This window comes from Tursiops truncatus, chromosome 3 (assembly GCF_011762595.2).
Source record: "Tursiops truncatus isolate mTurTru1 chromosome 3, mTurTru1.mat.Y, whole genome shotgun sequence".
Lineage (NCBI taxonomy): Eukaryota > Metazoa > Chordata > Mammalia > Artiodactyla > Delphinidae > Tursiops > Tursiops truncatus.
The window spans coordinates 35,549,321-35,837,678 of NC_047036.1; the positions used below are offsets into that span (position 1 = coordinate 35,549,321).

At 42.9% G+C, this 288,358-nt stretch overlaps 5 protein-coding genes, 1 long non-coding RNA gene, 1 other non-coding gene and 3 pseudogenes across 17 annotated transcripts in view; 5 read left to right on the plus strand and 5 right to left on the minus strand.

Annotated features, from left to right (window-relative positions):
• Positions 1 to 18,110: 18,110 nt before the first annotated feature.
• Positions 18,111 to 18,668, plus strand: ANXA2R (annexin A2 receptor). Its single transcript, XM_033852711.1, has one exon. The coding sequence runs from the start codon at positions 18,111 to 18,113 to the stop codon at positions 18,666 to 18,668; it is 558 nt and encodes a 185-aa protein (XP_033708602.1).
• Positions 18,669 to 38,658: 19,990 nt separating this feature from the next.
• LOC141278272 (alpha/beta hydrolase domain-containing protein 17C-like) lies at positions 38,659 to 45,245 on the plus strand (annotated as a pseudogene).
• A 28,342-nt stretch (positions 45,246 to 73,587) lies between these two features.
• Positions 73,588 to 74,468, minus strand: LOC101327863 (arrestin domain-containing protein 4 pseudogene; annotated as a pseudogene).
• An 8,796-nt stretch (positions 74,469 to 83,264) lies between these two features.
• On the minus strand, positions 83,265 to 111,743 carry LOC141278273 (uncharacterized). Its single transcript, XR_012330665.1, has 3 exons — positions 111,624 to 111,743; positions 90,405 to 90,611; positions 83,265 to 83,461 (listed from the first exon to the last, which is right to left on the minus strand). It is a non-coding gene; the product is annotated as an uncharacterized lncRNA (long non-coding RNA).
• ZNF131 (zinc finger protein 131) lies at positions 111,273 to 144,299 on the plus strand. 8 transcript variants are annotated; one of them, XM_033852839.2, is made up of 8 exons: positions 111,274 to 111,501; positions 112,400 to 112,538; positions 113,523 to 113,624; positions 121,058 to 121,202; positions 132,276 to 132,636; positions 132,739 to 132,961; positions 141,659 to 141,789; positions 142,434 to 144,299. In XM_033852839.2, the coding sequence occupies exons 2-8, from the start codon at positions 112,409 to 112,411 to the stop codon at positions 143,118 to 143,120; spliced, it is 1,779 nt and encodes a 592-aa protein (XP_033708730.1). In that variant the 5' UTR covers positions 111,274 to 111,501; positions 112,400 to 112,408; the 3' UTR covers positions 143,121 to 144,299. The 8 variants fall into 8 exon arrangements, with proteins under 8 accessions (XP_033708726.1, XP_033708729.1, XP_033708730.1 ...); XM_033852835.2 differs by having other exon boundaries at positions 111,273 to 111,501; positions 132,276 to 132,961; XM_033852838.2 differs by having other exon boundaries at positions 111,273 to 111,455; positions 132,276 to 132,961.
• Positions 138,679 to 140,059, minus strand: LOC117311574 (actin-related protein 2/3 complex subunit 1A pseudogene; annotated as a pseudogene).
• Positions 144,300 to 152,099: 7,800 nt separating the features above from the next.
• Positions 152,100 to 225,025, plus strand: NIM1K (NIM1 serine/threonine protein kinase). The gene is made up of 5 exons (XM_019930079.3): positions 152,100 to 152,719; positions 176,534 to 176,655; positions 200,429 to 201,403; positions 218,487 to 218,755; positions 221,066 to 225,025. Exons 3-5 carry the CDS (start codon positions 201,112 to 201,114, stop codon positions 221,813 to 221,815), a joined length of 1,311 nt encoding a protein of 436 aa, XP_019785638.2. The 5' UTR covers positions 152,100 to 152,719; positions 176,534 to 176,655; positions 200,429 to 201,111; the 3' UTR covers positions 221,816 to 225,025.
• Positions 180,290 to 180,362, plus strand: TRNAW-CCA (transfer RNA tryptophan (anticodon CCA)). Its single transcript has one exon. It is a non-coding gene; the product is annotated as a tRNA-Trp (tRNA).
• Positions 225,026 to 228,396: 3,371 nt separating the features above from the next.
• On the minus strand, positions 228,397 to 246,943 carry HMGCS1 (3-hydroxy-3-methylglutaryl-CoA synthase 1). 4 transcript variants are annotated; one of them, XM_004327025.4, is made up of 11 exons: positions 246,813 to 246,943; positions 241,097 to 241,157; positions 236,864 to 237,321; positions 236,412 to 236,537; positions 235,725 to 235,889; positions 234,405 to 234,570; positions 233,427 to 233,597; positions 232,495 to 232,601; positions 231,519 to 231,644; positions 231,133 to 231,296; positions 228,397 to 230,161 (listed from the first exon to the last, which is right to left on the minus strand). In XM_004327025.4, exons 3-11 carry the CDS (start codon positions 237,309 to 237,311, stop codon positions 230,072 to 230,074), a joined length of 1,563 nt encoding a protein of 520 aa, XP_004327073.1. In that variant the 5' UTR covers positions 237,312 to 237,321; positions 241,097 to 241,157; positions 246,813 to 246,943; the 3' UTR covers positions 228,397 to 230,071. The 4 variants fall into 4 exon arrangements, with proteins under 4 accessions (XP_004327073.1, XP_019785637.1, XP_019785636.1 ...); XM_019930078.3 differs by having other exon boundaries at positions 246,759 to 246,898; XM_019930077.3 differs by lacking the exon at positions 241,097 to 241,157 and having other exon boundaries at positions 246,813 to 246,932.
• Positions 246,944 to 281,793: 34,850 nt separating this feature from the next.
• CCL28 (C-C motif chemokine ligand 28) overlaps positions 281,794 to 288,358 on the minus strand; it is a 21,079-nt gene continuing 14,514 nt past the window's right edge. Inside the window, exons 3-4 of the mRNA XM_004327026.3 lie at positions 285,764 to 285,890; positions 281,794 to 282,350 (exon numbers count right to left, since the gene is read on the minus strand). Coding sequence (XP_004327074.2) covers positions 282,158 to 282,350; positions 285,764 to 285,890 — 320 coding nt within the window. The 3' untranslated portion in view covers positions 281,794 to 282,157. The remainder of the gene's footprint in view (positions 282,351 to 285,763; positions 285,891 to 288,358) is intronic.

Genomic DNA, 288,358 nt, shown 5'->3' on the forward strand with positions numbered 1-288,358 from the left:
CCGGGGCCTCTTACAAGGAGCTGGTTCCCAAACTCTCAGCACCCAGTCTTGTAGAGTGCTTCTCAGCTGTAACGTGAACACGAATCACCTGCCAGGGACTTTAAAACGAGCTGCGGATTCAGTACAGCTCCCAGGGGAGGCCCACGCTCCTTCTGCGGACCGCACTTTGAGAAGCAAGGCCGACTACAAATCCCAGCTTACATCCGGCCCAATAGAAGGACAAGGCGGGAAGCGGGGGCGGGGGGTCGGGGGGAGGGAAAGCCTCTTCTGTTTTCCATTAACCAATCAGGCCCTCCTGCTGGCTGTTGCAGCAGCACTGACTTACCTGTGCAAAGGAGAGAAGGAAAGCTCCGCCTCGGGAGGTATGAATGGACGTGTTTTGAGTGTGGCAGTTGGGCATGGGGAGGTGGATAATATCTAGGTATTAACAAAGTTCTGCACTGTGTCTGCTATGAATCGGTCACAAACACTCATCTCCCAGACTGTGGTCCAGAGACAGCAGTCAGACTGCAGTTTCAAATTTCTGAATGATTCTGAGGTTTTGATGATGCTGGAAAACAAAGAGTTTTATTTTAGGCAGTGAAAACCGTTTTTAGATCTCATGCCTTTACATTTTAGGTTCAATGATCTCTAGAGTGATTAATAATAGATTTTATGAATTACCACTATCTCCTACCCCAGCCATGTTTTAAGTATTTTCTCTATTTTCTAAAACATTTTTTCACAAACCTCAAAATAACTATAAACAATGGGAGATGAGAAGAGTCTTTATCTTTTCACATCTATTGGTAGGAAACCAGAAGAGTAGAATCCATTTATTCAAATGCTGTCAATTATGAATCAAAATTAAGTAGCTTTAATCCTGAGAGGGAATGCCTTTTCTCCTGTTCCACCCTCTACCTTTATTTCCCCCCCCCCTCTCGTTTTCTCACTCTAAATCAATAAGAAATGTGGGAAGGAAGAGGAGGAAATTTCAGTTTTCCATCACAAATTATGTCCTTTACCAATAAGATGTAGTGAGAGCTCCCTTATGGAATCCTGAAAGATGGGGGAAGGATTGTAGCCAAAGGAGAAGAAGCCAGGCTCTCTCTCTCCTTATATATATCATGTAGATAGAAGCTAAACACCTCTGACTATAATTTGTAGATTTTGGTTTGGGAAAAGTTTGAATACTTTAAAAATTGCTTATAATTATGTAAAATAATTCTTAAAATTGAAACCAAAGTGGATAAAAAAGATCCTAAATGTGTAACAAGTTGGCATCACAACCACACAAAGCAGAACTGTTTCAAGTGACTTTAAAAGGCAGTGATGTTACAATTTCTCTCTAGTGGGATAGACCTAAGATTTGAAACACTGCCCCCAAATTATAATGATTTGGGTTATCACATTATTGGTGTTGGAATTGTTAGAATAATTGAAAAGGCTGTGTGTGCATTGTGTTTGTGTGGTCAGAAGTGATTGGGTGATAGGAGGGGAGAGAACAGGGAGGAAATTTGTTTCATCTGGAGGAAGTGTCTCTCTCTGGTTCAAACTTCTTTCTGTGCTCCCATTCTTTTTTTTTAATTTATTTTTTAAGATGTACAACACAATGACTTAACATACTGTATATGTTTGTGAAATGATTACCATAATCAAGTTAACACATCCTTCACCTCACAAAGTCGTGTGTGTGTGTGTGTGTGTGTGTGTGTGTGTTGAAAATAGTTAAGATCTACTCTCTTTATGTTCCCCATTCTTCCGCTAGGTTTAAGCTTTTTTCCTTTAATAGCTACTAGTCACTTGCTCATTTTTAATGTGAATGTCTTTTGTTTCTTATCATTACCTAATAATGTTGCACAGTTGGGTCACTAGTCTTATTTTAAGCAAACTTAAATTTGAAATGCAAGCTAATAGTTGCAAATACATGTCAGGGCTTAACATGAAAGGCAAACAGATGAGCGCTAAGGATTTGCACTTTCCCATCTAACTGAGTTTTTTGTTCTCCTCCTTAACATCTAAACGAATAAATCAACGAAATTACTTGCTTTAGGGCTGGGGGGTAAATTATCATTGAAAAACATTCCCTCACAGTCTATAAAACCTGTACGGACAAATCTTGTTCGTTATTATTGACCAAATGCGGGTGATTTAAATTCGGAAAACTTTAAAAATACGTAGAAAATGAAGGGCCCCGAAAGGAAACGGCCCCGGCCCTTAAGCCCTCGGATCGCTGTGTATCCCAGGCTCACGACCTCGCTCAGCTCTGCACCCGCCTTCCAGCCTGCTCCGAGCGTTCCCCTGAGGAGAAATCCCGCAGCGCCTGATGCGGTTCAGGCTGCAGCCCTGAGGCTGCAGAATTCTGCACCTGCTTCAGGCAGGAGAGGGGAAACGGGCCTTAGTTGTCTTTGTATGTGTAGCTCTCTTCATAAAACCTGGCAAAAGGCAGGCTCTCAATTAAGGCTTGTTAAATTAATGATTATGCTAAGTTTATAACACTGGAGAGTAAACTTTGGTCATGGAAGGTGCTAAGTGGAAGGTGGCTATACTTGTTACAATTTTACTGTGGGTCCATATAAGAATGTAAAAATCTATCTAGGGATATTTTTTAAAGCCATTTGTTCCTCATTGGGATTATCCTTCTATCATAATAGTATTGATCAAATAATAATGATTATACCTTTACTAAGGTTATTAATTATATTGTGTCAGAAGCTATCACCTTACCTATATAATTTTATGAAATCATCAAAGCTATTTTTTATGTATTTTTTAAAACTGTTTGGCCAAACCGCGCAGCATGTGGGATCTTAGTTCCCGAAACCCACGCCCTCTGCGTGGGAAGCGTGGAGTCTTAACCACTGCACTACCAGGGAAGCCCTAAATAACTTATTTAATTCTTAATGGAAGGGCTTATAAGAAAGGAAAACTAAATTTTTAAGATGAAATATTGAGAAGAATTTGGGGGTTTTGTTTTACATTTCCCTTTTTCTCATCTAAAAATCATGAACAGGGGCTTCCCTGGTGGCAGAGTGGTTAAGAATCCACCTGCCAATGCAGGGGACACGGGTTCGAGCCCTGGTCCAGGAAGATCCTACATGCAGCAGAGCAACTAAGCGCATGCGCCACAACTACTAAGCCTGCGCTCTAGAGCCTGCAAGCCACAACTACTGAGCCTGCGCACCACAACTACTGCAGAGTGCGTGCCTAGAGCAGTGCTCCACAACAAGAGAAGCCACCACAATGAGAAGCTTGCGCACTGCTACCAGGGGTAGCCCCCCGCTCACGGCAACTAGAGAAAAGCACACGAACAGCAACGAAGACCCAGCACAGCCAAAAATAAAATTAATTAATTAAAATAAAATAAAAAAAAACTAACCACTCCATATTTTGGGGCCACTCGCCTTCATAAATAAATAAATAAATAAATAAATAAATAAAAATGAACAATGTCAAACCAATATTCTCAAAATATCCTGAAAACGGGGAAAAAAACTTGAATACTTGAATATTTTCTGAGGAAAATCTAGATTCATTCTATCAAGGTCGTTAAAAGGTAAAGAGACTGCAACAAGCTTTAAAAAGTGTAAAGTTGAATGTTTTGTCATTGTTGTTTCTTTTTCTGGTGTTTAGCAACAAAAAAAAAAGAATGCACTTAATAGTTTAAGCAGAAAAGGATTTATTAGGAGATAACGATAACTTAAAATCTAGAAGAAAGGTGAACAGAGATTTTAGACTGAAAATCGGAGAATAACTCTCAGAAGCACACTGCAGGCTGATGCACAAAGAGAAATTCTGCCAAAAATCAGAAAATACTGCATCTGTGGCCACCAACCCACAGCTGCTCTCTCAGGAACTATGCAGCCCCTGGCAAAAGTTAGAATTTGAATTTGGGGTCATTCCAAGTGTTTGTGTGGAATGTGCGCATCAAGTAATCCTCATGCACTATTGTTAGAGGGTAAATGCTTCATTCAATCTAAAGAACAACCTGGCAAAAGTCAGTAAAATTAGGTCTATGCATTTTCCATGGCACAATTCTGCTCATGGGTACATATCCTAGAGAAATTTTCTCACAGGTCCTATAAGGGACTATTACACATGGTGATGGTGACTAAGTGGCTATCTGAGCACCCACTGGGGACGGCAGATAGGTAAAGTGGCAGAGACACATCAGAGGCTAACGTGCCAGACTTGGAAGCAGCAGATCAAATGTCCATGTAAAGATCTTGGGAAATTGCAACTGAGTGGGAAATATTAAGTAAAATCACATGTATAACCTAATACTTTTTACATGGATTGAAAATATAAGCACACAAAAGAATAAACAACATATTACAAGACTGACACAAGAAGAGACTTTTTAAATAAAATATTCATGGCAAGAATTTCAGTAGAAGAAGGGAAAGCATATAAGGGGAATAAATAAGAATAGAATACACACAATTACATAAAAGAGGATAGGGATCAGCAAAAAACATTCTTGAAAATGTGACATCCCAACCCAGTGGCCCCTTAGATTTGAAATTCATAACAATTTTTTTTTCTTTTTTTTTTGCGGTACGCAGGCCTCCCACCGCTGTGGCCTCTCCCGTTGCGGAGCGCAGGCTCGGGACGCGCAGGCTCAGCGGCCATGGCTCACGGGCCTAGCCGCTCCGTGGCATGTGGGATCTTCCCGGACCGGGGCACGAACCCGTGTCCCCTGCATCGGCAGGCGGACTCTCAACCACTGCGCCACCAGGGAAGCCCCTGAAATTCATAACAATTTTGAATATTCCTTTGATTGAGGTAATCTAGTGTAGAGAAAAATAGAAAAATTACAATTCTAAGTAGTCATGAGACTTTCCTTTTCCCAACCTAACATAATGATTCCTTTTTTAATTCCCCTGCCTGATACATATGCTTGAAGACCTAGGTTCTCAGTCCAGTGACAGCACGAACTAGCAGCTTTGTGACCTTGAATTATGATCTAACCTCATGGAATCTATTCTCTACAATCAGGCAATGCCTTTCTGATATGGGAAGAAAATTAGTGAGAGGAATTTGTCTAGGCTTGTCTGAAACGTGGAGCGGCTTTCTATAGTCTATGGAAATTGTCAATAACTGGACACTTCTCACCTCACTGCTCTACCTCTGCCTGCCAAAACCCACAGAATTTCAGTAGTGACTTCCAGAAGTGAGCCGATCCCTTCTGCTTTATTTTCCTCACTAAGAAAATGGAGGATAATTATGGAACCCACCATATCAATGTTTAATGGCCACACTCCCTTAGGCATACACCTAACACAATGTAAACTCAAAAATGTTAACTAGAATTTTATTCTAACTGCTCCCTTCTAGAAATTTTGGGGAGTAAGATTTTCACCAGCATTAGTTCTGTGGCTCTTCAAAGTTTACACTTTCTCCCCTGTGAGTTATTTCCTAAACCCTTTGCCTCTCCCCTCTTCACCTTCTAAGATACCACACCACCCTTTCCATCATTTCCTGTTGAGAGATTTTCTGGGCCACCTTCACTGGAGCTGAGGCTGTAACTTACTCAGGCCTTTCCAAGGAACATTGAAAAAGTATTGTCTGTGTCCATTTGTTGGACCACAGGCTGATATTATTATTTCAATCAATTCTGAGTCCTTCAGTTGGGGTTAGCCTGTGAAACATAAATTATACCACCTGAGAAATTGGGGTATGTTGCAGACACTGCTGTGCCTTTACTTAAATACTTCAATTTTTTTTGTTTGATCTTTACTTCTAAGAAGTGCACATAAAAAAGAGAAATTGTTGAAGATAAAAGATTGCCAGAAATTCTATCTTTACTTTTAACTCTACCATTTGTTTCTTTTTTCCAAGCTAATAACTGATCACTGGGAGAGAGGAGATGAAAAGTGAATACATAGTCCCTCAATGTACTTAGAGAGGACAGTATTCTACAATCCTCCCGGCCAATAACACAGAGATTGCAGTACAATTTCTTAGCAATAGTTCTAAAGTCCAATATAATCTACAATATAATCTTATAATCTACTCTTTGTAGATCACAGTTTGGCCCCCAAACTATGTGATATCAAAACAGATCTGATCTTAGGTGAATGTATATTATGCTCTTTCTTTACTCCAGTTAGCATGAATACTCATTCTTTCCACACCATGAGTATCAATGACATGCTACAGAATGCTACCCCAAACCGGGATGGTCACAGTTATATTATCTCAAGATATGCACCTTCTAATCTGTCTAAAATCCTCTACATTCTGAATCCTAAAGTACATCTACCCTAGTATTTCGTAAAAGATATTGAGGACTTGTATTTTTCCTAGTTACATGTTAATATGAAATCATGATATACACATTATTATGTAACTAACTCTCTCCTCTTAATATCCTGGCCAATTTTTTAAATGACTATGTAATGAAATTCTCTTTTTCAACAACTACACATACCCTTTTTGGTGGGTGTAAAAATATTCTATTTCAAATTTCCTATATTAGACATTTCCTTGTTTTTACTTTTTGGCTCAAATAATCTCCATTCTATGGAGGTTTTTTTTGGTGGAATACATTGCTAGAAGTGAAATTTTTATGTTGTATAACGTTCTGTGCATAATAAACTTAACTTATATAATTTAATGTTCTTCAAAATATAGCAGCCATAATTTTCTACTTGAATTATATGTCTACTGCCCTACTCTCGATAGCAGTGCTTATAACCAACTTAAAATACCTATGGTAGGCAAACTATGTATATCCCAGTTTTTTCCACTTCTTTGATTTTGGGGAATGTGAGCATAGTTTTTCAATTTCTTCATAGGTGCTTTTGCAGCGTTAATGGTATTATCTATCACCCTTGAGAATTATGTTGCAACTACATTTTCTTCCTTTGGACTAAACTTTAAAGTGACTTCATAGCCAGCCTCTAAGATGACCAACAATGATCCCTGCCTCCTAGTATTCACAGCCTTGGGCAGTCCCCTCCCACATTGTTCCAGGGTTGGTCTGTGTGATCCATAGAATATGGTAGAAATGATAATGTCTCTCCTGAGATTGGGTTACAAAAGATGCTACTGGTTCCATTTTGATCACTCTACCATGCTATCTCCTCCCTCTTAGATCATCCCCTTTGGAGGCAGCCAGCTGCCACATCATGAATAGCTCTGTGGGGAGGCCCTTGTGTTAAGCAATTGAGACCTCTTGTCAAGAAGGAGCTTAGAAGGTGATCCTCCAGCCCAAGGCAAAGCTTCAGACTGCACCTTCATGAGGAACTCTGAGCAAGACCACCCAGCTAAGCTATTCCAGACTCCTGATTCTCAGAAACCGTGAGATAATAAATATTTTTGGTAAGCTGCTAAATTTTGGAGTCGTTTGTTACAGAGCAAGAGATAACTAATTGAATTAGTGGATTTTAAATGTAATTATGTGTCTCCATATATAATTTATATTGAGTGTATGAATGCATTTTAATGTATTTAATGGTACGCTGACACATGTCTCTTTCTGTTTAATTTTTCACTAATGATTATAATTTTAAGATTAATCAATATAGCTATATATATAAAACTTGTTTATTTCATCTAAGTGCTGCAGAATATTTTATAGAATGAATACACAGCCTTTTACATACACATCATGGATGCCTCCAACTCCCCTTTATCACAAACAAAAATGAGATAAACACCATTATGTGTGTACTTTAGGGACCTGTATGAGATGTTTTCTGGGATATAGATGCTGGAGGGGGTTTAGAGGGACAATGAACAAAAGCCTACATAACTTCCACAAATACTGCCATATTGCTTTTCAGAATTAATAGTAACACCAGGCCTCTTGAGAGGTCAGTTCACAGCAAATCCTCACCAGCTCTTTGCATAATCTACATTTCTAATTTTTTCCCTTTCGATGCTTTCACAGTTTTAATTAATATTTACCTTACATATAATGATTTTCAGACTCCATTTAAGTTTTAGACATTCTGTGTTGATCAAATATGGATTGACTGTTGCTACCTTCTTTCACATTTTTCCTCTGCGTTGCCTGCTTTATCATTTTGATTTGCAGAGCTGACATTGCTTGTACATAGATATTCAGTACTTCTGAATTTTAGACTTTGATATTACGGTCTCCCAGTCTGTAATCTAATGAATAGAAATTTTTCTTGTTTCCGTGTACTATCCTTCCTAAGAACCATTTTTGGTAGCGTACTATGTGAATATTTTCAGGACATATAACAATCACATATTAGAGTGCCCAGATACCTCTTCATTCCTGCCCTGCTATTATTGTCGTATACTTTGCACCTTGTTGGTTGTTGATACTGAGCATCTGCAGACGAACGCCATTGCTGGATCTCAACTGCAGTGACTTCTTCTGGGTGTACCCACACCACAAACTAGCTGTGCTTCCCCTCTGCCTTGGATTTCAGCTTTGACTAGGTTCAAACAATTCTGAGTTGGCCTCATCCTCCATCCACCAAGGCAGAGCTCTTCTATTCTGAGTATCTTTGTCTGAATCTTCACCTCAGCTGCGAGTGTCCTAAACTGCCCTCATAAAACTTTCAACTAGTTGAGCTTTCAGTCATCTGCCATCTTTACTGTCTGTTCTGTTGTTTGATTCTTCTGTTTTGTTACTTAGCATTTATTATTTCTACTATGGTCTTTTTCCTCCTGAAGTTAACAATAAAAATCTGGCTTTCAGAAACAGAAATATAGATCAATGGAACAAGATAGAAATCCCAGAGATAAACCCACGCACCTATGGTCAATCAATCTATGACAAAGGAGGCAAAAATATACAATGGAGAAAAGACAGTCTCTTCAATAAATTGTGCTGGGAAAACTGGACAGCGACATGTAAAAGAATGAAATTAGAACATTCTCTAACACCATACACAAAAATAAACTCAAAATGGACTAAAGACCTAAGTGTAAGACCAGATACTATAAAACTCTTAAAGGAAGACATAGGCAGAACACTCTTTGACATAAATCGCAGCAATATCTTTTTGGATCCACCTCTTAGAGTAATGAAAATAAAAACAAAAGTAAATAAATGGGACCTAATTAAACTTAAAACCTTTTGCACAGCAAAGGGAACCATAAACAAAACGAAAAGACAACCCACAGAATGGGAGAATATATTTGCAAATGAAGTGGCAGACAAGGGATTAATCTCCAAAACATACAAACAGCTCATGCAGTTCAATATCAAAAACAAAACAAACAAGGAACCCAGTCAAAAACTGGACAGATCTAAATAGACATTTCTCCAAAGAAGACATACAGATGGCCAAAAAACACATGAAAAGATGCTCAATATCGCTAATTATTAGAGAAATGCAAATCCGAACTGCATTGAGGTATCACCTCACATTGGTCAGAATGGCCATCATCAAAAAGTCTACAAACAATAAATGCTGGAGAGGGTGTGGAGAAAAGGGAACCTTCCTACACTGTTGGTGGGAATGTAAATTGGTACAGCCACTATGGAGAACAGTATGGAGGTTCCTTAAAAAACTAAAAATAGAACTACCATATGACCCAGCAATCCCACTCCTGGGCATAGGTACAGAGAAAACCATACTTTGAAAATATACATGCACCCCTATGTTCACTGCAACACTGTTTACACTAGCCAAGACACGGAAGCAAACTAAATGTCCATCAACAGACGAATGGATAAAGAAGAGGTATGTGTGTATATATATATATATATATATATATATATACACAATGGAATACTACTCAACCATAAAGACGAATGAAATAATGCTATTTGAAACAACATGGATGGACCTAGAGATTATCATACTAAGTGAAGTCAGAGAAAGACAAATATCATATGATATCACTTGTATGTGAAATCTAAAAAAATGATACCAATGAACTTCTTTACAAAACAGAAACAGACTCACAGACTTCAAAAACAAACTTATGGTTACTAAAGGGGAAAGCCCGGAGGGGAGGGATAAATTAGGAGTTTGGGATTACCGTATGCACACTACTATACATAAAATTGATATTCAACAAGGACCTACTGTATAGGACAGGGAACAAAAAAATCTGGCTTTGAAGGGAGGCATCACATTTAGAATGTTTCTCTCTGGTCATCAGATCAGCTATGGCAATGCTCATGGACTTGGCTGTATTCTTTTTCTTTTAATTAATTAATTTATTTATTTTTGGCTGCATTGGGTATTCGTTGCTGAGCGGGGGCTACTCTTCCATGTGGTGCTTGGACTTCTCATTGCGGTGGCTTCTCTTATTGCAGAGCACAGGCTCTAGGTGCGCAGTCTTCAGTAGTTGTGGCACACGGGATCAGTAGTTGTGGCTCGCGGGCTCTAGAGTGCAGGCTCAGTAGTCGTGTCACAGGGCGTAGTTGCTCCACAGCATGTAGGATCTTCCAGGACCAGGGCTCAAACCTGTGTCCCCTGCATCGGCAGGTGGATTCTTAACCACTTCACCACCAGGGAAGTCCCTTTGCTGTATTCGTGAATGGTCTCTTGACTGCCATTTTGCTCTCTTATTAAGATGTAAGGACTGAAAAGGGTAGCCAGATTTTCATCATTTTTTTTAAATTTATTTATTTTATTTATTTATTTTTGGCTGCATTGGTTCCTCATTGCTGCGCGGGCTTTCCCTGGTTGCGGCGAGCAGGGGCTACTCTTCATTGCAGTGCGTGGGCTTCTCATTGCAGTGGCTTCTCTTGTTGCGGAGCACGGGCTCTAGGCATGCGGGCTTCAGTAGCTGTGGCACATGGGCTCAGTAGTTGTGCCTCATGGACTCTAGAGCGCAGGCTCAGTAGTTGTGGCACAAGGGCTTGGTTGCTCCATGGCATGTGGGATCTTCCCGGACCAGGGCTCGAACCCGTGTCGCCCGCATTGGCAGGCGGATTCTTACCCACTGCGCCACCAGGGAAGCCTCCAGATTTTCATCTTTTTGTGTGTGGCTCCAATCACAGCACCCGGTACAGGGAAGAACACCAAAATGTGCTTCCTAAGTCTTAGGAATGACTATAATTTATCACAGTAAAATAAATTCCTAGTCAAGGAAATCTACAATGTATCCACTTATACTTCTCTCAACAGGTTGAAAAGGATGCATTACAGTGCAATACACCATAGATATGATATGCCTAGGAAAAAATCCATTTACAAGGAAAAAACTCCCCTCAAAAGGCAGTGTTTAACATTTATTCTCATTAAGATTGGAATTGTATCCATGATGATATCGTTAATATAATGCTAATAATTGGGCAAATAAATTTCTGCCAGGTAATCCTATTTACTTTTATGATTGGATACATTCATGAAAGCTGCTTTGTAATGCCTTCCATTTCAGAGACAACAAAAGGAGGCCTAGAGAGAGGGGATAATCTGCTGAGAGTCACTCATTCAGAGAGGGGTGGAACTGCCCCTCCACCCAAGCAGTCCATTTCTGGGGCTTCTTGTCATGACACTGGTCTGAACACAGTCTTAATTCCTTTGAATTGAGCAATTTACCTGGAGAAGACAACATTAGGAGAGTGAAAGTTCAAGTTTAGAATTGGGTCACCACCCTTGCCCTTCTTTCATTTGGAAAATCCGCCTTTGGCATTCTGCCCCCTTCTCCGCCACACGCCTCCCTCTCCCGGAAAGCATTCTTCTGCTTGGAGATCTGGGTTTCGGTTTCTGTTCCAAGAAAGCAACTTGGAGCTTTCTACACCCCAGTGTCCGCCCAAACATTTTCCCCCTCCAGTGTGCTAATACTTTTCCTTTTCAACCGGAATCTGTATCTTGAAGAGATTTGACCATGAATAACTTTATCCAAGATGATTGGGTTTTGTATTAATATTATCAGGTCTTCTGATCTTGTAGGATTAATGTTACCACCCAAACTCCCCCTATCTGGCCAGGAGGCCAAAAGAGCATAAAAACTCGCGGGCTGGGGGCTTCCGAATCCCAGACACTCGGTATCGCCCGGTGTGAGACCCACGCGATGGTGCAGCCTTTTCCCGGCTGTGGGCGCCGGGGCCCCAGACGCCGCCAGCCCCGAGCTCAGCCGACTCTGAGCCCTGGACGCTCCCTTTCTACCACGCCCCGTGCGAGCTCTCTTGGGACGGCCCAGACTTCGACTGGGAAATGCTTTCCAGTCCCTGCGGCGGGCTTCTGCGCTGGGACCGTTAGCGAAACAGACACTTTGCTGGAGGCCAAAGCCCTCGCAACGGGACGCAGAGCCACCTGCCCCGGACCAGACGCCCGCGACCCACCCAGACCCAGAGGCGCCCCAGGAGAGGCGGCCGCCGCCTCCGCAGCCTCCCTCGGCGGGTGGCACCGCTTCCCGGACGGACGAGCGGAGCCCGAGAACGCTGACGGCGGGGACCCTATGGAGCGTCGCCCGGCTCCTGCCGCCGGGACCCGCCGCACGTCCCAAGGCTGGTGGCAGCGGATCCGACGCGCAGTGGCCCGGAAGACCCAGGGCTGCCAGGAGCCCCGAGATTTGCGCTGAGTCCCTCATCTCCGCGGACAAATTATGTTACAGCATCGTCTCTGCCTTTGCTCCACAAGGATGGAAGCTCTTTGTCTTCAGAGCCCTTTCCTTTAATTTTCCTTTCGCTAGTCAGTAAAGATGACGAAAAACGATGTCACAGTCTGTTATTTGTCCCGTGAGTCCCTGGTTTGTCTATTTGGGAAGACAAGGCTCACGGGCAGCGGTGGCCGCTGCCGGTTCCCGGGCGGGATACTGGGTCACCGGCTTTGCTGGGCGCCGGCGGATGCTGGGGTCGCCTGTGCACACGGAGCCGGGGATGGTGGAGCGTGGCCTCTCGTGTGACTCCCGGATACAGGCTGGGCCTCCAAGAACAGCAGAGGGGCCGCCCGCAGCCCCGAGGACTTCACTCGCCCGGGAAGCGTCCCTCCTCCGTGGCCCTGGCCCTTTTTGGCCCCGAGTCCATCTCAGGGCTCTCCAGGCATCTGCAGGCGGCTCTGGCGTCGCCTCCACCGCATTCCCCCCACACCCTCCCCGAACTTGCCCAGAAGTTCAGGCTTCCTCAGGCGCTAACCAAATCCCAGCAAGTGTCCCTTACCCCTCCGACCCTCTGCAACCCCCTTGCCCAGTGCCTGCCAGCGACTGGCCGAGCTGACCTGCTGTGAGATTGCTGGCGTGGAAGCCAAGGGGATAACGACCGTGGACTAGTGGCCGGGGAGACCAGCCACCCTGCCCTGATAGGATGGACTGAGCGCTCTCGGATTCGGGAGGGGCGTGATCGCTGCACTCCCCACTCCAACCCAGTGACTTTGCTTAGGTGTGCCTCCCAAGCAGAGAGTGAATGGAAACCACCAGGAATGGGCCTCTCTCCACAGGGACCTTCCTCTCCTCCCATCCCTCTCCTTTAACTCAATCAGCAAAACCACTCGGAATTTCCAAACCCCTCCCAGCAAGATGCAGTTTTCTCCTTAATCTGCGAGGCTCCGAGGCAATTTGCAAGGCAAATGAGTGTCTATCTCCACTTATCTGGGCTTGGGTTTCCGACCTCCCGTACTAGACAGACCCTATAAAAGGCACACTCAGCATGGGGCTGAATCATTCGCCCCTTTGCTTGGACCCGCTACGCGTCTGGCCTGGGAGGAGGCTGAAGCCATGGAACCACACGCGTACTACACCTGGGAAGAGCTGTCCTGGAGGAGGGCGCATCCAGAGCCCCACATGCCACCGGGCCTCAACCGAGAACAGGCCTGGGCCTGGGCTCTGGATAACTTCCCTGCGCTGAGCCGCCCCTCCTGCCAAAGCCCCCAGTTCTGCGAGGACGCGCACTACTGTGCATGTGGGCTGCCGCGGCGCGCTTGCCCCGGACACGCACACGGTCCCCAGGCGGAGAGCGGCCACAAACGCTGGCGAGACCCACAAGCCCAGGAGCCAACGGCTAACCCGGGGTGGAGCGACAGTCCCGTCAAGAAGAGGCCGAAGCCACACACCGCAGGGCACAATCGGGCCTGAACAGCCAGGAGATGCCCGCAGCAGCGGAGGCCGACAGACACGCGGCCACATGGCCTCCAGGAGCCCAGGACGATCCCCATCCCCTACCCCGAAGCTGCGGAAGCCCTGTGGAGGCTTGAAACCCTGTGGAGCTCCGCAAGGAAAGGAGTCGCAGCCTTCTGTCCGGCCCACGGCGCCCCTTCAACCCATGCCCTGGCCTGGACTTCTCCCCTGGGCCCCGCCTTGCTCTGGGATGAGCCTGGAGGACTCTGTGGGGCAGACCAGTCCTTAGTTGTCCCTCCTTTCCTGGATTACTGACAGCTCTCTCAATTAGAAATCTCTCTTCAGGGAATCCATACTATCTTAAGGAGCTTTCTCGTACTCAGAGTCTTGTACTCATGCTTCTTATGTATTCCAATTGTGCACAATGATTAAAGCCTGTTTCCTTATTTTCTGCCTGTGGAATTGATTTGGGTGTGTGGAGTCAGGACTGGAAGTGGTACAGGTGGGCCTGTGCCTGAAAGGAGAGCCGGGACCCAGGTCAGGGCTCATTAACATCAACGAAATGCAAAGTGAAACCATGACATAACTCTGACTACCTTAGTGACCTATATTAAACGTTTTCATTTGATCCAATGTTGGTAAAGTAGTAACTCCACAACACAGCCTTTGGGAATGAATCTGAAAGGGTCTTTGGAAAGGCAATACTGTATGCAGATACACATCAAGCATCTCACTGTGTATTCTTTGGCCCAGAATTCCACTTCTTACAAGCAAGGAATTATACTTTAAAAAACAAATGTGCTTTTCGGTAAGGGATTGGAAAAAAATAAATTATGATATATCTGCAGGAAACCCTCTCCCATTTTAACAACTACTCCCCACTTCCCCATCCATGTCTGCAGCAGTAGGCAAGTTAAGGCTTAACCTTTCTGCTAACTGGCTATTGGTTGATGGTCTAGGTCTTGGCATCTTACCCAAGCCAAGTCAGAAGTCCCTACCAAGGAATGTGCAACTGGGACTTAGAATTTGATCTGAACACGTACTCCAGGTGCCAATTTCCCTCCCAATTTCTTGTTATCTTTCTCAAGTCTACGTGTAAAGGGATTTTCTCATGTCTCTTCCTGGATCATTCACACAGCCATTACATCACAGTCCTCACTGCGGTCCACTCCACTATTCCCAGCTCCTGTATAAGAAAACTTTGCATCACTACTTCTCTCCCCCTGGATGCCAGGACATGGTCACCCTAATAGCAAACTGCTTGCTGTCTGTGCACTGGTACCAAAAAAGGGTTACTCTGTTTCAGGATGTACTTCCTCTACTGCCCATTCTTTAATCCCACCAAGTATCATCACACAAGGTTGAACAGCTGTATCGATTTTTACAGAAGGTTGGAGGTAACTGAAAGAAATTACACATCAAGAAAGAGAAAATTAAACTAAATATTGATTTCCTTTTTAAAGTTATCGTTACTGAAAGTACCCTATGACTCACTATAGAAAATGAACCTCTTTAGAATTCCACTTACAGGGCACAATTACGGTTCAAAATAGAATCAGAATATTTACTGACCTCGCACACCAAAAAGTGCCAACCAGGTTTCCCAGGCTCTCCAGATCACACTGCTCCCTTACATCACGTGGGCCCACAGCTATCACCTACTTGTGTTACTAGGGCTGAAAGACATTAACTGGTTCCTCCTTCAGGAGCCTACATTTTGTTCCACTTCTTTCTCAAAAGCATAAAGATAATCAATATACAGGCAGTCAATAGGCAAGGCATCCTCACCCCCAAACTGGAATCCTAACCCCCAAGAAAAGGAACCCACTTTTTGAACCATATACTTAGGATCCCTGGGAATATTTGCCTCACACTAAGACTGTCCCTGACTCTCTCACCAGAAGGCAATCCCTGCCTACAAATGTCCCTGTTAACTCTTCTCACAGATCCATCTATATTCTTTCATGACACCCTTTTCCCTAACAATAGACCAAAACTTATTTTTGGTATAGGTGGGAAAAGAAATGGACTTATATTATTCTAATGTCCATCTATACATTATTTCACATCCACTTCAATGATTATTTGTGGAATCTATAAAATACTCTTTCTGCCTTCCCTTCTTGAAATCACGTCGTTCCTGTCTTGAGAAAATAGCTACCTGGTAGATATCTTGCTATTTCACGTGCCCAGTATTGAAGGGTTAGTTTGCTTCACGCTGGCTTACAGGGTCAGTGGAACTTTCCCATTCTTGATGCTCAGAAAAGTCATCTATGAATGAAACTTTAAAAAACAGGTAGGACATAGTACTTGACATACCATTTTCTGCAAAAATTGAAAGGGAAAAAATAAGAGAATGGGAACTCTTATAGATTAAAAGAGATATTAAGACATCCCAACTACATGTAACAATGGGTAGACACTGTCTGAAATCAGGTAATCCCCACTTCATTGGTGACTGATATAGACCATCCACAGTCTGACCACATTGCTGGTTCTCACTGTAGTGGCTTCTTGCTATGCATCTATGACACAGGCTAGCTGTCCCTAACCTCTCTGGGGGAAATTACACGGGGGTTCAAACAACTCTCTGGGAAGGTTCTACACCACCAGAGCTAAATAGCTCCATGTCTTCAAAGGAATAGTGTGGTTGTCCCTTCCTTAAACCTGGCCAGCAGAGCTTTCTGTCTTTATTAGATTCTCCCAAGTCAGCGGCAAAAATTCCATGTTGCTCCAATAAACCCCTTCAATTTACCACTGCCTGACTAGAGCTTCCAACCCTCTACTTCTTCTGTTGTCCATACTTTCATCCACTTTATTTCCTTACTTCTCATTTTTATTTCACTTTGATTGTCTTCCTGCTTTTCTCTGTTTCCTTTCCTCATATTTATCCTACCATTGTCTTTTTTCCTCAACTCATGCAAAAAGACTGGCTTTGGTGGGAGTCATCTCAAACATTAGCGTTTTCTTTCCAGGCAGAGAATCAGCTGCCATAGGGAACAAGATTTGGCTGTGTCTTCATGGTCTCTTGACTGCGACTTTGCTCTCCCCTTAAAATTCAGCTCTGCCAAAGCAGGAGCCAGTTCTACAGCTCTGTATGTGCAGAAACCATCACAGCACCTTGCTCATGGCAGGTTGTCAAAACATGCTTGTTAAAAACTTTGAATTAAACTAACTTTGTTACGTTGAAGATAAATGACTGATAGAGGAAATCTGTGCTTGGATGCACTGACATGTTTGCCAACAGAAAGTCTGAAACATCTGAGGAAGGATGTAAAGGGATGAAATTTCACTATAGATCTGACACAGAAGGAAAAAGCAATCCACTCAGATTAAACACACACAAAAGGGCAACATTTTCAGTTTGCTGTTCATTGATGTTATGTTTAATATTCATGATCATATCACTAAGAATGAAACTAATAATAATTGAAAATGAATAACATGTTTTCTGCCAGAGATATCTAATTACTTGACTTTGTTATTCAATTTAATCATTAAAGATACTTTGTAAAATGTTAAAGTTTAGCTATCATCCAGGCAAAAATATGAGGACAAGAGAGGTTAGGTAACTAGCTGAGTCATATAGAAATAATAGAACTTGTACCCAAACAGTCTGCATCTAGGTCCCTGGACCTGACCCCTCCCCTCCTACATGTTGGCTGAAATTCTGAAACTATTTTAACTTATAAATTGACAAACAGAAGACCAGGATGGGAGTCTGACTTCTGTCACTGACCAGCAGTGTGATTTCATGCAAAGATGACCAACTTTTCATTCTGATCATCTGGGTAAAATCTGATGGTACTTTTCAAGCAGAGGGGCCCTGAGAATCAATGAACTTACAGTTACCTAAAAGTGTCAGCCACACAAGATACTTTTCATAAAGGAGTAACCTTCTAAAATAGCTTGTCTTGACAGAGCCCTGTACCTGTTGTTCCTTTAAAAACAAACAACACAAAAACTTTAATTCTCTGAATCTACAAAATCAACTTAAATAACTTTATCAAAGATGATTGGATTTTCCCTTAATCTCCTCAGGTCTTGCCTTCGGAACCAATTTGAAACCTGAGAAAAACGACACCACCCATCCTAATATCCTCTGGTTGGACAGCTAAAAAGTTGGACGGGAAGGTATAAATTCGCAGGGAAGGGATCCCTGAAAACTTCTCCTCCTCTCAGGGGCTGAAGCGATGGAGCCGAACTTCCCCCGCTGCATGCGCGAGGCCTGGGATTCCGCAGAGGAGTCCCAGGAACCAGAGATGCTGCAAATCTTGAGCTTAGCGGACCCTGAGGAATGGCAGCTCCCTTTCTATCCTACGCTGGGCCAGCTCTCTGGGGACGACGAGGACTTCAATGGGGAACAACTTTCTACCGCCTGCGGGCGTCTGCACCCACACTGCCCGAAACACCGACCCCGAGCGCAGAGCACCTGCAGGCTGAGCGCTGGGCCGCCCGCCCCGGACAAGACGCCCACGACCCGCCAGGAGCCACAATCGTCCTCAGGAGGTGGGGCCGCCGCCCACCCGCAAAGCTTCCCTGGGCGGGTCTTGCGGCATCGGGAACCCAACATCTGGAACCCGCGACCTCTGACCGCGGGGACCCTTCCGGAGCATCGCCCTCCTCCTGGCCTGGAGAGACACCACCGGACGTCCCAAGGCTGGTGGCCGCGGACCTACACGCAGTGGCCGGGAAGACCCTGGGCTGCCTCTCCCGCCGCCTTTGGACCCAGGAGCCCTCATCTCCGCTGAGACCCTTCATTGGATGATCCCTTGCGACGGATGTTATTACAATAACACCTCTCCGTTCAGCAATCATGGACGAATTCGTCTTCAGAGACATTTGTGAAGTTTTCTTTCGCTTACTTAATAAATTATACCAAATTCCAACGCCTTTCTCTCTCTTACTTTGGCTTTTGGGGAAGGACCCGACGTAGGGGCGGGGTGGCCGGTGCCACGTCTCACCAGGGACCCTCAGTCCCCTGATTTGCTGGTGGGGGGGAGGCCGGTGGGGTCTCTTGGGCACACCGGGTGGCCAGGGGTCCAGCATAGGCGTTGCCAAACTGGGTCACACGTGCTGGGCTCCGAGACATCCAGCAAAGAGCGGCCAGCAGCCCTGAGAACTCCACTTCGCCCGACGAATGCTCCTGCGCCCTCGCCCTGGCCCTGGCCCTTCCAGTCCATCTGTGGGGCCGTCCAGTCACCTTCACGTTGCTCCACGGCCCCCAGCGCCTGTCGCCGCTCCAAACGCATCTAGAAGCATTGGCCTCGGGTAGCGCAGAGCCTCCGTCTCCCTCAGGCACTCTCCTGGGCGTGTCCCTTCTTCCTGCTCGCCCCAAAGCCGACTTCCAGCCCCCACCTCAGAGTTGACCTACAGCCAGAGCGCTGGGGCCCCGGACAAGAGAAAACTAGGGATTGTCTTTTGCGGCGGGGCGTTTCTGCGGCCAGATTCTCGAGCGGTTAGGCTCGCGTCACTTCCCAACTCCAACTTGGCGACTTCCCAAGGCGCCTGACTTCTCATTACCATTCGGAGTTGAACTAGAGTGTCCACCCAATCCGGGGTTTGAAACGGGGCCTGAGAGAGCAATGGCAGGCGAAGTATAAGTGCTTAATAAATGCTAATACAATTATACTGAGAATTTCTCAACTGCTGTGATTTCTCTGGGGGCAAAATCCTTCACTGGGATTAATCTCACAGGAGTCTGAATGTGGGGACTCCCTGCCTCGGGAGCAGTTTCCTGGAAACCCTTCACCTCATCGCTCTGGTTTCTGGCATCCCACCCAACCTCACCCTTTCTCTCCTTTCCCTGCCAGGATTCCACGGGCCACCTGTGCAGCCTGGATGCTGTGGCTCAACCAGTATGTAACGCTGGCCGGTCCCCGGGGAATGCAAAAATTATCCTTTTCACCCATCTGTTAGACCACAGGGTGATAGTTTACTTTTTTAGACTCAAACGGAATTTTTCTAGTGAAGCCTGAACATGGGAAACATACAGCTCATAACAAGAGGATGCGATGACATGGGTGTGTGTTGTAGACACTGCTATGTCTTTATTAATGTACTTTAATTTCCTACTTTGTCCTTTAATTCTTTTTTTTTTTGTCCTTTAATTCTTAAAGAGTGTATGTGAGAAATGAAATCAGTGAGAATGGAAATAAAGAAATAAATTATTTTAAAATTTCATCTTCACTTTTTCAGTAGTCATTTCAAATCTTCAACTCTTAGACAAATAAATGAAATAGGCCTTGAATTCATGTAAAGACAGAGTTCTCTATAAATTCACTTGTCAGGAGTCACTAGCAGTATTTGGAGTACAGTTCTACAGTTCCTTTAGCGATTCTAAAATCCAAAATTTTACGGAATCTACCCTTTTGTGTGTAAATTTCTGTGCAAAACTCATTTGACAGCAAACTATGGCATAGATTGATGTGAGGCCATAGTGTTCTCTCTCCAAAGTAACACAAGTATTCATAGGAATGACTGATTACTGGGACTGTCCTAGACTATGCGGACAGGTACACTCTACCAGGCAAGCTCTTATTATCACTTTATAACTTCTTGCATTTTAAATTATAGCATACATCTAGACCCTAGTATTTTATTAAATATATTAGAATATCTTTAATATTAAATAGTGTATTTGCAATATGTAAAATTATAAATTTAGGTTGTTTTTGGTTATGAAAATGACAAGCAATGCTGAATGCTATAGAAGTGCCCTTTGCTGGTGGAAAGCTGGAGTTATTGCAGTATATGATCATCTATTTCATTGTTAGAGAAAATTCTTTTCCGGCATAGATGGCTGCTGCCTTTACCTGTAAATATTTCTAGTAATGGGGTTTATGTGTTCCTTTTTTTTTTCATTTTATTTTTCTTTTCTTTTTTTCCTTTTCCTTTTCGTTTATTTTTAACTGTCTTGAACCTGAATGGCACCAGCCACCCCTGCCTGGGCTCCTTGTCCTTCCACAACAGCCAAAGCAGGAACCCATGGGATAAAGAAGGATGTTGGAATTTTTGTAGAATTTATTAAGCAAGCAAAAGGAATTTTCACAAATGTCTATGATAGCAATATTTCTTGCATGATTGCTAATTCATGTAATTCAATATTGGGAATGTGAAACTGCAAGGTATCTACCAGGTAGCTATTTTTTCAAGTCTAGAAATGGAATGATTTCAAGAGGGGAAGGTAGGCAGGGAAAACAAAAGCAAAAATAAACTAGTGGGACTACATCAAACTAAAAACTTCTGCACTGCCATAGAAACTATCATCAAAATGAGAAGGCAACTGGGATTTTCCTGGTGGTCCAGTGGTTAAGAATCTGCCTTTGGGCTTCCCTGGTGGTGTAGTGGTTGAGAGTCCGCCTGCCGATGCAGGGGACACGGGTTCGTGCCCCAGTCTGGGAAGATCCCACATGCCGCGGAGCGGCTGGGCCCATGAGCCATGGCCGCTGAGCCTGCGCATCCGGAGCCTGTGCTACGCAACGGGAGAGGTCACAACAGTGAGAGGCCCGGAAAAAAAAAAGAATCTGCCTTCCAATGCAGGGGACTCGAGTTTGATCCCTGGTCGGGGAACTAAGATCCCACACGCTGCAGCGCAACTAAGCCCCCTGCCCTGCAACTACTGAGCCCGCGTGCTCTGGAGCCCGCCTGCTACAACTAGAGAGAAGGCCGCACACCACAATGAAGAGCCCATGTGCCACAATTAAGACCCGATGCAGCCAAATAAATAAATAATTTTTAAAAAACATGAGAAGGCAACCTACTGAATGAGAGAAGATATTTGCAAATCACATATCCATCAAGGGGTTAATATTCAAAATATATAAAGAACGATACAACTTGACAGCAACAAAACCCCCAAACAACCTGATTTTTCAAATATGCAGAGGACCCAATAGACACATGAAAGATGATCAACATCGCTAACTATTAGGGAAATGCAAAGCAAAACCACAATGAGATATCACTTCATACCTATCAGAATGGCTATTCTCAAAAAGACAAGAAATAACAGGTGTTGGTGAAGATGTGAAGAAAATTGTACCCTCATACAGTGTTGGTGGGAATGTAAATTGGTGCAGCCACTTTGGAAAACAGTATGGAGATTCCTCAAGAAGTTAAGAATAGAACTACCACACAGTTCAGCTATTCCACTTCTGGGTATTCATCTGAAGAATACAAGAACACTAATTTGAAAGGATAGATGCACCTCAACGTTCTCAGCAGTGTTATTTACAACAGTTGAGATATGGAAATGAACTCATAGACACTGAGAACAGATTGGTGGTTACCAGAGGGGATGGGAGCTGTGGGTGGTTGAAATGGATGAAGAGGGTCAAGTGTATGGTGATGGATAGTAACTAAACTTTTGGGGATGATCACTTTGTAATGAACATAGATGTTGAATGATAATGTTGTACACCTGAAACTTATATACCAATTTTACCTCCATAAAAAAAGAAGGAAAGGCAGAAAGGATATTTTGCAGATTTCCCAAATGATCATTGAAATTGATGTGAAATAAATGTAGATGGATTTTTGAATAAAATAAGCTCCATTTCTTTATCCATTCTTCCCACCTAGAGAGACATATCCAAATTTATATAGCTAATGAGTGCCCACATAATCTATTCCATTTGTTTTTTTCAGTAAAGAAAGATAAAAATGATGTACATTTCCTGTAAGATATGGAGAAAATAATGTGACTTCAAAAGAGTCCCCATCTAGTGACAAATCCAGAAAAATAAGCCTCCACACTGCACTGCAGTACCTAATCTAGAGAACTGATGAGGAAAAAAATAAATTTCTCTATGGCAGGACAAACTAAGTCAGAATTGAAACCCACATAACATGTCCCCATTTGGGATGGGGTTTTCCCAGTTTGCAATGTGCCTCTGCATAATACATTAACCAGACCTCCTCAAGGCAGGAGGATGCAATCAACCTTTGAGAAAAATGGTCCCTTCTTCTGACACCAGCACTGTAATTTTTTTGTTTTTGTTTTTTGTTTTTGTGGTACTCAAAACACACATTGACCTAACAACTCACTGTATACATGCACAACTGACCAAAACATCCCTGATGAACTTTATGTATAATGTTAACCTCTCAATATGAGACATAATTATTTGTCTCAAAAATGTATAAAACTGCACATCTAGTTCCTGGCAGGTGGAACAGTCCTCAGAACTTTTGACAGTCTGTCTCCTGGGTTGTAATCCTCAGTCTGACTCAAATAAAATTCTCTTTTTTCTTCTTAGCTTGATTATTAATTGAATTTTCATCAACAGAAGCAAGAGGTAAATAAATTTACATTAGAAACCAGAATGGGAACACTCTTGAGACCAGAAACGTAAAGCACCTCCATAAGTGGACTCTAGGTGTCTAGACGATGCATGCTGAGAGCGGGAACAGGTAACTGACAGGTGATTATTGGGTAACATCAGCAGCGATCCCCACAAGCTGACCGCAGCATTGCTTTGCCAAGTAGTAGAGATACGTCTGCGTATCTCTTTCTGACTTACTTCACTCGGTATGACAGCCTCTAGGTCCATCCACATCACTGCAAATAACTCAGTTTCATTTCTTTTTATGGCAGAGTAATATTCCATTGTATATATGTGCCACATCTTCTTTATCCATTCATCTGTCGATGGACACTTAGGTTGCTTCCATGTCCTGGCTATTGTAAACAGAGCTTAAATGGCGCTTTTTCTAATGCTACTAAGAATGCCAACACATTTGCCCCAAGTCTAGTAGGAAGCTCAAAGGCATGATGTTACACGATGGCTTTAAAGTGAAACTGAGGACTTTTCTTAACCCTAGCAAAGGTTGGTAGCTACGGTGGGGGTGTCCAGACTGCAGGGTTTGATTAAAAGGGATTACCTTGTACCATTTTTGTAGGATGACATTTGTTTTATGGATTTCAGAGGCATTTACAAGAAATGCGCTAAATTAAGTCTCGCTTATGTTCCTGAAATAGGATAGATTTAGTTTTGCTTAGGGGGCTTAAATACTTTCGCTTGGGGGATTTTCAAGCATGGTCTATTTTATTTTAATTTATCATATTTTATTTAAAATTTTTTAAATTTTAATATTTTATATGCAACTTTAGGAATTTTAATTTTTACTATTTTATTTCATTTAAATTTATTTTTTATTTTATAGTGTTATTTTATTTTTTAAATATTTAAAATCTTTACATTTTTTCTGGGTTTATTTGAAGAAAACAGAAACACTGAATAGAAAAGATATATGCACTCCTATGTTCACTGCAGCATTATTCACAACAGCCAAGATATGGAAGCAACCTGAATGCCTATCAATAGTTGAATGGATAAAGAAGATTTGGTATAACTATGCAATGGAATATTACTCAGAAACAAAAAATGAAATCTTGCCCTTTGGGGCAACATGAATGGACCTAGAGGATATTGTGCTAAGTGAAATAAGTGAGACAGAGAAAGACAAATATTGTATGATTTCACTTATATGTGGAATCTAAAAAAACAAAGGAACAAACATAACAAAACAGACTATCTGTACGTCTTCTTTGGAGAAGTGTCTATTTAGATCTTCTGCCCATTTTTTGATTGGGTTATTTGTTTTTTTCTTATTGAACTGCATGAGCTATTTGTATGTTTTGGAGATTAATCCCCTGTCGGTTGCTTCATTTGCAAATATTTTCTCCCATTCTGTGAGTTGTCTTTTCATTTTGTTTATGGTTTCCTTTGCTGTGCAAAAGCTTTTAAGTTTAATTAGATCCCATTAGTTTATTATTGCCTTTATTTTCATTACTCTAGGACAAGGGTCTCCAACCCCTGGGCCACGGATAACCGGTCTGTGGCCTATTAGGAACTAGGCCGCACAGCAGGAGGTGAGCAGCAGGCGAGCAAGCGAAGCTTCATCTGTATTTATAGCCGCTCCCCATCACTCACGTTACTGCCTGAGCTCCTCCTCCTGACAGATCAGCGGAGGCATTAGATTCTCATAGAAGTGGAAACCCTACTGTGAACTGCACATGCAAGGGATCTAGGCTGTGCACCCCTTATGAGAATCTAGTGCCTGATGATCTGAGGTGGAGCTTGAGGCAGTGATGCTAGTGCTGGGGAGCAAATCATCATTAGCAGAGAGATAATAAATAAATCAATTGCTTGCAGACTCATCAAAACCCTATCAGTGAGTGGCAAGTGACAATTAAGGTGCATCTGGCAGCAGGCTTTATAGTGGCAAGTGAGTTGATGTACTTCAGTTGTACAGCTGCATCTGGTGGCAGGCTTTAAGTCAGAATCTGACACTTATTTTAGTCTGCGCACGGCCCACCCATTATTTTATTTGCCACTTCCATCCATGCCTCTTTCCCACACTGCACACTTTTCGCAGTCACAGTTTTGGTAAGCCCACAAGCTAGCCCTAGCCAAGATGAGTAAAAAACAAACATCGCTGGAGAGCTTCTCTGAAAGGGGGGAAAGACCCAATGATGAGACAACAGAAGACTCTAAGACTGCCAACAGAAAGAAAGCTTTAACAGGAGGGCTGCTGATGTGTGTTGTGGACACTGATATGCCTTTATTCTAAAATACTTTCATTTTCTACTTTGGCCTTTGTTTCTTTTGGAAGAAAACCATATTTAAGGATTGTGCACTTGCACAAGCTCAAGGATACCTTGAGAATCTCCTTTATATTGATTCTGTTTTGCTGGAAACCATGACTATTGCAGCCGGTAACCACTGAAGGACCAGATGAAGAAACCATCTACAGAACTAGCCAAAGCCTTAAATCATGTAAGACATAATGATGAACCATGCTGGGTGCATTTGACTTAACTTCTGTAAGAATCAATGTGCTGGAATCTTCTTAAACTTTAAGGATAAGGACTTAGGTAAATTTCTTTCTGCTGAATCTATTCGTTGTTTGATATATAACTGGGATTCTAGTAAACATTTTAGAGTGTCTTTAATATTTAGATAGTGTGTTAGAGCATACATAATCACCATCATAGGCTCTTTCAATTATGAAGCTGAATAGTAATGCTGGATACTGTAGAAGTGCACTTTGCTCAGTGTAATCCTGGAGTCATTGCAATATTTGATCATCCATTTGACTGTTACAGGAGATTCTTTTCTGGAATAGATCAAGGTTGCCATCACCTACAATTCAACCTCTAGCAGTGAGCCCTTTGTGCTAGACTTTTATATGCTTGAGCTTGTGCAAGTGCACAAGTCTGTTAACCAAAAATTCCAAGAACACAGGGGATATATGTATACGTACAGCTGATTCACTTTGTTATAAAGCAGAAACTAACACAACATTGTAAAGCAATTATACTCCAATAAAGATGTTAAAAAAAACTTGTATTTGGGGTTTGTTAGGACTGCAGTAGGGGATGCATAGATTCAAGAAAGCACTTGAATTGTGTTCTGATGAACTACAAAATGGGGGAAGCTTAAAAATAGAGCAAGGTTACATGAATTATTTTTCGATAATTAGGATTGGCCTTGGCAAGAAGTAAGAATGCTTGCTAAGCAGGGTTTGGTTGGTGTTGGAAATCATTACATAGTTGTGAAGGGGAGGAACTTTGAAACTACAAGGTTGGGCTAGCAGCTGCTAGCAGGTATTGTTTTGAAAAGGACTGGTGGTGTCCTTGAATTTGATACAGTTCAGAAAGTTCAGGTTCTCAGTGATGCAGAAAGGTGCCTGAAACCATATCCACAATGCCCACTTGGCTCCATTTTGGAGGCCTGAACCATAGTTACTTCATTTTTATTTTCTAAACGATCATAAATATGTCATCAAGTCCATAATTATAGTATTCTTCCAAAAGAATTAAATTACATGGCTCTATCCAGAGGAACAAAGGTATCCTCACTTATTCCAATCATCTTCTATGACATAAAGTATTAGGATTTAAATATTTACTCCATAGATGTCACGTATTAATATTGCATTTTTCATTTGAAACTCAAGCTCACATAGCTAGCAAGTACGAAGGGCTTTGAATAAAACCCAGATACATAAGCAAAGACATAGTGGTGGATGAGAATGTAAGAATATTTGAGAGGAGGGTTCATAAAACAGTAATTGCATAATGTAACTAGTGGATTTTGTCCCAACATTTATATCAATTAGAAGTTGAATGTAGTTAAAAATTTTGTTCATTTTATTTATAACTAAATTGGCCATTCTTCTCACTTTCACCTACAGTTTTTTGGGAACAGGGTAAAATGAAGTCTATTTAAACATAATCCAAAAAAATAGCTATAAAATATCTGTTGAAAGCATAATGCAATAAAATAACACGAACTTCTTTAAAAATAGAGTAAAATGATGTTCAAACTCACCAAAATTTAAAAACAAAATATTAAACAAACATATAAATTCAAAACATACTTTATTACACCAATGATCATGACATTGTAGGGCAATATACATTTTCTGTAATGCAGTGAAAGTACATTTGGTACAGTAATTTAAAGGGGAATATAAAGATATGAATTAAATTCACAACGAACATATTCTTGACACATAATGTTAACTTTTGGTCACTGTAGTACACAAACAAACAAAATTCCCACAAGTTGAGGATGATCAAATCCAAAACATGGATGTTGGGAAATCTGTAACAATAAGATATTAGAAATTTTAAAAATTGAATCCAAAATGGAATATATGCACTTGAAAAATGCAATGTTATTATGTAGATACAAGATATTAAGTAAAAAAGAGCTAGTTACATAATGGTATGTATATCATGATTCCATTTCTGTTTTTCATTTCTATATAACTAGAAAAATTACAGGTCCACAAAATCATCTCAGAAATTATTTTGGTTGGAATTCAGAATGTGTAAATCATGAAGTGATGATATGTGCTTGCCCTGCAAGACAGTAACCCTGCCTGTGGGGTCAGGACATTACCCAGTAATCACCCATTCCTATTAATATTCATGTTAACTGGATATAGAGTACACTTTAACCTCTTAGATTAAACTCAAAGGGGTATGTCTGCAGAAAGTTTTGGATTTTAGAATTGCTCAAAATAACTGTAGAATTGTACTGCAAATACTACCAGTAGTAATGGCAAACAAGTTAATACAGATAAATCACTCTCACCATGATTCAAGGGATAGTTCATTTATTCTCCCCAAATTAAGTATTTTGAAATACTAACTGGAAATGTTGAGGATTAAATGAAAATTTTATTAAATTCAAGAATGTCATTTATTTCCTGTGCTTTCTGATTTCCTTCCTCATGTATACAAAGGACAGGTAGAAACCCAAAGTATTCTAATAAAGGCCTATCAGTGTCTACAACACACATCAGCAGCCCTCCTGTTAAAGCTGTATGTTCCACAAGCTAGCCCTTACTGGAAAAATTCTTTTAGAGTCTGAAAAAGCAAACTATCACCCCGTGGTCCAACAGATTATAAAAATAATATGCTTGCAATTCCCAGTTAACAGGCCAGGGTTTCTGTAACAGCTGAGCAGCTGAGTCACAGCACCCGCGTCTACAGCGGCGGCACATGGAATCCTGGCAGGGAAACGAGGGGGAGGGTGCGGTTGGGTTGCGGTGCCGGAAACTAGAAAAGCGAGGTGAGAAGATTATAGGGAATAGCTCCCAGGGAAGATAGTACAAATTTTCAGACACCGCCGAGTTCAATCCTCTTGAACTTTGCTGCCCCTGAGAAATCGCAGTAGGAGAACGATTATAAGTAGAACTGTAGTTAACCTTAACCGAGCGTTTATACCGTGCTGGACATGGTTCTAACTCAGTGCTGTGGCGAGACACATTGTCCCAGAACTTATAGTTTAGATTGTGATGCCTGGAATCAATGGTGGAATGCTTTGGTTTGAAACTGTTTGTACTGAAACTGCTTTTATTGCTAACCCCGTGACTTAGCCTCTGGCAAAATTGAGCTTTGCTTGCCAAGCATATTGTGAACAGCAAAGTTCTGAGTTCCAGGTGGCCGACCCGAGAGGTTAAGATTAGCACGAACATCCTGTTTACCCTGCGGTATAAAACAGCACCTGTGTGAAGGCTCGGGGTCTCACCCTTCTTTTGGGAGAGGCCCCGATCGATCGGTTTGTGTTTCTGTGCTTAATAAACGCCTATTACTAATATACTTTTGATCTACACTGGCTCTTGGTGTTCTTCCTTGGTGCTGGTTCCTCTCCGGGGGAGTTCGCAGGTGTGTGCGGGACCGCAACATTTGGGGGCTCGTCCGGGATCGGACAGTGGAGGTTAAAGATCTGAAACAGGGTCCCTCCCTGTCTTTGGAAGCTCCGAAGCGGAGGTTACAGATCTGAAACAGGGTCCCTCCCTTCGACGACCACGCCTGCATCTCCAACGGGTGAGTTATCAGACTTGGGTTGCCGGCAACATTTCTAAGACTCATAGGGACTTGCCGGACGCAGCTATAAGTCCGGAGTCAGGGGAGATCACGGGACGCCGTGATCCCCCGCTGGGGTTTCAACGTCGGGTTCGTTATTCTAACTTCCCGACCTTGAACTGGGACCTTCTTTCGTCAGGTCACTGGTCTTTCTATTTGCTTTCCGCTACTACTGTGTTCGCTTTTATCTTTGTTTGGATTTTGTGGTTCTCTGTTCTAACTTTTCATCCAACAGTAAGCATGGGTCAAGGTAAGAGTAAGACCCCAGCACCCTTGGGACTCGTCCTAAGTCACTTCGGAGACTTTCGGCAGGTCGCCAAGGGCTATGGAAGTCAAGTAAGTCCGGGAAAATTACGTACTTTCTGTGAACTCGAATGGCCTACATTTGGTGTGGGATGGCCATCCGAAGGTACGTTTTTCCCTTCCTACTATTGTAGCCACTGAGACAATTGTGTTTAAGGTTCATGATGAGCAGATTCCATATATCGAGAGTTGGCGAGTTTTGGTGGAGGAGCCACCAACATAGCTAAAACCCTGGCTCCCCCCCCCCAAAACTGCACCAAAAACAAAAATAAGATTTGTTCTGCAAAACTTACTAGAGATAAAAAGGATGATTCAAACGATCCAAAAGGACTTTCAGCCCCACTCATGGAGGCCGAAGAAGAGGAAACCTTTCCTCCTGAAGTTTCCGCACCTCCCCCTCCTTATGTTTCCCCAAATGCAGATTCTAGTTCCACGGAGTCCACTCCGCGGAACCAAACAAAGAGACATCATACTCGCTCTAGGAGACAAATCAAGGAATCAGCCCAAACCATCCTCCCCTTGCATCAGCGGCCTTCCCGACAGGGGGAAGCTCGACCCTTTCTTACATACAGGCCATTTTCTACTACTGATCTTTATCATTGGAAATTGCAAAATCCTCCCTTTTCAGAGAAACCACAGGCCTTGATTTCTCTCCTGGAGACAGTTTTTGTTACAACCCACTTGGGATGATTGTCAACAGCTGTTACAGGTTTTATTTACTACCGAGGAGAGGGAAAAGATTCGGAGGGAAGCCCGAAAACAGGTTTTGGGACCAGATGGGCGACCAACTGAGAATCTAAACCTCATTGAGACTGTCCTCCCGACAACCAGGCCAGACTGGCACCCCAATACAGAGCGGGGGTGGGGGACAGGCCCTTGCCCGTTTTCGCCAGGCTCTGTTGACAGGACTTCGGGCGGCGGCACGGAGGCCAACTAACATGTCTAAGGTCACTGAAGTTACTCAGGGACAAATGGAGTCCCCATCAGCCTTTTTAGAGAGGCTCATGGAAACCTACCGATTATGGACTCCTATCAATCCCGAGGCCCCTGAGAATAGACGGGCTGTTAACTTGGCCTTCGTGGCCCAATCCGCCCCAGATATTAGGAAGAAATTACAAAAACTAGATGGATTTGAAGGGAAAAATTTGTCAGAATTGGTGGAAATAGCTTTAAAATTTTATAACAATCGAGATAACACCGAAATAAGACAATTGAGGCAGGTATCTAAGGTAATGGCGGCAGTCCTAAATGATAGGCCTAACGATAGGAAATGGTCAGGCTTCCAACCCAAAAGAGAGAAAAGGACCCCCGGCCCTCGTGTGCCTTTAAAGAAAGATCAATGTGCTTATTGCAAGAAAGAAGGCCACTGGAAAAATAAATGCCCAGACTTGGTGACCAAGAAAGAACAGTCACCAGCTGCCCCTAAGATTTTGGAAATAGATTCAGACTGAAGGGGTCAGGGCTCTAACCACCCCCCAACCCCGAGCCCTTGATAAACCTTAAAGTGGGGGGAAAATCCAAGACCTTCCTCATAGACACAGGAGCCACCTTTTCGGTTTTACAAACTGACTCTGGACCAAAATTGCCCGGTACCACCCTTGTACAGGGGGCTACTGGAACCCAGCAATGCTCCTGGACTACTAACCGCAAGGTGGACTTAGGCAGACAAACAGTCACCCACTCCTTCCTGGTCATGCCTGACTGCCCATATGAAGGCCTCTTGGGACGAGACTTATTGCAGCTGTTAAAAGCCAGTATCAAGTTTGACAAAGGCGGCTTCAAATTTGCTTTCGGACCAGACAGGATACCCACAATTTTAATTACGGTCCCTTTGCAAGAAGAAGGACTGCTATTGGGGCCGGACTGCCCCCTTATTGCTGAATTAAAACAGGAATTCCCCACAGTATGGGCTGAAAACCATCCCTTTGGGGGAACGGCACATAGAGTGCCTGTGGTCATCGAACTGAAGGCGGGAGCCTGCCCCATTCAGTTACGGCAGTATCCTATGAATGACCGAGCCAGGAGGGGAATTACCCCTCACATCGAACGGCTCTTGAAGGAAGGAATCCTAGACCCCTGCCATTCCCCCATGGAATACCCCCCTTCTCCCTGTGAAGAAACCTGATAGTAATGACTATAGACCTGTTCAAGATTTGCGGGCAGTAAATGACAGGGTGGCTGACATACACCCTACGGTTCCAAATCCATATACGCTTTTAAGCCTACTTCTTCCACAACGCAAAGTGTACTCTGTGCTTGATTTGAAAGATGCCTTTTTTTCCATTCCTGTAAGCTAACCGCTATTTGCATTTGAATGGACAAATGAAAAGGGACAACCAACCCAATTGACTTGGACTCGACTACCCCAAGGATTTAAAAACTCCCCTACCCTTTTTAGTACGGCTTTACGATGTGACTTACAGCCTTTCCACAACCAATTTCCTGAGGTGACTCTTTTGCAATACGTGGATGATTTACTCTTAGCAGGGGAGACATTTAAGAAATGTTTAAAGGGGACAAAAGGACTAATAAAATTGCTACAGGAACTTGGTTATAAAATCTCTACGCGAAAAGCTCAGATTTGCCGAAATCGGGTGACTTATTTGGGGTATATTTTGAAGGACGGACAGAGACGGCTGGGGAAATCACGGACACAGGCCATATTGGCACTCCCTGAGCCTAAGACCAGGAGAGAACTCAGGGAATTCCTGGGCATAGCCGGATGCTGCCGTCTATGGATATTACGCTTTGCCGAATTGGCCAAGCCCTTATATGAAGCATTAAAAGGAACCACTATAGAGATTGGACAGAAAAGCGGGCCGCTGCCTGTAGGAACATCAAAGAGGCTTTGACCTCACCCCCAGCCCTAGCACTCCTAAATCCAAATAAACCATTTGAACTTTTCATCGACGAGCGGTCGGGAGTAGCTAGAGGGGTGCTAACCCAAAGACTAGGTCCCTGGCGCAGACCCATAGCATATCTCTCTAAACAGCTGGATCCGGTGGCCTCCGGCTGGCCACCCTGTGTAAGGCAGATAGCCGCCACTGCCTTGCTGGTGCGAGATACTAATAAACTGACTATGGGACAGAACTTAAACGTCTTTACTCCTCACGCAGTTGAAACTTTGCTGCGTATCCCACTTGAGCGCTGGCTCTCTGATGCTCAAATAGTACAATATCAGGCATTACTCCTGGACCAACCCAGGATAACTCTGGAAATTACATCAACATTGAATCCAGCAACTCTCTTGCCGACCACGGTTCAATCATCAGAAGAAAAAGATTTCCAGCCCCACGAATGCTTATCAGCCCTCCAGACCTACACTACCCTGCGATCTGATTTGACTGACATTCCACTCCAAAATCCTCAATTGACTCTTTTCACTGCCGGTAGCAGCTTAATAGATGCAGGGACGCGCAAAGCTGGAGCAGCTGTCACCACAATTTCAGAAATTCTTTGGCAACAGTCCCTTCCCGTCGGAACTTCAGCCCAACGGGCGGAACTGATTGCACTTACAAAAGTCTTACAACTGGCAAAAGACAAAACCGCTAACATATACACAGACAGCCGATATGCTTTTGCCACAACCCATGTACATGGACAGATATACCAGGAGAGGGGCCTCTTGACTGCAGAAGGTAAGACCATTAAAAATAAACAAGAAATACTGAATCTTTTGGCAGCAATATGGGAACCAAAAAGACTTGCTATAGTACATTGTCCCGGACATCAAAGAGATGAAACCCCAATAGCCAAAGGAAATAGACTCGCTGACCAGGCAGCCCGACAGGCAGCCATGGGAACTCCTACTAAGGTCTTAACTCAAAAGCCCAAGCTTACCAATTTACTTCCAGATCCATCGCTGCCTCGGTTTCCTAAATATTCCCCCAAAGATTTGGACTGGATTACAAAAAAAGCGGGGGGGATTAACGGAGGCAGAAGGGAAGAATTGGATCCAAGATGAATACCAGCGAGTATTCATACCGGAAACTTTGGGGAAAACATTGATTCATCGTCTACATGAAGGGACCCACCGGGGTTCCACCAAATTATATGAATTAATAAAACAACATTTTCGAATAGCAGGACTAAAGGAGAAGATACAACAGATTACAAGATGCGTGACTTGTGCTCAAGTGAACCAAGGAGCCAACATCTCACACCAGGATTTGAAGAGGTACCGGGGAAATGAGGTTGCCCGATTTTGGGAGATGGACTTTACAGAAATTAAGCCGGGAAAATATGGATATAAATATTTACTTACTGCCATAGACACTTTTTCTGGATGGGTGGAAGCCTGGCAGGTAAGACAAGAGACATCCTCAATAGTAGTAAGGAAATTGTTGCAGGAAATTTTACCAAGGTTTGGACTGCCGCTTCAGGTAGGGACAGATAATGGACAAGCGTTTACAGTGCAGGTCACACAGGGAGTTAGTAAGGCCCTGGGGATAAGATGGAAATTACACTGCGCTTATAGGCCCCAGAGCTCAGGACAGATAGAAAGAATGAATAGGACTTTGAAGGAGACATGGACAAAATTAATTACAGAGACTGGCCAAAATTGGGTAGATGTCCTCCCACTGGCCCTCTTGAGGGTCCGATGCACCCCTTATATGAAGGGATTCTCCCCTTTTGAAATTATGTTTGGTGTTCCTCCTCCTCTTCTGCCTAGGATTAGGGAAGAGCTCCATCTGCTGGCAGAGAGGGAAAATTTAATCACTTCTAGCTTTGCAACGGTTTCAAGACTTTATTAAACCTTTGTTAAAAGACGCTTTTACATCACCCCCTGCTGTACCCCATGCCTTACAGCCTGGAGGCTTGGTCTGGGTGAAAAAAACATAACCCCCAGACACTGGAGACCAAGTGGACAGGATCTCACCTCATTGTGCTGACCACCCCGACCGCAGTCAAGGTTGACGGCGTGCGGACTTGGATCCATTACAGCAGGATAAAGAAGGACCACACAGCGGGAGAGCCAGAAGGAGAACCTCCAACATGGAAAGCCCAGGCTCATCCGCAGGATCCATTGAAGCTGCGCATTATTCGCAAGTCTTGTTAATATGGGGACTATTGAAAATTTTGGGGGGAGGACCAAATGGAGGAGGAATCATATTGTTAGCAGAAGGGTACCCTTATGTCTGGGAATTGAGAGATGGAATTACGGGCCTCACTATAACTAAAAATGAAACCTCTTCAACTCGGCCCTGTTTGAGGTTCGATCTTTGTGATATTGCCGGGAACAGTCTTAGAGGTTATGGCCACAAAGGCTATGGAAGATTTGGGAGACAACCCCATGGCTGTGACAGTGCTGAGGTAACCAAAGCCCTTAGAAATACCCAATGGTATGCTTGCCCCAGGGAGGGAAGCCCAGAATGTGCCCTGGAGGAAGAATACTATTGTGGAGCATGGGGCTGTGAAACTTTGGCCCCCTGAGTAACTAATAAGGACCCGTTGATCACCTTATGGCGGGTTCAAAGTACCACCTGCAAAGACCCAAAGGAATGTAACCCTTTGGAGTTGTGTATTAAGGAAGCAAGCTCTGAGGGATGGACAACGGGGCAAACTTGGGGAATAAGATTATATATATATGGTCCAGACCCTGGGGCTTTATTCACACTCTAACGAGTACAAAAGCCCCGAACACTAAATCCCATAGGACCAAACAGAAATCAATACCGACCTCAGGCACCCGTTTTCAATCCAGTCACAGCCCTGAGTTCCCCCAACGAGGAGGCTAAACTGCCTCCTCCTACCCAAAGTACCCTTCTGCAGGAATCACCTCAGGACACCCTCCTTAAACAAGTAGAAGAAGTACATGTCCTCATAAACAGAACTTATCCTTTACTGGCTGAGGACTGCTGGCTTTGTTAAAAACCACAGCCCCCCTATTATGTGGGGCTAGCAATTCGGGCTTCAATGGGACAAAATGAAACTCACATCCGCAACACAATGGATGCAAGAGGGTGCTCTTGGGAAGACCCCCATGTAACTTTGGGAGATGTAAAGGGAAATGGAACATGTGTAATTCGTGAAGGGTTTAACGTGACCCTAACACCCTACCATGATATTTGTAATCATACTATAAGCATTCCCAGTGCGCCGGGTTTTGAATATATATTGCGCTCCCCCCGGGGAACTTGGTTTGCTTGTATGAAAGACATCACCCCTTGTGTAAGCTCTACTAAATTTAGCAGCATCTGTATTTTAGTTCATATTTTACCCCAGATTTATCTATTCCGAGGGACTGAAGGAAGAGCCCACCTGCTAGGGACCCGAAGATCTCATCGTGCGGTACCTATTCTGATTCCCCTGTTGATAGGACTAGGTTTTGCCGGATCCGCGGCTATAGGAACCGCGGGACTCATCACTAGCCACCAAAATTTGAGGAATTTAGAGGTTTTGATAGATGCTGACTTACGACATCTTACTGCATCTATTACAACCCTACAGGATCAGGTGGACTCCTTAGCCGAGATGGTATTACAAAATAGAAGGGGACTAGATTTACTGTTTTTAAAAGAGCGTGGGTTATGTGCAGCTCTAGGAGAAACATGCTGCTTCTATGCTAATAAGTCGGGAGTAGTGCGAGACTCCCTTGCTCTTGTGCGGAAGAATATCGAAGAAAGAGAAAAGAATCGACAGGCCTCTGAGTCTTGGTACCAAAGAATGTATACCTGGTCTCCCTGGATGACTGCTCTTCTCTCAGCTTTAGCAGGACCAGTAATCCTTTTATTCCTGGGACTCTTAGTTGGGCCCTGTATACTTAATGCTTTAGTTAAGTTTGTTAAGCAAAAAATTAGTGAAATAAAAATCTTAGCTTTAAGAAGGACATATGCTCATTTAGATACCGATGAAACAGAATCCAGGATTTGATTGATTTACAAGAAAAGGGGGGAATGTGGCGAGACACATTGTCCCAGAACTTATAGTTTAGATTGTCATGCCTGGAATCAATGGTGGAATGCTTTGGTTTGAAACTGTTTGTACTGAAATTGCTTTTATTGCTAACCGCGTGACTTAGCCTCTGGGAAAACTGAGCTTTGCTTGCCAAGCATATTGTGAACAGCAAAGTTCTGAGTTCCAGGTGGCCGACCCGAGAGGTTAAGATTAGCACGAACATCCTGTTTACCCTGGGGTATAAAACAGCACCTGTGTGAAGGCTCGGGGTCTCACCCTTCTTTTGGAAGAGGCCCCGATCGATCGGTTTGTGTTTCTGTGCTTAATAAACGCCTATTACTAATATACTTTTGATCTACACTGGCTCTTGGTGTTCTTCCTTGGTGCTGGTTCCTCTCCGGGGGAGTTCGCAGGTGTGTGCGGGACCGCAACAGTGCCCCATGTCAGCCCCGCACGCGGCGTATACTCTAGTTGAATTCCCCTTTTCTTCAGCGAGGTAAGGCGCCTGGCGCCTTGGAAAGTCCCCAAGAAACTCTGAGAAACTAGCGGTCAGCGGCCGAGAAACTTCGGGGTTGGAGGAAGGAACGGTGCTGCAGCCTACTGGACACCCACTGGGTGCAAATTCGCGTTGTGTCAGGAAAACGGCGGCCCGTTTCGCTCCTAGCGAAAACGCCAACGGAGCGCCAGACGGGCGCGAATCACGGTGCCGCGACGCTGAACCGGCTGGCCACGAACGGAGCGGTGCTAGGACCGAGAAGGCGACGGCACATAGGACCCAGGCCCACGCGAGGGAGAAGAGTTCCCTTTGGTGCCTTGAGGGTGGCGGCCAAAGTGAAAGCGCCCGCTCGGCGCTGCTGGCGAAAGTGCGGCTGAGAAAACGCGGACTGGGCGGCAGGAGCCGGGCCCCGCGCAGCACCCGCGGCGAGCGGAACTGGGCGCTAGCGCGGCCGAAACCCAGCGGCGCTCCTCCGCTCCCGGGCGCAGGCGGCCCAGGGAGCTGCCGCTGAGCGCAGACAGACTCAGGAACTCGGTAGAAAACTACATGTAAATTAAAATACTACAAATGCATAAGAAATCCTAAAATGAAGATACATGTGAAAACAAAACAACAGAGCAAAACACACCGGAAAAGAATCTTTACAAGCCAATCGTTCAGAGAAACTAGCCCTACGAGAAACAAACAGCAAAACACCGTTGAAAGGGGCAGTCCTAGGATTAGATGATCGCTGTCACTCTCGCTAAATCGGTGTTTGCCACGCTCCAAAGCGCATTCCCGGGCACACTCCGACTAGCATGAGTGAACTGTGCAGCATAGCTAATGCGGAACTCTCTATTTGAAAATGGCTCAAAGCAATTGCGTTGCTGCCAGCCACCCGCTGCGAGGGATGGGGAAGGCCGCGGGGCTGCGACCCTGAGAAAGCTCCGGCTGCACTCTAGTGGAAACTACTTCTAAGAAAACGCCGGCCTAGTGCACTTGCCGGGACCGCGACCGACCAAACACTGACACAGAGCGCCTAAGGGTGCCGGGGCCCAGCAAGGGAGGCACAGCACAGATAGCGGCGTTGTGGCCAAAGTCAAATGTCCGTTTTGGCGCTTTCGAGGGTGCTGCCACCTAGAAACTGCGGACACTGAGAACTGAGCCGTGCTCACACCGAGAAAGATGGGAGTTGCAGGTGATAAGATGAGGTGAATGAAGTGGGGTGAAATGAAATAAAATAGAAACCAGGTTTGAAACCCCCCCCCAGCAAACAAAACCGAATAAGCCATGTAAACAAAACTAAATCGAGTTTATTTCAAAACATAAGGGTAATTTAACTCAAGCTATTTCTTGTAAATACCTTTGAAAATCATTTAAAAACAAAAAACCCTTGTCTTCCTGTAACGGAATAAGATAATCACTTTAACCAATCCCCTGACCTCTGGAAACCTCCATTGTATTTAATAGCCAATCATTGTAAAGGTCAAACAACTTCCTCTTGTTTATTTTATAAGCCTCCCGGAGATGTCAAGCCTTAGAGCTTCATACGAGTTTTCAGTTTGAAATCTTCATTTTTGCGAACAGTTTGTTTCTTCCTCAATATCCAGTAAAACTCTGAGTGTTCTTTTAATTATTGTCGCTAAAAGTAGGATGGAAAGACGACCCATTAAGAATCCGGAGGCTGGTGAGTAACTGATGCTGGAACCCATTGTGCTCACTGATTTGTGACTGATCTGGGAACCCAGCTCTACTCCCTTTGTGTTGTGCTCTCCAATTCTGTTGAGGGACCTTTGTGGAAGCTTCTTGGTAAGTCACCCTGCTCTGTTCAAAAGGGGGAAAACTCGTGATTCCATGTTTTTTGAACCGCTGTTGAAAAACGGGCAGAGTTAAGTTGCCTTAGGGAATCTAAAGGCAAAGATGGGTTCTACTTGGTCCAAAATGGGAAATACAATCTTGTGCCTTTTGGGAAAATGGGTGAACTATCGGATGATTAAATTTAAACATAAAACTCTGTCTCCCTTCCTGCACCCCTTTCGTCGTCCTTCTTCCCTCCCTAATGTGCAGCTGTATCACACATCAACCAGACCTCCTCAAAGACAGTAATGCCTGCTCCACAGCAAAGTTTTTTTTTTCTTTTCCTGACGCTAGCAATGCAACTTCTTAAAGATTATCATTCTTTCACAACTCTATAGGGGGTCATAGTGACATACTGCTTGCTTTGTATGTGTTTACCTGGACAATGTATTTTTGGTGAACTTTATGTAAAATGTCAGCATGTCATTTGGTTGTAGGATTCTTTGTCTCAAAAATGTATATGACTGTGCCTTCTACTAACAGGAGGAACAGTTCTCAGAGCTTCTCAGCGTCTGTCTCCTGCGTTATAATCCCCAGTTTGACTTGCATAAAATTCTCTTTTGCTTCTTATCTTCATTGTTAATTGAATTTCTGTAAACATTTGCTTGGCATAGTTGGCAGGATATCAGAGACACCACCAGTAGAAACCTGGAGTCTACCCCGAACTGGTGCTTGGTACCAGCCCCGGCCCTTTGAGCCCCACAGGCTTCTAGGTATTCCTCAGGTGCTTTGGTGAGTTCTCCTGATGTCTGGACATCACTGCTTTAAATGACATCCTAAATTTTACTCAAGCTATTTTTCTTGGGACTTGGAGTCCCAGGGATGTACTGACATTTCCTAGGCAAGGGCCTAGGGGGAATTTTAGAGTGAACTGGCTTGGCTGGCTTTTTAAGTTTTTGGCTTAAGTTGGAAATATTGTGTATATGTGGTGTATATGTGTATATGTTGTATATATGTTTGCTAGTGAAATGAGAGACTTAGCCTGCAGCTCAAAAGAAAAGGGGCCCTTGCTCCTGCGGCCACAAGGCATTCTCAGGCAACTGGGAACCCAGCAGATGTCTGAGGGTCAGTCCTCATGACTAGCAGTGGTCCCACAGGGGATCCCACTACAACCATTAAGTAACTTCTGCTCATGGGGATGCACAATAATTATGGCTGATCACCCAGTGCTCCAAGCACTCACGGCAGTTTTAGACTGTCAGAGGGAGAAACCGAGACACACAGAAGAGTGGAAGCGACCCCAGGTAACTCCTTGGGGAGCTAGGCTCAGAAGCAGCACACATGGCATTCATCACACTGCCCTGAGAAATTTGTTCAGATCATATCTAAATTAGACTACCAAATTAGTAATGGGAAAACATGCTTCAAAGGCTCTACAGCTCCCTGATGGACAGCCAGGCACTGGAACTCCAGCTGGCTTCATGTACAATTGGAACGAAGCCAACACTTGTAAGCATTATCTTAACTCTTAAATGGCCAGGATAGAGCTCTTCTGACATTCCAAAACTGTTTTTTCCATAAGCAGAGAAAGCCAGCTTGATAAAACATGTTTCCAAAATTCTGACTCAGAGAATAGAAGTATTTCTAGGGGAAACCTTGGATTTATAATACTTATCATGCCCTTGAAATTTAAACACAGTGCTCATCGCCTGAGACTACAGCTCTGGCTAAATTAGAACTTAAAACTGAGAGAATAAAAGGGAAAAGAAACCTTTTTAAACTCAAGCAGCAAAACTATGAGATCTCTGTGTCTTTCTGGATATTCATATGTCTGTGTGTATGTTATATATATAATATGTGTCTACCTTCGGATGGTGTTATCGAAATTAATTAAAGAGCTGACTTAAAAATAAGCACTTACAAATCAAATATTTCTAAATATAACATAAACTAGCCCAAAATTTTTAAAGAATCACATGATCTAGGATTTTTAATGAATAAAAATAAGATTAAGTTGATGGTTTAATTGCTATAGACATGTACTTAGAGTCATCAACATTAAGTATAGTACTTTTAATGTACTATACAATATACTATACTAAACCTAGGTTTACTGAAAATCAGTAAGCTCATGTTATCTCTGTTATAAAATTGGTCAACAATAAAATTAACTTGGTATGATATTTTCATGAGTAATGAAATAGAGATAAATAAGATAAAAGTTTTTGGGTGAGCTCTTTAGAAATAATTATGTTTTATATCTGCCTAAAAACAGTTTCTCCAGGTATTTGGTAACTTGAAGCTTTAGAGTTCTGCTAAATTAAGTTAAATGATGGAAATTCATTGAATGTCTAGATCTTTTTTTTTCTGGCCTCGCTTCCCTGCTTGTGGGATCTTGGTTTCCCCACCAGGGATCCAACCTGGGTCCATGGCAGTGAAAGCCGGAGTCTTAACCACTGGACCGCCAGGGAATTCCCTCTAGATCATTTTTTAATAAGATAAAATACTGAACATTAATTGCTAAAGGAATTTATGTTTACCTACTTTTGACCTCTTATTACCGAGACACAGAATACGTTCCAGACTATTAATAAATATCTTTTCTGCTTTATTGTAAGATTGTGTTATGAAGTGGTGTGTTTGTAGAAATTAATTTAAATCTAAAAACAGGAACCCTGGATAACCCGAAAGTGGAGGCGGCGGGCGTGAGGGGGGTTGGGGGCGGCGCGCTGGAGCCGGCGTGTCAGCAGCAGCCGTGGCCCGCGGCTTTCTGTGCTGCGCGCGGGCCCCGGCCGCCTGCGCCTCGTCCGGCCACCCGGGCCGCAGCTGACCCGCCGCAGCTCGAAGCGCCACGCCGGCCAGGCCAGCCCCGCCTCGCCCTTCCTGCGCCTCTCCTTCCGCTCCTCCTCCTCCTCCTGCCAAAGGGCCGACGGACTGCAGCCGCCTTGCTTGGCCGCTCGAGGCCGCCCCGATGCCCGAACCAGGCGTCAGGATGAACGGCTTCTCGCCGGGAGAGCTGTGCTGGCTCTTCTGCTGCCCGCCCTGCCCGAGCCGCATCGCCGCCAAGCTGGCCTTCCTGCGGCCCGAGCCCACCTACACGGTGCTGGCGCCCGAGCAGCGCGGCCCCCAGCCGGCGCAGCAGCCTAGCCCGCGCAGCAGCGGCCCGAGGAGGGCACGGGGCCCGGCGCTTGCAGCCTGCACCTGAGCTAGCGCGCCGACTGGCAGTACTCGCGGCGCAAGCTGGACGCCGTCGAGGTCTTCTCACGCACGGCCCGGGATAACCGGTTCGGCTGCATGTTCGTGCGCTGCGCGCCCTCCAGCGGCTACACGCAGCTCTTCTCCCACGGCAGTGCCGTGGACCTGGGCCAGACGTGTAGCTCCTTGTGATACATCGGCCTCCGCTCGCGCATCAACTGCAACATCTTCTCCTACGACTACTCCGGCTACGGCGCGTCAGCTCGGGCAAGCCCTCTGAAAAGAACCTCTACGTTGCTATCGACGCCACGTGGCAGGCGCTGCGCACCTGGTATGGCGTAAGTGCTGAGAACATCATCCTGTATGGTCAGAGCTTTGGGACCGTCCCCACTGTACACCTGGCCTCCGGGTATGAGTGTGCAGCCGTAATTCTCCGTTCGCCTCTGATGCCTGGATTGCGTGTGGCTTTTCCCAATACCAGGAAAACATAGTGCTTTGATGCTTTCCCCAGCATTGACAAGATATCTAAAGTCACCTCTCCCGTGTTGGTCATTCACGGTACAAAGGACGAGGTCATCGATTTCTCCCATGGCCTGGCCATGTATGAACGCTGTTCCCGGGCCGTGGAGCCCCTCTGGGTCAAAGACATAATGACATAGAGCTTTATGCACAATACCTGGAAAGACTAAAACAGTTCATATCTCACGAACTTCCTAATTCCTCAGAATGACTTGATTTTATCTCATCTACAAGAGTCCTCTGTTTTGCACATCCTTTAACTGGATAGCTGTCATGGCGTGGTAATCACGAGGAAGTGCCCAGCTTTCCAGGCATCCTAATCAGTCAAAGAGCTGAGGACATCTTGGTCTTTTGTATCTAGAGGTTCTGCCAACTCACACATGTTAAACTGATTGTGATTTCCAGCTTCATTGCTTTGCAGAATGGGAATGAGAGCTGAGTGGGGGGACCGTTTTCTCATGCTGTAAAAAGGATGCTCACATCCCTTTCTCTACCTAACCCATCACAGTAGGATTCATTTCTGCAGGACTCAACCTCTCTCCATCCTCATTCTCAGTATTTGACCTGCAGCTCTCTTTCAGCCCCTGCATTCAGGGGCCCAATCCACTTGTGAAACTGTGATAGTGTAACTGGAAACCATTGTGATGAAAATTCCTTCGTTAATTTTTGTTAACATGCCGATCTTTCCCCCAATCAATTAAAGGGTAATTTACTGGAACTGTTGTGAACAGCTTCATCAACTGGAACATATAAACATAATATTTATAATTATTATAAATTATATTCTTAAGAATATTCTGGAATATTCTTTTTTTTGGAATATTCTTAAACAAAAGGAAACTGGTTGGGTTTTTTTTAATATATTTATTTATTTATTCTTGGCTGCATTGGGTCTTTGTTGCTGCACACAGGCTTTCTCTAGTTGTGGCGAGCGGGGGTACTCTTCTTCTTTTTTTTGCGGTACACGGGCCTCTCACTGTTGTGGCCTCTCCCATTGCGGAGCACAGGCTCCGGACGCCCAGGCTCAGAGGCCATGGCTCACGGGCCCGCTCCGCGGCATGTGGGATCCTCCCGGACCGGGGCACGAACCTATGTCTCCTGCAGCGGCAGGTGGACTCCCAACCACTGTGCCACCAGGGAAGCCCCTCGGGGGTACTCTTTGTTGCGGTGCGTGGGCTTCTCATTGTGGTGGCTTCTCTTGTTGTGGAGCACAGGCTCTAGCCGTGCAGGCTTCAGTAGTTGCGGCACACAGGCTCAGTAGTTGTGGCTTGTGGGCTGTAAAGCGCAAGCTCAGTAGTTGGAGCACACGGGCTTAGTTAGAACGCAAGCTCAATAGTGGCACACAGGCTTAGTTGCTCCGCAGCATGTGGGATCTTCCCAGACCAGGGCTCGAACCCGTGTCCCCTGCATTGGCAGGAAGATTCTTAACCACTGTGCTTCCAGGGAAGCCCTGGGTTTTTTTTTTAAGAGTAAACTTACTACTAGTCCACAGAGTTTTAATATTTCGTTCATCTGGTTGGTCTAACAAAGAACCTAGCCGACTGTCCTTCTGTAAAGTCCTCCTTGTAGGCTTTTTTAAAGTACTGTACATATTTGCAATTACATTGTGCATAGATTCTTAATGGGTAGCTTTCTTTTGTCAGTCTACAACAACAAACTGCAAATTCCTTGTTTGTAATGTAAATGATTGCCTACATTTTGTTAATATGTTTTCATTTTTTAATTTTTATTTTGTTATTTTTTGGCTGCATTGGGTCTTCGTTGCTGCGTGTGGGCTTTCTCTAGTTGCAGACAGCGGGGGCTATTCTTTGTTGCGGTGCATGGGCTTCTCATAGTGATGGCTTCTCTTGTTGCAGAGCATGGGCTCTAAGTGCACAGGCTTCAGTAGTTGTGGCATGTAGGCTCAGTAGTTGTGGCTCACAGGCTCTAGAGCACAGGCGCAGTAGTTGTGGCACACGGGCTTAGCTGCTTCATGGCATGTGGGGTCTTTCTGGACCAGGGCTCGAACCTGCATCTGCTGCACTGGCAGGCAGATTCTTAACCACTGCGCCACCAGGGAAGTCCCTGTTAGTATGTTTTTATTCCTATGTTTTCTATTAAAAATTTAATAACACTTCCAAGACAAAAAATTACAAGTTTATGCTTTGAAAAATTTATGTAATTAAAATTTCACTAAACTAATCTTTCTAGTATAGGAGTTATTTGGGTTTTCACACTGGAGTTGCTCCAGTAAGCATCAGAAGTGTAAGATGCTTAAAATTGCTACACTACTTGATTGGTTGGAGGTTTGGGTTTGAGGGTTCTTTGGTTTTATTTAAAAAATTTGTCTCCAAATTTAAAAGCATTAAATGTACTGTAAGCCTCCGATCGTTGTACAGGTGAATTGCGGTTGGTTGCCAGTTTGTGTACTGTTGCTTGGATGCAGCACAGCCGTTGGTGATGGAATGAAGGATGCATGGATCAGAAAAAAAAAATTTAATAAAAGAAATTTTAAAAAAGGAACCCTGTAAAAAGTTTTATACATGGTCAGGAAAGACTAAGAATAGACTGAATTTAATCAAGTGAATGAATTTTGATAGTAAAGTTGTACAAAACTAGAAATTGTTTTCTTACTCTGTTAAGAGAAAAAAGTTTTCTTGAAATATCAATCTCTTTTGATAAATAGCTTGTAAAGTGTCTTTACTAACTCTTAAGCAATCTCTTGTAACTTTCTGTATTTGCCTTTGAAATTTTTTATTGTCCCTTTGGTTAAATGACTATTGTTTCACAGCGACTATGATCCTACTTAGCCAAACGTTTGAAACCTTTTGGTTTTTTTGTTTGTTTGTTTTTTACCTTTTGGTTTTTTAAGGAACCTCCGTACTGTTCTCCATAGTGGCTGTACCAATTCACATTCCCACCAGCAGTGCAAGAGTGTTCCCTTTTCTCCACACCCTCTCCAGCATTTATTGTTTCTAGATTTTTTGATGATGGCCATTCTGACTGGTGTGAGATGGTATCTCATTGTAGTTTTGATTTGCATTTCTCTAATGATTAATGATGTTGCGCATTCTTTCATGTGTTTGTTGGCAGTCTGTATATCTTCTTTGGAGAAATGTCTATTTAGGTCTTCTGCCCATTTTTGGATTCGGTTGTTTGTATTTTTGATACTGAGCCCCATGAGCTGCTTGTATATTTTGGAGATTAATCCTTTGTCAGTTGCTTCATTTGCAAATATTTTCTCCCATTCTGAGGGTTGTCTTTTGGTCTTGTTTATGGTTTCCTTTGCTGTGCAAAAGCTTTGAAGTTTCATTAGGTCCCATTTGTTTATTTTTGTTTTTATTTCCATTTCTCTAGGAGGTGGGTCAAAAAGGATCTTGCTGTGAAAACTACAAATAGAACTACCATATGACCCAGCAATCCCACTACTGGGCGTATACCCTGAGAAAACCATAATTCAAAAAGAGTCATGTACCACAATGTTCATTGCAGCTCTATTTACAATAGCCAGGAGATGGAAACAACCTAAGTGTCCATCATCGGATGAATGGATAAAGAAGATGTGGCACATATATACAATGGAATATTACTTAGCCATAAAAAGAAACGAAATTGAGCTAATTGTAATGAGGTGGATGGACCTAGAGTCTGTCATACAGAGTGAAGTAAGTCAGAAAGAGAAAGACAAATACCATATGCTAAACCATATATATGGAATTTAAGAAAAAAAATGTCACAAAGAACCTAGGGGTAAGACAGGAATAGACACAGACCTACTAGAGAATGGACTTGAGGATATGAGGAGGGGGAAGGGTAAGCTGTGACAAAGTGAGAGAGTGGCATGGACATATATACACTACCAAACGTAAGGTAGATAGCTAGTGGGAAGCAGCCGCATAGCACAGGGAGATCAGCTCCGTGCTCTGTGACCACCCAGAGGGGTGGGATAGGGAGGGTGGGAGGGAGGGAGACACAAGAGGGAAGATATATAGGAACATATGTATATGTATAACTGATTCACTTTGCTATACAGCAGAAACTAACACACCATTGTAAAGCAATTATACTCCAATAAAGATGTTAAAAAAAAAAACAAAAACCTTTTGGTGTCTTTGACAAATTTCCTCAAATCAAATTCTAAATGTTCTTTTGACCTCTAGTTAACTTCGGAATGTTTCAGAGGGTCCCTGAACACCTCAAAGAGAGATATTAAACTAATTAGCCTTTTTTGGTATGTTAAATTACATGGGAAATATTGTCAAATAAGTAATGATAAACCTTCTTAGAAGGTTCTAATGTTCTAGAAATTATATGAACTCCCTAAAATTTGAAATGTTGTGGTATGTTCTCAGTCATATTTCTAGTTATTATTTTAAAGTGTTGTATGTCACAGAAATAGCCAAATTTCCTTAACAACTGCATTGTAATCAGGTCTTTAACCATGTTTTTTAAGTGTTTTGTCATTTATAGAGTTGTCTTACTTTGATGCTTTTACAAAAATGTTTGTAGATGACTTGCTTTTATGCTCTGAAACTAAATTTGATTCCGTAGCAAAAGGACTTCCACCTTGTATGGGGGCTATTTCACTCTTACATAAGACTATTGAAGAAATAGCAATGGGGGTGTTCTTTATTTATGCTCCACACTCAGTTGAGTCCTTCTAAACTCTCACCACACTCAGCACTTCTGTAAACCGACTAGTTTCTTATGAAGTATTGTTGCTTTCTGTAATAACCTTAAGCCTGCAACTTTGCTTCCAGAACTACAGGAAGAAGACAATCACGACTGCATTTATTAACAGATTATCTTCTTGTTCCCGGGAATGACAAGAAGCTCCTATTGATAAGGCTAATCTAATTTGATTTACAGATGGGTTCTACTTAAAGGATAAGCAGGGGCATTATAGAGTTGGATATGCAATAACATTCACAGTGAACATAAGTGAAAGCTCTTATTTACCAGAAAAAGTCAGCACAACAAGCTGAATTAATTGCCCTAACCTTAGCTTTTCAACTTGCTAAAGACCAGCTAGCAAATATTTATACTGACAGTTGCAATGCCTTCTGGAGTGGCACACAACTTTGGAATGCTATGGGAACCATGAGGTTTTTAACCTCTTCAGGACAACCTAAAAAATGAAAAACAGATTGCAATTATTAACTGCTATACAACTGCCAAAAAACCAGTTAGCAATTATTGACACCAGGACATTCCAAACCGACACTATGGAAGCTAAAGGAAATCAGCTTGCTGATGCTGCAGCCAAACACGCAGCTTTAAATACTCACGCCATAAAGCCTTGAAATTTTCTGTCCACTGCTCTCTGTTAACCGTGCTAATCCAGTAAAAGATGTCATCTATAAGCTCAAGAAATTGCTACTAAAGAAGACAAACAGATACGGTAACAAAAACGGGGAATTTTGACCCCACCACACAAATATGGTTTGGACCTGATTTTTTTTTTTAAAAAAGCTGTAAGCGTCTGTTGGAGCACGATTGTCTATCAGCCTTTGCCAGGCATTCTACTAGCATAACTCCTAAAAAGGAAAGAAAGAACTGGGGTAATAAGACTGAGGGACATGATGGATCCAGAGCAAATAAGCAAAGACCCTGTTATTGGGGGAACAAATATTTGATCACCTAATGCTATCTAAAGATTAATGATCAAAAGGGGAAAGTGAAAAAGGAAATTATATTTTAAGACAGGTAAAGAAAAGTTAAGCATAAAATTCTCTCTTCTCTCTTCACTTGAGCCTCCTCCCTCCCTAATGCATCTGCATCACATATTAACCAGACCTCCTCAAAGATGGGAATGCCTGCTGCTCCACAGCAAAATTTGTTCCTTTCTTCCGATGGCAATGTGACTTCTTAAAGATTAGCATTCTTTCCAACTCTGTAGGTGGTCATTGAGACTTACTGCTCAATTCGTTTGTGTTTACCTAGACTGTGTATCTTTGGTAGACTTTATGTAAAACGTCAGTATGTCATTTTGATGAAGGATCCTTGGTTTCAAAAATGTAAATGACTGTGTCTTTGCTAACAGCAGGACCAGTTATCAGAGCTTCAGACAGCCTGTCTCCCACGTTATGATCCTCAGTTTGACTCAAATAAAATTGCCTTTTTTCTTCTTAACTTAATTGTTAACTGAATTTTCATCAACAATTGTAATTATTGTGGCCACTTCGGGGAACTTTTACATGAGACCACTTTCAGGGTTCCCAGAAAAACAGAGAGAATCCCAAAAACTCTGGAGGCAATAGAATTCATTCTTTCATTTGTATGCAGAAGCTACTAAAAGACAAAATGATTCCATAAATAGCTTCACTAAAAGAATCTTTATAATGGAAAAAAAAACATTAGTAGAAAGCTTTAGCCATCTAAACGGGTAACATTAACTTAATGCATCTCCCAGCATCACTGTTTTGAATCAGCTAGTCTTTTGAGTTTTGTATTATTGCACCTGACACATAGTTAAAAATTTAAAATAAAATCTACAATATCTACAAATCTACAATCTGTGTATGTCTATTTGTGTAAATCTGTTACTGTGTATCTAAAGGTTTATGTATATGTAAGTATGTATGTTATGTATGTGTAATATGTTTAAAGATCTCTAATTGGCAAAAGAAAAATAAGTAATTATATAAATTATGTCATGAACTCTCAGAATTATAGAAACTAACCCAAAAGGTTTTTCAAGCTCATATGTCCTGGAATAATCTTTGGTAAATATAGGCTACTTTAAGTTTTTAGGTTTCAGTAAAATGCCCATGTCTTCAGAATTGTAAAGATTACTATAAAGCAAACATAAAACTTTATCTACATGAGCTTACTGGTCAAATAAGCTCATGCTATCTCTAACAAAATTTGTCAGCAAGAAAAATAACCTAAGATGACAGTTAAATGTCTAATATCAAATCCAAACATATACATAATTCACAGCAATGTAAGTAGCTATAAGTAACATAAATGTTTATACAAAGTTAAATGATGGATGTTCCTTGAATATCTAAATCATTTCCAAATAAGCTAATATACTGAAAATTAATTACTTAAAGGTGTACATAAAACAATACAAAATTTTTAAACTTCAGTACCTTTAATGAAGAACGGTAAATGAATGTACAATCCACCATGCTTCAAAATAACTAGAGCCAACCAAACCGTTTAGGCCGCCTAAGCAAAATTAAATCTACGTTATCTCATAAACATAAGCAACACTTAAATTTGTTATTTCTTGAAAATGCCTCTGATAGGAATTAAAGAATGTCATTCTTTGGAAATGGAACAAGGTAATCACTTATAATCAAACCGCGCAGTCTGGACACCCCCAAAGTAATTACCAAAATTTCAAAGGTTAAAAAAAGGTCCTTATTTTCACCGTAATCACACCTAGGCAAACGCGTTCTGTGAGAGAAAACCCTCGGGCTCAGAACAACCGCGGAAAGTGCCAACGGGAACAGGGGCTCCGTGCCACCCCCAAGGGATACGACTATGAGATAGGCGTGGGAAGGCGGGGCTGCGGCGATGCTAGGACCCAGTTAGCTCCTGGCCGAATTTAGGGGTTCTGCAGCGGAGAGCTTCGCCACGCCCCGCACTCCGATGGAACTAGAGAGTGAGAAACCAGCGGTTTCGGTGCAGCTTACCGCTTTTGCCAAGGAAAACACCCGGGGCTGCTCAAGTAGCTGTGCTGCCGGCGAGAAAGAGTCAACCCGCCTGCGGCCCAGAAACACGACCGGGTTTGGCGCGCTCCTTAGGAAACAGTTCCGGATGGACGGGGAAACCGCCCTCCCGGTGCACCAATCAGAGGCTCGACCCGGAAAACAGTCCCCGGACGCGTAAAAGTACCGGGAAGGAGCGAGCGCCCGCAGGAGGCGACTACCGCTGTTGCCAGCCGGCGAGCAATCTCCGGCTCCGCAACACGGGCGGTACTGCCACGGGCAAACGACCAGCTGGGAGAAATAGCGGATATATCAGTATTTTTTTTCCCCTACGCTCAATGTCCAACAAGCAAGTTGAAAGTGCTAAGCGACCGGAACTGCAACGAGAAACTCAAGGGGAAAGAGAAGCAAACATTGATAACGAACTCGGAAGTTAGGTCTTACTGCATTTTTATTCCATGCAAGAGGGCAGGTTTTGTAACCCAGAATCTTTTCACGGGGCAAGTGCCCAAAACTCCGGCTGCAATCTCAGGGTTCCTAGCCGCCGAAGATGGACCTGCAGCAGCCGCAGCTCAAGGTGCGCAGGGTGCGACCAAACCGCTCCAAGCAGCCCGAGAGGGGACGCTCGTGGCTCCACCAAGCGGGGACCGGAGGAGGGCGGCTCTCAGAAGGGGGCCCGCTGTCAGGAGTCTCGATGTCCTGCTGTCTGTCGCCGCCGGGTCTGGCAGGCCTGACCAAGGGAAGCTGCTGGAGCACGGGGCCGTCGAGTTCCTCGGCCGGGTCCCTCTCTCCTGCGGGGGTCAGCTGGGCTGGGCTTGGTTCCAAGGTGCTCGGGGCTCTGGGGCCGAGTCTTGTCTTGGCGCTCCCGTCTGAGCCTAATTCAGCTCCAGCACAGGAGAGTGCTGCATACAAAGTAGCTGCATGTGATGGAGAAATGCCAGAATTTCCCATTTGGACTCAGAACCGAGAGACAGTGCTCACGGAGGCAGGGGTCCTGGAATTCTGTTCTTCTCTATTCGTAACTGGGTATGGGAACCCCAGTGCTTTCCCCTCCCACTCAGACCATGCCTTCCAAACCCTGGTGCTACGGCCACCAGCCTGTCCAGAGCTGAGGACCCCATACTATAATGATAACCTCTGGGATGTATTTTCAAAATAATGCATCCATTCTATTTCTAAGGACTGCATACGTTTAGACTGTGCGGATGCATCATGATTTATTTTTCTCAGTCCTTTACTGAAAAACACGTTTGTTTTTAAATATTTCTTGCTTATACAAGAAACGAAATATCCAGTCAAAAGAGTATTGATATTGAAATGTTTAATGCATGTTGCCATATTACGATTCTAAAGATCCTATCAAATTCATTCCTACCAGTAGTGTTTGGGAGTTACTAGTTCACCAACGTTGGTTATAATGAAAAGTTTCACATATTAGCATATATTAGTCTAAATTATATCTCATTGTTTTAATTTGCATTTTTTAAAAATTTAATGAGCCCAGTCACATCTCTCTTATTTGTTTGAAAGAGATTTTTCTATTTATGGAACTTAACCTTTTGTAAAAAATTTAAATTATTCCCCCACTTCTTCTTGATCTTTTAACTTTTATTAGGGTTTTTATTTTTTTAAGGGGAGAGAGAGCAAAGATTAACATTTGTGTTCATCTTTTTCTTTTTACGCTCTGAATTTACATTCAGTTTTGTTTGGACAACTGGGAACAGAAGCCCAGGGCAAGGACAACAAGTGGTAAAATGCTAAAGAATAGGAAAACCATATCATTAACTTTGAACTCCTGAGGTAGGAGCTGTGCAAAGTACTTCACATCCTCAGTGGGAAATTATGGCTCAGAGAGTTGCCTCATCTATCTTTACAAAGTTGCAAGAAAGTAAGATGTGAGGAAATAGAATAAAACATCCTTAAATGACTACAGTGTCGCCTGCCAAACACACAGTTGCCAAATTCCCCCTCCATTCACATTTTTTTTTCCTTGACCCATAATGTTTTCAGAGTAAAAGTATTACAAAAGGGACTTCCCTGGTGGCGCAGTGGTTACAAATATGCCTGCCAATGCAGGGGACACGGGTTCGATCCCTGGTCTGGGAAGATCCCACATGCCACGGAGCAACTAAGCCCATGTGCCACAACTACTGAGCCCGTGTGCCACAACTACTGAAGCCCATGGGCCTAGAGCCCGTGCTCCACAACAAGAGAAGCCACCACAATGAGAAGCCCGAGCACCGCAACAAAGAGTAGCCCCTGCGTGCCGCAACTAGAGAAAGCCCGCGCACAGCAATGAAGACCCAAAGCAGCCAAAAATAAATAAAATAAAATAAATAAATTTTTAAAAATGTTACAGAATACTTAGAGGTTTTCCTTTTTTTCCCCCATTAGAAACATGATATTGAGCAACAGAGTAATCCTAATCTTTGTTAAAGACACATTTTCCCAAATGGTGCATACATTTACATTTATTACTTGTTTACAATAATGCATTAAACTGACAAATCTACCACTCAAAAAAAATTATGAATTGACACAGTCTAATTTTCAACAGTTACCACATCAGAGACACATGATATTCGGTTCCTATTGTTCAATTTCTTTCATCACAGCCTGTGGATGAAAAATGTTGCCTACCCTAAGAGCAAACAAAGGATGCTGGGGCCGTCAAGCCAACAGGCACTACAGCCACCCCAGACGGTGAGTCCTGAGGGAACTCAAGATGGGAAAGAACAGGATACTGGCCTTAGATAGCTAAGGTGCACATCAAAGAAATGTTTCCAATGAGCCCCGACTCTTGCATCTTCCATACATAGAAAAGCGCTAAATTCACTAACTTGAGAAATCGGTTTTCTAAAAATTAACAGTAATCTTGCGATGTTCCGACTACCTGGTTTTCGTTGCAAAACTCATATATCCTGGCTCTTTCCTTACTTCTCTGGAGCGGTCCCTCAGAGCTATTTGAGAGCCTGCCTCTCCAGCTTGAAGTCCTCAGAAAGTCCACTGAATAAAACATAATTCTCAACTTTTATGTTGTGCATTTTTTTCAGTCTACAAGCTCCATTTACATGCTATTTTTTTCTTGCCTTCTCCCTGTTCTACACTATTTACTCTCAACCCTTCTCTTTCATATTCTCAAACCTTCCTATACTCTGATCTTAAATTTAAAATTTTTTTCCTGGAATTTTCTTTTCTTTGTGCTAGCTTGTTCTTGTTCCTAGGATTCCAAAGTTTAGCAGCCTTCTGGTTTCTCTTTGTCCGTTGTTTCTATCTATTCCACAAGCCTATTCTGTTGAGCCCTCCCATCCCGTGTGAGTAAAACCAGAGGCATTGTCCAATGAATGGTCTCAGCGGAAGTCTCAGGGCTCCTAGGAGCGCAGACGGCGGAGGCACAGGCTCCGCTTCCAGCAGCACTGGGCCGGGTGATGGTGTCTCCTTGCGGGCAGGAGCTGAGCTATGAGGCTTGGAAGGGTCCACACCAGGAGAGATCTCAGGCTCCAGTGCTCAGCCCCCGGAGCCGGGCGACCCCGCCTGGAAAGGTTCTGAGATCCGTCATCAACGGGTCTCCGCGGCGTCCGCCTCTCCTGGGGTCGCCTCTTATGGATTCTTACGGGTCGCAGGGGTCGGCCCCAGGCCGTCTCTGCGCCCCGCCACTGGATGCGCTGCGATCTGGGTCTGTTTCGCCGACAGTTGCAATGCACAAGCCCAGAGACTGGAAAGCAAGTCTCACTGGAGGTCCCAAGAGAGCTGGCTCACCGTGGGATAGGATCAGAAGCCGAAACCCCAATCCTCCTGGTTCCCACATCCCAGACCATCCTTTAGGCGTCCCCTCCACGGCCATTCCCCTGGGCAGAGGGACCTTGCGCTTCAGTCTCTACTCCAGCACTGCTAGCATGGTGCTCTGTGTCAGCTGGTCTGAGAGCTACGTGCTGGAATAGAACTTCCCGGTGGTGAGCAGCGGGCCTGGGGTTGCGCAAAAGAGTTGCCAGCGCCAAAGACGCCCCCAGCCTAAAGATCGACAGATTCTGGACCCCGCCCGAGCCACCTCTCTTGGGATCACCTGGATTTAAACTGCAAACTGCTTTCCAGTCTCTGCGAGCCTCTGCGTTAGGGTTCAGAAACCAGACCATCTCCAGGCGGGGCGCAGAGCCGCCAGCCCAGGACGGGATGCCCGCGACCCACCAGGAGCCAGAGGAGCCCCCGGGAGAGGTGGCCGCCGATGACGAGGAGCTCCGCAGCCACAGCCAGGCAGCCTCCCTCAGCAGGTGACGCTGCTTCCTAGGATGAACGAGTGGAGCCCTAGCACCCTGACGGCGGGGACCCCTCGGAGCATCGCCTGGCCCCTGCCCCGGGAGCCACCACCGCACGTCCCAGTGCTGGTAGCAGCGGATCCGACGAGCTGAGACCTGTAAGAATACGGGCTGCCTCCATCTTCAGCACTTAGGAGCGTGAGATTTCCGCTGAAACCCTTCATTGGGTGGTCCTCGGCTATGGAAGTTGCAGCAACATCCCTCCGTTTGCTCACACGATGAGCGACATTGTGTCTTCAAACCATGTGTACCCATTTTTTCTGCTCTTTTAATAAAATTGTCCATAAATGCGAAATTCTTCTTTCTCAGGTCTATTCCTACTTTGACTGTTGGCGATGGAAGAGGTGCAGGGGTGGAGATGGCTGGTGCTCTCACTTTCCTGGGCGTGAGGAGGGTGGTGGAATCCCCTGTGCACACGGAGGTGGCCAGGTGGCTGCTTGTCAAATTTGCAGACGTGCACTGGTCGTCTAGGAGATCCAGCAGACAGGATCTCTGAACACGTCACTGGGTCTGGATTCTACCCCAACTAAGTCTTCCTGTACCTCCTAGGGTCCTAGCCCTCCTCAGGGGCCTTTCTGAGATCTTCCAGGTGCTCTGGCATCTCTACCTCATTCCTCTGGCTTCTTAATGATTTGCATCCAATTAGTAGTCTGCAAATGAAAAGGGGCAGGGGACAGATCTCTGATCCTGACTTTTGCGAGCGTCATGCTAGCATGGACTTCCAGAAGCTCTTTCCTCCTCTTGGTGTGTGGGCAGGTGCCCTTCCTAGCCCTAGGCTTGGTGTGTGTATGAGATGGGTGTCCAGAGTGGCCAGTGGCAAAGGAGTTCCAATTGTTGGTCTCAAAGTCAGCCTTCAAATCTGGGACCAAGACGAATGTGGCTCTGGATTCTGGTTCAGCTAGAAGCCTTCCTATTGGATAATTTCCCTTCTGGGTCTAGCTAAGGAGCTGCTCTTCCATCTTCAGTTTCAATTCCTCTCCATTCCCTGCGCCCCTCATCTACCACCACTCCTGGCCCCTCCCCATATTCAGACTCCTGATGCCCCAATCCCTGGGCTAGTTTAGTGACCAGCAAAGATCAGAAGAGCTCCTGGCTTTGTCCTGGGATCCTACATTAATTAAAGTAACACATAGAAAAGAAACAAAACGTCATTATTTAAATATTTTATTTATTTCTTGATGGAAATACACGTACAAAGGGAAAACTGTAAAAGTTCAAGATAAAATATTGTGAGGAATTTTTCTTCTTTTTCCTTTTTTCTCATTGAAAAATCATGATCATAACAAAACAAACATCCTCAAAAATACCCTGAACGCAGAAAGTAAACTTCAAAAATATATATTTCATTCAGGGCACCTAGATTTTTTTTTTTTTTTTTTTTTTTGCAGTACGCGGGCCTCTCACTGCTGTGGCCTCTCCCGCTGTGGAGCACAGGCTCCGGACGCGCTGGCTCAGCGGCCATGGCTCACGGGCCCAGCCGCTCCGCGGCATGTGGGATCCTTCCGGACCGGGGCACGAACCAGTGTCCCCTGCATCGGCAGGCGGACTCTCAACAACTGCGCCACCAGGGAAGCCCCACTGAAACATTTTGACTTGCATTAGTGCTTTATGACCCCGCATTTATGTTAAGAATTCACACACAAATGAAAATGGAAAAACTGCCAATATTTTATTTCTGTCCCCTATCTTTCCACTTGCAATCATATACTTAGGTACCTGTTGACCCCGTGGGGGAAAAAATATCTAACGTTCAGAACTACCAATAACAGGAAGAAGAGAATTTTTTTTTTAAGAATGAAATGTTTCCCATCTCAGTGGATTCTTAAACATGTTCTCCACATACGCGGCGCGCTAGCTAGATGTCTTTTTGGCATGACTGTTACACGTTTGGCATGGATAGCACACAGGTTGGTGTCTTCAAAAAGGCCAACCAGGACTTCCCTGGTGGCCCAGTGGTTGAAAATCTGCCTGCCAATGCAGGGGACACGGGTTCGAGCCCTGGTCTGGAAAGATCCCACATGCCGCGGAGCAGCTGGGCCCGTGAGCCACAACTACTGAGCAACTAAGCCCGTGAGCCACAACTACTGAGCCTGCGCATCTGGAGCCTGTGCTCCGCCACAAGAGAGGCCGTGACAGTGAGAGGCCCGCGCACCGCGATGAAGAGTGGCCTCCGCTCGACGCAACTAGAGAAAGCCCTCGCACAGAAACGAAGACCGAACACAGCCAAATAAATAAATAAATAAAATTTATTGTTTTAAAAAAAGACCAACCAGATAGGCCTCATTTGTCTCCGCAAAGCACCAATAGCTGCAGTCCGGAAGCGCAGATCTGGTTTGAAGTCCTGAGCAATTTCTTGCACCAGATGCTGGAAGGGATGTTTGCGAATCAGAAGTTCAGTGGACTTCTGATAACATCTAATTTCAGGGCATGCCCCGTAGCAGGCCTGTAACGATGAGGTTTCTACACCCCTCCAATAGAGAGCGCACTCTTGCCAGCGGCTTTGGTAGCCAGTTGCTTCCTTGGTGTTTTTCCACCGGTCGATTTGTGGCAGTCTGCTTTGTAAGAGCCATGGTATAGAGACCTTCTTACTTACCCCCCTTCACCTTCAGCTGGAGCTTGGGGAGCTAGAGAAGGCGCTAGAGTTGGAGAGCGAACGGCATCGCAAAGGTGGCTGCGAACATAATTGAAAAGATGATGGGTACTTCTTATCTGCAAGGATGATTTTATTGTAATGAGAGCATAATGAGCAACAGGTTACATGGAGGTGCAGGACATTCCCACCTTTCCTCACCTTTCTTTGCTTCCAGGACACATATCACGCCAAACTTGTGGTTTCCTGTCAGTCTGGAGGTTCCTGCTTTTCTTTGTCTGCCCATGGACCCCTGCTGTTTACAAGCTGCGTAATTTCCTGCCACCCGGCACCTGCCCCCATTCCTCTGCTCCTCTATCTACCTGCCTGCTGTAACACAGTCGTCCCAAAGAATGATCTGGTAGTACTCTCTTAAATTGGGCTTATACATTTTCTGTGCCACAATTGTGTTTATGGGTACCTATCCTAGAGAAACTGTCTCACTGATCCATAAGAGATGATTCCATACGGTAATGGTAACTCAGTAGCAATCTGAAGGTCCCCTGGGGTACAGTGGAGGGGTAAAGTGTGGCAGAAGCTCATCAGAGGGGAATAGGCATGAGTTGGAAGCAGCAGATGAAATTTGCATATAAAGATATTGTAAATTAGCAAACGGATGGAAAGTAATGAATAAAATCAGAATAGAACACATTTCCTTTACATGAATTGAATACGTAGGCACGCAAAACAGTATTATATATAGTACAACACTGAAAAATACCAAATACCCATTAAAAATACAATAGCTATTAATAGGAAAAATTACACCTAAGGGGAGCAGAGAAATGAGAATCACTAATGATAGAATGTCCATAATTACATAAAACAGGATAGGGGCCCTACCAACAAACACGATTAAAAACATGGTGTTCACTCAATTCAATGTGCCCTGTAGCTTTGAAAATCAGGGCAAACTTGAGGTGTCCCTTTGATTCGGCTGAGCTAGTGTAGACCAAAATAGAAGTATTAGAATTCTAAGTAGGCATGGGACTCTCCTTTTCCCGCCCCTACCTAATCACTCCGTTCCTCATCTCCCCACCTGATGAGGGAGTAGGAGAACCTGGAATCTCAGTCCAGCTGCAGCATGACCTACCTTTGTGTTCTGGCAAAGATGGAACCTGGCTGTTTCACCTCTTAACACTGGTCCATCCACTCTGTTGTGCTAAAAGAAGAGAAACTGAGGTGTGATATGCATAGCTGTTCCTTCCAAGTAGTGAGGCTTCTTCCAGTGAATGGAGGCTGCCAGGGACCCTCGTCCCCTCCCATCCCCCTCCTTTAACTCCATCACCAAAACCACTCGGAATTTCCAAACCCCTCCCAGCAAGATGCAGTTTTCTCCTTAATCTCGCGAGGCTCCGAGGCAATTTGCAAGGCAAATGAGAGTCTATCTCCACTTATCTGGGCTTGGGTTTCCGATCTCCCGTACTAGACAGACCCTATAAAAGGCACACTCAGCATGGGGCTGAATCATTCGCCCCTTTGCTTAGACCCGCTACGCGTCTGGCCTGGGAGGAGGCTGAAGCCATGGAGCCGCACGCGTACTACACCTGGGAAGAGCTGTCCTGGAGGAGGGCGCATCCAGAGCCCCACATGCCAGCGGGCCTCAACCGAGAACAGGCCTGGGCCTGGGCTCTGGATAACTTCCCTGCGCTGAGCCGCCCCTCCTGCCAAAGCCCCCAGTTCTGCGAGGACGCGCACTACTGTGCATGTGGGCTGCCGCGGCGCGCTTGCCCCGGACATGCAGACGGTCGCCAGGCGGAGAGCGGCCACAAACGCTGGCGAGACCCACAAGCCCAGGAGCCAACGGCTAACCCGGGGTGGATAGACAGTCCCGTCAAGAAGAGGCCGAAGCCACACACCACAGGGCACAATCGGGCCTGAACAGCCAGGAGATGCCCGCAGCAGCGGAGGCCGACAGACACGCGGCCACATGGCCTCCAGGAGCCCAGGACGATCCCCATCCCCTACCCCGAAGCTGCGGAAACCCTGTGGAGGCTTGAAACCCTGTGGAACTCGGCAAGGAAAGGAGTCGCAGCCTTCTGTCCGGCCCACGGCGCCCCTTCAACCCAATGCCCTGGCCTGGAGCCTGAGTCACCCCAGTGGAGGCCTCCTTCTGCCTGGCTGGACTTCTCCCCTGGGCCCCGCCTTGCTCTGGGATGAGCCTGGAGGACTCTGTGGGGCAGACCAGTCCTTAGTTGTCCCTCCTTTCCTGGATTACTGACAGCTCTCTCAATTAGAAATCTCTCTTCAGGGGATCCATACTGTCTTAAGGAGCTTTCTTGCAGTTGTACTCAGAATTGTCATGTTTCTTATGTTGATTCCAATTATGAGCAATGATTAAAACTTGCTTCCCTATTCTCTGCCTGTGGATTGATTTGGGTGGGTAGAGTCAGGCCTGGAAGCGGTATAGGGGCTTCTGTGGCTGAAAGGGGAGCTGGGACCAGGGCCAGGGCTCCTTAAGATCAAAGAAATGTAAAGTGAAACCGTGACATATAACTTTGACTACCACAGTGGTCTGTATTAATCTTTTCCATTTGTTCTAATATTGCTAAACTAGTAACTCCCCAAAGCAGCTTTTGAGAAATGAATTTGAAAGGGTATTTGGAAAGCCAACGTGACAATATGCATTAAGCATTTCAATATGAATACCCTTGGGGACTTCCCTGGTGGTCCAGTGGTTAAGACTCCGAGCTCCCAATGCAGGGGGCCCCCAGGTTCGATCCCTGGCCAGGGAACTAAGATCCCACATACCACAACTAAGCCTGCTTGCTGCAACTAGAGAAACCTGCACACACCAATCAAGAACATGCGCACCAAACGAAGACCCAGTGTAGCCTAAATAAATAAATAATTCTCAAAAAATAGAATACTCTTGACCCAGAATTCCAGTTCTACAAGCCTGAAATTGTGGTTAAAAAATGGATGTGTTTTCCAATACAGGATAAAAAAATATATAAACAATAGGCATATTTGCACAATCCCAAACTAAGCAGCCCTAGAAATAAAATGGGAGGCATGATTTTGAAAAGATATCCCAGAGAACAAATGTACAGTAGGGGAACTAGAACACTGGGCAGGAGGTGACTGTAGCAATGGGACTTGAATTCAAGGGGATGGTTCTAACCAAGTTAGAGGGGAAAGCGCTGAGATAGCCAACCAGGTAGGCTTAGAGAGGGCAGAATTCCCGGTCCGTGCCCTGTGGGCACCCCATGACTACCTGTACCGGGGTTTTGTAGCTTTTCCGGATCCAGGCAGCCACCTGATCTGCCATATTTGGCTTCTCTGGGGCTGAAGTTGGACCAGGCAGGAACCCAAGTGTCTACTCCCAGGCAGGCCTTTTTGGGAGCTTCCAAACTACTCATGGCACAGAGAAAGTCTCTGAGTCCTCATTATGTCTCTCCCACAAAGTAGGTCCTATCCTACCAGAAGTGGAGCATTCCCCTGAACCTCTGCTCAGTCCCTGGAGGTTGTCCAGACCCAGGCTACTACCCAGAGCAGGGAAGGCAGTAGCCAGGTTCCTGCCTCTTGCTTGTAGACAACCGAACCCTCACAGCAAGACAGATGAAGTTCCAAACCTTCACTCTCTTACACCGTGAAACAGCATGACTGGGCCAAGAGAGAGAAGCAGGAAGCAGATGTCCTCTAGCCTAGGAGATCTAAGACATCAGAATTAAGATGCTGAAACACAGACGTTGGTGTTAACCTTCAGTGCACATTGCTTCAGGATACCAGACCCCCGAGAAGAAGCAAATTAATATACTCTTCTGAATGACATCCAATAAAACCGAGCTGAATGTGGCTTTGGTCAGATCTGATTGGTTGGGTCATCCCAGCATTTGATGCTCACAGCATGTTTACCAGCATTTCTGAGAAGCAGCAAAGAAACACAAACAAATAAATCCTCCCAAGAGTTATTTTTCTCCTTTTCAGTGATATCTGATCTTCCTCTGTTCAGCCTGTGGCTGGAGAATATTTTTTTCTATATTCATTCCTTTTTCATTCCCAAAGCCTTACTAAGCACCAATATTATACTACATGTATACATGATCCTGGAGCTAAAGCCATCAACCAGCAGACATGGGACCTGCCATAAAGTGTCTGACTTTCTTTTTTTTTTAATTTAATTTTTTATTTATTTCTGGCTGCATTGGGTCTTCGTTGCTGCGCGTGGGCTTTCTCTAGTCGCGGTGAGCAGGGGCTACTCTTCATTGCGGTGCGTGGGCTTCTCATTGCGGTGGCTTCTCTTGTTGCGGAGCACAGGCTCTAGGCACGCAGGCTCAGTAGTTGTGGCACACAGGCTTGGTTGCTCCGCGGCATGTGGGATCTTCCCGGACCAGGGCTCGAACCCGTGTCCCCTGCAATGGCAGGCGGATTCTTAACCACTGCGCCACCAGGGAAGTCCTAAAGTGTCTGAGTTTCATGGGAGGGACAGACAGTAAACATGCCAATAAATAAGCAAACAGAACTCTTTTAGTATAAGTGCTATAAAGAATGTTTTCTAAGTTAATTGAAAGAAAGTATACTTACCTTGAAGAGTCAAAATAGCATTATTAGAGATGTGAGCATGTCCTTTCAACTTAGATCTCAGTAGTGTGATGGAAAATCTAGAGGAAGGAAAATCTCATCATCGAGAGAGAACATACAATTCACAGGCTCAGCCTAGAAAAAGATTAATAAGGTCATTGATGGAGGGAAGGCAGATACTGGCTTTCTGTGGCCCTAGTGAGATATATCTGTACCACAGCAATCTCAGAGTCTTCTGTCTCTGCTAGCATCCAATCATACTTAATAGGTAATTATGATGAAAGATTTAAATTTTGTGTTAGATTTGATTGAATAGTTTAATTGCTGACTTTGACTGCTCAAATATATGATATTGACCTAATCAGTTATCAGATTGACCATAGATGTAGCCAAGGAATTGATAGGGGAGACCTAACTGATGGTATTTGAAGGTGTGTTCACAATTTCTTCTTCACTCTGTCAGATTATATGACCCCGTATTTAGTTTATTTAGTTTCTGTGTTATGACACTGTATTTTCCAGGGTAGATACAAAATAAATAAAGTGGAAGAGAAAAATATTGTGATTATTCAAGAAGCTTTTCCAAGACACTAGAAAACAGTAAAATTTGATTTAAATAGTATAACAGTGTAATCTGGAGTGTGTAAATTGAAGATCCCCTAATACATCATCTCCCCTCTTAGTGAGCAACTTCTGTCTAGGGAAGTTGAAAGGAACTAGTGCCATGATTTGCACAGTTTGGAGGGAGAGAGATGTCAGCTGGAGGGCTGCTCAGTAGGTGTTTGTCTAGGGAATCGGGCTCCCCATTGGGAAACCTCACTCCTCTGTGTGTTACAGCCATCCAGGCACCTTCCTTCCTCTACGATGCAAACATCCATTCACTGTTCACACCTGAACAGACATATCTCTGCTACTTAGCACAGCAAAGCTGCAGTCAGCTTCCTGGGACCACTTCTGAAGTTCCCCCAATAATCACTTGCCATTCGAAGCTGCTCCTGCTCTCAGGATCCACCATCTAGACACCTAGAGTCCACTTACAGAGACGCTTGAAATTTCTGGTTTCAGGAGTTTCCATTCTAGTTTCTAAATAAGGCTCTCTATTTACTAGAATAAATAGTATTTATCTGTTCTTTGTCTAGATTGGATATTGCAGTGCAGGGTGCAGGCTCATTTCTCTGGATTTGTTGCTGGACAGGGACTCTTTTGAAGCCACATTATTTCCCCCAAATCTTCCAGGAAATGTATATTATTTTTATCTTTCCTTCCTGAAGAAAAGTAAATTGAATAGATTGTGTAGGCATTCATTAGGTATATGACTTCGGATATATCCTGTAGGTAGGAATAGTGGATAAAGAAAGGAAGCTTATTTTATTCTAAAATCCATCTACATTTATTTCACATCAATATCAGTGATCACTTATGAAATCTATAAAATATTCTTTTTGCCTTTCCTTCTTTTTTATTGAGGTAAAATTGGTATAGAAGTTTCAGGTGTACAGCATTATGATTCAACACATGTGTTCATTACAAAGTGATCATCCTCAAAATCTAGTTACCGTCCATTACCATACACTTGACCCCCATCACCCATTCCAACCAGCCCCCAACCCCCATCCCTATGGTAAATACCAATCTGTTCTCTTGTTTTGTTTGTTCAGTTTTTTTGTTTTAGTTTTTTTTGGGGGGGGGTTGGTTTGGGGTTTCTTTAGATTCCACATATAAGTGAAATCATATAGTTTTTGTCTTTTATCTTTTGATTTATTTCAATTAAGGTAATACCCTCAAGGTCCACATGTTGTTGCAGATGGCAGGATTTCATTCTTTTTATGACTGAGTAGTATTCCATTGTGTATATATACCACATCTTCTTTTAAATTGAAGTACAGTTGATTTACAATATTATGTTAGTTTCAGGTATACAACATAGTGATTCAGTATATTTGCAGATTATATTCCCTTATAGGTTATTATAAGATAATGGCTGTAATCCTTGTTGTGCTATACAGTATATCCTCATTGCTTATCTATTTTATACATAGTAGTTTGTATATGTTAATCCCATACCCCTAATTTGTCCCTCACTCTTCCCTCTCCCCTCTGGTAACCACAAGTTTGTTTTCTATATCTGTGAGTCTGTTTCTGTTTTGCATACACATTCATTTGTATTATTTTTAGATGCCACATATAAGTGATATCATGCACTATTTGTCTTTCTCTGTCTGGCTTATTTCACTAAGCATAATATTCTCTAGGTCCATCCATGTTGCTGCAAATGGCAAAATTTCATTCTTTTTATGGTTGAGCAATATTCCACTGTATATACTTACCACATCTTAATTCAGTCATCCTTTTTTAGGCACTTGGGTTGCTTCCATGTCTTGGATATTATAAATAGGTGCATGTGTCTTTTTGAACTCATGCTTTCATTTTTTCTGGACGTATACCCAGGAGTGGAAAGCTGGATCCTATGGTATTTCTATTTTTAGATTTTGAGGAATCTCCATACTGTTTTCCATAGTAGTTGCACCAACTTAGATTCCCACCAACAGTATATGAGTGTTCCCTTTTCTCCACATTCTCTCCAACACTTGTCATTTACTGTCTTTTGCAGAATAGCCATTCTGACAGGTGGGAGATGATATCTCATTGTGGTTTTGATGTGCATGTCCCTGATAATTAGTGATGCTGAGCATCTTTCATGGGTCTGTTGGCCATCTGTGTGTCTTCTTTGGAAAAATGTCTGTTGAGGTCCTCTGCCCATTTTTCAAGGAGGTTGTTTGCTTTTTTGGGAGTTTAAATCATATAAATTGAGTTGTATAACTTGAGTTAAAACCTTAAGAGGATGTAAGAGTTCTCTGTATATTTTGGGTATTAACCCCTTGTCAAATATGTGATTAGATATATCTTCCCTCATTCAGTAGGTTGCCTTCTCAATTTGATGATAGTTTCTTTTGCTGTGCAGAAACTTTTTAGTTTGACGTAGTCCCATTAGTTTATTCGTGCTTTTGTGTCCCCTGCCTGCCTTCCCTTCTTGAAATTATCCATTTCTAGACTTGAGGAAATAGCTACATATAGGTACCTTGCTCTCCACATGCCCCATATTGAATTGCATGAATTAGCAATCATGTAAGAAATTTTGACATTGTGTACATTTGTGAAAATTCCTTTCCCTTACTTAAAAATTACACAAAAACATTTCTTTAAGAAAAAACAATCTTTTTTGATAATAAAACCTAACAGCTTAAAAAAAATTCTCTTTATACTGTGAGTCATTGTTTTAGCTGTTGGGAAGTACAAAGGGCAGGGGTAGAGGTGGCTAATACAAGTCAATTTAAAAAAATTTTTTAAGTAAAAAGAAAAGAAAAAATGGAGCATGCAAACCCCATTACTAGAAATAGTTACAGGCAATGGCAGAAGCAATCTATTCCAGAACAGAATTTTCTTTGACAATGTTACGGATGATCAAATACTGCAATGACTCCAGCTTCCTACCAGCAAAGGGCACTTCTACAGTATTCAGCATTACTAGTCAACTTTACAACCAAAAACAACCTATATTGTATTTTTAGATATTGCTAATACATTATTTAATATTAAAGATACTCTAATATATTTATTAAAATACTGGGGTCTAGATGTGTGTTATAATTTAAAATGTAAGGAATTATAAAGTGACAATAAGAGCTTGCGTGATAGAGTGTACCTGTCTGCATGGTCTAGGACAGTCCCAGTAATCAATCATTCCTATGAATACTCATGCTACTTTGGATAGAGTACACTACGGCCTCACATCAGTCTATGCCATATTTTGCTGTCAAATGAGTTTTGTACCAAAATTTACACACCAAATTGTAGGTTGCATAAAATTTTGGGTTTTAGAATCGCTAAAGGAACTGTAGAACTGTACTCCAAATACTGCTAGTGATTCCTGACAAGTGGGCTTATAGACAATTGTGTCTTTCCATGAATTCAAGGGCTATTTCATTTATTTGCTTAAGAGATTAAGTATTTGAAATGACTACTGAAGAAGGGAGGATGAAACTTAAAAGTGATTTCTTTATTTCCGGTTCTCACTGATTTCATTTCTCATATACACTCTTTAAGAAATAAAAGACAAAGTAAGAAATTAAAGTACATTAATAAAGACATAGCAGTGTCTACAACACACACCCATGTCATCGCATCCTCTTGTTATGAGCTGTATGTTTCCCATGCTCAGGCCTCAATGGAAAAGTTCTGTTTGAGTCTAAAAAAGTAAAGTATCACCCTGTGGTCTAACAGATGGGTGAAAAGGATAATTTTTGCATTCCCTGGGGACTGGCCAGGGTTACATACTGGTTGAGCCACAGCATCCAGGCTGCACAGGTGGCCCATGGAATCCTGGCAGGGAAAGGAGAGAAAGGGTGAGGTTGGGTGGGATGCCAGAAACCAGAGCGATGAGGTGAAGGGTTTCCAGGAAACTGCTCCCGAGGCAGGGAGTCCCCACATTCAGACTCCTGTGAGATTAATCCCAGTGAAGGATTTTGCCCCCAGAGAAATCACAGCAGTTGAGAAATTCTCAGTATAATTGTATTAGCATTTATTAAGCACTTATACTTCGCCTGCCATTGCTCTCTCAGGCCCCGTTTCAAACCCCGGATTGGGTGGACACTCTAGTTCAACTCCGAATGGTAATGAGAAGTCAGGCGCCTTGGGAAGTCGCCAGGTTGGAGTTGGGAAGTGACGCGAGCCTAACCGCTCGAGAATCTGGCCGCAGAAACGCCCCGCCGCAAAAGACAATCCCTAGTTTTCTCCTGTCCGGGGGCCCCAGCGCTCTGGCTGCAGGTCAGCTCTGAAGTGGGGGCTGGAAGTCGGCTTTGGGGCGAGCAGGAAGAAGGGACACGCCCAGGAGAGTGCCTGAGGGAGACGGAGGCTCTGCGCTACCCGAGGCCGATGCTTCTAGATGCGTTTGGAGCGGCGACAGGCGCTGGGGGCCGTGGAGCAACGTGAAGGTGACTGGACGGCCCCACAGGTGGACTGGAAGGGCCAGGGCGAGGGCGCAGGAGCGTTCGTCGGGCGAAGTGGAGTTCTCAGGGCTGCTGGCCGCTCTTTGCTGGATGTCTCGGAGCCCAGCACGTGTGACCCAGTTTGGCAACGCCTATGCTGGACCCCTGGCCACCCGGTGTGCCCAAGAGACCCCACCGGCCTCCCCCCGCCCAGCAAATCAGGGGACTGAGGGTCCCTGGTGAGACGTGGCACCGGCCACCCCGCCCCTGCGTCGGGTCCTTCCCCAAAAGCCAAAGTAAGAGAGAGAAAGGCGTTGGAATTTGGTATAATTTATTAAGTAAGCGAAAGAAAACTTCACAAATGTCTCTGAAGACGAATTCTTCCATGATTGCTGAACGGAGAGGTGTTACTGTAATAACATCTGTCGCAAGGGATCATCCAATGAAGGGTCTCAGCGGAGATGAGGGCTCCTGGGTCCAAAGGCGGCGGGAGTGGCAGCCCAGGGTCTTCCCGGCCACTGCGTGTAGGTCCGCGGCCACCAGCCTTGGGACGTCCGGTGGTGTCTCTCCAGGCCAGGAGGAGGGCGATGCTCCGGAAGGGTCCCCGCGGTCAGAGGTCGCGGGTTCAGATGTTGGGTTCCCGATGCCGCAAGACCCGCCCAGGGAAGCTTTGCGGGTGGGCGGCGGCCCCACCTCCGGAGGGCCATTGTGGCTCCTGGCGGGTCGTGGGCGTCTTGTCCGGGGCGGGCGGCCCAACGCCCAGCCTGCAGGTGCTCTGCTCTCGGGGTCGGTGTTTCGGGCAGTGTGGGTGCAGACGCCCGCAGGCGGTAGAAAGTTGTTCCCCATTGAAGTCCTCGTCGTCTTCAGAGAGCTGGCCCAGCGTAGGATAGAAAGGGAGCTGCCATTCCTCAGGGTCCGCTAAGCTCAAGATTTGCAGCATCTCTGGTTCCTGGGACTCCTCTGCGGAATCCCAGGCCTCGCGCATGCAGCGGGGGAAGTTCGGCTCCATCGCTTCAGCCCCTGAGAGGAGGAGAAGTTTTCAGGGATCCCTTCCCTGCGAATTTATACCTTCCCGTCCAACTTTTTAGCTGTCCAACCAGAGGATATTAGGATGGGTGGTGTCGTTTTTCTCAGGTTTCAAATTGCTTCAGAAGGCGGGCCCTGAGGAGATTAGGGGAAAATCCAATCATCTTGGATGGAGTTATTCGAAGTTGAATCGATTTTGTTGATTTGATAGAATTAAATTTTTGTTGTTGTTTGGGTTTTTTTTTTTTTCCAAAGAATTACAGGTACAGCGACTCTGCCAAGACGAGCTCTTTGGAAGGTTACTCTTTTATGAAAAGTATCCTATGTGCCTGACACTTTTAGTTAACTGTATGTCCATTGATTCTCAGAGCCCTTCTGCTTGGAAAGTACCATCAGATTTTACCCAGATGATCAGAATGAGAAGTTGGTCATCTTTGCATGAAGTCACACTGCTGGTCAGACTGACACTCTGATCTTCAATTCTAAGTTAAAATTGCTTCAGACTTCCAGCCAACATGTAGGAGGGGAGGGCTCAAAGTCTAGAGATCTAGATGCAGACTCTTTGGGTACAAGTTCTGTCTATTATTTCTATATGACTCAACTAGTTACCTAACCTCTCTTATCCTCATGTTTTTGCCTGGATGGTAGCTAAAATTTAACATTTTACAAGGTAACTTTTATGATTAAATTCAATAACAAAGGTCATGTAATTAGATATTCCCAGGCAGAAAATAAGTTGTTGAATTACAATTATTATTATTTTCATTGTCATTCTTAGTGACATGATCATGGATATTAAACATAACATCAATGAATAACAAACTCAAAATGTTGTCTTTTTGTGTGTGTTTAATCTGAATGGATTGTTTTTTCCTTCTTGTGTCAGATGTATAGTGAAATCGTATTCCCTTACATCCTTCCTGAGCTGTTTCAGACGTTGTTTGCAAACATGTCAGTGCCTCTAAGCCTAGACTTCCTTGATCAGTCATTCATCTTCAATGTAACAAAGTCAGTTAAATTCAGAGTTTTTAACAAGCATGTTTTGACAACCTGCCATGGGCAAGCTGCTGTGATGGTGCTGCACAGAGTTGTAGAACTGGCTCCTGCTTTGGCAGAGCTGAATTTTAAGGGGAGAGCAAAGTCACAGTTAAGAGACCATGAGGACACAGCTAAAACTTGTTCCTTATGGAAGTTGATTCTCTGACAGGAAGGAAAACTCTAACGTTTAAGATGACTCCCAGCAAAGCCAGTGTTTTGCATGAGCTGAGGTAAAAAGAAATGGTATCAACAAAAATGAGAAATAAGGGGACTTCCATGGTGATACAGTGGTTAAGAATCCACCTGCCAATGCAGGGGACATGTGTTCAAGCCCTGGTCTGGGAAGATCCCATATGCCGTGGAGCAACTAAGCCGGTGCACCACAACTACAGAGCCCACGCTCTAGAGCCCACGAGCCACAGCTACTGAGCCTACATGCCACAACTACTGAAGCCCGTGCGCCTAGAGCCCATGCTCAGCAACAAGAGAAGCCATTACAGTGAGAAGCCCACGCATCACAACGAAGAGTAGCCCCTGCTTGCCGCAACTAGAGAAAGCCCGTACACAGCAACGAAGACCAAATGCAGCCAAAATTAATTAATTAATTAATTAATTTTTTAAAGAAGTAACTGTAAAAAAAAAAGAGAAATAAGGAAACAGAGAAAAGAGGGAAGAGAATCAAAACCAAAAATGAGAAATAAGGAACTAAAGAAGATGAAAGTATAGACAATGCAAGAGGCAGAGGGTTGGAAGTTCTGGGCAAGGCAGCCAATAGTGGTAAGTTGAAGGGGTTCATTAGACCAGCATGCAGTGACTGTAACTGACTTGGGGGAATCTAATAAAGATATTCAAGACACAAAGCTCTGCTTGGCCGGGTTTAAGGCAAGGACAACAACACTGTTTCCTTTGAAGGCTCAACATGGTGCTAATAGGCCCTGGTGGTGTAGAACCTTCTCAGAAAGTTGTTTGAACACCAGTGGCATTTGGTTTTCCCCACAGAGGTTAGGAGCAGCTAGCCTGTGTTATACACGCAGCAGAAAGAAGCCACTACAGTGAGAACCAGCAATGTGGTCAGACTGCAGATGACCAATACCAGTCACCAACAAAGGGGGGAACAACTGATTTCAGATGAAGTCTACCCATTACATGTAGTTGGGAGGTTTTAATACTTCTTTTAATCTGTAGGATTTCCCCAACTCTTCTATTTTTTTCTTTTTATTTTTTGAAGAAAAGCGTATGTCAAGTACAATGTCTCACCTATTTTTTTAAAGTTTCATGCATACACAACCTTTCTGAGCATCAAAAATAGGTAAGTTCCACTGACCGTATAGACCAGCACGGAGCAAACTCATCCTTCAATACTGGGCATGTGAAATAGCAAGATATCTACCAGGTAGCTATTTTCTCAAGACAGGAATGAGGTGATTTCAAGAAGGGAAGGCAGAAAGAGTATTTTATAGATTCCACAAATAATCATTGAAATGGATGTGAAATAAAGTAGATGGATTTTAGAATAAAATAAGTCCATTTCTTTTTCCACCTATACCAAAAATAAGTTTTCGTCTATTGTTAGGGAAAAGGGTGTCATGAAAGAATATAGATAGATCTGTGCGAAGAGTTAACAAGGACATGTATAGGCAGGGATTGCCTTCTGGTGAGAGAGTCAGGGACAGTCTTAGTGTGGGGAAAATATTCTCAGGGATCCTAACTATGTGGTTCAAAAAATGGGTTCCTTTTCCTGCAGGTTGTGATTCCAGTTTTGGGGTGAGGAGGTCTTGCCTATGGATTGTCTTCTTATTTTTTTTTAATAAATTTATTTTATTTTATTTATTTTTAGCTGTGTTGGGTCTTCATTGCTGCGCGCGGGCTTTCTCTAGTTGTGGTGAGTGGGGGCTGCTCTTTGTTGTGGTGTGCGGGCTTCTCATTGCGGTGGCTTCTCTGGTTGCGGAGCATGGGCTCTAGCCGTGTGGGTGTCAATAGTTGCAGCACGCTGGCTCAGTAGTTGTGGCTCTGGGCTCTAGAGCGCAGGCTCAGTAGTTGTGGCGCACGGGCTTAGGTGCTCTGCGGCATGTGGGATCTTCCCGGACTAGGGCTCGAACCCATGTCCCCTGCATTGTCAGGAGGATTCTTAACCACTGCACCACCAGGGAAGCCCTCGATTGTCTTCTTATTGCTAATCTTTTTGCTTTTGAGAAAGAAGTGAAACAAAACGCAGGCTCCTAAGAGGAAAACCACAGTGCTATCTCTCAGCCCTAGCAGCACAATTAGGTGACAGCCACGGGTCCACATTTTTTAAGGGAGAACTGTGGTCTGGAGAGTCTGGGAAAACTGGTTGGTACTGTTTAGTGCACAGGGTCAGTAAACATTCTGATTCTCCTTGGAACCATTATCGTGCCCTGTAAGGAAACGAATTCTAAAGAGGTTCATTTTCTATAGTAGGTCATAAGGTATTCTCAGTAATGATAACTTTAAAAAAATTCAATATTTAGTTTAAATTTTTCCCTTCTGCTGTGTAATTTCCTTCAGTTATCCCAATCCTTCGATAAAAACTGGTACAGCCGTTCAACCTTGTGTGATGATACTTGGTGGGATTAAAGAATGGGCACTAGAAGAAATGCATCCTGAAACAGAGCAACCTTTTTCTGGAACCAGCGCCCAGACAACAGTGTGCTATTGGTGACCATGTCCTGGCATCCAGGGGGAGACCAGCAGTGATGCAAAGTTTTCTTATAGAGGAGCTGGGAATATCCGGGTGGACTGCAGTGGGGACTGTGTGGCTGTATGTCAACCCAGGAAGAGACATGAGAAAATCCCTTTACACATAGACTTGAGACAGGTAACAAGAAATTGGGAGGCAACTTGATGCTTGACGTACATATTATGATCAAATTCCGAGTCTCAGTTGCAAATTCCCAAGGTAGGCACCTGTGGAAGGAACTGCAGCAGAGCGTTTACACAGGCAAGGCTCTGGAAACCCTGCCCTCTCTCAGCCTAATGGGTGGCTGTGCCTTAGTGCTTTCCCTTCCAACTTGCTTAGAACCACCCTTAGTTGCTACAGTCACAACCTGTCCAGGGCTCAGCCTGGTACATTCAGCCTCTGGGTATCTTTTCAAAGTCATGCCTTCCATTCTACCTCTAAGAGCAGCATAGTTTGGAACTGTGCAAATATGTCTATCATTTATTTTTAATCTTATATTGGAAAATCGCCTGTTAACCACAATTTCTGGCTTGCAGAACTGGAATTCTGGGTCAAGAGTATTCATATATATATATATGAGATTTATTTATTTATTTAGGCTGCACTGGGTCTTCATTTTGGTGTGCAAGCTCTTGATTGGTGTGTGCAGGTTTCTCTAGTTGCAGCGAGTGGGCTTAGTTATGGCATGCGGGATGTAGTTCCCTGACCAGATATCAAACCTGGGGGCCCCCTGCGTTGGGAGCTCGGAGTCTTAACCACTGGACCACCAGGGAAGTCCCCAAGGGTATTCATATTGAAATGCTTAATGCATATTGTCACGTTGGCTTTCCAAATACCCTTTCAAATTCATTTCTCAAAAGCTGCTTTGGGGAGTTACTAGTTTAGCAATATTAGAACAAATGGAAAAGATTAATACAGACCACTGTGGTAGTCAAAGTTATATGTCACGGTTTCACTTTACATTTCTTTGATCTTAAGGAGCCATGGCCCTGGTCCCAGCTCCCCTTTCAGCCACAGAAGCCCCTATACCGCTTCCAGGCCTGACTCTACCCACCCAAATCAATCCACAGGCAGAGAATAGGGAAGCAAGTTTTAATCATTGCTCATAATTGGAATCAACATAAGAAACATGACAATTCTGAGTACAACTGCAAGAAAGCTCCTTAAGACAGTATGGATCCCCTGAAGAGAGATTTCTAATTGAGAGAGCTGTCAGTAATCCAGGAAAGGAGGGACAACTAAGGACTGGTCTGCCCCACAGAGTCCTCCAGGCTCATCCCAGAGCAAGGCGGGGCCCAGGGGAGAAGTCCAGGCCAGGGCATGGGTTGAAGGGGCACCGTGGGCCGGACAGAAGAATGCGACTCGTTTCCTTGCCAAGTTCCACAGGGTTTCAAGCCTCCACAGGGTTTCCGCAGCTTCGGGGTAGGGGATGGGGATCGTCCTGGGCTCCTGGAGGCCATGTGGCCGCGTGTCTGTCGGCCTCCGCTGCTGCGGGCATCTCCTGGCTGTTCAGGCCCGATTGTGCCCTGCGGTGTGTGGCTTCGGCTTCTTCTTGACGGGACTGTCGCTCCACCCCGGGTCAGCCGTTGGCTCCTGCGCTTGTGGGTCTCGCCAGCGTTTGTGGCCGCTCTCCGCCTGGCGACCGTGTGCGTGTCCGGGGCAAGCGCGCCGCGGCAGCCCACATGCACAGTAGTGCGCGTCCTCGCAGAACTGGGGGCTTTGGCAGGAGGGGCGGCTCAGCGCAGGGAAGTTATCCAGAGCCCAGGCCCAGGCCTGTTCTCGGTTGAGGCCCGGTGGCATGTGGGGCTCTGGATGCGCCCTCCTCCAGGACAGCTCTTCCCAGGTGTAGTACGCGTGCGGCTCCATGGCTTCAGCCTCCTCCCAGGCCAGACGCGTAGCGGGTCTAAGCAAAGGGGCGAATGATTCAGCCCCATGCTGAGTGTGCCTTTTATAGGGTCTGTCTAGTACGGGAGATCGGAAACCCAAGCCCAGATAAGTGGAGATAGACTCTCATTTGCCTTGCAAATTGCCTCGGAGCCTCGCGAGATTAAGGAGAAAACTGCATCTTGCTGGGAGGGGTTTGGTGATGGTGTTTAGGGAGGGGGATGGGAGGAGAGGCAGGTCCCTGGGGAGACAGGTCCAGTCCTTGTCTTTTCCATTCACTGGGGAAAAAAACTCTCTACTCGTCAGGCAAGGCTGACAAATGTCTAGTAATTTAGCATATTAGAGAGGATTACCTGGTTTCAGAGTTGAGACTCTGAGATGATAGATTCTTGCCAGGACACAAAGCTAAAGGGCAGCTCAAGCATCAATTTTTTAGCAGCAGGAATGTGAATATACACAGCTAAGGAGTAATCCACTCGGATGATGCAGCACGGCGTCCCGTGCTGAAGATCTTGAGGGTCTTCCCGTTCCAGGTGCCGGTGCTCCCGGAGGCGATGTGGTTCCCGCGCACGTTGGCCACATACGTCTGCGACTGGAAAATGGCAGCTTTGGGAACAATCAGACGAGTGGAACAATTCCCTATTTCTGCATAGATTTAGCTTCTCCATTACAGTATCCCTTTCTTTCAGTTTTGGCACTCAGCGAGACTGGACCAGAAGCGAAAAATCAACAGCCAACCATCTTCTGTTGAGTTTTCAATACAGGGGTTAGTAATGCTGGTGGGTTGACATCGATGTGACCGACGACCTGGAGTTCCCGCTTAACCTTCTGATCAGGTCGTTCCCAAACCGTTCTCACACAGTACTGAACACTTCCATATATCCAGGTGAATGAGGTTACCAAAAGTTCCGATGGACGTTGAAAGCTGAATGGGAATTCATTCCAGGCTGTAGTAAGACGATGCCGTCGCCGGCCGGGGGCTCGCGCAGGCTCAGGCGCACTGTCAGGTTCTCCATCCCCGAGGCGGCGGCGGGGTCCGCGGCGCCGGCGCTCCGGCCCCAGGCGGCGGTGGCGCGGCCCTGGGCCTCCAGGCGCTGCGCGCGCAGGGTCACCGGCTCGGCAACCTCCAGCAGCACGTGCCCAACCACAGCCTCGCCGCTCGAGTCGCAGCCCTTGCGCCTGTCCTCGCACAGCGGCCCTCGGAGCCCACCCCCGCCGCGGACCCCGCCTCGCCGTCCATCCTACCGGGCGACGCCGCCGCGCCGAGGAGGTCGGCACCGGCGCGGGGCCGGGGTCGTGAGCAGAGCGGCGCCGCTATCACAGGCGCCACGCGCACGCCGAGGGCCACTGCGGCCGCTGTGCGGGGCCCGGTGGAGGCCCCACAAGTTATTTTTTTATCCCCCAATAAATTATTTTATGCTTAAACTGTTTGAGTTATTCCATTTCTGTTCCTAAAAACCACAAAAAGAAATACAACAGGGACATCACAGTCAACATTATACTTATTACAATCTTTTTCTTTTAGAAATCTTAGAAGAATGAATCTAGATGTCCTTAATAACATATGTAAATGTTCACATTTTTCTTTTGCTCTTCAGGATGTTTTGAGAATGGTTGTTTTATATTCATCATGGTTTTTAGATGAGACCATAAGGTTAAAAGATGAAAATTCTCCCTCAATATTTTATCTTGAAGTTTTACATCTTCCCTTTCTTACACGTCCTTCCATCACGAATTAAATAAACCATTCTAAGAAAGACATTTGAATGTCTTTTGTATGTGTTAACCTTTTTAACACAGGGCTCCTGGGACAGGAGCAAGGAGCTTCTCTAATCCCTGCTGGGCATTGAAGTAGCCCAGAGACTGGGGCATCTGGAGTCTCGTGGTGAGGGGCTGAGCCTAGTGGTAGAGTGAGTGTGCAGGGTTGAAAGAACCCTGAAACTAAAGAGCAAAGAGCAGCTCCTTAGCTAGACCAAGAGGGAAAATTATCTGCGAGAAAGACTTCATGCTTAATCTGGCTCCTTCCTCACCCTAATCACACTCCCAAGACTTAAAGGCTGACTTTGCTTGAGACCAAGTAATAGAGTTCCTTTGCCATTAGCCTTCTGGAAACACCTCACCCTGCCCACTGCCCGCCATAGGGAGGGAAAGTTTTTCTCTAAGTCCATGCTAGTCTCACCTAAGGGTCACTAAGGATGAGAGTTTCTCCTTACCATTCTCCAGCCCAGTTATTTGAAACAAACCATTAAACAGCAGGGCATATGCGATAGAGCTCACAGAGGAAAAGAAGATGTCACTTAGGATAGCAAATGTCATGGAGTGTCACTTTCAAGAGGAGATTTTAAACGCTATGACTGTGTCCTGCTGGCACTCCCTGTCTGGCTCTTCTCTCCTGCTTGCTTTACTGAAGCAGGATAACTTGTGGCTCCCTGCCCCCTGTAGAGGCCCACTTGACAAGGAACTATGGGCAGCTCCTAAGCTGTGTCAGCAAGGAATTTCATCCCAAACAGGTAAAATTCAGTTGTACAGTTTTGTTGAAAGCAAAACACCAATCATCTTGCATAAATTTCTTTTCTTTAAAGTTTATTTAACGAGGTTCACATTCCTACAAATGAAAAAATACAGAAATTAAAACAATAGCATGTATCTTTCATCTTGTTATACAAATTCAGAAGACATTGTACATTGATTTTATCAATGATCTTCACATTGCAGGGTAATACGCATTTCATAAACTGCCAATGGGACTGTACTTAGTGAGGGACTCAGCGCAAATCTCGGGGCTCCTGGCAGCCCTGGGTCTTCCGGGCCACTGAGCGTCGGATCCGCTGCCACCAGCCTTGGGACGTGCGGCGGGTCCCGGCGGCAGGAGCCGGGCGACGCTCCATAGGGTCCCCGCCGTCAGCGTTCTCGGGCTCCGCTCGTCCGTCCGGGAAGCGGTGCCACCCGCCGAGGGAGGCTGCGGAGGCGGCGGCCGCCTCTTCTGGGGCGTCTCTGGGTCCGGGTGCGTCGCGCGCGTCTGGTCCGGGGCAGGTGGCTCTGCGTCCCGTCGCGAGGGCTTCGGCCTCCAGCAAACTGTCCGTTTCGCGAACGGTCCCAGCGCAGAAGCCCGCCGCAGGGACTGGAAAGCATCTCCCAGTCGAAGTCTGGGCCGTCCCAGGAGAGCTCGCACGGGGCGGGGTAGAAAGGAAGCGTCCAGGGCTCAGAGTCGGCTGAGCTCGGGGCTGGCGGCGTCTGGGGCCCCGGCGCTCACAGCCGGGAAAGGGCTGCGCCATCGCGTGGGTCTCACACCGGGCGATACCGAGTGTCTGGGATTCGGAAGCCCCCAGCCCGCGAGTTTTTATGCTCTTCTGGCCTCCTGGCCAGATAGGGGGAGTTTGGGTGGTGACATTAATCCTACAAGATAATTGCATCAGAAGACCTGATAATATTAATACAAAAACCAATCATCTTGGATAAAATGATTCATGGTCAAATCTGTTCATGATAGATGGGATAAGGGTTGAAAAGGAAAAGTACTAGTACACCCGAAGGGGAAAAAACTGTTTGGGGGGACAATGGGGTGTAGAAGGCCCCAAATCATACTGCTAGTGTTGGAACAGACTTGGAAACCCAGATCTCCAAGCAAAGGAATGCTTGCAGGGGTGGGGGAATGCCAAAGGAAGGTTTGTGATGTAAAGGAGGGCCAAGGGTGGTGACCTAATTCTCAAATTGGACTTTCTGACTTTCCCAGTTTTGTCCTCTCCTAGTGAATTGCTGAATTCAAAGAACTTCAAATTGTGTTTGGACCAGAGTCACGACAAGAAGCTCCAGAAACTGAACTGCTTGGGTGCAGGGGCAGTTCCACCCGTCTCTGGATGAGTGACCCTCAGCAGATTATCTCCTCCCTCTAGGCCTCCTTTTGTCACCTCTGAAATGGAAAGCAAATAAACAAGGCAGCTTTCATGAATGCATTCAATAATAAAAATGAATATTTAGGATTACCTGGCAGAAATTAACGTGCTCAAGTATTATTATCAATATCATCATGGATAGAATGATAATTTAATGAGAACAAATGTTAAACACTGCCTTTTGAGGGGAGGTTTTTTCCCTCTAAATGGATTTTTTTCCTTAACATAACATATCCATGGTGTATTGCATTGTAATATATCCTTCATCTGTGTCAACCTGTTGACAAAAGCATCAGTGGCTACATTATTGATGTCCTTGACTAGACATTTATTTTACTGTGATAAAGTACAGTCATTCCCAACACTTAGGAAGTACATTTTGATGTCCTTCCGTGTTACAGGTGCCGTGATTGGAGCCACACACAAAAAGATGAAAATCTGGCTACAGCTTTCAGTCCTTACATCTTAGTGAGAGAGCGAAGCGGCAGTCAAGAGACCATTCAGAATACAGCCAAGTCCACGAGCATTGCCGTAGTTGATTTGCTGACCAGAAAGAAACGTTCTAAATGTGATGCCTCCCTTCAAAGCCAGATTTTTATTGTTTGCTTAACTGCAGGGAGGAGGGAAGAGCATGGTAAAATAATAAATGATAAATAACAAAACAGAAAAATCAAACAACAGGACAGTAAAGATGGCAGGTGATTGAAAGCTCAACTAGTTGCAAGGTTTACGGGGGCAATTTAGGACACTCACAGCTGAGGTGAAGATTCCCACAAAGATACCCAGAATAGAAGAGCTCAGCCTGAGAGGATGGAGGTCGAGGCCAGCTCAGAATTGTTTGAACCCAGTCACAGCTGAAATTCAAGGAGGAGGGGGGGCACCGCAAGCAAGTGATGTGGGTGCACAGGAAGAAGTCGCTTCGGTGAGATCCAGAGTGGGGTCCGTCTGCAGATGCTTGGCATCAGTCACCAACAAGCTGCACAATATATGACTATAATAGCAGGGCAGGAACAAAGAGGTATTTTGGCCCCCATAGTTGAGTGTGCAACATCTCCCTTTGGTTTATCTAAAGCTCTGACGTTCAGACAGAATCCTGATGCGTAAGAACACCAGCACATTCATATTAGAATTAGTCTACCCCTTTGCCTGGCAGAAACTGATCTGCATAGCGGTCTGACAGCTTTCCTTCATTCTTTATTCCTTTCATAGGTATTACTCTTCAATAAACATTTGCATGCCTTACTCCGTCCCTGCATCCTCTAGAACCTGACCAGAGAGAGTGTTTAAATAAATTCTACTCATTATTTTATTTGATATTCAAGTGTTGTTATCTTTGGTCAACGACAGCCCTGTAATCTCACTCTTTTTCTTTGCTGGCATATGATCTCATAGTCTTTTACAGTTTCCTTGTTTTCTGGTGCAATGAATTGTCCCAGGTGCAGCTTTTACTTTCCTTGCCCCAGACCTGCAATCAGTCTTTTCTCCAAGGAAACTAGGTTCCTTTCATTGGTAACTGGTATGTGAAAACCACAATTTTTAAATTGATGTGCTCAATACTATTTTGTTGACAATTGCACCTAGTACTTTCAAGTAGATAAATCTAGAAAGCACAATTTTTTAGGAAAAAAATCAGGAATTTATTCTTACCTTCAAGTTTAAAGTTAGAGATTGCTTTGAGCATAGAAGAACTCCAGGGTAAGAAAATATAGAAATTATTAAAGAAGCTTCCAGGTAAGAATCATGCTTCAGTATAAGCTTCCTTTTATGAATTATGTAGAAAAATTAAACAATGGGACAACAGTTGCTAAAAGTATGTCATTGTTGTATGCCCTGGAAATAATGACACAGCACACTCTCCAAAATGGGATGACAAACATAGTATATAGAAAGAAGTATTTCTATACCATGAAGGACACATGGGTAAAACTGATTGATGACAACTAGGAAAAGAAATTTTCAAAGTCTAAAATTCACAAGTTATTACATCTATATACATATAACCTCGGTAAGTTAAATGATAAGGCAGGAAACCCAAAGGAAAATGTTCAGAAGATATGAATAGGCAATTCACAAAAGAATAGTATAATACAAGGACTTTCCTGGTGGTCCAGTAGGTAAGACTCCACTCCCAGTGCTGGGGGCCCAGGTTCGATCCCTGGTCAGGGAACTAGATCCCACATGCACGCCTGCAACTAAGAGTCCGCATGCTGCAACTAAGAAGTCCACATGCTGCAATGAAGATCCTGCGTGCCGCAACTGAGACCTGGCGCAGCCAAAATAAATAAATAAATATTTTAAAAAAATAATAATATAATACAAATTGGCTAAAGAGTGTGTGAAGAGAGGCTCAAAATCATTATAGATAAATAAATGTTAGCTTTTTCTGCTGCACAGCACTTGTGGCCTCTTTCAATTTTGAAGACAGCATAGGACACTCTTGACAATAGTACTCCAACCCATTTAGTCAGTGACTCAGAAGGCTCTGAATGCTGAATGGGGCCCAGAGGAAGAGAGGGATCATGTCCAAAGGAGGACAAGGCAGCAGAAATAGCCAACTTGCCACTTAGGCCTTATGACTCAATATATCCAATACTGGGCACCAAGTGACTATGCATAGGTTTATTAGATCCACTAAGCCATAAAGTTGAGCTTCCACCACTTTAAATTCTCCCTGGCAGTTTATAGCTTATATTAGTTCCCTGTACCTGCTGTAACAAATTACTACTAACTGGGTCACTTAAAACAACAGAAATTTATTCTGTCTTAGTTCTGGAGGCTAAAAGTCTGAAATCAAGGTGTCAGCAGTAATTACCCCCTCTGAAAGCTCTAGGGGAGAAATCTTTCTTTGTCTCCTGCAGCTTCTGGTGGCTGTCAGCATCCCTTGACTTGTGGCTGCACTACTCCAATTTCTGCCACCATGGTCCATTGCTTCACCTCTGTGTCAAAACCTCTCACTGCCTCACTCCTAAAAAGGCACTAGTCATTGGGCTTGAGACCCACCTGGAGAGTCCAGGACAATCTCCTCATCTCAAGCTCCTTACTTTAATTATATTTGCAAAGACTTTTCCCAAATAAGGTTAATTTCATAGGTTCTGGGGATTAAGACAAGGACGTAGCTTTTGGGAGGCGACCATTCAACCCCCTACAAACACTATGTCATATCTTTATGTATACAATTTCTTCTGTGTATTTTCTTTAAAAGGAACATCAAATAAACACATCTGTCTATTCCTATAATATTCAGAATCCAGGCAGGTGACAGAAACCACACCAGTTATTTGAGCAGAAATTAAAATATAGAATTGGAAACTAGGTAGAAAGCTATCAATTATGTAACTGAAAGAGTAAAAAGAGAAATCTAAGATATCACAGAGATAGCAACTGCAAGGGCAGCTGGGGAAACAGAAGCAAGAGACTGGATTATTAAACTTTGAAGTGTAAAGAACAGGTGTTGCTGAGCTGAACCCAGACTGGAGAGGCAGGGGCAGCACTGAGCTGCCGCTATTTCTCTGAGCTCACAGGGGCTGTGCGGCTCGGGCCCAGATCTTTGAGGAGAGGGTGAGCTGATGTGGTGTTTCCAGGGGGACAACATGAAGCTATATGTTAGGAAAAACAGCAGATTGGGTTCAGCTGTTGCTTTGAAAAGGCTCACTACACCTCTAGAGAGAAAAATGCTGCTTTGTGGGAACCAACAGGAAATCCTCAGGAAGCAGCCAGGAAGAAGCAAGTGCTTTCTCTCTCCTCCAGCCTAGCCGTCTCCCTCCAGCTTCTTACGAACAGGGAACCTACTCTGGAGCTAGGTGACAAAGCGGAAATGTGACTTGCTGAGCCCCAGCTCAGCATTACAATACAAGAGCACAGAAAAATGGGTTCGGGGTCCAGAGAAAAATACTTTAATAACTCACATATTTCCATACATCAATTTCATTAATTCCCTGAAGGCTACTCCATATTATCCTACAAATTGATCTTGGCAGGAAAAGGTAGATGAGGAATTGTGCAAAAAGTAGAGACGGCTTCATTTTCCAATCCATAAATTTTTAAAATATATATATTTTAATTAATTTATTTTTGGCTGCGTTGGGTCTTCATTGCTGCGCGCGGGCTTTCTGTAGTTGCAGGGAGCGGGGGCCACTCTTCGTTGCGGTGTGCGGGCTTCTCATTGCGGTGGCTTGTTGCGGAGCACGGGCTCTAGAGCGCAGGCTCAGTAGTTGTGGCACACGGGCTTAGTTGCTCCGTGGCATGTGGGATCTTCCCGGACCAGGGCTCGAACCCGTGTTCCCTGCATTGGCAGGTGGATTCTTAACCACTGCACCACCAGATAAGCCCAAATCCATAAATTTTTAAAAACACCATTTTTTTTTTTAAATCTAGAAAATTCAAACTAATCTATATGGACAGAAGCAGGTCAGTGGTAGCCTGGGGGAGGGGGCAGGGGACAGTGTGGAGGGAGTACAAAATGGCACAAGACAACTTGATTGTGGTGATAATTTCACAAATTGTACACCTTAAATTATATACTGTAAATTATACACTTTATATGTATGCATTATGGTGTCAATTACACCTCAATAAAGCTTTAAAAAAACTCATCCAACGGACTTCCCTGGTGGTGCAGTGGTTGAGAGTCCGCCTGCCAATGCGGGGGACACGGGTTCATGCCCCGGTCCGGGAAGATCCCACATGCCGCGGAGCGGCTGGGCCCGTGAGCCATGGCCGCTGAGCCTGCGCGTCTAGAGCCTGTGCTCCGCAACGGGAGAGGCCACAACAGTGAGAGGCCCACGTACCGCAAAAAAAAAAACCAAAAAACCTCATCCAGTTTTCTACCTTGTCAGGACTTCAAAAGCAGGGGGCAACACTACTGGGCATACACCCTGAGAAAACCATAATTCAAAAAGAGTCATGTACCACAATGTTCATTGCAGCTCTATTTACAATAGCCAGAACATGGAACCAACCTAACTGTCCAACAACAGATGAATGGATAAAGAAGATGTGGCACATATATACAATGAAATATTACTCACCCATAAAAAGAAACGAAATTGAGTTATTTGTATTGAGGTGGATGGACCTAGAGAGTGTCATACAGAGTGAAGTAAGTCAGAAAGAGAAAAACAAATACTGTATGCTAACACATATATATGGAATCTAAAAAAAAAAAAAGGTTCTGAGGAACCTAGGGGCAAGATGGGAATAAAGATGCAGACCTACTAGAGCATGGACTTGAGCATATGGGGAGGCGGAAGGGTAAGCTGGGACAAAGTGAGAGAGTGGCATGGACATATATACACTACCAAATGTAAAATAGATAGCTTAGTGGGAAGCAGCTGCATAGCACAAGGAGATCAGCTCGGGGCTTTGTGACCACCTAGAGGGGTGGGATAGGGAAGGGGGGAGGGAGGGAGACGCAGGAGGGAAGAGATATGGGGATATATGTATATGTATAACTGATTCACTTTGTTATAAAGCAGAAACTAATACACCATTGTAAAGCAATTATACTCCAATAAAGACATTAAAAAAAAAAAAAAAGCAGGGGGCAAGGGGCAGGGAGGGCAGTGGGTCTCCTAAAAATGGAAGGAGGCAGAAAGGGGAATAGGAGATAGTACAAGGGGAAGAAAATCAAAAAGTAGTGTTTGGCTCCCAGAAAATTTTAGAGACCTCAGATCATGGAATTTTCCCCCGAAGTCTTAAGTCAACCCTTCCCCCTTCCCACTCCCTCCACAACTCACACATACACCAACACCCTCCCTCCTGCAGAGGGGCCTTTGCAGGCACTTCACATAAAAATGACCACTCTGGAGCACCAACCCCTCAGCCTCAGTTCTTGGAAAGAGGAACTCTGACATCCTGCTCAACAGGAACACAAAGAATCTAGAAAGTCCAGGGAATCACCTTTCTACATTTGGAAGGAAATCACCAGGTCCAGGCCACACTGGAGAGAAGGAGACTATAAGAGGGACACAAAGACCAGGAGGTGGGGACAATGTGGGGGGGCATTGCAAAGGCTCCCTGCACACTGGGAGAGAAGAGCACCCATTCCAGGGGAACAATAGGCTTTAGGTCCAGGGGTTTGGGAGGGTGTGGGAGTGCCAGAAAACATTGGACATTGGTTACATGCAGAGGGACTGTAAGACTTTTTAAAATTTTATTTTAACATATGGAGAGTCAGGGCATGTCTCACAGACGGTGGTGTTTATATTCTATGAGATACTGAGGCTTCCATATTGTGCAGAGTTGTTTTAAGTCTCAATGTTGTGTTCCGTTGGTCCGTCGGTCTATCCCTTATAAGGCATTTGTTTCACTGACTCTTCTGTGACAGTGGACTCGAGTGCATCTGTGAGAGGCAGAGACAAATGATGAGGATAATAAGGGAGAACTGGGGCTCATTTTAAACACATCTGCATTTATGCCACACCCCTCAAAGGCCACAACGGTCTTGGTTTTAGGCTTGGAAAAGATGACGATGGTGCAGAGGCTCCGAGTTATCAGAGCAAGGGAATCTAGGGAGAAAAATAAGTTGGAAGAAAGAAGAAAAGTGAGAGGGAAGGAAACTTTGGGTCAAAAATCCTGTAGAATTGAGAGGGAAACCAAACTGCGATGCAGACGTAAAGTTTTGTCTGCTAGAGTCGCCCCCTCCGAAACCAACGGTCACCAAAATTCATTTGCAAAAGCTAAGCAAAACAAAACAAAAAAAACTGAAACAAAAAAGCCCAGACAGTTTAGATCTGGGTCCCTGCCAGAAGATCCACTCTGTCCACTTTCTATGTCGTGTTCGTTTTGCACCCCTGCAAGCAGGGCAATAGCGCTGACTGGGTAAGGGCTCCTGTCCTGCACCTCAGTTGAGGGACTCCATCTCAGCCCACCCTCCCAGTGCTGGGCCTGACGATTCCTGCTGACTGACTCAATTATTTGGGGAGGTTTGAGGGGAGGAGATGAACTGTGGGTGGTTTCAATAGTCCAGCCAGTTTCAACCTTTGTTAACCTCCAGGCTGGAAGTTTGGGGCCCCCTCAGGCTGGAAGAAAAGCAGTGGGGCCTTTGCCACCCACTCACCATAGGGGGCAGCAGCACGCCTGGCTCTACCGTGACGCTGTGGTTTAGGGGCAAACCTGGAACCTGCAGTGGCCTAAATCTGCACACTTGGTCTGAGACGATGGATCAACGTTACCGTTTTAAATTCAGCCACCAGGGAGCGTTAAAACGGTAACCACCAACGTTACCGTTTTAAATTCTCCTTCAAAAAACATTTTGGTTCCCCCCCCCGTTTTTTTGATATGTAATTGACATATCATATTGTGTATGTTTAAGGTGTACAGTGTGTTGATTTAATACACATATATTGTGAAAGAATGACTACTGTAGCATTAGTTAACACCTTCATCACCTCACATAATTATCATTTCTTTTTCTGATGAACGTATTTATCTACTCTCTTCGCAACTTTAAAGTATACAATGCAGTATTGTTGACCATAGTTTCCATGCTGTACATTAGATCCCCCAGAACTTATTCATCTTCTAACTGGAGTTTGTGCCCTTTGAGATCTCTCCATTTCCCCTGCATCCCAGCCCTGGCAACTATCATTCTACTCTCTGTTTCTACAAGTTCAGCTTTTTTAGACCCCACCTGTAAGTGAGACTATGGTATTTGCCTTTCTCTGTCTGACTTATTTCAGTTAGCATAATGCCCTCAAGGTCCATCCATGTTGTTGCAAATGGCAGGATTTCTTTCTTTATCATGGCTGAGTAGTATTCCATTTAGTATATATACCACATCTTCTTTAGCCATTCGTCTGTCGACTGACACTTAGGTTGTTTCCATGTCTTGGCTATTGTGAATAATACTGCAGTGAACATAGGAATGCAGATAACTCATCAAGATCTTGATTTCATTTTCTTTGGATATATACCCAGAAATGGGATGGATGGATCATATGATCATTCCATTTTTAATTTTTTGAGGAACCTCCATACTATTTTCCATAATGCCTGCACCGATTTACATTCCCATCAACAGTGTACATCCACATTCTCACCAACACTTGTTACTTCTTGTCTTTTTGGTGATAGCCATTCTAACAAGCATGAAGTTTTATCCCATTTTGGTTTTGGTTTACATTTCCCTCAACGATTAGTGATGTTGGTATCTTTTTTTGTACCTGTTGGCCATTTGTATGTCTTCTTTAGAAAAGAATGTCTATTCAGTTCCTCTGACCATTTGTTAGTTTTTCTGGTTGTTTTTTTTTTTGCTATTGTGTTATGAATTCTTCTTTCTTTTTTTTTTTTTTTTTTTTTTTTTTTTTGCGGTACGCAGGCCTCTCACTGCTGTAGCCTCTCCCTTTGCGGAGCACAGGCTCCGGACGCGCAGGCTCAGCGGCCATGGCTCACAGGCCCAGCTGCTCCGAGGCATGTGGGATCTTCCCAGACCGGGGCACGAACCCGTGTCCCCTGCATCGGCAGGCGGACTCTCAACCACTGCGCCACCAGGGAAGCCCTGTGTTATGAATTCTTTATGTATTTGGATATTAGCCATTTATAAGCTGTATGATTTACAAATATCTTCTCACATTCTATAGGTTACCTTTCCATTTTGTTGTTTCCTTTGTTATACAGAAGCGTTTTATTTAATATAACCCCACATATTAATTTTTGCTTTTGTTGCTTGGGCTTTTGTGTCGTATCCAAAAAATCTTTGGCAAGACCAACATTAAGGAGATTTCCCCTATGTTTCCTCTAGAAATTTTAAGGTTTTAGGTTTTATGTTTAAGTCTTTAATCCATGTCAAGTTAATTTTTGAGAGTGGTGTAAGATAAGGATCCAATTTCACTTTTCTTAGAGTGGTTATCTAGTTTTCCCAACACCATTTATTGAAGAGTATTTTTGGCTCCCTTGTCACATATTTGTTGACTGTACATGCCTGAGTTTATTTCTGCACTCTCAATTCTGCCTGAGTTTATTTCTGCACTCTCAATTCTGTTCGACTGGTCTACTTTTATGCCAGTACCATGCTGTTCTGATTGCTATATCTTTTGTAGTATAGTTTGAAATCCGGAGGTGTGATACCTCCAGCTTTGTTCTTCTTTCTCAGGATTGCTTTGATATTTGGGTCTTTTATGATTCCATACAAATTTTAGGATTATTTTTCTATTTCTGTGAAAAATGTCAATGAATTTTGTTAGGGGTTGCACTGAATCTATAGAAGGCTTTAGATAGTGTGGACATTTTAACTCTATTAATTCTTCTGATGCCTGAACATGGGCTATTTTACATTTATTTGTGTCTTTTTCAATTTATTTCATCAGTATCTTATAATTTTCAGTGTACAGATCTTTCACAGCCTTAGTTAAATTTATTCCTAAATATTTTATTGTTTTTGATGTTACAGTTAATGCGTTTGTTTCCTTTATTTCTTTTTTTTCCTTCTTTCTTTTTCTTTTTCAGATAACCTGTTGTTAATATATAGAAACACAATTGATTTCTGTATGTTGATTTTTAATCCTGTGACTTTGCTGAATTTGTAGGTTAGTTCTATCAATTTTTTGGTGGAGTCTTTGGGATTATATAAAATCATACCATCTGCAAAGACAATATTACTTCTAGCGTTCCTGGTGGATGTTTTTTGCTGTTGTTGTTTTGGTTTGTTTTGCCTGATTGTTGTGGCTATAGGACTTCCAGCACTATGTTTATAGGAGTGGTGAAAGTTGGCACCTTGTCTTGTTCCTAATCTTACAGGAAAAGCTTTCTACCTTTCACCATTAAGTATGGTATTAGCATGGCTTGTCATATATGACCTTTATTATGTTGAAGTATGCTCCTTCTATACCAAACTTGTTGAAAGTTTTTATCACAAAAATATTTTGTATTTTGTCAAATTTTTATGAATCTATTAAATTATCTAATAATTTTTATCATTTCTTCTTTTAATGTGGTGTGTCATTTTTTTATTTGTGTATGTTGAACCATCCTTGTATCCCAGGGTTAAAACCTATGTGATCATAGTGTAGGATCCTTTTAATGTGCTGTTGAATTCAGTTTGCTAGAATTTTGTTGAGAATTTTTGCATTTGCATTCATCAGAAATATTGGCCTATAGTTTTCTTTTCTTACAGTGTCTGTATCTGGCTTGGGTATCAGGGTAAAACTGACCTCATGAAATGAGTTCGAGAGTGTTTCCTTCTCTTCAATTTTTTTGGAAGAGTTATGAAGGATTTGTGTTAATTATTCTTTAAGTATTTGGTAGAACTCACCAGTAAAACCATCTGGTCCTATGCTTTTCTTTTGGGGCAGGTTTTTGATTACTGATTTAATCTTCTTACTAATTATTGATCTGTTCAGATTTTCTATTTTTTCATGATTCATTCTTGGTAGGTTGTATGTTTCTAGGAATTTTCTATTTCTTCTAGGATATCCAGTTTTTTGGTGTTCATAGTAATTTCTTATGATCATTTGTATTTCTGTGGTATCAGTTGTAATGTCTCCTCTTCCATTTCTGATGTTTCTTATTTTATTCTTCTGTCACTTTTTTCTTAGTCTGATTAAAAATCTGTCAATTTTGTTTATCTCTTCAAAAAAACAGCTCCTATTTCCCTTGATCTTTTCTATTGTTTTTTGTGGTCTCTCTTTCATTCTTTCTGCTCTGTTCTTTATTTCCTTTCTTTGCTAACTTTGGGCTTAGTTTCTTCTTTTTTTTCTAGTTCCTTAAGCTTTAAAGTTAGATTGCTCATTTGAGATTTTTTTTCCTTAATATAGGCATTTATCACTATAAACTTTCCTCTTAGAACTACTTTTGCTGTATCCCATATATTTTGGTATATTGTGTTTCCATTTTGGTTTGTTTCAAGATATTTTTTATTTCTCCTTTTATTTCTTCTTTGACACTTTTTTTTTTCGCGTTACGCGGGCCTCTCACCGCTGTGGACTCTCCTGTTGCAGAGTACAGGCTCCAGATGCTCAGGCCCAGCGGCCATGGCTCACGGGTCCAGCGGCTCCGCGGCATGTGGGATCCTCCCGGACCGGGGCACGAACCTGCTTCCCCTGCATCGGCAGGCAGACTCCCAACCACTGCGTCACCAGGGAAGCCAACACATTTTTTGTTCAGGAGTGTGTTGCTTAGTTTCCACATATTTTTAATTGGTCATTTGTCATCCTGTTACTGATATCTAGTTTTATACCACTGTGGTCAAGAGATACTTGGTATGATGTCAGTCTTCTTCAATTTGTTAACACTTGTGCTGTGACCTATGATGTGGTCTGTCCTGGAGAATGTCCCAGATAGAAGGATGTGTTGGATGGAGTGTTCTGTATATGTCTGTTAGCTTCATTCAGTATAAAGTATAGTTCAAGTCTACTGTTTCTTTGCTGATTTTCTCTCTGGAGGATCTCTCCATTGTTGAAAGTGAAGTATTGAAGACTTCTACTATTACTGAACTGTTGTCCATTTCTCCTTTCAGATCTGTTAGTATTTGAATAACATGTTTAGGTGGGTATATGCTGATTATTATATCTTTTTCATTAATTGACTTCTTTATGATTACATAACGGCCCTCTTTGTCTCTCGTTATCATTTATGGCTTAACGTCTATTTTGTTTGATACAAGTATAGCTAGCCTTGCTCTCTTTTGGTTTCCATTTGTTTCAAATATCTTTTTCCATCCTTCACTTTGAGCTTATGTGTGTTATTTTATCTGAAGTGAGTCTCTTGTAGGCAGCATATAGTTGGTTCTTGTTTTTTTAATCTATCCAGCCACTCTATGCCTTTTTTTTTTTTTTTTTTTTTTTTTTTGCGGTACGCGGGCCTCTCACTGTTGTGGCCTCTCCCGTTGTGGAGCACAGCCTCCGGACGCGTAAGCTCAGCGGCCATGGCTCACGGGCCCAGCTGCTCCGAGGCATGTGGGATCCTCCCGGACCAGGGCACGAACCCGTGTCCCCTGCATTGGCAGGCGGACTCTCAACCACTGCACCACCAGGGACACCCCCACTCTATGCGTTTTGATTGGAGAATTTAATCTGTTTCCAAATAGAGAATTATTAATAGGTAAGAACTTGCTAATGCAATCTTATTAATTGTTTTATGGCTGTTTTATAGTTCCCTTGTTCCTTTCTTCCTCTCTTGCTGCCTTGCTTTGTGAATTGGTGATTTTCTGTAGTGGTATGCATTGATTCACTTCTCTTTATCTTTTGAGCATCTACTGTAGGTTTTTGCTTTGTGATTAACAGACGGCTTACATAAAACATTTTATAGATAGAACAGTATTTTATGCTGATAATCACATAACTGATTGCATACAAAAACTACCCTTTTACTACATCTTTTTGATGTCACAATTTACCTCTTTTTATACTATGTATTCATACAAATTATTGTAGCTATAGTTATTTTTAACACTCTTATCCTTTAACATTTATACTAGAGTTAAGTGGTTAACACACCACCATATTACAGTGTTAGAGTATTTGACTATATACTTACCTTTCCCAGTGTGTTGTATGCTTTCATGTTTTCATGTTACTCCTTGACTTTCCATGTTCCTTGAAGTTTTGCATCATTGTCTTCTCATCTGAAATAGCACTTACCTCCTTCAGGCTTTACTAACTGCCTTTGGGAGAGAAATGTCTTCTGTCAGTCCTTCTAGGGATTCTCAGACTGGCTATAGGTACACCTCCTCCACTCTTCTTGCTCTGTCTTGTGGCAGAATTCTTAGCTTGTATGCCTTCTCTGGATTCTGCAATGAACCTGGCCTAGGGATGACTGCCTCTCTTTTGTTTTCCCAAAGGTGGCGCTCAGTCTCAAGTTTGGGCACACGCTGGCTTGCAGAGTTGGGCAGGTTTTATGCACATGCTTACTAGCCATCTACCAAAGCTCACTCCTGCTACCACAGTGGGAGAGGGCCTCTTTGTCAGCATCTTGCAGAGCTGGGGAAGCAGTGTATCTTATTTTAATATAAGGAAGATCATAGACCAAGAAAACCTCTCTTGGCCTTACTGTGCTGCTTTGGGGGAGGGGTGATGCAAGTAAAGTCAAGCTGTTTTCTTACACCCTTTGATGCATCTAATGTGTGTGTGTGTGTGTGTGTGTGTGTGTGTGTGTGTATTTTTCCCTCCAGTGATGTGCTAGAACTTCTCTGGAAACCTGGACTTCCACAAAAGGGTCTTGTCATCCACTGGTGATTTTCTAAAACGGTGCTTTCCAGGGGCTCCTGGGCCACAACCAAGGGAAGCTGGAGATAGATCACGGACCACCGTAGTGTCCATAGGCAGGATCAAGGTCTAAATGCATATTACCTGGTGCACAGGTGGGCAAGACTTCTCCTGGGTCCCTTGGCATATGGTACGTGATCCCACAGCTCCCACAAAGGCACCTCTGTCCATGAACAGATGGCAAATTAATGTTGTTGACGGGGAAGACAAAAACAAGGGACATCGTATTCCACCACGATGCTGATGCCACTTTTCTGAAAACTCCTTTTGTACCACTCTTCCTAAAAATATCTGCTGGGAGAAGTGAAAGGAAAGAATAGAAGGCAAACCTTTGTAAAGTTGAGCAGAAGAAAAATCAAGAGCTAGGGATGACTTGTGCACGTATGGCCACTGCTGACCCTTTTAGCCAAAGGTGCTCTAAAGGAAGGGATGAAGATTATATTAAAATAAGACACAATCCAGGAAGAGCAGGAAATGGAATTCTAATACATTTATTCCTTTTCATTTTATTTTTTACATTATAAAGATTAATTTTAAATTATTTATTAAGCATCTACTATATGTAAGACACTGTTCTGGGCACTTCAGATACATAAGGAAACAAAAAAAATGTATCTGTCTTCATGGAGCTTACATTTAAGAATAGCACATGCTTGGTGTAAAACATTTAGAAAATACTGAACTTTGTAAGGAAGAAAAGAAAAACAGACTATTACTCCACCAACAAAAGATAGTGAGTTTTTAGAGAATGTACTTGAGGACACGGGGAGGGGGAAGGGTAAGCTGGGACAAAGTGAGAGAGTGGCATGGACATATACACACTACCAAATGTAAAATAGATAGCTAGTGGGAAGCAGCTGCATAGCACAGGGAGATCAGCTCGCTGCTTTGTGACCACCTAGAGGGGTGGGATAGGGAGGGTGGGAGGCAGGGAGATGCAAGAGGGAAGAGATATGGGGATATATGTATATGTAGAGATGATTCACTTTGTTGTAAAGCAGAAACTAACACACCATTGTAAAGCAATTATACTCCAATAAAGATGTTAAAAAAAAATTCCAGATAGTTAGGAGACTAGAAAATGGAATTATCTAGCACAATTATCCTCCACAGAAGATGAGTTGATAAGTTTCTGGAAAAACACATTGTTTAGTGATATGCACATAATCAGCAAAATAATTAAAATTAAAAAAATTTTAAATTTAAATGTTTCAGTCTGGGAATGGGATAAGAGTGTGGAAAAATTAAAACTGAAAGGACATTTTTAAAAATTCATTTATTTTTATTTAAAAAAAAGTGAGTTTTAACTTTTTTTTTTTTGCAATACACAGGCCTCTCACTGTTGCGGCCTCTCCCGTTGCGGAGCACAGGCTCCGCGGCCATGGCTCACGGGGCATTGGCAGGTGGACTCTCAACCACTGCGCCACCAGGGAAGCCCCTATTTTTTGTTTTTTTAATGAACCTCCATACTGTTCTCCATAGGGGCTCTGCCAATTTACATTCCCACCAACAGTGTAGGAGGGTTCCTTTTTCTCCACACCCTCTCCAGCATTTATTTGTAGATTTTTTGATGATGGCCATTCTGACCAGTGTGAGGTGAGTGATGTTGAGCATCTTTTCATGTGTTTGTTGGCAAACTGTATGTCTTCTTTGGAGAAATGTTTATTTAGATCTTCTGCCCATGTGTTTTTTTAGAAATTTATTTATTTAATTTATTTACTTTTGGCTGCATTGGGTCTTCGTTGCTGCACACAGGCTTTCTCTAGTTGTGGTGAGTGGGGGCTACTCTTTGTTGCGGTGTGCGTGCTTCTCATTGTGGTGGCTTCTCTTGCTGTGGACCACAGGCTCTAGGCACGTGGGCTTCAGTAGTTGTGGCACGAGGGCTCAGTAGTTGTGGCTTGTGGGCTCTAGAGGGCAAGCTCAGTAGTTGTAGCATACAGGCTTAGTTGTTCCTCGGCATGTGGGATCTCCCCAGACCAGGGATCGAATCCATGTCCCCTGCAGTGGCAGGCGGATTCTTAACAACTGTGCCATCAGGGAGGTCCCAAGGTCTTCTGCCCATTTTTTTTTTTTTTTTTTTTTTTTTTTTGCGGTACGCGGGCCTTTCACTGTTGTGGCCTCTCGTGTTGCAGAGCACAGGCTCCGGCCACGCAGGCTCAGCGGCCATGGCTCACGGGCCTAGCCGCTCCGTGGCATCTTCCCGGACCGGGGCACAAACCCATGTCCCCTGCATTGGCAGGCGGACTCTCAACCACTGTGCCACCAGGGAAGCTCTTTTCTGCCCATTTTTTGATTGGGCTGTTCGTTTTTTTGATATTGAGCTGTAATATACTGTTTGTATATTTGGGGGATTAATCCCTTGTTGGTTGCTTCATTTGCAAATATTTTCTCCCATTCTGAGGGTTGTCTTTTCGTCTTATGGTTTCCTTTGCTGTACAAAAGCTTTGAAGTTTAATTAGGTCCCATTTGTTTATTTTTGTTTTTATTTGCTTTAGGAGGTGGATCAAAAAACATCTTGATGTGATTTATGTCAAAGTCTGTTCTGCCTATGTTTTCCTCTAAGAGTTTCATAGTATCCAGCCTTACATTTAGGTCTTTAATCCATTGTGAGTTTATTTTTGTATATGGTGTTAGGGAGTATTCTAATTTCATTTGTTTACATGTAGCTGTCCAGTTTTCCCAGCATCACTTATTGAAGAGACTGTATTTTCTCCATTGTATATTCTTGCCTCCTTTGTCACCCACAGGTGTGTGGGTTTATATCTGGACTTTTTATCCTGTTCCATTGATCTATATTTCTGTTTTTGTGCCGGTACCATATTATTTTGATTACTATAGCTTTGTAGTATTGTCTGAAGTCAGGGAGCCTGATGCCTCCAGCTCCGTTTTTCTTTCTCAAGATTGCTTTGGCTATTCGTGGTCTTTTGTGTTTCCATACAAATTGCTCAGCCATAAAAAAGAATAAAATAATGCCATTTGCAGCAACATGGATGGGCCTAAAGATTGTCATACTGAGTGAAGTAAGTCAGACAGAGAAAGACAAATATCATATGATATTGCTTATATGTGGAATCTAAAAAAAGGGTACAAATGAACTTATCTACAAAACAGAAATAGAGTTACAGACGTAGAAAACAAACTTATGGCTACCAGGGGGTGTGGGGGAGGGACAAATTGGGAGATTGGAATTGACATATACACACTACTATATATAAAATAGATAACTAATAAGGACCTACTGTATAGCACAAAGAACTCTACTCAATACTCTGTAATGGCCTATATGGGAAAAGAATCTAAAGAAGAGTGGATATATGTATATGTATAATTGATTCACTTTGCTGTACACCTGAAACTAATCAAGTATACTCCAGTAAAAATTTAAATAAAAACCATTATAAGACCCAGAAAAATAAAATAAAATAAATTAAGAATAAATAAAAACAAATTTCAACAAACATTTGTTGAATGTCTGCTATGAACCAGCAACTGTGCTAGGCTCCTGGTACAAAGATGAATAAGACCAGGGCCAATGCAAGAGTTGGAGCCAGAGGAGGCAGGAGGCCCATTTGAATTAAGACGTCATATACTTGAAAGGCCTCAGAAACAGAGCTACAGTGACAGGAATGCAAGGTGGTAATTTTACAACTTTAACTTTTTGTCCCTGTTTGGCACTATTAAGTATCTTCTTTTTAAAAATCCTGTCATTTTTTTTGGAAAAGCATAACTATATTATATTATACTTTAATTTGTGAAAAAGCAGAAATTTATTAAATCAGAATTTTTATTTTTAAACAGGCTACAATTTTTGGAAAATTGTTTCAGGATTTCTCGGTGTTTTAATATGTGAGGAACTTCCAAAAATGAGAGAGACCCCTGAGAGACCACAAACAAGACATAGTCTCAACCCTCAAGAAACTTGCAATCTAAGGGGAGAGAGACACACATTAACAGGCCATTTCAGTTTTGTGTGAACCTGAAGCTTTCTTAAGCCCTATGCGAGAATCTTTCAAGACAAACCAGTATCAACAACAATAACAACGGTTTGGCCAGAAACAGATACTAAATTGAAGTACTTAGTGGTGAGGGGGGAAATGCTAAATTATTTCACTCCATTTATTCTTCAATTTTCAACTAATTCCATGTCCCATTCTGCTATTCCTATCATTTCATTTCAATAAAGGTTCAAAATGTATTGAACAAGTTACTTTGCCTCTTTTCATCTAGTTAATGTCATCTTATGAAGTGAGATTATGAGCTATATCTATCTCAAGGGAAGACAAGTTATTTGGTTGGAAGTCTATCCAAATTAAGAGTCTGCACTAAGACCATCCCAGGTCTCCTCCCCACTACAGGTTATAAACAGACTGTTCATACAGCACAATCCTCAATGTCTTCCTTTATACCCACTATAATGTTATTTTTCTTTTTTGACTGACATCAACTGCAGGACTCTGTTTGCCTGATCCTCAGAGGAAAAAACAAAACAAAACAGGAGTTTAAAAGATTCAGAAGAAACCAGTGAACATATAAGAAGGTGCTACCTTCGTCAATAAAAATAATGTTCTGGGCTCTAAAGCTTACACAAAAGGGAGTACCTCCTGGTGGTGAGAGAGGGATCCTCACACTAAACCCATGTGCCCTCACTCTATCTCAGTGGTTTTCCTTAGCCCTGAAAAACTCTTATTTATCACTATCACCTCAGGCTAGCCAGGGCATGGCACTACTTCCCCTTTAACTCTGTCTGGCCCAAGTAAGTACAAAATATTGATTACCAGCATAGACAATTATGGAATATTATAACATTCCAGAAACAGACAATGAGAAAAAATCCAAACAATATTGACAAAGAAGAGGCTTTGATGTGGGTTAAGAACCTATACCCTAGGATTAAAGGAGAACAAGAAGTAGATTGTTCCTCAAAGGGCAAGAATTTAATCTTCGAATCACCTCTATTTCTGACATTGGATAAGGTTATCCCAGTTACCAATGTCCCTAGCTGCCTGCCAAAAGCAAAAATAAATATTCTGTGGAGGCACGCCATGAATCACAACTAGACAGCCTGTGCAGTGCAACTACTGAGCCCGTGCACTCTGGAGCTCGCATGCCACAATTAGAGAGCCCGCGCGCCACCCAAGAGCCCACGTGTCGCAACAAAAGATCCCTTGTGCTGTAACTAAGACCTGACAGCCAAATAAATAAATAGATTTTTAAAAAAATCCTTTATGGAGGAAGATAAAGTCATCCTAGGCCTCAAATTATTTATAAAAATTTTCACAAATAATGTCCAGAATTCAATAAAAAAATTAAGAAGTAAGGAGACAAAACAACATGATAAAAAAATCGAGAAGCAACAAAGAAACACAGAGTCTCCAGATAATGAGACATAGACTGTAAAATAACCACGGTTAATGTGCACAAGAAAATTAAAGACAAGATTGAGAAACTCAGAGAATTTGAAATGATAACAAAAAGGTAAAAATAACTAAAATATATAGCAGTCAAATTAAGAACTCAATAAAGTAACAGATTAGACACACCTGAGGAGAGAATCGGTGAGCTTCAAGATCAGAAGAAAATGTCCATGTGAAAGCAAGGAGAAAAGGCAAGAGATGGCAAAGACATAGAGAATGCAAGTAGAAAGTCTAATACACAGGTATTTGGAATCTCAAAAGCAGATAGCAAATGGAACAGAAGGAATATGAAAAATATTATGCCACATCCCTCTGACATTCTGGTTTCTGATGAGAAACCTACAGTCATTTGAATTGTATTTCCCCTATAGGTAAGTTTTAATTTTATTTATTTATTTATTTTTTCTGGCTGCTTTCAAGAATTTGTCTTGGGCTTCCCTGGTGGCGCAGTGGTTGAGAGTCCGCCTGCCGATGCAGGGGACACGGGTTCGTGTCCTGGTCCGGGAAGATCCCACATGCCGCGGAGCGGCTAGGCCCGTGAGCCACGGCCGCTGAGCCTGCGAGTCCGGAGCCTGTGCTCTGCAACGGGAGAGGCCACAACAGTGAGAGGCCCGCATACTGCAAAAAAAAAAAAAAAAAAAGAATTTGTCTTTAGGCTTCATAAGTTTAATTATGATGTGTCTTGATTTTGATTTCTTGTGACTTATCCTGTTTGGAGTTTGCTCATCATCTTGAATCCATAGGTTTAATCTCTTATCAAACTTGGGAAGTTTTCAGCCATTATTACTTCAAATACTTTTTCAGCCTCACTCTTTCTCCTTTCCTTTTGGGTCTTTGATGACATGAATGTTAAATCTTTTGTTATAGTCTCATAGATTCCTGAGGCTCTGTTCTCTTTCTCTCTCTCTCTCTCTTTTTTTTTAAGTCTATTTTTCTCTCTGTTCTTCAAATTGAGTTTTTTTTTTCAGAATAATACTTTATTTAACCATCTGAAAATATGTTCTTTTGGTTTTAAGTCTTGCAAAATGAGTGGTAACTCAAAGATCTGTTCACTATTCTCTGAGTATGTGTGGTTATATGCCTGTGGGTGGACAAATGTCTATGTCTACAGATGCTTTTGCTTTTTATAGTCATTTTAGCCCCACTTCATTAGTATATAAAGTCTTATTAGTCTAACAATGCTAAAACCTGAGTTAAATATTCCAAGTCTAACAGTCTCTTCTCCCAATACTGCCTCCCTCCCTCCCCTAAGTCTGCTCCTCAGCTTCCATTAATGCTAGGTCTTTTGATTCTTCCATCTTCCAGTTCTCTGATTCTTCCCTCTGTACCCTTCATTCTTCTGCTGAACCCATCCACAGAGCTTTTTATTTCAGTTACTGAATTTTTAGTTCTCAAATTTCCATTCAGTCCTTCTTTATATCTTCTATCACTTTGCTGAGGCTTTGTATTCTTTTTCATTTGTTTCAAGCATGTTCATAATTGCTCCTTGAAGCATTTTTATCATGGATAATAACTGTCTACTCATTCTCACGTCTCTGCCATCTTTTTGGCATCTATTGATTGAAAATAGTTTGAGATCTTTTGGTTCTTGCTTGGTAGGATAGGTGATTTTTTTTCCCCCTTAGGATGAATGACTTTTTAAGTTGAAACTTGGATATTTCACATGTTATGAGACTCTGGATTTTATTTAAACCTTCTGTTTTGACTGGTTTTTATGACACTGCTCCTGCAGAGGAAAGAAGCATCTTATTACTGCCTGATGGAGGAAGAACTCCAGGTTCCCCACTTGGCCTCCATTGACACCCAAGGAAGAGGTTGACCCTTGTCATTACTGGGCAGGAGCGGATGTTGTGGCTTCCCACATGGTCTTCACTGACACTGCAGTGGAATTGGCCTCTTACTGCTGAATAATGGTGAGAGTCCTGATGCTCCACTAGGCCTCCTGTAACATCACCCCAGGAGGAGAGAGAGGGGAACCTTGTTACTGCTGGGTCTGGATTAAAATCTGGGTTCCTACTTGGCCTTCTGTGACACCATCCCAGGAGAGGAGGGGAATTGGGATGCGTCACTACAACCTGGAGAAGGCAAACGTTTAGGCTCCTCACTCAGCTTTGCTGCCATGGGTAGCGGTGGGACCACATTCTTCTCTGTGGTGTTTGGCCTCAGTAGAGCAGTTTCTGTCTAAAAGTTTTATGTCTTGTGAGGCTTCCCCTTTCTTGGTTCTTTGACTAGAGAGAGCAGGCTATTGTAGGGTTGTTGTTTTTTTTTCGTGTGTTCATTGGCACCTCTGACTTGCTGGCTTCTTTGCCTACGAATCTGGGATACATAAGCCAAAAGAAAACTCAAGGAAGTTACCACTGTGTTGTTCCTCGGGTTCTGAGGTCCCTAGTCAGTCTTCTTTCTTCTAATCTTTCAGAGTCTTCTTATGTTTGTTTTTTACATAAAGTGTCAGGTTTTTAGTTGTGCTTAGTGAGTGAAATAGTGAAAAGTACATCTACTCTATCTTCCTGGCAGTAGAGGTCTTGCATTCATTTTGTTTCTAAAAACATCGTATGAGAATATTATTTATCTTGATTTCTGAGTTTTGACCCCCTCTTAAATTTGGCAACTCAGGCAAGTGTCTCCCTCACCTTACCCTAGTTCCAGTCCTATTTAGAAGTCATCTTAGAAGCCAAAAAAAAAAAAAAAAAGATCCAAAATAAGGCAAGAAATGAGGGAGAAATAACACAGAACAGTAAGACAAACAGAAAACAAATGTTAACAAAATAGATTTAATCTCAAATATATTAGAATTACAATAAAATTAATGGGGGGGGCACATGAACATTGAGAAGTTAAGGAAAACAGGAATATCCAGAGAGACCAAGGAGAGTTCAGTGAGTTTCATGCTTGCAATAAAAATTTAACAATAAAAGCACAGTGCATGGATCCTAAAGGACCCTTTGACAATATCAGCATTCATGAGTTTCTCCAACTTCCAGGAGAATAGTAACCACTTCCACACCTGGGTGTTATTACATTTCATATTGTTGTTATGCCAAGATGGGACCAGAGCTGAACTTGAACACTCAAGATTTAGCAGCCACTTCAGGCAACAATGCTGAAAAGAAACTTCTAGGTCTGGTGTGTCATCCCCTGCTTAACTTGCTGTCTTCTGTGATTTTTGCTATCCGGCTGCTGTCCTGCCTTCCTCAGCTCCACAGTAATGATTGAGTACTCTCCTAATTTGGAGTTTCCAAGCCAACATTAAAGTTTGACTAGTATAAGAATAAAGGTCACCATCTACAAGTTGGGAAGCAACTAAGTAACTGTCCTCAAGCACATACTGACATCCTGGTTCCAGCATGTTGCCAGAAGGAAGAAAAGGAGGAAATAATCCTAATAATTTGATCAGTTTCTTATTTGTGGCATATGTAAAATATGTGCCGCTCTGAAAAATCTGGGCTTGTTATGATCCTTTTATCAGCTTGCTGTATCTGTGGGCTCACTGGGGACATCCTGGATTTTTAGTTCCTTTGGGCAACCACAAGAAGATTTTTTTCTTTTTCTTTCCTTTTTTTTTTTTTTTTTTTTTGCCATGCCACACAGCTTGTGGGATCTTAGTTCCCCGATCAGGGATTGAACCCAGGGCCCAGCAGTGAAAGCACTGAGTCCTAACCACTGGACCACCAGGGAATTCCCAAAGATTTCGTTTTTTGACCCATAAATAACTTTTTAAAAATTTTAGCAGATAGCAAACAGAATATAAACCTTATACTGGGGCATAACAATGAAGACCATGTAATGAAAGCTTACTACGTACCAGGTACTAATGTAGGTGCTCCCCATGTATTATCTCATTTGCTTCCCCTAACAACACTATTTTAAAGATGATGAAATGGAAGGTAAATGAAATTAAACCATTTGCCCAAAGTCACCCCACTATTAAGTTGAACTAAGACTTCAGCCCAGGCTATCTTTCAAACCAAACTCTTAACCACAAGGCTATCTCCTTCTCAATGTTGCCTTAAAACATATACAGGATGGGGCTTCCCTGGTGGCGCAGTGGTTGAGAGTCCGCCTGCCGATGCAGGGGACACGGGTTCCTGCCCCGGTCCGGGAGGATCCCACATGCCGTCGAGCGGCTGGGCCCGTGAGCCATGGCCACTGAGCCTGCACATCCGGAGCCTGTGCTCCGCAACGGGAGAGGCCACAACAGTGAGAGGCCCGCGTACCGCAAAAAAAACAAAAACAAAACAACAACAACAACAAAAAAAACATATACAGGAATATGGTAGCCAGAAGTACCCTTTGTTTGTCAACTCTCCTCAAGTTTGAAGAATCCATTTTAACTCCAGAGAACATCTATAAACCTGGTTATTATTAACTGACACAAAATCTGCACCACAGAGAACTGTGTTTTAACACTAACTTCATTCTTATGTCCTCATCCTTATTATTCTTCTAGGTACCCGATTACTAAATGCTTCTGGAGGAAATCACGATGTCTGACAGACTGCTATCACAGAAATTCGAGGTCACCAACTTCTACCAGATCCTGTTGATGCTACTGTGATATTATTATGTTCAAGATCCATTTGAACCCTTTCCATTCTGTGGTAGGCAGCTTCTAAGATTTCTCCCAAAGATCATGCCAAAGATCATGCTAGGACAAGCATACTGCACTTTTTAAAAATTTATTTATTTTTATTTATTTATTTTTGGCTGCGTTGGGTCTTTGTGGCAGTGTGCAGGCTTCTCACTGTGGTGACTTCTCTTGTTGCGGAGCACAGGCTCTAGGTGTGCAGGCTTCAGTAGCTGTGGCATGCGGGCTCAGTAGTTGTGGCTCATGGGCTCTAGAGTGCAGGCTCAGTAGTTGTGACTCACGGGCTTAGTTGCTCCGTGGCATGTGGGATCTTCCCAGACCAGGGCTCGAACCCATGTCCCCTGCATTGGCAGGCGGATTCTTAACCACTGTGCCACCAGGGAAGCCCTGCACTTTGTTTTACTGCACTTCGCAGATACTGTGTTTTTTAAATAACTTGAGGGTTTGTGGCAACCCTGTGTTGTCAGATGATGGTTAGTATTTTTAAAGCAATAAAGTTATTTTAAAATTAAGGTATGTACATTGTTTTCTTAGACATAATGCTATTGCGCACTTAGTAGACTACAGTATAGTGTAAACATAACTTTTGTTTGCATTGGGAAAGCAAAAAATTCATATGACTCACTTTACTGTGATATTCACTTAATTGTGGTAGTCTAGAACTGAATCTGCAATATCTCCGAGGTGTGCCTGTAGTTCCACCACTGTATGATTACTTTCCTTTGACTGTGGGCTGCACCTGGTGACTTGCTTCTAACAAACAGGATACAGAAAAGTGATGGAATGTCACTTCTGAGATTAGGTTACAAAAAGACTTTGGCTTCAGGCTTCCCTGGTGGCACAGTGGTTAAGAATCCACTTGCCAATGCAGGGGACGTGGGTTCGAGCCGTGGTCCGGGAAGATCCCACATGCCACAGAGCAACTAAGCCTGTGCACCACAACTACTGAGCCTGCACTCTAGAGCCCGCAAGCCACAACTACTGAGCCCACGTGCCACAACTACTGAAGCCTGCGTGCCTAGAGCCCGTGCTCCGCAACCAGAAAAGCCACTGCAATGAGAAGCCCGCACAGCACCATGAAGAGTAGCCCCTGCTCGGCGCTACTAGAGAAAGCCCGCCTGCAGCAATGAAGACCTAATGCAGCCAAAAATAAATAAATAAATATTTTTTTTAATCTATTAAAAAAAAAAGACTTTGGCTTCTGTCTTGCTTGTTCTCTCTTGCTCTGATGGAATCTAGCTGTCAGTCCCTATTGTGAGACCCAAATGGAGGGAGGTGGTATAAAGAAAATTGAAGTCCTCTGTCTAATAGCCCAGGGGAAACTGACCTCTGTCAACAACCACTTAAGAGAACTTGGAAGCAGATTCTGCCCTAGCCAAGAGTTGAGATGAGCCCCAGCAAACATCTTGATTAGAAACTTGTGAGAGACCCTGAAAATCCAGCTAAGTGATATCCTCAGACCCACAGAAATTGTGAAATAACAATATTGTTTTAAGCCACTACATTTTGGGGCAATTTGTTACACAGCCTTAAATAACTAATACATCTCCCAATCTCAAACTTTTCCTCCCCAACACACACACACACACACACACACACACACACACACACACCTTTCTTCTCCTAATCTTGGCTTTTAGCAGATGACCTGGCCACCTATTTCATAGAGAAAATAGAGGTTTTCAGTTAGACGGGAATTTTCTCAACCTCCTGGAAGCAAATCTACACTCCTAAGAACACCAAATCTATTAATCCTTCCAGTGTTAACAGATGTTCTTCTTCTTATCTAAAGCTGATTCATTCACCTATCCTCTCAACTTCATCTTCTTCAGTCTCTTCCTCTCTTGCACAATTATCCCCTTTTCCTCCTGTATTTTTATCATCTTCCACTGCTGGATTCTTCTCTATCAGCATTTAAGTTGTTTAAGTCTCTCCCATACCAAAACACAAAAACTAAAACTGGCTTGACCTATCACCCTCTACAAGTACTCCTTTCTTTCCTCCCTTATTTTTTAATGAGAGTTCTGTCATTGTCAACTCAACTTATTTTCCTAATTATTCCTTAACCTACTTATTTATTCCTAGACTCCCCCACCCCCCATGGAACATTCCTAATCCTTATTTAACTTGAGCACTTTGGAGCATTTCGCACTGCTGATCATACCCTGTCTTTTGAAACATTGACCTCCTTGAAGTCATACTCCTCTGGTTTTCCTCCTTTCTCCAGCTGCCATACTGTCCTTTCAGGTTCTTTTTTTCCTACTAAACCCATAAACGTTGATACTTCTCAGGGATAAAGTTCTACACCTTCTTCCATTCTGACCCTGTAAGGCCAAGAGAGTCCAAATTCAAATGCTTTCAGAAAAAGGCAAGTAAAAATGAATGATATGTACTGGGTGTAAGACACTAAAAAGTGATGGGGGCTATGGTGAACTAGATAGTTCAAATCCCATTTAGAGATGGCAATCTCTATTTGGCTTAATCCAATTGTTATTTTATAGGCAAGTAGCCGTCTAGACTGGAATTTCTAAAATGCCTATTTCTAGGTGCAATTTCTTAGTCTTAAAAACACTCTGTGAATAATAATGATAATATTAAACCACCAGCAGTCCAATTTAACCTACAAGCTGCTAGTCTCTCATCCCTGCAGATTCTCCTAAAACAATCTCATCTATTTCCATGGCTTCAATATCCACTTTATGCTAAATTTTTCCAAATCTCTAAGGTTGACTCTCTCCTCCATGCTCTATAGGGATCCATATATAGTTGCCTTTTTTTTTTTTTTTTTTGACTGCACCACACGGCTTGTAGGATCTTAGTTCCCTGGACCAGGGACTGAACCCCTGCAGCGGAAGCACAGAGTCCTAACCACTGGACCACCAGGCAATTCCCTCTATCACTTTTCTAATCCCATTCGCCACCATGGTTTCATCTAGATTACTAACAGCCTCCCAACTGGTCTCTACTTCTATTTTGTCCCATTTAATCTATTATCCGTAGAATTCTCTTTAAAAAGTAAAATTTACTATGTCATTATCCTGTTCAACCTCCAAGACTTTCCTTTGTGATAAAAAAATCTAACATCTTTAACACTGTTTCCAAGGCCCCTGTGGGTCTGCCCAGCAACATTCCTTCAGTTCTCGGAATGCTATAATCTTGGTGTCTCTGCAGGTTCTTGGCTAAGAACACTCAGACTTCATATTGCTTCTTATAGGTCACTAGTTTTCCTTGACCTCCAGATTGTCCTGTTCTTCACATCTTATAACACTCAGCAGTCAGCACCGAGTCAATTCACTGTTCAGAATGTCTATTTACTCCATCATACTAAGATTGGGAAGGCAGAAACCACATAGGCCTTGTTCACCATCGGAATTCCCAGTCCCTTAAACAGCGCCTAGCGCAACGCTGGCTCTCAATAAATGTCGGTTGAAATAATGATTACATTTACTCTTGCAGACAGCTATTTAAATCCTTCCCTAATCCCTAATCCTGGGATTCCGGGAAGATGGCGGAAGAGTAAGACGCGGAGATCACCTTCCTCCCCACAGATAGACCAGAAATACATCTACACGTGGAACAACTCCTACAGAACACCTACTGAACGCTGGCAGAAAACCTCAGACCTCCCAAAAGGCAAGAACCCCCCCCCCCCCCCCCACGTACCTGGGTAGGGCAAAAGAAAAAAGAATAAACAGAGACAAAAGGATAGGGACGGGACCTGCACCAGTGGGAGGGAGCTGTGAAGGAGGAAAAGTTTCCACACACTAGGAAGCCCCTTCGCGGGCGGAGACTGCGGGTGGCGGAGGGGGGAGATTCGAAGCTGCAGAGGAGAGCACAGCAACAGGGTGCGGAGGGCAAAGCGGAGAGATTCCCGCACAGAGGATCGGTGCCGACCAGCACTCACCAGCCTGAGAGGCTTGTCTGCTCACCCGCCGGGGTGGGCGGGGCTGGGAGCTGAGGCTCAGGCTTCAGGTTGGAGCGCAGGGAGAGGACTGGGGTTGGCGGAGTGAACACAGCCTGCAGGGGGTTAGTGCGCCACGGCTAGCCAAGAGGGAGTCCGGGGAAAAGTCTGGACCTGCCGAAGAGGCAGGAGACTTCTTCCCTCTTTGTTTCCTGGCGCGCGAGGAGAGGGGATTAAGAGCGCTGCTTAAAGGAGCTCCAGAGACGGGTACGAGCCGCGGCTAACAGCGCGGACCCCAGAGAGGGACATGAGACGCTAAGGCTGCTGCTGCCGCCACCAAGAAGCCTGTGTGCGAGCACAGGTCACTATCCACACCCCGCTTCCGGGGAGCCTGTGCAGCCCGCCACTGCCAGGGTCCCTGGATTCAGGGACAACTCCCCCGGGGGAACGCATGGCGTGCCTCAGGCTGGTGCAATGTCATGCTGGCCTCTGCTGCCGCAGGCTCGTCCTGAGTGAGCCACAGTCCCCGAATCAGCGGCTCCTTTAACCCCTTCCTGTCTGAGGGAAGAACAGACGCCCTCCAGGGACCTATACGCAGAGGCGGGGCCAAATCCAAAGCTGAGCCCCTGGGAGCTGTGCGAACAAAGAAGAGAAAGGGAAATCTCTCCCAGCAGCCTCAGAAGCAGTGGATTAAAGCTCCACAATCAACTTGATGTACCCTGCATCTGTGGAATACCTGAATAGACAACAAATCATCCCAAATTAAGGAGGTGGACTTTGAGAGCAAAATTTGTGATTTTTTTCCCCTTTTCCTCTTTTTGTGAGTGTGTATGTGTATGCTTCTGTGTGAGATTTTGTTTGTATAGCTTTGCTTCCACCATTGGTCCTAGGGTTCTATCCGTCCGTTTTTGTTTTTTTTTTTTAATTTTTTTCTTAATAATTATTTTTTATATTAATAACTTTATTATATTTTATCTTACTTTATTTTATTTTACTTTATTTTCTTTTTTCCTTCCTCCCTCCCTCCCTCCCTCCCTCCTTTCTTTCCTTTCTTTCTTTCTTTCTTTCTTTCTTTCTTTCTTTCTTCTATTGATTCTTTCTTTCTACTTTTTCTCCCTTTTATTCTGAGCCATGTGGATGAAAGGCTCTTGGCGCTGCAGCCAGGAGTCACTGCTGTGCCTCTGAGGTGGGAGAGCCAACTTCAGGACACTGGTCCACAAGAGACCTCCCAGCTCCACATAATATCAAACGGCGAAAATCTCTCAGAGATCTCCATCTCAACACCAGCACCCAGCTTCACTCAACGACCAGCAAGCTACAGTGCTGGAAATCCTATGCCAAACAACTAGCAAGACAGGAACACAACATCACCCATTAGCAGAGAGGCTGCCTAAAATCATAATAAGGCCACAGACACCCCAAAACACACCACCAGACATGGACCTGCCCACCAGAAAGATAAGATCCAGCCTCATCCACCAGAACACAGGCACTAGTCCCCTCCACCAGGAAGCCTACACAACCCACTGAACCAAACTTAGCCACTGGGGACAGACACCAAAAACAACGGGAAGTACGAACCTGCGGCCTGCAAAAAGGAGACCCCAAACACAGTAAGATAAGCAAAATGAGAAGACAGAAAAACACACAGCAGATGAAGGAGCAAGATAAAAACCCACCAGACCTAACAAATGAAGAGGAAATAGGCAGTCTACCTGAAAGAGAATTCAGAATAATGATAGTAAATATGATCCAAAATCTTGGAAATAGAGAAAATGCAAGAAACATTTAACAAGGACCTAGAAGAACTAAAGATGAAACAAACAATGATGAACAACACAATAAATGAAATTAAAAATACTCTAGAAGGGATCAATAGCAGAATAACTGAGGCAGAAGAACGGCTAAGTGACCTGGAAGATAAAATAGTGGAAATAACTACTGCAGAGCAGAATAAAGAAAAAAGAATGAAAAGAACTGAGGACAGTCTCAGGGACCTCTGGGACAACATCAAACACACCAACATTCAAATTATAGAGGTTCCAGAAGAAGAAGAGAAAAAGAAAGGGACTGAGAAAATATTTGAAGAGATTATAGTTGAAAACTTCCCAAATATGGGAAAGGAAATAGTTAATCAAGTCCAGGAAGCACAGAGAGTCCCATACAGGATAAATCCAAGGAGAAATACGCCAAGACACATATTAATCAAACTGTCAAAAATTAAGTACAAAGAAAACATTAAAAGCAGCAAGGGAAAAACAACAAATAACACACAAGGGAATCCCCATAAGGTTAACCGCTGATCTTTCAGCAGAAACTCTGCAAGCCAGAAGGGACTGGCAGGACATATTTAAAGTGATGAAGGAGAAAAACCTGCAACCAAGATTACTCCACCCAGCAAGGATCTCATTCAGATTTGATGGAGAAATTAAAACCTTTACAGACAAGTAAAAGCTGAGAGAGTTCAGCACCACCAAACCAGCTTTACAACAACTGCTAAAGGAACTTCTCTAAGCAAGAAACACAAGAGAAGGAAAAGACCTACAATAACGAACCCAAAACAATTAAGAAAATGGGAATAGGAATATACATATCGATAATTACCTTAAATGTAAATGGACTAAATGCTCCCACCAAAAGACACAGATTGGCTGAATGGATACAAAAACAAGACCCATATATTTGCTGTCTACAAGAGACCCACTTCAGACCTAGAGACACATACAGACTGAAAGTAAGGGGATGGAAAAAGATATTTCATGTAAATGGAAACCAAAAGAAAGCTGGAGTAGCAATTCTCATATCAGACAAAATAGACTTTAAAATAAAGACTATTAGAAGAGACAAAGAAGGACACTACATAATGATCAAGGGACTGATCCAAGAAGAAGATATAACAATTGTAAATATTTATGCACCCAACATAGGAGCACCTCAATACAGAAGGCTAATACTAACAGCCATAAAAGGGAAAATCGACAGTAACACATTCATAGTAGGGGACTTTAACACCCCACTTTCACCAATGGACAGATCATCCAAAATGAAACTAAATAAGGAAACACAAGCTTTAAATGATACATTAAACAAGATAGACTTAATTGATATTTATAGGACATTCCATCCAAAAACAGCAGAATACACATTTTTCTCAAGTGCTCATGGAACATTCTCCAGGATAGATCATATCTTGGGTCACAAATCAAGCCTTGGTAAATTTAAGAAAATTGAAATTGTATCAAGTATATTTTCTGAGCACAACGCTATTAGACTAGATATCAATTACAGGAAAAGATCTGTAAAAAATACAAACACATGGAGGCTAAACAATACACTACTTAATAACGAAGTGATCACTGAAGAAATCAAAGAGGAAATCAAAACATACCTAGAAACAAATGACATGGAGACATGACGACCCAAAATCTATGGGATGCAGCAAAAGCAGTTCTAAGAGGGAAGTTTATAGCAATACAATCCTACCTTAAGAAACAGAGAACATCTTGAATAAACAACCTAACCTTGCACATAAAGCAATTAGAGAAAGAAGAACAAAAAAACCCCAAAGTTAGCAGAAGGAAAGAAATCATAAAAATCAGATCAGAAATAAATGAAAAAGAAATGAAGCAAACGATAGCAAAGATCAATAAAACTAAAAGCTGGTTCTTTGAGAAGAGAAACAAAATTGATAAACCATTAGCCAGACTCATCAAGAAAAAAGGGAGAAGACTCAAATCAATAGAATTAGAAACGAAAAAGGAGAAGTAACAGCTGACACTGCAGAAATACAAAAGATCATGAGAGATTACTACAAGCAACTCTATGCCAATAAAATGGACAACCTGGAAGAAATGGACAAATTCTTAGAAATGCACAACCTGCCAAGACTGAATCAGGAAGAAACAGAAAATATGAACAGGCCAATCACAAGCACTGAAATTGAAACTGTGATTAAAAATCTTCCAACAAACAAAAGCCCAGGACCAGATGGCTTCACAGGCGAATTCTATCAAACATTTAGAGAAGAGCTAACACCTATCCTTCTCAAACTCTTCCAAACTATAGCAGAGGGAGGAACACTCCCAAACTCATTCTACAAGACCACCATCACCCTGATACCAAAACCAGACAAGGATGTCACAAAGAAAGAAAACTACAGGCCAATATCACTGATGAACATAGATGCAAAAATCCTCAACAAAATACTAGCAAACAGAAGCCAACAGCACATTAAACGGATCATACACCATGATCAAGTGGGGTTTATTCCAGGAATGCAAGTATTCGTCAATATATGTAAATCAGTCAACGTGATACACCATATTAACAAATTGAAGGAGAAAAACCATATGATCATCTCAATAGATGCAGAGGAAGCTTTCAACAAAATTCAACACCCATTTATGATAAAAAACCCTGCAGAAAGTAGGCATAGAGGGAACTTTCCTCAACATAATAAAGGCCATATATGACAAACCCACAGCCAATATCGTCCTCAATGGTGAAAAACTGAAAGCATTTCCACTAAGATCAGGAACAAGACAAGGGTGCCCACTCTCACCACTATTATTCAACATAGTTTTGGAAGTTTTAGCCACAGCAATCAGAGAAGAAAAGGAAATAAAAGGAATCCAAATCGGAAAAGAAGAAGTAAAGCTGTCACTGTTTGCAGATGACATGATCCCATACATAGAGAACCCTAAAGATGCTACCAGAAATCTACTAGAGCTAATCAATGAATTTGGTAAAGTGGCAGGATACAAAATTAATGCACAGAAATCTCTGGCATTCCTATATACTAATGATGAAAAATCTGAAAGTGAAATCAAGAAAACACTCCCATTTACCATTGCAACAAAAAGAATAAAATATCTAGGAATAAACCTACCTAAGGAGACAAAAGACCTGTAAGCAGAAAATTATAAGACACTGATGAAAGAAATTAAAGATGATACAAATAGATGGAGGGATATACCATGTTCTTGGATTGGAAGAATCAACATTGTGAAAATGACTCTACTACCCAAAGCAATCTATAGATTCAATGCAATCCCTATCAAACTACCACTGGCATTTTTCACAGAACTAGAACAAAAAATTTTGCAATTTGTATGGAAACACAAAAGACCCCGAATAGCCAAAGCAATCTTGAGAACGAAAGAAGGAACTGGAGGAATCAGGCTCCCTGACTTCAGACTATACTACAAAGCTACAGTTATCAAGACGGTATGGTACTGGCACAAAAACAGAAAGATAGATCAATGGAACAGGATAGAAAGCCCAGAGATAAACCCATGCACATATGGACACCTTATCTTTGATAAAGGTGGCAGTAATGTACAGTGGAGAAAGGACAGCCTCTTCAATAAGTGGTGCTGGGAAAACTGGACAGGTACATGTAAAAGTATGAGATTAGATCACTCCCTAACACCATACACAAAAATAAGCTCAAAATGGATTAAAGACCTAAATGTAAGGCCAGAAACTATCAAACTCTTAGAGGAAAACATAGGCAGAACACTCTATGACATAAATCACAGCAAGATCCTTTCTGACCCACCTCCTAGAGTAATGGAAATAAAAACAAAAATAAACAAATGGGACCTAATGAAACTTCAAAGCTTTTGCACAGCAAAGGAAACCATAAACAAGACCAAAAGACAACCCTCAGAATGGGAGAAAATATTTGCAAATGAAGCAACCGACAAAGGATTAATCTCCAAAATTTACAAGCAGCTCATGCAACTCAATAACAAGAAAACAAACAACCCAATCCAAAAATGGGCAGAAGACCTAAATAGACATTTCTCCAAAGAAGATATACAGACTGCCAACAAACACATGAAAGAATGCTCAACATCATTAATCATTAGAGAAATGCAAATCAAAACTACAATGAGATATCATCTCACACCAGTCAGAATGGCCATCATCAAAAAATCTAGAAACAATAAATGCTGGAGAGGGTGTGGAGAAAAGGGAACACTCTTGCACTGTTGGTGGGAATGTGAATTGGTTCAGCCACTATGGAGAACAGTATGGAGGTTCCTTAGAAAACTAAAAATAGAACTACCATATGACCCAGAAATCCCACTCCTGGGCATATACCCTGAGAAAACCAAAATTCAAAAAGAGTCATGTACCAAAATGTTCATTGCAGCTCTATTTACAATAGCCCGGAGATGGAAACAACCTAAGTGCCCATCATCGGATGAATGGATAAAGAAGATGTGGCACATATATACAATGGAATATTACTCAGCCATAAAAAGAAACGACATTGAGCTATTTGTAATGTGGTGGATAGACCTAGAGTCTGTCATACAGAGTGAAGTAAGTCAGAAAGAAAAAGACAAATACCGTATGCTAACACATATATATGGAATTTAAGAAAAAAAAATGTCATGAAGAACCTAGGGGTAAAGCAGGAATAAAGATGCAGACCTCCTAGAGAACGGACTTGAGGTTATGGGGAGGGGGAAGGGTGAGCTGTGACAGGGCGAGAGAGAGTCATGGACATATACACACTAACAAACGTAAGGTAGATAGCTAGTGGGAAGCAGCCGCATGGCACAGGGATATTGGCTCGGTGCTTTGTGACTGCCTGGAGGGGTGGGATAGGGAGGGTGGGAGGGAGGGAGACGCAAGAGGGAAGAGATATGGGAACATATGTATATGTATAACTGATTCACTTTGTTATAAAGCAGAAACTAACACACCATTGTAAAGCAATTATACTCCAATAAAGATGTAAAAGAAAATTCCCTAATCCTAATGTTTCTTTTGAGAGAATAGAATAAGTAAGTCTTGACTATCTCATTCTCACAAAGCCAATTTCAGAGGAATGAATGAATGACCCAGTCACGTGAGGCTGATTATGGGTCACTGGCCATTCTAAGCGCGGGGGTTGGGGAATGGAGAGCTGCAGTAATAGCACCATGCGTAAATAATCTTGCAGCTACAGGTCCTAAGCCCAGCAAACACGTGCTGCCCGCCGAGCACGGAGAGGGCGGGCACCCGGGAGGAAGATCCTAGGCGGCCGGAACGTGCTCGCGCCCGTGGCCGCCGCCGCCCGCGCCGCGGCCGTTCGGGTCTCGGAGCGAGCCCACGTGCGCCGGCCGGACCCAAGCAGAGGGAGCGCCCGGGCACTCGCGAGGAAATGGCGGGCGAGGCGCTGTTCAGGGTTAGGGAAAAGTGTGGGGCGAGTTACGCCCCGAGAGGGGAGAGTAGAGAAGGTAAGGCTTTCGGGACGGAAAGGAGAGAGGAAGGATCGTGAGCTAGGTAAGGCGTCCCGACCTAGGCTTTGGGAGGAAAGGGGGCGGGGGGGGGGGGGCAGCGGTATAAAGGTACACCTGAAACTGGCTGCGAGTTTATTCTAAGGTCCGGGTCGGAAGTGCTCACACCTGGAGTCTGGCGCGGGTGGGTGGAAGGTGGAGCCCCACCCAGACAAAGGCAGGCCCGCAACCGGCCCAACCCCACCACAGCTCGACTTCCTCCTCCCAGCGCAGGCGGCCTGCCCTTCTCGAGCGCCAAATCCCCTCAGCTAGCTCCGCCCCGCCACTAGAGGAGGGCGGGTGGGGGCGTGGCCCGCCCACTCCCTCGTCTGCGCTCAGTCGGCGTCCGCGTCAGCCGGACCCCAACGCGTTGACGCGGCACGTCGACGTAAGTGACGCGCAGGCCCGGGCCGCTCCTCCTTCCTTGAGTGAGTGCCGGCCCGGTCTGGGCGGGGGAGAAGAGGGCGGGCGGGGGAGGGAGAGGCGACCCGGGAGTCGTAGTGGGCCGCGGGCCGGACCGGGTCCCGGGGCGGCGGGAGCCAGGGCCGGGCCGAAGGGCTTGGCGGGCCGTTAGAGGGCCGCGGCGGCTGTCGGGTCTCCTCCCTTGCCGGACTTGCGCGCCCCGGAGCCCGGAGCCTCCGGCGCTGTGCCCACCCCGCTCCAGCTCGCGTCTCCCGACTCCAATTAGGTCAGGCTCGGAGTCCCGCGGCCGCGGCTCCGGCCCCCAACGCGCGGCGGCCGCCCGGCTCGCCTTTCTTTCTTCCCTCGCCTTCCTCTCCTCTTGTCTCACCCTCCCCCCTTCTTTTCGCGTTGCTGGGGTTTTGTTTTTTGTTGTTTTATGCTTTAGGGGTTTTGTTCCTCAGCCCGAGCTCATGGGTGTACATTATCATGCTCCTCTTTTGTAGAACAACCCGATGGCCATGGAGGCCGAAGAGACGATGGAATGCCTTCAGGAGTTCCCTGAACATCATAAAATGATCCTGGACCGATTGAATGAACAGCGAGAGCAGGACCGGTTTACTGACATCACCCTGATTGTCGACGGTGGGTAGCGTGGTGGGCCGAGGAGCGAATTTGTGGCTTCAGATCTTCTCTCCCCTTCCCCCATCCGCCTTTTTTATCCACCTTCTGTGGACTCCCTATCGAAAGTCTGCGGACTGTGTGCTCTGGAACCCGAGGACACTTATCAGTGTCCCTTAACGTAGACCATGCTGCAGAAGGATAGTCACGCTTTCAACATAATCATGGCATTTTAACTTCTTGCAGCCTTTTCAAGTGTTCGCATTGTACACTTGAGTGCAAGGTGGCGGGGATAAGGGAGGATGTCTCTAAATGTTTGGTTAGTAGACTTCTGCTGCTAAGCTGCTTTGAGCAGTCTTTCACAGGAGTCATTTGGGAAGTGTTCTTTCTAGTTTCCCAAATGGTCTTGGAGGGAAAATGTGAGAGATTCCTTTGCAGCACTGGTACCCCCTTTGGTAACCCCCAAAATATAATGCGGTCTTTACCAGTCTTAGGAGTAGCCATTATAATGGATGCAAACCCAGCTTGGGTATCTTTTCTGTTTAGTGAAAATAGACTTCTTGAGGCAAGCTATACTTTATTATAGCCTACAGCTGGTCTGCTGTAGGTTGAGTTTCCAAATATTAGGCATACTAAAATGTTTTCCATAGCAAACACATCCAGCTTGGTGCTTATTCTGTGGCTTTTTCTTCTCTTTTCAAATGACGTATAACCTTTTGGGTTGTGTTTATATTTAGCAGTTTCAACTGAATAGGATATGCCTTTGACTTAAGTGGTACCTCCTGAAATGTTGTAAGGTGGCCTTTATAAAGCTGACTTAATAAGGCCCTTGAGGTAAAGATCCTGCTTCATGTCAAATTGAGATTTAAATTTGTCAAGATAGCTGTCCAGAATATAGTTTTATAATTATATTACAAAAGACCTATTTTACTTTAATTTCTTAACTTGTTTTATAGTTTTATATTTGATTTTTGTGAATATGATGATTTTATTTTGTTTTTTCTCTAGGACACCATTTTAAGGCCCACAAGGCTGTTTTGGCTGCTTGCAGCAAGTTCTTTTACAAATTCTTTCAGGAGTTTACTCAGGAACCTTTGGTGGAGATAGAAGGTAAATGCTTGTTTTAAATACAATATTTAGCAAGCATTATAATTTGATGAAGAAGTTTTAGGCAGTTAATTTAGCAAGATACCATGGGAAACAGGCATCAATGGTTTCTATTCGGTGACTGGATAAATTGTTCTTTTGACACCTGAGAATTCTTACTTTTAGTAACGTGCTTCGTAAAATGATCTTCCAGGAAAAACTCTTACGTTAAATGGTTGGTCTCTTAAAGGAGTCTTTTTCATTGCTAATACCAGTGATCACTGTCTTTTGAAAACATGTATTAAAAGTGAATTTCCATCTTATTTAGTGGGCTTATGTTTCAGACTGGTCCAGATGCTGCAGGCCTCTGTATTAGCAGCATGACACGCACAGTGTGAAATGGGCTGTCATAATATGGAAAAGGAGTAGCATTCAGAAGAAGTTCTAGTGGCTATAGAAAGTCTAGGATGGAAGGGGGTCATCTACTAGATACTGTCTTAAAATAGAAATTTTTATACTTGTTTGACTTTTTGTAATAATAGCCCACCAAGTGCCAGGTATTATGCTGTGTAGTTTGTGTGCATTTTCTGAGGTTCACAGCAGTGCTTTGAAGTAAGTGGTTTTACTTCCAATTTACGTATCAGGGAGTAGGCTCTAAAAGGTTACTTGTCTGAGGTTGCCCAGCTAGCAGGGGATTCAGTTTGTTCTATTAATTCTGCTGCTACAATACCTAGCCCTCTACCCCTCAATCCAAAACTGTGGGAAATAAGTCAGCTTACCTACATAAATACAGGGTTCTTGAGTTTGGGTTTTGTATCTCTCTCAGTGTGTATATATTCTCTGTTATGAATGGGTTGCCTAGAAACAGTATTCCCTTGGAAAAATTTGGTGTCCAGGGGAGTAAAGAAAACGTAGAGTTAAGAGTATTCTCTTATTTTGATAGTTCCAGCTTACCTAGCATTCTGGCTGATATCCATAGATAGATTATCTTTGATTATCTGTGATGGACAGAGCACAGGCATGATGGAAATCCTCAAAGCTTACTAAAGTGAGAATCCATCAGCCTAGACGGTGTTTCTGTTACAAGCCAAAGTTTTGTGCATTTATTCACCTGAGGTACTGAGACCCCAGGCAGGTTACTTTATCTCAATTGCATATTTGCCTCTTCATCTGAAAAGTGGGTTAATAGGCTTGTACTGTTGTGCTAATGATTAATTGAAATGGCATCTGCAGAGTGCCTGGCGTAGTGTTTGGTGCACTGTCAAAGCTTAATAGATTGGGGCTGTTTATCAGATTTAATACCTATTATAATATACCATGCCAGACCCAGGAAATGAGAAATTGATTAATAAGACAGCCCTTAGAGAATTTGCAAATTTAATCATGGATAAGCAACAGTTAAGGAGTGCAAAAAATGTTGCAGAGAATTTTGTTGCAGAATGGTGTCACTAAGGAGGGAGGATGAGTGGTTTAGTTTACTTTAGAGAGAAGGAGGATTTCAAAGATGAGTCAACTTCTGGGCAGAATCTTAAGTCAAAAAATAAGTGGCCCAGGCTAGAATATGCATTGCTGGTGGAGTGTGGAGTACTGACCTACCTGGAGAAGTAGGGTCTTTTCTTCTAAAGACTAATCACCTTGGGATTATCTCTTGTACTTCTGATGTGCTCTGTCCATTATAGTACAGGACACACAACTTTCAGTATTTAAACTGTAGAAAGTAAGAAAGAAAAATGTAAAAACATTCTTTCTGTTTTTGTTATTTGCCAGATTCAGGTTTAAAGAATCAATTTGGCTCAATGTCTTCTTAAGCCCTTAACTTTGGAATTGATGCACTATCTGGCTAGGTCACCTGGCTGTAGAGAAAGCCCTGGGCATGCATTTAGAAAACCTGACTTGTAGTCCCAGCTTTACTGTTTGTCAGTTGTGTAACATTGGACATCTTAGCTTCCTTTTTTCTCTTTTAATCTGCAGAAAATGTCAAGTAATTTTGGATTATGTCATGGGCATTATTTTTTTCCTTTTTTTTTTTTGGTCTGTGTCAGGTTGTTGAGGCATGCGGGATCTTTCGTTACGGTGCAAGGTTTCTTTGTTGCGTGTTTGGGCTTCTCTCTAGTTGTGGCGTGTGGGTTTTTCTCTGTCTAGTTGTGGCACATGGGCTCTGTAGCTTGTGGCACGTGGGCTTAGTTGCCCCGCAGCATGTGGGATCTCAGTTCCCCAACCAGGGATCGAACCGGCATCCCCTGCATTGGAAGGTGGATTCTTTACCACTGGACCACCAGGGAAGTCCCTGTCATGGGCATTTTGAATATTATGTTTTGACCCTCTGTGTGCTGTTAGAATCATCTGGAGAATGCTTTTGGTTTTTGTTGTTGTTTTGATTTTGTTTTGTTTTAGCAATCAACCTGATTAGGTTCAGACTGCCTTGTGTAGACTGTGGATCCAATTCCAATTTAGTTTTCAAAACCTTTGTTGTTCTGTTCAGGTCCCAGGTGTGCCGACCTGGGTGGTAGTCCACACCACAGTGTAATTCTCAAAGCCTTTGCTGTGCTGCCTCACGTCATTTTTGCACACGTGCAGCTGGGTGGTGAGCTCAAGACTGCATACGCAGATTTAAAGGACCTCTCTCCAGCTCCCTCCTGATGGCCTCTGTACTTAGCTCCCCTGAGCTCCCTTTCCTGGTCCTCTGGCTGGAAGACTAGGAGGTTAGCTTCCCTGTGCTGTTGTACATTTTCTGCAGTGGAATCCATTTCCTGGATAATAACATGGTGAGAGAAGAAAATAACAAGAATTCTCTCCATGCTCTTCAGATGATAATCTCTTTCCTAGTTCTCAGCCAGAGAGAACTTTTTCTTAGGGTTGAGTTGCCTGCTTGGTGGCAACTAGCCATAGATGTGCAGCGTCAGACTGGGGCTTGTCTTGAGGGAGGGCTGAGAGAGAAATAAAAACCAGCTATTTTTCCCCACCCCCACACACTCTCCATCCCCTTTGCTGGTTCTCTAGCCGGAAAGAGTTTCTCCTGTAGCTTTTTCTGTCTGCACCTGCTACCCAGTTACGGGAGTTGGGCTGTCCTCAAGCTGGGTTATGTGGGAGGAAAAATATAAAACCAGGAAACTTACTGCTGTTCTTTGAGTTTTGATTTCTCTCCCCAGTCTCTTTGCTTCTGTTTTTTCTTCGGAGTCCTTGTATATTTGCTTTATGTATTCTTTTCAGAATTTTTAGTTATAATCAATGGACAAGATAGGGTGGCGTATGCATTCTTCATCTTAGCTAGAACTAGAACTCCCATCTGTAAAATAGGAATGGTTCTTGTCTTTAGCCGCTCACTAGAAACACCAGGGGAGCTTTTGCAAGTACTAATACCCAGGCTTTTTCTCCAGATCAATTAAATCGGTCTTTGAGGGGTGAGATCCAAGCATCTGTATTTAAAAGTTCTCTAGGTCCTTGTTATTCAAGGTGTGGTCTGAGGATCAGTAATGCGTGGGCATCACCTGTGAGCTTGTTAGAACTGTAGACTCTCAGGCTCCACCCTAGACCTACTGAATCAGAACAGAATCCTCAGATGATTCCTTTGTACAGCAAAGTTAGGGCAGCACTGCCCTAAGACAAGTCCAGTATGCAGCCAGTGTTGAGAACCACTGCCTTATAGGGTTTTGTAAAAGCAAATGTATGTAAAGAGAATTTAAATTGAAATATGCTCTATGAGTATAAACTGTCATTAGATGCAAGCTGAGCCAGCTCCCTCCCTGTTTTCTGGATCCCTGGTGAAGTAAGTTATCTTTGATTAGGACTGCAGGTTCACCTTTGTTTTAAGTCAAAATTGTTGTCCTTGAAGCCAGTTGCATCCCACCTCACCTTTGTGACTTGGATTCACACCATATAAAATCTTCAGCAGACATTCACTCCCTTGTTCAGAACACAACAGCCTTCTCCTAACCCGAGCCTCCAATTTTCCAAATCCATTCTTTACTTCTGAAACCACAGATCCATAAGCACCTAGTTTCTCTCAAACAGCAACTCTACCATCGCGTCCAAAATCTTAGCCCCTAATATCAAGGACAGAGCATCCAAGCACATATTCATACATCCTATTTGAGTAGGAGTTTTCCACCAGTTGAGGAATTCTGTAAGACTAGAGAAATTCCAGAATGCCCACCCCCCACTTTTGCCTCTTCCTAAGGGGAAAAAATGACTCAGGTCAAGGTGTTTATATTAACATTTTTCTTAGATACTTCCTTAGAAAAATTGTATATTATGAAAGGAGTAAGGAATTGAGAAAATGGACTGAAATTTGAAAGTTACTAAACTAGTCCTAATAGAGTATAAAATATTTTTGCAGCTGTACATCATCTACCAACCCTTCACTTACCTGGGCAGGTGTTGTAAGTTTGGTTCCTGTTAGCTAATTAAGTCAGTGGCTTATTCCTAGGACCAGTGTTGGACTGGCCACATAAGAAGCACTTAGGGTGGGCTTCCCTGGTGGCTCAGCGGTTAAGAATCCGCCTGCCAATGCAGGGGACAGGGATTGATCCCTGATCTGGGAAGATCCCCAATGCCGCAGAGCAACTAAGCCTGTGCGCTACAACTACTGAGCCTGCGCTCTAGAGCCTGCGAGCCACAACTACTGAGCCCGTGCGTCTAGAGCTTGTGCTCTGCAACAAGAGAAGCCACCGCAATGAGAAGCCTGTGCACTGCCACGGAGAGTAGCCCCCGCCCGCCGCAATTAGAGAAAGCCTGTGCGCAGCAATGAAGACCCAGCGCAGCCCAAAATAAAACAAACAAATAAATTTATTTAAAAAAAGAAGCACTCAGGGTGCTTATAAAAAGGAGTTCCCTATCCCAGTTTTGATTCTGGAGATCAGGGACCCATGCTTAAGTCTACAGGTGATTCTGATTAACCAAGATTGGGAACTAAGTCCACAAGTTCTTGGAGGCCAGTTGGTTCTTGAAATTACTAATTTTTAGAATTTTCTATGGTAATCCACTGTGTGTATTACATAATACTCCCATTGGGGTCTGGGGCAATATCCTATAAGCACATAATAATCCAGTGTATTATTAATAAGCAGCATAGCTTATTAATATTTACTCTAAGTGGGATAAAGATTATAAATAGCCTCATGTCAGTTCAGGTCAAATTTTGCTGCCAAATTTATGGGAAAACTTCTGGTTTTAAGAGATTTGGGGGACTTTGGAAATAGGAGTAAAAGATTGCAGTCTTGTAGTGAATGAGACATGGGTATTCAGACGCTTCCAAGCAGGAATGTTTCCTACCATCATCGTATTTAAAAATCTTCATCATGGACTTTGGAGTCAGGCCATCTGGGTTTGCTTCTAGTATTATCACTTAATAACTATGTGACTTTCGCAAGTTACTTCTCTGTGCCTCAATTTCCTCATCTGTAAAATGGGGATTATAATAGTACTTCATAGGGTTGTCAGGAGGATTAAGTCAGTTGATGATTTGTAAAGTGTTTAGAGTCCTGTCTGATATGTATAGTAGGCATACATATGTGTGATTGATTAAAAATCAAAGTCTCATTCTGCTTCAGGAAAAATTTACACATTGTTTTTAGGAAAGATTTCTGTTGCACTTTTAAATATTTGGTCAAAACACCTTAAAAAAAAAACCCAGCAAAATCTAGTTGTCTGTTTCTCAGGCTACTCTCATATAATAAAGAACATGGTTAAAAGACAACCAGGAGGGGCTTCCCTGGTGGCGCAGTGGTTGAGAGTCCGCCTGCCGATTCAGGGGACATGGGTTCGTGCCCCGGTCCGGGAAGATCCCACATGCCGCGGAGCGGCCGGGCCCGTGAGCCATGGCCACTGAACCTGTGCATCCGGAGCCTGTGCTCCGCAACGGGAGAAGCCACAGCAGTGAGAGGCCCATGTACCGCAAAAAACTAACTAAATAAATAAATAAGACAACCAGGAGAAAAAAGATTAGGGGACCCAATAAATTAGCCATTAATGAATCCAGTCATTTTTAGTTTGCTTATTTGGTAGCATGTAACTTGGTCATATTACATTATATTTTATGGTGCTTCTCAATATTCAGATTGTTTTCAGGCATTTTGAAGATGAGTTTTCTGAGGATCAGAGGTTCTGACTTGCCCCAGATTGCACAAGTCATGGAGAGACTGAACTGAAACTTGAAAGTTGGCTTCCTGAACGATATTTTTTCCTAACACATATAGAAGATGGTGGATATTCCACCAGTATTCTTACTGTTGTCCTGAAGGCCACATTCAGGTGTATAAAGTACATGGGAAGAACATAAAAATATTTTTTCTTTTCCTATTTTTTTTTCTTTTTTGGCCACCCAGGGTGGCTTGTGGAATCTTAGTTCCCCAACCAGGGATTGAACCAGCGCCCTTGGCAGTGAAAGTGTGGGGTCCTAACCACTGGACTACCAGGAAATTCCTGTTTTGTATTTGTAATTGTGCATATTGTGTGCAGCTTGGTCTTGGGCATTTTTTTAGCATAAAAAAAAATCTATAAAAACGAGTTTCCTCTTTGTTCCTGTCAATAGCTTTTCATAGCCTTGCATTAGCACACTGAAACAATTTATATAGCATTGAAGAGCACAAAGAAGTAGAGTATCATTTTGGGCCAAAATTTAAACAAACTTGCAAAGAAAGCTTGGAATTGTGGAAGCTTAATTCTGAAAGTGACTTTGGCCTTTATCCATTTATACCTACTTTGTGTGCCTGCATTTTAGGAAGCATTGTGTTAGGTACTGTGAGGTGGGTGTAGAGGCAAATTTCCGTAAAGTAGCTTACAGTCAAGAGTTGTCCATGAATTTTAACTATAAGACCAGGTACAGAGTTCAGCCTGAGAGAACTATTAAAGAGGTTCATTAAAGATGTGGCATTAAAATTGGTCCTTCAAGGGTGGTAGGATTTGTCGAGGTAAGGTGATAAAGCATTCAGGATGGAGGGTGTTAAGGAAGGGAAGGAAATTCTTAGAAAGTGAAGGGTTTGTTTGAGGATCAGTATATAGTGTAGGTTTGATATAGTTTAAAATTTGGAAGGAAAAATAGTGGTAAGTAGAAAAATAATGTGAAGGACCTTGAAATAAAGGCAGAATGGTACTGAACTTTATTTGCTAAGCTTTTGAAAGCTATTGATGATTTTGGAGCTGAGTTGACACAGAGCTCCCTGGCAGGTAACATAGCATGTCTGATGTAATAGCCCATTCGTGTATTTGAGTGATAGATTTTACTGTTCTGTAAGAGCCTTAGGAAGTCTTTGGGAAAGATCTTAAAGTAGTTTGCTAGTTAGTGCTGAACTTGGCTACAAAATTATTATACTGTAAATGAGAATTCTGCCAGGAAATTATCTTCCAAAGTGACAAATACTAATCATTTTCCAAACATTGGGCTTCTATTTTTTTCTTTACTAAATGTTACAAGATTTGAATCAATGTGAATACATTTTGTCTTTTTTTTTTTTTTACAGGAGTTAGTAAAATGGCCTTTCGTCATTTGATTGAGTTCACATATACAGCAAAATTAATGATACAAGGAGAAGAAGAAGCCAACGATGTATGGAAAGCAGCAGAGTTTCTACAAATGCTAGAAGCTATCAAAGCCCTTGAAGTCAGGTAATTACTTATTTCCTTAATAGGGAACGAATAGTTATATTCAGTCATGTCCACCCTGACTGTTAGTCAAGAATTTATTATGTCATGCCATAAGGGATTGATTTCCTTAGTGAGGCAGAGATAGTTATATTCAGTCATGTTCACCCTGTTAGTCAAGAATGTATTGTACGTATCATGCTGTAAAGAACTGATGTTTTGAAATTAAGAATATGTATTTAAGGATCTATAAAGTTCTACTGGTTATGATTGTTCTTTCCTTCACGCTTGATTTCTTGTCCTTATGTAAAAACTGTGCTAATATTAACTCAAGTAGCATCTTTTGTTTCTAATAAAATAAGGAGGACTAGGCATCTTTTTAGGGGTTCTCTGGGTTCCTATAATCTATTCTGTGGATTCAGGTTGTTAATTGTACCAAGACTTACTCTAAAAGTGGTTTGGCTTACAAAGATTAATATGGTACTGTTTAAAAATAAGTGAGGAGGGGCTTTCCTGGTGGCGCCGTGGTTGGGGGTCCGCTTGCCGATGCAGGGGACATGGGTTCGTGCCCCGGTCCGGGAAGATCCCACATGCCGCGGAGCGGCTGGGCCCGTGAGCCATGGCCACTGAGCCTGCGCGTCCGGAGCCTGTGCTCCGCAACGGGAGAGGCCACAACAGTGAGAGGCCCGTGTACTGCAAAAAAAAAAAAAAAAAAAAAAAAGTGAGGAAATCGGTGAAGATATAAGAAATAGGCCAGGTGGAAGTGATAATCAGTGAAGTTAGAAATGTGATGGCAAAAATGCATGCTGTTTAAGTCTGTACACTTGCTAGATGGGCTGAGTCTAGCTCTGAGTTCTGAAGTACCAAGCGAAAAGAAAAAGGGGAAAAAAACACCTCAGTTACATTATTTATAATAAGATGAGAACAAATCAATTGCTTAGGAGCCATTCTTGGTATTAAAACACACAATTTCTCATAGGAAGTTATTAGGAAAACATTAAGTGATATAATGAATAAAGACCTCAGCATCTTACATAATGAATAGTGGCATGGTAGTGTCTAAGAACAAGAGCTCTGGAGTCAGACTGCCTCGGTCTGCTATCAGCTACTCAGTTTCCTTATCTGTCAAATGGGGATAAAAATGGTACTTTCTACATAGGATTATTTGTGAGGGTTGAATGAATGAATGTAAAGTGGTTAGCATGGAGTCTGGCATGGGAGTTGTTATTATCTCCTGGCTTTGTTTCTTGTGACCCTCAATATAGGTCATTGGTATAACACTAATGTGCAGTTTGGTAAAATCAGTTTCACATGGGACAGAATGATCTAGTCTGACTCACTGATGTGGTTCAGTCAAAAGATATAACTTAGAATAACTAAGAAATAATTGAACTGTAGTCATCCAAAAATACTATTTCTCCTAATGAGCTTTTAATTAGTTTGGTGACAGAGTTCAAGATTAGACTTTTCTGACAAGAGCGTGGTGTGTATATTTTCTCTGATGACTAGTGCTTGGCACATAGTAGGTGTCCAGTAAACATTTATGAATGGATGGATGGGTGCATGCCCATTAAAACCAAGCCAGTATTCTCCTGCAGAGAGAGCTAAGACACGGATAGCAAAATAGAGGTGTGTTGAGGATATATACCTGATTAGGTCATACCTTCTCAATGTGGAGGTAGACTAGGGGAATATATATGCATGGGGCAACATCAGATTTGTGGTTAAATCCTGTATGAGAACTTTTTGGAAACATGTTCTGTGTGGTCCCTTTGCTGCTCATGGTAGCGAGTAGCATCTTACTACAGGGAAAGTCCTGAGTAACAGAACATTGGAATATATTCTGTGACAACGGCCCAGGTTGGATTTGGTAGGCATTTAATTGAGTTCATGTGTCTAGTCATTGGGTAAGAACAGCTGGATACAGCTGTTTTACTATGCCTATTTAGAACCTTTTAGAAAGTTTATTATTATAAGACTGGGATCCTTATAATAATTATAACTGTCAGCGCTTTACAATATAAATATAGTAGCATGTTGAATTGTTTCATGAACCAGTTAGGCATGCAGTATACTCTGAAGAATTCTTCAGAAAGATAGCAGTATTACATATTGGCTCTTTATAATTGGCTGTGTATAATGTTATACAATTTAGGAATAAAAATTACATAATGTAGTTGTGTTTAAATCAACCGGTGAAGGCAATTCTATACTGAGTAGACTACTGTATAACTGTTTTGCAGGTATGGAAGGTGAATAAGGCTCTTCTCACATTTGCAATATGCAAGTATTTTTGGAATATAGTGTACACTTTTTGAATGGCACTGAAAAAGAATACTAGGACGTTATTTTGCTGAAATTCCATCATTGTTTATTTAAAACTGTAGGAGAAGGTTCCTGTTATTTGTTAGGAAGAAGCATTTGCCTTACAGATTTTTTCCTCACCAGCCTTTTAAGATGTAATTTACATATAATACAATTCACCCATCTTAATGTAGAGTTTGAATTTTGTTAATTGTACACAGTAGTGTAACCACCACCACAATCAAGACATAAAAACATTCCCATCACCCTAAGTTTTCTTATGACCCTGCAGTTGACCCTGATCCCCAGCCCCAGGCAACCAGTGATCTGATTTTTATCACTGTGGCTTTATCTTATTTAGAATGTCATATAAATGGATTCCTAAGACGTGTAGTCTTTCGTCTTTGACTTTCTTCACTTAGCGTCATATTTCAGAGGTTTGTCCATGTTGTTGTGGGTTCCTTTTTATTGCCGATTATTATTCCATTGTATGGATATACCATCTGTTACGGACATTTAGGTTGTTTCCAGTTTTTGACTATTACAAATAAAGCGGCTACGAATGTTTGTGTATAGGTCTTTGGACATATGGTTTTATTTCTCTCAGTAAATACCTAGTATTGGAATAGCTGGGTTGTATGGTAGATGTATTTAATTTTTTTTTAAGAAACTGCCAAACTGTTTTCCAAAGTGATACATTCCAACTTTCAGTGTATGAGAGTTGCAACTGCTCCACAGCCTTGCTAATACTTGGTATGATCATACTTTTTCATTTTAGCCAAGTTGGTAGGTATATAGTGGTTTTAATTTGCATTTCCCTAATGACTAATGATGTTGAGCATTTTTTCATGTGCTTTTTTGCCATCTGTTTATCTTTTTTGGTGAAGTATCTTTTGCCTGTTTTTAAAATTGGGATATTGTCAAGAACTGACAGGTGGAAGACTTTATCCTATTTGCAAGCTAATAAGTTGGCCTGCCACATTTTTATGGATGCTGGCAGAAAACATGAAACTCATGAGTCAGAAAGGACTTTATTTCTCTCACAGCATATGGAGCAGCATGAGTTTCATGTTCATATCAACATGAAGCTCATGCTGCTCCCCCCCCGCCCCGCCCTGAGTCCAGTGGGGAACGATGCAGTGGCCTCGGTGTGTACCATGCTCACAGTGGTTTACATCACAGTTGAGGAACTCTGGGCTTTAGGAAACCCAAATATTTTATAATGAGCTGTAAGCAAACCTGCCCAGCTTCTGGCCCAGAGGGGCTGTTATCTTTATTATTCTGTATAATAAATGAACCTGCCCTCCACTCTGGTGGAAGACAGGCTCTATTTTCTAAGGCAATTTGCTGTACAGACAACCTTGAAAGATAGAACAAAAGACTGCCAGTGTGTTTGTGTATAAGATATGCAGAAACATGAGGGATCCATGGAGCGTTTTCTTCTACACTGTTTTAGCTTCTGGTGAATTTTCCCATGAGCACACTACTCCGTGACCACTCTGATTAATGTGACAAATAGGGGACTGGGACCTAATCCATTCAGTTTTTCTTACACTGGATTTAATTAAGACAACTATCAGCAGCACTCCAAGTAGCAGGATGTGGCCACCCTGCAGTGCTAAGCTTAAGCGTGCACCTACCCCGGCTAAGGTCCTGCACTCAACCAACTGAACAAATCCCTAGAAAGCCAGGTGGCTTTCTCCTTTAGTTTGTGTATTGACTTTTCCACTTAGCCCTAAACATTAATCTAAGTATAGCAAGATGTTTTAGCAATTGCACAGTCTGAGCATTGGTCCACAGGGGGAAGTCTAGGGCAAGTCTAGCCTCCATAATAACCGTGGCCAGTGATTTGAGGCTGACATGAATACCTTCCGGAGCCCAAGTAGTGTCATTGATCACATTGTCTTGAGTCAGGCACAAATTTTGTACCACCTTTTTTTTTTTTTTTTTTTTTTTTTTTTGCGCGGTATGCGGGCCTCTCACTGTTGTGGCCTCTCCTGTTGCGGAGCACAGGCTCCGGATACGCAGGCTCAGCGGCCGTGGCTCACGGGCCTAGCCGCTCTGCGGCATGTGGGATCTTCTGGGACCGGGGCACGAACCCGTGTCCCCTGCATTGGCAGGCGGACTCTCAAGTCCCCACCTTTTTATTTGGATGACTCCCATTGTAGAGAAAACTGCCCGTAGGGCTTGCATAAATAAGTCAGTTATTCCTCCAGGACACTCCCCCAAGTAACCAAGGGTAGCCTCACTTTTGGCCACCCAGGCGGCATGTGGGATCTTAGCTCCCCGACCAGGGATTGAACCCGCGCCCCCTGCATTGGAAGTGCGGAGTCTTAACCACTGGACTGCCAGGGAAGTCCCAAGGGTAGGCTCATTTTGGAGAGACCTCCATGGTCATCTGAGAACTAAAGTGATCTACCAGTGGTGTTTCCCTAAACACTGGATGGTCCCTTTTTCCCACCTCAGAGTTGCAAGGCATATTTTTGGGAGGGAAGGAAGTTAGTACCTGGCTTCCATACAGGAAGTATAGTTGTTTGTGCCCCCAAAGGGGGACCTTCATCAGTCAGGGGCACAGGTTGACATTGTCACCAACGTTGTCTCCCTCTTTCCCAGCTCAGAATGATTGGGTCTAGGCCTTGTTTTTGGACTGAATGTCTGAGGGCAGCCAGTTCGGTCTGTTCTGTTTATCCTGAGCACCTGGATGCCAGCTGAACGGCAGTCAGCCACCTCGCGAACTGAGCCTCAGCTTTGGGAATGGTAGTGGGCCAACGTCTCTTGTTTTGCATGGAGCATGCAGGACGCTTGGCCATCCCCTGCTGTTTGCAAAATACTTCTCGGTAAAGTTAAGGGAGATGGTGATCCAGTTGTCAGAGCCCTCTGGCGTGGGATGGCAGATCCAGCACGTTGCAACAGTTGGGGAGAGCTGCATGAGAGCCTCTTCCTACCTGAGGAAGGCTCTAAGAGCGGTTCTGAAGAACAAAGATTTTTAATGTCCCTTCTTCCCCCATACCTCCTGGAGTCTAAGAGGTTTCTCTCCAGGTTCCAGGGTGGTGGTTCTCCCTCCACCTCCACAAAATCAGTGTATCCTATTCTAGTAGCTGTAACTCAATCCCTTTTCCAGTCATCTCCTCCCCTTACCCAGACCTTTCATCTGGAATGGTCAGGGACAAGAACATTTTATAAAACTTAAGAGACCCGTTATGTCTCCCACTTTGGCTCACAAGGGCCAATCTGATTGTACTTGGCAAGCAGTATATTCAACCAAGTGGTCATTATTCTTAGGATCTAAGATGATGTCCATTCAGTAAGAGAATCCAGATGGCTGAACTTGAACTAGGTTTGAATCTGCTAGGCCCACTTTTGACCAGGCTCTCACCTGGAAGTGGTACCAACCAGGCTGTCCCAGGGTTGCCATTAGGCAGAAGGAAAAAGATCGTGTCTGAGAATGGTCGGGACAGATCCTGAACTTCCATTTAGGTTTATGTAACTTCACACCCCATTAGGCTTGATCATTACCCAGGAGGCAGCTAAAAACAGATGATCCTTTTCCGGGTAGAGCTCAGTTTGATGACCAAACTGCCTTACTAGGACTTTTGGACAAGGAGGAAGTGAGGGAAGTAGAGTCTGAAATCTTTTTGAGTCAGTAATTGAGGAAACTATTGTAATTCTCTACAATATCAATATCTGTGGATGGCAGGGAGCTTGGAAGTTTTAACAATACCTTGACTAACAGCCAATTGAATAGCTTTTGGTGCATCATTATCAGACTGCAGATGGTCCGGAAAGCTAAACATATGACACAGCTTCGTTTCAAGAGCCATCTGGTGTGGCCAGAACCAACTGCTCAGACTGGAACAGCAACAGTGTAACCTGAAAAAGTGTCAGTAGTTGTGAGGCATCAGGGATAGCCCTGAGATGGGGTGAAAGGTCTAGTGTAGTTAGTCTGCCAGGTACAGTTGGACACAATGCCCTGTATGATTTGGCCTCATTCACCATGAAACAAACAGGCCAACTTTGGCAGGTGTCACAAGTCTGACATGCGGTAGCAACTTCTCCATCAGAAGCATAGGGTCTTTGACTTTCTGATGGTGGATGTGTCACCATGTTCAGAATAATGTTGGGCCTAGGTGGCAGTGATGGAAGTCTCGGCAGTGTAGGTTGATAAGCAACTTGATTCCAGTTGGTATCAGAGAACAGGCTTTTACCGTGAGTGTCTAATCAGTTATCCAGAGAGTTGAATCAATAGCTGCTCTTCATTTCCACAGTTATGGAAAGATGGGTGTCTAATCTGCCAAGACTTGCAGGTCTCCCAGACAGCTTGGCCATTGCAACAGCCCAAGAGTCAGTAAAAATACAACGAGGCTCATAGTGGAGAGTGTCTTCCAGAGCGACAAAGACAGCCTTGAGTTCTGCCTTCTGAGCAGAGCAGCCATGTCCACTTTTGGTTTTGCAAAGTTGGTGCTAAGGCTGAGCATCCGCAGCAGCCCAGTGAATACCATCAGCCTTCAGCTTAGCCAGACCGTCAGTGAATCAAAGACCCCATCGATCTAGTGGCTTTCTTTGGGCAGCAGCGTGGGGGAGCTACCACTTTCTCATGTAAAGCCGAGAGACCAGCTGCTTTCTTGACTGTCACTGTTTCTTTATGACCAGTGAGACTTGTTGGGCACATCTTACCTTGCTAGTCATGAAGTCTTAGTTAACACACTCCCAAACGGCAGTATCAGGCTAGAGAGCCTCCAAGTTTCCATGGATCAGGCTTCACTTTTAACAAGAGTGCAATAGCAAGCTAATCCTTTCTTGTCAAAGGGAGTGTACCTTGTAGCCATGTCGGGGAATTGGCAAGTCCAAACTCCAGGGAATACCTTGGGGTGGAGACCACCTCCCTTTGCCAGAAGCTCTAATCTGCAAAAAGCGTCAGTCTCAGAGACTTACAGCTCAAAGAGGTCGTTAGGGTTTTGGGGCCCGAAGGTAGAGACTGTGCCACAGCTTGATGGAAACTTCCAATTCAGCCTGTTGGTTGGAGCCCCACTTAAAAGATGCTGTTTTGCATATTGACTGATATAACGAAGAAAGTAGAATGCGCAGGTGAGGCACATATTGTCTCTAGTACCTAAAAAGTCCAGTAAGATGCTGGGTTTCATTTTTGGTGGGAAGAGGGAGGAGGTGAAAAAACAGGTTTTCTTTTACTGCTGCAGGGGATTGAGTGTTGTGAATCTGCCTGTCTAGTCCCAAGAAACTTTACTTGGTGAGCAGTCCTCTGAATTTTGTTGGGATTTATCAGCAACCTCTGCTGGTAGAGGTGTCATAACACTACGGTCAGGGCCTTTGAGACTGAGACTGCTGGCTTGCCAGTCAGTAGGATATCAACAGTATAGTACAAATTTTAGATATCAAAAGATAAGACACTTGTGCTAAATCCTGACCCAGCTACTGGTGGCTAACGTTAGGGGAGTTTGTTCCAGTAGCTCTTCTCTACATCTGGCTCTTCTCAATTGGGATGTTCCATATCTGGTACTTACGGGATGAGAAGTGGTAAATGCACATGCCATACCAATCCCTGCTGTGCATTCAGATGTCAAAGCAACAACAGTATGTAGAATCAGGCCCACCCACAGGGTCAGGACAGCCTCCCTTTCCTGCTGTGAACCTTGCCCAAGCCCCATCAGTTGAATGTAAGCGCCTCCTCTCTGTGGAACCAGGTGGGATGGTGAGTTGGACACCTGCTGGATAAAACAGAGCCATGGAAGTTTGAGCCTCTCCCATTCTTGAGTTTTCCTCAGCATACTTGGATGCATACATGGTGTCTTCACTGTTCACCCTTGGGAACAAGGAGACCTTGGCTCCAACCCTAATTATCTTTTCCAAGCTGTTGAGGTCAAGTTAGAGGCAACGGGAAGGTAGAAGGGGGGGAAGTGGTATGGAGGGAGAAAGTGATTCTCTGCCAGTGAGCAAGGTACATTTTGGTTTCAAGCAGCACTGGAGCTGCATGTGGCTCAGCCAAACAAACCTCCAGTGTTTTCAGCCCACTCAAAGCCCTCTATCAGGCCGCAAAGTCATCACTACTGACACTATCAGTGTCAGTTTGGGGGACCCCTTGATTCAGTAGCCCCATCCACATTGATTTCTGGTTGGGGCCATGTCATTTATGCCTTTTAAATGACTCAGACTTGACTTCCGCAGTGGTGGCTTTTTTTCAAGAGTGTAGCTTAATCTTGGACATTTGCTGCCCCACTGTCATGATAACATCTCTTACACTTTTTCCTGGTCTAACATAAAAGGGGGCTTTTCAGCAGGCCTGACCAAAGAATTTTATATTACTTTGGATCCTTTTTTCATTCCCCAGTGACTCATCTTCATCAGCATTATAAACCCAGTTGGGCAGGAAGACTCTTGCTAGTCAATGCCTCATCGTAGGAATTTGCTTCGGAGAAGTCTCTCCAAGAGCATCCACAGCACACTTATGGCAGCCAGGACCCACTGCAAAAAAACCTCAAGCCTTTTACAGTCATCTCCAAATAGATCTCAGGTGGACATGACAAACTGCAGGAGGAGCTGAGCCCTGAGATGGCCCAGGTGTTGCAATTCTTCCTTGCTCTACAAGCATTATGTTGCCCCCTCATCTCCCATGTGGACCAGCCAAAGTTCTAATGACTCAACTGGTTTCTGCTTGTAGCAGTTGTGAATTTCCCTCCTGGCACACTTGGTTTAGGTACATGTGGCAGTAACTTGTCTATAAAGGGGCAGAACCTTCTGTCTCCACCCTCCTACTCCCTTTGAATCTTAGTGTTAATTGTTACTGTGGGCAGACTTCAGGCTGACCACCCAATTGGCAGGGAAGTCCTCCGCTGCCTCCCCCACTCCTAGCAAGTTTGCAGCAACTGGGACACCATTCCAGCAGCTGTCCTTAAACATACTGCCCAGTACTCATCCTGTAACCACCTTCTCAGTTTTTCCTCATTAATAGGTGTCTTCGTTTCCTGGGGCTACCATAACAAAGTACCATGAACTGCATGTCTTAAAACAACACGAATGTATTCTCTCACAGTTTTCGAGGCTAGAAGTCCTAAATCAAAGTGTTGGTAGGGCCATGTTCCCTCAAAAGCCTCTAGGGGAGAATCCTTCCTTGCCCTTTCTAGTTTCTGGTAGCCCCAGGTGTTCCTTGGCTTGTGGCAGCATATCTCCAATCTCTACCTGTATCTTCACATTGCCGTCTTCCTTCAGTATTTTCATATGGCCTTCTCTTCTTTGGGTCCACATGTCCCTCTTCTTATAAAGACTTAGTTAGAGTAGGGCCTGCTCTAATGACCTCATCTTAACTTGATTGCATCTGCGAAGACAATTCTAAATAAGGTCGCATTCACAGGTATCAGGGGTCAGGACTTCATCATATCTTTTGGGGGCACACAGTTGAACTCAGAGCAATAGGCAAATAAGTAGAGGACCATTTATTGCCCAGTTGACCATACAATTTGGTAAACAGGTTTACTGCCAGCTCTAGTAGGCTTCCTCAAATTCCATTTGCTCTGTGAGGTCTCATCCTTCCTGTTCCAGAAAGCCTTGTCTTTTTCAGCATCCTGTTCTTGGTTGCCAAACTTCGGCAAGATCTGTGAGAGATCTGAGTGTTTATCCTACTTGCAAGCCAAGAAATTATCCTGCCATGGTTTCATGGATGCTGATAGAAGATAACGGGTCTCGTAGGTCAGAAAGAAGGACTTTATTATTCTCTGCACAGCAGGCAGCATGAGTTTTCTATTTGTGCCACTTTTCCCTTCCTTAAGTCCCACAGGGGTAACATAGAGTGGCCCAGGTGAATGCTCTGCGTGTGGTCGTTTTCATCACAGCTGAAAGATCTCCAGCTTAGGAAACCAAAATCTTTTAGAATGGGCTGCAAACAAACCTGCCTGACCTTTATCCCACAGTAGGGAACATTATTATATTGGACAGTAAGTAAAGGTGTCCTCTTCTCCAGTGGCAGCCACTCTGTCTTCCCAGGCTGTTGGCTCTTCAGCAAACATCTTTGAAAACTAGTCCAGAACCAAAGCTGTCAATTCACAAGATACGCAGAAACACAAGGGACTCACGGGGAATTGTCTCCCAACAGTTGTCTTAAGCCGTTGAGTTTATTGAATTGTACGAATTCTTTTTGTATTCTCTATATAAGACCTTTGACAGATACATGTTTACAAATATTTTCTCCTGGTCTATGGTGTGCCTTTCTGTTAACTGTGTATTTCAAAGGACCAAGTTTTTAATTTTGATGAAATCCATTTTATCAATGTTGGCTGAAAGTCTCTGCTTTCTGTGTGGTATTTAAGAAATCTTTCAATGTTGCAAAGATTTTTATCCTGTTTTCTTCTAGAAGTGTAATAGTTTTAGTTCTTACATTTAAGTCTATGATTCATTTTTAATTTTTTTGTGTATAATATGAGAGTAAGGGTCAAGGTTTATTTTTCCCATATAGATACCAGTTGTTCCAACACCACTGTTTTATATTTTCTCCATTAAATTACTTTGGAACCTTTTTTCAGAAGTCAGCTGACTATATATATGTAGATCTATTTCTGGACTTTATTCTCTTCCATTAATCTCCATGTGTATTCTTTCACCAATTTCACATTGTCTTAATTTTGTAGCTTTATAGTAAGTCTTGAAATCGGGTAGTATAAGTCTTACAGTCTTGTTTTCTGCCTTTCCATACAAATTTTATTATCAGCTTATCAATTCTTCCAAAAAGCCTGGTAGGATTTTGATTGATCTTATAGATTTTTTTAATCCATACATTGTGTATTTCAGGAACAAAGAAAACTCAGCTCCACTAGAGGAAACTACCACAGGAAAAAGTGAAGCAAAAAAAAGAAAGATTGCAGAAACTTCAAATGTTATCACTGAGTCATTGCCGTCTGCAGAATCTGAACCTGTTGAAATCGAGGTGGAGATTGCTGAAGGCACAATCGAAGTGGAAGATGAAGGCATTGAAACGTTAGAGGATGTGGCTACTGCCAGGCAGTCCATAAAGTATATTCAGAGCACAGGTTCCTCTGATGATTCCGCTCTGGCATTATTGGCAGATATCACCAGCAAGTACCGTCAAGGTGATAGAAAAGGGCAGATTAAAGATGAAGATGGCTGTGCCTCTGACCCCACAAGCAAACAGGTAGAAGGTATTGAAATTGTGGAACTTCAGCTGTCACATGTGAAGGACTTGTTCCATTGTGAGAAATGTAACCGTTCATTTAAATTGTTTTACCATTTTAAGGAACACATGAAATCACACTCCACTGAGAGTTTCAAGTGTGAAATATGCAATAAAAGGTATCTTCGGGAGAGCGCATGGAAACAGCACCTCAATTGTTACCACCTTGAAGAAGGTGGAGTCAGTAAGAAGCAAAGAACTGGGAAAAAAATTCACATATGTCAGTACTGTGAGAAACAGTTTGACCACTTTGGACATTTTAAAGAGCATCTTCGAAAGCATACAGGTAATTAGCAAATACTTTATGTTAAAAGTATAGATTTTCCACATTCACTTGAAGCTAAGTGTCTAAATCCTTTTTTCTTATTTTAATTAGCACCACAGGAACCACTTCCTGTGTTCCCTAATGTGCTGGCTGAGCACACAGTGTTTTTATAATATTCGTTGAAATATTTATGCTTTCAAAGCAAAATCAGTACTCACTTTGAAAGTAATTTTCATTCTTACATCTTGGCAATTTTTATAATTTAAAAAAAAATACATAAAACGGTTGTGATTCTTTATTAACGGTTATAGATTATGAGATTTTAATTACAGTGAAACTTCACTGTTAACTGTTTTTACTTTCCCTGCCTTATGTTAACAGATTTCATAGATGGGTACATTTGCAAACAATCCCAAATATGTTTATACCTTTGCATACATTTGGTTATCTGTTTTGACCTGGCAGATAGGAAGGCAGTGTTTGTCCATCTCCTTCATCTCTCCAAGGGCAAACATGTCAGGACTGGTGCACAGCCAGGGAGATGAAAAGGGTAAGGTCTCTGTACTCTCCTAAGAGCGATCCCAGACGTGAGGGAGATGTCCAGGGAGTCTGCCTTAGAACCTCTGGCCCTTCTAGTTCTGCATCCATCCCTGAGCCTATTTTTCTCCCTGTCAGAGTCCCTGTCCTTGGTCCCACACCCCAAGCTTTCTCTGCTAGGTCTCCTGTGCCATACACAGGAGTTACCACCACGAATGACTTGGAATCTTGGGGAGTCCCTAAACCCACTGTGACAAAGGTGTGGGGAAAGCAGTTGCTGCAGAGTGCTAAGTGTCAGACTTCTGGACATTTGTTCCCAAGTTCTTACTCTGTGAGATGGTTAAGGCTGTTGAGACTATTAATACAGTGAATACAATATAGTTATCCCACACTATTCAGAATCTTTCTCTTTGATGCTAGAGTTTGGAGAACTTTGGATGAAATTTTTTCGTAGATCCCTTGCTGTCCAGAGTTGCTTGCTACATACTGCTTGAAACTGAGAAAACATAGATTCAAATAGTGTGGGATCCCTCACTATTCAAACCCTTGTTAGTAATACTCAGGAACTGGATAAATAAGTGAACAGCAAGGGAATCTCCTAATTTACTTAAAGGCTCACTATGAATTTAGAAGGCTTTAAGGTAACTAATTTGGGGTAACTAATAGGCATTCATGAAATCTTTGGGGAAAATGCTTTCTGGTTTTACAAACATTATATGTAAAGACCTGTTGTATATTTGGAAACTGCCTAAAGGTATAGTTTTTAGTCCTTAAAAAACAAATAAGCACCTATGTTAATGGTCTTCTGATGAACATGTTTGTGGTAACTGTGGATTAGTTTTGCAAAAGCATTGGTGTACCTGCAGCACAACTGAGTAAATAAATGTTACTTGGTGACTAGCACACTTTGATAGGAGTTTCCAGTACCCCAACAGATATCACTTCTATATTATTTCCTATCAGTGTGAAAGTAGAAACAATTGTCTCTTTTACCCAAAACACTACCTAGTGACTTACCTGTTTGAAAATAGGACAACGCAAACCATTTTGGAAGTTTTAAAATATGCTTTCCAAGCCCTGCACATTGTATTTTGGATTGAGCAGAAAAGTACAGAGCTAAATCACATTATGGTTTTTTTTTTAATTTATTTATTTTATCCATTTTTGGCTGCGTTGGGTCTTCGTTGCTGCACACGGGCTTTCTCTAGTTGTGGCGAGCGGGGGCTACTCTTTGTTGCGGTGCGCAGGCTTCTCATTGCGGTGGCTTCTCTTGTTGCAGAGCAGGGACTCTAGGCGCACGGGCTTCAGTAGTTGCAGCACAGGGGCTCAGTAGTTGTGGCTTGCAGGATCAGTAGTTGTGGTGCACGGGGTTAGTTGCTCCACAGCATGTGGCATCTTCCTGGACCAGGACTTGAACCCGTGTCCCCTGCATTGGCAGGCGGATTTTTAACCACTGCGCCACCAGGGAAGCCCCACATTATGTTTTATGTCTGTGTTTCCCTTCAAAATGATGTGAGATAACTTAAGTAACTTAGTTAAGTAGTTGTTACAAATTACAGGACCAGATGCCCTTTGAAGGAACAGTTTAGTATGTAAAGCAAACTGAACTTTTATTGTTTTTTTAACCTCGATCAATTATTGTACTAGTAATTAGTCACAAGACAGCATATGTGATCAGTGATTTAGTAAATTCAAGAGGAACATAAGTAAACAGTTTTTTTTTTTTTTAATAAATTTATTTATTTTTGGCTGTGTTGGGTCTTCGTTTCTGTGCGAGGGCTTTCTCTAGTTGGCGAGCAGGGGCCACTCTTCATCACGGTGCGCGGGCCTCTCGCTATCACGGCCTCTCTTGTTGCGGAGCACAGGCTCCAGACACGCAGGCTCAGTAGTTATGGCTCACGGGCCCAGTTGCTCTGCGGCATGTGGGATCTTCCCAGACCAGGGCTCGAACCCCTGTCCCCTGCATTGGCAGGCAGATTCTCAACCACTGCGCCACCAGGGAAGCCCCCAGTAAACAGTTTTTAATTGTGTTTGTGTTAATAAAGGGTGGATCATTTTTCACTTATAACAAACTAAGTATAAAGATAAATGGTCCCGTTCCTGTTTCCTACTCTCAACATATACATAATACACCCCCCTCAATTTCATATTTTGTATACTTTCATTAGTTTAGTGCTTTGGTTTCTTATATGTTCTTAAAGCATGCACAGTAATCCACGCTTGATTTGCAAAATTTTGGCTGTTACTTGTCCTGAATTACTTTGTTTCCATTTGGAAAATAGTGATGATAATGCCAGCCTGCTAGGTCATGGAGATAAATTTTAGAGTCCCTGCCTTCAAGGAGTTCAAAGTTACGTTAGGGGAGACAAGCAGGCACAATCAGCTAAGTGCTGATAGAGGTAAGCACAGAGTCTTATGGGAATGCCTGCTTGTGCTGTTTATGATGAAAGAGACAAGGATGGCTTCCTAGAGGGTTTACCCTATGACTCCCAAAGGAAAAGGAGTTAGCCAGGAGATAAACGTTCCAGACAAAAGAAATTAAGTGTACACAGACATAGAGGAGAGATAAGTCACTCATTTGGAGTACTTGCTAGCAGGTTGTTGTGACTGGAGGATTGGGTCCGAATGCGAGGAGATGCAGCTAAAGAGTTTGGAGGGCTGACCATGCGGCGTGCACTTAGGCATCATGGACGATCTCCCAGTGGTTCAAGGACGAGAGAGAAAGTGATGGGAGATGAGGCTAAGATCATGTAGTTATTTTCATTTAAGTGCTGTAAATGAGTTTGGATTTTTATCTTGAAAGACTCTGGGTCACTTTAAAGAAATTTAAGCCAGGGAGTTTTCTGATTAAATTTATGCTTTAGAGAGAGAGAACTGGCAGGATAGATTGGAGTGGGTGAAGCCTACTGCATCTAATTTGAAGGCTGTTGGAGTAATCTAAACAAGGATGGGGGATTGAATAAAGGCGGTAATAGTGAAAAAGGGTTGGAGATACAACATTAAGTAGGCAGAATCAACAGGGTTTGGTGATTGGTGAGATGTAGGGGTAAAAGAGAAGGTGACTCCCAGCTTTCTGATTTGGGTGGCTACATGATTGGAAGTTTATTAATTTAGAAAGAAAAATATAGAAGGGTAAGATTTGTGGGTGGGGGGAGAGAGCCAGATATATTGACAGATACGCCTGTGGAACACCGCATGTGAAAGAATCCAAAGATGACCTGTAACCATGTTTTCAAGTAATTGTTCCCTCGTTGCCCAGAGAGGTAGTGTGGAATTGTAGGAAAAAATCTGGGTCCGGAAACCATAATTAGATTGAGGCTCCAGGTTTTTTTTGTTTTTTTGGGTTTTTTTTGGCCACACTGCGCAGCTCGCGGGATCTTAGTTCCCTGACCAGGGATTGAACCCTGGCCCTGGCAGTGAAATTGCCAAGTCCTAACCACTGGACTGCCAGGGAATTCCCAGGCTCCAAGTTCTGACATTTGTCAGCTTGATGAACTTTATCTTTGGGCCTCTTTCCTTGTCTGTGTAAATAAGAATAATGATGCCTACTTTACAGGGTTGTGACAAATAAGAGAAAATGATAAAAGCACTTGGAAGACTGTACTTTCTACACATCTAAAGTATAATCAATCTCTTACAATTCCTAGATTTTATTGGGCTTATTAAACTAATTTTTTAAATAGCAGAAGCTCAAAAGATGTACACTGAAAAGTGAATCTCTTTCCTACTTAAATAGATATCCCCAGAAGCAGTTACTGACATCGTTTCCTTATTTGTCCTTCCAGATATATTCTTTGCATTTTCAAGTAACCATAAACAGACACACACAGAAGTTTTGAAACAAACAAACAGGAGCATGCAATACAGTGTTACGCCATTTAATTTATCTTGAACTCTTTTTAATGTGTGAAACATTCATGAATCTACTTAATTTTTTTCACTGTGGCTGCATGGTATTTCAGTGTTTGGGTATGCCATAATTTACTTACTCCTGTGGATACACTTTTAGGTTGTTGCTAGTCTTTTACTATTACACACTGTGCTGCAATAAACACACCTGTACATAATCTTTGTGTACATGTTCAAATAACTTAATTTTTTACAGCAGAATTGCCAAGTCACAGAATATGTGCATTGTAAATCTTGGCAAATATTATCAAATTGCCCTTTAAAGAGGTTATGACAGTTTTCATCTGTAGGCTTCATTTATAGTAAAAAATTATACACTATTAAAACTATTCTAGTTAGCAGTATCTCCCAACATTTGGGGAGTTGTAAAGGAGTTTCTATACCAACAACAATTCTAGGTGATTAGGTCTTCTCTCTCAAATTAATTTTTTCATCTCATGAAAATTATATAAAAAATAAGCTATAATTGTTTTGTCAGGGATAAAGCACAGCTCAGAGTTACTTGACTCTGTCTGTTCCACGTGAGTATGAGGGTCATGTCTAGGACCAGATCATCACTGAGGTTCCACCTCTGAAATCTTAGTCCTGTTCTCTACAAGCATCATCCTGTCTCTTGAATTCTCACTGCTTTCCTTACTTTGACTGTGGGAGTCTACCTCATTTAGCCTTCCTGTCTTTCCATACCCCTTTCCACCTAGTTTATTGCCCCGTTTCTGACGTTATCTTGTCCTCATTGTATATATCTTGAGTCACTTTTTCTTGTACTCTAAGCATATTCCCTTTGGCTTCCCCCCCCATTCAGTATTTTTATTTAATTTTTTAGCGGACAATTTACATACCTCCCCCCCCTTCCTTAAGTTAGTGTGACAATTTTCCATAATAAACTACTTAAAGAGAAGCTTTGGTCAAGAATGGAATGAGGGCTTCCCTGGTGGCGCAGTGGTTGAGAGTCCGCCTGCCGATGCAGGGGACATGGGTTCGTGCCCCGGTCCGGGAAAATCCCACATGCCGCGGAGCAGCTGGGCCCGTGAGCCATGGCTGCTGAGCCTGCGCGTCCGGAGCCTGTGCTCCGCAACGGGAGAGGCCACAACAGTGAGAGGCCCGCCTACCGCAAAAAAAAAAAAAAAAAAAAAAAAAGAATGGAATGAAATAGCAAAACAAAACCCAAATCACTGCTGCCTTTAAAAAACCAACGCTTTCACCAATTATCCTCAAACAAAACACACAACAAGGTTTGCGCCATGTGTGTCTTCAGTGTTTCCTGGCAGCCGGCTCTCCTACCCATGATGCAAATGGCGCAGCTGCCCGGCGCAGCCTGTCCGTCCTCATGCTGGATCTGGGAGGCTCGCTCAGCTTCACATTATCCGAAGGCCCTGGATAGAAGACTCTAAGGTCTTGACATCCCAAATGGTCATGGCTCCATCGATGCCAGTAGTGCAAAATTTGCGACAATCTTGCTTGTCCACCTCATAAATAGACACTTGAGTGATGCTGTTCTGGTGCAGCGTCTCCAGGGCCGTGTTGCGGTCCTCGGTTTTGGCCCGCCTGCCAATGTTGCGGAAGCGCTCCATGGCCGACATGTTGCGTTGGATGCTCTGTTTCGGGATGTCTAGCTTGGAGACGAAGGTCAAGCAGCCGCGGTCGGCGCAGCTAAAGAGCATGGGGCAGCAGTCACGGCCGGCGGCCACGACGCTGTTTTCCGAGACGAAGCGCACACTCAGGAGGGGCAGGAACTCTGTCTTCAGAGTTGAGACCTGCACACTTTTGAGGCATCAGCAACGGACACGGTGCTGTCGTGGCTGACCCAGGCCAGGCGGCTCCCGCTGGCGGAGAAGCTGACCCCGTGCACCCAGCCGCCAGTGCCACTGCCACCAAACTCTGACATCAGCTGACCAAAAGGCATCTTGCTGCCCCAGGACGTACTGGCTGGCTTCTCATCCACTTCTTTAATGTAGGCAAAAAACACTCTGCCTTTGAAATCACACGATCCTGCTGCCAGCAAGACGTTGTTGGGATGCCAATCCAAGCTGAGGACCATGGAGCGAATGGGTTTTTTACTGTGCTTGCTTACCCACCGGTCATTTTCGGACTCAAAGTAACAAACAGAAATGAGTCGTGCTCCGCTGCCCACAGCAAATTTGTTCTGTAGCGGGGACCACTTGACAAAAGTGGCTGCACGGTTAATTCTCAGGATCACCAAGGGTCGGCTTCCAGACACCATCTTTCTGATTCCACACGTAGGCATTGCGGTCAGGCCCACAAGTGACGACGCGGTCACTCTTGGGAGCCCAGTCGATACCTGTGATGTGTCTGCTGTGCTCCTTGAGTTCATGAGCTTTCACCCACTGGCTCCCGTTCTTCTCATAGATGTGGACTTAGTGGTTTTTGGGGCTAAGGGCAATCTGGGTACGATCCCTGTTCCAGGCATGACAGGTGATTGGCTCTAGTAAAAAACTGACGCAGGGACATTATTCTTAGTGCCTTCAAAGGACAGAAAGCTGGGGGTCGGGGCCGTCCGAACGGGCTCGGAGCGTTGAATTCGCTGACTCTGGTCAGTTAACGCGAACAGGCTCCAGCAGGTGCGGGCGGAGGACTGAGGCCCTGCTCCCTTTGGCTTTTGAACCCTACATCCTGGAACTAATTATTGCAGTCATTTACTTCTGCTCCCTGCTGAGCACTGCTGGAAAAAATTCTTATCAGACCTTAAGTTAGGCCTTTTCGTGTCTGATTTATATCTTTCCTTTCCTAATTGGCATTCTAGACCTTCAGTGCAGCACTCAAGACCTCTGCCCACACCCCACCCCAGCAGGTGACATGTTTGTCTGACTTCCTACCCCCAACCTAGCTGTGTTGTAAACTATGTGGTTCCTCGTTGTCTCCTTTTGTTTTATTACAGAGAAAGATATTTCCCTTTTCTTCAAGGCCAATCCTGAATCCCACACCTTGATGTCTCCTCCAAGACCATGTTTCATCTGTCATTCCTACTACTCTCTCCTTCTCTTTCAGCAAATAAGTAATGACTCTCTTCTGGCTTAGAGAACCTCTTATTGACATGTCCCCTTCTAGCCATGTCTCCTCTTTACTTCCAAGCCTTCTTGAAAGAATTTCTGTACTGACAGTTTCCATTAACTTGCCTCACTCATGCTCCCTTATCCCACTGTAGTGTGGCTTCTGATTCCACCATACCACTCACAGTGTTCTTGCTAGAGTTATTCCAATCCCCTGTTGTTATCCTACCTGATCTTTCTGTTCACTTAGGCGCTGTTTATTACCTCATCTTCCTGAAATTTCTTTCTTAATTTTCCTCAGTGTTCTTTCCTTCTACTTTTGGCTATTCTTTTTGTTTTCTTTGCTTGCTTCGTCTACCTGCTGTTTTAACTGGATGTTTTATTGGATTCTGTATCTGTATGTCAGTCCACCCTCTGTTTAGCTCCAGATTTGTCTATGTAACTGTCTACCAGATTTTCCACTTTGCTTTGAGTACCTCAGACTCACTGACTCAAAAATGAATTTATAATCTTCCCTAGCACATCCCACTCCAAACCTACTGGGACTTCTCTGTTCTTTATTCTGGTTGGTATTCTAAGCCAGAGATCTGGGAGTCAGTATGACACCTCCCTCCTTACCCCTCACCTGCCATGCTGTTTTACACTTCTGTGCCTCTGCCTAGAATAACCTACTTCTTTCCTGTCCTTCGCTCATTCCATTCCAGGCAGAATTCATCACTCTCCTCCTCTGTACTGCTGCAGTCCCATTTCCCATTGCCCTCTTCTCTGTAACAGGCCTTCTGTGGTGCATTGCATTTGTTTATGTTCATGTATTTCACCTTCCTGAAATACTCTGGCCTATGATATGAAGTTTTTAAAAACAAGGACAGTTTATCTTCATTACCTGGCACGTGGCCTGGCAACACAATAATTGCTCAAAAAATGCTTGTGGAATGGAGAGGGGTGCATGTCCCCAAAAAGGAAATTGACCTTGATTTTTATCTAAGGGAAAATATACAATTTTTTAAGAAATGCAAAAACATGGAACAATATTCAGATCCAAATTTTATTTCTTTGCCAGAGCACAGATATAATCACAAGAATCATTAAAAACTTACTATTTCCACCTCTTAGAATAGTCTTTTGGATGTGGTGGAAACATCTGAGTTATAAATTCTGATCCTTCTTTCAAGAAGGTGCTATTAGAATTAACCAAAAAGAAAAAACTTTTTGCATTTTCTGTTTTTCTTAATTTGTCAATATGATTTTTTTTCTATTCTAACAGGTGAAAAACCTTTTGAATGTCCAAATTGTCATGAACGATTTGCTAGAAATAGCACCCTCAAATGTCACCTGACTGCATGCCAAACTGGAGTGGGGGCAAAAAAGGGAAGAAAGAAGCTTTATGAATGTCAGGTATGTGTGGGTGTATTCCATCCTTAGCAAAGGAGTCTGCGTTTGAAATCATTAGAGGTGAAGGGTGACAGACCTAGAGCAAAGGTATAGAGCTGACAACTTTAGAAAGAAATGAGAGTAAAGAACATCATTGTCCTGCTTTCATAAGGGGGAATAGTAATAGTAGTAGTTGTTGTTTTTATCCAACCCTAGATGATACCAATGTCAATAAAACTATGTCCTAAGTAACATAGTCTGAGACTATGGTTATTCTTAACCATAGAACAATCATTAGAATTCAGGAGTGGGGTGGAGGAGGCAGACCAGCTATAATTGGCGGCTCTTCCACGATTAGTGTGTATTTATCCCACATGGTGAAATTGTTCTTAATGTTGATATCACGGAAGAAATTGTAATAGTGTTACTTTATAGTCCTTTAATATAGGCAATATTAAAATGTTTCCCCAAAAGGATTTAAGTTGTTAGCTAATCAGGTAAAAGATCAAATAAACAAAAGAATTATGAAATTCCCTTAGACTATGTTACACGTCATATTTATAACATTTTCAGAAAAATCTTCAACTTTTTTCTTATAGAGAATAAATGCATCCATATTTCCTTCAGTTTGAATATAAGTGTTAACACCAAATGTTTGGTTATTTCAGGTCTGTAATAGTGTGTTTAACAGCTGGGACCAGTTCAAAGATCACTTGGTAATACACACTGGAGATAAACCCAACCATTGTACTTTGTGTGACTTGTGGTTTATGCAAGGAAATGAATTAAGGAGGCATCTCAGTGATGCTCATAATATTTCAGAGCGTCTAGTAACTGAAGAAGTTCTTTCAGTAGAAACACGTGTGCAAACTGAACCTGTGACATCAATGACTATTATAGAACAAGTTGGGAAGGTGCACGTGTTACCATTGCTTCAGGTTCAAGTGGATTCGGCACAAGTGACTGTGGAACAGGTCCACCCAGATCTGCTCCAGGACAGCCAAGTGCACGATTCACATATGAACGAGCTTCCAGAACAGGTCCAGGTAAGTTATCTAGAAGTGGGTCGAATTCAGACTGAAGAAGGTACCGAAGTACATGTAGAGGAGCTGCACGTTGAACGGGTAAATCAGATGCCAATGGAAGTAGAAACTGAGCTTCTAGAAGCAGACTTGGATCAAGTGACCCCTGAAATCATGAACCAAGAGGAGAGAGAGACTACCCAAGCAGATGCTGCTGAGGCGGCCAGAGAAGATCACGAAGATGCTGAGGGTTTAGAGACCAAATCAACAGTGGATTCCCAAGCTGAAAAGTCAGAAAATGAGAACAGAACACCTATGCCAGTTTTAGAATGAAATAACAAATGAATATATTTTTAAATTTATGTGTTGAGTTTTTGAACTGATGATGGGCAGTGTGACTGTCCTTAAGCTAACAGACATGTGGACCAAAGTTAAGCTCTCTCCTGTTGTGTTGAACTGTTTCTATTGAAACAAACTGATTTTCCCCCACTTGATGCCACAGAGGAGGGATCTTTCCCATAAGTGAATGGGAAGCTTTGAGAAGTATATTTCTGGAAAACTGAAATGGATTATATTCTTATTATATAGTTGGGTACGAATGTATCTATTTTCATTGTGGTAAGGGTTCTCCCTTCTCTCTTTGCCCAGTCATGTCCTTCCTCAAGTTTTTTTTCCCCCATATTGTAAAATCAAACATAAAATCATTAGAATACAAGTTTATGTATTCTAATGCATGTTAGAATATTTGAATATATAGGAAACACAAGGCTGCATGAAGAAAAGTGCATTGTTACTGTGCAGTTAAATTTTGGCTTCTGGCTTTCTTTAGCTTGAACAACACTCTTGTCTACCCTGACAGTCACAGATGTCATCTCTGCAACAGAAACGGTGGTGGTGGCGGCAAATTTCTAGAATGTTTAAAAACCAACCACACCCATGTGCCTTTTCAAATTCAACTAAACTTCTGTAAAGCGCCTCTGGGTCTTTCAGAGTTTGTGTTGCAAGGAGCAATGTAGGTCATGCTATAGCACTCGGTATTTTCCTTACAGTGACAGCTACCGGTTCTTTTTCACTTCAGTTAGATTGAGAAATTTCATTCAGTGGCGGCTGAAGGGCCATTTTCAATTGGGAAAATTCACTTATATCTGTGGTAAACTTTATTTTGATGAAAAGTTGCACTAGTATTTTACCACCAGATGAAAAAAAAGATGAGCATCACTTAAAAATTAATGTATTTAAAAGTACAGAGAAAAAACATGTATATAATATATTAGGCTTTGTTTTGAATGAATCTTTTTCCCCAATCCTTAATGTAAAGATCTTGTGCTATAACTTTTAAAGCCATACAAATAAGAGTGCTAAACTGTGGACTTAAAAGTAGGTGTGTAAATATTTTTAATCAGTATTACTTGGAAAATAAAATATAACAACCACATACACCAATATGCTATTTTCTTTACCTGTTAAATATTGGGAGATATTTACATTTTTAAAGTAAACTTTAAAATTATGTGTTCATGACTCTTTTTTCACCTTACCAGTGTGGAAGTTGGTTCGTGGTCAGAGATGTCTTCTCATCTGTATTAACATGACTGATAACACGAATTGAGATATAAAATTCTCAGTAAACATCTCCAGTCCCCAAAAATCAGTTCAAAAGAAAGGAAGGAGGAAGAGGTTGATATTTGCTCTTCTGTATGGTGGAGCACAATAGCCAATGGGATTTTAGTACAGCCTATTTTAAAAATACTTTCTCCACTTACTAGTGTGTTAAATTTAAAAGATCAATTCAACATGACTTTTAGTAATGCTGATGTTAAATGGTATCACATTTATGAAATTACTGAAGAGGATGGCTTCACACAACTGGAGAAGTCATGGATTTAAAGATAATAGGAATTAGAAGGTGGTTTTTATTTTAGGATCAAAGTGTATGAACATTTCCAAGTCTGTTCTCTTTGGCAGTTGGGTATCTGCTACAAAGCTTATATTTTTATTTATATATATATATTTTTTTCTTTTTTTGAAGTCAGAAAATACTAATGATAGAATTATATCATATTGAATTTTTCAGTTTGCCTTAAGATGTCCACGTTCCTGAGTTAGTTGTAGTTTAAAGAAATGTTTACATTCCTGACATAACAGTGGTCTCAAGTATATAAATTATTAGTTAGTATCTAGTGAATTTTGAATGCTGAAAATAGCTCATGCTGTGCCCTTAAGCCAAGGTATGAAACAAGGTTTATTTTTAAACATAATCTTTCTAGAGCCCTGACCACAAGGTAGAGATCAGGGACAAAGGCACAGCAAAGCATTAAAATTATCATTTGAGTTTTTAGGTTTGGCAAGGCCTTTCAGAACAGGTTTGAGGGACAGGTATAGTTCACTTTACTTTTCCCAAAAGTGAAGGCTGTATCAGCGTGCTCCAAATGCCAGTAAATTTGATTGCAGAAGAGAGAAAGCTACCCACTGGTGGTAAACCTTAGGTTGACTAGGACTTGGCAGTTCATAAAGCATTTTACAGTAACAGCTATTAAAAACCATGATGTATATTGAAGTACTGAACTGGGTATTTTGTTCCTCTCACTTTACTCCTACTGGAGTTTTTAGCTAGGTCTACAGTGTGACACCTGGGCAGTAGTGCCAGACATTGGTCATCATAGGAATCCCAAGAGCACTGGAGAATGATAGGAGAGCCTCTTCTATCTCCCCTACTCCACTGTTCAACAGCAGTTCTTTGATTATCTGACACCAACTGGGTTTCCTTCAATTCTGACAGTACCAAGAGTTAACGTAGATTCCAGAAGTTAGAAGTACCACAAGATTGCCCCCACTTCAGACACCAGCCGACAATAGAGTCCCCAGGGTACCCACACTTCTGCCTGGCCAACTACAAATTAGGTGTTCCCACCCCTTCCCAGGTTCAATAATGTGCTAGAATGACCCAGAATTCAGGAAAGCACTGTACTTAGGAGTGTGGTTTTGTTATAAAGGATACAAACCAGGAACAGATGGGAGGAAGGACATGCATAGGGCAAAGTGGGGGGAGAAGTTGTCCTGTCCTGGTGCTGCACCCTCCCAGCACATGGGTGTGTTTACCCAGATGCTCCTTTAACATTGTTTACTTAAGTTTCATTACCTAGACATGATTAAGTTATTGGCCATTGATTATTGAACTCTCTCCAGCCCCTCCTACTTCCCTGGAGATCTTGGGGGTGAGGCTGATAGTTGTAGCCCTCTGATTCATATGGTTGATTCCTCTGGTGACCAGAGCCTAAAGTCACCTCATTACATAAACTCAGGTATGGGCTTGTTAGGAATAACAAAAGACGTAACTCAGGAAATTGCCAGGGTTCTAGGAGCTTAGTGCCAGGAACCAGGGACAAAGACTGAATAAATACTTTTTTATTATACCGTATGTATCATCTGAGATTCAAAGGAAAACTAACTGAACCCTCATGTCAATACATTTAAAATCTAGAAATCTTTTGGATATGTACAAAAACAGAAGGATCTTACAGTCTTACCATTTAAAAAGGCTGCCATCCTCATCCTACTATTGAAAGTAGAAATATTTTCATGGAAAGGTAAGTGCTTCTCCAACTACATTCAGTTTTGAAGTAATATTTCAAGATTAAAGAAGTCCATGAGAGTCTTCTAATTACCCACTTTATACTTTGAATAAGCAAACAGTATTGACTGAGGCCTAGATGTAGATAAAGTGTCAACCAGTAAATCAAGTGGATTTTAATGCACATCTTCAACATGGGTTGATTGTTCTAAACGAACAAATGAACAATTAAAGACCAAACAAATGGTCTTTAAAGTGTTCACATGGAAACAGTTTTATAACTGTCATGTAAAATTACAAGTAAATGACCTCTTAAAAGTTTAGCCTGATTTTGTTGGAGGTAACATAATAGCTTTGAATTTATTAAGACTAACCACTGTGTTTGTTATATCAGGAGAGAGAAACCTAAGCTGAATGTTTTTCATGTGTAATGTGCTGAGCTGTGCCATGGCTCTTAAAGAATTTGTCATAAAGGATTCAAGTGAGAAGCAGAAGGAATTAAAACTATCACCACCAATTACTGAGATCCATTATATTTGGAGGCCTAGAAGTGTATTGCTTTAAAACCATAAATGTAGAGGCTGTCATTATCATAAATGTATGCTGAATTTACAGAATATCTTAAAACTACTACATGTTCTATAAATGTTACTTCATTAATTCTGTTGACATGGTACGTAGGAAGGCAGCATGTGAATTCATAATTTTTTTCTCCTCAACTTTCCCACAACCTAATACGACACTAAATATGACACATAAAACTGAAGTGATGCCCACCTTGATATTTGTACCAAAATACAGCCTAGGAGAGAAAAATCTTGTAACAATAGCGTCATTTATGAATCACTTATTATATGCCAAGCACTTTAATCATCTCAACGACCTCATGAGGTAATTAACATTATTAGCTATCATTTTACAAATAGAGGAAACTAAGAGGAGGAGATGAGAAATACCTGGTAGAAAGTGGAGCCAATATTTGAAACCAGGGAGTTAGACTCCACAGACTACACCCTTGATCACTAAAATACAGTTACCTCTGTATGAGATCTGTTTGTGGCTGACGATATTGGATTGCACAGAGCATAAGTCAAACACCCATTTTCCTTTTGTAATTTACATTGATGGGGTTGGGGTGGGGGAACAGGAGATGAGAAAAGGTGGCAAAACACATGGAGCAAATTGCCTTTTGGTAGCTCCTTGCCAGTCTCCTTGCCTTGAGACCACACCATCTAGGCAATGGTTCTGCAACAACAGCGTGCATCAGCATTTTGTTAAAACGCACAATTCGATTGGTCTGGGTAAGGACCCAAGAATTTGCATTCCTAACCTTCCCAGGTAATACACTGGGTTTAGTCCTGGAACCACACCTGGAGAATGGCTGACACAGAGTACTTAAAGGAAGCACAAATGACTAGCCAGTGGCACTAACTTGTTTTGAGGGTCTCTTCTTTTTTTGTAGCGTAGTCAGGTGCTACTCAAAATATCTTGTTACTTGTTGTTCATGTTTACTATTCACGTAATGGACTGGACTAAGACAACAGTCTTGGATTTTTTTGTTTCAAGAGCGTTCTACGTATTCTCAGTAATGAATTACCTTTATAATGTTTCTGAAATGAAAATGCCACAAAGACATGAAATGTTAGAGAATAAGAAATTAGAAACTGGAAAATCACAATAATTGAATAATTTTGCTTCCACTGGGTAACTCAAATATACTTTAGAGACAAAACAATAGCTAATTATCTGCTGAGGAGCAAATGTCAATGTATGAATTCACCTAAGAAGAGCTAGATCATTAACTGGTTGGGAGTTTGGTAGACCACCCATATTAGAGCAGTAACTGTGTCCTCTGAAATAATAGTTATCAATTAGATACAGCTATGAAACACTATGGAGGGAATAATAGGGGTTTAGAACCCTAGTCCAGTTGAAATGGTGCTTATGAGAAACTAAAGACAAAAATCAAACAAAAGTAACTATTTGATTCTGACAACTTTTCATGAGATAATTTCACTACAGGATCAATGGGCCCAAAGCCTTCATCTGTTCACTGTCCAACTGTAAATAATACCCAAGTGCTGATTATAAGAAAATATCACACTTATTGCTATACTTGGCTACATAGTCAAAATTTTGGAGTATAGTTGCTACTATAGGGAATCTCAGCAACTCAAATTTTTTAATGAAAATTACTTTTATAATGAAAACTTTTTATATGAAAATATCTCAAGATCACAATTAGGGGTTTTTTCTCTCCCCCCTCCCTCCCACCTCTCTCTCTTTTCTCTGTTGTACTTTACCTTTAGAAAGAAAGCTCAATATTGAACATTAATGACTAAATGATGAGGCAGGGAAGTCTAAAGTGAATTAAAGTATGCAGTATATCAATAGAATTTAAGCTGACCGGCAGAAGGAGTAGTGGCACCTCACTCAGCTGCTGAAATTTACAACCTTTTTTTCTACTTTGTTGTTGTTGTTAACTTATACTTGCTCAAGTAGAAGATTCACCTATATTAGAAAAATAAGTTAAAAACTACTCCAAGACCCATTAATCAGAAATAACTATTGTTAACATTACATGAATATCTGTCCATATACATATGCACAAGAGAGAGAGAACTTTTAAAAACAGAATTGCCCTGCTAGTTTTAATTCTTTTGGTTTAATTTTGCTCGAATATAACAGAAATAAGAAGGGAAGCAGGATACATGGATAAACCTCAGATAAATGTTTCTTTACTACTAGTCCTTTAAAGGTTCCTATAAAATTAAGGAAAAAGGGATTTTAATAAATACTAATTGTCAGTGATTCAATTTGATTTGCTAATTATATTTGCATTGTCAAGGCTTATAAAGTCAGTGTGCAGATTAAACAGCTGATTAATTACAGCACAGAGAGAATTTGTGAAATAGAAGACAGAGCTGAAGAAATTACCCAGAATCTGAAAGAAGGTAAAAATCTGGAAAATATGAAAAAAGGCATGAGCTAGAATGAGGGGGTCTGACACACATAATGTTCAACTGGAAAACCTGAAAGGAAGATAAACATGGGACAGGGATCATATTCAAAGAGATATTGTCTGAGAATACAATATTCTGAAGTGTTTGTAAGACATGAAGTCTCAGACTCGGGTAGCACACAGAACCTTAACAGCATAAATAAAACAAATTTTCCTGGAACAGGATATACCTTTTGAGTTACAGGTTCAACTCTACAGCAATATGCAGTCTTAGAAAACTTTTGCTCTGTGTCGGCTCCCAAGATATGTCAAATATCCCTACCAGGAGAGAGGAAGGAGAGTGGAGGTAGGAAAACCCCATGAATAGCCCAGGTTCCCATTCAACAGGGATGCTATGTATCAGGTAACTTAATGACCAGAAAATAAGAGTAGAATATCCCTATATGCCCTAGAACAGCACTAAAGGTGGAAAGGTCCCTCAAAACCTGAAATAAAAATAATAGCTACCATTTATTAGGCATTTATTAGACATTTGGGCCCCAGCTACTTAGAGACTGTGATGAAAGGAGTAGACAGATACATTGTCAGTGGGGGGTCCTCCTGACTACCACCTGAGCCCATGGACTCCAGATTAAGAAAACCTAGTTTACTGTTTTCCAGAAACGTTGTCTCAATTCTCACAACTCCCAGATTACAGGTGAGGAAACAGACTAGGTGCTTGAAACCAGAGTGTCATATAAGTAGTAAGTAACAGAGCTACGAGTCAAGGTGTAGCTTTATGACTCAAGAATCTAAACTTTTAGCCACTGTCAATGTTACTCAAAGTATAGAACAAGGACCTCCTGCATTAGAGCCAGTTGTTCCTAAGAATGTTTTTGACTTCTTTTCCGCTAACACAAGGGAGCAGGGTTTAGCAAACTAAATTTTAATGAGCTCTGCAATAACATGAAACTGTCTATACTGTCTTTACAGGTCTTACAGTTTCATCAATTCTTTTGGAAAATAATATTTTTCTGACATTAAAATTTTTCTCTGACATATACACCCATTGTAGAAAATGCAAACAACACTGGAAAGTATTAAGATCGTTTAAATCACCTGAGATTCTGCCACATAACCAAAAACATTTCCAATGTCCGGTGTAGTTCCTTCTAGTTATATATATCACAGATTTCTGTCATTCTGTTTTGCAACTTTTGCTTTCACTTAACATGTTGAAAATATTTCCCCATACTATTCAAAACAAGACATTTTAACCTCTATATATTACTGTTACATTGTAATCAACCTATTGTTGAATGGCCCTTTCTAGGAGAAAAACAACACGTTTTTCAAATGAAGGGAATTGAACCATGAGGTCAGCCCTGTATGGCTGGGTATCCCGGGACTGCCAAGGGAAGGGAAGGCATGAAGGAAGGGTTTATGATTTGAAAGGGAGCAGGCCCTAGCAGCATGTCTGCAAGAGAAATTGGGGTATAGGGGGCTCCTGGAATGGAGTCTGGCCAATGGACTTTAAGAGAAGTGGTTTCTGATGCTGAGTTTTAAGTTTTCCTTTTCTATGATAGCCTAAAGTTTTCAGTAACCTCTTAATTCTCTAGAATCGAGCATCGGCTTCGCCCTCTGGTGCTGTACGGGTCCGTACATGGTGGGAGGGCCTATGACAGAGTACATGTCAGGTTGGGAGTTTGAGGCTCTTGGTATCTAGGCAGTTTCTTTATGAAATCCTGCTCTGTGTATTGTCATGTTGTAGGATTCAAGGAGTATTTTATATTTTAAAAATATGTAATGATTTATCCTGTATTTTATTGTTTTAGAGAGACTGACGGCATGTATTAAGATTACTCCTTTTAAAAAAAGTCCTTTTGTCTTTTGAGGAGAAGTCCTCCCTTTAAAGTCACACTTTCCTCACAGAGAACCTTTATCCTACACAGGTAGATGACCACTCTTACAAAACAAGGAAGCAATTATTCTAGGTTCTCTTGGTTTTCCTGCCAATCTCAATGGTCAGTCTGTGGAGCTGTCCAAGGTTTTATTTCTTGTCTTTCCTGTTCTGGCCCCTTTAATCATCATACAAAGAGGCAGCAGAGGGTAGTAAGGAAGAGCTGCAGACTCGTGTGACCTTGAGCAAGTCAAATAACGTTTCTGGGCCTCAGTTTCCTCATCTATCAAAACAGGGATGGTAATAAGAGCACCTAACTAAAAAGGTTATTGTGAGGATTTAATCGGTTACTCTTTGTGAAAGTGTCACAGTTCCTGGCAAGTAGTGAAAAAAGGAATCTTTGGATACCCTAATTTCTACCATAAAAGGGTTTTAAACTTAGGTTATTTTTCTCCTCAGCTCTTTCGATTTTGTAAATACACCCTGGTAATCATGAATTGAGGATGCCGCAACAGGAGGAGGAGGAAAGAGTGTTCACTGAGCTGTGACTTAGGGCTCCTAATCATGGCTCTGCCATTAACTAGCTGTGTGGCCCTTGTCAAGTTAATTGACCTCTCCGACTTCGATTTCCTCCTCTGTAAAATGAAGGACTTGAACTTCAATAAATCAACTCTATGCTTCAGTATTCGGTGAATCGCATTCCCTCCTTGTTTGTAGACTGGAAAAATATTTGGCACCTATCATTAGCCAGAGAGTCATAGCTGCGGAGTACACAGGAAGTTAGGGGTCCACTGCCTAAGTGGCACCAAAGGAACAGGGCCTAATATATGCAAGGACTCCACGCTGAGGGTGGCATTAGCGCTTATTTCTGCAGAGCCTAAACCCTGCCAGACTCACCTGAAGGAGCCGTCACTCTGGTTTGCTAGAAAACCCCGTTCTGTTAGGAAGATTACTGGGTCGCTGTCTCCCAAGGACACGGAAACCTTTTTTATCCAGAGGCTGGAGCGGCTCAGTACGAGGCGTGAGTTGGGAGCTGTGTCAACCCTCTTTCGGCTGTGTGGCCACTTCGCATCCGTGCTCTAGGAGGCGTCCTCTCTGCGGCAGGGCCAAACCCCCTCCTCGAGTGTCTGCGACGGGTGTCCCCGCGCCGCGCGCCCCACTCCCTCCAGCCCCTCCCGCCTGGCTGCCATAGAAACCGAGCTACGAAGTCCAGGCCCGCGTCCCGGTACCCCGCGGGCCTCCCCTTCCCCCCCTCCGCCGGGCCAGCCCCCCGCTCCGGATTGGTCCTTCGGGAAACGCTGCGGGGCGACTGGGTCCCCTCGGAGGAGCCCGGGCCGGGCCGGTGGGCGGGGTTTGCCGCGGCCGCCGTCCGTCAGGTCGGCCACCCCTGACAGCTCCGGGAGCCTACAGCGCGGCCGCGGCGCCCCGACACACACGCACCGCCCGCGCCCGCGCCAACCACCGGGAGCGCCTGGCCGGGCGCCGCGCAGCCGACTCCGCGAGAGGAGCTCGCCACCAAGGTAAGCGAGGGCTGCGGGGCTCGCAGCCAGCACCCCACCCGGCAGCCCCTTCCTCCGCCAGGCTGCCGACCTGGGTGCTGAGGAGGGACGCCTCTCCTCCCCGTGACCCGAGGGGAAAGAAAGACACAGCTCCTGGCGGGGGTGGGCGACTTGGGGTTAGGAGAAGGTTAGGTGCTTTTTAGGGGCTCCCCCTCCCAGGCCCAGCGCTCCTGGGAGGAAAGCGCGTTGGAGGCGGAGACCGGGGTGTGCCGGCGCATGGGGCCCGTGCCCAGGGGCGTGCGCCCGGGGTGCGTGTGCGCCTGTGTCCCGGAGTCCCGGCTTGGTGCGGGCACCCGTGTCTGGGGGCGCGCCCTGAGCCTCGCCCCGCGCACACCAGCTGCGCGCCACCAGCGCTCCCGGGCGCAAGCCCAGAGCTCGAGAGTTTGTATCGAGGGCCGGGGACCTGCGTGACCCCGGCTGGCAGTGGGCAGTGGAGGGAACTGACAGTGAACGGCTGTGGCCCAGAGGAAGGAACCCTCCACCACCACCCACGCCACGACGCGCCCTAAAGAAAAACGCTCCTTTTGGAAGACTGTACAAGTAAGGAAGAACCTGTCTCCTCTTCCCTGAGGTCCCTTCAGGAATATTAGGAGCTCGAGGATTGGGCGATGCGACCCGGAGAGGATCGCAACAGGGTCTTTAAAATGCCGTCTCCGATCAGCTTTGTGTGCCTCACACAATACCGGAGCGGATGGAGAGGTCCAGGCAACAGATAAAGGTGCTCCTAGCCCTAATAAGGGTAGCGGAGGTTCAGCCCTCTGCACTTTTTTGCTTCCTTTCTCTCTCTCCCTCCTCCGCCGTCCCTCCCGGCCTGTCTCCTCAACCCCTCCCCGTTTTCGTCCTCCCGACTTTATTAGACAAGAGGGCTCTCTGTTAGACCCACCCTCCCCCACCCCATTCCTCACCCCGTTTCAAACCGAGAGCGAAGGAACCACATTCTAAGCTCTCACCCGTGCAATTTCAGACAAGTTTGGAAGTTAAACAAATCGCCTTTGCACTCGAGGCCGCGGGAATCCAAAAGGGAAACAAACAAAACCAGACCGAAAAATCGATTCCAAGTTAAGTCAAGATTGCAAAGGGGAATCTAAAACGAGTATTTGTTCATGGCGATAGGATTTTTTAATGTTTGAAAAATATGTATCACTCAAGTTTGCATCATCAGTATTCAATTTGATTCACAGAAGAGCTTCAAAAGATGGTTTCTGTTAGTGTTGCAAAAGCACTTCTAATTTTGGTTGCCATGGTAACTGAAGAAGTCGCCCGGCACTGTTGAGAGGCTGCCTGGCTGGATCCAGGAACTGTTCTTGAGGAGATCTCCCCACGTCGCCTCATGTTACCATGGTAATAATAATCGAGCCTGTAAGATACTTGTTTCTTTAAAGTACTAAAAGCCCAAGGCATGTCGTTGTTGTTTAATTTTACCTTTTCAGAGTGTGCAATTTGTGAAACAGATCTTCCCTCTCAGACAACTGAGAGTAAACACTGCCCTCCAGCCAATCAGTCCCGCTGGCCCAGCTCCCTTCCCACAGCTCTCTGCACTAAGGACGGAGGCCGAGGAGAGTGTTTGATGCTAAAGGAATCCTGGCCTGTGACCAGATCTCTCTCCCCATTAAGCGTTAAATTTGGAATCCTAATTAGCTTTCTAATTAGAAGAGGGGGGAATGTGAGTGGGAGGCCCAGAAAGAGGCTAATAGGGAAAAAGCTAAGTCCAGCTCTCCACGGACTGGTGTTTTGTGTGCTGTTGAATTGCCTAGTAAAGTCCTGGTAGGTTTATTTTTGGCTTGACCACTGTTAAGTGGTAAGCCTGTAAAAACCTTCAGAGAGGCCTCATTCTGTGCTAGGAAAAAAATGTGGATTGATATTTAGTTTGAGGTGTGTGCTTTTTTTCTAATAACACTGCATTTAAAATAAAGACAGTTTTGTGTGAAATCTCAATTTCCCAGTAATAACTACAGATAGGCCATAGAGCCCTTTATGCTCTTGGTTTGGCCTTAGGTTTTCAGTTAAAAAGGCTTAATTTGGGCGGAGCAATGGTCCCATTCAAATAATTTTATTAGTAAGTGTTGATGTCTTTAAAGGACCATAATATTTTACACATTCACAATTCCTGAGCACTGAATCCTATAAATTAAATTTACATATGGATAGCATATGACTGGGAAATTTGAAAGCCCCTAGACTTACAGTTAAAAAAAAAAAAAAAGAATTTGTCCTAGTAGGTTAATGTTTTCAGCCAAGTATCTAGTTCCATTTTAAGAAACTTAAAAATTAAAATATAATGTAAAATCCAACTGCATTCTTTGAATCTCATTACAGTATTTCTCTAGGGACTAAAGAGCCTTAATTCATTGGCTGATTTTCTTTCAGTTGTTGAAAGGACAAACTGTTTATAAAATTAGTCTCGTTCTATGGTTGTCACTTCCTATGGTCATTCTAGAAAAAGTTCTCTAGAATTGAAGTTATAAATTTCAAGAAAAGAAGAAAATATTCAGATTTCTTATGAAGACAATAGTCTACAATTTGAATTAATCAGATCACAGTTCTTAAATTACTTTTTTCTCAAGAACTTCAAAGATAGCTCAACCATTATCATACAGTATACTGGGGAATATTAACCAGTTTTATGGATGGGCAAGTTGTGTTCTAAAGACTCAAGTCATCTCAGCTAACTACTTGGAAAATTAAGAGATGAAAACTAAAATCACCTGGCATGTCTATGAACATGAGTATCAGGTAGGACTTAGAGAAAATCTAGGTGAGAAGAGAGACAAGGTAGAGTGGCAGGAAGAATTTAAGATTATGAGAAAAATAAAACAGTAGGGAAAAAGTCTTAAGTGAGAAGAAAACTCACAGATTAAAGGAAAGGGAGTAAAAAGAAAAAATTGAGTGTAAAGAGAGTTGCACAGAAAAACAAAAACAAAAGAAAAACAAGTTGGAGAATAGGAAGCTAAAAAGAACTCTACTCTTCATCTTCCATGGAGAACAGAGAATCTGATGCTTTCCCAGAAAGCCCCCACTATCCTATTTAGCAAAATTCTCCAACTTAGAGGATCTCTGGGAGGCCTGAGTGGTGGACCAAAAATCTCTCTGGGTCACCGCTTCCTCAGTAGTATGGGCTGAGGCAGCCTTCCCATCTGCTCGCTAGACCTCCTTCTTCCCAATCCTTAAGCCACTAAGAAAGCTTTCTACATTTACACTTGTTGGGATCATTTAGTTGGGATAATTTGTAGACACACTTGATTATGTAATTGCAATTATTAAACTTTAAATTGCAGGTTTCACTTTTAAAAATCGCTTAAATTGTTATCAAAGTAAGGCATTCATCTAATTTTGTGAATTAGAGCATGTGAAAAGATTCTAACAAAACAACAGTCCCCCTCCTTGGGAGACTCTGCTCTTAGCTGTTTGATCACATACCTCCCCATTTCCAAATAATTCACTTATGTGACTGGTCCTTGAGTTACCAGTTTTAGACAGAATCTATGTACTTTCTCTTATTATAGGGGAACATATAGCTCTCTTACTCCACCCGTCCAACTTCCCCTTCCTCCATTTCTGCAACATAGTTGGTGGAAGAAAATCAGCCAGAGCACCATTAGTATAACCCTTTATTTACAAATACCAGGCAGGGGAGAGCTCCATAGAGCATCAGGCTTAGGGAAGGAGGACTAAATGTTTCCTAGGACTTTAGCCAGAGCAGCCAAAGTTCTGCTAACTTCAGAAATAGTTGGTCAAGGATAGAAAAGGGAGAAATGGCTCTTTCGGATTAGTAGCCATTATTTGAGTAATTTGGATTTTATACAGGGGAATGGGGAGGAAGATTCAGGGGCTAATGTCTTGTGCTAGGACAGTGAGGAGGAAGAGTGCAGGAGACAAGGACTTGCACACCTCTCCGTGGAAAATCCTGCCCTATCGTGCTTCTCACAAGTGGCATCGCAATGTTAATTAAATCAACATTGTGTTTGCATTGCTATGACTGTGTGATTATTGTTCACTGCAGGGCCAAATCGCGAACTATGGTTGTATTTCTTTTTCTCTACAACTATTTTGAGGAAAATAGTTTTTCATTTGTTTACTTTTTAGAACCTATTGCCAGTTCTTCTAGAGGCTCTTTAAAATGCCTCTCCTGGGTATTTTCCACACAATGAAATGCATCGGCCAATTGCCTTCTTTCTGGGACCCACTCCAGCCCTCCAAAATGGACCCCTCAGTTCTCCAGTCTGAACCAGTTTTCTGATGGCCCTGACACCCACTGGCATTCCAAGATTTCTCTTTACCTTCCTTCTGTGCTGATTGCCTGTTCCCCCTGTTCTCTTGTTTTCTTCTTTCTTGGTTTATGCTTTCATTTTATGGGGCATCCATTTTGCTAGCTTCTTAAGAAAGGGTACAGGAAGTAAATTTGGGGGACCTTGCATGTCTGGAAAAGTCTATTTCACTCTCACACTTAATTGATGGTTTGCCTAGGTCTAGGATTCTAGACTGGCTATTCATTCCTGCGAATTTCCAAAGATTGGTTTATTGTTTTCCAGCTTCCAGTGTTTCTGAAAGTTCATTGCCATTCTGATGCTTGATTCTTGGCGTGAAATCTGTTTTTTCTCTTTGCAACCTTGTAGGACTCTCTCACTGTTTTATGAAATTTCAGTAAGTATGGATTCACTTTCTATGGATTATGTTCAGATACTTGGTAGAGCCGGGAAACTCATGTCCTGCAATTATGGGGAATTACTAATGTAGGCATACTTGGGAAATTATTCCATTTTATTGGTTTCTTTTCCTTGTCATGTATTGATTATTGTTAATTGTATCAACTCAGGATTTTTAGCTTTGAATAAATTGGGTGCTGCCCTTTGGAATCATGCATGCTGCCAGACCAGTTCCTCTTTTCTCACCACTTTTGGTCTTTTAAAAACCGATCTCTACTCTCATTCATATAGTACCATATCCTTAGCTCTACTAATAGTTTTGGTACTCTTTGGGCATCTGCGTTACGGTACATATTGGTTGGAAGATGTTAATCTAAGCACAAAGACAGCAAATTTGCTACAGACTAATCAATGACGTGAAGGCCAAGCCTAAAATGATGGTGCAGGTTTCATGACCTTTCATGTCAACTATTGGTAACCTGCAGAGTAAAATATCTCTCTAGAATATAGACTTGTTCACCTTCACATTTTACAGTGGAGGAAACCAATCCTGAGATGTTAAGTGTGGAGTCATTTCTCCTGACTCCTTTCTAAACCATTATTCTTTCACCTTGTCTTCTCTCTCTGCTTGGCTACCTTGTCTTATATTTCTTTTTCTTTTCATTTCTTAATCTTCTTTTCTTTAGTATAAAGAAATAAAGAAATATTATAGTTCTTTACTGTAAGACATATTATATTCATACATAAAGTATATATTCTAAAATAGTACATATTCCAGAGGCAGCAAGAAGTAAGGGTTGGGCTTCCCTGGTGGCGCAGTGGTTGAGGGTCCACCTGCCGATGCAGGGGACACCGGTTCGTGCCCCGGCCTGGGAGGATCCCACATGCCGTGGAGCAGCTGGGCCTGTGAGCCATGGCTGCTGGACCTGCGCTTCCGGAGCCTGTGCTCCGTGTCAGGGGAGGCCACAACGGTGAGAGGCCCGCGTACCGCAAAAAAAAAAAAAAAAAAAAAAAAAAGAAGTGGGGGTTAAGTCTAATTCTGGAATAGCTTGCTGAGTTTGAATCCTGGCTCTGTGACTCACCTACAGTGTGACCTCGGGCACATTATTTTACCTCTTTGTACCTCAATTTTGGGGGCCTATAATAATGGTACCTACCTTCTAGGATAATTGCGAGAATTAAATGAGTTGATTCATGTAAAGCTCTTAGAACGGTGCCTGGCATACAATAAATATCAATGTCACTAGTATTCTTGTCAGAAGTACAGAAACAAATGTTAAAATGAAAGAAATAATTATCTTTAATTCTGTCTCTACTACCATCTATAATCCCAACTAGAGAGATGGCCATGGTTAACATTCCAAGGGTTGTTTCTTGGTAGTTGAAAAAAAAAAAAAAAAAAGGCATATTGTACATACAGTTTTAATGTTGCTTTTTCCACTTGTCTTTATAGTCTAAGCTTGACTGTTCAATATTCTTCTGTGTGGTGCATTTGCTTCCTGTATTGGCCCTAACACAGAGCCTTGCAAATTAGGTTCTTCATAAGTACTAACTGACTGGGAAGCCAGCTCTTCCTCCTGGACCCTTTGGGTTTGGAACAGGTGTAAAGAGGTCTTCCTGTCATGAATTCGAGAAGACTCAGTTACCTTTAAGACAGGTCTTATCTTTCGCTAGACATTGAAAGCATTCTGGCATCTGAAGAATCTGGAGATGGCATCTGAAAAGTGTGGATCAGAACAAAATGAAGGGATACTCACATGAAAAGATGATGGAGGAGGAGAGGGAGGGCTGGGTGACAACCAGAATGGAAGTGGTGGGGTGGGACTCAGTGGGACCATTAAGCATGGAGGTGTGGGTCTCCCCACCCGCACGGCAGAGACCACATGGAATGTGGATCTGATATCTTGATTTTTTCCTTGGAACCTCAGCAATTAAGTGAGGCTGGGAAGCCAGTGAAAAGGCTTCTGTGTATAGACACATCCTGAAAGCTGAGGCTGCTTTGATCTCCTGGGAGATCTGACGTGATCTTCCCCAGTGCATGACAGTCACCAGTCTGCTTCACTCACACAGGACCTATGTAGCCAGAAGCAGTTGACTTAGCAATGTTTCCAGAGTTCTGGAATTAAGCCTTGAGCAGCCCCAGTGAAGATTCATGCCGCTTGAGAGCACTCCATGTAACACTGAGACAAATTGATGTTAGCGGGTTTGTGTTCTGTCATGTTGCACGTGCTAGAGAATTACTGTCTTCTCGGGAAGCAGAGAAGTTCTTCAGAGGCTTGTGGTCTGGGTGGTGGGTTTTGGATGGAGATATATAGAAGGTGATGTAGAAGGTGAGGAGGAATGCTTCTGTCTTGCCTAAACTCAGGCTTCCTTAAGAGTCACCCTCTCTGTATAGCACATCACATCCATGTGAGAACTAGTCTGTGTAGTTAGGTGACTACTGTCTGCCGAGAAAAGTAAAAAAGATTTAAAACAATAAAACAGGTGACATAGTTAATAGCTATAGGAAACAGGATGCAACATTTCTTTAAAGGTTAGTATATAGCAGTGCTAAGTTAGTATATAGCAGTGCTAAGTAAGTAGACTCTGGGTTTAAAGCTGTTTGTCTCATTGATGGAATGTTCAGTGATAGTTGAAATTTGGTGACTTAAACCTTTTTTGTTCAATGCTAGATTAATTGGTGAAAGTTGCCCATCAGAACAGAGACTAAGATGCAAATACAGACTATTACTCCCATTCTTGGCTAATAAAATACACTCATCATATTTAATTATGATTAAGTTTTTTTAAAAAACCTTTTAAACTTTTCTGAACTTCTAGTTTAGACAAATACCCTTTGGACATAATCAACAGCACTAGTTCTTGTAGCAGACAGTGAGGTACAGATTTTCCTACTCTTTACATTGCCTCACATTCAATGGCCATTAAAAAAAAACAACCCCCATTTCACTTTCTGTTTCCCTGACCTACATTTCCTTATCTTAGCACTTGCTTAATCACAGGGGCAAATTCTTTCAGGTTTCATCTCATTCAGGAAGTTTTCCCTGAACATTGACCATACCCCACGTGTTCTCTGGGTGCCCACCCTACCTGTACATATGTCTGGCCCAATGCTTTGAACGTTATATTTAAATTATCTGTTTTAGGTGTCTACCTTGCCCCACTAGCTGATGATTTAATCGTACCTATGTGGCTCTTGGGGAGGACCTCCTACCCACTGGCTTAAAGTAGGCAGGCACTTAAAAATAGTCTGCTGACCTGGATATTTCATCTTGTTATTCGAGGAGTATCCCACAGCCCTAGCTCTGAGGGAGGAAGAGAAACTGGGCTTTCCAGCCCCTACAGCAGAAGAAGGCAAGGAAGGGAGAGTTAATAAAGATGTTGAGTGAGCCAGCCTACGGTGACTGCCACAACATCACTGATTGATAGGGTGACCATGTGTCCCAGTTCATCAGAGAAGGCTCTGGATTACATCTGTTGTCCCAGTGTGATTATTAATAGCACCCCCTTCTACTCTCAAAAGTGTCTTGGTTTGAGTGACAAATTCTGTGTTCACCCTACTTACTGAGCACTCGCTATTTATTGTAGGCTCTCATTAAACAGTAGCTATTAATAAGGGAGATAGACCACAACCATAAGATAAATAACAAGCCAAGATTACATGTGGTGGTCTAACAGCACTTCATAGGTCTAACCGTTTTGACACAGTCTGTGGCTGGTTGATCATCAGCTCCACCCCTCCCACTCCCATGTTTCCTACTGAAACAGGAGGGAAGGGGACAGGGCACAACCTTTAAAAGAATGACATAGCCATAAGACATGACAAAAACTGGTTAGAACCAACTAGGTCCAAGATGGTGGAAGCTTCGACTTCCAGTGGACCTTGAGCCTCATTATACACTCATTGTAATACATTAGCGTTTAATGACACACCCACCAGTGCCATGACAGTTCTGAGGCTAACCATAACAGGCCAAAAAGTGGGTGGTGGCCCAATTCCTGGAAATCCCCGCCCCTTCCCTGAAATAGTTGGAATAATCCTTCCACTTATTAGCCTATGAAATTACCTAGCCCATAAAAAATAACCACCCCATATTTCGGCACCTCTCGCCTTCTGAGGTGGCCCACACTCCATCTGTGGAGTATGTTTCTCTCTAAACAAATCCACTTCTTACCTATCACTTTGTCTCTCACTGAATTCTTTCTGCAACATCAAGAACCTGAGCTTCATTAAATCCTGAGACCAGATGTGTAATCTCAATTAAAAGACCATAGGTTCAGGGATTTCCCTGGTGGCACAGTGGTTAAGAATCCGCCTACCAATACAGGGGACACAGGTTCGATCTCTGGTTCGGGAAGATCCCGCATGCCATGGAGCAACTAAGCCGTGTGCCACAACTACTGAGCCTGCGCTCTAGAGCCCGTGAGCCACAACTACTGAAGCCCGCACTCCTAGAGACCGTGCTCTGCAACAAGAGAAGCCACGGTGGTGAGAAGCCTGCACACCGCAACGAAGAGTAGACCCTGCTCGTCACAACTAGAGAAAGCCCGCGCGCAGCAACGAAGACCCAACACACCCAAAATAGAAAAAAAAAGACCACGGGTTCAAGTCCCAATCTGAGTTGCACGGTTTCACTATGACCTCCTTTCTAAAGGACATCTCTTAGGTTTTGCAACATGATTTTCCTATCACTTTTATTTTTGAAACGAAAGACTTAGAATCTAGAAAATTTGCATGTTCAATCATCCCGACTAGTTTTTGTTTAGATTTTCCCTTGGGAAATCATGTTATCAAATAGCTGAATATATTAGTATTACAATGTCACACTGACATTTTAAGGAGTAACCATGTTATAGATTTTGACATTTCAGTTGCCTATTGAAATGGTGATGCTGGACTAATGTCTTAAAGGTACCGAGAGCTCCTATTGCTGACCCATTCCAGGCTTCCACCTCTGACCACCCTTAATGTGGTTTATAATTATTTTGGAATTTTTCTTCCTTGGAAGTTCTCACCTCTACCTTCTCTGCTAACCTCTCTTCCCCATTCTTAAAAACGCATTTATTTTTATGAAATCTTCCTCAGGTAAGATTTTCATTTTCTCAACTTTTCACTTGTCAGAAGATAGAATCATCTGCTGAGCACTTCCTGATTGAGCTAACTGACGGAAGTGTTGAAAAAGGTACCTCCCCCGTTTTTTGCCCAGGACAACTCATTGCCTTCTTGGAAAGTTGCTTAAAACCCTACACTTCTGTGGCTGTTCTAAATGACTCATGTTAACAGTTTTGCTCATACCTCTTTCAGAAGGCATGAAGATGTTTGCCGTTCTGAAATTTGGAGTTGAGAGCAGGTGTACCAATCTAAAGCATGAAACTGGAACAAGCCTCTTCCATGTGTTATGGAATACACGACGAAATATGCCGTTTTAAGCATACTCATACACAAAAACAAAAAACAATTGAGATTTCCATTGAAATTCACTAAGTTTGTATATTCATTTAGGGAAGAGTTTACATCTTTATGATATTGAGTATTCTTTTATTAAACATGGTATGTTTTTTCCATGTATTCTTTTTTGTTCTCCAATAAGCTTTCATAATTTTCATGATTTATGTCTCTCTCATCTCCTTTGTTGCATTTATCCTTAGGTATCTCATGAATTTTATTGCTACTCATATGAATGGAATATGTTTTATTATTGTTATATTTTCTTATTATTGCCAGATTATTATTGGTGAATACAAATGTTATTGAATTTGCACTGATTTTGTCTTCAGCAACATTGTTAAACTTATTCATTAGTTTTAATCGTTTGTGAGTAAAGTCTCTAAGATTTTCAATGTTTAAAATTCTTTGTCGGGCTTCCCTGGTGGCGCAGTGGTTGAGAGTCTGCCTGTCGATGCAGGGGACGCGGGTTTGTGCCCCGATCCGGAAAGATCCCACATGCCGCGGAGCGGCTGGGTCCATGAGCCACGGCTGCTGAGCCTGCGCGTCCGGAGCCTGTGCTCCGCAACGGGAGTGGCCACAACAGTGAGAGGCCCGAGTACCACAAAAAAAAAAAAAAAATTCTTTGTCAGCAAATCAGAACAGTTTTGTTTCTTTTCACTATTTAGTTCTTGTCTTCTTTCATTGGCCAGAGGCTCCAATAAATATTGAATAGAAGCAGTGTTAGCAGGCAGCCTTGTCTTCTTCCTGATTTTGTAGAGAATGCTTCTAATATTTCACCATTTAAAAAGATGTCTGCTGTAGGTTTTGGCAGATAGACTTAACTTGGTTGAGTAAGTTCCCCTCTATACCTAGTTTGCTAACATTTTTATTAATAATGAGTGTACAGTATTTTGGTTTTTAAATTTAATTTTATTATTGATTTTTTATACAGCAGTTCTTATTAGTTACCTATTTTGTATATATAAATGTATATATGTCAATCCCAATCTCCCAGTTTATCCCACCACCACCACCCTTCTTCCCACATCTCCCTTAGTGTCCATACGTTTGTTCTCTACATCTGTGTCTCTATTTCTGCCTTGCAAACTCATCTGTACCATTTATCTAGATTCCACATATGTGTGTTAATATACGATCTTTCTGACTTACTTCACTCTGTATGACAGTCTGTAGGTCCATCCATGTCTCTACAAATGACCCGATTTTGTTCCTTTTTATGGCTGAGTAATATTCCATTGTATATAGGTAGTACATCTTCTTTATCCATTTCTCTGTCGATGGGCATTTAGGTGGCTTCCATGACCTGGCTATTGTAAACAGTGCTGCAGTGAACATTGGGGTGCATGTGTCTTTTTTTTTTTTTTGGCTGTGTTAGGTCTTTGTTGCTGTGCACAGGCTTTCTCTAGTTGCAGTGAGCAGGGGCCTACTCTTCGTTGCAGTGTGTGGGCCTCTCATTGTGGTGGCTTCTCTTGTTGCAGAGCACAAGCTCTAGGCGTGAGGGTTTCAGTAGTTGTGGCACGTGGGCTCAATAGTTGTGGTTTACAGGCTCTAGAGCACAGGCTCAGTAGTTGTGGCACATGGGCTTAGTTGCTCCGTGGCATGTGGGATCTTCCCAGACCACGGCTCCAACCCGTGTCCCCTGCATTGGCAGGCGGATTTTTAAACACTGCACCACCAGGGAAGTCTGCATGTGTCTTTTTGAATTACAGTTTTCGCTGGGTATATGCCCAGTAGTGGGATTGCTGGGTCATATGGTAATTCTATTTTTAGTTTTTTAAGGAACCTCCATACTGTTCTCATAATGGCTGTATCAATTTACATTCCCACCAACAGTGCAAGTGGGTTCCCATTTCTCCACAGCCTCTCCAGCATTTGTTGTTTGTAGATTTTCTGATGATGCCCATTCTAACTGGCGTGAGGTGATACCTCACTGTAGTTTTGATTTGCATTTCTCTAATAATTAGTGATGTTGAGCAGCTTTTCATGTGCCTCTTGTCCATCTGTATGTCTTCTTTGGAGAAATGTCTATTTAGGTCTTCTGCCCATTTTTGATTGGGTTGTTTGTTTTTTTAATATTGAGCTGCATGAGCTGTTTATATATTTTGGAGATTAATCCTTTGTCCGTTGATTCGTTTACAAATATTTTCTCCCATTCTGAGGGTTGTCTTTTCATCTTGTTTACAGTTTCCTTTGTTGTGCAAAAGCTTTTAGTTTCACTAGGTCCCATTTGTTTATTTTTATTTCCATTACTTTAGGAGGTGCGTCAAAAAAGATCTTGCTGTGATTTATGTCAAAGAGTGTTCTCCCTATATTTTCCTCTAAGAGTTTTAGAGTGTCCAGTCTTACATTTAGGTCTTAATTCCACTTTGAATTAATTTTGTATATGGTGTTAGAGAATGTTCTAATTTCATTCTATTACATGTAGCTGTCTGGTTTTCCCAGCACCACTTATTGAAGAGACTGTCTTTTCTCCATTGTATATCCTTGCCTCCTTTGTAATAGATTAGTTGACCATAGGTGCATGGGTTTATCTCTGGACTTTCTATCCTGTTCCACTGATCTATATTTCTGTTTTTGTGCAAGTACCATATTGTCTTGATTACTGTAGCTTTGTAATATGGTCTGAAATCAGGGAGTCTGATTCCTCCAGCTCTGTTTATTTCCCTCAAGATTGCTTTGGCTATTCGGGGTCTTTTGTGTCTCCATACAGATTTTAAGATTTTTTGTTCTAGTTCTGTAAAAAATGCCATTGGTAATTTGATAGGGATTGCATTGAATCTATAGATTGCTTTGGATAGTAGAGTCATTTTCACAATATTGATTCTTCCAATCCACGAACATGTTATATCTCTCCATCTGTTTGTGTCATCTTTGATTTCTTTCATCAGTGTCTTATAGTTTTCTGAGTACAGGTCTTTTACCTCCTTAGGTAGGTTTATTCCTAGGTATTTTATTCTTTTCGTTGCAGTGGTGAATGGGATTGTTTCCTTAATTTATCTTTCTGATCTTTCATCGTTAGTGTATAGGAATGCAAGAGATTTCTGTGCATTAATTTTGTATCCTGCAACTTTACCAAATTCATTGATTAGCTCTAGTAGTTTTCTGGTGGCATCTTTAGGATTTTCTATGTATAGTATCATGTCATCTGCAAACAGTGACAGTTTTACTTCTTCTTTTCCAATGTGTATTCCTTTTATTTCTTTTTCTTCTCTGATTGCTGTGGCTAGGTCTTCCAAAACTATGTTGAATAAGAGTGGCGAGAGTGGACATCCTTGTCTTTTCCTGATCTTAGAGGAAATGGTTTCAGTTTTTCACCATTGAGAATGATGTTTGCTGTGGGTTTGTCGTATATGGCCTTTATTATATTGTGGTAATTTCCCTCTATGCCCACTCTCTGGAGAGTTTTTATCATAAATGGGTGTTGAATTTTGTCAAAAGCTTTCTCTGCATCTATTGAGATGATCATATGGTTTTTATTCTTCAATTTGTTAATATGGTGTATCACATTGATTGATTTGCGTATATTAAAGAATCCTTGCATCCCTGGGGTAAATCCCACTTGATCATGGTGCATGATCCTTTTAATGTGTTGCTGAATTCTGTTTGCTAGTATTTGTTGAGGATTTTTGCATCTGTATTCTTCAGTGATATTGGTCTGTAATTTTCTTTTTTTGTAGTATCTCTGTCTGGTTTTGCTATCAGGGTGATGGTGGCCTCATAGAATGAGGTTGGGAGTGTTCCTTCCTCTGCAATTTTTTGGAAGAATTTGAGAAGGATGGGTGTTAGCTCTTCTCCAAATGTTTGATAGAATTCACCTGTGAAGCCGCCTGGTCCTGGACTTTTGTTTGTTGGAAGATTTTTAATCACAGTTTCAATTTTATTACTTGTGATTGGTCTGTTCATATTTTCTATTTCTTCCTGGTTCAGTCTTGGAAGGTTATACCCTTCTAAGAATTTGTCCATTTCTTCCAGGTTGTCCATTTTATTGGCATAGAATTGCTTGTAGTAGTCACTTATGATGCTTTGTATTTCTGCAGCATCTGTTGTAACTCCTCCTTTTTCATTTCTCATTTTATTGATTTGAATCCTCTCCCTCTTTCTTGATGAGTCTGGCTAAAGGTTTATCAATTTTGTTTATCTTCTCAAGAACCACCTTTTAGTTTTATTGATCTTTGCTATTGTTTTCTTTGTTTCTATTTCATTTATTTCTGCTCTGATCTTTATGATTTCTTTCCACCTGTTAACTTTGGGTTTTGTTTGTTCTTCTTTCTCTAGCTCCTTTAGGTGTATGGTTAGATTGTTTATTTGAGATGTTTCTTGTTTCTTGAGGTAAGATTGTATTGCTGTAAACTTCCCTCTTAGAACTGCTTTTGCTGCATCCCATAGGTTTTGGATCGTGTTTTCACATCGTGTCATTTGTCTCTAGGTATTTTTTTATTTCTTCAGTGATCTCTTGGTTATTTAGTAATGTATTGTTTAGCCTCCATGTGTTTTTGTTCTTCACATTGTTTTCCCTGTAATTTATATCTAATCTCATAGCGTTGTGGTCAGAAAAGATGCTTGATATGATTTCAATTTTCTTAAATTTACTGAAGCTTGATTTATGACCTGAGATCTGATCTATCCTGGATAATGTTCCTTGTGCACTTGAGAAGAAAGTGTAATCTGCTGTTTTTGGAAGGAATGTCCTATAAATATCAATTAAATCTACCTGGTCTATTGTGTCATTTAAAGCTTGTGTTTCCTTATTAATTTTCTGTCTGGATGATCTGTCCACTGGTGTAAGTGAGGTGTTAATCTCCCCCACTATTATTGTGTTACTGAAATTTCCTCTTTTATAGCTGTTAGCATTTGCCTTATGTATTGAGGTGCTCCTATGTTGGCTGCATATATATTTATAATTGTTCTATCTTCTTCTTGGATTGATCCCTTGATCATTATGTAGTGTCCTTCCTTGTCTCTTGTAATAGTCTTTATTTTAAAGTCTATTTTATCTGTTATGAGTATTGCTACTCCAGCTTTCTTTTGATTTCCATTTGCATGGAATATCTTTTTCCATCCCCTCACTTTCAGTTTGTATGTGTCCCTAGGTCTGAAGTGGGTCTCTTGTAGACAGCATATATATGGGCTTTGTTTTTGTTTCCATTCCGCAAGCCTATATCTTTTGGTTGTAGCATTAAATCCATTCACATTTAAGGTAATTATCAATATTATGCTCCTATTACCATTTTCTTAATTGTTTTGGGTTTGTTTTTGTAGGTCCTTTTCTTCTCTTGTGTTTCCCACTTAGAGAAGTTCCTTTAGCATTTGTTGTAGAGCTGGTTTGGTGGCCCTGAATTCTCTTAGCTTTTGCTTGTCTGTAAAGCTTTTGATTTCTCTGTCAAATCTGAATGAGATCCTTGCCAGGGAGAGTAATCTTGGTTGTAAGTTCTTCCCTTTCATCACTTTAAATATGTCATGCCACTCACTTCTGGCTTGTGGAGTTTTTGCTGAGAAATCAGCTGTTAACCTTATGGGAGTTCCTATGTACGTTATTTGTCTTTTTTCCCTTGCTGCTTTTAATGATTTTTCTTTGTCTTTAATTTTTGTCAGTTTGATTACTATGTGTCTCAGTGTGTTCCTCCTTGGGTTCATCCTGCCTGGGACTCTCTGTGCTTCCTGGACTTGGGTGGCTATTTCCTTTTCCATGTTAGGGAAGTTTTTGACTATAATGTCTTCAAATATTTTTTTGGGTCCTTTCTCTCTGTCTTCTCCTTCTGGGATGCCTATAATGCGAATGTTGGTGCATTTAATGTTGTCCCAGAGTTCTCATAAGCTGTCTTCATTTCTTTTCGTTCTTTCTTCTTTATTCTGTTCCGCAGCAGTGAATTCCACCATTTTGTCTTCCAGGTCACTTATTCGTTCTTCTGCCTCAGTTATTCTGCTATTGATTCCTTCCAGTGTATTTTTCATTTCAGTTATTGTACTGTTCATCTCTGTTCTTTCATTTTTCTAGGTCTTTGTGAAACATTTCTTGCATCTTCTCGATCTTTGCCTCCATTCTTTTTCCGAGGTCCTGGATCATCCTCACCATCATTATTCTAAATTCTTTTTCTTGAAGGTTGCCTATCTCCACTTCATTTAGTTGTTTTTCTGTGGTTTTATCTTGTTCCTTCATCTGGTACATAGCCCTCTTAACATCTCATTGCGGCTTCTCCTTTGTCTTTGGATGTGGGGTATCTTTTTTTGTGAGTTCCAGTGTCTGCCTGTCAATGATTTTTGGCAGTTAGTTGTGATTTTGGTGCTCTTGCAAGAGGGAGTGAGTGCATGTCCTTCTACTCCACCATCTTGAACCAAATCCTTGCAAATAGCTCGAGTGTACAGTTTTATCAAATGCTTTTTCTGCACCTGCTGAGCTGTTTTTATTTTTCTCCTTTAATTGATTCACGTGTCAAATTAAATATACACATCTTCTATTGTTAAGCCGTGCTTACCTTCTTGGGAGAAGTTTTAGCTGGTCATGCTTTTATAAATATACTGCCAGATTTCATTTACTACTATATATTTTACATTTTTTATATTTATGTTAGGGAGCGAAATTGGCTTATAATTTCACTTTTTTGTGCAGTCTGCTAAATTTCAACAGGTATTCTATTCCAAGATGGCCTGAGCTGTGATCTAGCTTGTTTCTTCTCTGGTGTATACATATACAGCAAGTATTGCTGTGTATTCTTTTTTTTTTTTTTGCTGTGTATTCTTATTTATTTATAACTTCCATTGAGACATTTGAACTTGTTTAGCAATAATAATAATCATAGTGAACCATTTTGATCTTTCTCTGTGTAGGTTGTCATCCAATAGCATAGGGTTATCTAGAGTTTCATCAAGTCAGGTCGGGTACTTGCAATGGGGAAGGCAAGTCTATTACGTAGTTGTGAATAAAAGATACTTCCATTTGTATATTTACTGTCACTGATATTCATCAGGCCCAGTGGTTCATTAGGAAACAAAGCACTTTAAAGACTCTTCCTTTCTGATTCTCCTGTCTGCCCTTGCTGCTATCTGTAACTCACGCCCAAGCTTGGACCTCAGGGCAACGGCTTGTTCCTTTGAGCATTATGTTCTGCTGTAGTGTGGACCACATGGAGGCAGCCAGTGGAGTCAGGAGGGCCTGGCGTCCATGCTGCCCTGACACTCACTTGCTCCCTGAGTTTGGACAAATTCCTCAGCCTCTATACACTTTAGTTATTTCATCAGTGCAATGAGAATTTTAATATCTGTCTTACGGGGTTTGTCATAATGACTAATCAATAATATAAAAGCACAGTGTCTGGTATATAGTAATTGCTTATGAAAGTAGCTTTTAGTATACCTTCTCTGTCATATTGAATAAAATGCTAGTAAGACTATGCTAACACCAGCTAAAAGCATGACTGCTTGCAGTCGTCCTTCCAAAGGTGCTATTCGTTTGTGGTTTATAGATTTATGTTACTTCACCTTTCGTATATTGTTTTAATTCTTTATTTTAAAACAAATATTTTTCTGGCACCTACCATATCCTAGGACTAGATGCTGGGGCCTATTAAGGATACAAGGTAAACAAGCAGCTGAGGTCAGTCTAGAAAGGCCAAACATAATTAGAATATGAGCTGATAGGTTATCGGATATGAGATAGCAAGACAGAACATCAGGATAAGATCTGAGAATATCAAGAAATGAATTTCAGTGGGAGTGATTAGGGTGGAACAGCAAACTCTGTCTGGTCTAACACCAAGAAGGTGATACTTCAGCAGGGTCTTGAAGCCTGAGTGAGACAAGGAGTAAGTGTGCTCCAGTCAGGGCAAGTTGGGTATGTCAGGCTACCTGGGCATGAAAGAATATTTTACGATAGGGATGGTAAAATTTTAGGAATAAACTGCATAATAGATTCAGATCTCAGAATTCCTTTCAGGGGTGCCTATTTAACTGTGAGTCTTTGAGCTTGGGACAAGGGACGAGGGATGCCTTGGAATCCTGGGTAAACACTGATCCTCTAGTGTCCTAGTGGTAGGATTTAATTCACCACTAATTAGTGTTGGTTTTGGCTCCCATGGGGAAGTGTAAACACAAAGAAGGCAAGGAGTAGGGAGAAGGGCAAAGGCAAGTGCATGGGTGTGTCTATTTGCAGAACCATTTTGGAGGAACTGAGGAGTGCAGAGAAGGTCTTGAAAATAGAGCAGGGATTATTTCTCCTGCTTTAAAACACAGCAAAATCTGCTGGAGGCTACTAACGTGTCACACCCTTAAAATAAAAACAGAGGGAAACGGAGCCTTCTTTACTTGTACTGTGATCATTTTAACCTCAGTAGCCTTCCAAAGGGAGACCGTAATTGGGTTGTTTTTATTGTCTGTGGGCTGGAGCAAGCGTTGGTCTGTAAACATTGGATGCCTCCAACTCAAATAACCTACTTAGGAATGTCTACCCACATTGGAGGTGTGCTTCACTGGGAACCTTAGAGTGCCGTTCAAAAGCAGTAGGGCATATCCTCAAACTCACAAGGTTTCAGAAATTTTCCAGCCAGAGGTGCTCGGGTGAGGGGCACTTGTAACAAACCTGCCCTTGTTTTAGGAGACAGCACTTGAAGAGTTTTGGTTTTTGTTTGGTTGTCTTTTTTTAGATTTTTGCCTTTTCTTCTTCATCATACAACAGTTGTTTGTGGTGGGTTTTTTGTTTTTTTCAGCCAGAGAAGGATGTCTGTTAGAGAAATACCTGTATCTTCCAAGATCCACACTACCTTTTAAAGTATCTGTCCGATTCAAGTCATTTCAGCCAGCATTTATATACTCCTCCTGAGTACTGGGTGCCCAGAATCCTGAAATTAATAAGATTGAGGACCTGCCCCATAGAAACCCACGTTCCGCTCAGGAGGACAAATACGTACCCACGTAACTCAAACACCAGACAGGATTTGAAGATGTTGAAGGAAAATGTTGGAGTTCATGGGGGAAAACCAGAGGAGGAGCCAAATTCTTGCGAGGAGTATCAGAAGGAGAACAGAAGGGAAGGGAAAGGAAGGGAAGGGAAAAGAAGGAAAGGAAAGAGAATGGAATGTAGTCTTAATTTGAATACGTAGAATTTCAACCATTAGGTGACTGAAATTAAGAAAAGGAATGAAATTAACCTCTTGTAAAACGAGTTTAAAATGATTTTTCTGCTTACCAACAAAATAAACCTGTTTTAATTCATTGATTAATTCTTCTACTCCGTAAACATGCATTGAGTACCTATGATGTGCCAGGCACTGTTCAGAGATAGAAAAGGAATAGAACATCTCTGCTCTCAGTTCCTTCATTGTCTAAACAGGTAGACAGAGATGTGCACACAAACAGTGACACCACAGAGAGGCAGATGTACCCAGAGGGATGCATGAAATACTCTTGAGAGCCCCGTGGGTGTAAGAGAGTCAAGGAAGACTTCACGGACGGATGGAGTTTCGGAGGTTTGATGGTGAATGGGTCATGGAAACAGTCCATGTAGAGGGCATGTCATGTACAAAGGCAGAGAAGCATGAAGCAGCCTGGGATGTTTATGAGACCTCAGGTGTTTTGATATGTCTCAAATACAGGGTTATAAGGGATGAAAAGTTTGGCTGGGTCTGGAAATTAAACTGACAAGAAGAGGATACAAATTTATTTAATATACATCTTATGTGACATGGGAGCCTTCATAAAGAAATGAAGACCCAAAGAAACAGGCCTGAGTGTTTTACACTGGGTTTGATGAAGACTTGACAGTCATGGAGGAATATGATAGGCTAAGGAGTACGAGTTGAGTGTAGTCAACTGGTAGAAACTTAGCAAAGCCTCTTTGTTAGGATTCTTCTTTATGACCCTTTGTCTTCAGAGATAAGGCTGCTCCTTTCCTCCAGGTATAGGGAGAGCCCATCTCACCTGAGGGTTGTATAACATGTTTCAGGGAAGAAGGGCAAGGCGAGAAGAAAGTCAGAGTGACTCTCCTGCTTAAAATACTATGGGGCCGGGCTTCCCTGGTGGCGCAGTGGTTGAGAGTCCGCCTGCCGATACAGGGGACACGGGTTCGTGTTCCGGTCTGGGAAGATCCCACATGCCGCGGAGCGGCCGGGCCCGTGAGCCATGACCGCTGAGCCTGTGCGTCCGGAGGCTGTGCTCCACAACGGGAGAGGCCACAACAGTGAGAGGCCCGCGTACCGGAAAAAAAAAAAAAAAAAGTGGATTCCACACAAAGCATGATGTGACTCCCAGCTGAAGCCAAGCCGAGATGCCGGGGTCTGGGCCTCAGGGCAGCGCTAGCCACCCAGTGTGGCGGTCACAGCAGCACCTACCCCCATATAAGGCTCTGGGGAGGAGCCACTAGGAGGCCACTTCCTCCCTCTGGCCCCGAAGGGCTCAGCCCCTCCTCCTCACAGCTGTGATCTGCTTTGTGGAGAATTTACAAGACGAGGATGACCTACAGAAACCGTAGTAACTGTGACCGTACATCCTTTCTTATAACTCTCTGTGTTCAGTGTTCCACCATAGAAAAGTTCGTATCCAGAGAGAGCAGGTACGCCACGTGGAAGGGGGTCTGCGCTAGGAAGACAGTCGGGAGGGCGGGGCAGGGAAAATGCCAAGACCGGGACCTTGACCGTGACCGGCGTGGAAACCGTACGTGATGTCAGTGGATCCAAGTGGAGGTTGGAGAGCTCCCCTTGCTGTGCTGCGGCAGCTGCCCCTTCCATCCCGGTCCTGCCGCCCGCAGGTGTGGGGCTCCCACCATCCATCCGCGGTGGCGCTGGACTGGCAGGGGCGGCGGGTGGGGGGTGGGAAGGAAGGGAGGGAGAAGCTCCCTGCCCTCGCCGCTCCGGGGCCGACCGCCCGGAGCTGAGGTCCTCCGACCTTCAGACCGTGATGGAGTACTGAGATATATAGTTTCTCGGAAAGTTTGAGAAACGGAATCAATAACGTGCTCCTTGTGGGGCCCGACGGCGCGGGAGGACTCGGGCGGCTCCCCAGCTGCTGCTGCGGGTTGAGCGAGAACTTCCACTACTGGGACAGCGCCGGGCCGCACACCTGCACGCTCAGGCCGCCGTTCTGGGCCCCCGTACGGGCTGTCCAGGCACGGGGTGCTGCCCACGTGCTGCCCACGTGCCCTCAAGCTGCTCACATTTCTGGTCTCAGGACTTAATGAAGCTCAGGTTCTTGATGTCTCATCAGAGAAAGAATTCAGCGAGACACAAAGTGATAGGTAAGAAGTGGATTTATTTAGAGAGAAACACACTCCACAGACAGAGTGCGGGCCATCTCAGAAGGTGAGAGCGGCCTCCTGCAGTCATTTTAATGAAGGATTTTAAGTGGGAAAGTAATATCTACATTTTAGAAAGATCCTGCAGGCGGTTTCCTGGAGAATAAAGTTGACAGGGCAAGACAGGAAGTAGAAAAGCCCACTAGAAGGCTGTTTCAGCCAACTAGGTACCGGTTGGGATTGAGACCTTTAAAGACCATCCCCTTCACCCCCCACATGCAATTCAAAATTTAGGCAAAGCTAACCATAAGATAAGAATAAGAGAACCCAAGTTCTGATGTTTCTTATGATGATTGTTTAGATGCATTGAAAAAATTATGTCAAATATCAAAATATTTTAAGACTTCTATTGCCTCTTCTCTTTGGTGCCCTGGTCTGCTGGTGCCCTAAAGCATGTGCATCGCTGTGTCTTGTGGGATCCAGCCTGCCCAGTACAGGCGGTGGTCAGGATGATGGGTAAAAAGACTGGGGTGGTTTGAAGTGGGAGAATCAACAGGACTGAGTGATGGATGAGGGGAAGAGAGAAGCCAGGGACGGCGCCGAGACTTCTGACTTGGGTGGCAGGGTCGTGCCCTGCCTTTGGATTTCTACTGCTCATCATGGCTGACATTTGGCTGTGGCCCCTCCCAGGCAGGCACCCTTCCAGCATCTGTTCCCTCTGCAGAGTGCCTCCAGCCTTTGCACTTAGTCCAGGCTCCAACGGGTATTTTAAAATGCCCTCATCCGAGGGCCCCCAATAAATCCCTCACAGACTTTAAAATCCTCAGGACCAGATTCAGCCTCTGACATAACCACCGTTTCCGCACAGCTCTGTCATGAGACTCCTGACACAACCTTGGCTCGGATAGGAGGGCTCAGCAGGGGCCCCCGTTCCTTTCACCCATCTCTCATCCTCCCCTTGTAGGTGGCTCCTCTGTGCAAAGGTAACCTGGTCCCCTTACTCGCTCTGGAACTGTGGCTCAGTGACAGAAGGAGAAGATGCAGCCCGTGGAGACACAGCTTTATCCCGATGACATGCATCATGTCATCAGCCACTGCCAGCCCCCAAATCTGTCTGGGAACAAAAGGCCCCAGGCAGCAGCTAAATATATCTCTGGGGTTGTTTCTGAATATTCTGAAATATCCATAACTCAGTTGGGAAGAGAATTCCCCCCATGATCCTGGGACTAGAGTTCATTATACTGTTTTCTTCGGGATTCCCAAAGCCCTAACTCTGAGAGAAACAAAAACAAGTGCAGGGTGCACACCAGCTAATATTCTCCATGAGGGCTTTAACTCCCTCTTCGTGTTCCTCCAGGCCTGGTGTCAGATACTGGCCCCATAGTGCCATGTATCGTTTTCATCACCAAGATTGGAGCACCCCCTTCTGCCTGGGGGTGTATTCTACAGTCAGTTGGTAATTATGTCACCATTTCAACCACTTGACACAAAGTGCCAGGTTTCATTTCTTTCCAAGTCACCCTACTTCTGAACTCACAACTCTGGAAAATCTCAGCTTTGGAATGCTGGCCTAGACCATGCCACGTGGGTAGGCCAGTTTACTGTATCAGAGGTGAGTTACTTTTACATACACAGTCACCAGAGAGAGGCCGTGTTCCCCAGAAATCGGTGGAGGTAAACGTATACTTTTAGTCCTTAAGCCAAGAAAATCGCTGTCATAATCATAAATAGTCCAAATAGCGACAACAACAGAAGCACACGCTGAAGTATACAGGGTGAAATGTGAAAGAGCTTCTTGAATTCTCCACCTCGTCCCCTATTTCATTTCCCTCCTCCTTGGCAACAGTCGGGTACTGCGCATCCAGAACTTTTCCTGCACTTTGTAGATATCTTTCCCTATGTGTGCGTAGATGGCCACTTAAATGAAGTGACTGTTATCATGAAGCTCTCAGAGATGTGCCCATTTCATAGATCCGTACATACCCGTACATACCCCTTATCTTTACAATAATTCATAAAATTCAAACTAAAGTAATACAGGGCAGGGAGGAGAGGGGGAGTGTGGGCTGAGAATCACAGCAGAAATCTTCTTGATGCATAATTCAGAATCTTTCCGTGTTCAGTCTGTGATCTTTTTGCAGTTTTATACATTCAAATAATAATAATACCTGGTCTCTAAAGCTCATGCTCTGTGGGCTGCCCCATGAGATGAGATCCTTGTTATCTACTGTCACTCACCTCCTTGGGGAAATATTTTCAGCCTGAAATACCGGGTCAATTAGCAAGCACCATGGAACAGTATGTAATTCTCAGAACTGGCTCCAGAAGCCTCCTGGCTCCCTGGTGGGTGCCCCTTAAACTGCCTCGCCAACACTGTGTAATCACTTCTTCTTCAACCAGCCCCAGATTGTTCCCGCTCTGGGGAAGAAAGCGTCTCTAATTACATTTGCCTTTCTCTTCTTCAGTCGCCAAGGTCCTCTGTGCAGATGCCTGTGCTCAGCAGTTCCTGGAGCAGCAAAGGCGCAGCCAGACAGAAGGGCCCTTCCTCTCCTTTTAGAGAGCAGTGCATTTTGCTTTTCCAAGCCAGGTAGGCCTGCGTGATCTTTGACTTCACGGCTCATGTTCTTTAATGGATTTACATTATTATTTACTATGTTACTCCCTTCACACAGAAGGCCAGTTATTAATGTATTTATAATGTATTTATACATTATACATACATACATATGTATACATAAAATACATTAATGTATTTAATGTATTTTCTCTTCATGTAAAATCCAGAATGACTGCTTATACCTACATGATTTATGAATTTCCTGCCTCCCTAGAGGATGTTCTATTTCTCTTCAAGATGAATATTTAGTTGATTTAAAAAAACAACTAATCTTTGATCCTGGTATACCTACTGGTATCGACCTATAAAGACATGTAAATACCCTTTATTACCATTTTCTTTCCCGAGAGCATTTAAAAATGTGGAGATGCTGTATTTTCTGTGGGCTAGATTGCTCTTTACTGAAGACCTCAGGAATGGTTTTCTGTGAAGTAAGTTGAGGGAACGTCCTTTATGGAAACCGGGTGGGGGGTTTTCCCTGTGTTTGCTCCTGGCTGGTTTGAGGCCAGCCTCCTATGAATTTTCTTTTATTTTATTGAAAGTTTATTTTATTTTTTTTATACAGCAGGTTCTTATTAGTTATCTATTTTATACATATTAGTGTATACATGTCAATCCCAATCTCCCAGTTCATCCCCCACCCCCCCACCCCCCGCTTTCCCCCCTTGGTGTCCATACTCCTATGAATTTTAAATTGTTCATGACAACAGAAGAAGAAAAAGCTACAGCAACTGAGACGGCAGATATAGTAGCCATGGAGATAAAAGCGCTGCTTTTTTCCCTCTGGGATGCAAAATTTGTGTTTGAATGTGAATGACATCTTGAGATCAATGCATTTGGTACAGTTCAGTAGTACAATAAAGAATGGTGTCAGAGGTTGGGTAGAAAGATAAGGGATCAAGGCTTAATGAATCAAGGCTTTTGGGAAGAGGTGGGCCAAAGACGAAGTATTTTGGGAACTAGGGACAAGTCATGTAATCTCTCTGGCCCTTGTCTCCTAAGCCCTAAAGTGAAGGGCTGGGAGGGAAGGACCACTGAAGTGTCCTCCGTTTCTAACATTCTGTAATTCTTTGTTCTAGCCATTTTGAACAGTGTAGGCAAAGAACAGCAGGCAAAATCTAAATAAAAGTCTGAAAGGGGAGATAGCTGTTAAGAATGCAAGCTGGAGGGACTTCCCTGGTGGTCCAGTAGTTAAGACTCTGCACTCTTCCACTGCAGGGGGTGCAGGTTCAATCCCAGGTCCGGGAACTAAGGTCCCACATGCCATGCGGCGCAGCCAAAAAACAGAAAGTGAGCTGGGATGGAAGATGTGCGCAGAAATGTGAATGGCAGAAAGGGAACATGAATGGTCTGGAATCAGAAGGTTGGATTTAATCCAAAAATATGGTCAAGGTAGTAGGAAAAAGATTTGAAGGCAGCTGGCTGGGTAGTTTGCATTAAGTGAGTATTTTCTAGTGTAACATTTTAATTCCCTTAATTGTTTCAAATGTATTTTAACAGCTTTATTAAGATGCAATTCAAATACCATACAATTGACTCATTTAAAGTATACAGTTCAGTGACTTTCAGTATATTCACAGAGCTGTGCATATTTACATCACCACAATCAGTTTTAGAATATTTTCATTACCCTAAAAAGAAATGTTGCTCTGCTTAGCCAGTGTCCCCAACTCCTCCCTCTAAGCCCTAGCCAACCACTAATCTACTTTCTGTTGCTATAGATTTGCCTATTCTGAACACTTCATGTAAATGGGATCATACAATATACGGTCCTTTATGACTGCTTCTTTCACCTAGCAGAATGTTTTCAAGCTTTGTCCTTGCTGTACATATGTCAGTACTTCATTTCTTTTTATTGATGAATAAAAATAAATAAAATAAATAAATAAAATAAAAATCATATAAATGAATAATTATAACAATATGTTGTTTTATTTTTAACATATAAAGGTACAATAGTTGTAACAATAATAGTACAACAAAGAGGAGGAGGGAGTGGAGCTATTTTATTTATCCATTCATCAGTTGGTGGATATTTGGGTTGTTTCTACTTTTTAGCTATTATGAATTATGCTGCTATGAACATTTGTATATAAGTTTTTGTGTGGACATGTTTTCATTTCTCTAAGGTATATACCTAGGAGAGGAATTGCTAGTTTATGAGATAACTATATTCAACTGTTTTAAAAACTGACAGATTGTTTTTCAAGGCGCTGCACCATTTCACATTCCCACCAGCAGTGTATGAAGTTTCCAGTTTCTCCACATCCTCTCTAACACTTGCTATTACCTGTCTTTTTTATTCTAGCCATCCTAGTGGATGTGAAGTGGTATCTCATTGTGGTTTTGCATTCCCTGATGGCTCATGACGTTGAGCATCTTTATATGTTTTTCGTGGCCATCTGTATATCTTCTTTGGAGAAATGTCTATTTAGATCCTTTGCCCATTTTTATTTTTTATTTATTTATTTATTTTTTAATAAATTTATTTATTTACTTTTGGCTGCGTTGTGACTTCGTTGCTTCACCTAGGCTTTCTCTAGTTGCGGCAAGCAGGGGCTACTCTTCGTTTCAGTGTGCGGACTTCTCATCTCGCTGGCTTCTCTTGTGGAGCACGGGCTCTAGGCGCACGGGCTTCAGTAGTTGTGGCTCACAGGCTCTAGAGCGCAGGCTCAGTAGTTGTGGCGCACGGGCTTAGTTGCTCCGTGGATGTGGGATCTTTCCGGACCAGGGCTCGAACCCGTGTCCCCTGCATTGGCAGGTGGATTCCTAACCACTGCACCACCAGGGAAATCCCCTTTGCCCATTTTTAATTGGGTTATTTGTCTTTTTATTTCAGTTATTTTTTGTGTTATCTTTTTATTTTTGATTGAGTTATTTTATTTATAGATTCTCGACACAAATCTTAACACTAGACCACCAGGGAACTCCCAGAACCTAGTTTAAATTTATACTAACTCAATTTTAGTGAAATCAAGAAACTTTACTCCTTTATAGCTCCATTCCCTCCTCCTCTTTGTTGTACTATTATTGTTATAACGATTGTATCTTTATATATTAAAAATAAAACAGCATATTGTTGTAATTATTCATTTATATGATTTAATGTCTTTTAAAGAAGTTGAGAGAAGAAAGGATAGCAAGTGTAGATAGACTTGAGGATTATTACAAACCCCTTGAGTGAAGAAATCCTCTCTACTTTGCTTCATTATCATATCCCCTGCACCTAGAACAGTGTTTGTCACATAGTAGATGCTCATTTAATATATAAATGAATGAATAATGATCTCCATACAGACAATCAATGAAGTCCCAGAGAGAGACAGTCCCAATAAGATGTAGAGATGAGTAATGAAGAGATTAAGATTAAGAGAATAAGGTTGCGTGACTTGTGTGTATTGGGGGAGAGGTAATAATCATAATGAGAAGAAGTGAGAGTGTCTTTCTTATTCAGTGCCATATGTGTCTGAGGCTTAACACAGTGTTGGCATATAGCAGATGCTCAATAAATGTTGAATGAATGAATGATGCATCCTATGGCTGATGCAGATCTTGGAGGATGAGGCAAGAGAGTTTCAGTCTTAGAAGTTCCTGTGTTGGGACTTCCCTGGTGGTCCAGTGGTTAAGACTCTGTGCTCCAAATGCAGGGGGCCCACGTTCGATCCCTGGTCAGGGAACTAGATCCCGTTTGCCGCAACTAAGATCCCGCCTGCCGCACCTAAGACCTGGCGCAGCCAAATAAATAAAATATTTTTTTTAAAATAAAGAAGAAGTCCCTGTGTTCCCCAAATGAATACCATCTCTGTCTCTTCTCAGTGCCTCTGGCTCTAAACTGGTGCTTCTCCTGGGGTCTCACCTTGTGTCCCACATCCCCACTGGACTGCCTGGACCACCTGCTCCCTTTGTGGGTCCTAAGCAGGATGTCCAATTACTGAAGGATGAGAAGTGCAAGCCTATTGGTTAAGACTGAGCAGAGGGAAGACAGAATAAATTTATCATTAACCAAGCTGGTAGGGTGGAGGGTGGGCAGTGAGAAGGGGAAGAAGAAAATTATTAGTGATTGGCGGAGGCAACTGAGAGAAAACCTGTGATCTTCTACATTTGTATACTCATTCATTCACCCACAACATTTATTGAAAGCTTGCATAGAACAAAGTGTTCAGCTTTCCTTATGCCAAATATTAAGTCCTAGACATAAAAAATTACCGTATTGTAAAAACATTCTGGAAATAACTATATAGCCCGCTGTGGTGGTGAAGATGAGCCCCGAGACTGGAGCCTCCCTGCCTGTGCTTGAATCCTGGATGGGTGGAGTCGCCTGACCTTCCTTTCTGTAAAACCGAGAATTCATGTAAGGATTAAATGGTTAATACACATAAAGCACCTAGAATAGTGCCCACCCCATCGTTTGTATTATATTATGTAAGAGCTCACTATTATTATTGATGTAATAATTGTTATCAAACAAAGACTAGAATAGTTGAGATTATCAGTAAATTTCAATAAAAGTTTAGACTTCCCATTTTCCATACTACATATCTATCTAGGCTTCTCCTTAGTAGCAGCCAATTATGTATATATGTATTTATTTATTTTACAGCTTGAGCGAATGAGAAGCAACAACTCTCTTCTTATATATATTTATTTCATTTTGTTATGTGGTTACTGTGGTAAAGAGCTGTTTTCTACCTCTGAAAAACCAGCTTTACTCCAGAGGTTACCAGAACAGAGAGGAGCCCCCTGGATGGATAATTCAGAGGGCAGGAAAGCAGTTGCTTTTCTTTCAAATTAGGTTGATCTGAATGAATTCCTGCCTGAGATTTCAAAGCCATGGCAGATCAATGGGCTCAGGAATCAAAGACACCAAAGGTGATGTTTCTAATGTAAATGTATGAGCCATTCAAAACACTAATTAATGACTGTTCCTAGCTGGTTGTATCATGTAAAAGAGCAGCGTCATGAAAGATTCTTTTTTAAGGTTTAAAAAAAAGATCTTTAGATTAGAAAGATACAGTAGCAAGGTTGGATGTTTATTTCCATCGCTGAATGCAAGAACCGCCCCTTCCCCCCTACTCCCCTATTCCCCATAAGTGTTCCACAACCCACTTGCATTGCTTGGACCCTTAAAGTTCACTTGTACAATTAAGATTTGTCTTACTGTAGAACTGCAGGGTCCCTTCCAGTCAATTTTCTCAGTTGAAACATAGAACACACTTTAAACACCGAACATCGGTACCCAATGTGCTTATCTCAGCAGCGGATCGCCTATTTTAAGCCAGGCACGCACAGTGAGTGTCCAGGTCGTTGGAGCCTTAGTAAACTCATCATGTGGAGAGGGGGTTTTGGGCACATAATAGGTGTTTAATAAATGTTTGCTAAATGAATGAATGATGGTGGTGATGGTGAGCTGAAAATACATTTGTCATAAATAGGAGTCTTATCTAGATTTTTCACCCTGAATGATCCCAGACAAGTCATTTAACCGGATCATTTCATGCCTTGGTTTCCATGTCTTTAAAAGAAAGTATTGATATAATTAGTGGTTTTAGGAGTAGACTAGAGCTATGTTAATTCAAAATAATTACACTGAAGACTTCTACTGCCGAACTCACCTGGTTACAGCAAGGAGCAGGGAAGCAGTCTAAACATCAGGTTATACATTTGTCAACACAGTCTTACACTGGTCGTCAGGAAAGTGAGCACTCGTTCTTATTTGGCCTGAGGTGCCTTCCAGGGAGGGATGCTATCAGGAAACAAATAACAGTGGACATGCAGCTACACAATTATTTATCCTCATTAACTATCCAAAGTAAGAGGAAGAAATAACACATTTAAGTAAAATGGTCACATTATATATCATCCAAACAATGACACTTTTTTTTTTTTTTTTTGCGGGCTGCTGTGGCCTCTCCCATTGCGGAGCACAGGCTCCGGACGCGCAGACTCAGCGGCCATGGCTCATGGGCCCAGCCGCTCCGCGGCATGTGGGATCTTACCGGACCGGGGCACAAACCCATGTCCCCTGCATCGGCAGGCGGACTCTCAACCACTGCGCCACCAGGGAAGCCCCAATGACACTTTTGAGAATAAAGAAAGGAGGTAATATTAATCACATTGGGAAACGCATGGACAGTATTAGGCAAACCAGAATGTATAGTCAGCCTGGGTCTATGCCATGTCCAGAAGCAGTCTCAAGTGTGCAGGATCAATTTTGCCCTTTTTGAACTAACTAAAAATTTTCCCTTCCTGACCTCACCGTTTGCCTGTGATAGAACTCTCAATCCTCTTAAGATCTACGGTAGATCACTTGTAGCTTCAGCTTATTTGCTAGTTACAGCATCTGTGTTTCTCATTATAAAATCATTAGCATTACCTAGGCAACTAAGAATGAGGCATATGCCTTCTGCTCCATTTGGTGAAATTCTTCCTCTGTTTTTAGCTAATTTCCTTATGTGAGTGTTCTACTGTTATTCACACCTTATTTCGTCTGATTTTCTACAGGTCCTGGTGCCCTGTACACATTCTCCTAAATTTGCTGACTACACGTTTCAGTTCTACTAGTGAATCTTGATAACTTTTCTTCCTCCTATAAGATAGATTTCCCCTCTAACTAGCACTGCCCACTCAATAGTCGTAGGATATTGACACCTCAGCTGGCTGTACCCGCTAGAATATCCATGTATTCTGGTGGAAAAGAGCCAGATCTTTTATACATTTGCTCAACAAATATTTAATTGAGCTCTTATTGTGTGCCAAATACTGTTTAGAGTCCTGGATGTATAATCTAGTCTTTGATCTGTCTGCTGGTTTTCTTAATGGTATCTTTTGATACCCATAAATTTTAAATGCTGATAAAGTCAAACTTATCAAATTTTTTTTCCCTCTTACTGTTCGTGTTTTTTGTATCCAGTCCAAAAAACTTGCCCTACTTCAAAGTCCTGGAGATATACTTCTAGAAGCTTTATGGTGTTAGGTTTTATGTTTAAGTCAATGACATATCTCAGATTAATTTTTGTGCCTGGTGTGGGCTAAAGGTCAAGGTTCAACTTTTATTTACACAGACATCCAGTAGATCCAGCACCATTTGTTAAAAAAGACTTGCCTTTCCCCACTGAATTGGCTTGGCGCCTTGGTGGAAAATCAATTGACCGTATATATGGGTCAATTCCTGGACTCTCTTTTGATTTTTTTGTCTATCCTTACACACTGTCTCAATTACTGTAGCTCTTATGCATATAGTCCGTATAAGTCAAATATGATCACTACCCTGAAGGAGCTTACAATCTGATTTATGAGAGAGACAGTCAATGTAGAAGTCATAATAGTACAAAGAGGTGGAGAAAATCACAGTGCTAGCCACAGATGTTGGAAGTACAAAAGAGAACTCCACCTGGTTTAGGTGTGTAGGTACACAAGCCACCTGAAGGAGGTAACACCTAAAATGATCCTTAAGGGATCAGTAGGAATTTGCAGAGGAGTAGGCCTGGTGCCCTCCAGTAAGAGTGAGAAGACCAGTGCGGCTGGGTGGAGTGAGTGAGGTGGAGATTGGAAGAGATGACATCAAAGAAGAAGGGGATCACATGGGGCTGAGCCTTGAAGGCCATTTTAAGGGTCTTAGCTTTTACTCTGAGTGAGAAGGGAAGCCATCCAAGGGTTTTGAGTAGAGAAGTGACATGATCTGACGTCTTTTAGAAGGATCTTCCTGGATGCTCTATTTGAAACAGACGATGTCTGAGCTGATCTCCGAGCTTCTATCTTACCTGGCTGGTGGGTGCCAGATAAAACAGAAGCTCTGAGACCAGCTGCAGAGACTGTAACTATAATCCAGTCAAAAGCTGTTGGTGGCTTGGACTCAATGGTAATACTGGGATGACTGTGGTTTGGGTAATAATGGGATAAAGGGATTGTGTTCTGGATATATTTTGAAAATAGAGCCAGTGAGATCTGCTGACAGATTGAACATGAGATATAAGATAAAAAGAGGAGTCCAGGTTTTCAGCTTCAGCTAGAAGGATGTGTTGCCAGTCCCCAATATGTGAGAGCAAGTCTGGAGAAGAAAGTCAGAAGCTTGGTTTTCCTACTTTAGAGTAAATATGAGAGACTGCTACCCAAAGTATGAGCCATTTCCCCTACAGAGAAACCAGGTGGAGATAAAGTCATCATGTGAGTCGTCAAGCCCAGTGTGAGCAGCACTGTCCTAGGTGGTGGGGAACCTAGGGGAATGGACGTGACCCCCGCACGCGGACCCTGCTCTTGAGGAGAGCTGCGAGGGGGCTTGATTCACACAAATGAAATGGAAGAAATGTGAAGTCAAGGACCAGACTGTGGATGCAGATCTCAGGTGCCACAGGAGAGTGGCAGTGTGGTCAGGAGTACTTCAAGTATGCTTCTAGAAGGAAATGGGAAAGAAGCCATCTTCACAGGTTGGGGAAAATTTAGAGAGGAAAAGGCAAAACTGTGGTGCTAAGCAGGAGCCACTAGAGACACAGATATTCTAGGCCTGGCTGGAAGGGTTGTCAGAAGGATTTTTAAAATTTGGTTCCTGGCCCATAGTAGGCACCTGAGAAAGGATAGATAGTAGTACATGTTATATGGGGGGAATAATGGAGATAAAATTATGAGTCAAACTTCCTGAGTTCAGCCCCACCCCCATGTCAACACCTACTCCTTTGATGCCCTTTGCCCTTTCTCCCTTCCTAGGTTGTCTTCTAATACCTCTATTAGAAACCTTCAAATCTGGCTTTCTGAATTGTTTGTGAGGGGAAAAGGGAATTCAACTATCCTATTTCAGCAGGTTCATGCAGGCTTATGGGGTTTTAATCATCTCACTTGTGTGAAGACTACAAAGGTCCAGAGGGGGGCAATGTGACTCTTGGACTTCAGGAGGGCTTTCTTTTGCTACAAATGCTTTGGAATTCATCCCCTTGTCCCCTGCCACCAGCACCCCTCACGTACCTCCACTGCTGGGTAACTATTTAAGAATCCTCAGGGCTTCCCTGGTGGCGCAGTGGTTGAGAGTCCGCCTGCCAATGCAGGGGACACGGGTTTGAGCCCTGGTCTGGGAAGATCCCACATGCCGCGGAGCAACTAGGCCCGTGAGCCACAACTACTGAGCCTGCGCGTCTGGAGCTTGTGCTCCGCAACAAGAGAGGCCACGACAGTGAGATGTGCGCGCACCGCGGGCCAGTGAAGAGTGGCCCCCGCTCACTGCAACTAGAGAAAGCCCACGCACAGAAACGAAGACCCAACAGAGCCATAAATAAATAAATAAATTAATTAAAAAAAAAAAAAGAATCCTCAGATGTGTTTCTTGTAGGATGTAAAGGGATCGCTTATGATGGATGGGAGGATCTTAGTAAAGGTTTCAAATTTTACTTGAAATTTGAATTTTTTATGATGGTGCAAGTAAGAGCTTTTATTCTGAAATGCTGCCCTCCTCCATGACTGTAGCACTGCAGCCCTCCTGCCATGATAGACTTTCTTGAGTTCTGCTCAAAGAGAAAAAAATGTTTTTTCGAACACCCCCTATGGCCATCACTCAAACGTTGCTCCTGCTTCTTAGTGAACACACTACATTAGAGTTGAAGAAAGTTATAAGGCAGCAGAAGAGCAGTGTCTGCTTTGACTTGCAAATATTTTTAATCCCTTAAAAATAAACCACGAGCTGCAAAGAGGCATGAGTGTTCCTGTACTGTGTTTCCTAAATTAGTTATTCCTGAGGAGATGTAGAATACATTTTGTTTTTCTGCTCAGGGCCACCTGCTTGTGATTCAACCCATGGTTTCGTTCTGTACCTTAATGCCATTCCTTATTTGTATGGAGGCAACCATGCTCCCTCAGAAGAGCTGGGAAGATCTGTGTTTTGGAAATGAATTATAACTGAGATTCATATCTTTATGGGGAAGGGCCTGAGTTTCTGCCATGTTGCCTCTGGAACTTGACCCCATTCTCTTCCTCATGTGTTTGAAATTCCTGGTTTCACAAGTTGTAAGGTTAACTTAAATATACAATCTCCACGCTCTTGGAGCTAACAGTCAAGACATTAAGGGCAACTTTCTTAATTTCAGTTGGCCTTAGTTTTGTTTTTCGTTTTAATCTGTGAAAAGGAAGTGACAGTACCTTACCTCACAGGGTGGCCATGTCATTCATCCATTCATTCATTTATTCATCCATTTCACTGTTGTCTGTTGTAAAATACCTAGCATTATAAAATTACAAACATTATATTTTTGATCTAGTAGATTTTAACAAATTTTAAAATTGCATTATAGAAAAATTTAATACAGATACAAAAATGGTGCAAAGAACGTTACAAACCTCCATGTGCTCATCACCCAGCTTCAAAAATGATCAATTCAGGGCTTCCCTGGTGGCGCAGTGGTTGAGAGTCCACCTGCTGATGCAGGGGACATGGGTTCGTGCCCCGGTCCGCGAGGAGCGGGACCCGTGAGACATGGCCGCTGGGCCTGCGCGTCTGGAGCCTGTGCTCCGCAATGGGAGAGGCCACAACAGTGAGAGGCCCGCGTACCGCAAAAAAAAAAAAAATCAATTCATGGGTCAGGCTTGTTACATTTAAATTCCTATCATTTTCTCCACTCATTATTTTGAAACAAATTCCAGACATATTATTTTATCTAACAATCATTTTTAAAGATTAATGTTTATCCTATTAAAAACCTAAACCTTTTTTAGCATTTTAAACTGCCTTTATAATTTAATCTATTTCATTTCCTTTTAAAGTACTTTATTTGATTAGAAAAAATAACTTTCAGAATACTAATAATTCTTATAAATATAATGATAAGCATACAAACAGGGTAAACCTTAAGTTCTCTTAAATATGTTCCAATGCTACTTATAAACAGTAAAATTTCAACATGAAACCACCAAAGTCAATTATTCAATTCTTCATTTTAAATTAGAGTCACGAATCTATTTTGTTACTTTATTATGCCAATTTTCTTCACATTACAAGTATATAAAATACCAGTTTCCTACAGGTTCATCAAAACAAAAATATTAATAATATGGGATTTGAGTCTCTTAAACATTTCTGGTTTTGCTGCTAAATCTTCCCAAGGTTAAAAGATACTTAATTGAAGGGAGTTCCCTGGCAGCCTAGTGGTTAGGGTTACAGGCTTTCACTGCCCTGGCCTGGTCCGGGTTCAATCCCTGGTTGGGGAACTGAGATCCTGCAAGCCACGTGGTGTGGCAAAAGAACAAAAAACAAACAAACAAAAAAAACCTTAATCACTAAGAAACTACTATGTCATCCTAGACCTCACAGAGGTGGGCCCTTCCCACCCAGCTGGCTACATTTGTGGATTAAACTCCACTACTCTGTTTTCTGTTTCATTCTATACTGAATTGTTTTCATAATCTTCCTTTTGGGACCTAAATTCTTACAGCTATTTAACTGACAGTTAATTGAGGATTTTATAGCTTTATCTAACTCTGAAGTCAGAGTTGTAAGAAAATGCCAGAAAAAGATTTGTAAGAATGAATTCGATGGTGGGACTTGCCTAGTGGCACAGTGGTTAAGAATCTGCCTACCAATGCAGGGGACACAGGTTCGAGCCCTGGTCCGGGAAGATCCCACATGCCGTGGAACGACTAAGCCTGTGCACCACAACTACTGAGCCTGCGAGCCACAACTACTGAAGCCCGCAAGCCTAGAGTCCGTGCTCCGCAACAAGAGAAGCCAATGCAATGAGAAGCCCGTGCACCGCAAAGAAGAGTAGCCCCCTGCTCACCACAACTAGAGAAAGCCCGCGCCCAGCAATGAAAAAAACAACGCAGCCAAAAAGTGAAGAAAGAAAGAAATTTATTAGAAAAAAAAGAAGAATGAATTCAATGGTCAAATAAACTTGGAGAACACTGAATTAAACAAACAAACACAAACAAAAAACAGATTTTATTTGTGTGTGTTTTAAACACCAGAAGATCATGAGTTACTAATACAAATATCTAAGAAGGGTGTAATATGTACCATTCCCAGATGTATTTGACTATGGACCTGTGGACTGCCATCCCCTTTTTTTCTGATGATGTTCCTATAAAACCTAGAGCAGAATTGGCAAATTAGCAACCTGACGGCTAAATCTGGCCTGAAGGTTCAGTTTCACTAGGCCACACAGTGTTTTTAAAATATTTAAGCCACCATTTAAAAATTGAGAGAGTTGACCAAAAATTTATTGATTTCCAGTTGCCTTTAAAGAATTAAAAGGCTTGGAAAAAGTAAGCCTGCCTTCCAGCATGGCTACCCAGGCTGTTGCTGAGCCTGGGCTGCCTCGTCATGCTGGGCATGGGGGCTCCACTAAGCCCCATTGAACACCTGTACGGCCCTCCTGGGCATTTGCGTGTGTGACCTTGATGGTCAAGAGAACCTCAAGTGAGGTAGAGCTCAGTGAGGGAAGAGCTGATGTAAGCCCATCAGCCTGGGTGGACTGGCCATGGATGTGAGTGTAAGCGGAATGGGGAGACCCCAGCCTCCTGGCTGGGAAAGTAGCTTGTGAGATCAAGTGGGGCAAGAGGGCGTGTCAGGAGCCGCGCTGCTGTTCCTCACTAGGGCAGAACCAGTTCACGTTCATTTTCCATTTGCTTCAAAGTTTCCCAGCTGCCACCACCCCCAACTCCCCTCCCGTGGGGATCCTGACAAATATGCTGAGGAATAAAAAGCTCGGGCCAAAAGCTAATATGGTGCAAATAATTTCTAAATGTTAAAATAGATTTTCAAATGAAGCATGTTTGCTAATGATCTCCCCCGAGGGCCCACCATGTCTGAGGAGGATTATGTGGGCTTTGGCTGTCCTCGCCTTCTGTTTTCACACATAGAGAAAACCCAGCTATTTTCTAAGCAGCCCAGTGCCTGGCCTTGCCAACCAAGGAAGAGGTTGTCTGAGAGCCTTGCCCAGGAGTTTTGTAATTTAAACTCAGACAAAGAGAACAAAGACGAAATGGTTTTCTTTGATATTATTTTCACAGTGGGTTGCAAGTCAAGAAAATAAATGACCGAGTAAGCTCCGTTTTCTTTAATCTTATTGAATGCATTGCTATGCATCCACAGTAAGCTAATAATTAAGGACCATTCTGCCTCCTCAGAGGCTTTGATCTATAATGACACGACTCTATATTTTTGGCTGGTTGGGTTTCTAAGCTCTCATTAATGTCCATAAAAATTGGTCAAAATCAAAAGGGCAGAGAGTAAAATGACAGCAAACCATGCTTGCATCTAAGAAAAGGGAGGATTTCGTCTGCAATTAGGTATGTCATAATTTCCATTATTGCTTATTTTCAACATGATATAGTTTGATATTTTAGGACACTACTAGAAAGCAGTCCAAATATAAACTATTTATAGCAATGCCACAACGTGTAAACAGGATTTCTGTTTCCAGACATCTAAGAAAAGTCTTTAGGAAAAAAAATCCTGCAAAATAAAAATGAATATCCACAGCCACACAGGATTTATCTTGCTAGTTGGATTTTTTCTTTTACTTTTTTTATTCTATTGGAATATGTGAGAAGCTGGAGTTTTTCCTCACTCATTACTAATTTTGAAATTTCTGAGATTTGTTGGCAATTCAATTACAGTAGAAACCGTATGTCTTTGTTTATTGGGAGCACAATAGTGTGAGTCTGGGAATTCTAATAATTAGATGTTGGACTTCATGAATTGATTACCCCCTTTTCTTGTCTTTTTTTCTCTATTGTTCATCTCTTCTACATTTTTTTAAACAACTCTTTGATTGAATTCCTTAATTTAAATTTCTAATAGAGAACTTTCTTATTCTCTGAGGGTTTTTATTTTGGTTTACTTTAGTTTTAGAATTTTGTTCTTGTTTTATGGATGCAGTATTTTGTCTTTTGTCTTCTGCTTCCTGCAATGCTTTCTGTTTCCTTCAAGTTCCTTTCAGTCACTGCTGTTTTGGTTGGGTATGCTTTCTTTCTTTTTTCTTTTTTAACATCTTTATTGGAGCATAATTGCTTTACAATGGTGTGTTAGTTTCTGCTTTATAACAAAGTGAATCAGCTATACATATACATATATCCCCATATCTCCTCCCTCCTGCATCTCCCTCCCACCCTCCCTCTAGGTGGTCACAAAGCACCGAGCTGAGCTCCCTGTGCTATGTGGCTGCTTCCCACTAGCTACCTACTTTACATTTGGTAGTGTATATATGTCCATGCCACTCTCTCACTTTGTCCCAGCTTACCCATGTCCTCAAGTCCATTCTCTACATCTGCGGCTTTATTCCTGTCCTGCCCCTAGGTTCTTCAGAACCATTTTGTTGTTGTTGTTGTTAGGATTCCATATATATGTGTTAGCATATGGTATTTGTTTTTCTCTTTCTGACTTACTTCACTCTGTATGACAGTCTCTAGGTCCCTCCACCTCACATCAAATAACTCAATTTCGTTTCTTTTTATGGCTGAGTAATATTCCATTGTATATATGTGCCACATCTTCTTTATCCATTCATCTGTTGATGGACACTTAGGTTGCTTCCATGTCTTGGCTATTGTAAATAGAGCTGCAATGAACATCGCAGTACATGACTCTTTTTGAATTATGGTTTTCTCAGGGTATATGCCCAGTAGTGGGATTGCTGGGTCGTATGGTAGTTCTATTTGTAGTTTTTTGAGGAACCTCCATACTATTCTCCATAGTGGCTGTATCAATTTACATTCCCACCAACAGTGCAGCAGGGTTCCCTTTTCTCCACACCCTCTCCAGCATTTATTGTTTGTAGATTTTTTGATGATGGCCATTCTGACTGGTGTGAGGTGATACCTCATTGTAGTTTTGATTTGCATTTCTCTAATGATTAGTGATGTTGAGCATCCTTTCATGTGTTTGTTGGCAGTCTGTATATCTTCTTTGGAGAAATGTCTATTTAGGTCTTCTGCCCATTTTTGGATTGGGTTGTTTCATTTTTTGATATTGAGCTGCATGAGCTGCTTGTATATATTGGACATTAATCCTTTGTCAGTTACTTCGTTTGCAAATATTTTCTCCCATTCTGAGGGTTGTCTTTTCGTTTTGTTTATGGTTTCCTTTGCTGTGCAAAAGCTTTTAAGTTTCACTAGGTCCCATTTGTTTATTTTTGTTCTTATTTCCATTTCTCTAGGAGGTGGGTCAAAAAGGATCTTGCTGTGATTTATGTCATGGAATGTTCTGCCTATGTTTTCCTCTAAGAGTTTTATAGCATCTGGGCTTACATTTAGGTCTTTAATCCATTTTGAGTATAGTTTTGTGTATGGTGTTAGGGAGTGTTCTAATTTCATTCTTTTACATGGAGCTGTCCAGTTTTCCCAGCACCACTTATTGAAGAGGCTGTCTTTTCTTCACTGTATATTTCTTGCCTCCTTTATCAAAGATAAGGTGACTATATGTGTGTGGGTTTATCTCTGGGCTTTCTATCCTGTTCCATTGATCTATATTTCTGTTTCTGTGCCAGTACCATACTGTCTTGATTATTGTAGCTTTGTAGTATACTCTGAAGTCAGGGAGCCTGATTCCTCCAGCTCTGTTTTTGTTTCTCAAGATTGCTTTGGCTATTTGGGGTCTTTTGTGTTTCCATACAAATTGTGAAATTTTTTGTTGTAGTTCTGTGAAAAATGCCATTGGTAGTTTGATAAGGATTGCATTGAATCTGTAGATTGCTTTGGGTAGTATAGTCACTTCCACAATGTTGATTCTTCCAGTCCAAGAACATGATATATCTCTCCATCTGTTTGTATCATATTTAATTTCTTTCATCAGTGTCTTATAGTTTTCTGAGTACAGGTCTTTTGTCTCCTTAGGTAGGTTTATTCCTAGGTATTTTATTCTTTTTGTTGCAATGGTAAATGGAGTGTTTTCTTAATTTCACTTTCAGATTTTTCACCAAGAGTGTATAGGAATGCTAGAGAGTTCTATGCATTAATTTTGTATCCTGCTACTTTACCAGATTCATTGATTAGCTCTAGTAGTTTTCTGGTAGCTTCTTTAGGATTTTCTTTGTATAGAATCATGTCATCTTCAAACAGTGACAGCTTTACTTCTTCTTTTCCGATTTGGATTCCTTTTATTTCTTTTTCTTCTCTGATTGCTGTGGCTAAAACTTCCAAAACTATGTTGAATAATAGTGGTGAGAGTGGGCAACCTTGTCTTATTTGTGATCTTAATGGAAATGGTTTCAGTTTTTCACCATTGAGAATGATGTTGGCTGTGGGTTTGTCATATACGGCCTTTATTATGTTGAGGTAAATTCCCTCTGTGCCTACTTTCTGGAGGGTTTTTATCATAAATGGGTGTTGAATTTTGTCAAAAGCTTTTTCTGCATCTATTGAGATGATCATATGGTTTTTCTCTTTCAATTTGTTAATATGGTGTAACACATTGATTGATTTGCATATATTGAAGAATCCTTGCATTCCTGGGGTAAACCGCACTTGATCATGGTGTATGATCCTTTTAGTGTGTTGTTGGATTCTGTTTGCTAGTATTTTGTTGAGTATTTTTGCATCTATGTTCATCGGTGATATTGGCCTGTAGTTTTCTTTTTTTGTGGCATCTTTGTCTGGTTTTGATATCAGGGTGATGGTGGCCTCGCAGAATGATTTTGGAGTGTTCCTCCCTCTGCAGTTTTTTGGAAGAGTTTGAGAAGAATAGGTGTTAGCTCTTCTCTAAATGTTTGATAGAATTCACCTGTGGAGCCATCTGGTCCTGGACTTTTGTTTGTTGGAAGAATTTTTTTTTTTTTTTTTTTTTTGTGGTACACAGGTCTCTCACTGTTGTGGCCTCTCCAGTTGCGGAGCACAGGCTCCGGATGCGCAGGCTCAGCGACCATAGCTCATGGGCCCAGCCGCTCTGTGGCATGTGGATCTTCCCGGACCGGGGCACGAACCCGTGTCCCCTGCATCAGCAGGCGGACTCTCAACCACTGCACCACCAGGGAAGCCCTGTTGGAAGATTTTTAATCAGTGTTTCAATTTCAGTGTTTGTTATTGGTTTGTTTATATTTTCTCTTTCTTCCTGGTTCAGTCTCAGAAGGTTGTACTTTTCTAAGAATTTGTCCATTTCTTCCAGGTTGTCCATTTTATTGGCATAGAGTTGCTTGTAGTATCTCTCATGATCCTTTGTATTTCTGCAGTGTCAGTTGTTACTTCTCCTTTTTCATTTCTAATTCTATTGATTTGAGTCTCCTCCCTTTTTTTCTTGATGAGTCTGGCTAATTTATCAATTTTGTTTATCTTTTTATAGAACCAGCTTTTAGTTTTATTGACCTTTGCTATCATTTCCTTCATTTCATTTTCATTTATTTCTGATCTGATCTTTATGATTTCTTTCCTTCTGCTAACTTTGGGGGGTTTTTGTTCTTCTTTCTCTAATTGCTTTAGGTATAAGTTTAGGTTGTTTATTTGAGCTGTTTCTTGTTTCTTGAGGTAGGGTTGTATTACTATAAACTTCCCTCTTAGAACTGCTTTTGTTGCATCCCATAGGTTTTGGGTCATCGTGTTTTCATTGTCATTTGTTTCTAGGTATTTTTTGGTTTCCTCTTTGATTTCTTCAGTGATCTCTTGGTATTTAGTAGTGTATTCGTTACCCTCCATATGTTTGTATTTTTTACAGGTTTTTTTCCTGTAACTGGTATCTAGTCTCATAGCATAGTGGTCAGCAAAGATACTTGATGTGATTTCAATTTTCTTAAATTTACCAAGGCTTGATTTGTGACCCAAGATATGATCTATCCTGAAGAATGTTCCCTGAGCACTTGAGAAGAAAGTGTAATCTGCTGTTGTTGGATGGTATGTCCTATAAATATCAATTAAGTCCATCTTCTTTAATGTATCATTTAAAGCTTGTGTTTCCTTATTTATTTTCATTTTGCATCATCTGTCCATTGGTGAAAGTGGGGTGTTAAAATCCCCTACTATGAATGTGTTACTGTCGATTTTTCTTTTTATGGCTATTAGCATTTGCCTTATGTATTAAGGTGCTCCTATGTTGGGTGCATAAATATTTACAATTGTTATATCTTCCTCTTGGATCGACCCCTTGATCATTATGTGGTGTCCTTCTTTGTCTCTTCTAATAGTCTTTATTTTAAAGTCTATTTTGTCTGATATGAGAATTGCTACTCCAGCTTTCTTTTGGTTTCCATTTGCATGGAATATCTTTTTCCATCCCCTCACTTTCAATCTGTATGTGTCCCTACGTCTGAAGTGGGTCTCTTGCAGACAGCATATATACGGGTCTTGTTTTTGTATCCATTCAGCCAGTCTGTGTCTTTTAGTTGGAGCATTTAATCCATTTACATTTAAGGTAGTTATCGATATGTATGTTCCTATTACCATTTTCTTAATTGTTTTGAGTTTGTTATTGTAAGTCTTTTCCTTCTCATGTGTTTCCTGCCTAGAGAAGTTCCTTTAGCATTTGTTGTAGAGCTGGTTTGGTGGTGCCGAATTCTCTTAGCTGTTGCTTGTCTGTAAAGGTTTTAATTTCTCCGTCGAATCTGAATGACATCCTTGCTGGGTAGAGTAATCTTGGTTGTAGGTTTTTCTCCTTCATCACTTTAAATATGTCCTGCCAGTCCCTTCTGGCTTGCAGAGTTTCTGCTGAAAGATCAGCTGTTAACCTTATGGGGATTCCCTTGTATGTTAATTGTTGCTTCTCCCTTGCTATTTTTAATATTTTTTCTTTGTAGTTAATTTTTTTTTTTTTTTTTTTTTTTTTTGTGCAGTACGTGGGCCTCTCACTGTTGTGGCCTCTCCCATTTCGGAGCACAGGCTCCGGACGCACAGGCTCAGCGGCCATGGCTCACGGGCCCAGCCGTTCCGCGGCATGTGGGATCTTCCTGGACTGGAGCACGAACCCGTGTCCCCTGCATTGGCAGGCAGACTCTCAACCACTGCGCCACCAGGGAAGCCCTGTAGTTAATTTTTGATAGTTTTATTAATATGTGTCTTGGCATGTTTCTCCTTGGATTTATGCTGTATGGGACTCTCTGTGCTTCCTGGACTTGACTGACTATTTCCTTACCCATATTAGGGAAGTTTTCAACTATAATCTCTTCAAATATTTTCTCAGTCCCTTTTTTTTCTCTTCTTTTTGGATCCCTATAATTTGAATGTTGGTGCATTTAATGTTGTCCCAGAGGTCTCTGAGATTGTCCTCAATTCTTTTCATTCTTTTGTCTTTATTCTGCTCTGCAGTAGTTGTTTCCACTACTTTATCTTCCAGGTCACTTATCCATTCTTCTGCCTCAGTTATTCTTCTATTGATTCCTTCTAGAGAATTTTAATTTCATCTATTGTGTTGTTCATCATTGTTTGCTCTTTAGTTCTTCTAGGTCCTTGTTAAACATTTCTTGTACTTTCTCCATTCTATTTCCAAGATTTTGGATCATCTTTACTATCATTACTTTGAATTCTTTTTCAGGTAGACTGCCTATTTCCTCTTCATTTGTTTGGTCTGGTGGGTTTTTACCTTGCTCCTTCATCTGCTGTGTGTTTCTCTGTGTTCTCATTTTGCTTAACTTACTGTGTTTGGGTCTCCTTTTTGCAGGCCACAGATTTGTAGTTCCTCTTGTTTTTGCTGTCTGCTCCCAGTGGGTAAGGTTGGTTCAGTGGCTTGTGTAGGCTTCCTGGTGGAGGGGACTAGTTGCCTGTGTTCTGGTGGATGAGGCCTGATCTTGTCTTTCTGGTAGGCAGGACCGTGTCCGGTGGTGTGTTTGTGGGTGTCTGTGACCTTATTATGATTTTAGGCAGCTTCTCTGCTAATGGGTGGGGTTGTGTTCCTCTCTTGCTAGTTGTTTGGCATCGGGTGTCCAGCACTGTAGCTTGCTGGTCATCGAGTGGAGCTGGGTCTTAGCGTTGAGAAGGAGATCTCTGGGAGAGCTTTCGCCGTTTGATATTACGTGAGGCTGGGAGGTCTCTGGTGGACCAATGTCCTGAACTCGACTCTCCCACCTCAGAGGCTCAGGCCTGACACGTGGCCAGAGCACCAAGACCCTGTCAGCCACACGGAATCCCTGCTTCACCCCATGGGTGAGCGGCCGAGGTGGGTAGGTGTGCTTTCTTCCTTTCATTGTGGAGCCTTTCCTCGGGTGTCTGGCACCTCTTGGCTGGACATTCATTCTAAGCAGAAGGCACTTAAATCTGATTGGAAGCTCCTTGCCTGCAAGTGAAACTGGCACCTGGAGGACTGCACAGTAGGTGGTCAGGCGGGTTTTGGGTTGGAGAACCTCCGAAGATGGGTTTCAGGAGGTCTTTTCTCTTTAACCAAAAGAGGAATCCCCTGCCTGGGGCATTATATACATGTTTCCCTTTATTCTGGAAACTCAAGCGTTTAGGGGTGCAGAGAGAAGAGGGAAACAGTGCTCCCATAACTGGATCTGAGCTAATGGACTGTCCTGTGCCTTCTGCTCCTGAGCTGGCCTGGGAGTGGGCAGAGGCAGTAGCAAACTGGCTCTGAGGAGAAAAGGGGCTGGGGCTCTCACTGCTCTACATTCAAACAATCCCCATTTTTGGTCTGCTTCAATCCTCCAAACTTTGAGGTAGTTGGTCTCTTATAGTTTGAAGTCTCTTGAGCGTTCGGAAAGGTATATCTCATTGGCGTGTCCAGTTTTGCAGTTTTCTTCACTGTCTTTGCAGAGTCATTAACTACTCCTCAATTTGCTTTCCATCTCCCCCAGATGTGTTGGTATCTTACATCTGCTATTACCTCTCTTACTCTGTTTGTCCTTATGGGTTTATGCCTTTTTCCCCTCTTATTTCTACTGTGGGGGTTTGGAAGGAAATAGAGACAAATGAAAGCATAAAATTCTGTATTTAACTAGAAGTCCCTAATTATCTTTTGATTTTAAAAGCAGTCCATTAGTATTAGACAATCAGGTGTGGCAATCTCCCTGTATAACCAAAAGTAAAGCAAACTTTCTGTACACCAATTGTGTAAAATGGCAACATATTACATATTTTTAATTTTCTCTTTAAAGGTAAATACATGCACATGAAAAAAGGTAAATCATATAAAAAGAGTAAATAGTGAAAAATACACACCTTTCTCTCATTCTAGTTCCCAGTCCAACAACTCCCCTCCTCAAATGCAGTAAATATTGCCAGTTTCTCAGGTATACCCTCCTCTTTCTTATACTTCTGATATCACATTATGTAAACTCTACTGACCACTTAACAATGTATCTTGGATATCATAACTCATTCTTTTTCACAAATACAATGAATTATTTCACAAATAATCCACTATTTTTGTATATGTATGTATTGTAACTTATTTAACTTGTCCCTACTGACGGGCATTTAATTAATTAATGTCTAGTTTTTTCCTACAGAACAATGCAGCAGTGAATATCTATCTAGCCATATTTATATTAGAAATATGTATACCTTTGTGAATGTATGTGCAGGATAAATTCAAGTGGAATAGCTGAGGCAAAGGATACGTACACTTGTACTTTAATACCTATAGCCAGTTGTTCTCCAAGAAATTGTACCAATTCATACCCTCTAACAATGAATGAGAGCTCCTGTTTCCCTCTCTAACCAGTGCCTGATAATTTGAAGACTTTGGATTTCTAAGCAGTACTGTAGCAATTCTCAGTTGGATGATGGAATTCAGACTAAGTTTTCACCTACACAAGAAGGCGGGGCCAGGAATACTATTGGCCAGTAGAAGGTAGCCCAGGCCTTGGAAATGTGGACGGAAATAAGCTTTCTGAGATAATTCAAGTAAATGTTGGGATAGTGGTATGTGTCTATAAATAAAATATTTACCTCTACTCAATAGATCATACCTGAATGTAACGATCGATCAGTTGGTAGGTTAATTCATTCCTTCTTCAACAAATGCTTATCATATACAACTTCCAGGCACTGGGCTGAGCCCTGGGAGTTCGAAGAATAAGGTGCAGGTTCCTGCCCTCCAGGTGCTTATCTAGTTGGGGTTGGTAATGACAGCACCGTGGCGAGGCACTGGGAGAGAGGCAAGCCTGGAGTCCTGAGCAAGGCCCAGGAAGGACACAGAGCCAGGAGGTCCTGAAAGCTGCAGGAACACGAGGCGATCGAGCACTGCATCCTGTCGAAAGGCCTTACTCTCTTTGCGTAGGTGAAGCTAAAGTTTCTTTCAGAATTAAAATTGTTACACCACTTCTTGTCTGCGTGGTCTCTTTCTGCCAGGGATCTGAGGAGATCTTTGTAGAGCTTCGTAGTCTGAAGTACAGGGATGGGTCTCAGAGGGTTTGTGAACCCCTTAAAACTGGATGCAGATTAGGTGTGCATGCTTTTTCCTGGGGATAGGGTCAGAGGCTTCATCAGAATCTCAAAGGAGTGTGCAACTCCAGGAGGCTTAAGAACCAGTGGCTTAGATTTTCCTCAAGCGAATTCAGGCTCTTTCACCTTAAAATGTCTTTTAAAACACCATACTCAGACTCTAGCCTAGAGATGTGTGTGGTTACTAATACCTGGCCCCTTTTAAACCTCTATCCTTTATCCTTCATCCAGCTTCCCCTCCCCCATGCAGAAATAGGCACAGTGATGGGCAGCCTCCCACCACTCCTCTTTCCTGTCCTTGTTTCTCTTTATTGAGCAACCCCATACTTAAACACAATTACAGTGTAAGCAGTTCTGTACCTAACTGGAATAATGTGATATCATCAAACAGAATTGGGAATTCCCGTTTCCAAGGCAGTCTCTCATGTTTTCGCTCGGGTTTTTTGGTTTGGAATGTTCAAGTCCAAAAATCGAGTTCAGCGCACATTCAGCAAACACTTTCTTTATTTAGGACATCATGCTCCATGCTGAGGGAGAGAGGAGGAAGAGCAGGATATAGAGATGAATTAAACCTGGTTCCCACCTTCAGGGATAGGAGACCTGTCGGAAATTGTACAGAGTGCTGTGGGGATCCAGGGAGGAAGTGATTATTTCTTACTGGAGGCTGCATGGAAGAAAGTCATGAAGATATTCTAGCTGAGCAAGTATTTCTCATCACTGAGGAGGCCATAGACTTTTGCCCTCCAGTAACATTACCCTGTTTCTGAACCTTCAAAATGAGCTGCTGGGCCTGGAGGCTGACACCTGATTAGAAATACCTAGAAAATAAGCCTAGGAGAAAAATTAGCCAGTGTATGAGAACATGCAGTGTAAAGGAAATATAACACATTGTTATTCGAATCAGTGTAAGAACTTTTGAAAACTGATAGGAAACCTTTGTCATTATGATGATCGTATTATCATTTTATCTCAAAATTTGACATCGTGGTCACTTTATTTTATAAATGATGCAACCAGAAAAGCTGACAGATTTTACTAAAGACATTTCCACTGTACCTACTAATTTCTTTTTTTTTTTGGCCGTGCCACGTGGCTCGTGGGATCAAACCCTGGCCTCCGGCAGTGGAAGTGTGGAGTCCTAACCACTGGACCGCCAGGGAATTCCCTACTGTATTATTATTTTAAAAGTTCTGGCTTCAAAGCAAGCCAGAAACAGAAGCAGAAAAATTATTTTGCTAGAAATATTTACAGGCTGTGAGGGCCTTTCTGAAATGTAGATCGAGGGGTGTGTGTGCGTACATTTTCTTCTTACTAAATCATACGTGATCAAGCATTTACTACTGATATGAGTCATAACTGAAATTTGTAGAGTGCTTTTAGACTGGCGCTTACCAAGCAGCTTCACATTCATTATAAATCCCGTACTGTACATTAGCATGGGCTAATACATTTCCTTATTCTCTGTTCTTAGGATGAAGTAGCACCCACCAAGTTTTTGAGACAGCTCACGGCTTAGAGGAAGGCTCATCTAAATAAAGGCCGGCTAAAGTGGCATTGCGGGGATTTAATCCTCCTCTGGCTGCCCGTGTGACCAGAAGGCTGATTTGCAAGTTTCTTCTTTCCTGGGGTCCAGATTATCAGGTCTCCGGGGCCCTGCAACTTGACAGCAAAAGTGCAAAATGAAGAAGATCAGAGATACGCGCCAGCAGCGGGGACCTGAGGGCCTCTGCGGGGCGTTTACACACCAGAGCAAAAGGTTCCCTGGCCATCAAAGGAAATAGCAAACTGGAGCCTTTGTTTTGGGACACAGCCACCTACCACAGAGCACCAGCACGGCCAGCCAGAAAGTTCTTGGATCCTGATCAGGGAAGCGGCTCTGGTACCTGGACGTGTGCCTGATGGTCCAGTTAGAGCTGGGAAGTTCAGCGTGAAGGAAGGTCTCGAGCGAGGGCGGCTTCGGGCTTGGCTGGTAGGCGGTTCTGGCATTGGCCTCTGCCCTCCCCCGGCCGAAGGGGGGGCTTGCCCAGCTCCCAAGGACACAGGGCTCTGGCAGTCAACTCCCATCTCCCACCCGCCGGGCCCCTTCGGCCCCTCCCCAGCCTGCCCCCCCATCGGTGCCTCTGCTGAGATGGAAACGTGGGCCTGCGGAGGACGATGACTGCCTTGTATGTGAATGGAGGCTGCCTGGAGAACACCCGCTATGCCAGGTGGGACCGGCGAGAGAGCGTGGAGAGTGGCGGTCAGACGGAGTGCACCAAGGAGGACGGAGAGGGACAGCCTCGCCAGCTGACACCCTTCGAGAAGCTGACCCAGGACATGTCCCAAGACCAGAAGGTGGTGCGGGAGATCACGCTGGGGAAACGCATCGGCTTCTACCGCATCCGAGGGGAAATCGGAAGTGGGAACTTCTCCCAGGTCAAGCTCGGGATTCACTCCCTAACCAAAGGTAGGATCCAAACTCCACGGGTGATGCCCAGGGTGTTGGGACCTGGTTGGGGGTCGGGTTAAGAGTCCAGGGCCAAGGAGGCAGGTGAGGCGTCATCACTGAGCCCCTGCTAAGTGCAAGTCCTATACCGGCCGCCGTCCATTGTTGCCGCCGTTCATTTTCACAGCGATGGTGTGAGCTCAGTATTTTTATTTCACTTTATAGATAAGGAAACTAAGATCCAGAGATGTCAAATGTGGCTTTAGCAGTTTAATCTTAGAAGATTTTGACTCCAAAAACTCTCCCACTGTAGCATGCAGGTGAACTCACTAAAACATTGAGGGCAATCTGTCCTCTCCAGTTACACCTTGGAGAAGCGGAGGGGAGTGTGGCTTGATTCCAAGGCCACTCGTATTCCGGGTCCTTATTTGTAACTTCTGTTTGTGTTTGTTTGTCAATACCAGTGGCACAGGGGACCTCCCGGATGGTCGGTGGATAGCGGGGTCCAGCCTCTCCTCCTTACCAGAGGCTGCTGCTTCTGTTAGGTTTGGGGAAAAGGGACTTGACCTCAAGAACTTCTCTGCTTCAGTCTGCTCTGTACTAGTTCTCATTGTTGTCAGCTCCTTGCTTGCTACCAAGTAGCCACGCTTGCTTGGTTGCTGGTCACTCTGGATTCTAGCCCAGCAGCGCCCACCGCTCTGGCCTCAGAGAGGAGCTGTGTGGAGAGACCAGCAGCCCTTTGCTGCCCAACCCATGTGGGCATTTCTCCAAGTTACCTCTAATTTAGCTAACTAAGCCTGGAGATAGTCATAACGGAGTCACAGAACAGAGAAAGAATGCCTGCAACTCGGTATAATCTACAGACTTCCTAAAGCCCATGGGCTCTGCCCTCTCCCTGAGAGTCCCGTACTGACATTTATTCTCCTTGCACTCAGGCTGCCACCACGTCTCCAGGGCTGCGCTTTCTCGTGTCAGAGTTTTGTTTTCTTTTCTTCTCCAACCCCCAATCCCATTCCCCGCTCATCCCTGTTTGGCCCCTATGGAGAAAGTACCACAACCTCCTCTACCTACCTACACACACACACACACACACACACACACACCCCGCACGCACATGCGTGCACACACGCCCAAGTCACTGGAGCTCCAAGTCCCCTTCTATCTTGCTCTGAGCCCGAGTGTCTGGGTTCATGCCTACTCACCTTACCTACCTGGGGACATTACAGCGCTCCTCTGAGCCCTCAGGTTCCTCGCTGACAAAATGCAGCCAGTAGCATTGATTACGTTACTCATAAAAGCAGCTCTAGGGCTGCGATTCACATCTAATTGGGAAAGATGTTGCTTTTCAATAGTCTAGAGCAAGAGTGAAAGACAACATAAAACACATAAGGAGATAAGGGGCCAGAAATTGAAAGGAAGACATGAACAGGAAGTGGAGAGGAGAAGTTGCATAAAGGCAAACCAGGAGAGGAATTCAGAAAGGGGAGAGTGTCCGTTGTGGCAGAGAGGTCACAGGGGCTAAAGTCTGAGCAAAGCGTGTTGGAGCTGCTTCCCGAGTGTAGGTTCAGATATTAGATTCTAGTGGAGAGGATAGGATAGTGGAAAAAACATGTGCTTCAGAATCAGACAAATCTGTTCAAATCCTCGTTCAGTCACTTACTAGGTATCTGACTTCATGCATATTACTTAGCCTTTTTGGTCCTCAGTTGCCTCAGCTGTAAAATAGAGATAATGACTCGTATCTTAGAATTGTTGGGGAAATTAGGAATAATATATATGAAGTACATGGCACAGAGTAGCCACTCAATAAATGGTAGCTATCATTGTGCAAGTCTATTTTTTACTTAAACCTATTTCAGAAGGAAATTTGATATTAAAGTCATGAAAACCCATGAGTAGAAGGTAGTGGTAAAAATAAATACAATGCACACAAATTTCAAAGTTCTGTTTATTTATTTTTCCAGCTTTATTGAGATGTGATTGACATATAATATCGTGTAAGTTTAAGGCATACAATGTTCTGATTTTATGTATGTATATATTATGAAATGATTACCACAATAAGGTCATTTAACACACTCACCACCTCATATAGTTACAATTTCATATGTGTGTGGTGAGAACTTTTAAAATCTATTCTCTTAGCAACTTGCAAAAAATGTTAAAGGGGGACTTCCCTGGCAGTCCAGTGGTTAGGACTCCACACTTCCACGGCAGGGGACATGGGTTTGATCCCTGGTGGGGGAATTAAGATCCCGCAAGCCACACGGCATGGCCAAAAAAATAAAATAAAATTTAAAGGAAACTTACGAAGTGACTGAAAGTAATTTAAAACATGCCAAAAACCCATCTGTGAGTTTCTCTTTACCTTACTTAGGAGAGTGAAGGGAGAACCGATACAGAAATAACGTTTTTATGCTGTGTTTCGGTGCTATTTAAGGCTGTTTTCATGCACTAAAATCACTGCATGCCCCATGAGTGTTCAAGGTTCCACTTCGGGAAACACTGACCTCATCTCGCCCTCCTGAATTTTACAAATGGGGAGATGGAGGCTCAGAAGTGGCTGTCCCGAGGTCATGGCAGAGACAGGCTTAGAACCCAGCTTCCTTTTCGCTGCAAGCTACCTCGGGATTTTGGTGCAGGGTGGAGGGGGCAGCTCTTTCACATGCTGCCCTGAACAAGCCGACCAAGTGGGCTACCACTGCCTTCTTCAGCCCCAGACCCCCGCCAGACCCCACCCTGCTCACCAGCCATTCTCCTTCCTGGCGGCCGGACTGCCGAGGAGGGATCCTGCCCTCCAGTGCCTGCAGCAGGGAAGCAGGGGACAATGCGCAAGTCCTAGAGTGTATAACCAAGACTCAGAAGCAGCACCTACCTTCTGCCCGCCCTCCCCGTTCAGACAGTGTGTAAGAGAGAGCGGCACCTTGTCTTGAAGGTGGCAGAAGGTAGTGCAATATTGTGGAAAGATATCAGCTTTGGAGTCAGCCAGACCTGCGTGGAATTCCAATTCTTTTTTCCTCTAGCTGTGTGACCCCCGAACAAGTTACTTTACCATTCTGTGCCACAATTTCCTTACGTATACGTGAAGGAAATATATCAGCTGCCTAGGATTGCTAGGAGGAGCGAATTTTAAAAAGATATGATATACCGAATATTTACCATGTACCTAGACAGAGCATGTAGCAAGTATCCATTAAGTGCCAGTATTAGTCTGCTTTCAAAAAAGTCCAGGTCCTTTAGGCCTGTGTGAGTCACACGTCATTCGTTTCATGGGACAGAAGCCGACTCAGATGAGCTCACGCTGACAGGGTGACTTGTGTGCAGGGGAATCTTGTGGCCGCTCAGCAGGGAGGTAGAGCCACGTTTCAAGGATGGAGGTTACCCCCTCCATCTCCCCTTTCTCTGGGGTTGCGCGGCTTCTCATTTCTACTTCGTACTTCTTTCTGCGGAGTGGCCTTCTCTGCTTAATTACCCAAAGGCATATGGCCAAGAATGATTGTTTCCAGTCCCATATCTACATAACCTCTCAGCTTTATCCCATCTCCATCCCACTAGTTTCATTCTATTTCAGCTCAGATTTTGAAAAGAGAATATAATCGCTCACTGACCAGCCGGCGATAGGCCACCGCTGAGTCAAGGGCCTGCCTATGTCAAGTCAGCTGCAGCCTTTCGGGTCACACGACCCACTGCACTGTCAGCAGGGCCCGAGGTCCAAAGAAGCGTCTCTGAGATGGGAGAGTGGAGAACACAGTAGATTGATGGACATACCATCACCGCGACAATAACCAGCTAAGCAGGGAAACCACCGCAAGCCAGGAGCAGGAAAGCGTCTAATTCCTTGGACAGGCTGTTATGTGAGGAGGACAGAAGAAAGAGGAAGGACCACAATTGGTGTTTACATAGTGACTTTCTTCTTGAATGCCAAAGGCTTCTTGCCTGTTGGATTACAGAATTCACTTAATTCTAGTCCCTTGAGTTTCAGAGAATGCGGTGTTTTCCTGCTGTGTGGATGGGGGCCTCAGTGGCCTCACTATCATGCTCTCCTCACTCCTAAACCACCACAGAGTAGCCCTATTGTCAAAGGCTCAATGTCAGCCTCTGCTTATGGGATGAGATGGGTGCACAAAAGGAGAGGAAGGCCAAAAGCACAGGCAGAGGAAAAATCAGTTCAACAGGCACATTTAAACAAGCCAGAAAATGTTAACAGCAGGTCATTGTGTACATTGTACTGATGCAACAGGAAAATGAATCCCAGATTTCACCTCCCAACTTGCAGACTCATCCCGGGATGGCCTCGTCCTGGTACCGTGCTCATCTCTCTTCTGGGTTCTATCAGAAGTGAGCCCAGGAAAGAGTAGGAAGGTGAGGACAAAAGGAACTGAGAGTGTGAAGGAGGGGAGACCCAGATGTGAATCGATGTGGGGATGAAGAAAGAGATGGGCGGTGTAGGTACTAGGAAGTGAGAACTCTGGGAGGATGACAGAGGCAAGACTGGAAGATTGTGACTTATGAAAAGAGGGAGGACGTTAGGCTACCAGGAGCAGACTGGGTTGGAAAGACAGGGGGACATTCCTCTAAAATCTTTACCTCTACAATGGAAGGAGATTTATCAGGGAGTGGTTTAGCTTTGCTGGGAATTACAAATACCCTGTCCCATTACCAGGCCATGTCAGAAGACTTAGTCTGAAGAGCGATTTGTATAAATACGGTTCCCATGCAAAGCCAGCTTGCCAAGAATTGTCATTAGGTTTTCTAGGAAATATGGACAACCTGGATAAGATAAAGGAGGAGGTTCCCAGGGAAGCGGAGGGTTTCTGTGCCAGGGGCAGCTCCCAAGACAGTAGTTTAAAAAAAGACACCAGCTGCTCTGGCTCCCTAAAGAGAAGGCTCCAGTATAGGCCCCTGCTGGCTGGAGTTTATTTTTATAGCTAATGGCTCAGATTCTCCTGGGCCTTGCAAGCTGATCGGGCAGGCTGAAGCCATCATGAGTCCCCTTTTAGGCTGATTAGAAATTTCTCAAAAGAAATGACGCACTGGGCTTCTGAATATTTTATGTCCCATCTGTTGCCTCAAACAAAAGTAAAAGAGGCCATGGGTGCCCGTCCCTTTCTCTGTTGCTGTCCTTTCTGACCCCTTCATCCCTGGTCTTCTTCTCTGTTACTCTAGTCTCATGTTTCTAGAAGCCTTTCTTCTTCTCTCTCAATTTATTTATGCATCGGTTCATTCCTTCTTTTTTAAAAAATATAATAAACTCTCTTGTGCCTTACAGAGATGAATGAGATACAGCTCTTGCCTGATAGGAACTCGCAGTAGGTAATGGAGACAGACAGGAAACAACTGATACGTGCTGTCACAGGGTGAGGTTACAAAGGGTGTGCTCGACTGTGGCTGAAATCAGGAAAAGGTCAATCGATCAGGAAAGGCTTGCATTAGGTCTTGAGGTTTTCGGAGAAATAATGCAGGACACAGAGGAAAGGAAATTCCAGTCAGAGCGAGAGGATGTAAAGTGACTGGAGGTGTGAGCCAGGGTGCGGAGTGTTTGGAGATTTAAGAGTAATTCAATGAGGCTAGTGCATGGGATGCACCCACAGAGCAGTGGGAGATATGGTGGGTGATGGAGGCAGGGACTAGATCATGGAGAATCTTCTTGCATATTTGGATTTTGTCATTTATGTATCAGGAAGCCATTGAAGAGCTTGAAGCAAGCAATTAATAAAATGATTAACTATTAATTATTTCAGTGAGGAAAGGGAATTGAAGTTGGGACATGACAAGAGTCAGGCATGTCAGAATAAAATATTAGTCTAATGATCCAGATGAATGATGATGTCCACCTCAACTAAGGAAGTGACAGTGAGCATGGAGAGAAGGGGATGCATTTGAAAACTATTTTAGAGTATTGGGAAACCTGTGGTCAACTGCATGGGGGAAAGCAGGAGAGGACAGGGAGGGGAAGAAGGAAAGATGACTCCCAGGTTTCCAGCCTTAATGACTTAGCAGTGAATAGTGAATACAGGAGAAGAAGTGGATTTGAGAGTGCAGATCTGGAAGCAGTGACTTGGAGGTACATGGAGGTCAAGTAAAGGAGCCCAATGACCATCTTGGAACCCAAGAGACAGTATGCATGAGAAATAAAGGTTTGGGGCCTAACAAATCTGGGGTACAGTGAAAGTCTTGTATGTCCTGGTCGTAGGCTCCTTGGTGTCAGACGTTGTATCATATTGATCCTCAGACTTTCCCCACATTCATTATAACTAATAAATATTCAACAGATACTTGGTGAATTAAGTTAGTATAATAACTTCCCCGGAAAATCCAGTAGTGGTGGGAAGAGATATGGGAGGGAGCAATGCATGGCAGTACTCTCTGGTGGGTCCTTCATGCTCTAATCTCCTAGAAGGACAGGGCTGGGGGACTCACACAGGCTCCAGTAAAGCTTGACCGAGAAGGCCCAGTGGTTTTGAAAAAGGGGTCCCTCCTCTTGAGTACATTCATTAAAACAGCAGTTTAAAATTATGTTTTCTGGATGCAACTAGAGATTATCATACTAAGTGAAGTAAGGCAGAAGAAGAAAGACAAATACCATATGATATCACTTAGATGTGGAATCTAAAATATGCCACAAATGAACATATCTATGAAATAGAAACAGACTCACAGATGTAGAGAACAGACTTGCAGTTGCCAAGGGGGAGGGGGTATGGGGGAGGAATGGACTGGGAGTTTGGTGTTAGTAAATGCAAACTATTATGTATAGAATGGATAAACAAGGTCCTACTGTATAGCACAGGAGACTATATTCAATATCCTGGGATAAACCCTAACGGAAAAGAATATAAAAAAGACTTTGCTATACAGCAGAAATTAATGCAATATTATAAATCGACTATACTTCAATAAAAAAGTAAATTGAAAATAAATAAAATTATGTTTTCTTACTTTAAGAATGGTTAGTTATTGGCTTTGGTGAATCCATCCTAAAAATAAATTCAGTATTACTATAACAAAAAGAAGTTCCCTATTTATAATGCAAAGGACTCAAAATAATTTATATGCTCCAATGATGCAGGAAAGCTCAAGGATATTAAAGCATATGCACTTGGATGGAAGTCACACAGCCATTAAAAATCACAATTGTGGAGAGTCTGTGGTAACATGGAGGATGCGTGGGACACGATAATAAATGAAAATGCAAGGCGCAAACTTGAGTTACACTGCAGTGGGGATGCTTATCCTGGGCTCTTGTGAGTGTTAAGTGAGATCATTTATTCAACAAATATTTGTTGATCACCTCCCGTGTAACAGGCACTGTTCTAGGGACTGGAGATACAGAATTGAACGAAATAGACAACAATCTGTCCTGTGGAGCTTATGTTCTAGCAGGGAGAGACAGACAAAAGTAAGCCAGTAAAATATTCATTATGCTACGTAGTGATAAGGGACAGGAAGGAAGATAGAGCAGAGGGGAGGGGAGGGAGCACTGGGGGCTGCAGTTTTAGACAAAATGGCCAGGGACAGCCTCCCTGAGGAGGTGATCATTGAACTGAAGGGAATAAGGAAACTGGCCTTGGAGTCCATGGGGGAACGTGGTCAGGCAGAGGGGACAGCAAGCAGAAGAGCGCCAAGGTGGGAGAGTGCCTGTAAAACTCTAGGAACGGCTGAGGCGTGTGACAGCAGAGGGTGGCAGGGACCAGACCGCATAGGGTTAATACGCAGTATGGCAAAGTCAGGACTTCGGCTTTTCCTATGAGGGAAACCCGAGCCCTTTGAGGCAGCAGAGAAGTGACAGCGCGACCTGGCTTAACGCTTAATAGGATCACCTTGGCTGCTCTGTTGAAAATAGGCTGCAAGGGGTCAAAGGCAGAAAAGGAGAGATCAGCTAGGAGCCTATCGGAATAATCCAGGCGAGAGAGATTCCCCAGGAAGGGAGCAGTGAAAGGCTGAGAAGTGGCTGGATTCTGGCTGTATTTAGAAGTAGAGATAACAGGATTTGCTGACAGATTGAAAGTGGAGTGTAAAAGAGAAGAGTCAAATACTCAAGGTTTTTGTCCTGGATGACTGCAAGAATAGAGTTTCCAGTTACTGAAACCGGGAAGACTGTAGAAGGAACAGGTTTGGGGCGGGGGAGATCAGTATTGGACGTGTTATGCTGGGCGTACCTGTTACACATGCACAGCGGAGGCTGTTGGTGCCTCACCCGTGTCTCCTTGGGCCTTACCATTTCGGTGCATGCAGGCCAGACCTTCAAATGCCAGTCTCTCCATCTCTTTGCCTCTGGGCTTCCTCTAGCTGCTGGAGCTGCTGTTCCTGCATGCGTGGGAAATAGAGGGCAATTAATGTCTGCCAGGAACAGCCAACGACTAGTTACTGGCGGTAGTTGATATACAAATACCCCAGCTCTCTCACTCTTCTCATGATAAAACTCAAACGATAACTGGCAGCAGGATCGTTGGAAGACGGAGGGAACCAAAGATGCCCATCGAGCTGAGAAGTCATCTTGAGACTGAAATGAGGCAGCCCCATATACTCAATGGATCAGTTTATTGTAGGGTACCTTACAAGGTGGGTTCAGGATCGGCCCGACAAAGATCTGGAAGCACTCGCAGCTATCCTCTGCACCGCCCGAAGGGCCACTGGGGCAATTTTATAGCTAACCTAGGGTATGGGAGTACCCTTGAAAACAGGAAGTACCTTCCTAAGTCAAGATGATTGATTGGGTAACTAGTCTCGTGGGTACCAGGAAAATGTCAGGGAAGGTCTTCATCATTATTTGGGAACTAACAGAGCATAGAGGCCACCTGGACCTACCGATCATTAAACAATATCTGTTAACTACAAAGCCCTTGACAGAGAAGTGATTTGCCGCATCGTGCAGTCCTGGGTAGGGTCAGTGGAAGGACAGGAAGAATTGTTTGAGCCCGAGATGATGTCAGTTATGCTAACAGCCATGCAGGATTAACTGGTAACTCGCTTAGTAACACATCCTTAATTGGCTGCCTTTCCTCATTCTTCTACCAGTGTTTCCTGGGTACCACCTCCTTCATCGACTGCTTGCACCTGAATCACTGCCTCATGATCTGCTTCTGTAAGAAGCCAAACTGAGACAACCAAGTGGAGGGGTCTTGTAGGCAGGAGTATTTATGCATCTGGAATTGTTGAGGAAATTGTAGGGATGTCCAAGGACTAAGCCTTCAGGCGTTGAACATTTAGAGGCTGGGCAGATGAAAAGAACACAGCAAAGGAGCCTTAGAAGAAGTGGCAAGAGGTAGGAGAAAAACCAGGAGCGTGTGTTTTCCTAGAAACCAAGTGACAAAGGTGTTTCTAGGAGGAAGGATGAAATCTGGAAACTGGCCATTGGTTTTAGCAACTTGGAGGTCATCGGTGACCCTGAGAGGAGCTTTTCTGGTAGCAATATCTCTTAGGTTCAAGACATAATGAGGGGAGGGCTGGAGACAGTGACGTAGAACCAGCTCTTTAAGAGAGTTTTGCTACAAAAGAATGAGAAGAAGAGCCTGATGCTAGAGGGGGAAGTGGGGTCGAGAGAGATTTTTTTGTGGTTTCTCAAAAACTTTTTTTAATGTTTAACATACATAAATACAAAAAGAAGTATGAAAATCACAAATATGCAGTTAAATGAATTTTCCAAACTAAAAAGACCCATATAACCACTGCCAAGTTCAAAAAAGAGAACGTTCCCAGTACTTTAGAGGCTCCCCTATTCCCCCCTTCTGTTTACTACATCCCCAAGTATAACCACTACCCTGACTTCTAACACCACAGATTGTGTTTACCTGTACAATTTATATAAATGGCATCATACAGTATGTCTTCTTTTGTCTTATTTCATTTGTTCAATATTAAACTTGTGAAAGCTGGGGACTTCCCTGGTGGTCCAGTGGTTAGGACTTAGCTCTCTCACTGCTGGAGCCCCGAGTTCGATCCCTCATGCAAGCCGCAAAGCACAGCCAAAAAAAAAAGTGGGAAAACCATCCGTATTATTTTATGTAGTTTAGATGCTTCATTCTTATTGCTACATAGCAGCCCATTGTACAAATATACTACAGTTTATTTATCCATTCTACTGTTGATGAACGTGAGGATAGTTTCCAATTTGGGGCTACTATGAATGACGTTACTATGAACATTCTAGTACAAGTCTTTTGGTAACATGTATGCATTTTTGTGGGGAAGACTTTTTTTTTTAGATGGGTAAATAGCATGAATGTATGCAGATGGAAAAGATTCAGTAGAAAGGTTAAAACTTATGACGCAGGAGAGAAGGAAGAAATCTTGGATGCCTGTTCTTGAGTAGAGGAGAGTAGATGGAATCTATTCAACATGTAGAGGGGTCTTCGCTAGGCCTTAGATAGGAGCAGGGACCATTTACCCAGAGAAACAGGAAGACAGAGTTTATGGGCACAGATTCAGGTAGGCTGGAAGAAGTGGCAGAAGGAACTTGAAATTCTCTTCTATGGCTTTCTTTACTCGATAAAATAGAAATCTAAGTCATCAGCTATGAGTGAGGAGAGAGAGAAGGTATTAGAGATTTGATGGGAGAAGAGAAGGCATGAAAGCGTCATCTAAAAGTGTAGGGGCACTATTGGACCAGGGAAATATAGTGTGTCTGCCAGGAGCAATAAAGACACACCTGAGGTTATAGATCATGAATTCGAATTGAGACAAGCCGTCATGGTCACTGCATGGGTGTAGGCAGAGAGTAGGTGGGAGGTTGGATTTAACCAGGGTGTGGTTCAGCTGAGAAAACACGATGAGAGAGACCAGAGATGTTGAGGGAGTACACAGAGCCATGACAACAACAATAAAGATGCTCCTCCAGGACTTCCCTGGTGGTGCAGTGGTTAAGAATCCGCCTGCCAATGCAGGGGACACGGGTTCGAGCCCTGGTCCTGGAAGATCCCACATGCCATGGAGCAACTAAACCCGTGAGCCACAACTACTGAGCCTGCACTCTAGAGCCCACGAGCCACAACTGTTGAGCCTGTGTGCCACAACTACTGAAGCCCTCACACCTAGAGCCCATGCTCTGCAACAAGAGAAGCCACCACAGTGAGAAGCCCACACACTGCAACGAAGAGTAGCCCCCTGCTCGCCGCAACTAGAGAAAGCCCGTGCACAACAATGAAGACCAAACACAACCAAAAATAAATAAATAAATAAATTTTAAAGAAAAAGAAAAAAGGTGCCCCTCCAGCGCACACCACCAATCCTCCCCATTCCTCAACCCAGAAACCTTTACCTCTTCTTCAACCCTAACCCTTGGCTGAACCCCAAGTGCTATTGATGCTCCCTTCTAAGTATCTCACCCTTTCCTAGTTGGATTAAATTGCTGTAATCTGTCTCCCTCATCCATATTTATGTCATCCTCTGCACTGCAGCCAGAAGCGGTCTTTTAGAAAATGCAAGGCTGGTCATATAGCTCGCTCTCTGCTTGAAACTTTCTAGTGGTTTCTCTTGGTTACCAGAGGGGAAGGGTGCAGGCAAGGGATAGTTAGCGAGTTTGGGATTGATATATACACACTGCTATATTCAAAATGGATAAGCAACAAGGACCTACTGTATAGCACAGGGAACTCCACTCAATATTATGTAACAACCTAAATGGGAAAAGAATTTGAAAAAGAATGGATACATGTATATGTATAACTGAATCACTTTGCTGTCCACCTGAAACTAACACAACATTGTTAATCAACTATACCCCAATATAAAAGAAAAGAAAAGAAAAGAAAAGAAACTCTCCAGTGGTTTCTCAATGCCCTTAATCTGAGGTCCAGAATATGACTCACAGACTTTGGCCCTGGCTGACTCTCCAGCCTCGTCTTGGCCTATCTTTTCCTTCATTTGTGCCAGCTCCACTCTCTTCTTTCAATTCCTCAAAGGCAGTGGTCTCCAAAGTAGGGTGCACATACCCATGGGGGTGCCTACTGGGATGAGGGAAGAAAATATTAGAACTTCTTTTCTATATTTATTTGTTATTACATGTTTTTAATTTCCATGATTACATACATTTAAAATGTGTATATTAGTAGTGCATGCATATAATTTATAAATAAATATACATAGAGAGCAATGCTCAAAAATGTTTATTAGTAAAGGAAGCTAATCAAAAAAGTGTATAGACCATTACCCTAAGGTATTAGGGTCTTTCCTGCCTCAAGATCTTCTCTCCTATACAACCTTACTATTAGAATCTCCCCTTATTGCTTCTCCCCTACTTTCCTCTAGTTAACATTTAGAGTCCAGGGAAAGTGTTAAAAATCTTCCCTGACCCTCTGACTCGGGGTACATCCCCTTGTTTTTGCTCCACTGCATCCCCCTCTCTTACCCTCCTAGCCCACTGTGCTGGACATCTTCCACCTGCTTCCCCAGATCCATTTTCCACCCTTCATTTTGCTCTCTGCCCCAGACTTCATCACGTCTCTTTAGTCCTGTGGGTTCCAGTTGGCTTTAGCTTGTAGGGAGCCCTTGAACTGGATCAAAGGAAGGAGAGGGAGAGCCTGAGATCTGTTCCCCCAGCCTGACTGTGAGGTTGATTCAGGCCAGCTGTACTTCTGGAAGGACGTCTCAGCTCCCCTCAAGGTAGCTTTCTCTACACAACCCTCTCTAGGTTCTAATATCTGCTCCCTCCCCCTGTCCCTTTGGTCCCAAAGACAGATTTTGCTTGGTCCACTCTAGGTTTGAAAGTTTGAATTCGTTGCTGACACTTAATGATTAGAATGACTGCATTACAATTCAGATATCTCTTGAAAAAAGTTAGATTTGATAACACTGAGTCTACATCCCAAACAGTAACAATTGTCTGGAGTTGAGTAGCAGCTGCCCCTTTGCTCTGGGCCATGTACTTCTCAGGACTCCACAGTCCCCACTACTCCCTGTTGCCTTACAATAAGCTTTCCACCCTGTTTCCACCCTGGCCTCTAGAGACATTTGAGTTTGCAAGTCCTGGTTTAAGGAAATGTGTCAGTCTCTTCAACAAATTTGGAGAAAGGGGAGGTTTACCTCTCGAATTTCTCTACTTCTCTCTCTCTCCTCTCCGTCACTACCGAGAGAGTCGAGTCCTCTCCCTGCGGTTGCTATCATCACCTCCAAAACCACCACCCTGCCCTCAGGTGTGCTCTGCTCCTATCCCTTTCCCACACTGCAGCCAGAGTACCCATTCTAAAGTGGATATCTGGTTATGACAATCCCTTAAAACCTTGTAGTGTCTTCCTACTGCCCTAAAAATATAGGCTACTTAAAAAAAAAATTGAAGTATGATTAACTTACAATACTACATTACTTTCAGGTGTACAACATAGTGATCCAATCTTCTTATACATTACAAAATGATCGCCATGGTAAGCCATCTGTCACCATACAGAGTTATTACAATATTACTGACTATATTCCCTGAACTATACATTACATCCCTGTGACTTATTTTATAAGTGGAAGTTTGTACCTCAATCTCCATCACCATGTCAACTGAAAAAAAAATGCACAACCTAAAAGTTGAGAATTATGTTTTATTCAGCAGACAAAACTGAGGACTTAAGCTGGGGACACAGTCTCTCAGATGGCTCTGAAGAGGTGAGGGGGGAGCCAGGGTATATAGAAGCTTTTGCAACAAAGACCAGGTAGTCAGAACTTCAAAAGATTACTGTTAATTAAAGAAAACCGGATATTGCAAGTTAAGGAATTCAGCAGTTTTCTGGGTATGGGAAGATGCAAAAGTCGGGACTCATTGAAATCATTCCTTTGATGTGCACCTCAGCTATCTGGGGCCAGTATCCTGCGCTTTCTCATTCTGAGTCTCCTCAGGGTGCAGGGGGGGTCGGGTGGCAGCAGGGCTGATTGCTCGATGGCTGGCATCCCATTTCTATCCTGAGTTCCCTCAGGCCTCACCTTCAGCGGCTGTAACGTGAAGGCTTAATGGCTGCAACATCCTTTGTTTACTGATATGTCCGGCAAAGTTTTTTTTCCTCTGAGAGTGTATTTCTTCGTCTTCCCACCGCCAAGACTACATTTCTTGAAATAATTTCCAGGTCTTTGGGTAATGTGACGCCTGCCTACGCTGCAGGCTGGTTTGGGACCCCTTCCCCCCAGCCTGCCAATTCTCCATGCCCAGCGGAGTGGGCTCCTCTTAGATCCTGAAACACAAACGTGACATCTCGCCCAGACCTGGCACACTGTCCCCTTCCCATGGCCAAGTATTGGGCCTCCCTCCTCACCTCCTGTTCACAAGGCAAGTGTCATTTCTCAAGGGATCTCTCTGTTCTCCTATGTGCGCCCCTTCCTAACACGTGCCACGCTTGTAATGAGGGTTTTTTCAAAGTCTCGCTGGACTGTAGGAACATGTCTGTCTTTTTCACAGTCTGGTGCAGAGTAGGTACTGCCTGAACATTTGTTGAAAGGGTGGACTTAGAGACCCAGTTCTTCCCGAGCCGGCAATTTCTACCACTTAGTGACAATTCAGAACACCAGGGCTTTTTCAGATGTTTCAGATGATTATACATGTACGTTATGCGGCATGACTATAATCTGATTTAACACAAAGCGGAGGAAACAGGCTGGGACTAGAGTGAGCCATCGGACGCCTGAGGGTGTAGAATTTCAGAACGCATTTCCTCTCGCCAACATTCTCCTGCCTCACTCTGGTCCCGGCCGTGGGAGGGCAGCCTTTCCTAAGAACCGCTCAAATATAAAACTGAAAATCTAAAACTAGGATTGTCCTAAAGGGAGGTTTGAGACAGCGGCCTGGACGCACACCCCAACCGGATTCTTGGGCGGTCGCAGGGTGAGCAGCGCGCGTGCAGCTGCGGCGGCCGAGGGGGCGGCAGAGAGGGACCCGCACCTAAGCAGAAGCCTGGCCTGCGCTGGGGAGGACCCTGCCTCCGCAGGCAGGCTGCCAGGCTGAAGGACGGAATTCATTATTCTAGCCCTTGGGATAACAGCTCGCCTACCAGGCTACACAAAACCAGAGTTTCTGTTTCAGGTAAAGAGCGGCGGGGAATCTTAATCCTAAAGCCTCAACAGCAGAAAGGACGCGAGCAGCGGGGCGAGAACGCCCCGGGGACCGGCCGTGGCGGTCCATCCGTCTGCCGGGAGGATTGCCTGCGGAGGTCGCGGGAGCCCTGAGGGTCCTGCTCCGTGTAGCTTCCCTCCTCCTTCCCCACCCGAGCAAGCGCGGCCACCTCAGGCACCAGCGAGCCCTGCCTCTTCGTCTTCCAGGAGTCCTAATGGACCTACTTTTAACAAACCGATAACACTCCTATTTTAAACTAGCAGCTTCTATTTTCATGCCCATAACCACTGTGCCAAAAGTTCCTCAAACCAGTTGTTTTGCAAGTAGGTCAAACAGGCGCCCTGCCATCCCGTTCTCCCTGTTTATTTGCCTGCAAAATTCTTTCTCATCTAATAGAAAGTCTGGTCCAGTTTGAACCAAAAAATGAATGAAGTGTTACTTCGGAGTAGCGATTCATTCATTTTCAAACATTAACCATTTTTATTACACAATCTATGTTAATTGTATAATTAATTGTAGGAAAATTAGAAAACACAGAGAAGTAAAAAAAAAAAAAAATTAAAGGAAAACCATCCATTAGCGGGGGATAAACTGGGAGATTGGGACTGACATATATACGTGACTATAAAATAGATTAATAATAACCTGCTGTATAGCACAGGGAACTCTACTCAATACTCTGTAATGGTCTACATGGGAAAAGAATCTTAAAAAGAAAAAGAGTGGATATATATACGTATCACTGATTCACTTTGCCGTATACCTGAAACTAACACAACATTGTAGATCAACTATACTACTCCAATAAAAGTTTTAAAAAAAGAAAACCATCCATGATCCCCCCCCCATTAATAAAATAACTATTCTAAACATTTTGGTGTATATCTTGCCAGATTTTTTCCCATGCGAATGCACATTTGTGTTTTTCCTCACTTGTTCTATACTGAACAACTTTCCATGTTCATAAATCAAGATCAACGTGATTGTTTTGATAGCTGCATGTTGTACCATTAGAGAGAGAGATGAACCACGCTTTAACCATCTTTCTTGCTGGACACTTAGGCTGTTCCCAGTGTTAGAGAAGTCTTCTTACACAAGCAATCTTGTACACGTGTCCGATTATTTCTTTAAGATTAATTGCCAAAAGTAAAAAGGGTGGGTCAAAGGGTGTGACCATTTTAAAGACTCTTAAGACGTAATACCAAACTACAGTCCAGAACCATCTTACCAACTAGTCCTCCCACCAGCAGCACCTTGCAGTGCCCGACTCTTCATGGCTTTCCAACAATCCAGACACACCGAGCACTGGTGTTTCCTGTACTGGTACATGGTGTGCCAGGCACTGACAAAGTCAAATCAGATCAAACAGCCCACGCAAGGAAGGGGGTAGGAGGAAGAAACAGATGAGGAGGCAATATTTATAGTTAGATGTGCTGAGATTATAGTACAGAGAATACACAGAAACTGGATGTCATCATCTTCCTGGGACAGGTGTCATAGAAGGCTTCCTGGAAGAGGTTGGTTCTGAGGCTGGCCTTGAAGACTCATCCGGCATTAACTGAGTAAAGAACAGGAAGGAGTGATGAGCCAGAGAGAGGAAATAATCCAGCTAGATCCAGGAAGAGGAAAGATCCCAGGCATGAATGTCCTGTACCTTTTCAGTTAACAGCAAAACGTTCTGTAACGTTAGACTACAGGGTGCATGGGGAGGTGGTTAGGAGCGGTGGGCCATGGGGCTGAAGAGGTAGCTTGGGCCTGATCAAGAGGGGCTCTGTCGGCTAAATAAAGGTGCTTTAACTTTATCCAGAAAACTGGATAAAGCTCACCAAACTGAAACCTCCTTGGGAGGCAGGAGTTGGCATTAAAACCTGTACGTGGTAGAGTCACACTGATCTAAGGGACCAGCATGGATGTTGAACTCAAAAATTGCTGTTTGTCATTACTGCTGAGGAGCTTTCTGAGCTGGAAATAGCCACTTAACCTCTGTGTCTAGTGAAACAGAGGGACTAGGTTCCTTCCAGTTCTAAATAGCTATGAACTCAGGCACATCCTTTGACTTTTTTTTTTTTTTTCTTCCAGAAAAGGTGGCCATTAAGATCCTGGACAAGACCAAGTTGGACCAGAAAACCCAAAGGCTCCTATCCCGCGAGATCTCCAGCATGGAAAAACTGCACCATCCCAACATCATCCGCCTTTATGAAGTCGTGGAGACTCTATCCAAGCTCCACTTGGTGATGGAGTATGCAGGGGGTGGGGAGCTCTTTGGGAAAATCAGCACTGAAGGGAAGTTCTCAGAACCAGAGAGCAAGCTCATCTTCTCCCAGATTGTGTCTGCCGTGAAGCACATGGTGAGCAGGGCGAGGAGGGAGAGTCCTGCTCCCATTCTACCCACAGTGGGAGCATGGGGCTTTAGTTTACCATCATCTAAGCATCCCCGAAGACTTTAGTCCTACAAGGGCAGACAGCAGTCCCTTCTGCGAGAGTCAGATGTCTGGCTGGGATTGTGCTCCCTGCCTCCGAAGCAATGCCCAGGGATCTCCAGTTCCACGGCAGCCTCCTGGCCTTTGTGGAAGTTGGCAGGACTCACTCTGAGCAGCCGGATGACCATCACCCCTTCCTTGGCCACATGCATTCCTCCAGCCCTGTCTTCCGCTACTTGGAGAGCTGGCTTCTCACTGCTTCTTGGCCTTGCCTCCCTAATTCTGTGTCTAGGATGCCCTCTCCCCTCTTTTCACATCTCACATCCTCAATCCCATCCACACTTCGTGACCCAGCTCAGTTCTGTCTCTCTCTGAAACTTTCTTCAATCTTGGGTCAGCCCGCGCTGATCTTCATGCCTTTGGTGAACCCCACTAGCTCTTTTGTTTGTTTGTTTGTTTGTTTGCGGTACGCGGGCCTCTCACTGTTGTGGCCTCTCCCGTTGCGGAGCACAGGCTCCGGACGCACAGGCTCAGCGGCCATGGCTCACGGGCCCAGCCGCTCCACGGCATGTGGGATCTTCCCGGACTGGGGCACGAACCCGTATCCCCTGCATCGGCAGGCGGACTCTCAACCACTGCGCCACCAGGGAAGCCCCCCACTAGCTCTTGCTGCCTCTGTGCTCAACACATTAACACTTGCTTGTGTCATTCTTATTTTAGTTCTCTGATTATGTCTTTAGATAAACCTGGACTCCATAAGCATACTCCCCAGTTCCTCCATGAACTGGTTCTCCTGTGCCCTCCCTATTGTTGGTTGTCCTGCTGGGCACACAGGAGGAATCTGACTTGCAGACCTGATGACCGCTTGTACCACTCTGTTAGTGCAAAGGTTTTCTGCCCTCTTTGCCAAGCTCTCAGTCCAATTGGCAGGAAGAGACACTTGTCTGGTGTCTATATTAGTTGAGAGGCTGTTTCTAGTTTGCTCCTCTGTTCGGATGTCATGAGACAAGAACTGGGATCAGTGAGCTCCTGGCCAAATTATTCGCAGGTTACTAGTGACCTAAGGGGCCCAAGATGGCAGCTGGGAGGGAGAAGGGGAGGAAAAAGAAGTGAGCAGGGAGAACGTGAGTGTGATGGTAGTGGCTGTTTCAGACCTGTGGTTGTCATCTAAGTGGCCCTGTGCTGGGGTGAACTTTCCCTGGGCCAGGGAATAAGCCAGACCCTTACCAAGCAATGGAGCAGATGGGCAGAGCCTTGCACATTCTACTTGGAAAAGAGATCTGGTGGGAGAGCAGAAGAGGATCCAGCAGTAGAGGATGCAGACTGAGTCCTCTGAGGCTGTACACCCTGACCTTTCTCCTAGCCCTCTGGTCTCCAAAAAGAGGAAGGGTGAATGATAGACATAGATTCCAATTTTATCAGGTTTGTTTGCTATGTGCCAGGACCATGCTGAATGCTATAGATACAGCATCACATACAGGTCTCACAACAGCCTTATGAGGCGGTTCTCAGTGTCCCATTTTACAAAGAAGGAAGGCAACACTCACATACACACCTGGTATAGTTGAATCTAGAATTAACCAAGATGTCAGGCTCCAAAGCCTGGATTCTTGCCACAGGAGATCCAGCCGGAAAAGTGACATTAAACCATTTCCCAAGAGCCCTTGGCATTAAACTGGTCAAGGGTCTTCAAGGTTGCCTGGATCCAGAATTCAAGGGTAGGGATTGGATCTGCTGCCAGAACCTTGCCCAACATAGTATCCTCCCTTCTATTGAATCCTATAGCGATAAAGGAGCCCACCCAAAGGAGCAGGGGTGTGGACTTGGGAGAGGACTCCTCACCTTCTTGGGGTTGGCCCTTCTCAAGACATTGCTCAGCCAGAAAAACCCATACATGGTCTCAGAAAGGAAGGATGACTGTTTCACTGTGTTTCACAAGATCTGGGTCTTACTTCTGGCCCTAATTCCTGAGTCCACGTGTGGGGGACAGACTCCAACCCTCACCCCACAGAACAGAACCTTTGGTCTGCTTGGAGGGTGTGGACTTTACCCTGGGCTAACAGTTATGACAGGGCAGCTCTCAAGATCTGAGGTCTGACATGACTTAAGTTGATCTCCATTGAATTTCTGTTGTTACACCATTATCACCTCATTGTTTCAGAGCCACTGATGCATCTTTAATGTTGGTATATTACTTTGAAAATGATGACTTTTTCCCCCGTTGTCTTCTTTCCACAGCATGAAAACCAGATTATTCACAGAGATCTGAAAGCAGAAAATGTGTTCTATACCAATAATACTTGTGTGAAAGTGGGGGACTTTGGGTTCAGCACAGTAAGTAAGAAAGGTGAAATGCTGAACACTTTCTGTGGGTCTCCTCCCTACGCGGCGCCCGAGCTTTTTCGAGACGAGCACTACGTTGGCGTTTATGTGGATATCTGGGCCTTGGGGGTGCTTCTGTACTTCATGGTGACGGGCACCATGCCGTTTCGGGCAGAGACCGTGGCCAAACTGAAGAAGAGCATCCTGGAGGGAACGTACAGCGAGCCTCCGCACGTGTCAGAGCCCTGCCTCCGGCTCATCCGGGGAGTCCTCCAGCAGGTACCCGCCGAGAGGTACGGAATCGACTCCATCATGAACAATGAGTGGATGCAAGGAGTGCCGTACCCCACCCCTCTGGAGCCTTTCCAACTGGATCCGAAACATTTGTCAGAAACCAGCACCCTCAAAGAAGAAGAAAATGAGGTCAAAAGCACTTTAGAACACTTGGGCATTACGGAAGAGCATATTCGAAATAACCAAGGGAGAGATGCCCGAAGCTCCATCACAGGCGTCTATCGAATCATTTTGCATAGAGTCCAAAAGAAAAAGGCTTTGGAAAGTGTCCCAATAATGATACTACCAGACCCTAAAGAGAGGGACCTAAAGAAGGGGTCCCGTGTCTACAGAGGCATAAGACACACATCCAAATTTTGTTCAATTTTATAAATTGCATTAGACTGCCGGTCATTAAGCAAGATCATTGTTGCTGCTTTCAAATTTTTTCACCAACTTGAGTGGAGACTTTTTTGTAATTTTTAAATAAATTTAAATTTAAGATATGCATTTCCCCTCCGCCCCCCCCCCCCCCCCGCCCCCGCCAAAAAAAAGTCTATTAGCTCAGATTCTGGCTTGGTTTGCAACCTCATCTTGTTTTCAAACTCTAGCATTCACTCAGTTAATCGAGAAATACTTACGCAGTGCCTACCATGTGCCAGGTGCTGTTTAAGGTGCTGCAAAATAAAAAATAGGCCAGGTCCTTCCTCTCCTGTGCAGGATAGTCTAGTCATTACTGCAGTTTGTCCTGAGGCTGTAACTGGACTCATACCTTCCTTCCTCCATCAACCACTGTAAATTTCCCTCACCTTTGGCCAGCATTCCGGCTGGTCTAGATTGGGTGGTATGACCCAGACCTTTATCATCAAAGGATCTGAACCCTTAGATGCCTTGCTCTTGTTGGCTCGTGGTTGCTGCAATTGCCTCTTCACCATTATTATGAGGCTCTAAAGTAACACTCTTGGGTTCAGACATACTCCTCTTCAGCTCCTTATGAAAGTCAGGGTCAGCAATTCCCACCACTATAATAGCTCCTTTCTTTGCCGGCTTGTCACCTGGCATGGGGATCCCAAAGTGACCATGTGGTAGCCATAGATCTCAATTCACTGGACCCCTACTGGGTCTCCCGGTAGAAGCATCCCCCTGCCCCTAGGATCGAAAACCTCTAATCTAGCCAAGCCGAGACTGTAGGAAAAAGAAGTACAAATTCTTCAAGTGGGTCCCTGATTGTGATGGTAAGAAAAGTCAATCATGCTTCTACCCAGTGGTTCCCAGACCTGTGTATTTTAACAGCAGGGGACACATATCTATGAGCCATTGTTAAATCATGTATACTGAATCCTGGGGGATAGCACCCCAGCCCTGCAGGGTGCTGCCCTATAACCGGTGCCTTAGCTGAGCCACTCCATCCATCTATGCTGGCTGCTTCTGGTGTTGAGGTATATGGTAAGAGGGGTACATCCCATGGTCATGTGCCCATTGCCCACACGGCTCTTACCAAAACTGTGGTCCTTGAGGCAATGTTATGTAATATATATGATAATGGACCAGCTATTCTCTAGGACCTAGCATGACTGTATTGGAGGATTCACTGAAGGCAGGAAAGGTGAACCCATATCCTGAGTAGATATCAATTCCATAAGGATGAATCACTGCTGTGTTTGTCTGAATTTATGACTCTGTGGATCTGATAATGCCCAGCTCAGGAGGAGACAGCTCCCTTTGCTTGGTCCCTCAGTGACCCATAATCAGGTGCTCCGTCTCTCCTAGAGCCTAGAAACACACCAAGATCCTGAGTATTTCTCTGCTGCAGAAAGCATGGCCTCACTCCAGGACCCTGCAGGGCTGTGCTGTAACCTTCTACAGCGGTTGCCAAAAAGACTCCACACCATATTCTTAAGCACCACGTAGACAGAGAGTAGCAATGCAGTTTGCACCGAAGCCTGAAACTGCTGTAGATTTTTTTTCTGTGGCATCCACTTGAAACCAGCCGTCCCGACAAATGGGTTAGAGGAATATGCCAAGTATATAATACATGTGCTTCCAAAACCCAGATAGGCCTACTAAACCCTGTGCCTCTATCTCAGCGCTAAGGGGTACAAGGTGCAACATATGTGGGCATGCCTCAGGTCATTGGTCCTCTAACACTTCATCAGTGTGACCAGACCCCTGAATCTTCATGGGTCTGCCCACCAGCTTGCCTCTTTTCTTTCTTTCTTTTGGCTATACAAGTAACACTCTAGCAAACTGTCCCTCAGGACTCTGTGATCTCTTAGCCACTGTCACAAAGCCCTGCAAATCAAGGCACCCTGACTCCCGCTCCAGCCTTACCGTCCATTATATTATGTCCACCTCACCTCTGACAATTAAGTAACGACACATGGCCTCTGCCACTCTGGAACCCCATTATCCCTGCATGCCCAGTTCCATGACTGGCATTTCCTACTGTCACCCCTTGCCTGCAGAGGGCAGGAGTCACTGATCTTGTTGGAGATGCTGGTGCCCCCTCCCCAGTGCAGTCTTTTTTTTTTTTTAGATATAAATTTATTTATTTATTTTTGGCTGCATTGGGTCTTCATTGCTGCACGCGGGCTTTATCTAGTTGTGGCGAGCGGGGTCTACTCTTTGTTGTGGTGCACAGCCTTCTCATTGCGGTGGCTTCTCTTGTTGCGGAGCATGGGCTCTAGACGCACGGGCTTCAGTAGTTGTGGCACGTGGGTTCAGTAGTTGTGGCTCACGGGCTCTAGAGCACAGGCTCAGTAGCTGTGGTGCACGGGCTTTGTTGCTCCGCGGCATGTGGGATCTTCCCAGACCAGGGCTCGAACCCGTGTCCCATGCATTGGCAGGCGGATTCTTAACCACTGCGCCACCAGGGAAGCCCCACCAGTGCAGTCTTTATTACCTGTGTGAAGGCAGTGTCCTCCTGGGAACTTAGGTGTTTCTTCAGACTCACATAATGAATCCATTCTAACATTCACACCTCCTGGAATTTTCTGACCCTTTCCTTAATCCTGGCACAGCAGTTCCCCCATCTCCACCTCATTTGTATGTCAGACTCATGTCCAAACCTCAGTAGCTATCTCAGCAGTAATATTAGGACCAGCTTCAGGTGTCCTTCACTCCAAGTCACGGGTAAATGCTCCCATGATGATAAACTCTCCGTTATCCTGCCTTATAGCCTTTCCTCAACCTCCATCCCTGGCTCACTACCCTCAAGAGCCACTCACACACATTTCCCCCGGTTCCTGGCGGTAGCATATTAGGTTCTGCAATTACTTCAGTGTCTGAGTATTTCCTCCCTGACAGCAGTTGTAGTTCTCTGCTCAGGCTGTGCTGAGGCGTGACTGCTTCCTGGCTTGGAGACTAAGGGCGTTGGAAGCGCATCTTGAGGAGCTCAAGCATCCTCCTCCTCGGGCATCTGCCTCACCAGAGGCCTTGGCAGGCTCTTCAGGACAGGAAGTATGAGCTGCCCCTGCCAGCCCCACACTCGCGGAATCCTGGTGTTCAGCATTTGCAGGCTCCTCCACCCTGTTTATGCTGCCGTGTCCCACTCTCTTGCTGTTGAGGCCCTGACTTTAATAAAGGAGAATTGTCAAGACTGAATATTTTATCTCCTTTGCAGCTCAGCCAGCCTTACAATGAGATCCTGCGCCTGTTTTAGGTAGTTTTTTCTCTGCTGCAGGGGAGAAGCCTCTCCTTAACTGTCACTACAAAGGCCCTTGGGCTTTCGGTGTGCCTTGAGCTGATAGTTGGCTGACTTAAACCTGTCATGTTTTCCCCTCAGGCTTCCAAAACAGTTAACAAAAGCTAGTCAAATCCAGAGGCTTTATCTTTTTTTTTTTTTTGCGGTACGCGGGCCTCTCACTGTTGTGACCTCTCCTGTTGCGGAGCACAGGCTCTGGACGCGCAGGCTCAGCGGCCATGGCTCACGGGCCCAGCTGCTCCGCAGCATGTGGGATCTTCCTGGACTGGGGCACGAACCCGTGTCCCCTGCATCGGCAGGCGGACTCCCAACCACTGTGCCACCAGGGAAGCAGTGGTGCCACATGGTCCAGTATTTCTCCCGTTCAGGTGCCGCAGGTGCCGCATGGTCCAGTATCTCATCTCCCCAACCCCCCATACCTCTAGATGACAGCCTCGGTAGTAACTGTGCTGCTCCTGCAAGCCAGGGGTTGTCCGCACCCTCTTACCAACAGCACATTAGTGTTCTACTGATGTCTTAACAAATTACCACAAATGTAGTGCCTTAAAACAACACAAACTTATTATCTGACAGTTCTGGGAGACAGAAGTCCATCGTGGGTCTCAATGGGCCAAAATCAAGGTGTTATCAGGGCTGGGTTCCTCTCTGGAGACTCGGGGAGAACCCATTTCCTTGCTTGTACCTGCTTCTAGAGGTGGCCCAGATTCCTTGGCTCGTGGCCCCCTTCCTCCATCTTCAAAGCCAGCAATGGGCCATCTCTTTGCTCACCCTTGTATAGTGACATCTCCCTCTGACCACAGCTCAGAAAGGCTCTCGCTTTTAAGGGCTCCTGTGATTAGGTTGGACCTACCCAATCTCCCCATCTCAAGGTCCTCAAGCTTAATCACATCTGTTTTTGCCATGTAACATAACATATTCACAGGTCCCAGAGGTGGGAATCATTCTGCCTACTACCAACAGCAATGGGGTTTTTGCCGTGACTGGTCAGTAAACCCGCTCCAACCACCTATCCTGAGGGTCTGCTTTATAGGGCTGTTCTGGGTACCAATCGTATTAGCCTGGATTCTCCAAAAGAACAGAGCCTGAGACAAGAGCTTGCACGTAAGTCATTTATTTAGGAAATGATCCCACGATGCAGGAGTGAAAAATAAGAGGCAAGCCCATATAAGGATGTGTTGCCAAACTGGCTGTAGGCAACTGGTAGTTGATTCAGCAGGATCTTCTGAGGCACCTTCTGGAATGCTTCTCAGAACTCTCTGCCCAGGGGAATGAAAGGAGGAAGCATTTATCTACCAGCAAGTAAGGGTCCACTACTGTTAAGGGTGGCCCCATGGGAACTTAACTTCTTTGCACTTCTGGGCCATATTATGAGTTCCGGATGACTTCTATGAGCACCCCGCAACACAGAGACCGAAATGGGAGGCGTGTAGCAGGAATCCGGAGGGAGGTACTATCATATTCTCTGAGATCCTGGTCAAAGACTGCATGGAAGCAATTGCCACAAATGTGGTTAGAGTAGTAGAAGGCAGGGCAAAGAAGGCCTCAAGTGGGCCCAAGGTTTCTGATGCATAGATCAAAGTCTCTAAGGCTGGAATAAACTTGGCATGTTTGAGGAACGGAGAAGGCAGCGTGGATGAAAACATAGTAGGCCTTGGTGGGTGTGGTACTGAGTTGAAGTAGGCAGGGGCCAGATCCCTCAGGACTTTGCAAGCTTGAATAAGGAATTTGATACATAGGGTGAGAAGTGCTTACTCCTAAGGTAGTCCAGGCAGCCTTTCGGGAGGAAGCAGATCTTGAGCTGAGACCCCAAAGATCAACAAGGTTTTGCTAAGATGGGTCGGAGGTGCTAGTTTAATAGCATGTAAAAAAACCTGGAGGCAAAGGGAAGCTTTTGCAAAATTAGATCAAAACTTCCATTATTTTTACTGTAGATGCCTGCACAGTGATGAAATAAGACCCAAAAAAAAGGTGAATTCCTTGTTTTTCACTTCTAAACATTTAAAATGAAAATGTATTTTTTATAATTATAAGCTAGAACCCCGATATATAAACTTCCTGAGGATTGGTATTCATAATCTTCATCTCCACAGTACCACGCTTGTAATAGTTGGAGGAGAAAAAAAAAAAAAAAAATCACAGGTCAACTATTTCCCTCCACCACCAATTAGGAAAAAATAGGAACCTATGATTTAATTAAGAGCAGTTGCTAGAAATTTTAAAGAAAGTGTTCACTTTTATGTCAAGATTACATAGCTGTAAATTGTTTAAAGATCCTGTTACATTCCTTGCTCTCTTCACTTCCACTTTAGTGCGCCAGGACATTTCAAACAGCAGACAAGAGATAAAGTGTTTCAACTAAGCCACAGGAGGGTCAAAAGGAGCTGCTGCATCTGTCTGAGTTGTCAGCATTAATCTGAAACATACTCATCACTGTTCATGAAGTAAACAAAACCCAGAAGGTGAAAAAAAAAAAGTGCACAAATTCCAAAAAGGAGGAGGGGAAGGATAGAATTCTTAAGGACATATTAATCAGGATCCTAGAATTTGTAGAATTAGAGAACATTGGCCTCATCTTCTAAATGACCCAGAGATATTGGAGATTGGCCCAGAAAATAAAAGAAATTATTACTAAATATTTAATCTAGACATGACAGCATTATAAAATAGCTGATCAGTACCAGAAAATAATCTGGTTTAATTCCCAATTCATACAGTCCTAAGAGTTCACAGGGATTGAGATTATCTAGTCCAATATTACTGCCAATGCAGAAATTCTCTTCGTAAAACCTCTGGGAGCACCAGCAACCTGAGACCCTCAGGCTGGAGGCTCTAGATGGCAGCTCTATACTGGCTGTAAAATGTGCTTTTAGTGTTTAATTGCCAACCCTTAATCTTACCTTGCTTTTAGGAAAACACAATAACTCTCTTCATAAATATTTATAGTGAAATTCACACATGCTTAGCACCCAATTTGGGAGTTAATTTCTTTGTCTGAAGTATAAGAATGATAAACCATCAGTATAAATTCCTCCATACTAGACAAATAGCTCCTTGAAGGCAAGACCATATATCTTGTAAATCTTTATTTCTGATGGAAGCAGAGTACCTTGCTTATATCAGGTCTGCACATTTTTTGAATAATGAATTAATGAGTTAGTGAATTAATGGACTGAAATGAAATGAATGACTGTATTTTAAAATAGCATATTAGCTGATTTCTTGCCTAAACTGTTAGTTCAGGAGGGAAAAAAGAATACTCAAATATCTGAAATATTTCTCTAAAACTTTATTCAAAGTTACTCACCTCACTGTTAATAAGGTGTACAGTTTATGCTCTGTGCCAGTATTAGTAGACCTGCCCATTGCCGGCAATGGACTTTGAGAAAACCCATTTCCTGACACCCCAAAAGTTAAATTACTCTTTTCAAAACATACCAAACTCCCAATACTTGCAGAAGTATTACATGCACCATTTTCCCACCAATCTTTAAATCTGAACTTAAGTTATTAATCTACATCCGTGGATGTTAAAATGAAGTCATTTTAACAAATTATGACTGTACAAATCAAAACACCGCTAGTTAATATTAGACAAAGAGTATTTTACAAACACTACATTACATATTACCTTGCAATCTGAAACTTACATTTTATATTTGTGTAAGTTTATTTTAGATAACTGAAACGTCACAGAATTCAATGGCAAATTTTAAAAAATTTAGTTCTGTACATTAGTTCCAACTATCTCTATTTTACAATCTATAAGGCTCATGTCATAGTTCAGCACCAAAAAGATCTACAAAACTGTCTAACCAGTCTTATTTATTCCATACGATGGTTTTTGTTGGTTTTTTCTTTTTTTTTTTAAGGTGAAAGTCTGAAAAAATGCTTTATATATCCTACTTCCAGACCTTGAGAAGTGGGATACTTTTTGGCTGGTCATACTATGTAAAAACTTCGGTTGTACCTTTTAATTTTCATTGAACAGATACAAAAACCAAAAAGGATACTTACAACATGAGTTTCGGTTGTCAGTCTTTAAGTTGAATTTATAACACTGAAGCATCAGAAATAACCTAATAATAATGCCCTGCCCCTATCCTTCCTTTTTGTTTTAAATTTTTAAAAGGCAGACATAAAAATGTTTTATTTATTCTTCAAAATAAGGTGCAAAGAAGGATTGCAACCACCAACTTCCTCATACACAACTCCAATAACATCTCAATGTTGTTCCGCAAAATACACCTTGAACTGAGTCAGGAGCAGACCTAGAGTTACATCCATGTTTTCTATACCAGACGTCTGCTCAATGCCAGCATCTCTCTGTTCACAGAGGTCATTACAGTAACGCATCACTGCTGGCCTGGATTTAAAGCAACGGTTTTTAGAACTAGTGTAACTGTCCCAACTCTTCTCCTTCTTTAGGATTCATAAATTCTAGAAAAAGAGTATGTCTGTCTTGCCATTTTTAAACAGGGTTTGTGCACATCTCAGTAAGACCACATTCCCTAAACCAGAAAGTTTTTTCAAAAACCACAGGAACTTTCAGTAATCTTGTTTGTTCAAAGTATAAAATTCTTACGTGTTTAAAAAAATTAAAATTGGAGACTAGTACCATTGCTTTCTTCGCCAGAAGTGCACAATTCATCACACTACATTTAAAAACTAAGCTTCATGCATACAAATGGCCAGAGGGGTATGAAGTTTTACAGAGCCCTTAACATCATTCGAGTACATTAAGCATTGGCTAAACCACAACAGGAAGCATGTTAGGAAACTGAGCAAAGAGACTTTCCCAAGAACACGATAATTTTCCAGGCTCCATGTCAGTCACATAAAAATTGAAGCAACATGTAATCCTTTAAAATTGTCCCCAGACAACCCATTCCCCCAACCGTTCCCATACATACCCCCCGCCCCGAAGTCCTCCACCTCACAGAAGTATCTTAATGCTCCCCGTTACTGATGACAGCTGCTTCAGGTTCTGCTGCTGTTGCAGGGAGTCTTGGCACTTTCTTAGCAGGGCTTGGAATATGCTAAAATCAAAAGAAAAAAGTTGTTGCCTCTTAGTGTTTTTTTTAAGGAAGAGTCAAGTTGCTAATTAAAGTTCTAGTAGGAAAACTGATAGAGGGCAACTTTGGAGAGGCTTATGCTCAATATATATTCTATATAACTTTTCACGGAGGGAGCTAAATATCTCTTCTTTACTTTATGGTGAATTTATTATACAATTATCCGTGTAGCAAGAGAGAGGAAGGACACGGAGATCCACCATACCCAGTATTTCACTTGTCACATCTTGTGTTTGCAACTCAAACACTTGTGGCTTGACTTGCTACCTCGAGGAGCAAGACTATGCATTTAGCAAATCTGTGATGAGTGGATAAGATTAATAACTTCAGAGTTTTCAAAGTCCTCAGTCTGAAGGCTGGCTCTGATCCTGGTTAAGTCATTTAACTTTTTTCAGCCTCATCTCTAAAATGGGCACAGTATCATTTAGGTCAAGGGGGTTCTTTTAAGGATTAAATTTAAAAATTAAATTAAATTAATTAGAAAATGAAAAAAGTGGCTAGCAGCACGTAATAGGAATTCAAATCATAGCTATTTCTGTTCCTTCTTGACAACTGGAGACAGATTAGACAGTAGGCTGAGAGAAGGGATGTGAGGGGCTCAACATCCTGCCCCTACTTCATCTCTCACCAAGACACACACCACAGGTGAGCCTTCTCTCTAGATCAGTTTTCCTTTAAATTCTGGTATTGTTAACAAAACCTCGTATTTAGTGTGCACTTAAAAATGCTAATAATTTAACTGCAAAGCACTTTATACAACTGGAAAATGGCATAGCTAGAATGCAATACCAGAGCCCTGGCTCTGAATCACACTGCTTTATTGACATTCCTTTAAGTTGCTAAATCTCAGTTAGATCCCCTAAGCCCTAAGATCTGAGGATAGAAATTTCTTACCCTGTCAAAGCCCAGAACCAAACACAATGAGCTTTCTTTACCTCAGTTGCTGTGCTTGAATGCACAAGCCCTACGCCTTCATCCAAAGTGTCATCATTTGGAGAGGGGCGCCGAGCGTAAGTTCTTCTGTGCTTCTCATCTACTCGAACTAGGTACCATGTTCCTTCAAAGAGTGAGTCTATTGAACTCTGGGGAATATAGCTGACTAAAGGAAAGGCGGAGAATGTGAAAAATTGGTTATGACATACAGCTCATCTGGTAATAAAACTAAAGATAAAATTTGCTATTTCCCCATAATTTTCACCAGCATCAGGTACGTACCGAATACCGCCTAGATATCTGGACTAATCTGACACATCACATGTTGAATGCTATTAGAGCCCTCCAATAGGCTTCTGGGTATGTATCAACAATTTAATATTTTTACCCAAGTGATGAGTGTCCTCTCGGAGCTTCATGTTTTCAGCAAAGACATCTGGTGCCACGCAAGTTCTTGAGTCAAGCCTTGATTTAAGATCACACAAGCTTGCTATTATTTTATCAAGAGCAGACCCTAAAACAGCAAATAATTCCAACATTAAAAGACTAAAAATAGCATGCCACAAAGCCGGAACAAAATGTTGCCAAATGAAAAAAACAACTTTGCATTTCTTCAGAACTACTGGCTATTGTTTAGTTAAAAGATAAGCTGTTATTTATTTGGCACAGCTTCCGCTGACCTCTCACTAAATGTTTGTTCCGTATCAGCCAGTAGACAAGCTAGGAAATAGGTGGGATTTGAAACTATAAATAACTTGTCTACAGTCAACCTACAGTACAGTTTTAGAGTAATGCCAAGTCTTCCATCAGTTTTCCTCCATATTTTTGCTCCTCCCTGCTCAGGGAAGGCACAAAAGTGTCCTTAAATACAGCTAAGACCATACCCTTATAAACATTAGACAACTCAGTAAACCAACCAAGAAATGGCCTGGTATTATTCACTCATATGATCAGACTCAGTCATTGGTGTGAAGACTCAAAAGCCACCTGCCTTAAATAGGTATGCTTCCCTTTCTCTACCTACGTCCCCTGGCTACATATCCTTTAAAAATGAGATAAAAGAGAAAATAAAGTTACTTGCCAAAGAAGGAAAAGTCACACTATGCCATTAGGAAAAAAAAGTTTCAGCTGATTATACATTTTTTTCTGACTTGGAAGGAAGGAAAGATATTCTGACTCAGACATAATCCTGCCCTTTACCCAGTTAAGGCAGATTTTCGGAGAGTATGTTGAAAGAAGTAATGAAGATTAAAATGTCATAATGATCTATGGGACAGATTCAAGCACTCACTTGAGAAGCCTGCTAAGTCAACCTTACCACAGTAGGTTCTCAAGACATTCTTGTTGAAAGACTCAGCATTTACCTGGTGTGGCATCTTGTGTAACTCTGAGGGAGTACAGAGTGGCAGCTAAACCAGAACCATAAGAGAACACACCAATCCTCTTTCCTGCCAGCTGCTGAGGTGAGTACCTGTGTAGGAGGGAAAAAAACATTAAAAAGCTCAACTGATCCAGCTACAATGGGTGGAAAACCACGAGTTGGAATAAAATTCATCCTAGGCCTAGGGATCTAACCTAAAGCTTTACTATTACAGTAAGCAGACCGAAAACAAGAATTCTCATCTCTCTGGGAATGATGGGGTTTTTGAAAGTTATCATGTCCTAATGTAAGTTATTTGCCAGCTGGGGTTCAACTGTAGGTCAAGAATAATAAAACCAGGACTTCCCTGGTGGTGCAGTGATTAAGAATTCACCTGCCAATGCAGGGGACACGGGTTCAAGCCCTGGTCTGGGAAGATCCCACATGCTGCAGAGCAACTAAGCTCATGCGCCACAACTACTGAGACTGTGCTCTAGAGTCCGCGAGCCACAACTACTGAGCCCACGTGCCACAACTACTAAAGCCCGCGCTCTGCAATAAGAGAAGCCACCGCAATGAGAAGCCTGCCCACTGCAACAAAAAGTAGCCCCCACTCACCGCAACTAGAGAAAGCCTGCATGCAGGAACAAAGACCCAACACAGCCAAAAAATAATAAATAAATAAATTTATTTTAAAAAAAAAAGAATAATAAGGCCATGAGAACAATAGTCAGGAAAGCAAGTATGAAATTAAATACTCTGGAATAATTGTACCCTCATCCCATATGTCCTTCAAGTCAATAGACAATAGGCTAGAGAGCCTGGAAATAAAATACCATTCTGCGACCTGCCACCAACATGCCTGACACCAGATCTGGTCTTAGAAATCTAACATCTCCGAACGAGGGGAGTGAATCAGCGGAAATTTATACTTACTGTGCAAGAACGGAAGCAAGGGAGCCATACACTGAGGATGTGTACATATTTCCATTTTGATTTGACACAAGCAAAGATGCCTTTGTTTTCTGATTGAAGAGTTCTGAACTAGCCTTCATAAATGCCTTTTCCACATCTCTATCGAAGTAGGTATCTTCTAACTTAACATCCCTGAAAGATTTAGAAAAAAGAAAATCTTACGTTATTCAAAGACTGTATTTTTATTATATTACTTAGTGGACCTAACTATAAGTGTGTATGATTCTGATTTCCCATTTATTAAAAACCAAGTAGCAGTATGCTAATTGCTAGGTAAGATATAACAGTTGTACATATATGGTCCTTTTTCTGAAAGGTTTTTTAATCAAATTAAAACAACATAATTCTAATGGGTTAATAACCCACTAAAGCTGTCATCACCAAACAGAATATACTACTATTTCAAGTCCATAATAATGTCCATTTAGTTAGAAAAGTCACATTATAGGAGCCAAGTCTTAAAAAGTTGAATAGAATTTTATCAGAAGGAGAAGAGACACAGGAAAGGAGAAACAGAATGAGTCTAACAGGTATAGCATACTAGGAGGCCCTAGAAGTGGGGAAAACGTGGAAGGAGTATGAAAGCAGACGTCAGCAGTGGCTATGTGCAGGATGGATATGGGCACAGGGGCTCGGGAGAGGCAGGGAGAAGAGTTAAGAGGCTGCTCTATAAATACAGACACTTGTGGGGCTATATTATTATGGTGACAATGGCAACAGATCTAAAAAGAGGAAATCAGAAAATCTGAGTAGAAATGACTAAAGAATTCATGTAGGTAAGCGACCACCTCTCTGGGACTCAGCTTCTTCAGTGATTACATAAATAGGTTAGACAAGATGACTTCTTTTGACTAAAATTTTCATGTCTGTACAAATATTGGTTTCACAGATATAAAAAATACTCTCACATAGAAGGGAAAAAATCATAATTCCTCTTACCCAAAGGCTTCCAGGCCACTATAGATACTATTTTTATCTCTGTTCTGGTCATTAAGGAAGTCATTCAGCAACATCCGAGCTACAGATTTCTGAACCAGTTTACAATAGGGTGAGTGGAAGATCATGAAACCAAAATCATTCAAGGTGAAATCTCTATCATTTCCCTCTGAAAGAGAAATCCAAAGAAATTATGAAATTCATTTAAGCCACTAACTTTTGAAGTTTGATTTTAGAACAGGGCTGGGATGTTTTTATATCTTTAAGCAGCAACCAAAAATACACTGTATAATGAAACATCTCTATAGTTTAAAATGTTTATCAAAAAGACATCTAGAAATAGAACAATATACACTACTGTATTACTGGTTTTCAAACTGAACTATCACAACCCATTAGTGGGTTGTGTAATCAATTTAGTGGGTCAGGGCCAGTATATATTTTTTTAACCTTAATAATTAAGAGGTTTTTGTTTGTTTGTTTGTTTGTGCTTTGTTTTTAATGAAACAGACTAGAGTAGAAAATAGCAAACTGTATAACCCGCAGCATGGGCAGGAAATTTCATGACACTTTAGTTTCCATTTAACTGCACATACAATGTAAAGGATACGTTTTACTGTGGGTCCTAGTAAAAAGTTAGAAAATCATTGTATTGTTAAATACCGGCAAACAGTATGATATTTTACATACTTCAAGAATGCTTCTTATGCAAAGCCACTATGTTACCTAATATCTGTTATTGAATATTATTTTTACCCCAAAGTTGGACTATGGAAAAAGCATACTTTATATGATATGGTGTGTTTTAATAGCATTAATTCGAATACTGTCCTTCTCAGTACCTCAAGAACTTTCTCAGGGTTAAAGATGGAGATTGATGATGACACGAAAAAAGCAAGTATGAATTCACAGCTCAAGTGCAAAAAGACTATGTGGGCAGGGGGATCACTTTGGTATAATTTATTTTCATTAGAGTTTTCTTCAGATCACAGTTGCAAACTAAAACCTTGTGAGAATACCTCTCTCAGAATATGTACAAAATTCAAGTTACTTTCTTTTACCCTGCTTTTGATTTTCTTACTGGGGGTAAGTCATCCTAAGTATTTTTATAGAAATACACTACATTTGGAAAGTTTACCTGTTCTCTTAAATTACACATTCCCAGAAACTATGGGAAAACTATGCTATTTGGTGGGTGAGAAAGAAATGGTTTAAGGAGACACTAATGAAGGATGCCCAAGAAGTAGTTTCTCACTAAAGACAGTCGGCACATTATACTGCCTTCAACAGAAAACAAAACCGAGGAAAATAGATAAAGCCCACCTTTCTGCCACTGGGCATAGATCTTCTTGCGGTAGACAGAATAGCAGCGGTCTAATGCACTGAGGTAGCACTGAATGGACAGTTTTCCATCTACTATAGGATATTCAGAAAGCATATCAGGCTTGTAAAAGTCATAGGCATGTTGCATATGTGTCCCACGAAGTCCTATTAGAACAAAAAAGAAAGAGGTCCATGTATCTCTGCTTTCTGATGTATGTTAGTAAGCATATTGCATCATCTGGGAACTTCCCTTTAATCTAGTCAACTCACTACTCACAGAAGAGAAGTCACAAGGTGAAACCAATATGTAATTCAAATGAAGCATAACAATATCCACGGACAGGCCTAAGACCCTTTGGATACACAACATTTTATGCAAGTTTCATATACCTAACCAGGAGATCATAACTGCTCTACTGAACTGAAAACAAATTATTGTATGACTATGGCTAAGTTATGTCTCCCAGTTATTACTTAAACCCAACTTAAACCCATTTTACTCCTCTGTAAAGTGGGGATGACATCACTTACCTCATACAATTGCTATGAAGACTAAATATAATACACATAAAGCACTTAGCAGGTAGTGCCTGCATTTAATGATCACCAAGTACTAGCTTCTATTTTTATTTTCAAATTTCTCAGCATATTGTACAAATTAAAAAAAATGCTTTCCCAGACACTCACCTCGTTCAAAAATTAAAGGAGCATTAGGCCCAATTAGCATAGCAACGGCTCCAACTCCACCTGTAGGTCGAGCATTTCCTGTGGCGTATACAGCAATATCCCCTGCAACTACCATGGCATACCGTCCTGAAAAATGTTTTGTATTATATACAAGAATGTGATCAACACTCTAAATATCATACATATAAACCGAATCTGTTATATTTTCCCAGAATATCCTTTCCCCATCTTTGGTAAAGAAAAAAAAAAATTCTGACTAAATTTTGATAGATAATTTTGTCCTACATGATAAAGATAACCAATTCATAATTCAGATAAGCTGAAAGTCATAGCTATCTTTCTGAACATGTTCAAACAAGCATAACTGGTAAGTGTGCATACGGCATTAATTAAAGGTCATTTGGGCGTTTTCACCTTCAAGGAGAGTTTCTTTGGAATAATATGTAACATACCATCCCAAGAGCTGGACTCAATCCAGTTAACAGCATTGAAGACAGCAGCTGTGCCTCCATAGCACGCATTAGTTGTGTCTATTCCTTCTATATCCGTATTCCCAGACTCTTCAAAGAGCTGCATCAAATTCGTCTTCACTGACTTTGATTTGTCGATGATTGTCTCTGTTCCAACTTCTAGCCGCCCAATGCAATCATAAGAAAGGCTATTTCTCTCCATAAGATTCTGGACCACAGTCATGCAAAGAGAGTTGATATCTTCTCTATCTGTGCAGAAGCCCATCTTGGCCTGGCCCAGGCCAATAGTATACTTTCCAGCATCTACACCATCATATTTTTCCAACTCTGCTTGATCAACATATTGAGAAGGAAAATAGATCTCAAGGGCAACAATCCCCACATCTTTTGGCCAGCAGGCTTCTGTGTTCAAAGGAAGTGACCCAGGCATGGTGAAAGAACTTTAGAAAGAAAAACAGAAAAAACATTGTTGTAGATTATAGGTTGCAGACTGTCAGGTTCAAACTTAAGAAATCAACATTGAGACTTTCATTATCACCTAAAATATTAATTTCTAAGTTTAGTTTACTTAGGGGGTCAATTTTAATATGTGAAAGTAGTAATTATAGTATGACTGGAGTTATTATTAACTCCATTATTATTTAAAATTATCATCTTTTAGGGACTTCCCTGGTGGTCCAGTGGTTAAGACTCCACGCTTCCACTGCAGGGGGCACAGGTTCAATTCCTGGTCGGGGAACTAAGATCCTGCATGCCCCAGGGCAAGGCCAAACAAAACAAAAAAATTATCATCTTTTAGAAAGGCTTGCACTTTATTCAGAGCTGGATATATTTTGATTTAAAATATGATTATTAGAGGTAAAGAAAACTCAAATAAGATTCTTCTATGTTGTAAAGAACTGTAAGATAAAATACAATGACAATTTAGTAATAAGGCCCACAAATCAGAAGTCAAGTATCTGATCTATTCCTGGCCCCTCAAAAAGTTTAAAAAAAGTCATTCATTCATTTATCATAAGTATATTGATTATTCATAGCTATTGACTTTATGGGACTTTAAAACTGTTAGAACAAACAATATTGCAGTCTTTATTGATCTAAACAATACCAGTAAGTAGAAAAGCCACACTGTCAAGTCTACCATAGCAATCTACTCAAGGCCCCTGCTATTATAATCCCAGCTTTCCAAAGAAGCCCCACCCAGAACCCAAATGATTAAAATTTAAAGCAAAGACAAGTTTCTGGACCCATAACAGTCAAAAGTCAATATTCTATACTTTCTACAGCTGGTGTATAGGCAATAAATGATCTTAAAATCACAAGGTTATCACTTAGCTTCTAAATCAGGCAAAAAAACCCCAAAACAGATTCAAATTTGAAAACTGATAATCCACACATTATTTGTGTGGCATCTTAGATAACACCTCTTAAAACAACCCCTTCTGTTTGAAAAAGGGCCTTAAAAAGTTGGACTGTTGCCACACTGTAAACTAGTGTCTAGATTTATTTACCAACAGTAAAAAGTTGGTAGCCACTAGTTGCTAGCCTCAACACTCAAGAGTGTTGCTATGGCCTACGGGTAAGTCACATAACCTATCAGAGCCTCAATTTCTTTAGAGGTTGTATCAATCAGAAAAAGAGAAATTATTCTAGATATTTCTAACAGAGGAGGATTTAATACAGGGAAATGGTTACCAACTTGTTGGCTGGGCTAGAGGAGCAAAGGGGAGGAAGGTGGTTGCTATTCAGACCCCATGAGCTCACATTCCTACTGAGGCTGCCAGAGCTCCTGGTCCCAGCACCTCTGCTGCTGAGGTAGAGCCAAAGCCCCACACTCTTGCTGCTGCTGCCACTGACAAAAGGCAAATCCTGTATCTATGTCATTTGTCCTCTGCCACTCTGCCAACTCAGGTGTAGCATTAGGGATAATGAAATTACAGACTATTGCCATAGTGCGTTGCTAATTATTGAAATCTTGAGAAAATATCTAAAGCAGAGAAGCTGTCCTTAAATCATGAGATCTACCCTTAGCCCATAGGTTATCAAGGTATGAGTATAGTAAAACCTGAAAAATAAGCACCTGGAAATATAATCACAAGATCTAAGTCAAAGGTCTTAAGAAAATCTTCCTTCTAAATACAAGAATTTTTCATGAAAATTTTGTCTCAATTATTCACACATATCCTGGGTTGCAATTGTGGATTCCTTCCTGAGGGTCATAGTCAGAAAAGTTTGAGAGTCACCATTTTACACAGTCACTGGTGCTCTGTGGAGAATGGATCTGAGTTAGGAAGTTGATACAGAAGCCCAATGAGATGTAGGTCATTAACTAGATCAATTACTACACGAAGAGTAAAGGAACAGCTTCAAAAAAATATGGAAGCAGAAAACTGGCAGAAATTGTGACTGACTAGATAGTAGGAAAAGGATGAAGTACTGAGGATGACTTCAGATTTCTAGCCTCCACTGTTTTATTTCTTGACAGAATCACTCACTGTCAGATACACAAGTGAACAGAGAAGCACCTCTCCAGTTTGTCCTATCTTTCCCCTGTTCCATGCAAACCCATCAATTTTATGATAATCTAAACTCTGCTACACTGAAGTTGAAATGAAGACATAAAGGGACTATCTAATATGTCATAAGGCAGATTCTAAGTTTATAGTAAATAGGTTAAAGTCCTCTGCATAGTCCACAGAAAAAAACTCAACTAGTGTTAAAAACAAAAACACAGTCCACATACTTATAGAAGAACCCCTCCTATATGCTACCCTTTAAGTCACCAAAGCAGAGGCAGTAGGATTAACTACCTTCCCAGCCTTTCCCACAAGGTTAACCTTTAGATTCTTTTCAACTCTTCAAACCGCTCTAAACATGCTGAGGACAGTATAATTTTCCCTGCCTGGCCCAACAGCTTGCAGTGCTGTTGGAAATAAAATGGACAAATATGTATATAATCTTCTGAAGATATAAACCAGTTTATGAAAAGCCAGAAAGAAGGCTTTAATTCCAGAATTACTCCGTATTTACCATAATCTAACTAGCTCTGATCAGTCACTGCTATATGGTACTTACTAAGTAAGGTGTAACTCTATTTTTAAGCCTCCTAGAGTTAAATAAGTGACTTGTTTCATTTGAGGGGAAAAAAAGGTAGCTAAACTAAAATAGCCCATACCCATCAGAGCGACTCATGAAAGCGAATCATGCCTCTGATCTTGATGTGGAAAAAATTTTTACATTGTCTGAACTCAGTCAATATTGCTCGTTCTCTGAGGATTTTTGACAGCCAAGGTGTTTTCATTACATTCCTGGTAAAACACCATCTAATTTGAAATATTTACCTTTTGGTTGAAATTGAGGGAGAGTGAGAAAAGTAGAAAAAAAGAGAGAAATTAATACAGGGAGTAACTGCCTTCATGGCATTTTGAACAACAAAAAGATTGATATAGTTTAGGGTCTATAATCTTTACTTTTAACTATCCTGTTGTGTGCTCTTATGTTGTGCTCTCAAATGCTCTCTGAAGTAGGCCAGAAAAATTAGAAAAGGAGAAAAAAAAGGCCAGCTAAAGACCTGGTATGTTCACATTATAGCATTAACTTTAGTCAAAGAATGGGATATTCTGGTTAATTCACTATTCTAAATATCACAAAAATTTTCTAAATAGAATACAGTTTAAACATCTGACAGTTTAAAAAATTACCTGCATGTATTCTTAATCTTTTGGAAAAAGCAGGCTCATAAGAGGAGCTCCATGGTAATACAAGAAAGCAATAGCTTCAAATATTTAGATTATTGGTTCAAACACATTTGTAACCACTGTCCAATCTTACATAAACATTCAATCTACAGCCCTGATGGATATCTTTCGAGGCTGTAATTCAGAAAGCACTATTGGCACACATGCTTACCTGTGATTGTTTCTGACTAAGCAGTTTATACGGTTACATTTTATTATCTAGATTTTTTTCTCTTATGAGTGAACGCTTATTTTTAAGATTAGTTTCTAGATTTTAAACATTAGTCTCACAAACACAAAATCAGTCTCCTGAAGCATTATGGCATTAACTAATGGTTAAAGACAAGGTGTAATCCTAGCATGGGTTTTAAGAATGTGTGGTGTACACAAATGGTTATTTGTCTCAGGATAAAAATTAAATTTCCCCCTTCCATTAGAAAGGAGCACTTTCCGTTAGCAGCATGACAGGATGCCATACCTGTGCGAGGGATAAAGAACGGCAGTCTCCAGGTCTGTCACTCTGTTTCCTCCTTCAGGCACTAGGAATTTCAAATAAGAACCTCTTTTAAAGTCATAAATCACCACACAAATTCAAATAATGACTCCAATTCAAAGTGAGTTCAAAGAAACATTTCCTTGTCCAATTACATTATGTAGAACAGAGTTTGACTTTGCTTAGAAAAAATGGTACTTAAGGCTTATAAAACATTTTTCTCCTTATCTTATTAGCTCTTACAGTGGTAGGTTCGATCCTGGTAATGAACTGACGTGAGTAGTTCTATCACTGATTCAGGCTTTAAACCAAATATGATGCTGGGAGAGTTGTAGTCTTCTTTACTAAATTAGGGTTTTCAAGAATTGGGGGAAAGGAATATAAATGAGTTGTACTAGGCTAATAAATTTCTGGAGTAAAGAGGCTTACATATTCAAGAGCTTGCTCTGCACTTGGGAGTTTGTGACTTGAACAATTTGTGCCTCTCTGAGCTTCAATTTCCTCATCTGTAAAATGGAGCTAATACCTGCCCTCCCAGTTCATTGTGAAGGATGGTTGAGAAGATAAAATATGTGAATAATATAAAGCATTTACTATTATCCTAGCTCTCAGTATTTTTCAAACAAAGTATGTATCTTTCTAGCAAGACCTAATTATCTTCATTTATTTAATCTTACGCTCCTAGTTTTCAACATGGTCACTTTCACCTGCCCCAACCTTTTAGAAAGTGATTTTCCCCTTAGTGCTTGGTTAAAAAGGTAGTTATTTGATATCAAGACCAAGGAGCATTAAGCTTTATCATCATTTAAATTATGTGGAAACAAAATGATGTGGAAACAAAATGCTTTGGAGCATTTTCCTCAGTCCACCTGTTTTGAAGGGTTGTTACTTGAGACAACAGGTCCTGTTTAACGCAAACAATTAATTACCTTTGCTCTCTATTTAATTGTTGGTGAATATAGCATCCGCCCTTGCCTGATTAACTGGAGACTACCCTCAGCTGCTGTTTAGTAACGCTTTACTTCTTTTACACGATTAGATCATTTAAGAGCTTAGAGACTTAGTTCCTTTCCCTTCATTAAGTTCACCACCCCCATCCCATAAATCGATACTGAGGTTTGTGGGAAAAGACTTCTATATTCCAAAAAACCTCCGATTCCAGGATGATATATACATTTTGAGAAAATAACTTTTTGTTCCTTATTCTCTCAAATTATCCCTTTGTAATCTGCAAATTAAGCATTCCATGGGGACTAGTTCTCACTGGTGGAGGGGGGGCGGGGACATGATTCCTTCTTAAGTGTTGAGACTATTTAAATAACTTAATAATATTTCTTCTTGAAACCACATTTGCATATGCATTTGACACTATTTTCATCAAGGACATTTCTCTTGAACTGACAATATTCCCTCTTTCAATTTTGATTATTTAAACTGGGGAGGGAGGTTAGGTGGGAAGGCAGAGAGAGCAGGAGGGAGAAGGGAGAAAGAGAACTCCAGCGCACAAAAGAAAGCAAAGAAAGACAGAAGAAGAAAGAAGATTCACAGAGGACTGCCATGTTACTTAAGCTCTCAGGAGAAAGAGAGGCCTGGAGTCCAGGAAAGGAAATGGAGCAATCAATGCCACTTTGGGGAAGAGTCAATCAGAAAGGGATTAGGCTTTCCACTCTCTTCTGCAATTGCTAGGAGCGTTCTCTATCCTGACTAAAACAGCAGTGCCGAAGTCTCAAGCAGGTCATCAGCTTATTTCTAACAGAAGGTCTTTTCAGAGCAAGTGATAGAGGGAAGCAGCGTGGCTCAGACAGCAGTTTATGAATCACAAGCGGCCGGGCAGGTTATCACAAAGCATGTTTGGAGGAGACTCCTGAGCTGAAATATAGGCGTTTCGAGTTTGGCAAAGATTAAAACTGAAGAATGATAAGACGGCCTAGGGCCAATCAACTTTCTCCTGGGGTTTATTCAGTGTTCTGAATTCCTCCTTCTGGCTCCCTCGTTACCCTTGATTCAAACAAATGGTCGGAGAAGTTCACCCAGTACACATTTTGGTACACGATAAACCACAAGCAGTTACCTGCTGATCTTTTTCACTATTACAGGAGAGAAATCCAGGAATCCTTTTTAACTGAGAATGACCCTTTCCTCCTTAGGAGCAAGCAAGCAAAACTACTGTTAGGAAAGCCTTGCCCACACCTGTACAACTCTGGTCCAGTTCCCTAAGTAAAAATCACAGACACCCTGCCTCCCCCCAGAGGGACTGGTCTGCTTATCAGAGATTCTACTCATATTTCAAGGTCCTGTTTTAAGCTCCCTCTTCCAGGAAGGTTTCCTAGAGCTTTCTAATCAGGGCCCTGCACTCCTACAGCAGGTATGTCATTCACACCTACACTGAAGCCTTCATATTCTACTCTCAATGGAAAACTAGTTATTGGCAGTCTTCTTAAGAATACTGGATACTTAGACTCCTATTGGGAGAAGGGCTATATTTTGATTCTTTTGAAATCCCTTTTAGACCTTGGAGTAAAGGGCACACAGAATTGCTATTTTTTTTTTCTTTTCCCATATCTCTTCCCGCTTGCGTCTCCCTCCCTCCCACCCTCCCTATCCCACCCCTCCAGGCAGTCACAAAGCACCGAGCTGATCTCCCTGTGCTATGCGGCTGCTTCCCACTAGCTATCTACCTTATGTTTGGTAGTGTATATATGTCCATGCCTCTCTCTCGCTTTGTCACAGCTTACCCTTCCCCCTCCCCATATCCTCAAGTCCATTCTCTAGTAGGTCTGTGTCTTTATTCCTGTTTTACCCCTAGGTTCTTCATGACATTTTTTTTCCCTTCAATTCCATATATGTGTGTTAGCATACGGTATTTGTCTCTTTCTGACTTACTTCACTCTGTATGACAGACTCTAGGTCTATCCACCTCATTACAAATAGCTCAATGTCATTTCTTTTTATGGCTGAGTAATATTCCATTGTATATATGTGCCACATCTTCTTTATCCATTTGTCTGTGGACACTTAGGTTGCTTCCATCTCCTGGCTATTGTAAATAGAGCTTCAATGAACATTGTGGTACATGACTCTTTTTGAATTTTGGCTTTCTCAGGGTATATGCCCACTAGTGGGATTGCTGGGTCATATGGTAGTTCTATTTGTAGTTTTTTAAGGAACCTCCATACTGTTCTCCACAGTGGCTGTATCAATCTACATTCCCACCAACAGTAGAATTGCTATTTTTTGAGGGGCTGAATTTGGAGTTATAATTAGAGGAAAAATCTTTTAGATTCAAGTACGCAATAGCAGCAGGCCTCATTACTGAGCTCTTCTCACTATCACTTTCAACATGAGCTGCAGCACCAAACAGTGTCCAGAAGTTTAAGAAAATTGGCGTTCTACTGCTGCTGTTCAAAGCAAATGGTAGGTTTCAATTATTCCTTGAAAAATGTAAGGAGTTCAAATGGAATCAGAAGAGAACATTTGTTGGTCTTATAATCATTCCCAAATGCACACACACCCAACCACGAACCCTGCAAAGATGAAGCCTGTGAGCTTTGGAAGATGAGCTTCTCCTCTACTGCTCTCACTACACTCAGTTAACAGCAAGTGGACATCACCACAAGCTAAGCTTTTAGGGTTGACTAAATTATTAGGAATTGAGTCCTACCACCCTCCCATTAGATTGGGTAACATGTTTTTAATCTAACATTTTTTTACCTATATGTCTTGAGAAACAAAAATATCACACCCTTCTATGATATTTGGTTTCTTTTAATAACCCAGCATAAAATTATGACTCTATATTCCTTTCCAAATGAAACTAAATGGAGATTCTGATATATAGCCCATCAAGCTCCTCCATCCACAACCCCAGTGCATCTCCCTGCATTCAGTTCCACTGACTTACCACTGTTTTTAAATAATGCTAGGGTACCCACGAAACACACATTACACCAATATCAGGGTTTTGCATTTCCTGTGAGAAAAGCTATCTAAAATCTCAATCAAAAAAAATCTCAAAATCAATCCCACAGTTACGAGAAACAAGATGTAAAAGCATCCTGGAGGAATATTTAAGAAAAAAACAAAATGAAAAACAAGGCCCAGGATTAGTCTAACAGATGACGTGGCCTTCTATGGCCCTAAACATAATACCATTTAGCTCTCCCCGTCGGAAACACCTTCTGAGAACTAGGGTTACTGATTAAACTAGAATTGAACTGAACTCGAACTGATTTACGGGCAAACTTACAAACTTAGGAGAGAGACCTACAAAGTTTAGACACACAGAAAAGAAAGTCTTTCTCCTTTCCCATAAGATATGCTATCCCTGCCCTCCGTATCCACAGAAAAATAACTGAAATTTTAAACATAAAGAACACAAACTGCTTAGATGTCTCAAGCTGCAAAGAACCATTTGGCAAAGATACAGGTTAAGGACTTTCAATTAGTCTTCTAACAAATCTGTGCAATAAAAGTCCAAACTCCACCTCAGAAGGAAAAATCTGCTAACTATACAGGCACTTCCATTTGTCTCAATCTTGTCATTTACCTTGCCATTGTTTTTCATGATTCATCCCTGAAACAGAGCAAATGTTACTCAGCAGCAGCCAGAACACATCATCCACTGCAGCAGTTTGGCAAGAGCATCAGCAGGAGGGCAGAGTTGCAGCAGAGGTGAGCAAAGAAGCCTGTGATGCGCTAAACCAAGGCCACGGGGCGAGCATGACCAGCCGGGCCAGCCTCACTTTACCTGTTGTCCAAATCTCTCTCTCCTCCAGGCTGGGTCAGAGTAATTCTTTCTCTACCACTGGTCAGGGCAGGACACACGTTTTTCAAAGACTCCATATACCAAGCTTTGAAATGTCCTTGGTTCAACCCAAACCTATTGTGGGTGAAGACCCTGTGCTTGCCTGCCCATTACATCATCATAGCAAGTCTGGTTGGTCCTGAGGCTACTGGCAGGAGGGAGATACGGAATTTCAAAACACCGAGGAAACCTATATATATATCTTAATGGGCATTAAAAATATGGAGGCGGGAAGGTGGGAAGCAGGAATCTGTGATACCTGAAGCAAGCACAGACGGAAGCAGTCAAGAATTCAAAGTACTCAACCAGGTTAGACCACGGTTGTGATGCTTTCTCGTACCTGAGCTAGGGACGAAGAGTAATGCTGCCCACTTCCCTTTCTCCCAGCAACTCTCTATCTGTGGCAGGACACACCCCCTGCCAACCTACAAGCCTCCATCTAAGCGTGATCTTCCCCATCCTTCGGCGTCCACCCCTAAGCCAAGGCTCCGGGAACACCCTGACAGTCCAACTCCTTTCTCGTCCCCCTCATGTGGGCCCCCCCATCCCCTCAAGGCGGTCACAGCCACTCCCCTGGCACCTCCAGCTCCTATGTCATCAGAAGCCTAGCCCTCAATGCCCTCTCTCCTTCTCCCCTCTGCGACTCGCCTGCCCACATCAGTGGCCCCGGCCCCTCCTAGGACCCACCGCGGTCGGCCCCAGGTCCCTGACAGGGGACGCCCTGCACGGCCCCCGCTCACGGTGCCCCATCTTCCCGGGCTAGGTCCACGCCTCAGCCCAGACCCTGGCGGAACCGGAGCTCCCTCAGGCCTAGTCAAGGACACGGATCCGCTGGGCCCTCACCCTGCTCGCAGGGCCTCAGCAGCCCAGGTTTCTTCCTCCACTCGGGACACTCACCGAAATGTGAGCGGGCAGTGGCCGTGGAAAAGGAACGACCAACGAAGATGCAATCCGCGGCGCCTCCCCTCCCCACCAGCTTTATAGCCACCGACCCACCAGACTCCGGCACGGCCCGGAGTCGGTGGGAGGCGGGACCATGGACCTAGCAGCCAATCGTGACCGGCAGAGTAGGCCGGTAGCGCCCGCCTCCCTGTCCGGTTTCAACCAATCCGAAGGAAACTAGAGGCGGGCACTCGCTGGGGTGTTCCCTCGTGGCTGGAAGGGCGGGGGAAGGGGCGGGGTCAAAACCGGAGGGCCGAGGAAATGGGGTGAGAGAGTGACGTATGGTGGCCCGAGAGCCGGCCTACCAATGACAGAGCAGCGAGAGACGGCGAGAGCCAACGGGAGCGGAGTGAGAGGTTCTCCGGCCAATTGGAACCCAGTGAGAGGAGATGTGAGCCAATGAGGCCTCCACGTCCCACCACTGGGGAGAGATGGTCAAGTGTGGAAGGCAAGTTGGTCCCTGCTGGAGAGTCTGTCAGGTTGCCTAGCAACCAGAGCTAGGCTTCACCTGTAAAATTTCTGAAATACTTGATTTGAATTCAATCTTAACGTTTTCTAGTTTCCCAGAACATCCAAGTGTGCCTGCATGACAAATTGGAGCAGAATACGTCACCAAGAATTTGTAATTTTGTAAATATTGTAAATATCAGATTTGTAGATACTCAATATTGTCACCTCTATACAAACTAACTAAACCTAAAACAGGATGGTTTGGGATTAGACACCAATGAGGAGGGTAAAGGGCCTTGCCTAAGCAGGGAGTTGGTCCTGATTCTAGGATTTTTGCTAGCCCATATATTCTGAAGGAAGGGGCTCCACATGGCCCATTCCCCACTGTATTTTCTGAGCTTAATATGCGGTAGTTGTCTAATTAAAGGTTGTTGAAAGAAGGAAGGGGTCCCATAATTCTCAGTATAGCAAATCCACAGGATAAGCACTGCCTAGTTCCCCCAGAAGATAGAGAGGAGCAATTCAAGCTGGAGGAAATCACTGAAACACTGTTTGGGAGAATCCAAAGGAGGATGATTATGGCCTTAAATTAGACTCTGCGTCATCTTCTCAAATAGAGAAACTGTAGCACTTAGCTTTGGTAGGAGATCATGACAGGTTCAGAGTTGTTTGTATCTCTGTACCCCTCGGTTTCATTATGACCCAGGAACGCTATTGATAAGGGGTCACTGATGATTCTATGCATCACAGAATTACTTTTATGTGAAATTCATTATCCACTATAGATACTAACCTAGTTAGAGACATTCTCAGCTATGAAGTGGCCAATCATATTGGCAATGGAACCACTGTGAAGGGGTGGCATAAGTTACTTGGGAGAGAGGACTACTCAATGGTTATACTCCACAATGTAGCTGATGACATTCATTCTGTTCCAGAATCAATGTCATTTATACCTTCATAAAGTAACTAGGTGACAAAGAGAAAGAGACACTGCTTGATTGTGACCAACAGCAATTTTGAGGGGGTTTTAAACATTCTTGGCATACTAGATTGCATTGAAAGGCAGTAAGGATAAACACAAGAAAGAAGATATAGCTTTGTCCTTAGAAAAAGTTAGCAAATAGTTCCAACTCCAGGAGTACACAATAGGAAATAATTAGCTAGATAGTCTTGAGGAAGTTCATTTTGCACAACAGGAAATTCCCACAAGGTGCAGACTGTCTTTTTGATCAAATTAATCTCCAATTAAGCAAAGTGAGCATGGTTATTGGGAAGTCAAGCAACAGACAATGAAGTGGGTTAGTAATAAATATAGAACATCTCAACTGAATTTTAAAAAACAAGCCTCTGTGATTCTGTGAAATATAATGGTAGATTATACCAGCCTACACATATATGAGCTCTCCATGCAATTGAGGACAAAATACATATATTTATTTTGGTAGAGGCTGCAAGCATTTTTGAGCTACAATGTGCCATAAGCATGTTATACTCGAACGTATATATATATTTTTCTTTTTTTGTGGTACGCGGGCCTCTCACTGTTGTGGCCTCTCCCGTTGCGGAGCACAGGTTCCGGATGCGCAGGCTCAGTGGCCATGGCTCATGGGCCCAGCCGCTCCGCGGCATGTGGGATCTTCCCAGACTGGGGCACGAACCCGTGTCCCCTGCATCGGCAGGCGGACTCTCAACCACTGCACCACCAGGGAAGCCCCTAATGAGCATTTTTAAGACATGTTAATATATATGTTTTATTACATTGTTTCTAAATGTAATTCCAATAGTATTAGTAAAGCACTGTAGACGCTGTACATCAAAGGGAAAGTATAATTTATTGTTGTGCCCTACTTGGAAAGGAGCAAAAGTTTCTTAAGAAGCAGGAAGATGTAATGATAACATTTGGTATTATAAATTCATCCACTGAACAACCGTCTTCTTTTTACTCTGTGACAGGGATTGTGCTAGACCTACGCTGTCCAATTAGGCAAGTGCTAGGCAAGGCAATGGCTCTTGAACACTTGAAGGGTGGCTAGTCCAAAGTGAGCTATACCGTAAGTGTAAAATACACACCAAGTTTTAAAGACAGTACAAAAAAGGAACTATCTCGTTAATAATTTTTTGATTGATTACTTGTTGTAACAATAATATTCTAGTTATATTGGGTTAAATAAAATATATTATTAAATTCACTTCACCTGTTTCTTTGTAGTTCTTAGTGTGGCTGCTAGAAAATGTAAAACTCCATATGCAGCTCCCATTTGTGGCTCCCGTTTGAGCTAGACAGTAGGAAGACACAGTTGAAAGACAGACTCTGTCCTTAAAGAGTTCATAGTCTAAAGAGTGGAGGAGAGAAAAATGAATATAGCAAAGGGCTGGCTTTCCAGCCACTATCTCACTAGAAAAAGGGTTGGAGAGGGTGAGGTAGGAGGAACCTTCAAATTTGTCAGTTAAAGGTATTTCTATCTCTTCAGGTTTAAACAGCTTTATTTTGCTTAAATATTCTGTCCGTTCAAAGTTTAGTTCCATATCAGAGCTATTTCTCCTGAAGCCCTTTTTCATGGCAAGATGGCAATGGGCAGAGCATACTGGGTTGTTGTTACATCTGAAGAGGGGCCTCAGCCCTAGTTGTGGGGTCTTGTACTGGCCTCCCTTTGCTGACTAGGATTTGGCCTTGGCCTTGGTGCTCTCTTGTGCTGCAGAATCCCAAAGCTTACTTTCATTTGATGTCCTACCCAGTAGTCTGCACTCAGCAGCCCAACAGCAGCCCACTATTAGGCTCACTCAGCCCCTTTTGCAGCAAAACCCTTCCATGCTGCCAGCCAGAGTTTCAGCTGTCTTCCTTCCTCTGCATGACATAAGGAACTCCTGTATACTTCCCTGGTGGTGCAGTGGTTAAGAATCTGCCTGCCAGTGCAGGCAACACGTGTTCAATCCCTGGTCCGGGAAGATCCCACGTCGACGGAGCAACTAAGCCCGTGCGCCACAGCTACTGAGCCCGTGTGCTGCAACTACTGAAGCCCGTGTGCTTAGAGCCTGTGCTTTGCAACAAGAGAAGCCACTGCACTGAGAAGCCCGTGCACTGTAGCCCCCGCTTGCCACAGCTAGAGAAAGCCCACGCACAGCAACGAAGACCCAACACAGCCAAAAAATAAAAATAAATACATAAATACATAAATTCTCTACATAGAATCTAAAAAAAAAAAAAAAGGAACTTGAGGGAGGCTCAGGGCCCAGTCCCTACCTGACTGCAGACTGATGCTAGTAAAACTGTACTGCTACACCCTAAAGTAGGTCTGTGGTTTCCAGGGAGAGACTCTCCTCTCTCCAGAACCACTTTACCACCGCTAATGAGAACTTGATTGAAAACCCTACTGATTTAGTTCTCCCACCCCAACAAGCCACCATTGTTTCCAACACTACTTCCCTCTAGGGTTTTACCTCTTACCCTTCTCACCCCTGAAAGGGTTACTACCATTCGAGGATACGTGAAAGGTATTTTAAAAAATAGCACAATTAACGATTACAATACAGTTCAAGGGCTACATAAAGAAGCATGCCCAAAAGACAATGGAAGTTCAAAGGAGGAGTATCTAGTCCATCCTGGTGGTTAAGGCAGGCTTTCCAGAGCAGGTGATATTCATTCATTTATCACATTCAGGAGTCTTTACTGAGCACTACTGTGTACCAGGCACTGTTCTAGGTTCAGGGGGGTTCTGTGTGGTAAACAAGACAGACACAATTTCTGATCCAGTCAAACTAGTTGGTGAAGACTAAACATTATGTAAGAAAATAAGTTGAGATATCTTCAGGTAGTGATAATACTACAAAGAAGATAATGCAGAGTAATGAGACAGACACTTACTGTGGGATGGGTAAGTACTCGAGGTGGTTAGGAAAGGTCTCTCTAAAACAGTGACACTTGAAGGATGAGAAGGATCCAGTCTATGAAGCTCTGGGGGCAGAGTGATGCAGGGGGAGGAACAGGCCTCAAAACAGGAAACAAGGGCTTCCCTGGTGGCGCAGTGGTTGAGAGTCCGCCTGCCGATGCAGGGGACACGGGTTCGTGCCCCGGTCCGGGAAGATCCCACATGCCGCGGAGCTGCTAGGCCCGTGAGCCATGGCCACTGAGCCTGCGCGTCCGGAGCCTGTGCTCCGCAACGGGAGAGGCCACAGCGGTGAGAGGCCCGTGTACCGCAAAAAAAAAAAAAAATCAGGAAACAAAAGGCCCATATGTCCAAGCTGAGTTTTGAAGGACTAAGAAGTTATCTGGGTTGTGGACCAGAGGGCAGGAAGAAGAGGAGGGGGACAGGGAGTCATTTCAGGAAAAGGCATCCATCAACTGTATATGTGGGAACTGCAGCCTTAATCAAGAATGATAAAATAAGTTGAGATTATGGTAACAGTGAAATCTCCTTTGTGCTACGTTTTTCAGGTAAAAGGAATGTTAATGGAGCAGCGTGCAAGATTTTCTCTGTAATATTGAGGGGAAAAGGAATGGGTTCAATGGAATGTCCTTCCCAAAATGTGATCCGGGAGCAATCTATGGCTCACCTGTCAACATTTGTAAAGAGAGTTTACTGAGCATCTATTATCAGTATTTTCAGGAATTCTAATAAGTGTCTTATACACATTATCCCTCCAGTTAACCCCACTGGATAAACCCCAATTTACAAATTTGGAAACTGAGGCACTGAGAGGTTAAGTAACTTGTTCCAAGTTAATTACAAAGTAGCAAAGCTGGGATAAAAACTCAGGTCTAGGGCTTCCCTGGTGGCGCAGTGGTTGAGAGTCCGCCTGCCGATGCAGGGGACACGGGTTCGTGCCCCAGTCCAGGAAGATCCCACGTGCCGCGGAGCGGCTGGGCCCATGAGCCATGGCCGCTGGGCCTGCGCGTCCGGAGCCTGTGCTGCGCAACGGGAGAGGCCACAACAGTGAGAGGCCCACGTACCGAAAAAAGAAAAACAAAAAACAACTCAGGTCTACCGATGTCAAAACTCATATTCCTTCCACTATTCTATATAGAGAAACATAGTTGTGCTCAAAGATAGGGTGGACTGGAGTGAGGTGGTAGATGTCAAATAAGGGAAGGTAGGTAGCTTTTCCCAAGCAGCCTCAGAGGATAGCACTTATTACCCTTGGGGAATCTAACCATAGAACAGGTTTGGTGCTTGGCTCATGGGCTCAGCAGACCTCTTTTATCAACTTGCTCATAGCAAGTCCATCTCTGAGGGGTGCAATACATTAATCAAGTTTATGATGCATAAAATCAGAATGCCAGCCTATTTATAAAACCAAAGGGACCACAACCCTCAAAGTCTACACGACTCAACCTCTAGATTAACCACACAGGAAATCAAGTCATCCTCAGAACATTGATTGGTAAACATGGAATTGGGAAGACGTTGGAAAGACAGCTCTTTCATGCTATTGCGCTAAGATAACATGATGTATCCATTTCTCAATAGGATGGTCTTCCCAATAGGAGTGGAGATATGCCAAGGCCATAAGCCATCGATTGCCTTCACCCAGGCCCCTTTAAGACCGGCTTTGCTAATGAGACTAGAATACTTGAAATTTACTCCTAAGCTCTCTTATTCTGTGGACTGTGCTTAATTGGACACTGTTTGCATTTGTATCTATGAATCCCCTTTTCATGAGTCCATGGCTCACCATCTCCACTTCCAGTGCTCAATTCTCTAAACAAGTCAGTATAATCAGTCAGGTTAATGTGTAGTCTTGATTGCCTGAGTGACATTTGGTTTCTTTCAAGTAACTTTTTCTATCTCTGCTCCAGTATGTGTCAACTTCTTAGGGCTTATTCCTCAGCAGATGATCTTGTTTCCATATCCTTAGAGGGCACCGCACAGTAGACTCCACCTACTGAGAGCCCACACTGCCCTCACTCTCCCTCACAGTGGTGTATGGAAGGAATGTATTAAGACAGCGTCCAGGCCACAAACAGCCTGAATTATGCAATGTGGTTACAAGTGAGTCACCCTAGACTGGAGCACACAGGCAAGCATGAACATAGAGGCCCAAAGCCGAGATACCAGATATGAGGTATTAAATACCTTACAGTCTGAAAAGAATGGTGCTGGGGCCAGATACATTCCTACAAAATAAATCTATTTATTTTTGGCTGCATTGGGTCTTCATTGCTGCTCACGGGCTTTCTCTAGTTGCGGCGAGCAGGGGCTACTCTTCGTTGCCGTGCGTGGGCTTTTCACTGCGGTGGCTTCTCTTGTGGACACAGGCTCCATGCATGTGGGCTTCAGTAGTCCTACAAAGGGCTTTTGAATTGGTGAAAGAAAAATCTTTCTAAAATCAACCACCACTTGCTCTACCTTCACAACCTAAAAGAAGGTGTGATGGTGAGGGTAGGAAGAGAGGGAGGTCAAGAGTCATCAGCCCTGGGAGGAGTCCAGTATTTTGGGGAGAGAGTAATTTCTTCCCACCCTGTGGAGGAAGGGAGGGTAGTTCTTCCTCTATTCCTCTCCCCCAGTTTAAATCCAGGTTTGGGGTTGTTGGCAAGAATCAAGCATTATGGGGGAATATAGTTATCATAATTAGTTTTAGCCTTCCCTAAAAAGTATTTGGATTCTGTTCCTAAGAAGGATGGAGCAAAGGGCTGAAGATAGGCAGGAACTGTATCTGCCATGCTGGGGAGTCTCCAGCTGGGAGCTGTTCCACTTGAGCAGCCCACTTCCTATGTGTGGGTGTGGGTGTCTAAGGGCTGCGTGGAGGCCACGCAATCACAGGACTCTGCCAGCCAGGCTTGCGGTTTTATGACAGTTCACTCCTTTTAAGCCCTAATTGGATGCTGGTTGATCTAATTTGGAGATTCCATTTGTTGGTGTGTTAGTCACTGTTCTGGTTGCAAAGAACAGAAACTAAAACATACTAACCTAATCAATTGGATCACATAACGAAAAATGCAGGCGGTTGGTTTTGTCTCGAGGATAATTGGATCCAAGAAGTCAGTTGACGTCTTTTACTATTATCGTGGTCTCCATCTTTCAAGAATGATTTCCTTGGTGTTGGCATTTTTCTCTGAAAGTCTCCTTCCTTGCCCAAGATCTCCATCCTATAAGGTGAGCAGTTGGAAACAAGACAGGACAAAGTCTAGTTCTTGGAGGGCTTACTTTCTAGTGGAGCAGTCCAAGGAAAACACACACTGTGCGTCTCCTCCACTCTCAATGCTCTGCTACAACACGGCTTCACTTCTGAAAGCAGACCTGGATTTTATACACATCAAGCAAGTCTTCGACACCAGCTGGGTGTCCTACAATTTAACCCAATTCTACAGGTTAAGGGCCCAGTCCCATAAGGCTGCTCCCCAACCCAACCCAGTTCAGACACCAATCACATGTTTAGGGTGTTACCTGCACTTCTGACCCACCAGCTATAAATCAGAAATTCCCATACCCCCCTCCTCGGGTTCAGTTAAATTGCTAGAGTGGCTCACAGAGCTCAGGAGAACAATTTACTTACTAGATTACTAGCTTATTACCAAGGTTAGTAAAGGATACGAACCAATAGCCAGGTGAAGAAATGCATAGGGCGAGGTCCAGAAGGGTCTCAAATACAGAAGCATCTGTCTCCATGGAGTTTGGAGTGTGCCACCCTCCCAGCACGTGGACATGTTCTTGTTCACCAGTCTAGAAGCCCTCCAAAACCCTGTCCTTTTGGGTCTTTGTGGAGACTTCATTTTTTAGGCATGGTTGATTAAATCACTGGCCACTAGTAATTGAATTCAATATCCAGCCCCTCTCTCCTCCCCAGAGGTGTTAAGGGTGAGTACTGAAAGTTCCAACCTTCTAATCACCTGGTTGGTTCCCTTGGCAACCAGCCCCTATCCTTAGGTGCTTTTTAAAATTCACCTTGTTAACATAAACTCAGGTATGGTTGAAACTCACAGTTTGTTACTGAATAACGAGATACCTCTATCACTTTTATGACTTAGGACATTCCAAGGGTTTTAGGAACTCTGTACCAGAAGCAGAATGAAGATCAAAAATATATTTCTAATTATAAATCACAATATCGAAGGTGGGGAGGGGCCAGAGAAATATATAAACAAATATATAAATAAATCCATAAATAAGATGAAAATTTCCATATTGAATATTATTAAGAAAATAAATAAGATAGAATATGATTGGCTGGGATGAAGTTGGTGATACATGAGGTGGTTAGAAAAAAAATTAATTTCTGTGACAGTTGAGTCAAGAAATCAGTGATGAGAAGAAGCCAGCTATATGAGGCTCTGGGTGTTGCAAGAAGAACAGCAGGTACAAAGGTTCTGAGATAGAAATAAACTCTGCCTGTTTGAAGAACGGACAAAAGGCAGGTGTGACTGAGTTGAGTTTTGAAGAACTAAAAGGAGTTAGTCAGACTTGGAGATGGAACCATACCCTCAACCAAAAGAGAGAAATTTATCTTAAAAGTGACAATGGACCATGAGAATAAGGGGAAATATGGAAGTTATAGTCAGTAGCATAAAAATCCTTCCGTGTGCTGGGTTTTTCCTCTGTTCCAGTCTGGGCAAAAAGAGTGAGTTCAGTGGCATACTCATTCCTCACTGTGATTCTAGGAGTTACCTGCTAATCACTTGAAAATGTTTTAATACTAGATACCATTTATTGAGCATCTACTATTTTCTAGGCAGCTTAGGTACATTATCCTACCCACCAAGCTATAAGTAGATATTATTCCCAATTTACAAGTGAAGAATTGAGCTGCAGACCATTTAAGTAGTTTGTCCACAGTAAATGACAAAGTTGGGATTCAAATCCAGGTCTTCTGTGCCAAAACTCATGTTCTTTCCACTAGTCTGTGTACCCCTCAAAATCACAGTGGTGTCCAAGGACAGAGAGAGGTGGTAGACATTGGAAAGAAGGAAGGTGGGTCGCTTCTCCAGATAGGCCACTCAGGCCAGTTCTCATTTCTTTGAGGAACTGAACATGCTCAAGGATTTGGCACTTGGCCCTGTGGGCTCAGAAGCTAGTTTTTAGTAAAAGGCACAGAAATAAACTCATATCAACCAAATTTATGGTGTGTATTATAATTAGAATGCCAGTTTCAGAGATAGTTGCCTGGAAAAGCACAGACAAAACATGTAATCAAGAATATGGAATGTCAGTTAACAAATGTTTAAAAAAACACGTTTTTGAAAGTATCTTTGATGCATGCAGGTGTGTCCTTTCCAGGATGGATGTGTTTCCTTTCTGTGGGGAAAGTTCAGGGAGCTCTAAACTCTCATGGCTTCCAACCTAGCAAACGAAATGTTACTCTGCAAAAGTTATTTTCAAATACTGTTTATATTCCCTTATAACCTTACTCTGAAAATGAGAGTCCCAAATTGTAGCAACTGTTAGGATAATTGGGATAATTAAGGAACAATATGCCCAGAACAGTTATCAACATAATCACCAAATCTGAATACTTAAGAAAAAGACAGGAAGGGAAAAAAATGAGAGTTTGGTTGCCATTTTTGAATATTGGCTTGAGGTTCACTTTCTGAAATGAGAAAAGGATGTTGAAGCACTGTCCCCACATACTGAATGCTTCCAGTTTAAAAACTAATAAAAACATATGATATAATAAACATAGAACTATTAATATTTCTTGGTTTACATATTTTCTTGATTCCTAGTTGGAATGAAGATATGAAGTAATATTGCTGTATTACTTTTTTGTCTTATGGACTTTAATTCTTTAAAAGTCACACTTTGTGGGATTTCCCTGGCAGTCCAGTGGTTAGGACTTGGTGCGTTCACTGCTGTGGCCCTGGGTTCAGTCCCTGGTTGGGAAACTAAGATCCCGCAAGCCTCAGGCCAAAAATAAATATAAACAAACAAACAAACAAATAAATAAAATAAAATTCACTGTGTTTTGTTTTTAAGTCACACTTTGTATTTCATCTCTCTGGTGATCATAAAGGTACTATAGAATACAAAATTTTGGGTTTAAGCATGACCTATTTTAATTCATGCAAACATTTGGTTATTTGCACTGATGCCAAAAATGACAATGCCCATTTGTCATTCTTTTCTCTTGACTTCTTAGCATGTAGACCTTTTTCCTATATTGGGGGAATTCTCCATGAATGTCTCTTTATGTCTTCCTAAAGATGAGAACAGCAGATAATCACTTTCCCAGAACAACTAAGAGCTAGGGAGAAAACAATCTGTCAGATGCATCCACCTGGGACTTTGAAGCTAATGTGGCAAAGAAGCAAGGAAGTGGAGAAATCATTTTGATAGTGGCTGCACCATCCATTTTCCAAGGGCAAAGTCCAAAAAGTGTGTTCACAATCACTTCCTGACTGGCGTGACCCCGGCTGCTGTGCCGACTGGCTGGCCTCCCTTCGTTTTTGCCCATCTTCCAATCCTGGTTTTAAGGAATTTCTCTGAAATTCCCCAAGATGCCCAATACCATTTCAGTAAATCCCTTTTCTGTTTAAATCAGCCAGAATTGGTGTGTGATACAATGGCTAACTTTCTATGTTTGCACCTTGCTGAAGTTATTATACTGAATTTTATGATTTAAAAAAAGAACCCTGAATTTACTTCATTCTCCATATTGGTGTTGGGAGATTATGAACATGGGATTTTAACTGATATGTGTTATAATCCAACCGTGCCTGTGTCTTTCTTAAATTGGTCCTTGTGAAACCCAGAAAAATAACATAAAAATGGCATAGACCTTGTTGGGGTGGTGAGGGGGAAGCATGAGGAGGGTATGACTGTATAATCCTACTGGCCTCTCCATACCACTGACTCCCCCCTGCCCTGGGAAGAAGGAGCAGTTTACCTAATTAGAGGCTTTGGAAGAAGACACCAGGTGTTGGGAGTGGTTGGTTGGCCTGCAGAGAGGGGATGCTCTTAGTTGCTGTCTACCTTGCCGTATCAGCCTGGCCCTTCTGAAGGAGGCCTGCCCTCATCCACCACTGCCTATGCCTGGGAGGGTGAGTCTATGATTCTGGGGCACAGTATTGGGAAGCCCATAGACACCATACACCTAGACCACATCCCTTACCTTGGCTTTCATCAGTAATAAAGGCAATACTTAAATCTCAACCACAGTTGTTTCAGAACTTGACAATTCTGAAAGAGAGTCCAGAAGAGGACTGCTTTTATTTAAGCCCCCTGAGATTCTAAGAGGTCTATACAAATTGCTCCATGTGTACTTTCAGAGTAAACATTTTTTTGGGGGGGGGCCTCACCACTCAGCATGGAGGTTCCTAGTTTCCTGACCGGGGATCGAACGCATGCCCCCTGCATTGGAAGTGCAGAGTCTTAACCACTGGACAGCCAGGGAAGTCCCTGAGTAAACTTTTAAAAGTTTAATATTTGTCTATTTTTCCCTCTGACATCAGTCTGGATCCAGTCAGGAAAGAGAAAATGCACAATAGTTAAACAGGAACATTTTAATAGAAAGAATTATTACTAAATGATATGATTGGTCTAAGAGGGATCGGCTAGTCCAGAAGTAAAGGGAACTCTAAAACATACAGGAATAGCAGAGAGGAGGAGAAGCCAGCAGCCCCAGGGCTGAGAGAGAGCACGGAAGGGAAGCGCTGCGCCACCAGGCTGAGATCCATGCTTTGTTGGCGAGAGCTTAGCTGTGGTTCGTGGAACGGCAGAGGAGTCACTTTATGATTTGTTGGAAATTTGCCCTCTGGGGTGCTGGGGAAGTAGCTGGGGCTCACCAGAGGCGCTGGGCTACAAAACTGCTGAGGATCAGGGAGCAAGTATAGGGGGAGGGGGACAGCTGCTGGCCTCTGGGTGCCACCCACCCCTACCACCCCAGGCACCGAGTCCTGCAGGAGCCTTTTTCCTCCTACAGTGTCTTTGTAGCAGCCCCTCTACCAACAAAGCTCAACACCATGCCATCCGGCAAAGGAAAAATATTTAAAGGTACCAGAACTGTTTTCACAGAGCAGGCAAAACTGGTGAGTTTGGAGCTAAGAAGCAGCAAATCCATAACCAGTACACCTAGATATGGATTTGATTGTATTTTGTAGTGACATCAAGTCAATTGTATTTTCTGACACTCTTAACTGCTTTTTAAAACTCGGGGTAACCCAATACTAAAGTAATAAATAATCTGTGTTTATCCAAAGGCATCTGAGAATTTGGAGTTAAGCATTTGCATTCTCTGTTCCTTGTAAAGGAATACTGAGAATTTTTCTTCTCTTCAAATAGCTGGTTACGTGTTCAGATGATACTGATAGCTTTTGCTGTTTTTTGTTTGTTCGTTGTAACCACTGCTTTACTTCCTTTCCAACTAAAGTTTGTTCCTGTTGCTTCTTTTTCTAAGCTTCCTACCTTTTAGATGTATGGCTTTATAGTAAAGCTGTGTATGATCCCTTTAGTCAGTTTTCACTGGAAGCTAATGTCAATGTGTGTTTAATTCATGTCTTCACTTGGAAGTCTCCGTCCTGGTTTTAGTAGCTCCTTGGCTGAAGGACTGAGCCCACCAACTCTCATCCTCAGCAGTTGTTACCAGACTGTGCTGTCCCACGCTTCAGGGAACACATGTCAAACTCTCAGTGGTCCCATCGAAGCCCCACCCAACTTGAGGAGATCAAAGCACACCTCCCTCCAAAGAAATTCTCCTCACTGTATTGTCTCTTAAGCTGTCCTCTGTCAACTCTTCAATACCCTTTTTATCAGTCAGCATTCAACCAGAGATACAGAACGACTAGGACATGTATATTAAGAGATTTATTGCAAGGAATTAACTTATGTGATTGTGGAAGCAAATCCATAGGGCAGGCCTTCCCAGAGGACAGGCTGGAACTCCCTGGCAAGAGTTGAAGCTGCATCTACAGGTGGGTTGTTTTGCTTCAGTGAAGCCTCAGCTGTGCTCTTAAAGCCTTTCAGCTAATTGAATTAGGCCCACCCAGATTATTAAAATAATCTCCCTTAAAGTCAACTGACTTTGGATTTTAATTGCATCTACAAAGTACCTGCTCAGTAACACCTAATTAGTGTTTGATTGAATAACTGGGGGCTGTGGCCTAGCTAAGTAGACACATAAAACTGGTCATCACACCCTTATTATGGTCGAATGTCTTTATAATTGTTAAACTAGTGCTTTACTCTTTCCTTTGAAAAGCTGCATCTTATTCTAGCACTCACTTTGGAATTTTCTATTACATCAATTTAATTTCCTTATATACCCCCTTGATGCCCAGCATAAGAGAACAGTCCAGACTGATGAGCCTTTTACTTTTTTTTTTTTTTTGCTGCATACGGGCCCCTCACTGCTGTGGCCTCTCCCGTTGTGGAGCACAGGCTCCGGAAGCCCAGGCCCAGCGGTCATGGCGCACGGCCCCGGCTGCTCCGCGGCATGTGAGATTTTCCCAGACCGGGGCACGAACCCGCGTCCCCTGCATCGGCAGGCGGACTCCCAACCACTGTGCCACCAGGGAAGCCCCTGATGAGCCTTTTATTCGTAGTTTCCTGAACCTCCTAGCCTCACCTCCATCTTATTCCACAGCTCACTACTCAGGACATCTCTTGGTCTCCCTGGTTCTTAAACTGGCCGCAAGTTTTATCTGTCCTTACTCTGATGCATGTCCCATTCCTCCTGGCTCACACATTTCCCTGGCTATGCTTGAGTTGCCCTACTTAAGCCCCATATCCTCACAGGACACTCTGGTTCCCCGGGCTGTTCCCGCCTCATTCAAGCGGCATGCCTTTCCCCAGTCCATCTTATGCTCTGCTTCCAGACTGGGGATAAGTGTGCCTCTGACCTTCTTACCACTCTGCAGTGAAAACACCAAGCCAAGCCAGGTAAGATGCCCCATCTTCCCTGCCAGCGGCACGAATCAGGCGTTCCTCATTACGTACAGAATTAAATACCAAGCCACAATCATTCAAAGCCCTCTGTAATATTATACTGGCCTATTGCCGAATTTTCTCCCCAAACCAGGTAATTTGCTCTTCCTCCAGTGCAGTCTGTACTTTCCCACGTTTCTGACTCAGCTTGTGCTCTTCTTCTGCCTAGAATTTCTCTCCCACCACCATGTCTACCCATCAAAATCTCACCCATCCTCCGAAGTCCACCAGGAATGATACCCCCTCCATGAATCCTTTCTTGATATCCTTAACTGGATGTCAGGCCTCTTTCCTACCTTATGCCTCTTACGGCACACATATACTCTTGCTTACATTACAGTTATTCTGCAGGCTGCTGTTATTTCCCATCCATCCCTAGATTGGAAGCTCCTTGAGGACAGAGACTGTTCTAGCTCATGTTTCTATTACCTCTAACATCAAGCACAATGCTTTGCCCAAAGTAGATCCTTAATAACTATTTTCTGATATGAATACAGTTGATCTGGGTCATTGTTTCCCTAAAAGTTTTGTGTAGTGAGCTGCACATACGATCTCTGAATCTGGGAACCCAGCTTTGTGCTTTACCCTTGTCAACCTTATCTTTTCTGGCCCTCATTCTCTTTATCTTTAAAATGAGAGGATTCGGCCAGATGATCTTCAGAGTCCCTGCCGTGTTCTTAAATTCTAAGATTTTTTAAATGCCTAAAATGGGACTGCTGGCTTGTTTTCACAGTTCCTCAAAGAAATAGCCTTTGCTGTGAGAAGAAAAATATGCTATTTAAGGTGACAAAGTTTGAGTTGTTGACATGACAGTAAGTCAGCAAGTCCTGACCTGCCCTGTCTTATCCAGCCTGGGACATCGTCCTATCGACACCCACCAATCCGGGAGCTGGAAACCTGGTCAGATGTACTAGCGTGACAGCAGGCAACATGGGAACAAATGAAGGGTAATAAGAGAAATTGAGGCCACCATCTCAAAGACAGGTGGGTGAACTAGGACTTGAGGAATGAGAGGGAAGAGATATGAATGAGTGAAACCAAGCTAAAAAGCCTTTTGGGAAAAGTGAGGATTTAGTTAAGAAAATCTACTCTTCTAATTTTTAAAATACACTTTTATTTTAGATTAATTTTACATTTATAGAAAAGTTGCAAATTTCGTACAAAAGAGCTCCCCTATACACCACAGCCAGATTCCTCTATTGTTAATTCCTACATATGATACATTTGTCACAACTAATGGACCAATATTGACACATTATCATTAACTAATTTAGATTCTCAGCCTTTACCTAATGTTCTTTGCTTGTTTGTGATCCCATCCAGGTGACCACATTATATTAAGTTGTTATGTCACCTTGGGCTGTGACAGTTTCTCAGACTTCCCTGCTGTAGTTTTGTTGTTGTTTTGCTTTTTTAAAAAATTTATTTTATTTATTTTTGGCTGCATTGGGTCTTTGTTGCTGCACGCGGACTTTCTCTAGTTGCGGCGAGTGGGGGCTACTCTTCGTCGCAGTGTGCTGGCTTCTCATTACGGCGGCTTCTCTTGTTGCAGAGCACGGGCTCTAGAGCGCAGGCTCAGTAGTTGTGGCGCACGGGCTTAGCTGCTCTGCGGCATGTGAGATCTTCCCGGACCAGGGCTCGAGCCCATGTCCCCTGCATTGGCAGGCAGATTCTCAACCACTGCACCACCAGGGACACCACCAGGGAAGCCCCTGCTTTTAGTTATTTTTCTTTCAGTTTTATTGAGATATAATTGAGATACAGCACTGTATAAGTTTAAGGTATACAGCATAATGACTTGATTTACATATATTGTGAAATGATCACCACAGGTTAGTTAACATCTATCATCTCATACAGATGCCAAAAAAAGATAAATGTTTTTTTCCTTGTGATGAGAACTTTTAGGATTTACCCTCCTAGCAACTTTCTAATATCTAATAGGGCAGTGTTAACTAGAGTCATCATGTTGTGCATTACATCCTCGGTACCTATTTATCTTAAAACTGGGAGTTTGTACCTTTTGACCACCTTCATTCAGTTCCTCTACTCCTCAGACTTTCCCTGTGTTTGACGGTTTTGAGAAATGTTGGTCAACCATTTTGTAGAATGTTCCTCATTTGGGGTTTGTCTGATGTTTTTTCTCATGGTTATTCTGGGGTTATGTTGTTTCTTGGAAGATGATCAGAGGTCAAAGTGCTATTCTCATCAGATCATATCAAGGTGACTTACTATCAAGGTGACTTACCACTGTTGATGTTGACCTTGATCACCTAGCTCAGGTAGTGTTTGTCAGGTTTCTCCACAGTGAAGCTACTCTTTTCCTCCCCTCCATACTATACATTTTGGAAGAAGTTTCTTTGTGCAGCCCCTTCTTAAGGGGTGATACTGAAACCAAGCCAGACCCTGCGGGGCCCTCCCAGGCACAAAAGCCCCTCTGTGTCCCACGTTTCCTGTGTGTGGGAAAAGGCTTTAGTCTCCTAGGCCTTCCCTGAGTTCCAAAGAGCAGACAGAGGCAGTTACTAACTAGGGAAGTGAGGGGATGCAGAAACAAAGGAAAAGCAGTAAAGAAACAATAGTGCAGCGATAAAACAGTCCTAGTTCCTCCTCAAGGGATGTACAAACCATCTGACACATATCCTTGAGTTGTTCTGCAGGAACTAAGACGCCTACCCAGCTGGAGGATGGTGACTACATGCTGACCACAAGAACAAAGACCCCAGACTGGTTGGATCCAGAAAGTTGGTTATGAAGATTCCTGAAACACCACCCAAACGTTACCTTTAAAAACTCTTCCCTTTGGGCCTCCCTGGTGGCGCAGTGGTTGAGAGTCCGCCTGCCGATGCAGGGGACACGGGTTCGTGCCCCGGTCCGAGAGGATCTCACATGCCACAGAGCGGCTGGGCCCGTGAGCCATGGCCACTGAGCCTGCACGTCCGGAGCCTGTGCTCTGCAATGGGAGAGGCCACAACAAGAGGCCTGCCTGCCGCAAAAAAAAAAAAAAAAAAAAGAGTTACTGTCATTGATTTTCAGCTATGGCATTGGGGAAGTAGTCTTGGTGTGAAGTAGAAACAGAGGGAAAACAAAAACAAAAACTAGAACACTATGAAGCTGCCCACATCTTGCCCTTATCTCAAAGAGCTATAGCTATAGTTGGCCCTCTGTATCCACAGTTTCCTCATCTGAGGATTCAACCAGTATTTTGAGGTTCAAAAACATTGGGAAAAAAGAAAATTCCAGAAAGTTTAAGGAGCAACACTTGAATTCGTCACACACTGGCAACTATTTACATAGCATTACATTGTATTATAAGTAATCTAGGGATTATTTAAAGTATATGGGAGGATATGTGTAGGTAATATTGCAAATACTGTGCCATTTTATATAAAGGACTTGAGCACCCATGAATTTTGGTATACATGGGAGTCCTGGACCCAATCCCACCCCCGCCGAGGATACCAGGAGACAGCTGTACTTTATCCTTTTCTCTTGTGTTCTCCAACTCCCTCCCATCCAGGTCTCAGAGGTTCCAGATAAAGAAAGGGCCAAGGGAGGGTAGGCTATGATATTTTCTCAGATTTCTCCCCAATCCAATCCAAATCAATGAAACAGAAGCTATTTCCGTGCTGTGAAACAAATAACACATATGACTAAATAACTAAATAACACGTATGACTAAAAGATCAGGACACGTTCTTTTGATGCCCAATTAGGATATTTTGTAATCCCACCAACGAAATGGTCAGATTTTGCCTTTCTTCCGTGTGACCCCCAGGGCCCAAAGGGTATCGTCCCACCTGTGCTCAGCGACAGGTGATTTGTGTGCTTTTGCTCCAGCCTTGCTTCTGCTGCCCTGTTGCTGCCTCAGCTACCAATGACCCATGTGAGTGTGCTGCTCTTAGGGGCACAGACGTCATCTGTTCTGTTAGTAACAGCTCCCATGTCACCACTCTGGCCTTGCGAGGACACTGCTTTCCCCTTAGTTATGCTTTCTGAAGCACAAAGCAGATCTTTCCCCAATTCTCCATGGCGTGACGGAGGCCAGGTTATAATGTCTAACAGGTGCTCAAGTACTAGGAATCAGAAAGTGTAAGTCAGGTTGGAGAGAAAGCTTCACTTTCAAAGGTTTTTCTCACTTAAACAAACCAGAATGCAATCTTCCTCAAAAACGAACAAACAGTTCCTAAGTACCTCTTATGTAGCCAGCACTATACTTTACATTAAATCCCCACACCAATTTTTTAAAATGTCTTAAATCAACAGAAATTTATTGTCTTAAAGTTCTGGAGGTCCAAAGTCTGAAGTCAGTCTCGCTGGGCAAAATTCAAGGTGTCTGCAGAACTGCATTCTTTCTGGAGGCTCTAGGGGAACATTCATTTCCTTCCTTGCCTTTCTAGCTTCTAGAGGCTGCTCACATTCATGGACTGTGGTCCTCTCCCTCCATCTTCTAAGGCAGCCATGGCGGCCTAGAATTTGTCACAACATACAATTCTTCTTAGAGACAGATTATTCTTCTGTTATCACATCGCCTTCTCTGACTACACAACAATCTCTAGAGGCTGGTTTTATTATCTCCATTTGTAAATAAACAAACCAACATTCTATGTAAGGATTCCAATCAAGGCCTGTCTGACCAAAACAACCCAGTGCTTTTTCTACCACATAATGCTACACAAACAAACAAAAAAAAATCAAATGTCAACATTAGCTTTTAAAAAATTATATTCATTTTATCCAAGTATTTTTGGAGAAATTAGGTAAAAACTGTTCTACTTCACTTAAAATACAGTTCAATTTATAAAAATGAATTGAATAATGACATAGTTTTGGAGAATTTTGATTTATAAAAACACCTTCACATATATTTTCTAAGTTTTGTGTGTGTGTTTTTAAACTAGCAATTGCTAACACTACAAAACTCAAGTAGGATTATTAAAACTAATATTTTATTTGAGTTATTTACATAGCTATCATTATGAGTATATTAGCTCCAAATAATATAAATATCTGCTCCATTTTCACTGCCTCCAATTTCTCTGCCTGAAATATGGGGAAATTGGCCTGATTATGAGGTTTGGTTGGGGGAGCTAGAAATGTCAAGTTTCTCCTTTTACCGCTGGAAAGCAACTTGAGCCCATTCTGGATCAAAGAGCTATTTCTAACAAAAAAATTGATGTGTTTATGTTGCAGGAAAGAGAGTGGGGCCGTAGAGGATGGTCACGTCCCAGGTCTCAGGCGTATCTGGGACGGCCGCCAAGTGTGGGTTCTTGGCTTCGTGCAGGAAAGAAGTCAAGAGCAAGCCGTAGTAAAGAGAAAGAAGGTTTATTCAGGGAGATATACATTCCATAGACAGAGTGTGGGCCATCTTGGAAGGTGAGAGAGACAAGAGGCCACACGGTATGGGGTTGTCAGTCTTTATAGGGCTGGGTAATTTCATAGGCTAGTGAGTGGGAGGATTATTCCAACTATTTTAGGGAAGGGGTGGAGATTTCCGGGAATTGGGCCCCGCCCACTTTTTGGCCTTTTATGGTCAGCCTTGGAACTGTCATGGCACTTGTGGGTGTGTCATTTAGCATGCTGAGGAATTACAATGAGCTATGCTGAGGCTCAAGGTCTAGTGGAAGTTGACTTGTCCACCGTCTTGGACCTAGCTGGTTCTAACCAGTTTATGTCGTGTCCTCAACGGCTGTCATTCTTTTAAATGTTGTGCCCTGCCCCCTTCCTGTCTCATTTATATTAAGGGTTACACCCAGTTGAAATAAACCTTGTTCAGGCCTGTCCTTTCAGGGAATCAGAACCTTGCAATTGGCACCTGTGTTCTACAAGATTTAGATATCTGAAATAATATCTTATGCAACCCATAAGACTTGCTCCACTGGCTTGGGGTGTATAAATAGAGTCACATTTCTTTTATTCTTCCAATCAATTGATTGCAAATCAATTTACCTTTATTCACAAGAACTAGAGTGTTTCCTTCTCAAGGACACTCTATCTCCTCTACCTGAATAGTCTAAGAATTCAGTCCAAAGCAAGGCACGCCTGCTTTCCAAGCACCAGGTAGAGAGATTGGAGTCTACAGTTGGTGTGGTTGCTACCATAGGGTGTTGTTACTGAATTCTGGATCCTGGATCCTTTATTAGGATATTTTATGCTCAGATATTCACTGAGCATCTGCTATGTACCAGTCGCTGCACTGGACACCAAGGATGTAGCTGAGAACACACTAGACATGGCTTCCATCCTCATGAGACTTTCCCAATACCATGGTCCAGAGGATGATGCCCTAACCCTAACTGGACCAGACACACGGACCAGCTTAGGGAGATGCTCCATGCTTAGTTCCACAGTTGCAGCTCTCCTGGGTCACACACAGGCTCAGACAATATACCAAGTGGCCAGGTTCTGAGAGCTTTGACTGTCAACCACACACCGAGGTAGAAAGAATATACCTTTGTGCCCAAACACCGAGCCCCTGGTGTCAAGCCTGAGTCATCAGCTGAGAAGAATACTTCCGTTCTGGTGAGGTTGCCTTGGTGGCAACTGGTGCCTTGCCTTCCAGCAGACCTTGGGAAATTACCATGACATTAACTCCCATCTCAGCAGTTAAGGTTAGACTGTGGGTCCCTTTTCCCAGATGCTCTGGTCTCTCTTTTCAAATCGTATACTCATTCCCCAGAATTTTAGAAGAAACTGCTCCTAAGCCATAAAGGGGAGAGGGAGCTCTTACTGTGACATTTACCTACGTCCACTGACCTTACATTTATGCAGCAAAAGGAAGCCACTCAGGAAACCCTTCACAGAAAAATTGAGACTAGCAAATCACCATCCCAAGGTGACTTTCTGTCTGCCTAGAAGGAAAGAGGCTAAGACCACTGAAACCATAACAGCACTGCTTTACCTGTCTCCGTCTTTGGGGAGAAGGAGAGGGATGAAAGTTTCTCTGCTTAACTCCAGAGAATTCTTATTTATAGGCTTCATTTTCTAATAAACATTGTGGGGTTTTTTTTAACTGAGATATAATTGACATGAAACATTATATTAGTTTTAGGTGTGCAAAGATGATGATTTGACCTACATATATATTGCAAAACGATCACCACAACACAGTTAACATGCATCGTCACACACAGTTACAGGTTTTTTACTTGTGACGAAAACTTTCAGGATATACTTTCTCAGCAAATTTCAAATATACGATAAAGTATTGTTCACTGTAGTCACCGTGCTATATATTACTTCCTCAGGACTTATTTATCTTATTATTGGAAGCTTGTACCTTTTGATCACCTTCACCCATTTTGCCCACTGCCCCAACCCCGCCTCTGGCAACCACCAATTTTTTCTCCATTTCTACGAATTTGGGGTTTTTTTTAGTTTCCACATACGAGAGATCATATTTGATTATTTTTTAACTAGAGCAACACAGAGCAAAGTGATGCCTTGGGGGTGGAGGTGGGGAGGCAATTAAGAAAGGATAGTGTTGCAGGAAAGAAAGTGGGACACGAGAAGATGCTCACGTCCCAGGTCTCGGGCGAGTCCCTGGGACGGCCAAGTGTGGGCTCTTGGCTTCGCGCAGGAAAGAATTCAAGAGCGAGCCATAGTAAAGTGAAAGAAGGTTTATTCAGGGAGATACACACTCCACAGACAGAGTGTGGGCCATCTCGAAGGCGAGAGACACCAGGGTATGGAGTTGTCAGTTTTTATAGGGCTGGGTAATTTCACAGGCTAATGAGTGAGAGGAGTATTCCAGCTATTTTGGGGAAGGGGTGAGGATTTCCAGGAATTGGGCCACCGCCCACTTTTTGACCTTTATGGTTGACCTTGGAACTGTCATGGCACCTGTGGATGTGTCATTTATCTTGCTGATGTGTTACAATGAGCGTATACTGAGGCTCAAAGTCTAGTGGAAGTTGACTTGTCCGCCATTTTGGACCTAGTTGGTTCCAACCAGTTTATGTCGTGTCCTCAACGGCTGCCATTCTTTTAAAGGTTGTGCCCTAACCCCCTTCCTGTCTCAATAGTAGTTTTCCTCAAAAGCAAAATGTGTGTGTGTGTGTGGGTGGGGTACATGTGTGTGCACCTATGCGTGCATGTGTATTGTGTAGGGTGTTATATGTATATAATCTTTTACATATTTATGCCATTGTGTGTCTGTATATGAAATTTTGGTTGCCTATCACTTTGCTAACCCATGAAGTCTAGAAATGGGCATTTCTGATGTCTCCCATACAAATCTTCAAGTCATCGACCAGAACGGAGGCTGAAGTGAGCTGAAATTGAGCAGTTACCAGTAAGGCAGGCATGCTGAGAGCTGCTGGCCAGTGTTCAGGATGCGGTGGGTGTGGTGAAATTCATCAGGCTTCAGCACCAGACAAAATCCTCAGCTGGATTCCAGGCTCCAGCTTTTAATAGTTTCAGCTTTGGGCAAGTTGCTTAATCTCTCTGAGCCCAGGTTTCCTTTTTTGAAATACGTGGGGAAAAAATATCAACTTTTCAGAGTTATTGTGAGAACTAAATATAACATTTCTGGTATGGTAGGCAGTACTCAAAGAGTAATTATCAGTGCACTTTGGAGGAAGACGTTAGCTCTCTGCTTCCTAAGATTTTTGCAAACTGTAATATGTCTAAAGCTACTTGTTGCCCTGATATCCATCCTCCCATTCTTCCTCTAATAATAGTTTTAGCTGAGCATGTGACCACCAGCAAGAAACTATGTTTCCTTTTTCTTTTGAAGTTGGGTGCGCATGTGTCTCATTCCTGGCTCAAGGATTCGAGGGAGTGTTATATACAACCTCTGGGTCATGCGCTTAAAAGGAAAGAGCATTTCCTCCCTCATTCCCACCTCACTCATCCTCCCTCTTCTGGGATGAATTGTGCTCCCCGCTCCCAAATTCTTACATTGAAGTCCTAGTCCCCCAGTACCCCAGGATGTGACTTGTTTAGAAATAGGGTTGTTTTCGATGTAATTAGTTAAGATGAGGTCATTAGGGTGGGCCCTAATGCAGTATAACTGGTCCTTATATTATATAAGGGGGAAATTGGGGCACAGAAATAGGCATGTGTAGAGAAAAGATGTTGGGGAGAGACACAGGGAGAAGACGACCATGGACAAGCCAAGGAGGCTGCCGGGAGCTGCTCCTTCCCTCACAGACCTCAGAAAGACCCGCGACTACCAACACCTTGATTTCAGATTTCTAGCCTGCAGAACACTGAGAAAATAAATTCCTGCTGTTTACGTCATCCTGTTTCTAGTACTTTGTTATGACAGCCCTAGCAGACTAAGGCGCTCTTACTGCAGCCTGGGGTGGCCCCAGCACACATGGCGGTGAGCCGTGTTTGATCATGTGGACAAGAGGACAGCAGAGAAACAAGGCAAAAGGCAGCACGGAGGCACCATTTCAGCCCTGGACTGTTTACACTTGGAGTGCTATGTGAGGAGAGAGAAATAAACTTGTGTCTGGTTTGGACTACTTTTTGTTTCAGAATCTGGACCAGAGTCCTAACTAAAACAAACAATGATTAATAAACAGCCTGTTCACCAGAGGAGGCTGTCTGAGGCAGCATTCAGTGTAACTCTTAGCTAAGTGGAATGTTCTATTTTGGATGGAAGATATTTATAATTTGGGGTTGGAGGAAGGGAGAAAATGGGCACACTCACTCCTGTGAATGAAATATAAACATTCAAAGGCAAAAAGTCAAAATTCAGTGAACTATTCTCAGGGCATTATGTGGTTGAAAAAAATGATCTTGTCTAGTTTTCTTCAGATAACTGGTTCTCTTGCTACTCAAATTAGTTCCTATACTAATCACTACTATTATTGCATCTACTAATTATTATCCTCCTCCCCATTAGAGCATTTACTTCCTTGTAAGTGTATTTTTTTTTTTTTTAATATTTTTCCCTCTGGTTTGGGCTTTGAACTTCCTGGGGAACTGCAATGAAAAAGGCTTCTTTGATCAGCAGATTTTAGACTGAGTCTGACTGAAAACAAAATCAGATAATTATCAGGATTTTTTAAAATTCAGATGTATGGGACTTCCCTGGTGGCGCAGTGGTTAAGAATCCGCCTGCCAATGCAGGGGACACGGGTTCGAGCCCTGGTCCGGGAAGATCCCACATGACGCGGAGCAACTAAGCCCGTGCGCCACAGCTACTGAGCCTGCGCTCTAGAGCCTGTGAGCCACATATACTGAAGTCCGCGCGCCTAGAGCCCGTGCTCCGCAACAAGAGAAGCCACAGCAACGAGAAGCCCGCGCACCGCAACGAAGAGTAGCCCCCGCCCGCCGCAACTAGAGAAAGCCCGCACACAGCAATAAAGACCCAATGAAGCAATAAATAAATAAATAAATAAATTTATTAATTAATTTAAAAAAAATTTAGATGTATGGCATCGCGTCAATGACAATGAAAGATATTTGATTCTAGTATTTGGCTTTTATATAATCAGAAATGGGATCTTCTCAAATTATTAAATAAGAAACAATTCCTCTTATTCCTCAGTGTCTTTTCTGACATCTCATGATAATATCAGATTCAAACACAAACATTCCTCTCATTCTCACTCCGTTTGACTTCAGATATTCTGTCACTCAGGTTACTGCCAGCCTTCGAATATCTGTGTTTGAAGTTAAGCTCTTCCTTTTTCCTCAGCTTCTCTTTGCCTTTTATATCTATAGCTCTCACTGTCAGCCATATTTTCTATTAATATATTTAAAAGAAGCTAACTCAGAACTTCCCTGGTGGTCCAGTGGTTAAGACTCCATGCTCCCAATGCAGGGGGCTCAGGTTCGATCCCTGGCAAGAGAACTAGATCCCACATGCCTGCCGCAACTGAGTCCGCATGCCGCAACTGAGACCCGGTGCAGCCAAAATAAATAAGTAAATAAATAAACAAATAAATAAATAAATATTTTTAAAAGTACAATAAGAAAAAAGAAGCTACCTCATCTGATTCCCAATCCTCAGTGTGTGTGTGTGTGTGTGTGTGTGTGTGTGTGTGTGTGTGTTCTTTAATTGTAGAATTTGTTGCCATTTTTGCTTTTCTTTGATTACACTATCTCTTTATATTCATTATCTATTGCTGCATAACCAATTGCCTCAAACTTTATGGCTTAAAACAACACACCTGTATTATCTTACAATATTTGTGCGTCAGTAATGCAGGTACAGCTTAGCTTGGTGCTTTGCTTCAGACTCTCTCAAAAGGCTCAATCAAGGGCCTCTTGCCTTCTGAGATGACCCATACTCTGAGGCGTTGGTTTCGCCCTTGGCCGCTCTCACTTTCCGAGACAACCCCATGCCCTGGGGCTGCTCTAGCCTTTTGAGACGGACTGCGTTCTGTCTATGGAATGCGTATCTCTCTAAATAAATCCACTTCATCACTTTGTCCGTGACTGAATTCTTTCTGCAGTGAGACATCAAGAACCTGAGCTTCATTAAGTCCTGAGACCAGAGCAATTTACTTTTGGCCCAGAGCCTCCAAATGTGCATATCCACACCCATACGGATGTGTTTCCCGGACCACCCTAAAATGAGAGGTACTAGGGGCTCGGAAATACGGTATACTGAAACATCCACCGGCTGGGAGAAGTTAACGGTACGCTGCCCACCAGCACGTAGACCCCAGACCAGTTGGAACTAGAAGGTGGATGATTCTGACTCCCACTTACCTCACCACCAACCAATCAGAAGAATGTCCATGAGTTGATCACACCCTCTTTGAACCGCTACTCTAAAACTTCTCACTACTCCCTCCAGGTTGGGACACACAGTTTTGAGGCCATCAGCTTGCTGTGGCCCCCTTTGCCTGGCAAAGCAATAAAGCTATTCTTTTCTATTTCACCCGCCTCCCCCCACCCCCACCAAAAAAAAGGCTCAATCAAGATGTCAGCCCAGGGCCTCTCACAAGCTGTCATCAAGGTGTTGGTCAGGGCTGTAGTCATCTCAAGTCTCAACTGGGGAAGGATCCACTTCCAAGCTCACGCACATGGTTGTTGGCTGGATTCAGTTCTTCACAGGCCACTGGACTCTGATACTCAATGGCTATTGGCTAGAGGTCACCCTCAGTTCCTTGCCAAGTGGGCCTTTCTCACATGGCAACTTGCTTCATTAAGACAAGTGTTAAGGGTTTAATTGTGTGCCACAAATTCATATGTTGAAGTCCCAACCCCCTGTGTGTCAGAATGTGACCTTATTTCTAAATAGGATCATCACAGATGTAATCAGTTAACATGAAGTCGTTAAGGTAGGCCCCGATCTAATATGGACTGATGTCCCTATAAAAGGGGGAAATCTGAACATAGATATATGCACACAGAAAGAACACCCTGCAAAGATGAGGGCAGGGATCAGGCTCCTGTTTAGACATGTCAAGGAATGCCAATTGCCAGCAAACCACTGGGGGAAGAGCATGGAACAGATTCTTCCTCACAGCCCTCAGAAGGAACCAACCCTTCCTACACCTTGATTTCTAGACTCCAGAGCTGTGAGACAATACATTTCTATTGTTTAAGCCACCCAGTTTGTGGTACTTCATTAGGGCAGCCCTAGGAAAGTAATAGAGCAAGTAAGCCAAGAACACAAGAGCGAGTGCCAGCGAGAGGAGGATCACAAAGCATTCTACCAACACTCAGATAAGCAAGGAACCGAGGACTCCTGCCAACAGCCAAGTGAGCAGGTCACCTTAGAAGAGGGTCCTCCTGCCCCAGTCAAGCCGTCAGATGCCTGCAGCTCCTGCCAACATTTTGACTGCAACCTCATGAGAGACCCTGAGCCAGAATCATCCAGCTAAGCCACTTTAAGCACTAAGTTTTGGATTTATTTGTTACATATCAATAGATAAATAATACTGGCTCCTTTGTGTCTGATCAATATACGTGTGAGATACATCCATGTTGATGCATGAGTTATAGATTGTCATTTCTCATTGATGGATGCTATTTCATTTTATGAATGTAACTTTTTTTTTTAACTGAGGTATAGTTGATTTACAATGTTGTGTTAGTTTCTGGTGTACGACAAAGTGACTCAGATCTTTTTCAGATCATTTTCTATTATAGTTTATTAAAAGATATTGAATATAGTTCCCTGTGCTATACAGTAGGACCTTGTTGTTTATCTGTTTTATATACAGTAGTTCATATCTGCTGATCCCAAACTCCTAATTTATCCCTCCCCAGCACTTCCCCTTTGGTCACCATAAGTTTGTTTTCTGTGTCTATGAGTCTGTTTCTCTTTTGTAAATAAGTTCATTTGTATCATTTTTTCAGATTCCACATGTAAGTGATATCATATGGTATTTGTCTTTCTCTTTCTGACTTACTTCACTTAGTATGATAATTTCTAGGTCCATCCATATTGCTGCAAATGGCATTATTTCATGCTTTTTTATGGCTGAGTAGTATTACATTCCACTCACATCTTCTTTATCCATTCATCTGTCGATGGACATTTAGGTTGCTTCCATGTCTTGGCTATTGTAAATATTGCTGCTATGAACATTGAGGTGCATGTATCTTTTCGAGTTAGAATTTTGTCTGGATATATGCCCAGGAGTGGGATTGCTAGATCATATGGTAACTCTATTTTCAGTTTTTTAAAGAAAAGTCCTTTTTAAAGAAAAGTCCATACTGTTTTCCATAGTGGCTGCACCAATTTACATTCTCACAAACAGTGTAGGAGGGTTCCATTTTCTCCATACCCTCTCCAGTAATGACTGTAACATTTAAAATCTATCCATTCTACTGTTGATGGACACTTAGGTAGTTGTAATTTTGGGGGTGCTATGAACATTTTTTTTTTTTTTTTTTTTTTTGCGGTACGTGGGCCTCTCACTGTTGTGGCCTCTCCCGTTGTGGAGCACAGGCTCCGGACGCGCAGGCTCAGCGGCCATGGTTCACGGGCCCAGCCGCTCCGCGGCATGTGGGATCTTCCCGGACCAGGGCACGAACCTGTGTCCCCTGCATCGGCAGGAGGACTCTCAACCACTGCGCCACTAGGGAAGCCCTGAGCATTCTTATGCATGTGTTTTGGTGAACATATTTACTTACCCAGATATTGCTTAAGTGTGGAATTTCTGGGTCATAAGGTAGGTATCTGGCTTTAGTAGATACTACTGACCAGTTTTCCAAAGTGATTTTTATTAGTTTGCATCCCCACCAGCACACATAAGGGTCCCAATTACCCCATATCCTCACCAGCATTTGGTATCTTCGCCTTTTTTTTTTTCGGCTGTATTGGGTCTTCGTTGCTGCGTGCGGGCTTTCCCTAGTTGCGGAGAGCGGGGGCTACTCTTGGTTGCAGTGCTCAGGCTTCTCACTGTGGTGGCTTCTCTTGTTGCAGAGCACAGGCTCTAGGCATGTGGGCCTCAGTAGTTGTGGCACACGGGCTCAGTAGCTGTGGCTTGCAGGCTCTAGTGCTCAGGCTCAGCGGTCGTGGCACACGGGCTTTGTTGCTCCACGGCATGTGGGATCTTCCCGGACCAGGGCTCGAACCCCTGTCTCCAGCATTGGCAGGCGAATTCTTAACCACTGCACCACCAGGGAAGCCCTCTCTGTCTTTTTAATTTTAGCCATTATGGTGGGTCCAGGGTAACTCTGAAAGTTGAGAATCAAATAGGGAGTCACCTCTTTTCTTCACCCTTTATAATCTCCAGAACCCCTATCACCCAACTTCTTCCTAAACCTAGGTTTTCTCACAGATTGTACAATTTGCCTTCACTGTGATCTGGGTTTAGCAAAGTCAATCTGCCAGAAGCTGTTTCTTCTGCCCTACCACCTCTGCAAAGAAAGTTCTGTAATTCCCTGATACAGATGATTGTGCCCTGGGAGAAAGATAATCAGAAATGAAGATAAAGTCCATGTTATGAACAGGCTGGAGTCAGAGATGTAGGGAAGAGGTAAAAAAAAATAAAAATTCTGAGATTAAGAAAAGCTTGAAGACAATGGAGCCCAGTCATCCTGGGTTTAGTTGGTGTACTCTCCCAGGCCAGGACCTTGCAGAATTTAAGCCTTAGTATCCCTGTCACTCTTAGGTAGAGACTGATCATTACAGGAGTGCAGGACTCTTCTGTGGTGTCTTATTTTCATTGGAATTGGCCAAGCAAGAGGTCAGTTGCCTACAAATGTTTTCTCAGTAAATATTTATCTGAGTGCCTGCTATGTGCTAAACCCTGAATGAAAGAAGGAGATGTTTACTTTTTCAATAGTTTCTGCAGTGGCAGAATGGCAACAAGATGGACAGACTACAATATACCAATTGATCAAAGTATCTGTCAGTGAATTATAAGGAAGAGCATAATCACAGCTTTGGGGGTAGGATGGGATGAACTTGGAGTTCTCTTATATTTACCACAGGGAAAGCATGATTTTATAAAAATAAAATAAGAAGAAGAAAATGGCTACAATTGTCAAAAGAGCATCAAATTGGTTATGTAAATTGTGAAACACATCAGATGTCTATTTGTTCATGGATAATATAAAAACCCAGAGCTCACAGGGAGACCTGGCTACTCTTGAGAAAGAAGTAAAATACCTAAATCACACAAATAATGTAGAAAGTAGTCATGTTTCATTAGGCTCAAGCTGCCTGAATAGTGAATCATACACAGGTCATTGTTAGAGAAGGATATTAAACTCCAGCACACTACTTGGCCTGGCAGCGAACAATACTTACATAGTCAGGATGGTAAATAAGAGCGCCATTTACTGGTTGTGTTAATTTCCCATTGCTGCATAACAAAGTACCATGAATTTAACCACTTAAAACCACACCCATTTATTAGCTCACTGTCTGTACACCAGAAGTCCAGATGTGGTGTGACTGGGTTCTCTGCTTAGGGTTTCAGAAGGCTGAAATCTTCTAGATTTGAAATCTTCAAGATATTGGCTGGACTACATTCCCTCTGGAGGCTCCACAGGAGAATCTGCTGCAGGGCTCATTCTTGTTCCTGGCTGAATGAGGTTCCTTATAGTTGTGGGACTGAGGTGCCTGTTGCTTTGCTATCTGTCAGCCTGGGGCCTCTCTCAGCAACTACAGGCCATCCACATTCCTTGGGACTTGGTCCGCCTGTTTTCAAAGCCAGGTATGGCATGTTGAATTCTTCTCATGTTTTGAAACTCTCTGACTACCCTGTCTTTGACCTCTAGACCCAGACTTACAGGGTTCCTGTGATTAAGTCATTCCCACCCAGATAATCTCCCTAACTTTTTTTTTTAAATATTTATTTATTTGGCTGCGCCGGGTCTTATTACAGCACATGGGATCTAGTACCCTGACCAGGGATCGAACCTGGGCTCCCTGCACTGGGAGAGTGGAGTCTTAAACACTGGACCCCCAGGGAAGTCCCTCCCTATCTTAAGGTCAACTGATTTGTGACCTTAAAAATTTTTGCTGCAATACCTAGATTAGTATTCGGGAGAAGGTGTGTGTCAGGGCAGGGAATTTGGGGGATCATTTTAGAAAATTTCCAGCAATATAGTTTTCAATTTTAGAACCTACCTTAGATTCTAGACTAGTGATTCCCAACTAGGGTTGGGAGTAACTTTACTCCTCTCTCCTAGGAGATATTTGGCAATATATGGAGACATTTCTGAATGTCATGTGGTAGGTAGGGGGCAGAGATACTGCTAATCCACTTATAAGGTATAGGAGAGTCCCCACAGCAAAGAATTACCCAGCCCAAGATGTCAGTAGTGCTAGAGTTGAGAGACCCTGCCTAAAAGCATGAAAGATGATTATTATTATAGTACAGAATTATAGTTACATAAATGTAAAAATATAGCTGATATGACACAAGATGCAAGATGGAAGGATAGGAGGAAAAGAAAAGGAGAATGGGGTATTATCTACATCTTACATAAAGAGACTGAAATTCTAGGATTAACAGACTAATGAATGGAAGGTGGGTATATTGTAAGTTATAAAGATAAGGAAAAACAATAGTGATAAAACTATCAAGGTGAGGAGGGAGGGAGAAGGGAAGGGAAATAGGAAGTAATGAGGAGACAACAGAGATTGCCTAAAATTGATAAACAAATAAATAATATTTTAAGCATTTCACTTGAAATTATGGAGGTAACCACTGATGGGGTTCTGTACACACTACCCCAAAATACGGCACCTTGAATATTGAATATTTTAGGCTGAAGGAGTTTGAGAAAACAGCAGAAGCAGGAAGGTCACTCTGACCTTCCCCCACCCTTCCTCCCTGAAACAGGTCATAAAACCCTCAGGTGACAGGTGTTCTCCCTATACATGGAGGAGAAGAGCAGCCTTATTTCTGAGGACAAAGGGACATAGCAAGACCTGTTTGTTAGGATTCTTTTCTAAGTTTCCCCCAGTTGACTACACTGCCTTCATATTCTTTGACCTATCACATTTCTCTATGACTATCCACTCACCATCAAACTCGGCATAAAAATACTCAGGTCTGTTTCTTTGGGTCTTCATTTCCCTTTGAAGGCTCCCATGTCACATAAAATGTATATTAAATAAATGTGTATGTTTTCTCTTGTTAATCTGTCTTTGTCAGTTTAGTTTGCAGACCCAGCCAGGGACAATAAGAAGGAGGAGAAAAACTTTTTCCTCCCCTACACCTCCAGAAGAAGGAAAACTTTTAAGAAGGTTAAGAGGGTGCCTCAAAGAAGCAGGTCTGGGAAGAGGGAGGACAGAGTGAGAGGATGTTGTTTTTCATGATAAATTCTGCTGCATTTTTTCTTTTATATTTTAATACACACTTGCATTATTTTAATAAAAATGTAATCTAAAACAAAAACTTAGAGGGTTAACCTGGGTGATATATTCATAGTGCAGTATTGGTGACACAGTAATGTTTTAATAAGCACATGTGATGGCCTGTAAAATGGAATTTCTTTAAGAAGCTGTTCTCCCAGGCATGTGGTCCTTATACAAAGCTTCATTTATTTGCATTGCAGTAAAATCCAAATTTTTAAATATCGCATAAAACTTACTGTCCTTATAGCTACAAAAAATTGTGTAGAATTCTGGATCTGGACTGGAAGCGAGACAAAATTGAAAATAATTCAAGTTGTTGGTCGAGAGGACTAGAGACCAATGTTTTTATTTTAATTTTTCATGAATGTTGTCTGTTATGATTAATTAACTTTAAAACTTGTGATTGACTTTAAGTTACTCCCATATTATTATCTTATTTTATTAATTATTTTTAATTCAATGTCACTTTCTTCAGCTTTTAGAACCTGCAATTTGATGACATTGGATGATAGGACTACAATATCAAAAGGGAATATTTAGCGCTATGGTCTGAATGTTTGTGTCCCCCTAAAACTCATATGTTGATATCTTAACCCCCAAAGTTGATGGTATCAGTAGACGGGGTCTCTGGGAGGTGCTTTTGTCATGAGCATAGAACCCTCATGAATGGGGTTAGTGCTCTGTGACAGAGGTTCCAGAGAGCTCCCTAGTCCTTTCCACCTTGTGAGGACACAGAGAGAAGTCAGCGGTCTCCAACCCAGAACAGAGCCCTCACCAGACACCGAATCTGCCAACGCTGTGATCCTGGACATCCCAGCCTCCAGAACTGTGAGAAATAAAGGTTTGGTTATAAGTCACCCAATCTGCGGTATTAGATTTTGTTATTGCAGCTGGAACGGACTAAGACATTTAGGAATTATTTTCCTCAGGATTACCTGCTTTATCATATTAGCATATTAAAAAGCATGATGGAGTTGAGTGGAAGCATGCCTCATTTTCTGACAAAATCTGTCTTTAAGTTGAAAAGAAGCAGCTGGTGAGGGAGATTTTGCAGAACAAAGGCCATAAATAGTGTGCAATTTCCTTCACTTCTAAGAGTGCAAAACTCAATAAAATCATGTTGGGGCCTGTTCTAATCTATGAAGACGTTTTTTGCCAGTATTGGCACCGATGCCAGTAGCAACATGTCTTAATTCTAGACCCAAGTAAAACTGTCAGCAGGCATCCCTGGCCCTTTGTGGAGCACCTGATGCCCAAATCTTTACCTGAATTCCTCCTCTTCTGCCCCACTTCCATGTCCACACCTTCTAGGCTCAACTGCTGGGGCTGATGGGAGAAGAGGAAGCGTCTGGAGACCTGGGTACAAGGCTGTCTCTGCCACTTACTGTGTGCCTTTGAGCAAGTCATTTTACCCCATGAGCTTCTGGTTTCCTCATCCATAAAGTGGAAACATCAATACAAAACTCGCAGGATTGATGGTAAGAATAAATCAATCACATGCTAGATTAGTGTCAATGAGGAGTATTAGACAATCGGCCATTTGGTGATATTTTTAACCTACATTAGGTTCAGCACCTCCGTGTGCTTCACTAACACCTCCAAGTCATGCTGGCAACACCAGTGCCAGAGAGTGGCCGGCAGCGACTCAGACGCCTGACACTTGGCTGAGTGGACCCTGTGCTCCTGCCATCTGGTGGCTGTTTATGAAAACGACCTCTTACTCTACATCCCGAAGCCTCTGTGAGCAAGGAGGCCCAAAGAGCAGCAGAGCCTTGAAAGGTGGTTTAGGAATGAAAGAATGTAGGCTCCTTCTTTAGGAAACCATAAAATCATCCCACACAGGACCCAACTCTGGACCGCTTACAAGCGCCAAGAGCTGACTCTAGGAGGCAGATGGCCCCCAGAGCAAAGCAGGCGTTTTTGTCAGCATCCAAATTTGTCAGTCCAAACAACAGCAGATGCTCAAACTACTCCATGTTTTAAGGTGATATTCAGCTAAAAGTTTTCTATGTAGAAAATGAACTCCGCTGTTCATGAACTCTAAATGGTGCAATAAGAAATATACTAATTCACAAAGGAAGCATTCTTACCAAAAAATGTTAAATCTGAACATGAGCCTGAGGAAACAGACAAACGCGGAATATAGAACAGGTTCTGGCCTATACTCTTTTTTTTTTTTAAAAGTTCATGCCATGGGAAGAAAGAAAGAAAAAAAGCAGAGGGACTTTCTTAGATGAAAAGATACTAAAGAAATATATAGAGATGTGGGTGGATCTAAGACTGTCATACAGAGTGAAGTAAGTCAGAAAGAGAAAAACAAATATCATATATTAACACATATATGTGGAACCTAGAAAAATGGTACAGATGAACCGGTTTGCAGGGCAGAAATTGAGACACAGATGTAGAAAACAAACGTATGGACACCAAGGGGGGAAAGCGGCGGGGGGTGGTGCTGTAATGAATTGGGAGATTGGGATTGATATATATACACTAATATGTATAAAATGGATAACTAATGAGACCCTGCTATATAAAAAAATAAATAAAATTCAAAAATTCCAAAAAACAAGAAATATAACCATTGCAATATGTGAACCTTGATTAATTGGTTGGAAAAAAATCTATGCTCTGGAGATAGTTGGAAAAATGTGAATGTGGAATCTGAACATATATATTATATCATATATATGATGAAATTGTTGCTAGGTATAAAGCTGATTATGCGATTATATAGAGAATGTCTTTATTCTTGAGGGATGCCAAGTTGTAACACTAAAAGAAGTTTAGGAATGAAGTGTCATGATGTTTATAACATTTTCAAATGGTTAACGGTTCAGCAAAAAAAATTATATCTTCATGTATATAATGTTTTATATATACATGTACAAGGAGAGAAGAGAGAAAACAAAACAAATGTGGCAGAATATTACCAAGGATTAATCTAGGTAAAGGCATACAGATGTTCGCGGTACCATTCTTTCCACATCTCTGTAGGTTTGGAAAATATCATAATAAAAAGGTTGGAGAAATTCGATTTGTATGCTGTGCTTAAAATATTATGTGAAGATAAGTATTCTCTCTTCATTTCATTTTTCAGTTGAGTATATTATTGGCTCCATTTGCATCTGTAAAATTGTTCCTTTACAAAATTATATTTTGCTTCGCCCTGTTCCCTGTTGGAACATTCACATGATATATTTATAGCCAGCCATGGCCAAGTTCACTCAGGACTCATCTGTGTAGCTTCATCTGTACTCTCTCTAGTAAGGAGTTTTATGGCCATGTGTTTGATGCCTCCCCTGATGTGCCCCTTTACTGTTCCTCCTGCTGGGGTGTTTCTTCTTACGGCAAATGTTGCCTTCAGCATCTTTCTTGCCTGACTGTTCTTTCATCCACTGCTTAATAACGTGATTGTGCGGGCTGACACAGATTCTTCTGCGCTTGACGTGAAGGCTGCCAAGAAGGGAAGAAAAAAAAATCACTGATAGAAAGTACAAGTCAGTAAAAACTTAGTGAACTTATAGGCAGTTCCCACTTTGGGACAGTGTATCTTTGGACATAGACTGAATCCTAAAGCTGAGGACCACAAGGATGAGTCTTTACTATGGTGCTGCCTGTGGTTCCTCAAACACCTGCAGAAAATACTAAAAGGAGAAGGAGAAGGAATTGGAGGGGGAGGGGAGGGGGAGGGAAGGAGAGAAATAAGATCCCACATGCTGCACGGCATGGCCAAAAGATGAAAACAAAAACAGAAACAAAAAAACGCAGTGCTCTGCTCAAGATATACAACTTTGCCTTGTGTTTATGTTTAGAAAGAGCTAGAAGCTCTTTAATGAAATCACTGTAGAGAAATTTTAAACAAACTGCTGTCTCAGACATCAAATATTCCAGTGATTGTTCAAAGGGTGTGAACCAAAGGACCTATTTCTAGGCAGAAAGGACAAGGAAATAAATCTAGTGAGTTCAATGTAAGTTAATTTATATTAGTTAATTGTGATTAATAATATTGATACATGCTTTTTGGGAATTGTATTTTCAACGCTTGCAATATTTTCTACATCTAAAACACTTGTCTCAAACCTTAATGTGTTTATACACAGTCAAGGTTAAGGGACTACATTTTGGATAAGTAAAAACATGGTCTGTAGTAAAACAATTTGAAAACAAGAGAACATTTATTTATTTATGTCGAATCAGAAAACACAACAGAGATGACCTGTAATTTATGATTACAAAATACTACATAGTCCAATTTCATCTTATTTGAGACCAGGTCATAACTACTCTATATTTTTCAGCTGTCTTATCAGCACAGAGGGGCCAATTTAAAAACTTGTACTTGGATGAAGTATTTTTAGATCCAAGTGATTGGCTTCAGAGTTTCCCTTTAATTAAAATTGAGTCCTTTTTAAAATGAAGAATCATGTTTTTGATCATATTTTCCTTTATCGAAGTGAGGATTTGCAATATTTCTGTACCTATACCTTTTATTTTTTAACATTTATTTATTATTTTATTCATTTATTTATTTATTTTGGCTGCACTGGGTCTTAGTTGCTGCATGTGGGATCTTTAGTTGCGGCATGTGGGATCTTTAGTTGCGGCATGCGTACTTTTTAGTGCGGCATGCAGGCTTCTTAGCTCCGGCGTGGGGAATCTATTTCCCCGACCAGGGATCAAACCCAGGGCCCCTGCATTCCCCGACCAGGGATCAAACCCAGAGCATGGAGTCTTACCCACTGGACCACCAGGGAAGTCCCTGTACCCTATACCTTTTAGATCTCTATCTCACACCTGCTTAACCCAAAGAAACTTCTCTGGAAATTCTGAGAATAGTGTCCCCTGAGAGTCCCCAGCATCTATCTCTTACTCATATACACACAGACACCTCCTCTGGTTCACTCTCTGTGGCTTTCTGGGAGTCCCACGGGAGCCCTTACAAGTTCTGAAGGCTTTTTTAGTCTGAGGTGACATATGCCAGTGAGGTGGAGGGAATTGAAAGCTGAGAATCTAGCATTTCTGAGAGCAGCCTCAGGCAGATTTACTTCAGCTAGGTAGGGCTGACACAAATACCCAGGTGTTTCCAATTTTCCAGAGCATTGCCTATCTGTGAACTGCCTATGAATTTTCACTCTGCAACAATTACCAGCACTATTTATTCAGATTAAATAAAAACTGATGGGATCTTGGCCAGGCATATACTATGGGAGCTTTTCAAGCCCGTTGGGAACGTGAAGCATCCCCTCAGAAGGGAGCTCGTCAGTTAGTATTCCCCGGATTGCTATGGGAGTCACTGGTTCCCGCCGACTAACCCTCCCGAGCTGACAGCGCCAGTGAGGGGCGTGATCTGAGGAGACACTGAGAGAATTTCCGGTCCTCTCGCTTCTCCCCCACAGACACCTGTGCTTATTAAAAGTTTGGGTCAGGAATTGTCTTCCTCCGTACATCTAACCCCAAGTGTGATATTTAAACTTTGTTGGATATGAGATCCTTTTGAGGAGCTTGTGAATTCTATGGACCTTCTCCCTAAGAAAATGCTCACACATTCATACCCACAAATTTCAGGGAATTCACAGCCCCCTGACCTGAAGAAAGTCTATCCATGGACAGCTTACAAACTCTTCCTCTGAACTTCTGAGAATATTTTCTTGGAGAAGTGTTTCTCAAGGATGAGTAATGGATGGATTCCTTTGAAAGGGGGGAAAATGTATCTTAAATCTCAGAGAATGGTCTGCAGGACCCAGTTGGATCGAGTCTCCTGGGGACTGCAGGAGGGCAGAGTCTGTTTTGTTACTGCTGTATCTTTGCACATAGAAGGGTACTGGGTAATCGCTAATCAATATATATTTGTTGAATTCATTCAATTAATGAAGAGGTTCCCCAGTGACTCAGGAACTCAGGCATCAGCATTGGGCTTATTTGTGTCACCTGGAGCCACAAGTGGTATTAAAACCAGCACTCCTGGGAGATGCTTAATGTGCCCTTGTTACGATTTAAAGGTGCCAAATGCTTTGGAGTTTGGGAGAACATTTTATGGGTAGTCCCACCGTTGTTTTGAGAGACCTTGGAATATAGTGTTCTAAACGAAGAGACCTGTGTTCTCATCCCATTTCTGCTGTTCACTAGCTATCTGTCACCAGATGAGCTATGTCATCTGCTCAGTGACAGCGTTCTCCTGTGCGACATGGATATGATTTACGCCTTCCTCACAGCATTATTGTCAGAACCCAGATTTGCTAAGTACCAATGCATTTCCGATTCTAAAGTCTCTGTGGAGACGTTGAGTACATCAGTAAGTCCGGAGTTTTGAATAGCTGAGCCATGGGTAGAGGTAGGAGGGGTGAGAACATTCACCAAGAGCCAATAGCCCAGAATCCAAAGCAAAGAAGGGCATTTGAACTTGATTGCACGTAGCACTTGTGACAGGTATGGACACCTCCACGCTTCTGTTTGAATCTTACATACACTTCTGATGAATTCAGAGAGGAAAAATCATAGCAGCTCATTACTTGCAGGGAAAAATTATAGTTAAAGCCATGAAATTGAATAGAGTCATCTTCTGTTTTTATTTTTGCTTTTGTTTTCACTCAGAATGTCCCTTTTTGGCTGAGGAAAGTCGTGCACACTGTCTGGTGACTAAAGGCATTTCCCTCTCAACACAGCAGTGCAGTGCAGGGAACGGAGGGTTAGCAAGTGCCTCTGGACATCCTGGCACAGAGCGAGTGCGCATTCACTCCACCCTCCCCTCCCTTGTTCAAATAATTATATGCATGCCGCGTATCAGGCAAAGTCTCCCCAACCTACTGTTCACTAGACGAGAAACGACCACTCTGCAGGTCTAGACCTCCCTGCCCAAGAACACTCACATGACAGCAGCCAAGTCACAATCCCCGTCAGCTCTCTGAATGCTACATGTAGTCACTCTTTCCAGAAGCCTTCTGGAAATATGATGTGAAACCTCAGTGCAGCAGCTGGAGGCAATGGGAAGTATGGCTAAAAGAGGAGAAGAAAGAAATGTGAACTCTCACAGTTTACCGAACACTGGCCTGGCTCTTATCTTGAAGACTCTAGAGAACAGAATGTTAACCCACTGAAGCAAGAGGCAAACACTTACTGGGGGCTTTGTACATGCAGACTCCAGGGCAGGACACGTCTCTACCCTACAGAACTTACACTGTATTGGGGGTGGGGAGATAAAACTAAGCACAAGCAAAGACACAAAACAAGGCAAGAGTTGAGAAACAGCTTCAGATGATGTTACTGGGGTTGCAACCGTACTTGCTTAAAGAGGTGAGGTTGACAAAGTGTCCCATGAGCTCCGAAGGGAGCAACCACATGGGTCCCTGGAGCAGGTTTGAAATGGACCCACCAGGGAAGTTCTTAACTGAATCTTTAAGGAGTTGGATGGGTGGAGAAAAATGGAGAAAACTTGTCCAGGCCAAAGGAAGTGCATGGTCAAGAGTTCTGAGATAGGAAAGCCCAGGGCACATTTAGAGAATAGAGAAAAATAGACCACTTGGTGTGAACTGAGTGGCTGGGAAGCTGAGTAATGGGAGGTATGTTCAAAGCATAGACTGAGGTCACACCCCATTGAATGTCAGTCTAAGGAGGTTTATCTTTTATGAAATGGAGTCCATTAAAGATTTGAGAAAGGAGAAGGGTTTTAGGAAAATTTGTCTTGCAGTAATGAGCTAGTGGGGATAAGATAAGGGAGGAGTGACCAGGGCAGGAAGTCAGGTTAGGAGGAGCTTACGTTACCCAGATATAAGGAGAAAAGGGCAACAGAAATATGCAAGGAAATCTAATCTCCTACTAAAATGTGTACCTGCAAATCCCTACGTGCCACATGCACACAGTATTCTATGCTCCCCATTCTTCCAAGTGGGTAATACATTTTTTTAAAAAAAAGTTAGAAATTATAGTCAACAGTGGTTGCAGTCTCATAATAACAGACAGAAGTTAGCCCCTGAATTAGAGGTTAAAAGAAACGAGTAAAACCCCTCAGTGGTGTCAGCTCTAAGCCATAGAGGTCCCTGCTCTTGGGACAAGGAGAGATTATAAGTGAGAGAAGCCAGATTCAAAGAGCCACATATTGTATGATCCCATTTATATGAAATGTTCAGAATGGGCAAATCCATAAAGACAGAAAGGAGATTAGTGGTTGCCAGGGGTGGGAGTAGGAGGGAATGGGACATGACTGCTAATAGGTGCAGGGTCTCTTTTTGGGTTGATGAAACAGGCTGAAATTAGATTTTTAGAATTACAATTGTAATTTAGAATTACAATTCTGTGAATATTCTAAAAGTCACTCAGTTGTACCCCTTTTTTTGTTTGTTTTTTGGGTTTTCTTAGCCACATCCCGCAGCTTGAGGGATCTCAGTTCCCTGACCAGGGATTGAACCTGGGGCCACGACAGTGAAAGCCCGGAATCCTAACCACTAGGCCACCAGGGAACTCCCCGAATTATATGCTGTTTTTGGAGGGTGGGGGCGTGCTGAGCTTCGAACCTAGGCCCACAGCAGCGAAGCACCAAGTCCTAACCACTGGACCACCTGGGAATTCCTTATTTCAATTTTTAAAAAATTACGATAGGAGAAGGACACTGGTTGTCCTCACATTTATTAATGCATTGATTTCCTTAAACTAATTGTTTCTTTCTTTAGCTACGCTGTGCTTCCTATTCTCCAAGTCAAACTGTTTTACTATCCCAAACAAGGTTTTGGGTTTATTCATGTAACCATTCGTTCATTCACCCATCTTACTATATAAGAATTACTATGTGAATTCTTATTAATGAAATACTATCTATATTTATGGCTATGAGCTCTTTTACAGTGAATCACTATGCTGGACCTTGGGGGTAGAAAGATGAAGAGTTACTACTACACATACTTCTGTTATTAGTTGTAACCCAGGCAACTATAAAATATGAAATGGACTTTCAGAAGCATTGTGGGAATTAAGAATCATAGGCAAACCTATGTGCTTAAGAATTTGAGTTTTCGGAGTGCTGACATCAATTCAAAGCACAGTTTTAAGCCAGAAAAGCACTCAGGACCTATATGTACTTAATAAGCTGAATTATATTTCTCAGATATAAAGGTAGGCTGGGCTCACCTGGAGATCACTTAACCTAAGACAGATTAACTATCGAAAGGCAAGAGGCAGGCCAGCATTTATCATATGTTCACAGATGTGACTGGTGCCCTAGTGAGGCAGCTGGAAATGTAAAAGGCCAAGAAAGATGGAATCCTCTGAAGCGTGCACAAGGAGTTAAGCAATGAAAAATCTTAACAGGGTGGTTTGCATTAGGGCAAAGGTAAGATTCTTTTAGATAACATCGCCCCCTAGAGGTTTTCTAGAGCAGCTTCCTATCAATATTTCCATTTTGAAAGAACCACCAGGAACTTCCTCTGATTTCGATGATAAATATAAAAACATATTTTTATTTTTGCATTTTT

Excerpts from the sequence above, each read along its gene's own strand:
- ANXA2R (XM_033852711.1), top strand. The coding sequence starts at position 18,111 with ATGGAGCCGAACTTCCCCCGCTGCATGCGCGAGGCCTGGGATTCCGCA.
- ZNF131 (XM_033852835.2), top strand. The coding sequence starts at position 112,409 with ATGGCCATGGAGGCCGAAGAGACGATGGAATGCCTTCAGGAGTTCCCT. Across the intron at positions 113,625-121,057 it reads ACCTTTGGTGGAGATAGAAG|GAGTTAGTAAAATGGCCTTT; the intron begins GTAAATGCTTGT and ends TTTTTTTTACAG. Across the intron at positions 121,203-132,275 it reads ATCAAAGCCCTTGAAGTCAG|GAACAAAGAAAACTCAGCTC; the intron begins GTAATTACTTAT and ends TGTGTATTTCAG.
- NIM1K (XM_019930079.3), top strand. The coding sequence starts at position 201,112 with ATGACTGCCTTGTATGTGAATGGAGGCTGCCTGGAGAACACCCGCTAT. Across the intron at positions 201,404-218,486 it reads GATTCACTCCCTAACCAAAG|AAAAGGTGGCCATTAAGATC; the intron begins GTAGGATCCAAA and ends TTTTTCTTCCAG. Across the intron at positions 218,756-221,065 it reads TGTCTGCCGTGAAGCACATG|CATGAAAACCAGATTATTCA; the intron begins GTGAGCAGGGCG and ends TTCTTTCCACAG.
- HMGCS1 (XM_004327025.4), bottom strand. The coding sequence starts at position 237,311 with ATGCCTGGGTCACTTCCTTTGAACACAGAAGCCTGCTGGCCAAAAGAT. Across the intron at positions 233,598-234,404 it reads AGTGGCCTGGAAGCCTTTGG|GGATGTTAAGTTAGAAGATA; the intron begins GTAAGAGGAATT and ends TAAATCTTTCAG. Across the intron at positions 231,645-232,494 it reads TACACAAGATGCCACACCAG|GGTCTGCTCTTGATAAAATA; the intron begins GTAAATGCTGAG and ends TTGCTGTTTTAG.